Source organism: Erpetoichthys calabaricus, chromosome 5 (assembly GCF_900747795.2).
Source record: "Erpetoichthys calabaricus chromosome 5, fErpCal1.3, whole genome shotgun sequence".
Lineage (NCBI taxonomy): Eukaryota > Metazoa > Chordata > Cladistia > Polypteriformes > Polypteridae > Erpetoichthys > Erpetoichthys calabaricus.
This window is the reverse complement of record NC_041398.2, coordinates 193,826,245-194,114,602: the sequence shown is the minus strand read 5'-3', so window position 1 is coordinate 194,114,602 and position 288,358 is coordinate 193,826,245. Positions and strand designations below refer to the sequence as shown.

General features: G+C 37.9%; 2 protein-coding genes across 3 annotated transcripts; both read right to left on the bottom strand.

The window, feature by feature from the left end:
- Window positions 1-52,241: 52,241 nt before the first annotated feature.
- On the bottom strand, window positions 52,242-178,617 carry mfsd3 (major facilitator superfamily domain containing 3). 2 transcript variants are annotated; one of them, XM_028802352.2, is made up of 6 exons: window positions 178,252-178,617; window positions 172,306-173,041; window positions 142,384-142,531; window positions 103,676-103,779; window positions 59,165-59,274; window positions 52,242-52,587 (listed from the first exon to the last, which is right to left on the bottom strand). In XM_028802352.2, exons 1-6 carry the CDS (start codon window positions 178,270-178,272, stop codon window positions 52,414-52,416), a joined length of 1,293 nt encoding a protein of 430 aa, XP_028658185.1. In that variant the 5' UTR covers window positions 178,273-178,617; the 3' UTR covers window positions 52,242-52,413. The 2 variants fall into 2 exon arrangements, with proteins under 2 accessions (XP_028658185.1, XP_028658186.1); XM_028802353.2 differs by having other exon boundaries at window positions 178,366-178,617.
- Window positions 178,618-223,283: 44,666 nt separating this feature from the next.
- anxa1a (annexin A1a) lies at window positions 223,284-244,374 on the bottom strand. Its single transcript, XM_028802351.2, has 13 exons — window positions 244,210-244,374; window positions 240,411-240,490; window positions 239,819-239,909; window positions 238,225-238,319; window positions 236,249-236,362; window positions 233,461-233,551; window positions 233,262-233,341; window positions 232,584-232,640; window positions 230,497-230,590; window positions 226,971-227,066; window positions 224,935-224,993; window positions 224,573-224,695; window positions 223,284-223,515 (listed from the first exon to the last, which is right to left on the bottom strand). Exons 2-13 carry the CDS (start codon window positions 240,462-240,464, stop codon window positions 223,456-223,458), a joined length of 1,014 nt encoding a protein of 337 aa, XP_028658184.1. The 5' UTR covers window positions 240,465-240,490; window positions 244,210-244,374; the 3' UTR covers window positions 223,284-223,455.
- Window positions 244,375-288,358: the final 43,984 nt, after the last annotated feature.

Below are 288,358 nucleotides of genomic sequence, written 5' to 3'. Positions count from 1 at the left end.
TTTCACTGCAGTAAAGTGAAACTGCACTATTTGGCCATCACTATGAATCACATGGAGTAAGTAACATATTAAAAAATATCATATTTGGTTGAAGTAATATGTCTTGAATTCTGAGCATAAGTTAGAGTTTCTATGGGCACTGTACAGTATATTATACACACCTGTTCTAACAAAAATGATATGCTAAGATCACAAACATGAATAGAATAACCACAAAACTGCTTAATCTAATTCACAGCATGTGGTGTAAGGAGAAACGCTGCACTGGAAGTGGATCCAGTCTATGACAGAACCTACTCATGTACATCCTTTGTCACACACGTGCGCATGAGGGGCAGCTAAAGGGCTTGAGTAGGGACAGTTCCAAGGCATACCGGGATGTGGCAGAGTGCATTGACTCTTTTTCTCCCTTGCCTGCAGACCATTCACGGGAGATTCCACCTGGTCCTCTTGACGTCACTTCCAGGACCAAGCCAATGGAAGGAGACCTTGCTGGCTCCAGCCCCTGTGATGTCACGTCTGGGCTCACACCAATGGCAGAAGACCTACATGAGCCCAACCCCTTTGACTTAACTTCCTGTCTTCCCCTTTAAAAGCCTCCACCTTTTCCCTATTCCCTCTGTTCTGTTTTGGACTTGGTTTTGTGCACATCAGTGCTGTATCAGTTGAAAGCAACTTTGCAGCCAGGAAACCAAATTATACGGGTGGCTGCCCCAAACTTTTATATGACTCTGTCTTGAGTTTGTGACACCTCATATACACAAAGGGCAAATGTGGACTTCCCAGGTAAGCTAACTCAGTCATCTTTGGGGGAAAGTGAGAGAACTTGGTGTCCTCAGAGCAAAATATATACAGATTTGGCAAAAACTTGCAAACTCCTGACAGACACCGAACCCAGGGCACTAAATCCATGAAGTCACAGCACTAACCAGTAGGGTGCAAACAAAAATGACTGATTTTTGTTAAATATTTAAAAAGGTAATATGCACATTTTAAAATAAGCTTTCATACATATTATACTTAGTATGCAGTTACATTGTTGTAAGCTGAATAAATAAATTATTAAATTTTTAAATAATTTTATTTTTAAATTGAAAACTGCACATTATACGAGAAATTTACAATACTTGCACACAGTGTGTGTTTGTGTGTGTGTGTGTGTATATATATATATATACTGTATATATGTATATACAGCATATATATATATACTGTATATACAAATATATGTAATGAGAGAGAGAGAGAGGTGTGTATATTTTTCTTCTTCCATACTCATTTTCCCATTAATATATATAGTAGTAACTATGCAATTGCAAAATAAGTGAATTATTATACAGTACATTTATGTAGCAAGACTGACTATAAATCTCTAGATTACAAATAAAAAAACAAAGACAAATTACACATACCATGAAAGATTAAGCTATTCTCTACCAACCCCTTATTGCTTGCTGCTCCTAACATTGAATGCCATCTACTGCAATAAGCATATTTCATGATACTCTGTGGTGTTGTTAAACATTTCATTTCTAACATTAACGTTTACAGTATGGCACTTATACAGATTAGTTTGCAGTGCAATCCGATGCCTGCTTGTCAAATTCCCCCGTATCATCACTTTCCATTTTGGTATTGTGTTAAGGTGCTGCAAGCAGGATCACCTGTTGTGCGATTGATTTCCCCAAATCTAATTTCCCACCTTCCATCTCAATAGCTGGTTGAAGCAATTAAATCCTTTGGGAGGAACATTTGATAGTAGATTAGGTCTTTGGATGCATTTCAAGTAACTCAGCCAAAGATAACAAGAATGGCAATTTACCTGCAATGGAAAAAAAAGACTACAATCCAAAGGATTACTTTAGCAAAAGCAGCACATTGTAATTAAAAAAGACAAAAACAGTACAAATAAAAGTGGAAATCATACTGTATGTGTAATTGTGTAAACATTAGCCATCATCTGCTAATGACTTAAAAGACATGCACTGTAAACTGAATTTGTATTATTTAAGATCCCCTTAACCAAATCTTAAGGTGAGAATTTTCATTTATACTTGTCAATATAAATTTTTAATATAAATTTGAATTAATCTTTAATTAAGTTGTGGTTACAAGAACTATTATAGTAAAGTACTGGTCCAAAAGAATTTGAATTAAAGCCACTGCCATACAGATGTGCTAATCATTTAAGCATTTGATGAAATAGATGGGAGGGTGGCACGCAGTGGTAGCACTGCTGCCTCGCAGTAAGGAGACCTGGGTTCGCTTCCCAGGTCCTTCCTGTGTGGAGTTTGCATGTTCTCTCCGTGTTTGCGTGGGTTTCCTCCCACAGTCCAAAGACATGTAGGTTAGGTACACTGGCGATCCTAAATTGTCCCTAGTGTGTGCTTGCTGTGTGCCCTGCAGTGGGCTGGCGCCCTGTCCGGGGTTTGTTCCTGCCTTGCGCCCTGTGCTAGTTGGGATTGACTCCAGCAGACCCCCGTGACACTGTGTTAGGATATAGCAGGTTAGAAAATGACAGACTGACTGACTGAAATACAGTAGCTGGTTCAAAACAAGTAGTCATTGTACCCTTTAATACACAAACTAATATCAACAGATTAGACCTTTAGAGTTAAACAATGAAAAGCACAACCATAAAACCAGACAATAAACAAATTAAAGGCTCTGTGCAACATGAAAGAAGAGAGAGACAAACTACGTAGGATGAGCTATTTCAGCCATCTGACAAAGTAACCCATTATTATTTTACTTAACAATACAGAACAGCCAAATCAGCATGCCTATGCAAACCTACCTGTTGTTATGGACCACACGAACCCCACCAAATAACAAATATGGTCACATCATCTCACCTTATCCTCTCATCTCATTCACTTGATAATTCTGGGCTTATTTGCTGGGTGCTACTGTTGAGAGACAGACATTTTGTCTAAAGATTGTTGTGAGAACAACAACACTAAGAGATGCTTCTTTAGAGAAAGTCATAGTTAGGAAGGGCAAAGGGTCAAAACCAGAAGATCAAATTCAAACAGGCAACCAAGAATTCAAAGAGCACAATGTACATCAGAAGTTGAAGTCAAAATGTCTGAAACCAGAAAGCAAACCTAGCAGAGAATTGAAACCTAGAGAATGCACAGGGAAACAACTGGGGTTATGTGTCGCATCCTGTCAATGCCATGAGAACAAGACAGTAACCAAAATTTTCCATAATTTGTCCAAAACTTAAAAATAAACTACAAAGAAAACTTTTTCTTCTTTTTTAAATAAACACCTCTGAATGATTCCTGAAAAGATAAACCAGAGAAAACCACCTGGAAACCTTTGAAATAGATTGTGGACAATTTTACTCATTCAGTGTGCATTTTTTCAACAGCAAACATGGGAAATGGATTTCCACAGAAAAGACCCGGTCTTGTAGAAATGAGTTTCCGTTTCGTATAAAATGAAGGAGGAGCACAAGAAAGAAGAAAGTGATATTAAAGATAGCCCAAAAGCTTCTAAATACATTTTGTTCAGTTTTAATCACCTGGTTTTACCTGTGTGTCAAGAAACCTGTTATTACGTATTACTTTATTTTTCTTTGTGTGTTGATGAGATTTCATGAAAGCGTTTCTTTCATTCCTAACAACACATGGACTAAACGTACGTTAAAGTGGGATTGACGCTGTTTTTATGAAGTTTGCTGTCTGCTTTCAAATAAAGAGTACAGAAAATGAAAAAAAACACATAATCCAGCTGTAAACTAAAAATCTAGGCTTAATGACAATGCTGTATGGAAGTAAAAAGCAAAGCCAGCAGTTGCACATTACCAAAAGTGACAGTGTTTGGCATCAAATCAATGGAGAAATGTTGCTATGCATTTCTGACAACTTCTGGATGTGGTTGGAGATGATCCAATCACGGTCTGCTCAAGTGTATTTACTCCTGGTTTTTAATGAGGGGAAGTGCTACATGTATCCAATCAGAATCTAATTACAGAAAATGCATGTTAATGATGGATGTAAATAGGACAAAAGGTTGGTGACTCTAGAGAAAGAGACTTAATTGCTAGAAGTGCCCAAAGAGTTAGTGAGGGCTACAAAAACTCAATATGGTGCATGTTATTTACTGTTTTATTTTTTAGAAAACACTTATTTTATTGCTATCCTATTAAAAAACAACAATAATTTATTTGTTAACAAACATTTCCACAGTGCTCTAGCCTCCAAAATACAAACTATGCTGTCTTACCTTTTCGATAACACATAAAGTTATAAGGCTTAAACTGTAAAAATAACCAGTGAACAGATCAAATTCATTACAGTAATATTTTAAGTAACATCGCTGTACAGATCTATTATATGTTTAAATAATTCAAATAAAGATGCTGATGCAGGTGTGAAAATAATAACTTTATTTGTAATTGTGTGTACTATGGAGGACAGACAGGAATCCTGGTGGGTCAACAGCATGACCTCTTGCCAAGTTGGAAGGTGCCTGGGGATGGACAAGCAAAAGCCAGAGGCCAGGAGCAGTTCCAACACCTATATGTTAGGTGGCACTGGAGGGATCCCATCTTGGACACCTGCAGGGATTCATGGGAACTTGAATCCAGATGTGCAACCTTGTCTGGGCCCCTGGTTGCCACAAGGGGTAACTGTTGGGAAAGGATTTCCCTAGTTCTTAAATAACCTGGAAGTGCTCCACACAAGTCATGCTGGGTCACTGGAAGCTGTTCTGGGTCCAGCATAAAAGGACCGCAGTGCCTTACCTCGGGGAGTCAGACTTGGAAGGCAGAAGGCAACCCTCAACTGTAGGTAGAAGGAGAGGAAAGAATTTCATTGTTTGTATGGTTATTGGGTGTGCTTCATTGTAAACATGCTTGGTGGATTAAAAATCCATTATTTGAACCTGTGACTGTTTTGGGCATTATTGGGTCTGGGGTTTGGAGCTTGGTGGTGCCCCCTATTGGTTACATAACCAAGTTGCAAACTATAACACAATGCCCTGCAAATCAATCCTAGGCCTGCTTCTCTTAGAACGAGCATTTTACATTTCCAGTTCCAAACTATAATATCTAGTATAATCCCACAACCTACGAAGATCGCTAAAGAGTCCCCCTAAAGGAAAATAATATATAAATAGTACATTCCTTGATATAATTGTACATAACTTTACTACAAGATCCCTATAATTATTTATTTAATTAGATTGCCTGTTCCTTATATTTAATATTAAACAGTTTTTGACAAAGTATGCATTTTTTCACTGCTATAGCTCAGGTATTCAGAGAAAAGGACCTGGACAATTTTAAGGGTATCCTTCAGGGTTGTTCTACTTATATTTTATTAAGTTAAGAGAAATGCAATAATAAAAAATATTTAGATTATTTCAAAAGCTGATTTTGTCAGAGGTTTTAGAAACTTGATGGCTAATGAAAAAAATTAAGGTGTAAAAGACCTTTTAATATGCCTTCACTTTAATGTACCGTATATACTCGCGTTTAAGTTCTCCCACGGATTTTACTGTATAATTTCCAGTATTTTATAATGTTGGTTGCATAAGTCGAATGGGGAAAACTCACACTATTGGTCCAAGAGATTATGCTAACACCCACCTAAGTAGGCATTTCCACTTTAATCTCGACACTTATGTAGAAAATAAAGTCGACATGTTGACTTTATTCTCGTAGTTTATTTTGTCATTAAAGTAGAACGTCATAAATGTCATTTTAAAATCAATGTCTAATTTACTAGATTTTTTCAAACCCCATCATAAGTAATGTAGCACATCAAAACGCTTTGTGTTAAGTGTTCCCTGACCCATGTTACTTGGTACATGGTTCTTAAACTGACTTCCTCTTTTCCTCTCCATGACTTTATTCTCGACGTATACTTTTTTCTTCACTCTGTCCATATTTTTTGGTCTTCTCTGTAGTCCTAATACACTTCCGTACCTGAGAGAGTAACCACGGAGCACATTGCCTTATTTTTCTATGCACTTTGCCTTCGTGACCACATGGTAATACCCAAACTCTTCCGAAGTGATGTTTGCATACACCTTAATCGTAAGAGCATCACTTATCTACGATGGAGTGTTCCATCAGAAGAAAATATAAAGTTGGTTTTAAATTAAAAGTCGAAGTGAAGAAAGAAATTGGTAACTGTGTTGCTGCAACAAAATTTGATGTGTCTGAGAAACTGGTGTGAGATTGGAGGAAGCAAGAAGATGTAAAAAAAAAAAAATTAGGTGCTGTATTTTTGAACAGGTGTATAAGTCGGGGTCTGATTTTAAGATCAATTTTTTGGGTTTCAGGATCCGACTTATATGCGAGTATATACAGTAAATATTGTGGCAGACCCACGTTTCCCAATTACAGCAAACATTTTCATATAGACTAAGGATGTTTTCTCAATAAAGACTCATCTAACATATGTGATCTTTTTTTGATTTTGGGGTGTCTCTCCAGAATCTACATGTTCCCCAGTTTCTGTATCTGTTGATACTATTACTACTTTCCCTGTGTTTTATCGTGAAAGGGCTTTGGAGTGGACCAATCCTAAAACATATACTATTTAATTCCCATACCAAGATTCTTTGTTATGCAGACCCACAAATACAGTTTTCTTTTATTCCAAACTGTTGTTCTATTATCCTTGAACTCCACCCCATGAAAAGATGACTTACACCTGGGACTTCAGTTCGACTACATTCACAATTGATTGTTAAAGTGGCTCACTTTCCCCATTAGATAGTGTCTTCTCTTATTCTCTAAACACAAGGTGTCAAGATAGAGCAATAAGGAAAGCAAGGCAGCAGGTTTTAACTATGACTCTCACATTTAACATTCTTAATGTGCTAAAAGAAGAAGCAAAAGCAAAAGAATGTGGCAGATCACCCCATACAACCTGGAAGTTTTAGCAGCTATTAAAGATGGCGTTGGTGTTCAGTGTCTTGACATTACACTTCTGCACCTCAGATGTCTCATGGCATGGGTCTTCTTGGTGTCCATGTTCTTCATACTTTCTGATTTTGCTTGAAGTTAATGACTTTTTAAAATTTGTCAGGTATGCAATGTTTCAAAGGCTTTGCTTTTTACATGCATGGAAGGTCCAGAAAATTACCATTTTACCATGTTTAGAATTGGACTTTTTTCTGACCTGAAACAGTAAAATTTTATTCTTTGAAAGCCTGTGTTCTGCAGAAACCCTATCTCTAATAACACTTCCTGTTTTGTGTAGTTTAAGCAAGCTGCTGTTATAGAGTTCAAAACAAATAAAAAAAAAACAGCAGTCATGTATAATATTTTTAATAAGTTAACCTCTATAAATAAAATGCATTATTATTATTATTATTATTATTATTATTATTATTATTATTATTATTATTTAACATTCCTGATTAATACTAATATATAATAAAATCATAATCCTCAATATCCTGTGTTGACTAAAGGTAGGGGTGGCACCAGACAGTTAAGCCCTAGTTAGCAGTGTTACAAAAATTTAAGGGGTGGCACAGTGGTGCAGTGGGTAGCGCTGCTGCCTCGCAGTTGGGAGACCTGGGGACCTGGGTTCACTTCCCGGGTCCTCCCTGTGTGGAGTTTGCATGTTCTCCCCGTGTCTGCGTGGGTTTCCTCCGGGCGCTCCGGTTTCCTCCCACAGTCCAAAGACATGCAGGTTAGGTGGATTGGCGATTCTAAATTGGCCCTAGTGTGTGCTGGGTGTGTTTGTGTGTGTCCTGAGGTGGGTTGGCACCCTGCCCGGGATTGGTTCCTGCCCTGTGTTTGCTGGGATTGGCTCCAGCAAACCCCCGTGACCCTGTGTTTGGATTCAGCGGGTTGGAAAATGGATGGATGGACAAAAATTTAAGAGGACAGAGTCAAGAGAGTTCCAGAAGTTCAAATGCTCACCTTTTCAGATGGAAGTGTTCAAAAGTGTTCAAAAATATTGTTGCATCTCCTGGAATAGTAGAGTCTTCAGCCATGACTACAGAAGGGGACAATCCTGTGCTTGATCAGCTAGTTGCTTTAACTATTGTAATGCTTCAGGGTTGTCTGGAATTGATTCTTTGTGGAGCGCATGTCATGTTCTTTACTTGATCTTTTTCCATTTTGCATTTTTCCTGTTTTTTTTCTTTTTCTTTACTTATGTCATGTTCAATCAATTTAGCTCAATTGCTCTTGAGGCATGGTCATTAATTTATCAGTGCTTTCAGTAATATATCTAATTATGGTGCAGTGACCTGGAGTGCTTCTGAAAAAGAAAAAGGCTGAGCATTTTATGTCAGTACTCTGGCATTTAGTCATTTCTTGCCAAGACCCTAAAACATCAGTCATCTGATTTTTTTTCTGGTTCTGGTTAACATAATTATAATTAACAGCAACATTGTTACTTGCAGGAAGTAAGGTCAGTTGCACTTTTAGTATATGATTATACACTAAAAAAGATAAAAACTGTTTCTGATGATATTTAATTCTATTTCTGAAATTAAGGGTAGTAATCAGAACAGGAATATTTTCAATTTATTTTTATTTTTTGACTCACATTACAAGGAATGATACACAGAACAATCAGAACAAAAGAAACAATTTACTGTATGTTCTACATCAAATCTAATCAATATCAGCACCACTCCCCTGGACAATTTGGAGAGTTACATGAACAAAAACCCTAATAAAAATTATCACTTGATGACATTGTACACAGTGTAGGTCATTTTGGATAATTGTAGTTGTGAAAGATAAATGTGATGTAGAATTTTTAACTGAATTGCAACGTATTTTACATAAATTGCTCAAGAGTGTATCTTGTCAATAATGGGACCCCATTCAGTATTGAGATTCTAAGCAAAATCTCCCGTTCTTAGGATTGTCTTAGATCATCTAGGGGGGCACTATTTGAGATAAGCTGGTAAAGTCCTGAAATGCTTACTGTCTTTTTTATCATCACTGGATAGTATAGTTTCAATCATAAGTATTGTTAATTAGGAAAGCTGGGGAGGGTTCTTCTAATTTGCACAAAGCAAAAGTAGTGTGCTACTGGAAGATTCTACATGTTTAAAAAATGCAAACATTTTGACAATATAGAGGTCTGGAAGGTAATTCCATTAATTTAACACTGCATGGGAGCAATTGACAGTGTCACCTCAGCTTACAATGTTTCCTACATTGGTACCATAATTTGAGGCAAGGTTAACCACTGGATGAGAGTCACGAAGCAACAGTGAAGCCTAAGGTGTTAAAATGGAAATCTTCCACTTTAGCAGGTCTTAGATAAGAAGTATCATCATGGAGGATTTTTTTTTACAGTTGGTATTGTGCCTTATGCCATGTATGTCTGGCTTCCCAACTATGGCCATATATAGATGGATCACTACACAATTGCTCATTCTTGAACTTAAACTGGGCATTCATTAGGTAGATCTAGACTTGCTTTTAGATGGGTGGGAGCAGGAGAATTTCCATATTTGACCAAAATGTAACGGTAACTCCTAGAATGCTGTGGCTAGCATAGTTGCTGAAACAAAGTTATGCATATGAGAGGGATTTTGTGTGATTTCAGGTTCTGACAAACTATTTAACAAATTATCTGTGGCATTAGTCAGCAAGAGAAAGAAAATGCTGACCTCATATAGGTAAATATTATTAAGCAGTAGTGGGAGTACTTTAAGGAACTCCTAAACATAATAGATACACAATCATCAGAGGAGACACTGACAAAAGCATATATGGAGAAGTGGGTGGATTTCTGTTGTCTGCAGTTATGGTGGTGATTGAAAAACTCGACAGTAATAAGGTTGCATGAGTGGATGAGATCAATCCAGAAATTCTTAAAGCAATATATTTCCTGGAGTTTGGGGACAGTGTCTTGATATTGGCCCAATTTGGTTTGATGATATAAAGGGTGTGTGGTCCAACTACAAAGACATCACACTCCTTTGACATGTACCCTAACATATCTTGTGGTAGATGCTACAAGAATAAGGGGTTCCAGGACTGATGTAGGTGTCATCTTGTTCTTCTATTTCAGGAGTGTACAACTCCGGTTTTCATTCCAACCCTTTTCCTAATCAGCGAGCAGTTTTCATTGCTAATTAACTCCTTTTCCCTTCATTTTAATAGCCCTGTTTTTAAGGATTTAGTCCTCTGAATTGATTCCTTTCTTCATTAAATGGCAGCCAAGCAGAAATTAGATGTGAAACGAGCTAACAGATGACCAACTAAATTGGAACATCAAACTCCAGTCAATTTCACTCCAACCAGTTTCTTAATGAGAAGTCAATTCTTGTTGTTACTTAAAGCCGTTATTGAATATCATGACTTGTTGCTGCCCTCATTTTGCCATCAAGATGTTTTGGTGACCTGAGCAGATCAACATGACCGAGAAATTCACCTTTCTTTATTTTCAGGTTAGCTGGTAATGTGGCGGCTTGTTTTGTGTCTCATTATTGTTTGGTTTCTCATTAAGGAAAAAGAAACAACTAAGGGGTCTGAGTCACGTCAGTTAAAACTAAGGCAAAACAAGTTAATCAGCAGCAAAAATGGCTCAGTAACTAAGAAGATGGTTAGAATGAAAACTTGCAGCCACTGCAGCCCACCAAGACCAGAGTTGGACACCCCTGAACTACTTGGACAGAAACAGCCATGCCTGTGTAAGTGGCATTTTTTCAAATCAATTAAAAGTGGTTGTGTTTTATCTCCTGTTTTTTTATTTTCACAGACAAGCAATTAAGTAACACCTGGTCTTTGAAGACTATCTACAGTAGTTTGGAGACTTGGTCATTTGATCTTTGTTTTTTGCCTGTGTAGTGTTTGTATATTCTTTACATGTATGGGTCTTCTCTGGGCCTTCTGATATTCATCCACATCCATCCATGGCACAGATTATTAGAACTGTAACTTTCTCAGACTTTGACTTTAACTGTTATAACACACCGTGGGCTCCCCAGAAGTACAGTTTAAGTCAGATGTTTATATACATTTAGTGTGAAATCTTTAAAACTCACTTTTTAAACCCTCTTCAAATTTTATATTATAAACTATAAATTTGGCATATCATAATAAATCTATTTTGTGCAGGGCAGAAGTAGTTTCTTCCAACAATGTTCACAGACAGATTATTTCACTTTTTATTGACTAAATCACAATACCAGTGGGTCACAAGTTTACATACAATTTGTTAATATTTGAACGCCTTGCCTTTGAATTGTTTAACCAAACATTTTGTGTAGCCTTCCAAAAGCTTCTTACAATAAGCTGGTGTAACTGGGACAGGTTCGTAGACTTCCTTGCTCGCACATGCTTTTTCAGTTCTGCCCACAAATTTTCAGTTGGATTGTGGTCTGGGCTTTGTGATGACCACTCCAATACCTTGACCTTGTTGTCCTTAAGCCATTTTGTCACAACATTGGACATATATTTGGGGTCATTGTCCATTTGGAAGATCCATTTGTGACTGAGCTTCAACTTCCATGCTGAGCTCTTGAGAGGTTTCTGCAGTATATCTGCTCAATTTTCTTTCCTCATGATGCAATCTATTCTGTAAAGTGCACCAGTCCCTCCTGCAGCAAAGCACCCCCACAGCATGATGCTCCCACCCCCATGCTTGACAATTGGGATGGTGTTCTTCACTCACCCTTTTTTTCTCCAAACAAAATAATGGTCATTATAGCCAAACAGTTCCACCTTGGATTCACCAGACCAGAGGACATGTCTCCAGAAAGTAAGATCTTTGTCCCTGTGTGCCATTGCAAAATGAATTCTGGCTCTTTTATGGCAGCTTTGGAGCATGGCCTCTTGCTGAGCAACCTTTCAGATCTTGTCTACCTGTTTCCTCCAGCATCTTCACAAGGTCCTTTGCTGTGGTTCTGGGATTGATTTGCACTTTTCATGTCAAAATATGTTCTTCTCTAGGAGACAGAATGCATCTCCTTCCTGAGTGGTATGACGCCTCTTTGGTCCCCTGGTGTTTATACTTGCGTATCATTGCTTGTACAGGTGAATGTGGAACCTACGGGTGTTTAGAAATTGTTCCTAAGGATTAACCAGATTTATGTAGGTCCACGTTTTTTTCTGAGGTCTTGGCTAATTTCTTTTGTATGTCAAGCAAAGAGGCAGTAAGTTTGATGGCAGGTCTTATTATACATCCACATGTTGACTCCAGTTAGGCTAATTGGATATCAAAAGCTAATTGTCTAATAGCCTAAAGGCTTGACATCATTTTCTGGAATTTTCTAAGCTGTTTAAACACACAGTTAACAAATTGTATACAAACTTGTGACCCACTGGAATTGTGATATAGTCAATAAAAAGTGAAATACTCTGTACGTAAACATTGTTGTAAAAAATACTTTTGCCCTGTACAAAGTAGATGCCTTAAATGATATTTCAAATGTATAGTTTGTTAGTATAAAATCTGTGAAGGAGTTCTAAAGTGAGTTTTAAAGAAATCACCCTAAGTGTATGTAAACTTCTGACTTCAACTGTATATTTCAATTTGGGTTTTTGCTTTCCTCTCCTCTATTGTCAATGGACCATATTTTAATTATAATGTTAGTGGGATTTGTATTGTCATAATTTGTTTATGTTGATCAGATTGAACCTGCACTGTATGTGTTATAAATCTGCTCCACAAACTCAACATTTAGGCTACAGGTGTCAGGGTACCAGTGAAACCTATCAATAAGGTGAGCTTTACCTCAAAACCTAGAAGCAGGCTGAGGACTTTATAGTCAAATAATTTATTAACAAAATACGTTCCTAAACGTAAAATAAGAACAAAAATAAAAATAGGTTCAAAAAGGTATGATTAACAAGACAACCCAAAGAGGGCAAAACAAGTTCAGAATTCCAAATCTTTATAATTAAACAAGCCAAAGTTCATAAACTAGAAAATAAGACAAAAACAAGCTCTTACAAAATCAAAAATCCAGAGTCGCAGAAGACAGCCATACAACGGAAATTTAGAACTAATGTCACAGCTTTAGTAGTGTGTTAACCACCTGCTTGAATAAGGCTGGAGTTGGTCACACAGTTAAAGGCATTATGTGGACCCACTTACCCATTCTCAACACACAAAAGGCATGAAATAAAACAAATGTTAACTAAACAGAAATACAAAATTAATACAAAAACATAAATGTGCAAAACACTTACTAAAATTGCAGTAAAATACAGAAAAGGGAAAGACAAAAATATTTTTATCCTCAAAAGAAAAATAAAGTGAAAAGAATAGAGACATAAGCCAGTGATGGAAACCCTGGCTATACCGTAACAGTTTTATGGCCTGTTCAACATAGTTTGTGTATTTATGTTTTTGGGAACAGAGTGAGGCAAACAGAATGCCGTCTTACACTGGCACACAGTGTCCTGCTAAGCTACCCACAAAGGTCTTCTTTGCACCTCCAGCACAAAGCTGGATCTGGCTTCAATACTAATTTGATGCAAGGAGCAAATAAACACCACACAAATTGGCATTTTGTTCAGAACTGGCTTGTGCTTTGAATATTGTGACTAGTTGAAAGACTAATACCAAAAACGCGAGAAACTTGGTAAACGTGAGAAAATAGAATGGCAAATTTTAAAATAGAAACCAAAAACCATTAATTTTATTAGAGAGATCCAAAGCATGGATGCTAAAATGTGTGTGCTGCCGTCGTTTATTTTGGCATCATAAGGATGTCTCTTATCAAATCCACTTGAACAGCAACAGATCTTATTATAGACAATACGGACACCTCCATGAAAGTAATACTGAAAATGCTGGTGCCCACAAACCAATCCACAGCAAAATATCACAAAGTGATATAATCAAAATAATAATAAAATGAGAAAAAACTAAAATGACTTCTAAAATAGAGATAAATATTAAAAAATAGTTAAAAAACATGGTCATAACCATTGTGGCGCTAAATGAGGGTTGGACTGGGCAGTAGTCATTGAAAAGGTTGTTTGCCCACTGTTATGAAGCTGGTTCATTTCTTTTTTTTTAATTTACAGTTATTATATTTTGACCTGGCTTCTCTTATTTTGGATTTGAAATTATTTTCATATTACTAATCAAAACTGTTTTGTTTTTTTATTGGTGCTGCCATCTTTGTTGCCACAACATCACTATGGAACTTCACCAGAAAAGAATTAGCATACGCGTATTATTATTAGTATTTGTTTTCCAGGAAAAATGACCTCTTGGTTTGTGTTACTACTTTGATTTAGGATTTCATTTTGGGCTTATCGCCAGATCATCTTGATTACACAGCAGTTGAACTTAACATTGGAATTAGGCTACATCTTCACTGTTGATCCCTGCATTCAAAATATCTTTGACATTTCTGTTAGTTCAGTACTTTCGAATCAGGGTGGGTGGGGAAGTTTCATCATTTAGCAGAACAGTCACTAAATAAAATGTAAAACTAAAGTGTTAACTCATTTTGCCATTTAGGTATCCTCCATTTCTGAGTTCCCACTCCAGGATGATATCCTAGTGACACTTGTCATTGATCATAACATTGAGCCTGATGTTGACAGGGTACTGTGGCACAACATGAATTACTGAAAATGAAGATAGACTTGTAATAAAACAAGTAGATAATCAGAAAAGTTGGATAACATTTTGATAACAAGTGAATTTTAAATCTTTTTTAAAGTTTTTAATACATTTTTCACAAAGCAAGTCACAAAATCATATTGTGTTATTTTGGATGCTATTAATATTAGTATTTTTAAAGTGTTATATGTACACAATTAATACAAATCCTTTAAACAGATAACGGTGGTGTTCTCTGCCTTTATAGAAGACCAACAGTGCCTAACATAACTCAGACATACTGGGTTGTTGATGCAGACTGGAAAATAATTATTAAAACAATTATTTTTATCCTGCATCTTACAATCTTGTGAGCTGTCATCTGAAGATAATAAATGATTAATGTTTTGAGAAGCACCATGCCCTCTCTTCAAAATTACGTGCATGTTTGCAGTTACTTTTGATATTAAATTGTTTATTTTATTATCTCTGGAGCCAATATAAAAACTCTAAAATTACCACATATACTGTATAGTGGGGTGGGAAATGAAACTAACCCGCCTGAAAAGGTTTGTCTTTTTATTCTTTTTGACAAAAGGATATTTGATTATCATTTCAACAATACCAATAGATAAAAGTGATCCATAAAAAATAACATTGAGAAATAAGTGTGCACCTATTTGAACAATTTAAATTATCAGAAATGAATTTTCCTTGGGCAGAAAGACTTCTTCTTATCACTGCATCAAATGCCTAAAATTAGAATCTGGTTTAAGTGATTAGGACATCATTAGAGAGTAACTTGGAGGGTTGTGCCTTTCATAAACATTCGAAAGCAGTGGTGTGATTTGGTCTTAGCAATTTAGATTTGTGGTAAAATTGTGTCAAGATCCAAGGAGCTCTCTGAGGCCTTCAGAAAAAGGAGTGATGCCAATGAATCTTGGGAAGGTTTCAAGCACTCATCTGTCCAGCAGAGCATATACAAATGGAGAAATTTCAAACCACTGGCACTCTGTCTATCTGGGTCAGGTCTTCCAATTTGGGCCCAAGAGCTGACAGGAAAATGCCACAGGAAGTCCCCAGAAACCACAGGATAGCCATCCATCCATTATCCAACCTGCTATATCCTAACTACAGGGTCACGGGGGTCTGCTGGAGCCAATCCCAGCCAACACAGGGTGCAAGGCAAGAAACAAACCCTGGGCAGGGCGCCAGCCCACCGCAGGGCACACACACACACACACACCAAGCACACACAAGGGACAATTTAGCATCGCCAGTGCACCTAACCTGCATGTCTTTGGACTGTGGGAGGAAACCGGAGTACCCGAAGGAAGCCCACACAGACAAGGGGATAACATGCAAACTCCACGCAGGGAGGACCCAGGAAGCGAACCCGGGAACCACAGGATAACCTCAAGCAATTTATAGGCAACTTTTTCTTTAGTAAAAGTCAAAGAACATGAATCAAACAGACTACACAACTTTGTCAGGGCAAGAAGGTAGAACCCTCTGCTTTCAAAAAAGGAAAACAGAGATATGACTGCAGTTTGCCAGACAATACCTATAGGTGACTACTGGAATACTGTAATGTGCTTTGGATGAATGGCACAAAATGAGAGCCACTTCCACGCAATGCCAGACCTTATGTTTGGGGAAAACCAAAAACTGCCTTTAGAGCATGGCGGTGGAAGCATAATACTTTTGGGCTGTTTGCCATCATAGGGTCTACCGTGAATCTTACATTAACCTCTCCATATCCTTGACATCTTAAGCAGCACTGGCAAGCATCTCTTTTATAAATTTAGCTGTAAGTATCAATTAACTTTCCTTATTTTCCATGTTTGTAGCATACCATCCTTTTTGTATGTCAATTCTGAACAGAGAAAAGTTTTGGTTAATTAAATTACTTAATGTAAATTTTATTGAGATGAAAATGTAATGTGTACATTATACATGAACACTATATTAAAGATTACAAAAAATAATTTATTTTTTTAAAGTGCTTTACTGAAGTGGCTATATTCTTTTTACAGATATGTGCTGCGTAAGCACAATATATAATTTCACTGCTACAGTTAATATTTATAGTCTAAACTTTCTTAATTGGTTTTAAATGCATAAGGGGAATCTGTAAGTGGCCATTGTTTTATAAACTGGTTCCGTTCTCTATGACTGATTGCATGTAGCCAGTACTACATCATATACTAATGGAATTTCCTGACATGTAGAGCCTGTTTACCCAAGAGACCTTTCTAGGACACGAGTAATGCTTTTCCTAAAATCTCTTGTTTAGAGGTTTGCTGGTGAGGTTAAAAAAGGTATATACCAAAATAATTTGCAAATGTAAAATTGGGCATCACTGTAATGTATATATACTGAATGTATGAATACATTAGATGTGCAAGTAGATTACAAGGTACAAAGTACCAGTAGTGCTGCAGCCTAATAGAAGATTCCACCAACATCTCTCACTGTAAATTATTGCTTTGATAAATGGGTCATAAAAATGATTTTGAAACTGTTTAAATGCCCTTATTAGACATTAATTTTATACTGACTAAAACTCATCTGAGACTAATTATACCAGGCGTATATTGTGTTAAATATATTGTAGCTTGTATAAAAAATGCCCCTTTGTTGGCCCCCAAAAACTGAAAATGCATATTAGAAAATCATCTCTTTAAAATGATCAACACCAGTTAAGTTTGAAACGTTAATTGCAGGAACTAATATATTGCAAAGGGAATTATTTTTCCCCGTCGTTTATTTTGGATTCAGAACACACTTTCCAAAAATCCTCCTAAAATCAATAACTAGTCTGCCTTGGGATTTTTGCAATAACTGTTCCTCCTAGAATGGTAAATATCAATATAGCTTTGATGTGCTGAGGCATCTGCTCTTCTTTAACAAATATCTTGCTCTCTATCTTAGAGCCCATCTATCCATTTATTGAATCCTGTTTTATCAGTATAAAGTAACAGGGAGTTTTAACTTATGACAGGGAAGGAACCAACCCTGGGAGGGATATGAGTTCATCACAGAGTATATTGACATATACACACAAACATCCACATACACTGGGCCAATTTAAAGTTGCCAATTAAGTTAATGTGCATGTCTTTAGGGTTGTGGTAGTGCATGCAAACTTCACACACTGCCCAGTCCCTGATTTGAACCTAGGTGCATAAAACAATGAAGCAGCAATGGTAATTGCTAAATTACCATGTGGCTTTAATTTCATTATAGTGGCCCTGAAGGGCAAGCAGCAGAAAATTCAAAGTGATGTGAAAATTCAAACAAGTAATGTGTGGAAGGTACAAGGGGTGTCAGGGTTAAAATGTGCAGAGCAGAAAATCAGCAGAATGGCATCATTAAAATGTGGTGTGTGGTTAGGTATTCACATTTGCCATATTCTGTGATCTTGTAGAGGGTTCAGATACTACTTTATCCATGTAGAAGGTTCAGATACTCCTTTTTCCATCTTTTCCAGTAGCAGTTGGCAAGGTGTTGTAAACGTCTCCTCGGGCTTTTGTGACTGTCAAATACTCCATGTGGAGTTGGAAATGCCCCGATTTTCTTTGTCAAAAGACAGCTGGGGTCAGAATAGCCCTGGATCTGAAGAAATTGGGCTTGAATTGTGTATAGCAGTCACCTTAGCAAGGAATGTGGTTAGTACCTTGTGAATAAAGTGAGAAGAGTTCACAACAATTAACATGGAATCCAGTATCTGTCTTGCCATTCCAATCATCTTTTCCTATGCTCCACCCATATGTGAGGAATTTGGTGAATTGAACTTCCATTCACAACCCTGACTGCACAAGTGGTTTTCATTACGGTTTCAGCCATTCACAACCCTGACTGCACAAGTGGTTTTCATTACGGTTTCAGTCAATCTCCTTGCATGTACTAATTAAGTTTGTGCCACAATCTGACCTTGAAACCTTCACTGGTCCCCTGGTAGTAAAAAACCTTCGGAGAGCATTAATTAAGCTTGAGGTGTCCTCCGTCTCATTTAACAGAAAGTCAGCCATTTCTAAAGCTAATGTTGCACCACATAGTTCAAGTCTGGGGAATGTATGTATAGGTTTTGGAGCCTGTTTGGCTTTGGCCAACAGAAAGCCTACATGGGGTTGTCCTTCAGGATCACTCACCCAAGGATAGGTTACTGTAATTGTGGCTTCTGTAGATGCATCTGAGAAGACATGGATTTATCTATTTTGACATCCTGAGAAATAACAATGAATGATGTGAGGCTGTTATAAAGCCTTTAGGGATTCTTTCCTGAACCTTGTAAGAACTCCAATAAGGCTGTTAGTTAGGTTTGGACCCATTAAAAGAACACTGTTGAGAGACATGCCTGTGTACTGTACACTTGAGTCAATGACTACTCTAATTTGTCTTGGCTTCCGAGGATGGTATACACCAAAGGATGGAAGATACCAACATTCTTCACCTTCCTTCAATGGTGGAGCTCGTTCAGCATGATTGTTATCTTCTGCATGAATTCTATAAAATGTCTTTCATTTTGTATTGTTCTTCATGGTTTTCTTTGGTGAAGCAAATCTTGACACTGCTTGCTCACAATTATTTGGAAGAATGGGCCTTGGAGGGTGGAAGGTTAATGGAGCTAACCAACTGTTAGAGCTATCTTTATGGAATTATTTGCCTTGATTTTGATGAACTCCTTATGTTCAATCTGTTGGTGAAGAAAGATTCACGGATCTTGACTTTGCTGATGATGCTGTGATCTTCACGGAGTCAAAGGAGGCTCTGATCGGTGTGCTCGAGAGACTGAGCGAGGAGTCTGAGTGTCTGGGCTTGTGAGTGTCCTGGATAAAAACCAAGATCCAGGCCTTTAATGACCTCTTGGGCACAGCCATCAGCAGTGTGTCTGTTTGCGGAGAGAGTGTTGACCTTGTTGAGAGGTTTACTTACCTTGGCCGTGACATTCATGTCTCTGGTGACTCTTCCAATGAAGTCAGTAGACGGATTGGGAGAGCATTCAAAAGGACAAAGTCTTTAGAGTCCTGGTGCTTCCTGTCTTGCTATATGGTTGCAAGACATGGACGCTATCCAGTGACCTGAGACGAAGACTGGACTCCTTTGGTACTGTGTCTCTCCAGAAAATCCTTGGGTACCATTGGTTTGACTTTGTGTCGAATGAGCGGCTGCTCATGGAGTCCCGAATGAGGCACATTACCTGCATTGTAAGGGAGCGTCAGTTACAGCACTAGGGCCATATGGCATGTTTTCCCGAGTGTGATCCGATTCGTAAGATCCTCATTGTTGGGGACCCAAGTGGCTGGACCACGCCAAATGTCGCCTACGTAACACCTGGCTGTGGCAGATAAAGGGTCACTTCCGGAGGGTGGGACTGGACCACGTGTCTGCCTGGGGGGTTGCAAACCGGGATCCCGAGTTGTTTCGTCGTGTAGTGGGTGCGGTAACGCACTGTACCAGTGCATGCTCCCCAACTTGACTTGACTTATGTTCAATAGGACGTGCTATCTTAATGTCAGCAGTGGTGGTCTGGAAAACTGTTTGAACAAGGTTGTCTTCAGGCATAATCATACTAATATCTTGTATATTATCAAGCATCTCTGTGTGCAGATAAAGTCTCTATCTCTCTCACGTAATGGTGGCATGCATGGATATTGCCTGAAGCAAGAGATACACCCCTTTCTAACTACACTTGTCTTGTAAGAATGGGTGTGCGCATTTTATTTATGCAGACAATCCCCCACAATGACCCAGCCTAAATCAATTCTTGGGGCACCATTATTGCCATTAAACAGTTTAAGTACCTTATGGACTCTTAGAATGTCTCTGCCCAACAGAAGCTAGTTGTTTATCATCCTTATCAGGTGGTGGGATATAACTGGCTATACACTTCAGATGGGGATGGCACTGTACTGCTTTGGATGTAGGAATCTCCTCCATGTCACTTGGTAACTGCTCAAATTCAATCAGCATAGGAAGTTGAAACTGCATGTTTCCTTGCACCTCTTCCACAATAAAACCATCTGCTATTCTTCCTGCGGTATTCACTAGGCCTGCAGTTGTCCCTAGGGTATAGGGTGAAGAATTCCCTTTTATATTAAAATTATTTATATATCCCCCCCCCCACTTCCTCTAAGGAAGACATGCTGGTGGGACTGAGAAGATCCTCGAAGTATTCCTTCCACCGGTCAATAACGTCTGCAGTTGAAGTCAGCAGGGCCCCATCTCCACTGTACACAGTGTTGATGGAGCACCGGTTTCCCTTCCTGAGGTGCTTGACGGTTTGCCAGAACCTTCTTGGTGCTGACCGAAAGTCATTTTCCATGGCTTCCCCAAACTCCTCCCATGCCCGAGTTTTTGCCTCTGCAACAGCCGATGCCGCCACACGCCTTGTCCGCCGGTACCCCTCAGCTGCCTCTGGAGTCCCACTGGTCAACTAGACCCGATAGGACTCTTTCTTCAACTTGATGGCCTCTCGAACCTTAGGTGTCCACCACCGGGTTCGTGGATTGCTGCCACAAGAGGCACCGACAACCTTGCGGCCACAGCTCCGTTCTGCTGCTTCGACAATGGAGGCTCGGAACATGGCCCATTCAGACTCATTGTCCTTTGCCTCCCTCGGAATGAGATTGAAGTTCTGCCGGAGGTGGCAGTTAAAGATCTTTCTGACCAGTTCCTCTGCCAGACGTTCCCAGCAGACCCTCACTATATGTTTGGGTCTGCCTGGTCTGTCCGGCAGCCTCTCCCACCATCTGATCCAACTTACCACCAGGTGGTGATCAGTTGACAGCTCAGCCTCTCTCTTCACCTGAGTGTCTAAGACATAAGGTTGCAGATCAGATGATACGATTACAAAGTCGATCATCAAGCTGCGACCTCAGGCATCCTGGCGCCAAGTGCACTTATGGACACCCTTATGCTCGAACATGGTGTTCGTTATGGACAATCCATGGCCAGCACAGAAGACCAACAACTGAACACCACTTGAGTTTAGATCGGGGAGGCAGTTCTTCCCAATCACACCTCTCCAGGTTTCACTGTCATTGTCAATGTGAGTGTTTAAGTCTCCCAGCAGCCAGTTTTGGTAACCAAGGGTCGGAATGCCAGGGCTCCTGCCTTTGGCCAACACCCATATCACATTGCACCTGACACCTATGACCTCTCCTGCAGGTGGTGGGCCCACAGAGAGTGAAATCATGTTGCTCCTTCGGGCTGATCCCTCCAGAGTGGGGCCCTGGGTCCCCTTTCCCAGGCAAGGGAAACTCCGATCCTTGATTTAAATCCATCTGGGGTCTCAGGATCGAGTTAGTCTGGATCTTCACCTCAGACCTGTTTGCCTTGGGAAACCCTACCAGGAGCATGTAGCTTCCCAACAACATTGAGGATCACTAGACCACGCAAGCCCTTCTACCCCAGCAAGGCTTCGATCCAAGAAGGGCATGTTTAAGTCTTTTAGCATATTCTGCTGATTGGGGCCCAACCATCTCACCAGTAGATGTACTTCTTCCATGGGTGAGTCTTGGATTGCCGTCTTAAATGCAGATCTCCAACTCCTGTAGTTCTGTAGGAGGTCATCAAACAATGTGAGACCATTACTGATGAGTTCTCAGTGGATCATGTACCTTACAATGTCTGATTCATTCCTTTCAGTTTTAATCCCCACAGCTATTCCTTGGACGTTACTGTAACTGATAGAATCTTGTGGATCATGCTTAGGTATTAGTGGGGCAAATGGAGTTGCAGATGGATTCAGCTCAGGTTGTCCAATAACCAAGTGTCTTGTGATATGACTCATTAAAGAAAACTGAGTCTCTTGAAGCATATGACGGCTCCTGGGAGGTTTAATGAGGTTCTGATGATCTAGATCTGGGAAAGGTCTTGGCAGTGCATAAGTAGGTGGCTTAGGTATTGAAGACTTGAGGGGATTCATAGCATTCCCATTGGGAAGTACATTTGAGTGGTCTTTGCCACTGAATGGTGTGGCATCGTCTTACAGGTTATATGCTGGGGCATTGTATGTAAGGCCTTCAACAGTGGGCTTAAAGGCATTGTCAGTATTCTGAATTAAGATGAACTACAAAGTCCGTTTTACAGGATCTTCTGAGGCGGTCAATCTAAGGGGATGGTTGACTTCTTCTTCCTCTACACCTTGTTCCAAAATACTTAATTTAGCCAAAGCTGCTGCTTCTTCTAGTTGTTTTTGGAGGACCTCTAACTGAGCCACTGACTCTGCCTGCATGTGGGCTGCTTCTGCCTTAAGGGCTGCTTCCTTTATAATGTAGGAAGTTTGATTCTTAACTGCTTCTGCTTCTGCATGGGCCAAAACCATGTGGTTGCTTGGGTCTGATCTCTGGGGGTTTGATCATAGTGATCTAAATGAATAGCAGAATGTGGTATCATACTGTATAACTGCCTTATCCTATTTTTTAACCTTGACTTGACTACAAGAAATGTGATGTGCCTTTGTTGATTAGGGAGAATAATGCCATTTACCTACTGTAATGGTTAATATTTAACAGAAAGGCATACTACCTCTCAAAATGTCTCTTGTAGTTCTCATAGGCATGTTTAAGTCTTGAAACACATCCTTTAATTGCTTTGGACTGTACTGGCATCATCAACAACAGCAATGCAATAAATTGTTTTGCACCATAAATCTAAAAGTCTAACAGACATTTCGATCCTTTGACTTTAAAAGCCTTTTCTGACCTTTAAAGATGGCTTAACTGTGCATTTAGGTCAGGCAGACAGTTCACTTTCTGTTTCAATATCATCTTGTGTTGGGAACAATTCAAGTTCTGCTTGGTGGGACTCCAATTCTAGTGAATGCACTGATTCCTGCTGAGACATACGGCAATGAGTAGAACTGTGCAAGTTTCCAGCGGAATGGAGCTGAGAGTGAGAACACAGGGGTCAAGGATAGTTTATCAGAACAGATAAGCCACAGCATTGGAGAGAGAGAGAGAAAGTTCCAATTCCTTCACTGCGGTGTGTCAAATACACAATGAAATTTGCAGATAGCTCTTCAATTGCATTGGTACTTGAATGAAAATTCCTAAGTAAACTGTACAAAGGCAAAGTTGGCAAAATAAGCTGTAATCCTTTGTTTGAGCAGTCCTTGACTAGCTGTGTTAAAAGTGTGCAGTGCTTTAGGTATAATGTAGAGACCTACTTAGCTAGTCCTTTGCTAGCTGCCCCAGAATAACAAAAGGCAGGTATATATTAAATTTTGATTAGCTTCAGGCTTGACACAATCAGGCTTCAGAAATCTTTCTTTTTACTGTTCTTTCCCCAAATGCTGTATTAATGAAGTGTCTCTCCTAACTCCCATTCCATACTGAGTGTGCGTTGCCCTGCTGGTTGTTGTGAACATGGACAAATATCTTTACTCACCAAGGAAGTCAAAGGCTGAGAATCTGCATACTTTAATGCAGGTTTCTGACAAAAAGTCATACAAATTATTAGGATGTGATAATCAATGACAACTTGTAGGCCAAAAGACAAAAACCTTTTTAACCAAAAGTACAATATGGTGGAAGGTAAAAAACTAAGACTTAAGCAGAGCCAGTACAAAAAATAGAGTTAGGGGCATACCAATATGTATTAACCTAAAGGGGGTAGAAATATACCAAAGCTGACTGATAACAATATTAAGATAGGCTGCTGAAGCAGCACACTCTGTCTTGTGAGGGTGGAGAGGAAATAAAGTAAGGCATAAACGCACACCACATATAGATAACCATGTTCACTGGCCAATTTTAAAGACAGTAACCATGTCTTTTTTTCTCTTGCATAAAATAATTGCATTTTTGCACAAAAACACTGCACTTCTAGAGTGTATAAAAGTGTTATTTTATGATAGGTTAGAAAAACATAGAAATGGAATCTGATTGATTGTGGTTTATAAGCAAGATGACAGGGAAAAGAAATCTGTCAAAGAAGTAAGACTGGACATATTTCTAAACCTACAACTTTGCGCATTCACATAAATGTGGTGAAGGGCTAAGTGGTAGCTGGCTTATGGGGGTATTTCTGGGTGATTCATAATTTGGTACCAATCAATTTTATGTTGGTCTTCTCTGAAAAACATGCAGAGTGACTCAAGTTGTCTTTTGTAAGTAAGCATGATTCCATCTATGGGGTAGTGTTAAGTCCATGGTTGTTTTTTAGCATTGATTCAGCTCCTGCTTACTCTCTGAAAATTGAGACAGAAAGCTGCACCCATATTAATGTTAATTTGTCTTGGTTAAGTCTGTTTCTTTGTACATGTGTACAAGGTATCAGCAAAATTTGATTTTTCGGTTTACTTTTAACCACCTAGAACTATATTGGAGCTGAATGCAAATTTGGAAGAGGAACTCTCCTTTGTAGACATATGTCCAAATTTAAAATTTGAGCTGTCCAAACAAATTGCCTTGAAGAATAAGTAAGGAGAATTTTACCAAATTGGTCCACTGGGAGCCGAGTTGTTTCATGCAGACATTCATATGGATGGACAGACAGACAGACATAGCTATTGCAGTAGGTGCTTTTCACATTACATTTAAATGTACCTAATAAGACCCAGAATAAAATGTAGCTGAAGATAGATAGATAGATAGATAGACAGACAGACAGACAGACAGACAGACAGACAGACAGACAGACAGACAGACAGATAGATAGATAGATAGATAGATAGATAGATAGATAGATAGATAGATAGATAGATAGATAGATAGATACTTTAGATGATGTGCATGTATCATAGCCTAATGTATAGTAAGAGCCCATTACAAACTATTGCTGATGCCAAAATTACAATCCCAATTGTCACATAAGCTGAAAAGTATTAACTAGGATGCTTGCAACACTTTCACTGACAATGGTGCAGAAACACAAGGGTAAGAAGATTTTAGTTAAATTTTCTGCCATGAACTATATTAAGCAGAACAGTATTCAATTGCACCTTTTGTTCCTTGCTAAGGAAACTTGTACAATTTCTATCCATTCCTTTGCTTTCTAACTCACTTTTTCAGTTCATAGTGGCAGAAGGCCAATGCCTACTCCAGCAGCACTATCCATCACAAGGCCCACTGCCCACATCCTCACACACACTTATACAAGGAAATGTTGAATCATTTTGTGATAAGTTTCCGATCCAGAACAAAATATACATAGGGAAAACCCACACACTGAGAATGTGAACACTTCACAGAGATAGTGCCTAGGGTGGGATTTGTACCCAGGACTCTGGGCCAATTTCTGTTAGATATCATATGCTCAAATTTACATGGTAAAGAATAAAAATTCTGCTACTGTGCAATATTCTCAGTGGCCACTTTTCTTAGGCACAGTAGGAGCCACATTTTATTCCCTGAACAGGGTGAAATTTGTAAGGATGAAGTGATGTAGTGCATTATGCTGATGAAAACATCCACTTGAAACATGTTAGACTGTAGTCATAAAAGGATGTATATGGTCAGCAACAATGCTTTGGTATGCTGTAGCTTTCAAATGCCTTTTAGTCAGTGTTGTAATTTGTGCCAAGAGAACATTGTCAATTCCATTATACTACACGTTGTAGAACCACCAGTCTTTACCATTGACTCAGTGAAGGAGGGACCCATGGATTTGTGCAGTTTACTTCAAATTTCATGCCTGATGATTGTTACAAATTGATATTTATCAGACTAGGTAACTTTTTTCATTCTTCAGTTATCTAGTTTTGGTGATCATATGAACACTGCAGCCTCATTGTCTTCTTAGTGTAACCCTACTTGGTCTTCTACTGTTGTAGACCATTTACGTCAGAGTCTGACTCAATGAGTGCTCAGAGATGCCCTTTGGCACACCACTGTAAACAGTTACCAGCTTTTCTGTTACTTAGAACATATCCGGCTGTCTGACTTTTCTCATTAGAGAGTTATTATCCACACAACTTCCAATTATTGGACGTTTTTGTCTGTTGCACCATTTTCTTTAAATACTAAAGACAGTGATGTGTGAAAATTTCAGGAGGGCAGTTGTTTCTGAACATCTGCTGGCAGCAATTATACTACAATTAAAGTCACTTTTAATCACAGTCTTGCCTATTTTGATTTTTAATGAACAGGTATACTTAAGTAAATGTCCACTGAGCATCTGTTAATTAGTCAAGATACCCTTAATGGAAATTCCTAATTCAAGACATAGAACAAAATGCAGTGTAATTGATCAGATCTAAGTAACATCCTCAAATGGACAATATCCCGATCCAAATCTCGAATAGGAATAAGAAGTACACATTCGCATTTACAGTAGCGTTTCTTGTTTGTTGTTACCTGAAATTAGCAGCTTCTTAGAAGAAACATGAAAGGGATGTAAACAAAAAGGTAAAATTTATATAATGTGTCAGACGTACAGTGTGGACCTAGGGAGTATTTTACATACTTGTGCTGGACAAAGACAGGGAAGGAATTCATTGTGACACCATTACTAAATTTTTTTCTGTCTGTCTCCTTAGACAAGATGGAAGACAACAGGAGGAAGACAAAGCCTGGATGTAGGCCTGGCTAAGGAGGTCATTTAGTCAGGCTAAGCCTCCCTGAACATATCAAGACCCTCCACTTTGGTAATGGTGTCATTGTCATGTAATGCCATGTTTTTTTGTTTTTTTTGTAATTACAAAATAATACGTGTGTGCCCTAAGAAATAAATATACAAAAAGTGCCTTATTTATATATTCCCTTTTATAAATTGTGAGAAAAACTATAACAAATTGTTTTGTCTTGGTAGAGTAATATATACCCTATATACTGTATGTACTACTTTACCCTTTTGCATTATTAATATATAGCCTTTATCAGAATGCCTCAAATCTCACAGACTTACCACTGTTTATAAGGTCTTATAGTATACTAGACATTAAGCCCGTTACAATAACGGGCGCTAGAACAGTAGTTCATAAACATTAGTAGGAACAGTCCATATTAAATGGCAAGGGACCTTTTACCTCATTAATTTTTTTCCGTAAAATGCCTGTAATTTTCTCTGACAGTAATACTGGCTCTGCTGTCCATAATATGCGTTTAATTTTCTGTCACAACAGTGAGCAATCAGCAGATTCTCCCCAGCAACTGATGTAATGTGTGCGAAAATAAATCTACTTTTACTTTACACTTTACTGGGCCAAGCTTCTTAATCACAAATCTGACATCCTCAGAGTGAACACTTGCACAACAATGGGGAAGCTGGTCTCCGCATCTCAGTACCCTATTGGATTTTTCGTGTTTTCTGTTTTAGGTCCTCATTTACCGAATTCCGATTGGATCTTCCGCGCGATATTTTATAGGTCCCACCCTCTCTGTCTTGTGTGATGCGTCAGGCGGCCTTTGAAGCACGTGCTTTGAAGCGTCGCACCGTGCCCCGCGCATGCGCACTTCACCAGAAGACACACAAACACGGACATTGGATGCACACAGGGGTTTTATTAAAGAGGATAACTTCTTCCCACCTTCCCTTCTACATATAACCTCATGCAATTAGGTGTAGTAAAAGACAAGCAGGAGTTAAGTTACAATTTAAACAATGTATTATTGATAATATTCATAAATAATAACAATATCCATCCATCCATCCATTTTCCAACCTGCTGAATCCGAACACAGGGTCACAGGGGTCTGCTGGAGCCAATCCCAGCCAACACAGGGCACAAGGCAGGAACCAATCCCGGGCAGGGTGCCAACCCACCGCAGAATAATAACAATATGCAAAGTACATTTGAATATAAGCAACCATTCCAACCTGATAAATGTTGATGTGTAGTTTCAGGCAGCACACAGACTTGTTAGTAAAATGTCTCTAGTTAAGGCATCATTTGTGGTCATCTTTCTTCAGAACAGGCCGCATGTCTGTCTCAATATGGCCGCCGAGCTGTGCTCTTCATTATGTTGTCTTTTTTAGTTCATGGTGTGTGTGAGCTGCTCCTTCATCAGTTGGTAAGAGAGAGAGAGAGAGTGAGGGAGTGAGCAAATTTATAGATGTTCTGGCCAACCCCTAGAGCCAATAGGACGTCATAGTACTTAAAGGCTTCTGATACAAGCCAGTTCCAAACAGCCATACTTCAGACCAATGGGGCAAAGAACATCTTAACACCTGCTCCCCAAACCATATGTTAAGGTAAAGCTTGGCAGTTAGGCAGCCTGACTTTCCTATGAAGGTTGACTGAGACTTCAGAGAAACATTAGCCAAACTTGTTTAAGGCACTTCCCCCAACTCTGTCATAAAATTCACTTTCCTGACTTTGTTTTGCCTAAGTTACAAATAAAGACATATAATTTATCTACTTATATGCAAAATATCACATCACAACCCAAATATGAAAAGTGTAATTGGTCAAGTAACTGATGATGGTGAATAACACAGGATGGTATTTGTCGAGTTTTAATGGCATTCCTAATGTAAGCCCATTCAAAGTATAATACTGCAGTCATGTTGATCATTTTAATTTTACTTTGCTACATCTGTGTCTCCTATGCTATGCAAGTTTGAAGAATACTATTATTATTATTATTGCTGCTAGATTATTATCTATGTCATAACCTATACATGTTTCCCCCTCGTCCCAATATTTACGATGAGTTGATGCCCATGCACATCACCATGTATATAACAACCCGGAGGGACACGCTCCTCAGGTCTGGACCTAGAGGTGCTAGTATATTTACTGATTGTCATTTTGCTCAATTTTGTTAATTTCTGGAACCTTTTTAAGGTGTCAGTCACAATGTCTGTTAAAAGTATTTTATGTCGCACTGTACATATTTAGTTAAAAGGGCAGGTGCCTTTTTAGTTTGCAGGACAGTTTGAAACAACCAAAAGAAACATGCAGTCGAAGTGACACAGCCAAGTTTTGTTTTGAATATTGTATTATACATTTTATTGTCTTGTGTGTTTTATTCTTTTAAAGATAATCATCTATATATATAATTCACTAAGCCACCGCCAGCGCAAGCAAGACACCCATGAAAGCATGCAGGACGGAGCCACGCCCACCAACTCTAAGACCATTGGATACGACGAAAACTCGCAGAGCCACGCCCACCAACTCGGACGCAGCAACTCACAAAACATGGTGTCATTCGCATTTGTCTCTGCTACAGTCCACATGCACCTCTGAGCCATGTTGACTTTTCCTTATTCTTTTCGGTTACGATGCACGACCGCGTCCACCATCGCAAACTGTTTTACACACCATGGTCTTAGAGTTGGTGGGCGGATCTCTGTGAGTTGCTCTTGCGAGCGGGCACATGACCAGGCGGTGTGTATGCTTCGAGAACGAGGGTGGACGCGCAGGACCATCTAAGAAGAAGCATGTTTATTGCGGATGTGAATCGCTGTATGCAGCGTGTAAAACATAGGATACGCATGATAAATAAACCACTCTTAGCCCGTCAATGCTAAGACGATGGGATACGCCGACAACTGACAGAGCCACGCCCACCAACTCTAAGACTATGGGACGAGAACGCCTGCCCGCCTGCCTGAATGTTACCAGCATGTAAAACCATCGCAGCTTTTAACTCACACACTGCAACAACTCACCAAACGTGTGAAACCATCGCAGCGTTTAACTCACAAACTGCAACAACTCACCAAACAAGGACGCCCTGTCTCTCGAGGCATTCACACTGCCGGAAGACAACCATGGGATACGCAAAAATTAGCCATGTCAGTCAACTCACAAAGCCCAGCCCACCAACTCGAGCACGCGTCTACCCACGCTCTCAAGGCATTCACAGTGCCTGCTCATGTGCCCGGACACAACAACTCACCAACTCGCTTTCGTCTCTGCTACAGTACACATGCACCACTGAGCCACGTTGACGTTTCATTATTCTTTTTGGTTTCAGCTGCATTTCCATATATAATCCACCAAGTCGTCTGACCATGGGTTACAAACTACAGAGCACTGCCCAAGAACTCGAACCGATTGAGAGACACGCCCGCCAACTCTAATACGCCTGCCCGCCTGACTGTTACCAGCGTTCACCGCAATGTACTGGAGTGTAAAACCATCACAACTATCAGACGCTGTCTATATCTAAGAAGATATATAGATACTCATTATTCCCCGTCACGCGTCCTCCCACACTCTCAAGGCATTCACAGTGCCTGCTCATGTGCCCGGATGCAACAACTCACCACACACAAATCTTACTTAATTTGACTCAACACGGGAAACCTCACCCTGCCCGGACACGGAGAGGATTGACAGATCGATGGCTCTTTCTCGATTCTGTGTGTGGTGTTGCATGGCCGTACTTAGTTGGTGGAGCGATTAGTCTGGTTAATTCCGAAAACGAATGAGACTCCCTACTGCTTAATAGTTACGCGATCGCCAAGTGGTAGGTGTCCAACTTCTTAGAGGGACAAGTGGCTTTCAGCCACGTGAGATTGAGCATTAACAGGTATGTGATGTCCGGTACTGCACGCGCGCTACACTGAATGGATCAACGTGTGTCTACCCGGCGCAGACAGGCGTGGGTAAAGCTGTTGAACCCCATTCGTAATGGGGACCGGGGCTTGCAATTGTTCCCCACGAACGAGGAATACCCAGTAAGTGCGGGTCATACGCTCTCTCTGATTACGTCCCTGCCCTGTGTATACCCCCCCCTCGCTACTACCATGGTCGGGTTACTTGGTGGATTATATATATGTAGTACTAGGGTGTTGTACCGTGTTAGCCATTATGAATGTAGAGAAAAGCCAAGCAAAATGACACCTTTTATTGGCTAACTAAAAAGATTACAATATGCAAGCTTTCGAGGCAACTTAGGCAATTACATCTTGCCTGAAGAAGGGGCCTGAGTTGCCTTGAAAGCATGCATATTGTAATCTTTTTAGTTAGCCAATAAAAGGTGTCATTTTCTTGGCTTTTCTCTGGATTATATATAGAAAAGCAGCCAGAACTGCAAAGAACAATGAAAGGACAATGTGGCTCAGAGGTGCACAGACGACAGCGACTCAGGTGAGGAGTTGGGGGCGGGCACATGAGCAGGCAGTGCGTACTGAACGATGATTGTATGTTGGTTCGTAGCGTGCATTGTTGCAATATTATTTTTCTTGGTGGTTTATTAAATTACGGATTTTGCAAATGTTCAATTTTGTCCCTCTGCTTAAAAAAACATTAAAAAATCGGCGTGATTATGTGCCATATGCTATGCTGCGGGTTGGTATGCCGCGTGTAAAACAATTTGTTTGTCGCGGATAATTTGCCTTTTACTTTTACATGAAGACAGTTTCCTGTTAGTTTGGCCTTTGTGATGACAATTAATAAGGCACAGGCCAAACTTTCAAAACGATATGCATGTATCTGCCAAAACAAGTTTTCAGTCACGGACAATAATTGTATGTTGCTCTCTCCAGAGTACCATCTTTTCATTCATTTACTGTTGTATCCTCAAACACACCCCTTTTAGACAACTGTGTCTTTCCGGAAGTGTTCAGCCATCAACAAATAATTATGCGGCGTATGCCTGCAGGAACATGTGCAGCGAGCGAGTGAGGCAGAGAGAGAGAGAGAGAGAGCGAGCGACACACACAGACAGGCACGCACGCGCGCGAGAGAGAGAGGGCTGGACGCATAAGAATAATAATACTTCACTACATTGATATAGTGGTGTTCTCAGTATTCAAAGCGCTATCCATACAGCGAGGAACTGGGAACCGAACCCACAATTTTCCACAGTCTCCTTACTGCAAAGCACCAGCACTACCACTGCACCACAAGGCAGTTAAAGAATGCACTGGGCTCGATCTTGTTTTCACTTCTGTTTGCAGCGATCGGGTCGTAGATAGCATTGCTGCAATGTTACTTTTCTTGGTGGCTTATTACAATTACAGATATTTCACATGTTAATTTTTTTCCCTGTGCTTAAAAGACATTAAAAAGTGTTTCTCAACTGTGACTCCAGAACATCTCAGTACGCAAGCTATATTAAGCGTCAACAACGAAGACTCACTACACCTTAATCTACAAGTACTGACACTTATCCCTACCGACGAAGTAACTTTCACCAGCGTGGCCTTCTTCGTCACAGACAATCCCGCTTTCAGTCACGGACAATTGTATGTTCCTCTCTCCAGAGGTCTATCTTTTCATTCACTCACAGTCGTATCCTCAAACCCACGCCATTTGGACAACTGTGTCGTTCAGGAAGTGTTCACCCATCATTACATAATTATGTGGCGTATGCTACGCCGCGGGTTGGCTAGTTTTTATTATTTTCTCCAAAACTAATGTATTTTATTTTTTTGTTTTTGTCCAATGTTCAGAGAATGCACTGTTTTGTAAAGCATATACAGCAATACATATTGTATGTGAATCATCTCATTTCTGAATCATCTCATGATTAGAAAGGATATTTAGAGCTTGGGGCAAATAGGCACCAAAATGTACCTTGCCTCAGGCGGCATTATGAAAAGTGCTGTAATTGTCGCACTCACAGGGGCAAAACACTCCTTTTCTGTTGTTAACTTTTGCTTGCTTCATATTCATAGCCCGCCCTACTGTTGGGTATAAAGTTACCTGTTGGATTTTTAAGACTTTTTTACACCATGTCAACCTTACCATTTTGGTCTGGAGCCAGGGCTGCCTGGAGGAAAACTGACATAATTCCCTGCTGGCCAAAACGCCGCCCCTCCTGGTCTGGATGGTATATAACTGCGAGTTCCACCGGAAGTCACTTTTTTTTAGATTATGCCAAAGCACTGAAAATGATCATGGTACCATTGTGCCTGCACTATTTTTCCCTTAGAACTTTTCAATTAAATGAGCGATTCCCTCGGGACTCCAACCCTCATTTACTGTCTTTGTTTTCCTTTTACCGATGATTTTAGTCTAATGCCAGTACAAACGTCACCTTGTACAAATTTAATTTGAAAAAAGAAAAAAAAATGGGTATGACAGACACTTGCTACTAATAAGTAAATTTCATAACCCGCCTGTTTTTTCAACTTTCTAACACACTAGTTAGAGTTGCAACTTGTACTCTTCTGAACTTCTTCTGTGATTTGATCAGAAGTGCAACTAAAGTAAGGTATAGAATTGTTGTTCTAATAAATATTAGACATTCATTCAGCTCATTTATATTATAGCAGATTGTAAATTTCATTTGCTACATAAAACAGCAAATTAAGATTACAGTATTTTAACCTAGTGCTATTTTGTACTGGGGGAAAAAAACTTTCCAGGACATCTGTGTTGCCTATATGGGATTTATATTGCAACTCATGTGGAAGGGTGAGGCAAAGGAGCTTAAAGCAATATGCTGCCAGTAGCCATAAAGGCCTCCAAGTAGCTGTGGATCACGTTTAAGAATACTGGGGGCTAGATAAGTGCCCTTGACACACAAATAAGATCATGCCTTTTAACAGGATTGTCTGGGTGGCTTTGTAACACATTTGCACACTAAAGCCATGTAGTCTAGCAGAGAAAAAGTATAACAGGCTTTTTTGTATGCACATTTTGTAAGAGAAACGTCATAGCTTTTGCATTCAAAACTCCAAATAGATACTTAAACTACAGAATACCACTTAGGATAAAATACTTGCTTGTTGAACCAGGGGAGGACCTTTGTTCATGCCACCATGGTGGAACACTCAGAGAGAGATGGCATTATTTACATCAGATAATGATTCTATCAATCCCAGTAAGGTTGATCTTTTTAAGTACTGTATGATGGAATGCTCAAAGTGTTTTGCATTTGAATGAGGTGCCAATTCAGTGCTAACAGAAACAGAATGTGATTCATAAGATACAATATCTAAAAATAATAGCATTTTGCTGTAATACTGTATTTTGGAGATATAGATCCATACCACTTCATGGATGGTTTGATCACTCTTTGATTCAAGGAACTTGCTTTCACTCGTTTTTTTCAGTTTGCACTGTCTATGTCTTTGCTTGATGGTTATACATGAGTATTTCTATATTCTTAACTTGATTTTTATGGTACAGTGTTACAGAGACATGGAGTCTACTATACAAGGCAAGAAAGTATTTTGGGAAGGTCCACTGCATGGCATATTCATCCAAGTGACCAAAATCACAATAAAAGGTTTTTATTATCCCAACTTACCATGGAACAAGTTTCTTATACGACCATTACCACTTACAATGTGTCTAACCATTTGTTCTCTGAATTTTTAATGATCTTCTAAAGCTTTCCGTCTTCTTCCATTTGAAAGACTTTTTTGCTCATCTTCTGGTGTTTTCATATGATTCTATTCTTGTTGTTTTATATAAATTTAAACTGTTTCTTTCTGCCTTCCTCTGTATTTCTGTCTATGAATCACATAATGCTATGCTCAACAAGAATGTCTTAATGATTTTCTTCATGGGATCTTTGTTCACATGCAAAGCTAACAGGTCCTTTTAAAAGCATTCTTGGCCTTTTTAGGAAGTCACTGCGCACTGGAGAGATTCCGAAGGACTGGAAAATGGCAAATATCATCCCATTATATAAAAAGGGTGACAGGGCAGATCCAAGCAACTATAGGCCAGTATGCTTAACATGCATCACAGGAAATTTAATAGAAGGAATTATTAAGGATAAGATTGAACAACACCTGACAAGGACAGGAGTTATTCTGAACAGTCAGCATGGGTTCAGAAGAGGGAGGTTGTGTTTTACTAACATGCTGGAATTCTATGAGGAGGCAACAAAAGGATATGATCAAAGTGGAGCATACAGTATGATATTATTTATCGTGACTTTCAGAAAGTATTTGATAAGGTGCCACATGAGAGGTTGGGCATCAAATTATAAGAAGTGGGAGTTCAGGGTGATGTTTTTAGATGGGTACAGAATTGGCTCAGACACAAGAAGCAGAGGGTGATGGTGTGAGGAACCTCTTCAGAACTGGCCGATGTTAAGAGTGGTGTTCCATAGGGGTCAATGCTAGGGCCGCTGCTATTTTTAATATATATAAATGATTTAGATAGGAATATAAGTAACAAGCTGGTTAAGTTTACAGATGATACCAAGATAGGTGGATTGGCAGATAATTTGGAATTCGTTATATCATTACAGAAGGACTTGGATAGCATGCAGGATTGGGCAGATTTGTGGCAGATGAAATTTAATATCAGTAAATGTAAAGTATTACACATAGGAAGTAAAAAACGTTAGGTTTGAATACACAATGGGCGGCAAGAGTACACCTTATGAGAAGGATTTAGGAATCATAATGGACTCTAAGCTATCGACTTCCCGACAGTGTTCAGAAGCCATTAAGAAGGCAAATATAATGTTAGGTTATATAGCAGGGTGTGTGGAGTACAATCCAAGGAGGTTCTGCTCAAGATTTATAATGCACTGGTGAGGCCTCATCTGGAGTACTGTGTGCAGTTTTGGTCTACAGGCCATAAAAAGGACATAGCAGGGCTAGAAAAGGTCCAGAGAAGAGCAACTATGCTGATTCCTGGGTTACAGGGGTTGAATTATGAGGAAAGATTAAAAGAGCTGAGCCTATACAGTTTAAGCAAAAGAAAATTAAGAGGTGAAATGATTAAAGTATTTAAAATTATGAAGAGAATTAGTACAGTGGATCAAGACTGTTATTTTAAAATGAGTTCATCAAGAACACTGGGACACAGTTTGAAACTAGTTAAGGGTAAATTTTGCACAAATATTAGGAAGTTTTTCTTTACACAAAGAACGACAGACACTTGGAATAAGCTACCCAGTAGTGTGGTAGACAGTAAGACATTAGGGACTTTCAAAACTCGACTTGATGTTTTTTTGGAAGAAATAAGTGGATAGGACTGGCGAGCTTTGTTGGGCTGAATGGCCTGTTCTTGTCTACAGTGTTCTAATGTTCTTTGAGATCCTTGAATTAACTTTAGATTTGCACCCTCAGTTATCTACCTTAAGTGAAATCAACTAACAAACAGTTTCACCTGCTGAAGCATAATGATCTCCTGTGGTGTTTACCTCATTGGTAACCCTCTTTGTGATAAATGGACATCATCACATTAATCTACATGCCATACATGCATTCTTCAATCATTGTCATGCTTTATCATCAATGTTTTAACATAAGGCACACAAACAAGCTGTGTTTAAAATGTATAAATACTTTATTAAATGTGAAGGAAAATGTTTTCAACTAAGATGCCATGTCTGCACAGTGTTTAGGACTGCTATACTGGATGCTGTGCAGATCACGATGTGACACTTCTATATCCCAGTTGGGCTGGCCACTGTCTGTGTGATTTTAACACTTCAGTGTAAAAGCTGGTTATATTAGCCACTATGATATACTTATATATTTCAAAGATTAACCTAATTAGTGTTTCTAAATGGTCAGATATGAGAGCTGTGAATGTGTGCTTGAGTGTCCTGCTGGGATAGACATTAGTGATTTCAAATTGCCCTGTCCATTGTTGGTGTGATGCTGAAGGGACAGGCTCCACTTCTCCACTTCACTGCTACTGTAAGTGGAAATAACAGGTTCAGAAGATGAATGGATATTTTCAACAGTTGGTCTATAATAACGTAGAAAAAAATAATATTATGAGAGGCAAATAAATAATGAACAAAGACTTTTGAACACCCTATTTATTAAAGGATTATTCTGTTCCCTTTGGATATAAAAAGCAATTACCATGCGAAGATTTTGACAGCTCACCAAACTGCAAGTGTCCAGTACTACATCACTGTAAACACTGATCCTCTGGGACTTTCAAACAGAGGCTTTACCAGGTGAGCTCACTGAACAGCTGTCCTCCTGCAAGTAAGTCACCTGGGAATTCGTGTGCTTATATACTCCACCAGGCCACTGCATGACTAATCAGCTCAAATTAATGCAAAACTTTTTCCAATTAATTCCAGTTTCCCATCTTTTCTCGCTAGTCCTCCCCCTGTCTCATTCTCTCTTTCTGTCTCTCTCTCTCTTTAATAAGGATCCTAGCTATCTTCTAACTATGATTGAATTCTTTTAGGATATTTATGCAGATGAAAAGCAGTTTTAAAATAGTTTAATGTAATATTACTGACTTGGAGCAAAATTTTCTTAATTCTACTGCAGTGCAGAGTTTCTATTTTCAAAGATCTAATTAAATTAGGACTCTTTTAACAGCCCATTAGAGCCCCCCAATCCGGAGCAAAAATATAATCAGTCCAATCTTCCCCACAGTTCCTGTCAGCTCTGATAATTAGCATTTTAGGCCACATTTAAGGCATTTTTAGTCAAAGCAGAAATCACAGATCTCCCTTAACTGAATGTTGAAATTAGCTCTGTTTCCAGAGAGAAAATAACCTGTTTCGACAAAGAAGCTGGATGTGCTTGACTTATGCTGACAATCAGCAAAAATAATCCTGCTGCCATAGAAAGGAAACCAAAACAAAACTGTGCTGTGATAGCTCATTAGTTAAATCATGCCCACAGTGTAGCTGAAATGCAGACTGGCAATCAAACTCTACACAAAACCAGTAATTTATTTAAAAGGGAGAAAGTCGTATACTAAATCAATGGCATTCATGAATTCCAGGGTTAAAATGAAAACTGATGATAGAGAGTAAAATAAGTGTCAATTCACTTTTATCGATATCTAAAAATTCAACTTGTCTCTTTAATAATGGGTTCATATACTTACATAAACATACATAAAAAGAAAAAACAGTTTTTGGTGCCAAAATTTTATGCAAGATACAGTTAAAAGTAATTGCTACTGTACATCTACAGGGTGCCTCACAAATATATGCACATTTTAATAAAGCAAATCTGTTAAAATATTCATGGTGGAGCCAAAGTTTAATGTGTCTCTAAGTAGTGTGGCATATACTTAACAGATCTGAGACTGTGCCTCAAAGTACTCTGCACACTCTTCTGCTTATGTGAGTAACTATACTGAGGTAGCCTCACACTACTATAATGTAGATTATTATAATTTAGTCTTTTTTCATTAAATGTCTCCAATCCATTTTTATAATTCAGACAAGTCAGACAATGAATACTCACGGCGTAACATTCAGGAGTGTTCAGCAACCAAATTAACTGATATGAAACTTGGAGTATTTCACAGTTTTTATTTGCTTCATCCAAGACTCAGTTATTACATTTTTGTTTATTAAACAGTTTTGTAACAATGAGTCATATTCAAAAGTAATAGCAATAATAAAATGCAGAGGCATGTGTTACTAAATTAACAGCAGTTTTCAGTGGAGTTAAAAACAGAGCACAGATAGGCTAGTGGTGGCAGAATCTAAATCAATTGATGTGAAAATGGCATCGGTTGATGTGTGTTAGTGGTGGAGGTCTGTGACTAACTGGTGTTCAATTTTCTTAAAAATAACATATTTGAAATTATACCCAATAGAGCACTATCCAATAATTAGCAACTGGAAAATATCTAATAATACAAAATGACCAACACCAGCATAAAATCAGTGTTAATGTTACCCTATGAAAGCAAAAAAGGAACTTAAACAAGTACCCATCTAGCTATTAATATTAATTAACATAGAAATTTGTTAAAATTTTATAAATAAGTATTTATTTATTAGGAAGGGTTTAAACATGCACAGTGGCGGCAGGACTTGGGAGGGTTCAGTTGCTTAAGCTCTGATCTGTGGCACCCAGTCTCTGACCTTTCAGACCAAGATATACACAAATAATAGCAGTAAGCCCCTGATCTTCTTGCCCATCATATACAAAACAGCCCCTGATCAATAGTAAACTCTTTATATAACATACATGTACTACACGTGGGAAACCTCAACTCTTCCATTTTACAAAAAAAAAGATGTGCAAAACTCAGATTTTGATCTGTGTGTAACATTGCGCGACAATCACGGAGGGGGCTAAGATCATCTCTGCAAGTCCTACAGACACCGCTCAAAATGAAACTGCAGCTGATCTGTGGGCGGAACACCCAACCACACTCACCACTAATTATTAATTAGTTAATTATTAATTCATCTGCAGATGAATTGCTTGAACAATGTTATGTTTTTTGAACTTACATAATTGCTTTTACTCTCCATTTGTTTCCACATGAGTGACCTTTCTGTACTCTATTAGTTAACTTACCTAAAGCAGAAGGAGAAGGCACTCCTCTCTCTGCATGGTGATTGACTTGCTTGCATTAGGCATCCAAGCTGATGTCAGATGAGTAAAAGAGGAAGAAAATAGAAAATATACAAGTTTAAGCAACTGCCCTCAAGGTAAAATTGAAACAGTAAACCAATTCCCAGTTGAAGCAGCACAGAACGATTCTCCAATTTTCAATGGGTGAGTTTGCAAATTTGCTAATGCTTTTTAATAGGAAACTTTAAAACTCCATAAAGCTGTTTGAGATATCTGAATGAAAACTGAACTGTCTTGACAAATTTCTTTGAAAAATAAGTGTGCCACATCTCAACAAAATTGGTCCATGGGGGGCCCGATTTGTTTCATGCGGACAGAGAGACAGACAGAAATGAGTTTTTGTAATAGGTGCTTTGTGCATTATATGTGAACACACCTAAAATGGTTTTACATTTAGTGTGCACATATTTTACTGTTACTAAAAATTATTTAAAATATATCTTTCTTATACATAGATAACTAGTTTCAAATAAAACATTTTAGTACATTTTTGTGACAACCTTATAGTAAATTTATATAAACATCCAATCATTTTCTAACCAGCTTATCCAGTTTAGTTTTTTTAATATGTTGAAACCTGTCATGGCAGGATTAAGGTTTCCACAGTGTTACGGTTATCACATTCGTCTCACACTTGAAAAATCCCTGGTTCAAGACCGGGCTGAAAAAAAGTGATAAATGTTTAAAGTAGTGAGGCATAGTAGTCAAGGCTTTGGACTTTAAACTCTGAAATGAGGGTTCAAACCCTGCTAGTGACATTATGTGATCATAAGCAAGTTACTTCGCCTGTCTGTGCTTCAATTGGAAAAACAATGAAAAAAAAAGTACCAATCATAAGTTGCCTTAGATAAAGTGGTGTTACATATAATAAGTAAAAAATCTAGGCATTCTTCTTTACTGGAGGGTATACTTACAAAAGCATATTCTAACAGGCAGAGCTTAGCATGTATGGATTGGCAGCTTTAGATTCTCCATGCTGAAGTACTTCGGAGTACAGTCCTGACTGCGATGCCAGATACAGTTACAAATCTATCATTAAATGACTATGGGTGTAAAATAACGAAATACAAAAACTATTTTGCTTAAGTACATTTTTCAGTTATTTGTACTTTGTAAATTTCATTCAAGGCTTTTACTTTTACCCCGCTACATTTTTACGTCAATATACTTTTTGCTTCATTACATTTTCCAGCAAGTCCTCATTAATCATTACACAGACCAAACTGTTATAAATTCATAAAAGAGACCTATCAGGTGTATTATCACTTAGATAGTTCATCCTTGCTTAGACATAGCCAAAAAAAATGCCATTGCGCTCCTTCTACAACTCATTTCTGTTTTCATGCTTCCCACTCACTATTGATATATGGAAGCCGAATGTGCATTTTCCTCATGGTCGTATTTAAACACTATATTCAAATTTGTTGAATGCAAAGATGAATAATATATAATGCAGTGTCTTCTGTGTCTGCCAGAACGTTAACAAATCTCTGCTTTTAAGAATTGGCCTTTAAATTTAAAGAAGCACATTGAGGCATGCATTTTTTCCTCTTATATTGAGATCCCTGAAGTGCCAAAAAGTGGTGTCTTTTTAAACTTGGAACCACAAGTTATATCGTGTGTGAATATGCACAAGATATTGCAGTAGATTCTTATGTGCCCAATTACTGAAACACTAGAATGAGCCCAGCCGCACATGTTCCTGGTAACTGGAGAAGGCAGACTCAGTGTCAATGAGATTTCATGGCCTGTGAGGTGAGTGCTCCTGTGCTGAGGTCTTGCTGTCCTTAATTATCTGAGTGTTAAAAATGGGGTGACACCTTTCCTTCAAGCATAGATAAACGTTTTTTGTTGTTACCTTATGTAAATTTAGCTTATGGAAGCTATTGGAATACTGCCCTGCCGATCAGATTCTAGTCTACAGCTGCAATGACTCAGGAAAGTGTAGGTGGTTTATTAAGTGCATGTTGTAGTTTTGTGTCCAAGGGAGAACTCTGAGCAACAAAAAACTTTGCCTTGGTAAATTATTGGAGAGTTACTGCACATCTCTTATTTTGTATTTCCCCTGAACTGTAAAGTTTGTGACTCTGAGCTGTCCTTATTATTAGTTCTTTATGCGATTCAGGATAGACCATTGTAAATTTAACAGAATGGACCAACATCCATGGCAGTTTTCAGCAGAACACTAACTCTCAGATTTGCAATTGTAATTTTATTATGATAATTGTAGTGTAATATTAATGCAAGTTGTTTTAATGTTTATATGTGTGGGAAAATGTCATTCCGTAGATTTCAATTATCTATTGGAGTAAATTAAATTATGAACATACTGTATAGATGAGACAACTGGTATACATCTGTTTATGTTGGACAGTTAAAAATATGCCTTGAGTTTAATTGTGATTAATTCCACAGTTTACATGAGCGCTGGAGTGGTTAACCAAACTGATGAAGGAAACCATATTTTTCCTAAGAGAATTCTTGTAAAAGATAAACTACAATCCTGAAATTGTTCCATTACTATTTAATGTAATAATTGCCCTTGTGAAATTAATCTTTAATTAAATATAATCAAGTAGTATAATGTAGTATAATCAACCCAATCTGTGTTGGTTTTCACATCTATTTACTGTAAGTGATCAGGTTGTTCACTTAATTTGTTGTTCTTATTTCTATATTCTGTTTAATTATTCTCTCTGGAGGATCTACTGCTGCTGGATGTCCCAATAGCCTCACACCTTCTCATTATTATAAAGTATACTTTTACTTTTGCTACTTTGAGTACTTTTGAAATCAGGTTCTTTTTTTTTACTTCTACTTACATTTTTTTTATGGAAATACTTCTTATTTTAGTTAAAGTAAAATTTTCAAGAAGTACTTCTACGAGGGGGAGTCAAGCTAAAGTTAGAAAATGGGATTTATTAGAAAATGGAATGAACCTTAACAAAACTGATAGTCATTGCTCAATGTACTCTCCACCTTTCTCAATGCACTTGCGCCACCTGCCTGGAAGTGCCTGGATTCCAGTAGAAAAAAAGGCTTTGTCCTCGCACCACTCATGCACCGCTTACTTCACATCATCATCTGTCTTGAATTGACGACCACCCAGATATTTTTTAGCGGTTCAAAAAGGTGGAAATCACACAGTGCCAACTCTGGCGAATAAGGAGGATGTGGCAATACCTCAAACTTTAGTTTCTCCAGACAAGCCTTGGTGTTCTTAGCGCTGTGTGGGCAGGCATTGTCTTGCAGCCAAAGGAGTCCAAAAGACAGCAGTCCCTGCCACTTGGATCGAACAGCAGGCTTCACATTGGTCTCCAGGCAGTCACAGTAACTTGCACTAGTGACTGTAGTACCCCTCGGCATGTAGTGTTCAACAATAACTCGGGTGCACAAGTGATCGTGAGGACAAGACAAAACCTTTTATTCTGCTAGAATCTAGGCACTTCCAGGCAGGTGGCGCAAGTGCATTGAGAAGGGTGGAGACTACATTGAGAAATTACATTATAAGTTTTGTTAAAGTTCATTCCGTTTTCTAATAAATCACATTTTCTAACTTTTTCTTGACTCTCCCTCAAATGTTTAATCAAGTATCATTTCTTAGTGGTTTTTACAACCCTGCTAATGACACCACCATCATAGATCTGATCACCAACAATGATGAGACAACTTAAAGAGTACCAGGACAACGATCTCACCACCCTTAATGTCGTCAGATGGTAGACTACACTTCCATCTGCAATGGAGGAGATGCTTTTGAGAGGCTGGGCAGCTTTAAATTTCTTGGAATGGCTATCACTGATGAACTAAAGTGGGCACAACAGACAACACATTTTGGCTCATGTCAGGAAGGCTTCCTCTGAGTTTAAGGGCAGTTCACATTTCTCCATCTCCCAAATGTCTACAGGTGCACAGTACCCAGATTCTAAAATATAGCGGAATATTACTGGTATCAAGCTGCATTCTGTTAAGGACATATGTAATGTTTGCTGCCTTAGAAAGTTAAACAGTGTAATTAAATACCTCAGCATCCTACACAGTTGCTTTTCTCACTCCTTCTTTCTGGAAAACAGTACATGATCATACTGTATATATATATATTGATGCAATGCTTGTGGTTGGTCAGTCAGTTGGCAAACATCTGCCATGTCTTCTCAGTTGCGAGAAGCAGATCATAGATATGTTATACAGTATCTGCCAAACAATACAAAGAGTACACTGACAAGGCCCAATAAGGGAGAAACATGTGTCGTGAACTCTTTGCATTGTTTGGCAGATACTGTACAACATATTGTAAGAGGTAGCCCGTACACCATCAGACAGACACCAGTACAATTACAAAACACACGTTTAATAAACACAAAATTCCCACACAGCACACAGTGCTCCCGCACCAATCACCCCCAAATTACGGGCCTTTTAAACGTCCATGGGCCGCCTTTCTTTCCTCCGTCGCTGGAGCTTCGTCCTACTCCAGCTCCTGACTCTCGCTCCCCGACTGTAGGAAGGCGGCCCCTTTTATAGTCACGCGGATGTGCTTCAGGTGCTTTCTAATGTCCCTCTGGTGGCACTTCCTGGTGTAGCGGAAGTGCTGCATGAGCACCCGGAAGCATTCCGGGCATCCCTGGAAGGTCCTTCCTCCACCTTCCCAGGTGTGGCGGGAGTGCAGATCTCCTGGGTTTTATGAGACTTGGGGTGCCCCCTGGCGGTAGCCACGGGCCCCAATGGGTTTGAGCCTCCCTGCTCCTTCCCCATGGTCCCCCTACTATCCAGGGCAGTTGTCCTCTCATGGCCCGGGGGATGTATAGATCACCTTCCGGTCCTTCCAGGAATCTCGGCTGGGTCTGACCCCCAGCCTAACGGACACAATATACATATATACAGTATATGTATATTAATCACATATATGTGCCTGGTGACCATCACTCTCTGCAATGAGAGGGAGTGCAGTGGATTTCTAGTTATAAATATGCAAATCCAGGTGTTTGTAGCTTATCACATCACACACAGAAAGTCTCCAGGCTGGAAGTGCTGAAAAACGTTCCTTCAAATTCCTTCAACTAAGCAATAAGTAGAGAGAGAGAGAGAGAGAGAGAGAGAGAGAGAGAGAGAGAGAGAGAGAGAGAGAGAGAGAGAGAGAGAGAGAGAGAGAGAGAGAGAGAGAGAGAGAGATGTACTTTATATGCCTCCAAGGGGAAATCAGAACTTTAAAGAAGCTTCAGAAAGAGAATAAATAAGGGTTTTTTTTTATAAAATTAGATAATTTTTTAAATCCTGTTTTCACTTTGTCATTTGGGGTATAGAGTGTTGCTAGATGTGGATAAAAAATAATTTAAATGCTTTTAGCCTAAACCTGCAAAATGTGAAAAAAATGAAAGGGTCTGAATACTTTCTGAATCCACCGCTTGTTTTATGTGTATCTTGCACTTGTTTTTGTTCATAATATAGCGGTAATTATTGTACAACTTGGAAGTATGCTCAATTTAGAATAATAACATTACATTTTCGAACCATTTTAATCCAATTTGTGGTGCTTCAAATCCCACCCTATAGAAGCATAGGTTGCAATGCATTAAAATGTCCTGGACAACGCACCATTCTATCACAGGACTGTTTCACTAATACTCACAGTTACAAAAAGCAACGTGGAATTGTCAGTTAATGGAACTTGCACCCCTTTGAGGAAATGGGAGCAAAAGGAAGTGTACCTGGAGGAAAACCTCTTCACACAGAGGAAGATTGTGCAAACCAAGCATGGAATTCCAGGAAGCTGGACCCATGAGACTAATTATGATATAAACTGTTCTTCATCAGTTTTCCGGCAAATCATTTAAAATGAAATGCACTTAAAATGCCTCTAATCTTTCAAGACATATCTTGAAATATATTAACGTCCATTTTGAGCTTTTTATATTTTTTAAACAGAAAGAACACTAATAATGGGATCAGATACAGTATCTAAGGATGAATTTTACAGGTCTAAAAGTAGACAAGATTTTGAAAAATTAATCTCATATAGTTGAACCACCTTTAAGGAAATATGAAATGAGTATATCTATATGTTTGTTTGGTTATAGTATAGCATAGTTATAGTATAAAACAGTAGGATTAATTTCATTTCAGACACATCATTTTCTCAGCTCTTAATTTAACAAGCAAGGACAACAAAACCTGAAAAACTGTGCTCTGCAGTTTGGGGTGAAAAGCAGCTTATTCTATCAAATTGTATTCTTGAATTCAAAAATGAAAGCTGTACTACAGCATTTCGTTTTTTATCTATTCAACAAAAAAGAATGGATCAGAAAGACTGACATTAATTTAAATTTCTAGCTCAAGTGAAATCATCTATTCCAAGCAGGAAAGGAGAATACAAAGAAACCTCCTTAGAAGGCGACATGAAATGTGCCACAAATGACTTAGAAAGTGATCTGGCTTGAAGATTTGCCAGCATGTCTTATGGTGCTGATAAACAAAGCTCCAAATATTAGAAAAGAAACAAACAGACATTTAATGCCTCTGCATTAAAGACACTCGGTTTCTTTGTTTGAAATTTCCCATAAATATTATTTTCTGACAGACAGTTTTACAGGTAAGCTTACAAAGCATGTAAAAAACTGACACCAGCACCTTCCGGCACTGTCAAAACACTTTATACTCTGTCTAATTGTGTAAAAGATTAAAATACCACATTCTTAGCCATTTAACAATAGAAACTAAATATGATTAAAAGTACAGTGCCACTGATTCTTCTGTTTCTGAAAATGTGATTTTTGGATGTGATGTGCTATTGGACTGTCATAAGAGACATTTTAAAGTTACTGGAAGCTACTGGCTAATTAATGTGCTTAATGTAAAAGGGTTTTGACATTTACAAATAAAATACATAGGCTCCTTAAAGCTTTCAGTGGCTACCAATGGTGTCTCTTTTTTCTGATAATTATGTCCATACAATTTTCTAACTTCTAATTCTAATTTTCTAAACCAAAATGTTTAAAATAATGTCTACCATAGAGAATTTCTTAACAGAGAATGTCTACCATGGAGAATTTAGAACAGTGAATTCAGCATTGTATGGAATACAGAATATTTAAGAAAAAGTAGTATTTGCACTGTTGGGAAAGAGGAGCAAAAAGGCAATGAAAAAATATCTTTAGCGTTTATTAGCTTAATCTTATGCATACTACTTGCAAATTCATTCCATGTGTTTATGCTTCTCTGTGTGAAAACTAAGCTAACATTTGTGTTGGTTCTCATCTGTGTCCTTGTGCTCTTTAATAACTCATTATAAAGTAACAAGGGTCTCCTGTACTAATTCTTTTCATAGTTTTAAAAACTTCATTCACGTTTTGTCTTAGCTTCCATTCAATTAAACTGAAAAACTTTAACTCCTTTAAATCTCTCCTCATAACTCATACCTTGCAGTTCTGGAATTAGCCTAGTTGTTCTTCTCTAGACTTTACTTTTTGTAGCTTGCAGACCAAAACTGTACACAGTACTCCAGATGAGGTCTAACCAGTGTGTTGTAAAGCATAAGCATAACCTCCTTGGACTTGTACTCTACACATTGTGCTATATAACCTAACATTGTGTTAGACTTCTTAATAGCTTTTTAAAACTGCCTGGATGGAAATATTAATGGGCCCACTATGAATTTCTGGCCTCTTGAAGTGTATTTTCAAGTTTCGGACCTTCCATTGCATATTCAATCTAACATTTCTACTACCTACATTGTAATATATTTACTTACATTGTAATACATTTTCTTACATTAAACCTAATATGCCATAAATCTGTCCAAGCTTGTTTTGTATCAAAGTTCCCATGTAATGATTCAGTTGATTATAGATTATACACCATTATACCTAGTTTGTATAATCTGTAAATCAATTTTTTTATTAACATTTTTATCTGAATCATTGTATTTGTTAACAAGAACAGTGGCCCCAGCACTGATCCCTAAGGAACACCACTGTTAACATCACCTTATTCTGATAAGATGTCTTGCACCATAAAACTGTGCTTCCTGTTTTTGAGATATTCATATCAAAAAGTTTCCCAAAATCAATGTAAATAACATAATATGCACCTCTCTGATCATACTGTTTTGTTGCTTCCTTGTGGAATTCCCAGTTATTAGTAAAAATGTCTGAACCCATGCTAAATGCACAGGTCTGCATAGAAATCCTCCCTTGCAAAACAATCAGTGTACTTTTTTTTACATTGGAATTGAAATTTCCATGAGATATCAGACTCAGTGAAAAATACTTTTTTTAAAAAAATTTGATTTTTTTTTTTATATAACATGTTTAATTTACGCCTTGAGTATTTTTCAAGCTCAGAATATTATTTAAAGTATATTTTATGCTAAAAAATGTGTCTTCCTTGTTCTTAACATTAGTGTAGGTGGAAACAACCCAAAACCAAGAATTTGCTACAATTGTTTTGCTCTCAATCAGTATTTTTTTCTCTCCTTCTATTCCATCAAAATCATCGGAGATGTATATTCATAATTTGAGAAATATGCCTTTTTATTGTCCAGAAGAGAGAAATATCTTGTTTAAATGTTTTTTACAGAAATATGCAGGGTCAAGTTGATCCATCCATGGTCTTGACTAGGTAAGCAAGTTGAAAAAGAGCTTAGTATGCATTTGAAAGCATGTGGCACAACTTTCTTGGAAATACAAAGGTGGAAAACAACGGGAGCTTCTCTCCTACCTAGCACACATGGGTGCAATGTATTAAAAAAACATATTCCACACTCTCATTTAATTTAAGTCTCTGATGAGTATTGAAAAAAGTACCTCTATGACATTGTACAAAAGGATACAGTACAATGTGCAGAGACCTGTTGGACATTCCACTGTAAAACAATTAATTATAAGAAGACTACTAAGTGACTAATTTTGGTAAATAATTAAGCCTTCATCTCTCAAAACTTGGATGTGATACAGCAATTATTTTCCCAGATTTTAATTCACCACCTTTAACTCTATAAAGAACCTGTTCTTACCAAACCCTTTGGTAAACAACTCCTTCCATTATTTAATCTGTGATGCATGCTAAGCTTACTGCCTCATAGTTATTTATGTGCACCCGAACATCCTTTATATGCAATGGGTAACATTGGCTAGGTTCAATTTTATATTTTGTAAAGTCTTCAATGTGTTATGGAAACTGAGCCCAGCAACTTAATTTGGGCCATGTTTTCAGCAGATTCTTTTAGTCACTACCTGCAACACATAATCAAAGCGGAGTTAAATTACCTATTTGTTTTTAAGGTCAAAACAATGATATCAGATTTGAAAGTTCTGACTTTTAGGTAGTTCGTGTCACATTTGCCCACATATTTCTAATAAAATCAAGAGGACATACACTCACTGGACACTTTATTAGGTACACCTTGCTAGTACCGGGGTGGACCCCTTTTTGCTTTCAGAACTGCTGTAATTCTTCGTGGCATAGATTCAAGAAGGTGCTGGAAACATGCTTCAGGGATGGTCCATATTGACATGACAGCATCACACAGTTGCTGCAGGTTTGTCAGCTGCATATCAATGATGGAAATCTCCCGTTCCACCACATCCGAAAGGTGCTCTATTGGATTGAGAACTGTGGCGGCCATCTGAGTACAGTGAACTCATTGTCATATTCAAGAAACCAGTTTGAGATGATTTGAGCTTTGTGACATGGTGCGTTTTCATCCTGGAAGTAGCCCTCAGAAGATGGGTACACTGCAGTTATAAAGGGATAGACATTGTCAGCAATAATATTCAGGTAGGCTGTTGCTTTTAAACAAGTGGTACTAAGGGATCCAAAGGCTGCCAAGAAAATATCCACCATACCATTATAGCACCACCACCAGCCTGAAGCTTTGATACAAAGCAGGTTGGATCCATGTTTACAAACTGTTGACGCCAAATTCTGACCCTACCATCTGAATGTTGCAAGAAGAAGACTTATCACAACAGGCAGTGTTTTTCCAAACTTCTATTGTCCAATTTTGGTGAGCCCATGTAAATTGTAGCCTCTGTTGCCTGTTCCTAGCTGACAGGAGTGGCACCTGGTATGATTTCCTGCAGCTGCAGCTCATCTGCTTCAAGGTTCAATGTCCTGCGCATTTAGAGATGTTCTTCTGCATACCTCAGTTGTAATGAGTGGTTATTAGAGTTACTTTAGAGTTACTATTGACTTTCTAACAGCTCAAACTCTTCTGATAACATGTGTGTGACATATAGGTTCCCTCTGACAAAGGGACAAAGCAGCTAGAATGCATGTTGCCAATGAAGACCTGAGCAGTGCAGCGCAAGTGGATGCTGAAGAAGTGGATGGTCCTTCTTAGGCTCACGTACCACTAGTCTGGTGGAAAGTTGCTAATTCCATTTTTCTGTCTCTTGCACTGCAGGGTGGTTATTGTATATTTTTAGTACCTACTTAAGTAGTCTACTTAATTACTTTTTCAAAGCATTTCATGACAAAGTACAATTAATTGTTTATGTTAATGTGAAGTTCTAAATGGAAAATTAAAATCACTGCACTCAAGTATTTTTGTAGTGCCAGTGCAGTTCCCTCTGGCTGCGTGCATCTCAGTATATTGTGGTTATGATGGCCCAGTTTGCTGGGCAATAACTGAGTGTGCTCTGTAAAATCTCCTGTTTTAAATCTTGTGTGCAGTGGCTTTATGTTTCTGTGCAGTGGAGGGTGCAGATAAATCTCTTGATATAGTGGCAGCAATGGTGGCACTCTTTATAACACAGAGACTGGACAAACTTAGTTTTTAAAACAAAGCTGCTTTATTATGTGGTGTAAACTGTATTTCCCAAGAACTATGGAGTTATCCGAAGAAACAGCACATTCTAAATTTTATGGGAACATATTGGAAGTACGTTGATTTTTTAAAATAATACTGTATACATGATAAAAGTTACAGTTAATGGTATTGAAGATACTACATTAAAATTCTAATAGCCAAGGAGTAAGTAGGGACCCCAAACAGCAGTAGTCCCTGCTTCAGATTAAAAAAAGATCCTGTACTGACATGTACGTACTGGCAATGTCTGTAATTTTTAAACAAATTTGAAGGTTTCAGTCTTACTGATTCTCACATACTGTTTGCGCACATATCAGCTCTGTTTACAATGATCAGTAAGGGTGGGATGGTTATTTCTAGCTGGGTATTCCAGGACAGCTCATGGCAGTGGGATTAAAGAATGCACTATGTGTGGAAAAAATTTCTATTTTCTCTGTAGCTCCTAGTCTTGTTCAGAAAAGTCATTAACACTTTTTACAGAAAGTGTAACACAGAATGTCAATATCCACTGAAGAGTGAAAAAGCATTTTATAGATGCTGTACACACAGAAACCCTTAAAATTTGTTTTTCAGAAATCACACCTAAAAATACAATATAATGGATCATGTAATATTAATTTTCATAAGGTAAACCATGAGTAGCTGGTCAGCAACTTACAAGTGTCAGGGATTTAAGGCACAATATGCAAACAAAGGAACAATTTTATTAAAAAAACAGAGAAAATGACATGCTATGATTTAAAAACAAATTTGTATATTTTCATATCAGCATTACTCCAAAGATGTACAGTGTTACTATATGCATTATGAATCACTTCTGCAAATAAATCGAACAGACCATACAATGATGTAGTGTCTACCTGTAATACAAGGAGTTCAAAATGGATACATAGAAATACTGAATAAAAATTAATTCAGTATGTATAGTATGTTAAAAACTTTGAAAAGACTACAGAAGCACTGAAAAATCACCGGGGTGAGCTGACTGATACTGATGTTGCTAACAATAGAAGGAAAAAAGGTATAGTTGGAAAGACATACGTGAAATTGCTATTAGCAGTGTCTTGAAAATATTTAAATTGCTTTGTCAATCACTTTACTGAGAAACATCAGTATTTTAGTATACAATTGCTTGCTGTGAACAGTTTAGGCATGCTGAAAACATTAATTACAGTAAAATGCTACTGTAAAATGTGTGGAATACAGTGTAGGTGTGTCTTGCTGGATTCTTCATGCACACATCAGACAAATGCATTAATATATACACTGTTAAAATATTACAGTATCTGGTGTTAAAAGGTGTGTACTTATGCTTGTAAATTACTTTGAATTGCAGTAAAAGCATCTTCATTTTTAAACTAATTGTACAACAAATATGGAAACTGGGGCAAGAGACAACATTGTTTTTCTGCATTAATATTAATAGATGTTCTTATAAGAATCAAGCTTGAAAAGTGTTTGCCTGGTGTGACAAAAACATTTATTAACATTTATGCTGAAAGAGAATACTGGCAGTTAGTTTCACAGCAAAAGGGCTAAACTGAAACAGACTTACTGGGGCTTTTAACTACCTACAGTATTTCATTCCCAACTTCCTTCACAGATTTGTCAAGTAATTTCACTGGTCTGTGGTCATTATGTTGCTATTAATCTACTGTATCTGCACATTTGAAGTATAGCTTGTTAAGAACAAGAATATTTTACTGTATAAATGGAATAAAAAGACACTAAGAAAAAAAGACTACCAAATTAGTGTTTGGCTCTACTGTGAATATGCATAAAAAGATGAAAAAAAGTAACTACTTAGATTTTTAGAATAAAATACTTTTATTTTATGATAAAGATGTTTTAACATTTTTTGAAAAAAACATTCTCTATAATTAAAATATACCTGTACTCTTTGCATATAATACTAATCCTGATTATGTTTTTCATTACATACTATATTAAATTACTTGGCCATATATTTTTTTTTTTTAACTAGGAAAGAGTTTTTGGAGCTTTGTAAACATGTAATATAGCTACAACAGACAGAAGTTGAAAAACAATGAAACTCAAGAAAAATCCAACCCAGTCAACAATCCAGCCAACTAGTACACTGAAAGAGAGTTTTCCAAGTACCTCAAGAGTTGCTAGGAAACTATAATGAGTAGCCTGCAGAAAAAAAAAATGCAAAAAACAAATTAATGCTAAAATACACCAAAACTTCATTTTCTATTTTTAATTACTGTACAACAGCATAACAAAATTACTTTGGACAAATATGCACATAATGGATTAATCAAGTTCATAAAATGGATGGACAGATGGAAGGATGAAACATATTTTTCAATTATCTTTTACTGCCCACAACAATATTATAAGGAGATTTGAAAATTAGATAAAAATAACTGTTAAAATCATTTGTAGTTTTAATGTATTTACTAAATGAGATTTTCTTTGTTGAGTGCTTAACAGCAGTCTATGAAGCTAAAGTCCTTTGCCTTTTCATGTCTGAAATGTAGTGATTTTATATTTTCATTGTAATTTAGCCTGACAAGCTACAGTCATTTACATTTACCAAACCTGACTCACAGTATTAACCCAAAATCAAATCATGAAAATTTTTTCACTTAAGCTATCATAAGGTGACTTAAAAATTGCCACTGAACCTGGAAATGACTATTTATGTTTCATCAAAAACATATAATAAAAGAAATTCTTTGATACCTGTAACGAGTCATAATTACATTTTGATACAGCTTAGCAATAAATATCTTGGGAGTAATTTATTTTCATCTGACAAACTGTCATATGATCTATTTCACACACATTTACAAGTTTACATTTAAATGATCATTAAGTAAGATAAATCCCATAATTGGTTATGACTTTACACATATTAATTTTTAGCTGGGTAGAATACTATTTTGTAAATTCATTTCTTTTCATAAACAGTGGTTTTAATACAACAATGGTATATAGTATAATTTTAACTGCTTAATATACAGTATACAAGAGACTATTATTTTTAAATATGTAAAACAAAAAGTTATTTTTATTGGGTTGTAAAAGCTCCTAATGGTGATAACACATGTGAAAAACAATGTAAAGTACAATTATATAAAGCTAAAGTTAAGACAGGGTACTCTAATTAGTTTGAATAGTTTTCAATTGTAAGAAAGCAAAGCAGAAATTGAAATTGGTCCCTGTATTTTGGCAGTCATAAACAGTTTTTTAATTACTTCCTCAGTTCCAGCATGTTTTAAACATGCAGTGGTTCAGCCACTACTTAAGAAGACAAACTTGGACCCATCTCTTCCTAATAATTTTCAAATTTCTAATCTACCTTTCTTAGTTACATTTTTGAAGGAAGTTGTTTCCTCTCTGTTAAATTACTTTCTGGATCAGACTGATTTTTTAGATGATTTTCAGTCTGGTTTCAGATAATAATCTGAATCTGAATCTATAGCACTGAATCAGCTCTTCTGAGAGTGACAAATGATTTGCTTTCTGCAGTTGAATCAGGAAAATGTGTTATTCTTATTCTTTTGGATCTTAGTGCAGCTTTTGATACAGTTAAGAATGATATCCTCATTGATTGGCTTGAACAATAAGTGGGAATTAAGGATACGGCCCTTAGGTGGTTTTCAGCTTAACTAAAGAGCAGGACATTTGCTGTTAAGTTTGGCGACTCATTGTCCTCTGTAGCTCCTGTTACATGTTGGGTTCCACAAGGATCCAATTTGGGACCTGTTCTTTTTTCTTTGTACATATTGACACTTTGTAGGATCCTAAGAAACTATAACACAATTATCACTGCTATGCTGATTATACCCAAATCTATCTTCCTTTAAAATCTGGTGTCAAGGCATCAATAACTTCACTTTTTCGGTGCCTTGTGCATATTAAATGCTAGATGGCATCAAATTTTCTCCAACTAAACAAATCCAAGATGGATGTTATTCTCTTCGGTCCTTCCAAATCTATCAATATAATTGCAAATAATCTGGGAGCATTCACTCCATATATTTAGTCACATGTAGGAAATCTAGATGAATTTTGACTTCGACCTTAAATTTGACAAACAGGTAAATGATGTTGTAAACAGGTTCTTTTTTCAACTTACGGCTGTTACTAGTCAAGCTTTTTTGTTGTATAAGGACTTGCAAAAGCTTATTAATGCATTGTTTTAATTTTATTTGAAATTTATAAAAGAACTTGGCGTGGGACCTGGCATGTGTATATGTATGCCAATTTTGCCTTTTTAATGAAAATTTAAGTATGGAATCTAAGCATGGTTTTATACATGTTTTGTAAAATATGGCACTATAGTGGTATTCAATGTGAGGAAACGAAGTGTTAACTAATAAATTACATTCTATGTCATTGTGTCAATGCTATGCACCAAGAGGCCTATCGGTTTTCCAACATTTAGTCTAATTTGCATCATTTATTGCTATCATTAAATAATAACAAAATATACAGTAAATTAAAGGATACTGAAGTTTGGAATTGGCAGAAAAATAAAACACGTTAGACTATCAATTGCATTAATGTTTTTTCAGCATTCATCTGATTTGCGGGTTAGAGATCTTTTTAATTTTAGCATACTTGAATAGCAATGCAGCTACATTTCATTGCTATACATTTTTTCATAACACAGCCAATAACACCAAAACATGTGGTCTTGTCCATTGAAGTAAATGATAAAAATATCAAACAAAAAGAAAAACAATGCAACTCATCAAATAATGTAAAAACACTGAACTTATTCATCCTTTGATTTATTCAATCAATTTCAGTTCTCTGCGGTGGGTTGGCACCCTGCCCAGGATTGTTTCCTGCCTTGTGCCCTGTGCTGGCTGGGATTGGCTCCAGCAGACCCCCCGTGACCCTGTGTTCGGATTCAGCGGGTTGGAAAATGGATGGATGGATGGATGGATTTCAGTTCTTGCTGAATTTACTCCTCACTTGTCCATTGATAAGTTCTTTTAAATTCCTTTTACTTCTACATTTTAGGATGAACCCATAGTGCACTATATGAAACATAACTATAAATGTGCCCCCCTCTACCCATCAACACACTTTCTTCTTAACAGTTTTGTTTGTAATTTTTTATCACTTTATTCCACCTTATCAAACTAAAATATAACTATTATTTTCATGTAACTGTAAATGAAATAAAACATGTATATTACATGCAGAAGTAATTAGGCTCTATCTTAAGATATTTTTCAGAAAGTAAAGTACACATAAACTGTTGTCACAAACATTAAAACTTGACACATACATATAGATAGCATAATTCAAAATGGCTTTAATCTTTCATATTGCATTTCTCTGAGTTTGCACTGCTTATAAAAAAGAAATACACATGATAGTACAAAATTGTATCAACAGCACTTCATTAGTTAAGGTCTATCAAGTCAACAAGGTAGTTTACTTCTAAGTCATTATAAATATTTATAAAGAAAAAACAAGTTCCAGATTAAATAATTTAACTTTGCAAATGAATAAAATTTCCAGAATTACCTGTAGTGGTGGCATTTTTTTTACTAATGCCAACTGTGTATATAAATTTTGTGGTTATTTTTGAGGTGAAAAGAGACAACAGTAAATTGAGTTGTTATGGATTGATTTAGGACATTTTATATACCAGTGATCCTGTGAATAACAGGCAAATATCATACCTTTGTAAAATGAGAAAATATCACTTTTTTGATTGCTAAATTTACCTGATGCTAATTTTCTAAAATTCATAAGAACTGATGATGAATTTATCTGTTTAGAAAAGAAACACTCTTTGAACGTATATAGGGAAAGATAATCATTAGGAGTTTACATAATATTGTTTTTATGTATTAAAATAAAATTTAAAAATTTAAAAGTGAATGGTTAGTATCTAGCTAACAAAAAACAGTATGTAAGTCAATTTGTGTGAAATATACAACACTTAAAAACCTAACCCGACAAAATGTATTTTCTAATTCTGTGATTCCCATTACATTACATATTGTTAATAAAATAAACAATAAAAAGTGACCTATGATATTCAAAACATTAAAATAAAATACTTTAACAGTGTGGTTATAATAGCAGCAGAAATGATAAAACAAACCATAATATTCACAAACACACTTCTTCCAACTTAGGATCACAAATGGCAAGAACCAAAGGGCTGTGAAAACCATTACATGGTACAGTTGAATTATACTACATAAAGTATTTAAATTATATTTTCTTGAAATATAATCTATATTATTTTATAAACAAAAATTCTGTAATTGTGAAAAAAATATTTCTAATGTAGTGCACATTCTGTAGTGGGTATATTATGAAAAAGCCTCTCATCATTAAACAAAGGCACTTTTCAAAATGTAAAAAAAAAAAAGTTAAATTCCAAAAGGTAAACGTCTGCCAACAGGATGCAAGGTGGTTAATTGAGAGTACGGGAAAGTGAAATTAGAGCATTCACAGCTATAACAAAAAGGCTACCTAAACACCAAGGCATTTGTTTGAACTTCAGCTCCTAGTACTATACACTTAGAAAAAGGCATGGAGTGTTTCTGGAGGCAATACTTGATCAACCTCTTAATTATCAAATACTCAAGCCTCAGCCACTGTCCATTATTCTGAAACATTGTACAGTAATTTAACAGTTCTAAAAGAGTCATTGTGCTCATTGTAGTAGGCAATAATGTATAGCAGTGTACAATATCGTTACACTTGTAATACTTATTTTTATTTTATTTTCCCCTTAGGATAAGAGTCTTGTTTTTAAAAGATTTACACTGTCTAATATAAACTACCTCTCTACACTTTAGTGTTTTATATTCTGATTCCTTTACAGATTTATAGTCTTACCTTGTATTCTTTTTCACTTTTCAATCTCAAATTACAAATGACTTTTATAATACTATATTATAGTATTACCTGTACATGAACACTATCAGCATACTGTATATAACATACTTCATAATGTATAACAAAACATTGTTTTCATTTAATAGTTGTTTTATGTTCTGCTAAAAAATGCTTACAAAAAATTCCAGATACTATTTAATCAAAACTGTAATGAGCCAACATGTGGAACTATGCTGCTGTGCAGCATAAAATAAATGATTAATGGGGAAAAGACAAACAAATTTTTCAAATTTCATTTTCAATGCCTAAGAGGAATATACATACTGTATATGTGTATACAGTGCCATAAGTTCTGACACTTAGTTTTAAGAGTGATGTATTCACTTGAAGAATGAGAAGTCTGCAGCGGGGCACATGGACATTTAATCAAAGAGCTTAGAGGAAATGGTGTTTAGCAATAAATTTGCAAGACATTGACTGAGGGTATCCCCTTGAAATTTTAAGTGCCATGATTGGGGAGTGGGGGTCATTGGGGCAGCTTGGGCAAGCATGATGGGAGTCAGTATGCATGAAAACACTTCTGGTACGCTCCAAACTGTGCTGGTATGAGAACTGAGTACATTTACATTTACATCATTTAGCAGACGCTCTTATCCAGAGCGACTTACAACAGTGTTTGTTAGTTTTTTCGCATACCCCTTGGGGTCAGAGCGCAGGGTCAGCCATTGTACAGCGCCCCCTGGAGCAATTACAGGTTAAGGGTCTTGCTCAAGGGCCCAGCAGAGTAGGATCTCTTTTGGCAGTGACAGGGATTCGAACCGGCAACCTTTGGGATACCAGCACAGATCCTTAGCCTCAGAGCCACCACTCCGCCTAGTACTGGCCCACTTCATATTAATTGAGCAAAAAATAAATGTTGGGAACACTGTAGTTTCTGTTTAAAAGCACCCACTCTTTCCGCCTCATTTCTTCCTTTCCTTGCCTTGCCTTCCTTGTGGTTTTAATTTAGAGATGTGTTTCAAAGCCATTTAGTTCTCTTGGACCTTATAAAAGCTTTAAAACTTGCCTGGAGTCACACCATAACACCATAAAGACTGAGTCTATTTAAAGGTATACTCATCATAATTAGTTATAGAAGACTATGGGACCATCCTAAAGAATAGTAACAATAATACTGTTAAAATATCAATATATTCCTCCAATACTGGTGCTAAGTGAATGCCAAACAAACAGTGTTAACAACACATTATATATTTATTTATAAAATATTTCCTCATACAAATATGTAGACCCTTTTAAAGTTCTGAAATGATCCCCATTTGCAAATGATAACTGAGCCTAATTTTCACAAAAATCCTATACATATCCCGGCAATGATGAGTTTAAAGCAGCAAGCAATCCTAAAACAGACAGCACACTCATGGATCAAATAATACTTGTTCAGCTTAACTGCAGATCTTTGGAAAGTTCACAGGAGAACTTAAAGATTTAACACAGAAAATATTCCATCTCATAACTGGAAAGAGATCAAAATACTATAAACAATAATACCAGATACATCACTATCTAACACAGGGATATCTAGTGGGATTAGATTTATTAATATCCACACATACATTTTCTGTACCTGCTTTTAGAGCTTTAAATATTAACTATATATTGGCCACAGAGTTAGTTGAAGTGAAATGAAGAAAATATCATTAGAAAATAATTTAGAAGAATTTAGATGTTATATTTCATGTAAAATATAAATGTATCTACTAACTTTATTCTCTAGCAAAAATACAAATGATGTTTCTCATAAACAGTATATGCTACTCAAAAGAAAAGTCTTACTTTACATTTATATAGTTAAGACAAAGTAATTTCTTTTAGGATACTTTACCTGTATTCTGACATGTGCCATTTTTGTGCATTGCATCATAATGCTGAATGCAAGTGTTGTTATTGTTCCACCAAAGAAATGTTGTATGTTTATGCTTAGTATAGCACATCCTGTAGGGAAATATATACATGAATATAAAAATGTTTTAGCACAAGTAATCTTCGCTCAAACTGAGAAATTTTAGCAACACTGAGAGAAAGAATTTATTGTAAAGACATTAGGGATGACAAAAATAATTAAAGCAGTGTATTTTTTACTAGAACACATAATTCAACATTTTTTATTGTAAATTTTGTGACATTTTTGATTTGTAAACAGTAAACGTAATATTTAATACATAAACCAATTATATAATAATATGTTTCAAGCATAAAATTGCAATATAGGATTACATTTGATTAAAATAGCTGTAAACTGTTAAGACAGAAATGTATGCCTTGAGAAATATCACTGTTTAAGCTTGACACAAAATTGTGTCAGGTTGTAAATTAAATCTTTTTTGGACTCACCTATAAAAAAGGACCTTCATTTGCTTTGAAATTTGACATACCCAACTATCTATTCTAGTTGGCCTACTAAAACATTTTGTTAATAATTTACAGTTTAAACTCTTCAGTACTGCAGTGGGCTGGCTCCCTGCCCGGGGTTTGCTTTCTGCCTTGCACCCTGTGTTGGCTGGGATTGGCTCGGGCAGACCCCTGTGACCCTGTGGTTAAGATATAGTGGGTTGGATGATGGATGGAAACTCTTCAGTATGATTAGTATTGTTGGGTTTCACTGAAAGTTGCCTTTGCCATTATTGCGCCTCCAGGCAGCATAAAACTGTCAAACATTTTTTACACTTTTTTTTTAGAATAAATTGTATATTGACACAGGGGTTCTGACAGAAGTTTGCTCAATATGGTCACAGTAGAAGGAAAATTCAGAAATTTGAAATCTGAAGCTGCCCATCTCAGAAAAAAGCACATTTGTGACATTGGGGTTATGCAGAAAACGGTTTATGTCACAGTAGAAAGTCTGCCATAAAGACCAAAGTACTGTACAGTATACGAATATATGCAGAATTGTGTAGACACACAATAAGGCTAAAATACTAACTGAAAACCTCTGGCACAGGACCTGTGGGACACAGTTCAAAGCAGTGGTCTTTTTCATGGAGTTTTACAAGCTCCAAATGAGCATGTTTTTCATTAGGAATTTGAAAGAATGAATAACTGATAATCCTCTTGCAGAGTTGGCAATATTCTAGAAAAGAAAGAACATACAAATGGCTTTACTCAAAGAAGAAACGCATAGCTGTGGGAAACATATTTGAAGAAATTTTATGAAAAAATTCAAACATGTCTCATGTATGAAGAGGTAGGAAGATGGAACAAAATCCATATAATAGTACACTTGGAGTATAGAGGATATGAACCAGAAGACTGCAATACAGTGTGGCAAAAGATTTTCTAGTCTAGCAAAACGAACATTGAACTTTCTCATTTTAATGCCAAGTTCAAACTGAACACAATTTATCACATGTGTAACACGGCTTTTATAATTAAGTCAAAGTCTGTGAAATTATGTTGCTTTTCATCAGAAAGACAGAAATAACAAAACAGTCCAATCACTTCCAGGTTCTGACAATTTGAACTTTTGAATGCCTAGCTTACATTGTTATTAGTAAAATGAGCAGCCACAACACTTTTAGGGCTTCAACAATTAATCATCACATTTGATAATAATCAATTATTAAAATATTGGCAGCAATCAATTTCATCGATTAGTTGATTACATCAACAGAATACATTATGCCACGCAATTCTGTCTCTACTTCATTCAGTTGTGAACACATTTGAAAAAAGGCAGATGGTAATCAAGTGCCAGTAAAGATAGTCTGACCTAAGACTAGGAGTGGGCGGAACAATCCAAATATCAATAGTACTGATACCAATGTTGGTATTAATACCGGATTGATACTAACATGATGGGATTGATACTTTATTTTCAGTGTCTATGCTCTACAAAAAATAGACATGTCTGTTGCAAACACCGCTCCTTTCACATCTTGCATGCAATCATTGCTCCTCCTCCTCCCCTGATCTGTATGCGTTGTTGTGATGTCATGTGACTCAGTTGTGCTGAGCAGTACATTACAGATTACAGACACACAATTTTAGGTTGCAGTGACTGAGAGCATGACAGCATGGCAGAAAGAAAGAAGAGTGTTGTATGGAGGTATTTTATGGTTGTAAATTAAAACATTGTAAACTGTGATGTGTGCAGGAAGGCTATTTGCTAATGTGGCAACACCACCAATTTATACAAACACATGAAAAACCACGAAAAAGAGAACTACAAGCTGCAAGAGAGACAAACTGAGGAGGAGGAGGAGGGAATTCCCTCAGACAGACCCAGATCCCAGGCACAGAAACATATGTTACTGGCAAAGTCCTTTCAGAGACGCAAAGAATATACAGGTAGCTTATATAGTTGTGAAAGTAATATTTTAATCATTTCCAGGGGTGAAAGTAGTTTTAAAAATCTTGCCGGTAATACTATCACAACTTTCATTGCTTCATATTGTTCACCTCTCCTTGGCTTCATACATCCTTGAAAAAAATGTTTCAGTATTTTAATACCTGTATGGTGTAGAAATAAATTAGAAATGCTTGTCATTGTGTCTACCTGTATATAGAATATTTCTTTGGACACAAGAGGGCTTTAGGGATAAAAAGCCAAAGGTTGAGAATAACAGTCAACAATAGTCTGTGCTTTTGCTTAGTTATTTGCATTTTACTTATTTGTCACAAATAATTGTGAGTACTTTGTTTTTAAAAAAGCAGAGAAGTGTAATGAAAGGGAGAAATTTTACTGTGTTATTATATTATTGTTTCTGAACAAATTGACTGTGGAAAATAAAAATCACAAAATGCTTTCAGATTTATCATATTGATGATGTATTAACCTCATAAAACATAACACACTGCTCTCTCCTACATGAAAGTACCTAAGTTGCTTTTGTAAGTAAAATGTATTGGTATTGGAATCAGTATTAGTGATACTGTCCCTGTATTTATTTGGTATTGGATCAATACCAAATTTTGCAGTATTGAACACCACTATCTAGGACTTCCAGAGTTTGGGAACATTTCACTCTGAATGTATTTAAAAAAGGTTCTGAGTTGCAAAATATATAGGTCTCACCTTGTATGGCATGAGAGCAAAATGGAGATGCACAAACATTTGAACAGGAAGCTTACCGTTACAGGCTTTGTGGAATATGAAGACCATCATCCCAGTAAGTTGAAAGTTAACTTCAGCGTTATATCATACAGATATATGAACTCAATGTTTGCTAGGCTAGGCATAATGGCAAGACTTTCGGTTTGAAGTTCGGAATAATCTGAATCATAGTCCAGCCCTCTACAATGTGAATAAAACACTAGCATATGCAACAGAATTTCATGATTTTTCACAAAAAATATGTGTCATTAGCCACTAGCTAGCAAACCTTCAGATTTTTAATTTGCCACATGTTACACATGTAGCATTAGTGTGTATGTGTGTTTACAAAAAGCGGTTGCGAAGAAACATAAGTCCCTGTCCCAGCAGAAAACTTTTTTTTTTGTCTCGTTTGCAAAAGAACTCAAAAACTCAGCGAGAGTGCACTGGTGAATCCCATAGCACATCAACTGCAACTATAAGGTGTATTGCTCATTCCGAGTCAAAAGATAGGAGCAGGGTGGAAAAGCAAAAGTTTCAGACTAGTTGGCTACTGGACTTCAACTGGCTTATATACAGTCTTGAGGGAAAACATTGGTAATGTACCAATTTGCTGTAAGCCTGGTTACATAGCAAAGGAAGAAATGAGTTTCAGACAAATTAAATCACTCATATTGCTACAAAAGCAAATAGTACTGTATTGTCATTTTTCCGACATATAACAATGATGTTTTTTGTGCTGAACTAATTCCAAACATTACTGCAGACTTACAAAAAAAACAAAAAAAAAAAACAAGTCATGATTGTGTAACAGATTCTTCCTATGTGGAATATTGTGGTAGTCAGATACTTGCATGATGCTTTGCCAGTAAGCCATCTCTTTCACAGAAACTAAAAAAAAACTTGTAACTTTAATTACATGTGTTGAAGTGTTGATTTTATGTGATTCTGAATTCATAAGCCAAATTGCAAGTTTAGTTAATTTATTGAAAACTTGTATTTTTAAGGAAATCGTGTGTGCTCATTGCACAACCAGAGCCAGATGTGTTACAAAATGTTTTATTTCCACTTATTTTCAATATTTGTTCATAAATGTTGCATCAAAACCTATGCTTTATTTAAAATATCTACAAAGTTCATCTGTAAAAAAATACATTTCTCAAAATTTTATACCAACCTGCTTATTTGGTGAGAAGTTCAATTTTGTGCACTTTGCGTGTTCAATTTCAAATGAAATTATTTTTATAATCCAAGTAATCGATTAAGTGACAAAATAATCGTCAAATTATCAAAATAATTGTTACTTGCAGCCCTAAACACTTTACAATTAATTCTGAGACCGAAATATCTGACTGCCCTTCAATTTGATTTACAGTTGTAACAAAAAAAGATTTTTAAATATTGCTCCAGCAAACAGAAAGTATTGTTCTGTTCCAGATCCTGTTATGATTCACTCTTGAACCAGATTTTATAATTTATTACTGTTTATGCTAGAGCTATTAATCATCCAAAGCTACTTCCCTTTTACAGTAAATACAATGGATAATAACTATTATTTCTATTTTCCTTTTTTATTATAACAACTTTAAAACACCATTTCAAAGAGCTTTTTCAATGTCGGCAATGCACATTTAGCTACCTCAGGCAACAGGCAATTTCCCATGCAGTCTGCTCATTTGAGTCACACCACCTAAAACAATGAGGTGTAATGAAAAAATTGACATTGCATTTCATTTCTGTTGCAATGATAAATGGGAAAAAGAGAGACTCTAGTTTATGTAACTCCTTTTCCATCATTTTTACTCCACAGCACTCAACTGCCAGCCTGGGCTGCAAAGAATCAAGTGAGGGCAAGCACACCTGATCTATCATCTGCCCCCTGCATTTTTAATCAGTTAATGGAATAATTATAGCCTACACTTCTTGTGTTTTATTTTAAAATTTTGGTCTGAATTGTTATCATAATTTAGTAGTTTCTTTATAAATGCTCAAACTCATTTTACTGATTTTAAGTTACTTTATATAAAGCTGCTGAGTAAATATTGTGAGGGAATACTTAAAGAATATTGGAATATATTATTTAATACATTCAGATCTTTCATTTGTAAAAGATGTAATGCCTCACAGAAACACAGTTTATATATTTTAAAGGAGAGATTCCTAGCGACATCACATCATTTTACCTGTTGTTTTTGGACTTATTATGTGGATTATTGTTAGAAAGAGGCAGTGCAAAGTGTGGTTTATTCTTCTTTGTCTTTGATAACGTCTTCTTTTGTGTAGAAGAATCCTGTTTTAGTGTAGGGCTGTTTTCAGTTATCACATTTATTACAGCTACAGTCTTCACATGCATCTTTAAAGCAACAGTGCCAGAGTCATGTGCCCTTCATACTTAACAGATGTACTATAAGCAAAATTATAAATATGAATAAAAAAATAAATAAAAAAACACACACACAGTGGGGAAAAACATACATCCATCCATCCATCCATTTTCCAACCCGCTGAATCCGAACACAGGGTCACGGGGGTCTGCTGGAGCCAATCCCAGCCAACACAGGGCACAAGGCAGGAAACAATCCTGGGCAGGGTGCCAACCCACCGCAGGACACACACAAACACACCCACACACCAAGCACACACTAGGGCCAATTTAGAATCACCAATCCACCTAACCTGCATGTCTTTGGACTGTGGGAGGAAACCGGAGCGCCCGGAGGAAACCCACGCAGACACGGGGAGAACATGCAAACTCCACGCAGGGAGGACCCGGGAAGCGAACCCAGGTCCCCAGATCACCCAACTGCGAGGCAGCAGCGCTACCCACTGCGCCACCGTGCCGCCCAAAAACATACATATAGGCATAATTTTTACCCTATGCTGGGATATATTCAAATATATACTCATTTTAAATATGAATATTTCAGTCCTAAATTTTTGGTTAATTTGACAGCCCTACACTGAATGTCTACATAAAGAATAAAAGAATACAATTTACTCATTTCCCATTCACATTAACGCAATTCGAACAAACCTGTAAGGACTAAGGAAACAGGCTTCTCTAACTGAGAAGTGCATAGCTTATACTGTGATTTATGCATGCAGTGTCAAAATATATGATTATACTATAGTTCAGGTTCAAACACTCTATTGTCATATGTAACACAACAAAATTAATTTTATGACAGCCCCAAAGGTGCATTTAAAGAACAGAAGTAACAATTTAAAAACAGAATTCAAGTAAAAAAAGGAGAAAATAGAATAGTCATATAAAATATGTCAGATATTTTCAAATATGTTGTATTCAGTATTAAGTGATCAAATAACCAGAGCAAATTATTATTACCCAATGTACAGCAGCATAAATTGTTATTGCACCTATTAATGAACAGTATATTGCATATTATACTCTATATTATATTATATTAGTATATTGAACATGACCGATACAGCTTATTGCACATATTCAATTAAAGATTATCTCAGACTGAGGAAATTCGGAGTTGAGAAAGTTTATGACAGATGGGAAAAAGCAATTTTTTAGTCTGTTTGTGCATATGCGGATTGATCTAAAGCATCTAGAAGATGGGAGGAACTCAAATAAAGAATTTCCAGGATGAGTATTATTCTTGATAATATTTTGGCCCTTCTCACACAGCCAATATTATACAAGAGGTCGAGTGATGGCAGTTTAGTGCCGATGATAACCTCTGCTTTTTTAACGTCCCGCTACAGGGCTTCTTTAGCAGCGTTGATGCAGCCATTGTACCAGACTATGCAGTTAGTCAAGATGCTTTCTATAGTGTGAGACGATGCAAGTTGGCTCCACACTCCCAATCCTCTTGAATTCAACACCGTCATTAACATAACTAGGTGAGGCATCAGATGAGGACACATCATGGACACAGCAGGAAACAAGGGTATGTGCAAAAAGTGCTTTTATTTAAAACATATTAAAAATCAAAAAAAGTCCAAAACTGCAGTGCAGCCCAGGTGCACTCCTTAAAAATCCTTAAAAAATGATGTCTCCTAACCGATCCTTGCAGCCAAGGAGGAGTCTAATCTGCAGCTCAGCTACCCTTCCACATTGCTCCTTGGCTACGGCTTCTTGTAGTCCTCTCTGGCTCCACAGGGCACCACATCAAGTCTCCAACTCCCGCTGCTAGGCTACTGGCAGGATGCCTCGCCTCAGCAAGCCTCTCTAACCGAGCAGCTCGTCAGCCATCCTAGCTCCCTTATCACTCTGCTGGAGTGGCCATCAGCCCCCAAGCACCGTTCACATGCTCCCCTAGGGACTTTCCTCCTGGCTGCCTGCCTTCTGCGCCTCTTGTTCACTCACTTGCACTGGATCTCTCCACCTCCTACCTTCCTCTCCATTCTTTTCTTAACCTCCTTCTTGTTTTGTTCGTTCTTTCTTTTTCCTCCAATTCTCTCTTTCATGTGCCAGTTCTTTCTTATATGCCTCCGTGGCCACTGCAGGAAGCCGATGAAGCAAATGAGACAGACCACACCCTCACTTGCAGGTGTGTCTCACCCCAATTACTACACCAACCCCCTGCACATGCGTGAGCACACACACACCCATGTAGAACGAGCCAGCCAATTAATTGTTTATTAAAAACTTCCACGTTTTCTAAGCCACGGACCCACACACACACCCATGTAGAACGAGCCGGCCAATTAATTGTTTATTAAAAACTTCCACTTTTTCTAAGCCACGGACCCACTATACCACATAGTGCATCTATAGAAATTGACCAGCAGTTTCTGGGGGAAGTTAGCTCTCCTTCGCTTTCTCAGAAAACAGAAGTGTGGTTGTGTTTTGCCTATAACAACCAAGGTGTTGTCATCCCAGGATAGGTCCTCTGAGATGGTGACTCCTGGGAAACTGGGAATTGGACCGTGATTGGTCTTTTTAGTGATCGTAAAGTCCAGAAAAACTTATTTGGTCTTCTTAGTATTTAAGACCAGGTTGTTGATGTCACACCATGCTGTCGGGTTCTGAACCTCTTCCCTTGGTGAGAAAATCCAGTAATCAGTTGTATATGGAGAGAGCAAGTCCTACTGCATAGAATTTTTTGATCAGCTGGCAAGGTACGATGGTGTTAAATGCCAAGCTGTAGTTAACAAAGAGCATCCTAACATAGGTGTTGGGCTTTTCCTTGTGCGAGAGGGCAGTATGCAGAGCCACACAGATGAGGTCCTCAGTCGATCTGTTTGTCCGGTAGGCAAACTGGTGTTGGTCTAGATCAGCTGGGATGGAAGTTTTGATGTGGGTGATTACCAGTTGTTAAAAGCACTTTGCGATAACAGAGGTGAGAGCAATTGGTTGATAGTCATTAAAACAGGTTATTCTAGGTTTTTTAGAACAGGCACAATGGTCGTGGATTTTAGGCACGTGGGGACTACACATGAGGAGAGAGAGAGGGGTTGAATATGTGTGTAAATACCTCTGCTAGTTGGTCAGCGCAGACTTTTTGTAATCTGTGATTAACTGGATGCCTTGCCACATCTGCTGTGAGTCTGAGTTACTGTCAAAGTCCTCCTCAATCTGTTGTTAACATTACCATACTCTTGGATGCACAAAAGGCACAGGAAGGCCAGTAAGACCATTTCAAAGATACTGGGCCACTCAGACACTTCCTCCTGAGCACCATTAGCTGAAGTTTAAATTTATTCCCTTGTTATTGTCAAGATATCCTCTGTTGGATAGATTTCTCTTACAATCCTACAGTTTGATGTACTTGTAAACTGATATTTTCTGAATTACCTCTTTTGGAATTGCTGAAGTTCACAGATGCTTGACTTAGATACACAGTATGTACTTATATGTTCTCTATGCAAAAAATAAACAGCTCTGTACTTTTTTATATGTTTAAATCTTTGTATGTCCATCTTCAGATTCCATCCATCCATCCATTGTCTCCCGCTTATCCGAGGTCAGGTCGTGGGGCAGCAGCTTGAGCAGAGATGCCCAGACTTCCCTCTCCCCGGCCACTTCTTCTAGCTCTTCCGGGAGAATCCCAAGGCGTTCCCAGGCCAGTTGAGAGACATAGTCCCTCCAGCGTGTCCTGGGTCTTCCCCGGGGCCTCCTCCCAGTTAGACGTGCCCGGAACACTTCACCAGGGAGGCGTCCAGGAGGCATCCTGATCAGATGCCCGAGCCACCTCATCTGACTCCTCTCTATGCGGAGGAGCAGCGGCTCTACTCTGAGCCCCTCCCGGATGACTGAGCTTCTCACCCTATCTTTAAGGGAAAGCCCAGACACCCTGCGGAGGAAACTCATTTCAGCCGCTTGTATTCGCGATCTCGTTCTTTCGGTCACTACCCATAGTTCATGACCATAGGTGAGGGTAGGAATATAGATCGACTGGTAAATTGAGAGCTTCGCCCTGCGGCTCAGCTCCTTTTTCACCACGACAGACCGATGCAGTGCCCATCTTGAGATTAGACTGTTTTATATAAAAAAAAAATGAATTGATTTGAATTGATTGATTGCCCTTGATTTAAAGTTGTAGGTGCTGTGAAATTTGCTTCTATGAAGTACTTTTTGAAGAGCTACTGTAAATGTACAAGTAAATAAATATAGTTAATGCTCTTTAACTTTTTGAACTCAGTAAAAAATATTTGTCTTGCTTAGGTTGTGTTAATCAAGTAAAAAAAATAAATTTAATAATAACAAAACTTAACAAAATGTAACGGTTTACAGTAAAAATACAAATTATTACTTTCTGCATACAGTTTTCACATACTGCATATTTCTACAGTAATAGGTCCTGAGTGATGTGTGTATGAGTGTGTTTGTGTGATATGGAATGAGAGAGCTTTTTGGTGCTCAGCAGTGCTCCTTTGCACAGTTCTGTGTCTGTAAAGTGCCTTGGTATAGCGATCACTGTGGATATTTTTTTGTACAGGGGGTAAATACGTTCTTAAGTTATTTTATATCTACTAATATTTGAAATATATTTTAAAACCGCTATCTAATTTATCTGCTGTATTTGCAATACACTTCCTATAACATTTGTAATCAAACAAAGGTTATATTTTAAATCTGTAATGCGCTAGATTAAAAAAAAAAATCTTTAACTTAATTTCATGGAACAGAGATGTATAAACAAGGTAGAAATAAACATAGAGGGTAAAAACGTAGGAAATTGAAAAACATGCAAATAGTGAAAAATAAACATAATTAACCGGCATTCACACCATGAAATGTGAACTAGAATGCAAAGTTTCACAAAATAATTGAACATAAAACCTGGTGTATGGTAAGAAACATATTTTGCAATTTTATCATGCGTGACTAACAGCTTGTGCAGCACCATCTACAACTGATGAACATATAAGTTGTAATTAAACATGATGCTCAGTTTCTCTGTCAAATATCAATGTGGGGCCCTAAATGCCTTTAGAAGTTAGTACTATTCTTACATGGTAGTACCCTAATGCTTGCAATGTGTTTTCTCTTTACGGTTGGCATAAATAACAAAAACACAGCTCCAGGCCTGCGGATTTGTCATCATATACAACAAGCACTCTCAAGGAGCTGAGAATGGACACACAAAACACTAAAATTCAGTTTTCTATATAAAGGGCAATTTAAATGTAACATTAAAAAAATAGACGTCTTGACAAGATAAATGTCATACATAATGAATTCCTGCTCACTTGCACAAACATTCTGTTTAATTTTTCTGACTGTGCTTTTAGGTTATTTCATTAGATATGCAATTTTCCTTCTTTAGATATAGAAAATGAAAAAATGATCAACAAACAAATCAACATCCCTTTCTAGTGAGACATCTAAACTTAACATTGAGGCTCCTAATTTTAAATATTAATTACAAATTATTATTTTTGGAGTATTTAGTGAGGAAAAGTGGATACAGAATTTCATGTTAAAACATAAAGCTTTTCACTTCTAGATACAAATGTTTACAGGATAAAATTAAGAAACAGCACTACGCCACTTCAGTTTTAAATTAGTCTGTATTCAGCTCTTGCAAGTCAAATGTTTTGTCTATTAATATTCTACTCTGTTAAAAGTCATAATGGGCAAGATGATGGGGAGAATTTCATCATTTTTCAATTTAGCATGCATCTAACCCTTAAAATTACCCTCTGGCTACTCTGCTATTTTATGCGCTATATTTCCAAAAAGCTTTTATCTTTTTTATTATTTAAAAAGCTTGCATCTGCCTGTTACCTGTCGGCATTTACCAAGAAAGGCAGACCTTTTTGGGCATTAAATTCATAAAAGCCATTACTGACTTTTACGACTGACCAAAGCATTCTCTGTTGATTTAAAATATGTGATTTAGCAAGGCAATGCAACAATTGAAGCAACTACTGGGAAGAAAAGAGTGATACTAACATTCCTATCAATAAACAAAGTCTCAGAATACATTTTCTAAACAAATATGGCATCTTCTCACTTAGTAACCTTTCATTGAGTAATAAAATACACATCTTTACCAATAAAAACAAAAAGAAATGAAACCCTCAATAAACAAACTCCCACAGCAGGGAAGTAAATTATACTTAGCAAGAATGCTGGAAATAGTAATATTTAACACAGAAAACAGTATACAGATTCAGAGCAAGCAACATGGATATATACATTATACCGAATGGGTTCATACCTATAGATGTATGAATGTGTTTCCATAAGGCAGTAGTTTTACAGATTGTACAAAACAAAACAAAGCAAAACACAGCACTTGAATAGAATAATATTAACAGGAATAATTATAATAAATGATCCAAAAATGAATGAAAAATACAAAAACTAAAACATAACAATAACAACAGACAGCATCAATAACTGAGCACTCAGAACAATTCTTCTGATCCAAAACGATTGTCTTCACCAATTTCAATTTTTTGTGTACCACTCTCTTTCCTGATGCTCACAACAAACCCTTTAACTGGTTACATTAGGCGCAATCAGTGAAATTTAGTGAAGTGACTGTAGTGTAGAAACCATTCCCAGTCAAAACAGATGACATGGAAGATCACTTTCTCAATAATCATAAGCAAGTGATTCATGGACACTACCTCTCAGAATGTACATACAGTGCATTTTAAACATCAAAACTTGACATATCAAGCAAAGAAAAACAATCAACACTGAGAGTGTATGGCTACCATTGATAAAGTTATCTGAGGGAGGCAGACCAAGAGCAATACAAAATTTGATCTTCATGATGTTTCCCAGTAAATTTAACCTAAGCTTGGTCCAGAATCTGAATTTCAGGTTAATTCCTGAAGCCATGCCAGAAGGTGGTGTTCCCTATTATGTTCCTGGTGGAAGAATGACACATGGATTCTGACTAACCTTAGCCTAAAGAAATTAACTTTGCATCTACAAGGCAAAGGAAAATGAAAATTGACTCCTTTGCCATCAAGTCAAGTCAAGTTAGGGAGCATGCACTGGTATAGTGCGTTGCCACACCCACCACATGACAAAACAGCTTGGGATCCTGGTTAGCAACCCCCCAGGCAGGCACGCAGTCCAGTCCCACCCTCTGGAAATGACCCTCTATCTGACGCAGCCAGGTGTTACGTGGGCAACCCCTAGGCCTGGTCCAGCCACTCGGGTTCCCAACAATGAGGATCCTATGAGCTGGATCACCTTCAGGGAAATGCGCCACATGGCTGTAGTGCTATAACTGACGCTCCCTCATAATGCAGGGAATGTGCCTCATTCGGGACTCCATGAGCAACTGCTCATTCGACACAAAGTCAAACCAACGGTACCCAAGGATTTTCTGGAGAGATACAGTACCAAAGGAGTCCAGTCTTTGTCTCCGGTCACTGGATACTGTCCATGTCTCGCAACCATATAGCAAGACAGGAAGCACCAGGACTCTAAAGACGTGGACCTTTGTCCTTTTGCTGAGATATTGGGAGTGCCACACACCCCTTTCCAGCGACCTCATGACCCCCCATGCTCTCCCAATCTGTCTACTGACTTCATAGGAAGAGTCACAAGGGACATGAATGTCACTGCAAAGGTAAGTAAACCTTTCGACAAGATCGACACTCTCTCCGCAAACAGATACATTGCAGATGGCTGTGCCCAAGAGGTCATTACTGTAAAGGCCTGGATCTTGGTTTTTATCCAGGATACTCGCAAGCCCAGACACTCAGACTCCTCGATCAGTCTCTTGAGTGCCCCGATCAGAGCCTCCATCGACTCTGCGAAGATCACAGCATCATCAGCAAAGACAAGATCCGTGAATCTTTCTTCACCAACAGATGCCCCACAGCCACTGGACCCCACGACCTTGCCCAACACCCAGTCCATACAAGCATTGAACTGAATAGGAGCAAGAACACACCCCTGACGAACCCCAGAATCAACTGGGAAAAACACATAAAGGTTCTGCCTCCACTCTCCACAGCACTTACAGTACCAGTGTACAGGCCGCTCATGATATCCAGCAACCTTGAGGGGATGCTGCAAACCCTCAGGATGTTCCACAGGGCAGCTTGATCAACTGAGTCAAACGCTTTACAAAAATCGACAAAGGCTGCAAAGAAACTCTGCTGATATTTGCGTTTGCCCTCCATGAGAACCCTCAAGTGTCAGGATGTGGTCGATGGTAGACTTCTTAGGCGTAAAACCAGACTGTTCCAGTTGCTGGTAGGTGAGCAAGTGATCACGGATCCTATTGAGGACGACCCTAGCAAGGACTTTACCCGGCACCGAGAGCAAAGTTATCCCCCTGTAGTTGCTGCAATCCAGGCGATCACCCTTCCATTTCCAGATAGAGACGACAAGTCCCGTTTTCCAGTTAGTTGGGATGATGCCAATCTCCCAAATAGAAGCAAAGATTGCTTGCAATGCCAGGAGGACAGCCTTACTACCAGCCTGGAGAAGTTCACCCCAGATACCACAGATCCCTGCAGCCTTGCCTCCCCTCAGCTGGTTCACCATCTGTGCAATCTCAGTGAGACTGGGTCGTTCACAGCTAATTGGAGGATCACCCTCAAGAATCATGGACCAGAGATATCCAACATCCTAGCCGGAGGATCAGCTTTGAAGAACGGCTCAAAGTAGTCAGCCAGCGGGTCAAAACTGCAGTGTCATCCATGAGGACCATTCCATCAGTTGCACTGACTGCAGCTCTCCAAGGAACTGATTCAGATGTGTGTAATGCTTCGATTCCTCTGTAAGCAGGATGTGGGTCGCTAGACCACAGATGGTGTGTCACTTGCTCACAGATTCATCTAACAAATGCCTCTTTATCTGCCCTCAGAGCCCTCGCAGCCGTCCTTCTCAGTTCCCGGTAAAGACCAGAGTTGCCATTGAGCCGTGTGCTGCGACTCCTCTCAATGATATCCAGGAAGCCCTGCGAGATGAAGCACCTCCTTCTGGTAACACCAGTAACACCAACACAACCCTCAGCAAGACAAGGGTCTTGTCATGGAAGGTCTCCCACATCACATTAGGATCGGCAGTCACACCCAAATCCAAAAGTACCTCACACTAACTGCATGCAAATTCATTAGAAACAGCCTAATCTTGGAGTCTGGCCAAGTCCAGGCTCATTTTCCTAGTAGGTGGTAACCTACTGAACCTAATCTGGATCCTAAGAGTAGCAACAACAAGTCTGTGGTCAGAATTCACAAACTGGGCACTTCTGTAGACCCTGCAGTTTTGCAAGAGCCACCAGCATCTGCCCACGAGGATGTGATCGATCTCCTTCACTGGACCACCAGTATTGGAGTACTAAGTCCAACAACGCAGCTCAGGGCACTGTAACCAGGATCAAGTGATTCACAGCCCCTGACCTTTTGCAAAGTCAAGGAACATGGAGCCACTTTCACCACACTCATGGGGACCGAGACAATCCTCATAGCCAGCCCTGTCAGTGCCAGTGGCTGCATTGAAGTCACCCATGACCAGAGGAGTGTCACCTTGTGGGCTCCCATCAACCACCAAGTGAAGTTGTAAAGAAAATGTCTCCTTCTCCGAGACATCACTCACCGCGGTCGTAGCATACACTGAGACAACAGACAAGGCACCCAGGGAGTGCCGTAATCTGAGCCTCATAATACACTTGTTGAAAGGAGTGACATCGGCCACCATCGGAAGAAGCCAATCCAATACAGCAACAGCTACTCCCCAAGTATGACAGCCATCAGAGTGACCAGACCAATAAAAGGTGTATCCACCTACAGAGATCTGGCCAGTCCACGGTCTGTGCACCTCAGAGAGTGCTGCCATTGAAATGCGGAGTTTACGCAGCTCCTCCGAAAGCAGAGGAAGATGGTCATCTTGCTGGAGAGACAAGATGTTCCATGCACCTACCCAGATGGGCCGCCTCAAATTGGGTCCCAAGTGCTGCGTGCAGCAGGCGACGTCTCAGCACCACACCAATTCCAATCCCCAACAGTCCCGACCCCATTCGCTCTCCCGAGGGCTTTCCCCCATTCCCTTCATGATGTGAGCAGCCTTCCTATTTGTGGCTGCAGCAAAGCTACTCCCGCGGAGAGCAAAAAGGAGTTCTTTCTGTCGTCTTTCTGTTTTTTTTACGGTGGCTGGAGTGCCAATCCTGCCACCCAGTTCCATGATATCCCTGCAAGTTGGAGGACCGCTTGCAGGGCCGGATACAGTTTAACGTCATATCCAGGATCCTCCTTTGCTATGTGAATAATAAATGCGTCAACAGGGAAAGGACTACAGCTCTGTGGCTAAACAACTATGCTGGTGTTTGAAAGGCTGCTAATTCAAATCCTATTACTACCAGAAGGGATCCTACTCCACTGGGCCCTTGAGAAAGGGACTTAATCGGAAAACTGCTCCTGGGGCACTGTACAATTGATGACCCTGTGCTCTGACCTCCAAAAGGCAATGTAAAATGAAAATGTCCCCTCAGTGATTAATACAGTGTACCAAATAGCAAAAAAAAATACAGGTAAAATTCCGTTACAACGAACTGCCAGGGACCTAAAAAATAATTCATTGTAATGAAAATTTCGTTGTAATGAGATTCTGTATTTGTTGCTATAGTGCTTTCTTTAATTTGCGTCCAGGCATCTGCAATCATTTCAATAGCTTATTTCGCGTTAATTTTAATCTTCTCCTGTCTACAAGTTATGCTAACGAGAATTTTTCTCAGCATTTCCTTGATATAATACACTTTCAGTGTGTGAATGATGCCCAAACCCAATGGCTGAAGCACTGCAGTGCAACTGGGTGGGAGGAATTCAACATGAACATTATCTAAATGCGGAAGCATGTTGTGGGCAGCACAGTTATCAATCAGAAGCCGAATCATCCTTTTCTTCTTCTTCATATTGTGAGGTTTCTGAACTCTTTTGGGATCCCCCCACCCAACGGGAACGCGTCTGTGGAAGATTGTTTGTCTGTTGGCAGGGCAGGGCAACAGCAGACACACAGAGCTTCAGTGAAGCACCACAGAAGCGAATCCTAAAAGATCGTGGGTGCGCTAGTCCCTGTCTTACATCCCAAAACGCGAGGCTGAGTCTCAGTACTTTAGCAAAACCAGCTTTATTCAGCTTGAAACAGGAACAGCATGGTTATTTATTGTAGTAGGATCTGCCACTCTCCTATACACAGACACAGCAGTCAGACAGGGTTGTGACCAGGTTAGTGGCCAAGTAATCCTGTGCCCTGCATTTACAGTGTTCCTTGCATCACCCATCGAGATCTTTTCTGTTTGCTTCAGTGCTGAGCCGCATCAAAGCTGTGAGCCTGCTGTTGCCCCGGCAACAGATAAACAGTCTTCCACAGATGCGGTGATCGCACTTTGGGACGCTCTTCGGCGTGTTGTCCAGTTAGGGGAGGTCCCAAGAGAGTTTAGAAACCTCACATTTTTTTGAATGAGTGCCGCATTAACAGCAATGTTTCTTGAATGAGCATCATTGAACCACATCAAAACTGCTTTTTCAGCGTCTTCAAATGCAACAGTTCGCATATGTTTGTAACACGAGATTTTTCTTCTTTTTTTGCTCTGTCTTTCAAGAAACAGTGTCAATGGTGAAATTCCAAATTCACTGGCAATGTCTTTTTTCTTTTTGCTGCAATAATTTACATTTTTTTTCCTAATATGAACTGTTATCGTTTTTTCGTGTCTGCCGTTTCTATAGGAGGGTGACAATGAGTTAAATTCCAATGGATGTTTTTCAAATGTTGACGAGCAATAAGCAAAAAGGTATCACTGAAAACCACTGAAAACAAAAACAGCAAAAAAACAGTATGAGCAAAGTTCGAAAAAAGAAAAAAAAATGTGAATGTTTCTGTTTGGGGATCGTTGTGCAAAACTGAGCTGCGACCACAGAACTAACTGCTCTGTGGATGATTTATTCAGGCATTTCAAGGTCTTTTGGGCATTTCGTTGTAATGAAAGTATCTGCTAAATGCACTACGTAGTAACAAGATTTCTATAGACACATATGGGGAAACTGTATAAATAAAAATACTTCATTGTAATGATAATTTCGTTGTAAAGATATTCGTTATAACGGAATTTTACCTGTAAATAAAAAAAATACAGGCCAGGTTTAGGCAGACTTGACTCTATATATCCCAACTACAAATAGACTCACTTTGCACATACAGTATCTTTCTCTACTTAAGACTGTCAAAAATGCATTTTTGCAAAACTGGAATTGAAACAAGGCTTTTGAGAGATAGGCACTTAGAGTATTCCACCAGATCACATATTGTGAGAACACTGTCTATGTAAAATATTCTGGAATAAATTCTTTGCCTATTTATCAGTGAGTCCAGAAACCACAATAATCGTTACTGCTTTAATTATGTTTAAAATAATTACTTGGTATAATGTTACTTCTTAATGAATATTCTATTATGATAACTAATACTCCACTGTTAGTATACTGTCTCATCTGGATCAATTGGAAGAATTCTAACCAGCCTACCATAGTTCAATAGGAAAATAATCGTGTTTTATGTAAAATTAAAATTCTCAGAAATTGGAAGAATATTCTTAATTTTATAATGTACTTTACTAACTTAACCTTAATCTTCTCAACCATTGTTAATCTTCAATAATGAATTCATATTCTAATTCTGGTCTTTATGGACAGAAAAAGAGATATTTTAATGTAGCTATTAATAGTGTCTTATTAATTGGAACATTGCTTTACTTTACTTATTTATAATATGGGCAATTAGTTTAAATTTTCAAAGTAATGTAATAAAAACAAAATAAAATAGGAAGTTGTCTCTTATTCTACACAGAAGTGGTCCCGGGTGGGGAAACTCACAGGACTCTTTGCATGGTTTGTTGTGTTTTTCAAATTAGAGAGTAAAACTTTGGATTGTTATTTGCACACATGTACCTAACAATTATTCAGAGTGTCCCGTCTTTAGAGACAGTTTTAGTTGTGAAACTGTACATTTTTGACTGTTGTTCTACTACTGTTGAAGACTTTAGCTCTCAAGCAGAGAATAAAAGATTTACCTGAAAAGGAGTAACTGGTGTCAGAGCATTATAAGACAAACTTAAATAATCAAGTGTCTAATCATGTTATATGATTTAAAGCCATACGTTTTGGGCATTCAATTAAAAACAAGGCATTGGATGACAAAGACAGTGTCAGACGGATGGGTGTTAAGCTGCCTCTAACAGTAACCTGGGAACAGCCTTCAACTGTGCTATTCACATTCTCACTGGATGCTGTACTAGTACACAGCACCAAAAAACAGTGTGTTGTAGATTTAAAACAATGACTAAGATATTTTTCCAATGGAAAAAAACAGATCAAAACAAGAACTTTCTTTTAAGACTCCAATATTTTCATTTCATGTCTTATTCCTGAAGTATCTGTCTGCTCTCTTCTGCAGCACAAAAATTACATTAGTTTCTATGAGAATACACAACTGGCTGATAGAACTGCTGGTAAATTTAGCACTGTGCAAACCTTGTTAAAACCACTTCACAGTGAGTTAAGTTAAGAGCTAATATGGTATGCATGCTATTCTTAACTACGATAATTTAAGTGAAGGTTAAGTGCTATAGTGTACTGGCTAATTAGCAGGCAAGCTAATTAACATTCTGGCTTGATAAGCTAGCCAGGGCATATGAAAGGTGAAAAAGTAACACAAAATGAAGAAACTGTATTATAAATATAGCTTTTACTATTGCTGCTTTATAGGTAAATTTCACCGTGTCACACATATGCGCATGGGATAAACTTCTGTATGGACATTGTAGTTCCAGTAAGAACTGTACGCTGCTATGCTAACAACAAGCCATGGATTACATGTGACATCAAGGGCCTTTTGAACCAGAAGAAAAGGGCTTTTAAAGGCGGTGATCAGCATGAGCTCAAGCGCGTGCAGAAGGAACTTAAGAGTCCAGCTCAGGGCGGCGAAGGAGCAGTACAGGAGAAAGCTGGAGCAGAAGTTGCAGAATAACAGCATGAAGGAAGTGTGGGATGGGATGAAGATCATCACTGGCTGCAGCTCGAAGCGGGGTGCCACCATCGAGAGAGACGTGAAGACAGCAAACCAAATGAACAACTTCTTTAACAGGTTTGACCACCCTAACCCACTCTCACTCCCACCTCGGAGTACTGCACCCTCCACCCATCCTTCTGCTGATACCAGCATAGGAGAGACATCCCCACCCACAATTACAACAGCGCAGGTGAGCAGAGAGCTGAGGAGACTTCGTGCCAGCAAAGCAGCGGGTCCAAATGGAGTATTGCCACAACTGCTGAAGGTCTGTACATCGGAGCTGGGGGGTCCTCTACAGTGCATCTTCAACCTGAGCCTGGAACAGGGGAGAGTCCCGAGGCTTTGGAAAACATCTTGCAGTCCCAAAGGTATCACGTCCTAGTGAGCTGAATGACTTCCGGCTCTGACATCACATGTGACGAAGACCATGGAGAGGCTGCTGCTTCACCACCTGAGGCCACAGGTTCAGCACGCCCTCGACCCTCTACAGTTCGCATATCAGGAGAAGGTGGGAGCGGAGGATGCCATCATCTATATGCTACACCGATCCCTCTCTCACTTGGACAGAGGCAGTGGTGCTGTAAGAATTATGTTTCTAGACTTCTCTAGCGCCTTCAACACAATCCAACCTCTGCTCCTTAGGGACAAACTGACAGAGACGGGAGTAGATTCATACCTGGTGGCATGGATCGTGGACTATCTTAAAGATAGACCTCAGTATGTGCGTCTCGGGAACTGCACGTCTGACATTATGGTCAGCAACACAGGAGCGCCACAGGGGAGTGAACTTTCTCCGGTCCTGTTCAGCTTATATACATCAGACTTCCAATACAACTCGGAGTCCTGCCACGTGCAAAAGTTCGCTGACAACACTGCTATCGTGGGCTGCATCAGGAATGGGCAGGAGGAGTACAGTGCATCCAGAAAGTATTCACAGCACATCACTTTTTCCACCTTTTGTTATGTTACAGCTTTATTCCAAAATGGATTAAATTCATTTTTTTTCTCAGAATTCTGCACACAACACCCCATAATGACAATGTGAAAAAAGTTTACTTGAGGTTTTTGCAAATTTATTAAAAATAAAAAAACTGAGAAATCACATGTACATAAGTATTCACAGCCTTTGCTCAATACTTTGTCGATGCACCTTTGGCAGCAATTACAGCCTCAAGTCTTGTTGAATATGATGCCACAAGCTTGGCACACCTATCCTTGGCCAGTTTCGCCCATTCCTTTTTGCAGCACCTCTCAAGCTCCATCAGGTTGGATGGGAAGCGTCAGTGCACGGCCATTTTAAGATCTCTCCAGAGATGTTCAATCGGATTTAAGTCTGGGCTCTGGCTGGGCCACTCAAGGACATTCACAGAGTTGTCCTGAAGTCACTCCTTTGATATCCTGGCTGTGTGCTTAGGGTCGTTGTCCTGCTGAAAGATGAACCGCCGTCCCAGTCTGAGGTCAAGAGCGTTCTGGAGCAGATTTTCATCCAGGATGTCTCTGTACATTGCTGCAGTAATATTTCCCTTTATCCTGACTAGTCTCCCAGTTCCTGCTGCTGAAAAACATCTCCATAGCATGATGCTGCCACCACCATGCTTCACTGTAGGGATGGTGCCAGGTTTCCTCCAAACGTGACGCCTGGCATTCACACCAAAGAGTTCAATTTTTGTCTCATCATTTCATGGTCTGAGAGTCCTTCAGGTGCCTTTTGGCAAACTCCAGGTGGGCTGCCATGTGCCTTTTACTAAGGAGTGGCTTCCGTCTGGCCACTCTACCATACAGGCCTGATTGGTGGATTGCTGCAGAGATGGTTGTCCTTCTGGAAGGTTCTCCTCTCTCCATAGAGGACCTCTGCAGCTCAAACAGAGTGACCATCGGGTTCTTGGTCACCTCCCTGACTAAGGCCCTTCTCCCCCGATCGCTTAGTTTAGATGGCCGGCCAGCTCTAGGAAGAGTCCTGGTGGTTTCGAACTTCTTCCACTTACGGATGATGGAGGCCACTGTGCTCATTGGGACCTTCAAAGCAGCAGAAATTTTTCTGTAACCTTCCCCAGATATGTGCCTCGAGACAATCCTGTCTCGGAGGTCTACAGACAATTCCTTTGACTTCATGCTTGGTTTGTGCTCTAACATGAACTGTCAACTGTGGGACCTTATATAGACAGGTGTGTGCCTTTCCAAATCATGTCCAGTCAACTGAATTTACCACAGGTGGACTCCAATTGAGCTGCAGAAACATCTCAAGGATGATCAGGGGAAACAGGATGCACCTGAGCTCAATTTCGAGCTTCATGGCAAAGGCCGTGAATACGTATGTACATGTGCTTTCTCAATTTTTTATTTTTAATAAATTTGCAAAAACCTCAAGTAAACTTTTTTCACGTTGTCATTATGGGGTGTTGTGTGTAGAATTCTGAGGAAAAAAATGAATTTAATCCATTTTGGAATAAGGCTGTAACATAACAAAATGTGGAAAAAGTGATGCACTGTGAAAACTTTCCGGATGCACTGTATAGGGACCTAATCAAGGACGTTGTTAAATGGTGCGACTCAAACCACCTACACCTGAACACCAGCAAAACCAAGGAGCTAGTGGTGGATTTTAGGAGGCCCAGACCCCTCATGGACCCCGCGATCATAAGAGGTGACTGTGTGCAGAGGGTGCAGACCTATAAATACCTGGGAGTGCAGCTGGATGATAAATTAGATTGGACTGCCAATACTGACGCTCTGTGTAAGAAAGGACAGTGCCAGTTATACTTCCTTAGAAGACTGGCGTCCTTCAACATCTGCAATAAGATGCTGCAGATGTTCTATCAGACGGTTGTGGTGAGCGCCCTCTTCTATGTAGTGGTGTGCTGGGGAGGCAGCATTAAGAAGAAGGATGCTTCACACCTGGACAAACTGGTGAGGAAGGCAGGCTCTATTGTTGGTATGGAGCTGGACAGCTTGACATCTGTGGCAGAGCGATGGGCGCTCAGCAGGCTCCTATCAATTATGGAGAATCCACTGCATCCACAAAACAGTGTCATCTCCAGACAGAAGAGCAGCTTTAGCGACAGACTGCTGTCACTGTCCTGCTCCACTGACAGACTGAGAAGATCGTTCCTCCCCCAAACTATGCGACTCTTTAATTCCACCCAGGGGGGTAAACATTAACATTATTCAAAGTTATTGTCTATTTTTACCTGCATTTTTATTACTCTTTAACTTAATATTTTTTTTTTGTATCAGTATGCTGCTGCTGGAGTATGTGAATTTCCCCTTGGGATTAATAAAGTATCTATCTATCTATCTATCTATCTATGGGAGACAGCTAAAGGGATCAAAAGGAGGTAATTCCCAGTTAGACCAATAATCCTCTCTCTTATCTCCCCATAGACCAAATGCAGGAAAATTCACCTGGTTCCTATGACTTCACTTCCAATTCTGCCCCAGAAGATGTCCCTTCCAGTTCCTGCTGATTGACATTATTTCTTCCCTCCGACTTTAAAACCACCTTGCCTGTACTATTGTTTCAGTTCTGTATTGGACTCTTGTCTGTAAAGACTATTTCCCCAACTTTTGCATATGCAGCCAACTTCCAAGTATATGGGAGGCTGCCCCAAACCTTTATTGTTGTGTCAAGGCTTGTTTATTCACCATAACTGGAGTAGTCGGCAGGATGGTGGACTCCCTGAGAAACCCGGAGTAGGACCTAGAAGATGCCTTGACACACCACCCCAAACAACTTCAAACCTTACAGGACCAGGTGGGAGACTCCTGCACCTGAGTAGCCGGGTATGGGTTGTCCATGGGGGATCGTGGGAATCCGACACCAGCTCTGGTAGCCCAGCATAATATTGGGTCAGCAGGAGTGGGCAGCGGAGGCCAACAGAATAGGGCCAAACTCGGAGGGGAACATGCATGAGGCTTATTATGACGTTCCCAGGGAAGGTGGCCGTCCACCTAAAACCAAAGGTGGGGGTGCCCTGGGCCAGCAAAATCTTGAATTGGGGTTTTAATCCCGGGCAACCAACCTCCCCCCAGGCCTTCTGTCTGTGGGGCAAGATCAGGTGCTGGCTACGGCCAGAAGTCAACAACACCTGATAAATAGTTGAGCAGGTTGCCTGCTTTCTTTTATTAAATGTCCTCCCCAATCTGCCCCAGCCAGCCTGAGGACAATCCTTTAGGAATATGAAAGGTCATCGAGGGTCTGTGAGTGGTTTTGAACACAGGAAGAACAGAAGAGCCTCTGTGTGAAACCCGACATGTGGGCATCCCTAACCCTGAGCCTCACTGTCTCTGCCTGGAGTAGGTGCCAAGGAATCCCAATGTGCCACAACAACGTTTGCCCAATGACAAGGGAGGGTGTGGGGAGGCCCAGAGAGGGAGATGCTGCGCTCTGAGTAATCCCGTCAGTTCCTCACACTAGGGTGGTAATCATTAATGGATATAAGGTCTTAGCCCTTATTGATTCCAGCAGCAACATTTTCATTGTCGCTTACCACTTAGTATTACCACGACAGTAGTTAAAAATCAAGACAAGTCTGACCTGTATTTACAAGGGACTTTAAAGAAGCTAATGATGGCCATACTGAAAAATCCTTTGTTTCCTGTGATACTAGGGCGAGACTGGTCTGATAATAAAAGCAGTTTAACATTAACCACTCCAAAGCAAAACGTGGGCCTACATAGTAATGGACAGTGAGAATATGTCTCCAGCTGCCTCCATGCCATGTACACAGCCAGCTGAGCGAGGGAAGGTAATTTCTGCTGGTGACATGGTGCCTCCCGGGATGTTGCACGGTGAAACGTCATCACCAGGCGCAACAGCAAGCTCGGAGGAAACCACTTTTGCATATTCTGCCTGGAATGTCAACTGTGGCAAATTCCTAGGAGGGGCCATGCTCCTCTAATGCCCATTCCCCTTATTGATGTCCCGTTTGAATGTATCGGGGTTGACCTGGTGGGAACCCTACAGCCCTCGGCTAGAGGACACAAATATATATTATTCTTAGTGTTTTACGCCACCCAATACTTGAGGCTGTTCCACTGTGCTCAGCCACGTCAAAAGCTATCACATAGAAATTAGTAGGGGTCTTTGTGTGAGTCGAAATCACTAAAGAAGTCCTGACGGACCAAGGGACACCCTTCACCTCAGAGTCATACAGGGAAACGGCCAAGTTACTGTACTTAAAATAAAGCATTTAAATACCTTGGTGTATCATCCTCAAATGATGGTCTAGTGGACCGGTTTAATCAGGCCCTGAAACAAATCCTACGTAAGGTGGTCAGCAAGGATGGAAGGAACTGGGATAAGCTCCTCCCCCTCATACTTTTTGCACGCCGGAAAGTCCCGGAAGCCTCTATAGCGTTCTCTCTGTTTGAATTATTGTATGGATGCCAGCAGAATATTGGACATTTTAAAGGAAGGTTGGGAGGAGGAGGCCCTGCCCTCCACAAATTTATTAGAGTATATCACGCAGTTACATGATAGATTCGCAAAGATTCAACCCATTCTAAACACCTACATGGAGAAGGCGCTAGCAGCTCAGGTCTGCTGTTATGACTGTGGCACGTCTCTGTGGGAATTCCACTCGGGAGATCGGGTCATGGTACTCGTTCCCACATCCCATTCTAAATTACTGGCACATTGGCAAGGCCCATATGAAGTTAAGGAGAGAAAGGAGCTTGTTGATTATTTAGTGAAACAACCAAAGTGTTGGCCAAGCGAACGGTATATCACGTGAACTTGCTGAAACCGTGGAAGGAAAGTGAACCAGACCCCTCCTCCGGATAGCCCCGTTCACTCTTTGCTCATACAATACACCTTAACTTTGGCCCTAATTTGAACACCCAACAGCGACGGGAACTAGAAGCAGTTATCCTGTCTGTCTCTTTTAGGTTGGATAGGTGTGACAGTGGAGAGTCATATTCCTGGTCCTGCCCTATTGTCTTAGTCACAAAGCCTGACGGGAGTTGGAGGTTTTACAATGGCTTCTGGACACTAGAATTACTAAAGCCTATGCAAACACTCGTAAACCTGGCCCACCTTAAATCTGTTCGCACCTCTCCATCAGCGTCTTTTGTTTTGTAAATGTGTTGATAAGCACAAGCAGCCTACTATCCCAACATCCCACCTCCACTGAAACGGCAAAAATCACTCTCCCAGCTCAAACCTTGTTTATCTGTTAGTGAGGTACCAGGAGCTGTATAGTGTAAATAATATATCGTTATTTGGAACACATGTATTTCATGTGTATTCCGTGTCTACAAAGATCTATGTAAGTGTAGCATGACAGAAATGTTGAACACATACCTAAAAGACAAACGTATTTCATGTTTTAGTACTAACAACAAAATTTTGACATGAAGTGTATAATGTGTGAAGACTGAAGTCCAAGTATCAAATAAGCATTTTCACAAAAGGTACAAGTATAACAAAACAAGTGTGCTTTTATTCAAGACTGTACCCGAAGAAAAAGAAATCAGGTTAGTGTACGTCATTCTTACAACTGCTTTGGTAGTACAGCGGTAAGAGCTGCAGACTCATAATCAACAGGTTGTGGGTTCGAGCCTTGCTGCGTCACAAAATAAATGTTTTGAGTAGTGAGCTGTTCTTATTGTTACTATTATACAATAAAAACATACATTTGATTTGAGTCTGTAACAGCCGATGTAAATGTATGGTGCTTGTAAAGGTTAGCGTTTTTTTTTTTTATTCAGTTTTATTCTCTCAGTTGCGTTCACAATCGCCCCGATCTGTCACTGCTGTTTTCAAATAAAGACATGCTATAACAGAGGTGATCTCAGATGAGGATGAGGGTTCTACATCAGAGAAAGAGAACAGAAGCTCTCCCCTTCCAGCAAGAAACATCCACTCACATATAAGAACAACGCAGCTGCACCAGGCGTAAAGGCGAAAGATGACACCTTTTGGATGAAGCAAGAGGTTCGGTTTCATCCTGCCAGTCAGTCTGCCCCACACCTGTCCTTCAAAGAAAAAGCAAGGCTTACAGAGCTTTCCAAGGTATCGTGCAAAGCCCAGTTTGTGATTACGTTTTGTGATGGTTTTTATATAAAAACATGTTTATGTTACTTATATAAAAGCCAGATAGAATGTTATTTACCTTGATTTATTTACTTATCTTCCTACAGCGTAAAGTCACAAGTAGACTGCAGAGCTTCCAAATTATAACTCAAAAATAATGATTGTTCTAGCAAAAAAAAGGTAAATGCAAATGACACAGTGTTGGCTTGCTGGGCTGCCACCATCTACTGGCAGAAATAAGTTTTCAATTATTAAGTTAGGGGGTATTGGGTTACTATGGTCAACTGCAGTGCTGCAAGAGCTTCACTGTATTTCATTTTCAGTTATACACCTGAATCTATACTAATTAATAAAAGGCAAAGCCCTCACTGACTCACTGACTGACTGACTCATCACTAATTCTGCAACTTCCCGTGTAGGTGGAAGGCTGAAATTTGGCAGGCTGATTCCTTACAGCTTACTTACAAAAGTTAGGCAGGTTTCATTTCGAAATTCAACGCGTAATGGTCATAACTGGAACCTCTTTTTTCACAATATACTGTAATGGACGGCAGCTCGATGGCCGTGGGAGGAGGAGTTGAGTGTCACGTCATCACGCCTCCCACGTAATCACGTGAAAAGACTGTGAACGCAGTAGGGAGAAATGAAGGAGGAGCCGCAAACAGCGAAGAACAAAAAATTCATTAAACAATTGAGAAGGGAGCGAAACAATAAGAAGCGAGCGAGTAAAGCATACAAGCATCTTCATAAGGGAAACAAAGAACGGTGTAAAACGTAAGTTTAAATTAAGTTTATGGAAATGCTCCCGCTGCGGATTGCAATAACATATTCGCGAGATAAAAGAACTCAGTAGGGAGAAATGAAGGATGAGCCGCAAACAGCGAAGAACAAAAAATTCATTAAACAATTGAGAATGGAGTGAAACAATAAGAAGCGAGCGAGTGAAGCATACAAGCATCTTCATAAGGGAAAAAAGCACGGTGTAAAACGTAACTTTAAATTAAGTTTATAGAAACGCTCCCGCTGCGGATTGCAATAACATATTCGCGAGATAAAAGTTTAATGAGAAGACACGAGGTATAAACGAACCACACGCCGTAGCGCAACGTTAGGGGCTTCACCTCTGGCGCTGACGTTCGAGATTCGATTCCCGAGAGCGGATGCAGTGAGTGTGTACACCTGAAGAGTCCAGAATTAGGGAGAAACACGTGTCGCATACTCTTTGCATTATTTGAAAGTAAACTATTAAAACCATTCTATGATCTGCTTCTCGCAACTGAAAGACGGCACATGGCGGATGTTAGCCGACTTGCTGACCGCAACGTTAGGGGCTTCAACTCTGGTGCCGCAAACAGCGAAGAACAAAAAATTCATTAAACAATTGAGAAGGGAGCGAAACAATAAGAAGCGAGCGAGTGAACCATACAAGCATCTTCATAAGGGAAACAAAGAACGGTGTAAAACCTAAGTTTAAATTAAGTTTATAGAAACGCTCCCGCTGCGGATTGCAATAACATATTCGCGAGATAAAAGAACGCAGTAGGGAGAAATGAAGGAAGAGCCGCAAACTGCGAAGAACAAAAAATTCATTAAACAATTGAGAAGGGAGCGAAACAATAAGAAGCGAGCAAGTGAAGCATACAAGCATCTTCATAAGGGAAAAAAGCACGGTGTAAAACGTAAGTTTAAATTAAGTTTATAGAAACGCTCTCGCTGCGGATTGCGATAACATATTCGCGAGATAAAAGTTTAATGAGAACACATGAGGTATAAACGAACCACACGCCGTAGCGCAACGTTAGGGGCTTCACCTCTGGCGCTGACGATAGAGATTCGATTCTCGAGAGGGGATGAAGTGAGTGACGCCTGATGACCCCAGAATTAGGGAGAAACACATGTCGCATACTCTTTGCATTATTTGAAAGTAAACTATTACAACCATTCTATGATCTGCTTCTGGGAACAGAAAGAGGGCACGTGGCGGACGTAAGGCGACTTGCTGACAAACCACAAGCGTGACCTGGCAGGTAACCACCCATACAATCAGATTGTGATTCAGAAAACGAATGCCATGAATGTAATTACCACGATCTACATACTGTCAAATAAACGAAACACACGCCGTAGCGCGACAGCTGTGAAAAGGGAGCTTCACAAAAAAACAGATCCTTAACAAATTGTTATTGGTATATTTTCGATCCATTTAAAAAGGTTTTCTTTTCTTCTTAATAAAAAATTAAAAGCAGTACTTTGCCGCAACAAAGCGCGAGAATTTGGCTATATATATCTGCTTCTCGCAATTAAAAGAGGGCACGTAGCGGATGTTAGACGACTTGATGACCAAGCATAAGCGTTACCTGCCAGGTAACCACCCATACAATCAGATTGTGATTCAGACTAGGAATGCAATGAATGTAATTACCCCGATCTTATTCCACGAGGGAGACCAGCAGATGAACTCAACGCGTGTTTAAAATCCATGCTTCTCCCACGGTCGGTTATATGTTGCATGTTCTCGGGTAGGTACACCAAAAAATGTATACATTTAAGCATGTAATGGGCAAAGAAAAAATGAGGTATACCCGAAGCCACTGCAGTAGTACTCAATGTAACTTTACTTCTTAAATGTTAATGTTTTACTGTTTAATAATTTATACGCTTCTTATATGTTGTTCAAATTCTTTTATCAAAATACCAGTGACAGCACAATGCACGATAACATGGAGTGAATACACCATACGCATCCGCCCACGGCCGCCCTGGTATGCGCAGATAGGAGTTGATTCTACAATAAAATAAAATAAACATAAAAAGAGTAATACAATCATCACCCATAAAGCGGATAGCAGACGTGACGTACTATATGTGTACCAGATTTCTAGTCAATAGGTGAAACGGTTTGCGAGCTACAGGTGATTTAAAATCCTAGACAGACAAACGAATAGCCACGGTAGCAAATTATAGAAGAAGATTTTACTGTTTAATAATTTATATTTATATGAAATGTGCTTCTTATATATTACTTCATATTCTCATATAATAATGATGTTAATGTTGTTTATATTGATTTCTATGTTATTGTAAGTGCATGTATGTGTGTATATGTATGTATGTATGTATATATATATATATATAAAATATATGTGTATATGTATATATATATGATATATCTGTATATTTGTATATATATATATATATATATATATATATATATATAAAATATATGTGTATATGTGTGTGTGTGTATATATATATATATATATAATATATGTGTATATGTGTGTGTATATATATATATATATATATATATATATATATATATATATATATATAATATATGTGTATATGTGTGTGTGTATATATACAGTGATCCCTCGCTATATCGCGCTTCGCCTTTCGTGGCTTCACTCCATCGCGGATTTTATATGTAAGCATATTTAAATATATATCGCAGATTTTTTGCTGGTTCGCGGATTTCTGCGGACAATGGGTCTTTTAATTTCTGGTACATGCTTCCTCAGTTGGTTTGCCCAGTTGATTTCATACAAGGGACGCTATTGGCAGATGGCTTAGAAGCTAGATTGCTTACTTTTCTCTATCTCTCTCTTGAGCAGACTTTCTCTGATCCTGACGTATGGGGATTGAGCAGGGAGGCTGTTCGCACACCTAGACGATACGGACGCTCGTCTAAAAATGCTGAAAGATTATCTTTATGTTGCTATCTTTTGTGCAGCTGCTTCCTGAAACGACATGCTGCACAGTGCTTCGCATACTTAAAAGCTCGAAGGGCACGTATTGATTTTTGACTGAAAAACAAACTCTGTCTCTCTCTCTCCCTGCTCCTGACAGAGGGGGTGTGAGCTGCCGCCTTCAACAGCTTTGTGCTGCGGTGCTTCGCATACTTAAAAGCAAACAGCCCTATTGATTTGTTTGCTAGAGATTGTTTTCTCTATCTATGTGACATTCTGTGCTCCTGACACGCACTCCTTTGAAGAGGAAGATATGTTTGCATTCTTTTAATTGTGAGACAGAACTGTCATCTCTGTCTTGTCATGGAGCACAGTTTAAACTTTTGAAAAAGAGACAAATGTTTGTTTGCAGTGTTTGAATAACGTTCCTGTCTCTCTACAACCTCCTGTGTTTCTGTGCAAATCTGTGACCCAAGCATGACAATCTAAAAATAACCATATAAACATATGGTTTCTACTTCGCGGATTTTCTTATTTCGCGGGTGGCTCTGGAATGCAACCCCCGCGATGGAGGAGGGATTACTGTGTATGTATATATATATATATATATATATATATATATATATATAATATATGTGTATATGTGTGTGTGTATATATATATATATATATATATATATATATATACAGTGGTGTGAAAAACTATTTGCCCCCTTCCTGATTTCTTATTCTTTTGCATGTTTGTCACACAAAATGTTTCTGATCATCAAACACATTTAACCATTAGTCAAATATAACACAAGTAAACACAAAATGCAGTTTTTAAATGATGGTGTTTATTATTTAGGGAGAAAAAAAAATCCAAACCTACATGGCCCTGTGTGAAAAAGTAATTGCCCCCTTGTTAAAAAATAACCTAACTGTGGTGTATCACACCTGAGTTCAATTTCCGTAGCCACCCCCAGGCCTGATTACTGCCACACCTGTTTCAATCAAGAAATCACTTAAATAGGAGCTGCCTGACACAGAGAAGTAGACCAAAAGCACCTCAAAAGCTAGACATCATGCCAAGATCCAAAGAAATTCAGGAACAAATGAGAACAGAAGTAATTGAGATCTATCAGTCTGGTAAAGGTTATAAAGCCATTTCTAAAGCTTTGGGACTCCAGCGAACCACAGTGAGAGCCATTATCCACAAATGGCAAAAACATGGAACAGTGGTGAACCTTCCCAGGAGTGGCCGGCCGACCAAAATTACCCCAAGAGCGCAGAGACGACTCATCCGAGAGGTCACAAAAGACCCCAGGACAACGTCTAAAGAACTGCAGGCCTCACTTGCCTCAATTAAGGTCAGTGTTCACGACTCCACCATAAGAAAGAGACTGGGCAAAAACGGCCTGCATGGCAGATTTCCAAGACGCAAACCACTGTTAAGCAAAAAGAACATTAGGGCTCGTCTCAATTTTGCTAAGAAACATCTCAATGATTGCCAAGACTTTTGGGAAAATACCTTGTGGACTGATGAGTCAAAAGTTGAACTTTTTGGAAGGCAAATGTCCCGTTACATCTGGCGTAAAAGGAACACAGCATTTCAGAAAAAGAACATCATACCAACAGTAAAATATGGTGGTGGTAGTGTGATGGTCTGGGGTTGTTTTGCTGCTTCAGGACCTGGAAGGCTTGCTGTGATAGATGGAACCATGAATTCTACTGTCTACCAAAAAATCCTGAAGGAGAATGTCCGGCCATCTGTTCGTCAACTCAAGCTGAAGCGATCTTGGGTGCTGCAACAGGACAATGACCCAAAACACACCAGCAAATCCACCTCTGAATGGCTGAAGAAAAACAAAATGAAGACTTTGGAGTGGCCTAGCAAAGTCCTGATCTGAATCCAATTGAGATGTTATGGCATGACCTTAAAAAGGCGGTTCATGCTAGAAAACCCTCAAATAAAGCTGAATTACAACAATTTTGCAAAGATGAGTGGGCCAAAATTCCTCCAGAGCGCTGTAAAAGACTCATTGCAAGTTATCGCAAACGCTTGATTGCAGTTATTGCTGCTAAGGGTGGCCCAACCAGTTATTAGGTTCAGGGGGCAATTACTTTTTCACACAGGGCCATGTAGGTTTGGATTTTTTTTTCTCCCTAAATAATAAAAACCACCATTTACAAACTGCATTTTGTGTTTACTTGTGTTATATTTGACTAATGGTTAAATGTGTTTGATGATCAGAAACATTTTGTGTGACAAACATGCAAAAGAATAAGAAATCAGGAAGGGGGCAAATAGTTTTTCACACCACTGTATATATATAATATATGTGTATATGTATATATATATATATATCTATATATAATATATTTGTATATGTATATGTATATATATATGACAGCAACACTCATAACAATGACAACACAATTACATTGACAATCATGTTACGTTATTTTTAAAATGTTTCCTTTACTTTTTCATAACCTCTTTAACACACTACTTCTCCGCTGCGAAGCGCGGGTATTTTGCTATTTTAAATATTTTGTAGGGTTGAGATTAGAAAGTATGTATGAACATTTTCTACTTAACTTTTTGTGCCTGTTTCCTATAAATACTAATTTCAAAACCAAATAAAAACTGTGAACAATGGCTTTGGGTTTGCTTCTTTTACATCAAAACTGTTCACATTTCATAATCATTGAGAAAGAAATGGAATATTGGTACCTGTGGTGGCACTGGTTGAGATAATAAATTTACTATTAGCTTCCTAAAATTATAATATTAAAATTGCCCTGCTTAACGTCCATTCTTTAAACAAAAAGACTGAAGTTATCAATAATTTCATCAATGACAAATCTGCGAACATAATCAATATTACCCAGATACAGAAGCAGCAAAATGGGCTTTTCTTATTTAGTCAAGATATTCCACCTGGTTATTCCTCTATATGGAATCATGTACTGCATTTCTGTACGTAGCAGTAGTCTGGCTGTTATATTTCATAAGGAGCTTCTAATTAATGAAATGCATTGTTAAGATTTTAACTCATTTGAATATGTGACTTTTAAACTGTGTGGGCCATCTCCATTTATTTTTGTTTTACTATATTTTCCTCTTCATCTTTGCTCACTACTTTTATCAGAATTTTCAGTGTGCTTGCAACTTTTTGTTTTATGACATCTCTTTTTAAATTGTTAAGTGATTTAATACCCATATTGATTGTTATGGTTAAGCTTTTCAAAACTATTTTTCCTTGTTAAGAGTGCTTTGACTTGCTTCAGTTATTTCCATTTATACTCAAGATCCCATTTTAGATGTACATTGTACTGCAAAGTACAATTTCACAACTATACTTGTAACGGCCGACCCCTTGCCCAGACCAGCCACTACACTACCAAGACTATTCCTCAGATCACCTGAGGTTTCTTGCTCTAATAACAACCCGTACTCCTTACAAGTTGTACTTTTTTCCCCACATGACGAAATAACCAGCAAACAGTAGACAGGAATGTAAAACCAAACATGGATATATTGTAACTGAAAAAGATAACAAATCTTGAATAACGTAGATACAGTATGTGCAAGCAAAACACCACTATACCAAAGACAGCAGTGACTAATTACTATATAAAAGCATGAATATACAAATATTTGCACAAACATAGAATATACTATTATTATGTAGCTCGCTACATACTATCATTAATGTATATGATTCAGATCAAAAGACCATTCTTGTCTGGTGCTTATTTCTCAGCCTTTGATTAGATATAAACTTATAATTTCTCTTGGAAATATTAAATCTCTGGCTAAGAGCTTTGGGGACTCTATCTTTGATTGTTCCATGTTTACAACTTCTGAATTAATATCAAACTACAATACATTACTGTCATTTACTTTGGCTACCTTAACTATAACAAAATCATGCAGTAACTTTTGCTTCTTCCCCTCCTTAGTATAATAAAATGCATCACTTCATGAAAGCTCATGGAAACCAACTACAGCATCTAAATAAAAAATAAAAGTCATTCTGTGAAGCATTTAAAAAACACCAACAAGCATACAGAAAAAATTGACTGCATCTTGTAATACAAGTCCAAAGGCTCTACTCTCCATTATTGATAGAATTCTGAACTTTGCTTAAAATTTCTGCACTACTTTACAAATAATAATGCGGCTCTTGATTTACAACTACATAAATCTAGCCTTGGTAACTCTGAAGTTTATCAAAGATCTTCTCAAACCTCCTCTTCTGTTTTAAGGTGTTTTACCAGTTTTTCTACCTTTCATTGTTGATGATACAGTTCAGATTTGCAAAGTATTTATAAACTGTAAGCATCCCTTACATCTCATGTCTATTGTGCTAATAGAAGAACATTTTCCAGTTCTCTAGCCTCTCTGAACAGTTAACAGTTTCTTTTCCTATTGATTTACTCTACCAATTTTAAAGAATGCTTGTTTTAATACTGAATGTTCAGAAAATTCTAGACATACTTTTCAACTTTGTTTTTAGTCTAAAGTTCTTGAACATATTGTAGTTAAAAGCTGAATCCTCACATACATTTGAACGATCTATTTATACCACCTTATCAGGCTGGTTTTTGCTATGATTAAGGAACTGAGATCTTTTGGCTGTTCTTCTTCTTTCGGCTGCTCCCATTAGGGGTTGCCACTGCGGATCATCTTTTTCCATATCTTTCTATCTTCTGCATCTTGTTCTGTTACACCCATCACCTGCATGTCCTCTCTCACCACATCCATAAACCTCCTCTTAGGCCTTCCTCTTTTCCTCTTACCTGGCAGCTCTATCCTTAACATCCTTCTTCCAATATACTCAGCATCTCTCCTTTGCACATGTCCAAACCAACGCAATCTCGCCTCTCTGACTTTGTCTCTCAGCCGTCCAACTTGAGTTGACCCTCTAATGTCCTCATTTCTAATCCTCTCCATCTTCGTCACACCCAGTGCAAATCTTAGCATCTTTAACTCTGCCACCTCCAGCTCTGTCTCTTGCTTTTTGGTCAGTTCCGCCGTCTCCAACCCATACAACATAGCTGGTCTTACTAGTGTCCTGTAGACCTTCCCTTTTACTCTTGCTGATACCCGTCTGTCACAAATTACTCCTGACACTCTTCTCCACCCATTCCACCCTGCCTGCACTCTCTTTTTCACCTCTCTTCCACAATCCCCGTTCCTCTGTACTGTTCATCCCATGTATTTACAGTAAACTCATCCACCTTCGCCAACTCTGCTCCTTGCATCCTCACCATTACACTGACCTCCCTCTCATTTACACACATGTATTCTGTCTTGTTCCTACTGACCTTCATTCCTCTCCTCTCCACAGCATATCTCCACCTGCTCCCTACTATCGCTACAGATCACAATGTCATCAGCAAACACGCTTAAAAAGGACAATAATCTGATTATGGGTTCTGACTCAGGCACTGTGAATATACTGTACTTGTTTTAATAGACCACAGTGTTGCCTTTGACATATTTTGTCACACTGTACCGCCTGAACTCCTGCGGTCACTTTTATGTACTGATTGCATTGTTCTAGACTGGTTTAGTTACTTTTTATCTAATAGACATCAGCTTGTTGTAATATATTCCAATCAGTTTCTTTTGGTACCTATTACTAAGGCTAAGCCACCAGACTTAATTTGGAGACATCTACTGTTAAGCTTCCACATGCTCTCCTTATGGCATATAATTTGGGTATACAGTCTTCACTATTACACATATGATACAAAGATCCAGGTATGAACATCCACATTCCTTCCATTTCCCTGCTCTTACATCCTTGCACGGTTTCAAGTAAATGGCTGACATAAGACATTTGAAAATTAAAAATTAAAAAAGCTGAAGTAATGTTGACTGCAAATAAATGCCAGTTGTCTAAGATGGATCATTTTACATTTAAAATTTGGTGGTTTCTCTGTCCAGGTTTCTGTCTTAGTTACAGGTATAATATTTGATTCTTTGTTCCAACATGTTGTTAATCTAGTGATATCATCCTTCTTCCATTTAAGAAAAATATCAGGCCGTAGACCATCGTTGACTTTGGCACATGCTGAGTGTCTAATCAACATATTTATAACATCTAGGCTTGACTACTGGAACAAATGCCTTATCAGAGATTTCAGTTGCTAGAGTTTTGTCCCAAATCAAGCTGTGCAAACACATCATAAAAACTGTAAGGAAACTTCACTGACTGCCAGTGAAATAACATTCAATACAAGGTACGCCTTCTGACCAGTAAAATCTTGCATGTTAAAGGACCATCCTATTTTTCTGACCTTCTAAATCTGTTTGTTCCTGTTTGCTGACTTCAGTCCTCTGAAGCTGATCCTCCACTTGTTTGTAAAATTAAGAACAATTGTGGTGAAGTAGCCTTCTTATTCTCTGCTCCAACATTATGAAAAGCACTTCCTCAAAGTAATTTCAAAGTTAAATCATAACCAATGTTCAAAAGCACACTTAAATGAGAGGGTAGCCTCCCTCCTCCTTCGGGTGGTGGGACGGGTCCTAACTGTTGTTTGTGCATATGCACCAAACAGCAGTTCGGAGTACCCACTCTTTTTGGAGTCCCTGGAGGGGGTGCTAGAGGGCATACCTTCTGGGGACTCCTTCGTACTGCTGGGAGACTTCAATGCTCACATGGGCAATGACAGTGAGACCTGGAAGGGCGTGATTGGGAGGAATGGCCCCCCCTGATCTGAACCCGAGTGGTGTTTTGTTATTGGACTTCTGTGCTCGTCACGGATTGTCCATAACGAACACCATGTTCAAGCATAGGGGTGTTCATATGTGCACTTGGCACCAGGACACCCTAGGCCTCAGTTTGATGATCGACTTTGTAGTCGTGTTGTCGAACTTGCGGCCACATGTCTTGGATACTCGGGTGAAGAGAGGGGCGGAGCTATCAACTGATCACCACCTGGTGGTGAATTGGCTTTGATGGTGGGGGAGGATGCCGGTCAGGCCTGGTAGGCCCAAACGTGTTGTGAGGGTCTGCTGGGAACGTCTGGCAGAGTCCCCTGTCAGAAGTAGCTTCAACTCCCACCTCCGGCAGAACTTCGACCACGTCCCAAGGGAGGTGGGGGGACATTGAGTCCGAATGGGCCATGTTCTGTGCCTCTATTGTTGAGGCGGCTGACCGAAGCTGTGGCCGTAATGTGGTCGGTGTCTGTCGTGGCGGCAATCCCTGAACCCGTTGGTGGACACCGGCGGTGAGGGATGCTGTCAAGATGAAGAAGGAGTCCTACCGGTCCCTTTTGTCCTGTGGGACTCTGAAGGCAGCTAATAGGTACCGGCAGACCAAGCGGAATGCAGCTTCGGTGGTTGCTGAGGCAAAAACTTGGGCATGGGAGGAGTTTGGGGAGGCCATGGAGAACGACTTTCGGATGGCTTTGAGGAGGGGGAAGCAGTGCAGTGTCAACACTGTATATGGTGGGGATGGTGCGCTGCTGACCTCAACTCGGGACGTTGTGGGTCGGTGGGAGGAGTACTTCGAAGACCTCCTCAATCCCACTAACATGCCTTCCAATGAGGAAGCAGAGCCTGGGGACTCGGAGGTGGGCTCCCACCATCTCTAGGGCTAAGGTCACCGAGGTGGTCAAAAAAACTCCTTGGTGGCACGGCCCCGGGGGTGGATGAGATACGCCCGGAGTTCCTCAAGGCTCTGGATGTTGTAGGGCTGTCTTGGTTGACACGTCTCTACAACATCGCATGGACATCAGGGACAGTGCCTCTGGATTGGCAGACCGGGGTGGTGGTAACCCTCTTTAAGAAGGGGGACCGGAGGGTATGTTCCAACTACAGAGGGATCACACTCCTCAGCCTCCCTGGAAAAGTCTATTCGGGGGTTCTGGAGAGGAGGGTCCGTCGGATAGTCGAACCTCGGATCCAGGAGGAACAGTGTGGTTTACATCCTGGTCGCGGAACAGTGGACCAGCTCTACACCCTTAGCAGAGTCCTGGAGGGTGCATGGGAGTTCGCCCAACCAGTCTACATGTGTTTTGTGGACTTGGAAAAGGCGTTTGACCGTGTTCCTTGGGGAATCCTGTGGGGGGTGCTCCTGGAGTATGGAGTACCGGACCCCCTGATAAGGGCTGTTCGGTCCCTGTACAACCGGTAGTCAGAGCTTGGTCCGCATTGCCGGCAGTAAGTCGAACCCATTTCCAGTGAGAGTTGGACTGCGCCAGGGCTGCCCTTTGTCACCGATTCTGTTCATAACTTTTATGGACAGAATTTCTAGGCGCAGCCAGGGTGTTGAGGGGGTCCGGTTTGGTGGACTCAGGATTGGGTCACTGCCTTTTGCAGATGATATTGTCCTGTTTGCTTCATCAGGCCGTGATCTTCAGCTCTCTCTGGATCGGTTCACAGCTGAGTGTGAAACGGCTGGGATGGGAATCAGCACCTCCAAATCCGAGACCATGATCCTCAGCCGGAAAAGGGTGGAGTGCCCTCTCAGGGTTGGGAGCGAGATCCTGCCTCAAGTGGAGGAGTTCAAGTATCTCGGGGTCTTGTTCACGAGTGAGGGAAGAATGGAGCGTGAGATCGACAGGCGGATCGGTGCAGCGTCTGCAGTGATGCGGACTCTGCATCGGTCTGTCGTGGTGATAAAGGAGCTGAGCCATAAGGCAAAGCTCTCAATTTACCAGTCGATCTATGTTCCTACCCTCACCTATGGTCATGAGCTATGTATAGTGACCGTAAGAACGAGATCGCAAATACAAGCGGCTGAAATTAGTTTCCTCCGCAGGGTGTCTGGGCTCTCTCTTAAAGATAAGGTGAGAAGCTCAGTCATCCGGGAGGGGCTCAGAGTAGAGCCGCTGCTCCTCCGCATCGAGAGGAGTCAGATGAGGTGGCTCGGGCATCTGATCAGGATGCCTCCTGGACGCCTCCCTGGTGAGGTGTTCCGGGTACGTCCAACCGGGAGGAGGCCCTGGGGAAGACCCAGGACACGCTGGAGGGACTATGTCTCCCGGCTGGCCTGGGAACGCCTCGGGATTCTCCCGGAAGAGCTAGAAGAAGTGGCCGGGGAGAGGGAAGTCTGGGTATCTCTGCTCAAGCTGCTGCCCCCGCGACCCGACCTCGGATAAGCGGAAGAGGATGGATGGATGGATATCACTAGCCAAAGAAAACACAATAACAAAACTATGTTTTTAGGATTTTGAGATTTTCTCATTTTTTCTGTTTCTTCACCACACTGAAGCATTGACTGCAACCTTTGTGGCATGCCAGATACAGGACTGACTTGTCTGTGAATTTTTTTTTAAGAACATCATGATTGTTTATATCTATAGCATGCTGCCAGAAGCATATGTCATTTTCTTTAAGTGATTTCACTTTGCTGATGAGCTTTCACCTCGACAGGTTTTGTGCTCCTCAATATTAACTTGAGCTTGTAAATCAAAACTAACATTGCTTGCAAAAAAGAAATGTACCTGCTCAGCATATCAAGCATTATCTGTAAATGCATAAGCACTATGAAAGTGTCTGTGTGTTTCTTTAATTCATGGTTAAATTTACATTTTAAATTTGGTACAGTATTTCACATTGCAAAATTTCAACAACTTAAAGACATGCAAAAAGACTTTGTTACTAAATAACTAATATGCTCAGTTATTTTTTGTGGAGGAGTGCACACACAGCTTCAAGTGTCATTATTGAGAAAGAAGTGTTTAGCTATGTGCAATTCTGAAAATAATTAATAATTAAAAATTATTTTGATGGATAATAGAAAATAAACTGCTATTTTTACATTTAGTAGTTTGTGAACATAATCTTTTTCTCATATATAGTTTAATATTTCTCGTAAATGCACACTAAATTAAATATTATCTAGGAAACATATACTGTCATTCAGCACTTCTGATTTTATTTAATACTAAAAGCAAACGGCCCTCTGGTCAAACCAGGATGGAGGTTCCAGTCCCAGTAGTTTGTGAGTACTAGTAGATTGTTGCACCGCATGTGCTTGATGTACTTAGCTGATGCCAAAGCTGTCATTATTCTTCTTCCTATCACATAATCGGCTACTACAATTTGCCACATGCTGAGCAGATATTGCTCCTGTTCTTGTTCTTGTTCTTTCTGCCATGTCATCTGCTTGATCAGCATCACCATACAGTTTGCAGTAGGAAAGACACAAACCCAATAACTTTGCGGGGGTTGCCACTAGCTACATTTTTTTCCTTCACTAGCATGTATCATGACATAAGCTTTCAATTAAGACCAAGATCAAGGTTTGCAAGTAATTTTGTGACAAGCGCAACCCTTAGCATTACGTATACACAGACATGCTGTATATTACCTTGATTCAAATGTTTTCCTCCAAGGACTTTCCACATTAAATACCAAAAAATACTAATCAGAATTTATTAAACACCATACATTCTTACCAATAGACTACAAGTGAACTAACCTTTGTCATGGATTACATTTTGCTAAACAACAGAAAATCTAACCCAGTGCTGCAATGCTGCATGAGTATAACACAAAAAATTCTAAAATATAAATCATGTCATGATTACTGATCATTTTGTCTACATTAACAATATAATCACCAAGCCCAAATTTTTCTGCTCAGCAAAACCAAAGGTAAATTGTATATACTGTATATAAAGTAGTTTTGAGCACCCTGTCTTAGATGTTTATTTTTGTTCTGCATTATTGTGTCAGTAGAAAAGAGAAAATTTCAGATTTCTGAACATTAATTAACCCAAACAATACATGTTAAAAGATTTTTTCATTTTGTTACAAAATTAAAGTAACACATGAAGTAATAATGGACCACTTTTCAGATAAAATCTTGACTGCTTTTTAAGTATGAAGAGCAATACATGATTTTAATAAAGATAACAAACAGGTGTTAATGATTAATGACATAATGGGCTGATTGACTTAACTAAAAACTGAAACAGGTGTAGAGGGAATCAAACTTGGCAGAGGACAACTAAAGTAAAAGGTGTGTGTGTGTGGCAGATATAACAGTTTAACTTTCAAATGATCAATTCTTACACCATAGCAAGAATGAGCATAGCAAAAGGTGGTTATCCTGTATCAGGAAGGTATCTGCCAAGCAGAATATTTGTGGTAAACAGGAGTTTCACAATATTCTGCCCAAGCTCTTCTGAAAAAGCAAAAGGAAATGGTAACACTCACAGCTAGAAATGCAGTTATTTGGCCAAAGAAACTAAATGCAGCAGACAAGGGATACATCAAACTAAAGTCTCTTCAAAATCAGAGGAAAAAAAGCACTGCTATTAGCTTTGAATTCCCAGAAACCCATGAAACCCAGGTACACCCATCTGCAGTCTGGTAAAGTCTTATCAAGTGTGGTCTTCACAGAAGTTGCAGTCAAGAGACCTACCTACACACAAAAAAGCAAGAATGTGGGTGCTGAAAAATGGTGAGAAGTGCTCTGGACTGATGAGTCAAACTGCAAAATGTCTGGCTCAAATAGAGCTGGAAAGTGCTAAGTTAATGAGTGTCAGCAGCCAAAAGTGAAGCATGACAGAGGCTTTCTGCAGGTAGAGGCTGGATTTCTGTGAATGGAGTAAATGATCTGGTCAGAATGAATGGAATCTTCAATGATGATTATACAAACAAATTCTCATCCTTCATACAATAACATCAGGGAGACATCTACTCAGTCCCAGTTTAATTCTTCATTAGGACAGTGACCCCAAACACATGGCCAATACAATTAAGAACCTTCAGCAAAAAAAAGAGAAAGGAGTTCTGCAATAGATGGTATGGCCTTCATAGGGCCCTGATTCCAACATTATTACAGCTGTCTGGAATTACCTGGAGAGACAGAAATATGCGAGACAAGAACCAAAGTCTGCAGAAGTACTGTGGTAAGGTCTTCATGATGCTTGGAACAAACTACAAACTGATTTCACGCTAAAAGTGCACGACAATACCTAAGAGAACTGATGATGTTTTAAAGCCAGTGGCTAGTCACACCAAATATTAAATTTTTTTTTTTTTACTGTTTACTGCCCTTTATAATACATTTTATGATAATTAAAAATTTTTCATTTCATTATATTTGAAGGATTCCTTGCTTTATGCACTTTTTCACACATCCAAAACTTCGCACAGTGCTATGTATACGTACATATATGGCAGCTAACAAAGTAACAAACTTCTGCCCAGAGTTACAAAGCCTTTTGAAAATAAACCTAACCTGGCAGAAATATATGCAAGACAACAACATACCCTGGATGACACCCAAGTCAACAGGGACAACAGAAGGAAAAAGATACACAGACTTGCAGTTTCCACATAATGGAATGTGTAGTAGACAGACGGATGGACAGACAGATAGATAGATATATAGAAGGAAGCAGTAAGCCTTACACATAATTGGTCCCAGAATATAATTGTCCTGATACAACAAGATAAAACAGCAATACTTGCATGCAGTGAGTGTAGCATTCCTGCAGTACACTAGCAGGGAAATACAACAAAAGATGCAGTGGGTCCTGCTAACAAAAAGAAGACTGGGACCTATAAAAAACGTATATGAATGTACATTTACAAATTTAAACAGAAGCCTGGGTTATAGTTCAAAATATCTCTGTGACTTAAGTATAAACTACAGGGTCACGGGGGTCTGCTGGAGCCAATAACAACCAACACAGGGCACAAGGCAGGAACAAACCCCAGGCAGGGCGCCAGCTCACCGCAGACAAAAATATTATTTCTTAATAATTTGAAAAATGGGAGGCACTACAACCATAGAAAAAACTAAATAATATACAAATGTTCTGATTTAGTTATACAATAGGACCTCATGTTGGACATTTTTAAGCATACTGTATCAACTTATTTAACTAAGTAAAAGATGGCAATGAAGAAAAAAACTAGCATATTTTGATATTTTGGCAAACATCCTACATGGTGTTGTAAAAAAGTATCTCCTGCTTCCTGATTTCCTCCATTATTACAGTTTTTTTGATTGTTTTTCAGATTTCATCCAAAACCGGTATAAGACTCCTGTGTAAATAAATACCTTTTATTAACTTACTTGATTTCTGTAGTGAGTAAAGGTATCCAATAAATCTAGTACTGTGTAAAACAGTAATTGACCCAAGTTAAATTAACCCAATCAAAAGGATAATAAGAGTGAGGTGACTGAACACAGCCAGATTTGATTATAATGAGCCTTCCTCAATATAAACCTCAGTTACAGTATTTTGATTTGGCATCAGAGCCAAGTTACCATCACAAAGAATTACTGAGGCAATATGAGATGCCTTATCTCCAAATGGAAAACACTTAGAACAGCAGAAAATTTTACCAGGAGTGTCCGGTTTGAACCAAACACAACATTCCACAGTAAGAACATCTTACCAACACTAAACCAGGATGATCCTGTGAAAGTCTGCAGATGCTTTGCTGCTTCAGAACCTGGAAAACCTGACATAATTGGAGGAAGCAATAATTCTTCTCTTTATCATAAAGTTTTTAAAGAGAATGTCCAGCCATCCACACTAATGGGTAAAAGGAAGCAAAATTAAACTTTTGAGCTGGTGTAGTCAAAGTCCAGACCTAAACCCAACAGTTCATAATCATAAACCTCCCACTATTTCTATATTAAAGCTATTCGATCAGGAAGATTTTTTGCATGGCTTTTATTGTTATTATATCACTGTGCTATGTACATATGGCAATAAACTTGAATTTGAAGAGTGTGCTAAAATTCCTTGAAAGCAAAGTGAAAGACTAACTTTGAATTAATGAAGGCATCTTGTTGCAGTCACTTCAATTAAAGGTGGGTCAACCAATTATTAAGAGTAAGGAAGCAACTATTTTTTCACACAGTGTCAGTTGATGTGGGATTTATAACTTTTATTGTTGAATAACTGACGTAAGTATAAAAAAGTGTTTGATCAGTCAGATGCCATTTACCTAATATTAGATGTTATTCAATGACTTGATCATATTCAGTATAAAAAAATGGAATAATAGCAGAAATAAGAAAGAAAGCAGTATTTTTTCATGGCATTATATAGCTAACATTTTGTTGCAAACGTTAGATTTTAAATAATAAATTACCACACTCTGAAATTAGAACAGTTCCCACAAAGTACAGCAATTTAAGACCTTACCTTTCATAAGCCAGGAGTTACCGTTAAATACATTTATTAGAAATGTCTGGAAAGCCAAACTTAACAGCCTCAAGATAAAGAAAATCTTCATTAAAGAACAGACCCTAAAAATAAAATAAAAGTATAGTACAGAAAAATGTTAAGACAATCTTTTAAAATTAACTCCAGCAACCTCATTACAAACAAATGTTTACATAAAGTGAAGCACCAAGGAACATATACAATATTAGTTTTTGATATCAAAAAATATTAATATGTTATATTTTAATATTCAATGCAATGCATTCACAAATGCGAATTATAGGCTAAATGAATATTTATAAAAATATAAACACTCATTAATTTTACGTAGGTAACTACAACATATCTAAACTCACTACCTTTAGATGTGCACATCTACAAACTATATATCAAAATAAATAAAAATGCTGATTGGTAAATTTCATGCTACAGTGTGGCTTTTTCTAGATTCTGATCACATGGTTTAATTTTGTGATTGAGTCCTGAGATGATAAGAGACAGAAAATTAATTTTTATATCTAACACAAAATTTAAAATAGTTCCTTCTTATCTTCTAGAAGCCCTTGTATATACACCATTAGAGATTATCAGTCAATTAACCTTGGTAAATACACTTCTTTCAAAGGCACAATTAGGGTTGGCTTATACTCTGTCAAGAGTGCTGATTGCACTCACTTTAAATGCTGGAAAATAAGTGTGATGCTTGCGTTAAAAAGGTCTCCCAAAGCACTTTCTGTTGACACTATTTTTGTCTGTTAATGAACTAAAATGACTTATCTGCCCATCTTGGCAAGACGCCCCAGCTGTTGAGGTGAAGCACAAGATCTCCCAGCATCACTCTAGCTAATTGACTCCTTGGAAGAAGTTAAACTACAGTATCCCCAGTGGAATGTATTTGCTTGTAATCAATATCCCAACAAGATCTTCATGACAGGCTGATTAAATGGAAAGTAATTAATATCCATCAAATGTTTTATTAACAGTTTGCCATTCTGTCAGTCACTACCAGTGGAGCACTGCAAATAAATACATGCTTCACTGTTAAGTGTTTTATATTGTGGTTAAAGCAACATTTTGAGACCATTTTTCTATCTTAAGTATTATTCAGATTTAATTGTATTTTGAATAAAAACATGTAATATTAGGAACATAACATTACTTTAAATAATGTAAAAGTGGTATTACTTTTTTAATTGTCACACAAACTATATTTCTTTGCAAGATTACAAAAATTTGGGAAATGTGAACTTTTTACATATTAATTTCAGCAATGAATACATATTATTGCTTTTGTCTATAAACTGCATAAGACTGACTATAAAGTTATTTTTTGAACAAAACACTTTATAATACCAAATCATTACTGTGTCCTAATAAAACAAATTATACCACATACTGAAATTTCTGATGGAGCAATAGATGTTGCAGCAGGACAATTATAATCTTACATTGTTTAGATAGGCATATACAAAATCCATGTAACTTTGTTATAGCTTGTGATAAAAATCAAAGGTCCATTTTCAGGGTTTATTCTGTGTGACACCAATGAACACAGGCAGGGATACATTAATACACAAAACCACATTCACTCATACTGGATGAATTCAGAGTTGCCAGTTAACCTAAGGATAACAAAAAGGAATTCATAGCCATAAGAAACACATGCAAACTTCACACAGACTATGACATTGGCTGGAATTCAAGCATTAACTCTTGGTGTGAAGAAACACCAAAATGATAATGTACTGTACTCTATATTCATAGATATTATTATTGTCCATGTATTTTTGTACTGAATGCAAACAAAGAAAACAACAATTTTGATTTGATGTTTAGTAGTTTATGAAATAATTCAGAATTTAAGGAGTATATTTGCAAAGAGAGGCTGCCATGGCATTTGATCTCTCTTTACTTTTTGTTACTTTTGACAAAAAATACTGTTCCAAGTTGGTTAAATGGGAGAAATATACCTCTTTTACTAGACAACTGCTTAACATTTGGATATTTAAAATGATAATTTCTATGTGAAAATGTGTAATTAGTTTAATTAAAACTTCAGTAACATTACAATAATAACTGTGTGGTATGGTGTGGCATGGTGACATTGCCTGCTATCTTTGGCATGGCGTAAGAAATGTCCACTGCAGTTGCAAACCTGAGCTGAGGCTCCACCACTTAATACTTAACTTCAGCCAAAGCGCTGTGTTTTCTGTCAAACTGCTACAGTTGCCTCTTTGACATATGGATAAGGAAAGATAAATCACAGTCAAATGACACTTGTGTTTGTATATCCAGGATTGCTCATGTTCTGTTTATTGCTCTGGTAAGTGACAAAGATTACCGTAACTCATCCTTTGCCAACTATGATAGACAAATCTTTGTGCCAATTATTAACCAAATGGTTGCTTATGTGCCCAACCCAGGAAACCAATAGAAAAGTGAACACTCTTTCATTTTTAACCCAGTGTTAGTGCTGCTGCTCTCTCAGCAACAGTGAAGCCTTAGGTTTAACCTCTGCTCCAAAGCAGAAACTCTGCTGTCTTGGGTAATCTACCATTGAACCTTAGCAATGGAAGACAATGCATACTGTATTAGAGTTAGAGTCCAGGCTTACTATGTTATGAATCTCTGTTATAATTTGTGGCATATTAGAGCTGGGCTTAAGTGCTACATGGAGTCCAGGCTTATTATGTTATGATTATTTTTACATTTTCTTATGCTTCCCTGATGCTAGAATAGAATTTCGGTGCTGTTTTGGCGGTTTAAAAACCCAACGAATCCAATTCTGCAATCAGAATTTTGTGTAGAGCTTCAGTTTATAAGTTTATTATTTTTGAAGCATGTTTCCCAAAGTCACACCGTTATTTTGTGGGTTTATGTTGTCCTTTTCCACTGATGCTCAACCACTTAACCACCTGTGACCACTTGTTACATCTACCCAAAAATAGTCACAAGTATCCGAATTTGTACCAAACTTAATGTAATTTCTCTCTTTTTGACTTTCAGTTTTGACCCTTGATTTGCCCTTTTATTCCATTCTTTCTCCTAATCCTAACTCTTTAATTATTTTGACTGACTGTCCTTTTAAAAGTTAATTCACACTAAAGGAAAGCAAGGTCTGTGTCATTTATGAGCTCACCAGAACTCCACAGATGCATTTTATAATAGCAAAAAGGACCATTGTATGCAACCTTAAAGACTGTAAGTGTAGTAAACAGATGTCCACCACAAGCTATGACAGAGACAGAAAAGTATCTGGATAAAGAAACACAACGTGCACTTATTTTTCTCCTTCCACATATTCTTGTGAAAATATCTCTTTGGACACTGAATATAACAGGAAAAGGGATCCTTTCCACCCTTTGAGATGATAGGAACCACATAATTACATTACTTTTTAATATTTTTGCGTCATTTGGGTAAAACCAGTGACCACATTAGCAAATTTACAGTATATATATTACCATAATTGAAAGTAATAACAAGTAAATCTTTAGCTTTTATAAGTTTATTAAGTTTCTCCTCCTAAATTTATAAGGAAAAATAAACCAGCATGCAGACTTGTCATTGTGGACGGACTGTTGGTAACCTTTCCCACCCAATGAAACTGCTTAGCCTATCCATTTATGATATGAAGAAAGAAAGAAAAGATAAGGAAAAAAATACAGCTTCACAAAAAATCATACTTGTTAGTTCAAAAAGAATCAAATAAGTGTTTTTTACTGGAAGGTGCCCTTCAACAAGTATTATTATGTTTCATGCTACAATAAGTAAGTCTGCGCCTGCAGTTACTCAATGTTAACTAAAGTGTCATTTTCTGGTATCCACTCAGCTATTCAAAGCCTTTAATTTATTTTTGGCTGTGGTTAATACTATTCTTTGATTAACTCTAGACTGGTTTCTGAGCAAAATATCTATTTTGTTGATATTAGTTTATCTGCTGGAGTGAACAGCTACTTTATTAATCCCCAAGGGGAAATTCACATACTCCAGCAGCAGCATACTGATAAAAACAATATTAATTAAAGAGTGATAAAAACACAGTGCAAGTTAAAAACTGCAAAGTGGAGAGTGTGAGGCAGGTATAACAGTCAATAACATTGTATAATGTTACCGTTTACCCACGGTGGAATTGAAGAGTCGCATAGTGTGGGGGAGGAACGATCTCCTCAGTCTGTCAGTGGAGCAGGACAGTGACAGCAGTCTGTCACTGAAGCTGATCCTCTGTCTGGAGATGATACTGTTCAGTGGATGGATGCAGATTGACAGGAGCCTGCTCGGCATCCGTTGCTCCGCCACAGATGTCAAACTGTCCAGCTCCTTGCCTACAATAGAGCCTGTTTTCCTCACTAGTTTGTCCAGGCGTGAGGCATCCCTCTTCTTTATGCTGCCTCCCCAGCAAACCACCTTATTACAACTAATATATACTTACTCATCTACTGGCATGTGAGGATGAGGGAAATGATGTATAACATACTACATATTGAACTTAAAACTTTAATTCTGAAGGCATTCTGTAGATTACAGAACTCTGGTACAGTGGAACCTCTAGATACGAGTTTAATTCGTTCCAGCACTGAGCTTGTATAGCGAATTTCTCGTATCTAGAACAAACGTCCCCATTGAAAATAATGGAAATCCAGTTAATCCGTTCCGCATCCCAAATATATTAACATAAAAATCAATTTTCCTAACAAATAACACTGATAAATTATATATACTGTAGTCTACCTTTAATAAATAACACTGGTAAATAATATAACTGATTATTAAAAGAATCAAAACAGGTGTCCAAAGTGCAGTAGAGCATTCAATAAATCTTTAATCCTTAAAACAGTTGTGAAGTGGAGGTTTAAAGTACATAAGAATAACAATCCTTTAACACGAGGTTAAAACGTCAACAGGAAGCAGTCTTCAAAAAACAGATGACAATCCCCGGTGCTTCTTCTCTGTTAGCGTCTCACCTGCTTCTCCCATGCGGGCTCTGCAACAGGCGAGACACTTAATGCAGCTGACCTTCTCTACACCGTCCTGCTTCAGCTGTTTGGCTCGCCTGTTCAGCTACACGCGAGCCTGCACTCGCTCGCTCTCTCGCACCGACTTCCTACTGCTGCGGATTCCTGCCTCCTCCTGCAACCTCCGTTCTCTCTCCTCTCTTTTCTTTTACTTTCTCTCCCCCTTAACTGGCTCGCGCTTCTCTATATATGCGGGGAAGACATGGCAGCTGCTAGGGTTACCACTTTTAATACAAAAAAATAAGGAACGCATACGTATTGATTCAAAACGGGACGCGCAATTTCATTTTCAAATACGAGACGATTCCGTATTTTAAAGGACGAGTGGCAACCCTGCCCAGCCCATCAGCCACAGGACAAATCATGGATGTGGGCAGTTTCCCACCTGTGCACTTAGGTGAGAAACGCAGACACCGCAGATCGCCCTGCGGCTCGCTACAGCTACCACGCCCCCTCGCTAAGCCGCGAGCTATACCCACAGCCTGGCTCGTGGCTCGTTACGTGAGCCAATGCTCGTATTTAGATCTGAATTTTTCGCTCATACTTTCCTCGTATTTTGAATTTCTCGTATACAGAGGTGATCGTATCTCGAGGTTCCACTGTATAACAGTACTGATGAATAAGAAGAATGTATTGAGAGTGATGATTTGAAAAACTCTCTAACATAAACAGAATATTTTTGTATTAAATAAACAGAATAATAAACCATGAAAACTTTTTGGGTAATTCTTGTATTTATATATAGCTTTTCATAAGGCACTCTGTTGGAAGATAACCCTGAAACCACACACATGGGGTATGGTGCAAAGACTAATTTTTTAATCCTCTGTCCTGCAGCTCAGAACTGATTTTAATTTATAAAAAAGTGAAAATCAAGTTATCTACATTTTGCAAGTACCTTTAACATAAGAGAAACTGAAAATACTTTAGAGTCAGCAAAATTCCTAGAAAATCATTTGGATAAAATAATTTGAATCTATCTACAATAAAGATTCAAGCAAATGAATAATTTTTACACATAATTATCTAAAAAAAATTAGCCCATTTTGTACGAACAATGTGTGGTGAAGTATTGGTAAGGCTTTTCAAACTCTGTACGCCTGTGTCAGTGTTTCTTCAGCTATGGATATGTATGTCTGTGGTAAAATGAACCACGTTTGTTCAAGTGCAAGTTCTGTATCAAGTGATTAACCACGCACTGTTTTTCATGCTACCTGTGGTATGGAAGGTATTTTCTGCAAAAATTAAAATTAAAATTATAAAATGAAAATGCAACCTCTCTTTTGTAATTTCATTTTCAAAGTCTACACGCAAAAATATTGCAAAAATGAAAATGACCCTAATTGCAAATTCATTTAGCTTTTTTTGGTTAATTGAACTGCTAAATGGAAACTGGAGTATTTGCACTCCATTGTCATTATGATAATAATCATCTTCTTGGGTCCCAGTATGGTATTGATTTTCTAATCTGTGTCAGATTAAAAAGTTTAAGAAACCCTGCACTATGTGCTGCCAGACAGCAATTCTAAACAATAGAGTCCTTCTCTTTGACTCAGAAAGAATTAAAAGTGCACAACCATTACTGTTCTGATGTATTTATATTTTGTACATTTTACAGTACAGTTTGTAAGGTGAGAAAGATTGAAATAGTAGCCTAAATTGCTATTCTTGCATTGATGTTTATATATCTGTGATTTATTGCAAATGAATTTCAAAAACAATAAGCACAAGTCACTGATATTAGGTCAATTTCAACACAGGTATTTCTTCCCCTAAAACTTTTTCATTTGTTATAATGTCATTATGTCTTAAACTGAATTAGCAAGCAGGCTATAAAGTGTACATTTATATAATCTATTGTAACAATGCATCTTATCTAGAGTTTACCCTTAAAAAAAATCAGCTTTTGTTGATATAAAAGTTGAAATCAATATAAATCATGTCAGATCTGTTTTCTCTTTAATAAGATATTATAACCAGCAATATTTAAAATGAAAAAATGGAAAATGTTTACAAAAATATAATTAAAAACTTTTTTTATATCTTGTTTGAATAAGCAAGCATATACTGTATAAGTTGGTTCAGATTTAACCATTAACATTCCTGATGGTCAGTAATTTGACTTTACAAAGGATCAATGAATTCTTATTAGTCCTAAATAAAGTTCATTGAAAGTATTTTTGGAGGCATAGTGAATACATTTGGAGCTATTTACTTCCCCTTGTTTTCCTGACAAAATCCCCTGTCCCCATGAAAGACAAACAGGAGACTCTTTTACAATCTTTTGCATCTTAAATTGAAAGTATGGTTGATAAATATTTAATCAGGTTCCAGCGCCACTGAAGACGTCACTTCCGGGTCCGACACTATTGATGACGTCACTTCTGGTCCTGATGGCATCGCTTCCGGTTCCAGTGAAAACTGTAGATACTGATGAATGGGCAAAAAGAAAGTATATCTGGAGGGAATTTATGGTAGTAGTTGGTCACACCCTAAATACTGCAACCACTTCATGTTTTCCTACAAGTCTGAGTTGTATGTTATGTTAGAAAGATGAAAGCATTTTCTTACAATATAGACCATTCATGCCAACATAAATTTTGCAAGAAGACATCTTCAAAATCATGTGGGGAAAAATGGTAGAATTTTTGGGCATAATTTCCAAAGGTTATGCTTAATGCAAAACCAACACATTGAACTATTATAATTGGTGGTAGCATCCAGCTATGAGGCTGCCTCTCCTTCATGGGGACAGGGGATTTTGTCAGGAAAACAAGGGGAAGTAAATAGCTCCAAATGTAAACATATTTTGGCAAAAACACTACTGCCACTACCAAAAATCTGAATGTGAAGAAAACTTGCTGCTGAAATACAAGTGAAAGATACTTCTGCAAAATATTAGTTGAAGAGTATGCACACTCATGCATAGCTGGTGTTGAAAATTTAATAAAAGGGAAAAATAGACACATGAATTGTTTTGATTTTAATATTTCCATCAACAAATGCTGTAATTACGATAACAGCTAGTACTGTTGATACACATTGTATATATAATAAAAGGGCAGGAGACTCCTTTACAATCTGTTGCATCTTAAATTGAAAGTATGGTTAATGAATATTTAACCATGGTATTGAAAGAGGAGAAAACAAAAAATCCAATCATTGTACCTACAGGAAAAATGTAAACTTCTGTGGAGCAACAGTCCTTGCGAATTTTTAAAATCAAAGATGACCTACCCAAGCTTGACATCTAGCCCTACACCTTATATTGTGTAATCCACAATATCTAGCATATATTTTTGTGATTGAATAAAAGGATGGTTGTACGCTGGCACTGGTGATACAGATTCACCCAGCGACTTACATTTCATGTCCAAGATAAATTGCAAGCTACGTGTGTCAACATGCCATAATGATAAACTGATATCTTTAATTCCTCTGTTTGACTAACTGATTTTAGTAAGATTTTCTCCTTTCCCTAATGGAAGAAAATTGACTAAATGAAGCATTTTAGCCAACAAATACTCTTACATTCTGCGTTGCAAATGATAAATTACGCTTTCTTTATTTGTGATGTCCTACTTTGTCCTGTGTCTTTTTGTTGCATAACATAGTTTTTTTATCTATTCAGTCTGTGGTTGTAAGTTCGCCCTTTAACTGTTGGCTATCATGAAAAATGCTTTAAACACTTTGCAAGACACACTGATCAATCTTGCATCCACCTTTAACACAAGGCGGATTCAACCCCCATTCTCCAAGATCTTTTTTATCAGCTGCAATAAGACATTGCAATAAATGCTCTTGGTGGCCAATGTGTTCTGCCTGTTTAATATGTTATTCTAAATACAACTTGAGACACGTGTCAATCCAAAATGTATATTTTGATTTGATTTAATTTGATTTGACATACTTTGGAGTAGGATCCCTTCTGGCAGTAATGGGGCTTGAACCAGCAATCTTCCACCATATATACTGCATATATATATACATGTATATATATGTATATATACTGTATATATATATATATACATGGCATTCATAGTCTGAATCACAATCTGATTGTATGGGTGGTTACCTACCAGGTAACACTTGTGGTTGGTCAGCAAGTTGGCTAACATCCGCCACGGTGCCCTCTTTTCAGTTGTGAGAAGCAGATCATAGAATGGTTGAAATAGTTTTACTGTCAAATAATGCAAGAGTATGCGACACGTGTTTCGCCCTAATTCTGGGCTCATCAGGCATACACACCCACTGCACCCGACTTAGGGGTCAATGCATACTTGGGAGCCAACCACGTGGTAGGTGCGTGGACAGTGGCCGTGCGGAAAAAGGAAGGGGGACCAGGGGGGCCCTAATGCATCTCTGCCGTGAAATAAATCGTCTGTTAACGGAAATAAGGAATGGAACCGCCAAAAGGAGAGATCAGTTCCGAAAGTTCCTTACAGCATAATGGTGAGAACCGCCAAAAAGAAGATGTTATTTTCGAAAGTTCATTACCAGGCACAGCGCGAAATTAAACATACTTAACGTTTGTAAGTACAGTGTAAAGGATGAGCATGGGAAATTTGGGCTTCCTACATATATTGGAAGTTGCAGAAATACTGAGGAGGGGTGTCCCCTATCTATATAAACAGTTTAGGGGGTACACACGTTTCCCCCCTTGGGTGTTGCAATAGGACATGAAACATACCCAACTTTTGTAAGTACACTGCAAGGAATGAGCACACAAAATTTCAGCTTCTCAGCTATATGGAAAGTGGGAGAATTAGTGATGAGTCAGTGAGGGCTTTGCCTTTTATATGTATACTAGCAAAATACCCGCGCTTCGCAGCGGAGAAGTAGTGTGTTAAAGAGGTTATGTAAACATATATATACATATACATATATATACATATCTACATATACACATATCTACATATACATATATACATACATACATAGTGCGTTGTAACACGGGCTGTGATTGTTACATGGGAGGGAGACGACAAATCACAGCTTCCCGCTTTCTAATCGGGCCTGTGATTGGTGCTTTGACTGATGCCCAGATCCCACAGTATCTCCCCTTAGGAGAGGCGTTAGGCAAGTGTAATTGAATAGAGGTGCTGCAAGTTTAGCTTTACACCTGTTTTTAAGGCTTATTGACTGAAAGGGGCTTTCATGAAAAAAGTTAGGGCTTTGCTACAGGATACACCCTCCACAAGTTAAGGAAGTAAAAATATAAGGTATATATTTCTGTTTTATTTAAACCTTTTAAGTTTGTATGCGGGCGGTATGGTGGCGCAGTGAAAGGTGCCAGTTAGGAGACCCGGGTTCGCTTCCCTGAGTGGAGTTTGAATGTTCTCCCCGTGTCTGTCTGGGTTTCCTTCGGGTACTCCGGTTTCGTCCCACAGTCCAGGTTAGGTGCATTGGCGATTCTAAATTGTCCCTGGTGTGTGGGTGAGTGTGCCCTGCGGTGGGCTGGCACCTTGCCCGGGGGTTTTTTTCCTGCCTTGTGCCCCGTGTTGGCAGGGATTGGCTCCTGTATTTAGGATATAGCGGGTTGGATAATGGATGGATGGACATTTGTATGCATAGCCCCATTTGCCCGTTTTCGTTTTTTTTCTTTCTTCAGTAATATTTCAGCAAACCCAGAGCTTGTCAGTTCAAATCCTGGTACTGACACCACTGTGTGACCCTGAGGAAGTCACTTCATCTGCCTGTGCTGCAAAAAACAAAAGTAATGTAACAAATTGTACCTCAGATGTTGCAAGTTGCTGGAATAAAGGCATAAGTCAAATGGATAAATATGTATTATACACATAGGAACTATTCATTTATTTTCAGTTAAGTCATCTGCAGCAAACCTTTATAAATGAGGGTTTCTCCTTTTTAGATAGTGCAAACTGTTTCTTCTTCATTGAGGTTTTCTCTTGGAGAGCTTTTTTCATTTCATTGAAAATTAAAGCAGCAGCTGCCAAAATATGTAGCTTTCTTATTAATTTTTCAACATTGTGTAAAATAACTTTATAAAGTAACATAAAAGGTTTAAATACTGGTTATCCTTTTACACTAAAATATTACTAAAGAGATACCAAAAAAGTAAAATGCATATGTTGTTTTTCTTTAAGGAGATTAAATATTACTGAAGAAAGAAAAAAAAAACTAAAACAGCCAAATGGGGCTATGCATACGAACTTAAAAGGTTTAAATAAAACAGAAATATATACCTTTATTTTTACTTCCTTAACTTGTGGAGGGTGTATCCTGTAGCAAAGCCCTAACTTTTTTCGTGAAAGCCTGTTTCAGTCAATAAGTCTTAAAAACAGGTGTAAAGATATTGACAATAAGCTACGCAAACCCACCAAGACATGGAATCATTTAAATCAAGGCGCGAGTCGAAAAACACCATCCCATACTATTAGTTAACGATTAACACATTTCTATATGTATTGTAAGCATACAATACAACTGATAATATGTTGCGCTTATTTATCTGGTGAACCGACATTTTTGCGCATTTAACGGCTGAAATTCAACGTGGTTTGTACCCTTCAGAATGAAAACAGTTTGCATTTACGTTTTTAATAAAAGGCGAGCTTTTAAGCCTGAGAAATCACCCTGTAAATGCACACGTTTAATTGCACATGTGTTAATATGTATGCTTACACACTGTTTCTTCTTCATTGAGGTTTTCTCTAGTATGTAGATCGAGGTAATTACATTCACGGCATTCGTAGTCTGAATCACAATCTGATTGTATGGGTGGTTACCTACCAGGTAACGCTTATGGTTGGCCAGCAAGTCAGCTAACATCAGCCACGGTGCCTTCAGTTGTGAGAAGCAGATCATAGAATGGTTGAAAATAGTTTACTGTCAAATAATGCAAAGAGTACGCGACACGTGTTTCACCCTAATTCTTGGCTCATCAGGCGTAAGGCAAGTGTAAGTGAATAGCGGCGCGTCACTGAATAGAGGCACTGCAAGTTTAGTTTCTTTTCAATAAAGTCAGGCATTAGGCAAGTGTCATTGAATAGCGGTGCGTCAGTGAAGAGCGGCGCTGCAAGTTTAGTTTCTTTTCAATAAAGTCAGGCGTTAGGCAAGTGTCATTGAATAGCGGTGCTGCAAGTTTAGTTTCTTTTCAATAAAGTCAGGCATTAGGCAAGTGTCATTGAATAGCGGTGCTGCAAGATTAGTTTCTTTTCAATAAAGTCAGGTGTTAGGCAAGTGTCATTGAATAGCGGCACTGCAAATTTAGTTTCTTTTCAATAAAGTCAGGCGTTAGGCAAGTGTCATAGAATAGCGGCGGCGCTGCAAGTTTAGTTTCTTTTCAATAAAGTCAGGCGTTAGGCAAGTGTCATTGAATAGCGGCGCGTCAGTGAAGAGCAGCGCTGCAAGTTTAGTTTCTTTTCAATAAAGTCAGGCGTTAGGCAAGTGTCATTGAATAGTGGCACTGCAAATTTAGTTTCTTTTCAATAAAGTCAGGCGTTAGGCAAGTGTCATTGAATAGTGGCACTGCAAATTTAGTTTCTTTTCAATAAAGTCAGGCGTTAGGCAAGTGTCATTGAATAGTGGCACTGCAAATTTAGTTTCTTTTCAATAAAGTCAGGCGTTAGGCAAGTGTCATAGAATAGCGGCGGCGCTGCAAGTTTAGTTTCTTTTCAATAAAGTCAGGCATTAGGCAAGTGTTATTGAATAGCGGCATTGCAAATTTAGTTTCTTTTCAATAAAGTCAGGCGTTAGGCAAGTGTCATAGAATAGCGTCGGTGCTGCAAGTTTAGTTTCTTTTCAATAAAGTCAGGCGTTAGGCAAGTGTCATTGAAAAGCGGCGCTGCAAGGTTAGTTTCTTTTCAATAAAGTCAGGCGTTAGGCAAGTGTCATAGAATAGCGGCGGCGCTGCAAGTTTGGTTTCTTTTCAATAAAGTCAGGCGTTAGGCAAGTGTCATTGAATAGCGGCGCGTGATTGAATAGCGGCGCTGCAAGATTAGTTTCTTTTCAATAAAGTCAGGCATTAGGCAAGTGTCATTGAATAGCGGCACTGCAAGTTTAGTTTCTTTTCAATAAAGTCAGGCGATAGGCAAGTGTCATTGAATAGCGGCGGCGCTGCAAGTTTAGTTTCTTTTCAATAAAGTCAGGCGCGCTTTGCTGCGGCGAAGTTCTGCTTTTAAATTTTTATTAAGAAGAAAAGAAAACCTTTTTAAACTGAGGGAAAATTTACCAATAACAATTTGTTAAGGATCTGTTTTTTTGTGAAGCTGCCTTTACACAGCCTGTCCGCTGTTTTATAAACAAGCGCCATATAAGGCCATCCTTTCTCCTTCACAGTCAGTTCACGTGATTACGTGTGAGGCGTGATGACGCGATGCACAACCCCCACAACCCCGCCTCCCACGGCCAGTGAGCTGCCGTCCATTACTGTATATGGACAAAAAAGAGGTTCCAGTTATGACCGTTACGCTTTGAATTTTGAAATGAAACCTGCCTAACTTTTGTAAGTAAGCTGTAAGGAATGAGCCTGCCAAATTTCAGCCTTCCACCTACACGGGAAGTTGGAGAATTAGTGATGAGTGAGTGAGTGAGTGAGTGAGTGAGTGAGTCAGTCAGTGAGGGCTTTGCCTTTTATTAGTATAGATACAGTGCATCTGGAAAGTATTCACAGCGCATCACTTTTTCCACATTTTGTTATGTTACAGCCTTATTCCAAAATGAATAAAATTTTTTTTTTATTAATTTGGAACTCAAAACACCCACGTATCCGAAGAGCGACCCTACAAAGACATCAGGCAGAAGGTGGCATGGCTTTACCTAATTTTCAGTTTTATTACTGGGCAGCAAACATACAAGCCATAAAAACCTGGACACAAATATATGAACATACACAGGCTTGGTCCGCAATAGAAGTAAAATCCTGTAGTACTTCTTTATACTCCCTGCTCTGCGCTCCAATAAATGCAAGTTATCGCAAATATACTAATAACCCAATTGTGCTTTACTCACTCAGAATATGGAACCAACTTAGAAAGCATTTTAAGATGGAAAATCTTTTATCTGTGGCACCTCTGCAAGAGAACCACCTCTTTCAACCCTCGCAAACATATCCGGTTTTTAATACCTGGAAAAGTTTTGGGATTAAAATGCTCAGAGATCTTTATATAGACAACATATTTGCATCTTTTGAACAATTACTTTCAAAATTCAACCTCCTAGCTACACATTTCTTTCACTATCTTCAAATTAGAAATTTTGTTAAACAGAAATTGCCCGATTTTCCCCACCTTGTACCCTCCACAATGCTGGAAAAAATACTGCTCAATTTCGAGGAAATAAACACCATTTCCGCATTATATAAAATCCTATTAGAGTCCCTACCTTTCAAAGATCCAAGAGGACATAGGGAAGACGATCTCTTAATCAATATATCAGAAAAAGAGTGGAAGGTAGCAAAGCAGAGAATTCACTCGAGCTCCATATGCGCAAAGCATAGAATTATTCAACTAAAAATTATATATCGAGCTCATCTGTCTTAAAACTGTCCAAAATGTATCCAGGGCAAGATCCAACCTGCGAACGCTGAAACCAAGCTCCTGCCTCACTGGGTCACATGTTCTGGGCCTGCACCAAACTAACATCATTTTGGACCAAAATTTTTAAGTGCCTTTCAGACAGCCTTGGGGTCACAATCCCTCCTAACCCATTAACAGCTGTGTTCGGTGTTCTTCCAGACGGACTTGACGTGGAGAATGACAAGCAAACGGTGATTGCATTCACTACACTTTTGGCATGCAGACTTATTCTGTTAAATTGGAAGAATCCTAACTCTCCTCTGATAAGTCAGTGGGAAACCGATGTTTTATATTACTTGAAATTGGAAAAAATCAAATTCTCAGTCAGAGGATCTGTACAGATTTTTTTCAAAACCTGGCAGGATCTAATCAATATTATTTTAGAATAAGAGAAATAACTATTACCGCATTTAATTCCCTTCTCCATTTCTTATTTACCTATATATTTATTTTAATCCCCAAACTTTTCCAGGTATTAAAAACTGGGTATACTTGCGAAGGTTGAAAGAGGTGGTTCTCTTGCAGAGGTGCCACTGATAAAAGATTTTCCATCTTAAAATGCTTCCTAATATTGTTGCCTTATTAAAAAACCCTAAGCAATTCTCCTTTGGCTAAGCTCTCCTCCTCAGGGGTGGGGTTTGATTTGTCTTCAATTTTGTTTGGTTATAAATTGATCTATTTGTATGGAATGATTACAATAAAAAAAATAAAAAATAAAAAAAAAAATAAATCATTTTTTTCCTCAGAATTCTACACACAACACCCCATAATGACAACGTGAAAAATGTTTACTTGAGGTTTTTGCAAATTTATTAAAAATAAAAAAATTGAGGAAGCACATGTACATAAGTATTCACAGCCTTTGCCATGAAGCTCAAAATTAGGCTCAGGTGCATCCTGTTCCCCCTGATCATCCTTCAGATGTTTCTGCAGCTTAATTGGAGTCCACCTGTGGTAAATTCAGTTGGTTGGACATGATTTGGAAAGGCACACACCTGTCTATATAAGGTCCCACAGTTGACAGTTCATGTCAGAGCACAAACCAAGCATGAAGTCAAAAGAATTGTCTGTAGACCTCCGAGACAGGATTGTCTCGAGGCACAAATCTGGGGAAGGTTACAGAAAAATGTCTGCTGCTTTGAAGGTCCCAATGAGCACAGTGGCCTCCATCATCCGTAAGTGGAAGAAGTTCAAAACCACTAGGACTCTTCCTAGAGCTGGCTGGCCATCTAAACTGAGCGATCGGGGGAGAAGGGCCTTAGTCAGGGAGGTGGCCAAGAACCCGATGGTCACTCTGTCAGAGCTCCAGAGGTCCTCTGTGGAGAGAGGAGAACCTTCCAGAAGGACAACCATCTCTGCAGCAATCCACCAATCAGGCCTGTATGGTAGAGTGGCCAGACGGAAGCCACTCCTTAGTAAAAGGCACATGGCAGCCTGCCTGGAGTTTGCCCATAAGGCACCTGAAGGACTCTCAGACCATGAGAAGGAAAATTCTCTGGTCTGATGAGACAAAGATTGAACTCTTTGGTGTGAATGCCAGGCGTCATGTTTGGAGGAAACCTGGCACCATCCCTTCAGTGAAGCATGGTGGTGGCAGCATCATGCTGTGGGGATGTTTTTCAGCGGCAGGAACTGGGAGACTAGTCAGGATAAAGGGAAAGATGACTGCAGCAATGTACAGAGACATCCTGGATGAAAACCTGCTCCAGAGCGCTCCTGACCTCAGACTGGGGCAACGGTTCATCTTTTAGCAGGACAACAACCCTAAGCATACAGCCAAGATATCAAAGGAGTGGCTTCAGGACAACTCTGTGAATGTCCTTGAGTGGCCCAGCCACAGCCCAGACTTGAATCCGATTGAACATCTCTGGAGAGATCTTAAAATGGCTGTGCACCAACGCTTCCCATCCAACCTGATGGAGCTTGAGAGGTACTGCAAAGAGGAATGGGCGAAACTGGCCAAGGATAGGTGTGCCAAGCTTGTGGCATCATATTCAAAAAGACTTGAGGCTGTAATTGCTGCCAAAGGTGCATCGACAAAGTATTGAGTAAAGGCTGTGAATACTTATGTACATGTGAATTCTCAGTTTTTTATTTTTAATAAATTTGCAAAAACCTCAAGTAAACTTTTTTCACGTTGTCATTATGGGGTGTTGTGTGTAGAATTCTGAGGAAAAAAATGAATTTAATCCATTTTGGAATAAGGCTGTAACATAACAAAATGTGGAAAATGTGATGCGCTGTGAATACTTTCTGGATGCACTGTATATATATATATATATTGTGATGGACGACCAGCTACAGACTCCGGTCGCCACCCCCAGGCCGCTAGGAGGAGCCCTCCGGACAGCATGATGGTGCTCCGAGTTCCAGCAGGGCCTCATGGACTTTGTAGTTTGTATACACAGCCCTGCTGGATACCTTGGGGGCCGCCTGGAGTCGCTGTAGGGGGGCTAGTGGGCTCTTATGTGCCCTATAACCCATGAGTGCATCATCATCACGTGACAGGAAGGAACGACGTGCTCCCGGGCTGAAGAAAGGACTGTTTACCCTGACCCGGAGGGAATAAGGACTTGTGGGTTTGTCTAGGAACCACTTCCGGGTCAGGGGATATAAAAGGACTGTGGGAAAGCCCAGACACTGAGCTGAGTTGGGAGGTAGGGTGGCGAAGTGTCTGGGCGAGGAGGAAAGAGTTTTGTAGTATTGGTGATTTATTGTATATGAATAGTGTGGAGTGGAGGGTGCTTTGTGCACGTTATAACAAAATAAATAGTTATTGTGCTTTTACAACGTGTCTGGAGTGGTACCTGAGGATTCAGGAGGTGGACAAAGGCCACAACTGCGACAATATATATATATATATATATATATATATATATATATATATATATATATATATATATATATATATATATACACACACACAGGGGGTCCTCGGGTTACAACGTTTTGAGTTTACAACACTCACTCCCATAAAAACTAAAAAATTGAGACGTGAGAAGGAATAAAGGTAAGGATTTTTTTACACTCATTTTTTTCTGTTACTGCAGTACAGTGTGCAGTACACTGTGCAGTACACTATATTTATGTCCCTTTCCTTTTTCTGTGGCTTAGTTGTGTTTTTATGTTCTAGATTATGATTTTGCAAATGCGTTAGGATAGGTAAGTGACTTAGGCTAGGATGTGTTTCGACTTACACCAAAATTCAGATTACATCACTGTTGTAGGAACGGAACTGTGTCGTAACCTGAGGACCCCCTGTATATATATATATATATATATATATATATATATATATATATATATATATATATATATATATATCTATATTCATGGCATTCGTAGTCTGAATCACAATCTGATTGTACGGGTGGTTACCTACTAGGTAACGCTTGTGGTTGGTCAGCAAGTCGGCTAACATCCACCACAGTGCCCTCTTTCAGTTGCGAGAAGCAGATCATAGAATGGTTGAAATAGTTTTACTGTCAAATAATGCAAAGAGTACGCGACACGTGTTTCGCCCTAATTCTGGGCTCATCAGGTGTACACACTCACTGCACCCCCTCTCGGGAATTGAACCTCAACGTCAGAGGCGAAGCCTCTTACGTTGCACTACGGCATGTGGTTCGTTTACTTGACAGTATGTAGATTGGGGTAATTATATTCATGGCATTCGTAGTCTGAATCACAATCTGACTGTATCGGTTGGTCAGCAAGTTGGCTAACATCCGCCAGAATTAGGGCAAAACACGTGTCACGTACTCTTTGCATCATTTGACAGTAAAACTATATATATATATATAGCTGTACCCGGCCACGTGTTGTTGTGGCTCAGTCTGGTTAAATGCAAAAGAAAGAAAAGAGAAAGCGCACGTTTCTAATATGTTTAATTTCACAATGCTTGTGGGTATACAATATTTTTTGTTGTTCCATTGTCTGTGCAGAATGTTAGACTGAATAATATTGTTAAGTTCGTAGACGTCTTTGTTTTTGGCCGCAAGAATAGCTCGTTCACTCAGCCATTCATGATTCTTATAATTGGTTTGAATATTGGGAAATACTTTTTCAACCAATTCTTCTTTTGACGTCACTAAATTGCAGAAGTTATGAGGCAATGAAATTCGTCCTGAGGTCAGATCAACCGGCACCTTTCCGTTCCCAATTTCCAGATTTCTCCAACCCCGTTATTGACAGTTTGTATTATTTGATCGTAAATGCCTTTTTGGTGAAGCGTTAGCTTAGGAATATTTGATTGCACATATGACAAAAGATCACCCGTGTTGTAATTTTGTTCACGACGCAATTCTACATCGAACGAAGCAGCAGCAGATCAATTCGGTGACGGCATTCCCAATTGATTGAGAACTTTGTTTGCGATTTCTAAGCACAAATCTTCAATCATTATCAACGCTTAGTTGTAGATTTCTGCTGTGAAATCCATGTTTATATTTGAATTTTACTTGCGTATTCGACGGAAAATATCTTCAGCCATGTGCGATTTATATTTCTCCCATAACTGTGTTGGAGATGAAGGAGAGCAGGCGGTCAATATGATTGCAAACAATGTACAAATTTGATTTGGATGTGACTTGTTGCACGCGTCATTAATGTATACATCCCAGTGTCGGTCGTTCTCCAATAAATTCAGAGCTTGACATGTACTGCAGAAAGTGGCATGTGTAACGCCTTTGACAATTCTCAATTGCTGGAAAGACGTTGGACCAGGCACATTTACCAATAGCATGCGAAGAAAGAAGCATTCATCTTGATTGGGATGCACGGTGTACAGTCTGCGTATCGTAGTTTCTTTGAATATGGCAGGTTGTCCGTCGACTCGCTCTCCTCATTTGCGTCGTTCAAATGATTTTATACTCGAATTCCATGTGTAATACGTAGGCACTTCTAAACACAGCAGTGTTTTCGCAAACATGTCATTTTGACATAACGTGAAGAAAGCAGTTAACGATGTAGCCGGTGGATTCAGGGCTATTTGTTGCACATTTGCAGTTGTGAAATAAACTTGTTGTCCATTTTCTAGATATACTGCTGAGTAAACATCAGCTGGACTTTGTTCATGTATGGGAAATGAAAAGAATTCGCCATACAGCTTCATTGCTGCTTATGTATCTTCCAGCCTAATACTGTGCGATTTCATCGATATGTATGACCGCATTCCTATCAGTTCTTTCTGGTTGCATGCCAAAAACTGCCATATCGCTGCCTTTATTCACGTACTTACAAATATATTTGATCGATTTAACAGAGTTACAGTATTCCACGTTTATGTGCGCTTAACAATGTAATCGGAAACATTGAAATGGAATCGTAAAATTGGAAATTTGGAAATTGTAAATGGATCGTAAATTGGAAACATTGAAATGGAATCGTAAAATATTTAGTATGGTGTGTGTTGCTTTTACGTCCAACAGATGGCGCTGTTTTTCAAAAAAAGCATGTTTTTACCTGTCACAGGTGTGACATCTATATAATATAGGTATATAAAAACACGCGCGTATTCGAATGCAACATTGTGTCAAAATTTCAAAGCAATCGGTGAAGAACTTTCGGAGATTTAAGGTTTTGAACAAACGAACATTTACATTTTTATTTATATTGATATATATATATATATATATATATATATATATATATATATATATACTAGAAGATTGCCGATTCAAGCCCCATTACTGCTAGAAGGGATCCTAATATAAGATATTTCACAGTCAACTGTAAGTGGTGTTATTAGAAAGTGGAAGCGTTTAGGAACAACAGCAACTCAGCCACAAAGCCAAAGACCATGTCAAGTTACAGAGCGGGGTCAATGGTTGTTAAGGTGCATGGTGCGTAAAAGTTGTCAACGTTCTGATGATTCCACAGATGAAGAGTTTTAAACGTCCACTGGCATTAATATAAGCACAAAAACTGTGCAGTGGGAGCTTGATGAAATGGGTTTCCAAGGCCAAGTATCCGCATGCAAGCCTCACATAACTAAGTCCAATGCCAACTGTCGGATGGAGTGATGAAATACACACTGCCACTCAACTATGGGGCAGCAGAAAAATGTTCCATGGAGTGACAAATCATGCTTCTCTGTTTGGCAGTCAAATGGGCAAGTATGGGTTTGGCGGATGCTGGGAGAACGTTACCTGCCTGACTCCACTGTGCCAACTGTGAAGTTTTGTGGAGGAGGGGTAATGGTATGGGGCTGTTTTTCAGGGTTTGGGCTAAGCCTCTTGCTTCCAGTGAAGGGCAATCTTAATGCTTCAGCATACAAAGATGTTTTGGATAATGTTATGCTTCCAACTTTGTGGAAACAGTTTGGGGAAGGCCCGTTTCTATTCCAGCATGACTGTGCCCCAGTGCACAAAGCAAGGTACATAAAGACATGGTTGGATAAGTTTGGTGTAGAAGAACTTAAATCAACCGCACAGAGCCCTGAACTCAACCTTACTGAACACCTTTGGGATGAACTGGAATGGAAACTGCAAGCCAGGCCTTTTTCTCCAACATCAGGGCCTGACCTCATTAATGCTCTACAGAATGTATGAGCACAAATTCCCATAGAAACACTCCAAAATCTTGAGGAAAGTATTCCAAGAAGAGAAGAATGGAAGCTGTTATAGCTGTAAAGGGGATACTAACTCCATATTAAAGTCTACGTATTTGAATGCAGTGTCATTAAAGTCCCTGTTGTTATAATGGTCAGATATGTGTACAGTAATCCCTCGCTACTTCGCGGTTCACTTTTCGCGGATTCACGACTTCGCGGGTTTTTAAATACAAGTGATTGCCCGCCTATCGCGGAAGTTATGTTCCAGACCCATCAGCAACAGGAGAAAATCCGCGATATAGAAAGACCATATAAATAAACATTTTTATAGTTTAAGCCTTAAAATACCCATCCCACATGCTTTAAACACATGTAAACTTATAAAACACACTTTGTTAACACATATGATATGTGGATGTCGGGCTAAGGATATGAGTAACATCTCACTATTATAAAACATTTTAACTTCACGCAAGACAAGACAGTGAGACAGGAAAATTGGTGATGTACAGGCTTTTAAATTATTGACACGCAGAGCAACAAGCAGTACAAAGCCAGCACAAAGTCCACTTCTCCTTAGCATTCATTCAGCTCCCCACCCCCTTGACAATGCGAAGTGGCAGGAGCGTACTGCGCTTCCGGGGAGGGGGGGTTTGAGCGAAGGTGCGTTCAGCTCTCACACACCCACACACACACACACACTCCTCCTTCTCCTTCCGAATGCGCAGAGCGACAAGCAGGCATTTTGGCAGAAGCAGCACAAAGTCCATTTCTGCTCAGCGTGAGTTCAGCTGTCCCCCTTCACAAAGTGAGTGCAGACACATTGACGTCTGATCGCTGCGTGCAGTGTTGGTCTGAGGTGTTTAAGAATGTAGAAAGTGTTTAAGAGCATAGGAAGTGTTTATAAGAGCGTGGGAAAGGTTAACAAGAGAGTGAGAAAGGTTTATAAGAGTGTGGGAAGGGTTTATAAAGCCTTAAAATATGTATAAATAATAAAATAAATATAGGTCGCTACTTCGCGGATTTTCACCTATCGCGGGGGGCTCTGGAACATAACCCCCGCGATAGGTGAGGGATTACTGTATATATATATATATATATACTAGCAAAATACCCGCGCTTTGCAGCGGAGAAGTAGTGTGTTAAAGAGGTTATGTAAACATATATATATATACATATACACATTTATATACATATATATATATATATATATATATATATATATATATATACACATCCAAATACTGTATATATATATATATATATATATATATATATATATATATATATACACACACATACACACATATCAACATATATATACACATACATATACACAAATACATACACACACATATATACATATATACATATACACATACATACATAGTGCGTTGTAACACGGGCTGTGATTGTTACATGGGAGGGAGACGACAAATCACAGCTTCCCGCTTTCTAATCAGGCCTGTGATTGGTGCTTTGACTGATGCCTAGATCCCACAGTATCTCCCCTTAGGAGAGGCGTTAGGCAAGTGTAATTGAATAGCGGTGCTGCAAGTTTAGCTTTACACCTGTTTTTAAGGCTTATTGACTGAAAGGGGCTTTCATGAAAAAAGTTAGGGCTTTGCTACAGGATACACCCTCCACAAGTTAAGGTAGTAAAAATATAAGGTATATATTTCTGTTTTATTTAAACCTTTTAAGTTTGTATGCGGGCGGCATGGTGGCGCAGTGAAAGGTGCCAGTTAGGAGACCCGGGTTCGCTTCCCTGCGTGGAGTTTGAATGTTCTCCCCGTGTCTGTCTGGGTTTCCTCCGGGTACTCCGGTTTCCTCCTACAGTCCAAAGACATGCAGGTTAGGTGCATTGGCGATTCTAAATTGTCCCTGGTGTGTGGGTGTGTGTGCCCTGCGGTGGGCTGGCACCTTGCCCGGGGTTTGTTTCCTGCCTTGTGCCCTGTGTTGGCAGGGATTGGCTCCTGTATTTAGGATATAGCGGGTTGGATAATGGATGGATGGACATTTGTATGCATAGCCCCATTTGCCCGTTTTCGTTTTTTTTCTTTCTTCAGTAATATTTCAGCAAGCCCGGAGCTTGTCAGTTCAAATCCTGGTACTGACACCACTGTGTGACCCTGAGGAAGTCACTTCACCTGCCTGTGCTGCAAAAAACAAAAGTAATGTAACAAATTGTACCTCAGATGTTGCAAGTTGCTAGAATAAAGGCATAAGTCAAATAGATAAATATGTATTATACACATAGGAACTATTCATTTATTTTCAGTTAAGTCATCTGCAGCAAACCTTTATAAATGAGGGTTTCTCCTTTTTAGATAGTGCTAACTGTTTCTTCTTCATTGAGGTTTTCTCTTGGAGAGCTTTTTTCATTTCATTGAAAATTAAAGCAGCAGCTGCCAAAATATGTAGCTTTCTTATTAATTTTTCAACATTGTGTAAAATAACTTTATAAAGTAACATAAAAGGTTTAAATACTGGTTATCCTTTTACACTAAAACATTACTAAAGAGATACAAAAAAAGTAAAATGCATATGTTGTTTTTCTTTAAGGAGATTAAATATTACTGAAGAAAGAAAAAAAAAAACCTAAAACAGCCAAATGTGGCTATGCATATGAACTTAAAAGGTTTAAATAAAACAGAAATATATACCTTTATTTTTACTTCCTTAACTTCTGGAGGGTGTATCCTGTAGCAAAGCCCTAACTTTTTTCGTGAAAGCCCGTTTCAGTCAATAAGTCTTAAAAACAGGTGTAAAGATATTGACAATAAGCTACGCAAACCCACCAAGACATGGAATCGTTTAAACCAAAACGCTGCGCTACCTTCTTCCAGATCGGCCCCAAGGCGTTCATATTTTTCCAAAGCAGTTCTGGTCTCCATCGGCATCTGTAGCTTAGTGGAAAAACACCATCCCATACTATTAGTTAACGATTAACACATTTCTATATGTATTGTAAGCATACAATACAACTGATAATATGTTGCGCTTATTTATCTGGTGTACCGACATTTTTGCGCGTTTAACGGCTGAAATCCAACATGGTTTGTGCCCTTCAGAATGAAAACAGTTTGCTTTTACCTTTTTAATAAAAGGCGAGCTTTTAAGCCTGAGAAATCACCCCGTAAATGCACACGTTTAATTGCACATGTGTTAATATGTATGCTTACACAGTATTAAAAGACACTCAACAATTAACGTCATTTACCTTCGTTCCCGCGTTTGAGTCGTGCTGTAAATTCTTACTGTGAAATATAATTGACAAATAATTTGGTGAATGAACTTGTGAAGAAGGTGGAGCTGGAGTACAATAATCCCTCGCTACTTCGCGGTTCACTTTTCGCGGATTCACGACTTCGCGGGTTTTTAAATACAAGTGATTGCCCGCCTATCGCGGAAGTTATGTTCCAGACCCATCAGCAACAGGAGAAAATCCGCGATATTGAAAGACTATATAAATAAACATTTTTTTAGTTTAAGCCTTAAAATACCCATCCCACATGCTTTAAACACATGTAAACTTATAAAACACACTTTGTTAACACATATGATATGTGGATGTCGGGCTAAGGATATGAGTAACATCTCACTATTATAAAACATTTTAACTTCACGCAAGACAAGACAGTGAGACAGGAAAATTGGTGATGTACAGGCTTTTAAATTATTGACACGCAGAGCGACAACCAGCACAAAGTCCACTTCTCCTTAGCATTCATTCAGCTCCCCACCCCCTTGACAATGCGAAGTGGCAGGAGCATACTGCGCTTCTGGGGAGGGGGGGGTTTGAGCGAAGGTGCGTTCAGCCCTCACACACCCACACACACACACACACACACTCCTCGCGCAGAGCGACAAGCAGGCATTTTGGCAGAAGCAGCACAAAGTCCATTTCTGCTCAGCGTGAGTTCAGCTGCCCCCCTTCACAAAGCGAGTGCAGACACATTGACGTCTGATCACTGCGTACAGTGTGCAGTGTTGGTCTGAGGTGTTTAAGAATGTAGAAAGTGTTTAAGAGCATAGGAAGTGTTTATAAGAGCGTGGGAAAGGTTAACAAGAGAGTGAGAAAGGTTTATAAGAGTGTGGGAAGGGTTTATAAAGCCTTAAAATATGTATAAAGAATAAAATAAATATAGGTCGCTACTTCGCAGATTTTCACCTATCGCAGGGGGCTCTGGAACATAACCCCCGCGATAGGTGAGGGATTACTGTATTACATCACTTCATTAACGAAAATGCCATGATGTGCGGAAAAGCGGGGGGAGTGTGGGGGTTGACGGAGAATGTTTTCTTCAGCGCTCTTTGGGGCTCTTCCTTGTTTTCAGTTCACGTGATTACGTAGGAGGCGCGATGACGCGATGACGCGATACGCGAGTCTGCCGCCTCCATTACAGTATATGGACAGAAAAGAGGTTCCAGTTATGACCGTTACGCTTTGAATTTCGAAATGAAACCTGCCTAACTTTTGTAAGTAAGCTGTAAGGAATGAGCCTGCCAAATTTCAGCCTTCCACCTACACGGGAAGTTGGAGAATTAGTGATGAGTCAGTCAGTGAGGGCTTTGCCTTTTATTAGTATAGATATACTCTTTTAAAAATGCATTTAAAATTTCACCCTAGTGACGGTATAAACTGTAATTCTTACTATACTCTACATGGCCATATAAGCCTTAAATTTATCTAAGAGATCATCTACTGTTACTTTCAAAATGACTTTCAGATGCCAAGTTGTCTATGAGGTAGTTGATCCTACTGCTACAGCTTTACTTGTCAAGCACTTATTAAGTACTATGGACATATTGCAATGTTTGTAAACTATAAATGAAATTACATGTACAGTGCAGTGATATTTTCATAATGAAAACAAGAACTAGAACTTAAAATATTGTTTTTCGTTTTATAAGAACAAAAACTGAAATTAAGGCAAACAGAGAAACTAAAACTAAATAAAAATTAGTGATATGTGAACAAACTAAAATGAGAACGAAAACTGAGTAAAAAAGAAAAAAACAGCAATAGCATTTTCGTTTGGTCATGCAGAGGGGTTGTTTGTAGGTCGCCCTGAGCGTCCAATTACGTTGCGATGTTCATTGGTTCAGTGATCTTGTAACTTGGGCTTACTATAGTCACTTGGCGGAACTTCCATAAAGGACCGTTTGTTTGTTTGTTGAGCAGATTTGGCTTGTCGGGTTGAAGCAGTAAGCACTTCTGGTTGACAACGGTAAGTTTTGCATAGTAACGTGTGGAAATACTTCAATTACAGCGCAGATGAAAACAAAAGCAAATGTAGCATGTGAGAAGAAGAGTCTCTGTGTTTCAGTGCAGGACCAGCTTGATCAGTACTTAGTGGAAGTCCAGCATTTCTCTGGCACCTTGACTGCACTTATACAGGGACATGCGGTCTCACCTGCCATCATGAAAAGTAAAAAAACTAATAATGATAACATAAAATAAATTTGTCTGTGGTCTGTGCTATAAATTTGTATTCTGTATGATTCCAATAATTTTGATAATTTTTATAGTCAAAATCGCTGAATTTGTGCATTTCCTAATCAAATACAGGGGAGAAACTTGAGGTGCGGCAGAAATGAGATGCGCTGAGCCTCACTTCAGACTACTATCCCTCACACACTGGGGATTGATGCATGTGCCTGTTGCTGTCTCCCTGTATGTCGCCAAAATAATGTTTGCAGACACGTTTATTATACATCCTGACTTTCCACAGTATGGCTAATATCTTAATGAATGTGTGTGACATATCTAGTCTTGCTGATCGGACATAAAACCGCAGTGAAAAGGTACAAGGTGAGGCAGACAGTACCATGTCGCACTGAAGCTCTAGGCGCCAATAAGTTAGAGATATCAGAAAGTCAAGTGCACTGCAGCAGTCAGTTTATTTTTATTTTTTGTTCCGACTGACTGAAAAAATGGTTTATTAAGACTTTTAAAACTAAAGGAAAATAAGGAGGACTTTTACAAGAAAGTGACGGAGATTTTCATGGAGATGGATACACACATGGACTTCATTTACAAATAAAGGTAAGACCGTAAACTGTTTTCAGTTTTATCAAAAATGGGATCAGACTAAGAAAAAAAAATCCAATATTTAAAAACTACATTTTGACCTTAAATAAAATATTCTTTTGTTTTCGTGTTATCCTTTTGTTGAACAGTCTATAATAAAATTATTTAAAGCATCATAATTAAAGGCTTTTAAAAACAACTAGGTCAAAACTGAAATCCACTTTTTTTGTGCACCACTCTATACTTTCATTTGTATTGAATGAGTGTGAATTGTCAAATTGCAACAGCAAATTTAGAACACATGGAGTATGCAGAGTAAATGCGCTCTCTCCACTCTCTCTTCTTTCTTAGCCAAATATGTGCCTTACCTATCTGTGTGTAAATAATGCTGATGAGATATGAAACATAACTAGTAGTCAATGTGCATGCTGCCAATTGAATAGTGAATAAGCTACTCTTTTGGGTTCATATATTTGTAACTCTGACCCCGAAGGAGTCAGCGCCTCACCAGTCATGAACCTCACCACACATCCCTGCTTTAGTATTGCCAGCAGAAATCATCAACATTTCGTCTGCTGGCGCCAGTGGCTAAGGACCTTGGGCCTCATGTATAAACGGTGCGTACGCACAGAAATGTTGCATACGAACATTTCCACGCTCAAATCGCGATGTATAAAACCTAAACTTGGCGTAAAGCCACGCACATTTCCACGGTACCTCATACCTTGGCGTACGCAAGTTCTCCGCTCGGTTTTGCAGACTGGCGGCACCCAGCGTCAAAGCAGTGCTACTGTTCCTGTGTGGTCACCCTTTCTTTCTTAGACCCACATTCCTGACGCGGCTTTATAAATACACTGAAATTAACTGCATATTGTTTATTAGTGTAATGCATCTGATTGTAATTAACCTGTAGCAATATAATGGTCCAGGGAATAGCCATAGCATTCCAAATACCATAACTGCTTTAGGGTTGTTACTCTCACTGCATCTTGTTCTTATTTCAGCTGCTCCCGTTAAGGGTTGCCACAGCGGATCATCTTTTTCCATATTACTCTCACTGCACCACTCGGAGTATTTATATCACTGTATCTGAGTGGGGAATCACAGCAGCAGCTGATCGGAAAGAGAATTATCGGTATGCAGTTTCAAGCACACACTACCTCAGCCACGACAAAACGCGTCAAAGTCTTTCCTGTACGGACCTCACGTTTCAGAAACAGTGTCATCCCAAGAACTATAAACGCACTCAATCAAGTGCTCCTTGTAGAACTGTTTGTACTTATAAGTACAATTGCCCCACTGTAAACTTGCACTACAGTTATAATATTGCACAACCTGCACCACTTTATAAAGCGCGTATGATGACGATATCATTTTTAAGATGAAATGCAGCAAAATATGTTGCTTATAGTATACAGATAAAACTTTAACTTCATTTAAATAATCTATATTGTTAATAACTAAACATGTGAGGACACGGTGCCGCAGCGCTAGCTAGTTCACAGATAGCTCCTGCCTTGTGCTGTATTATTGCTGGTGCTGACGCGACACTGGAAGGATAGACGGATAGAATAATTAAACATGTACTACGAAGATATTTCAATGTTCCTTAAAAGTTTTGAAGAATCGGCGTTCTAAGCTTACAGATGGCTTAACGTCTATTACAGAGCTGATTGTGTGGCGATTGGGTATTTGGAGAAAGAAAAGTAAGGACAGGAATTGGAGGGTAGTACATTTAAAAGAGACAGTACTTCTGTAATAAATTATTTCATCGAAGGTCGCACATAGCGCAGCAAGCCTCTTGCGTGAGATATGAACAATCACTGCGCCACCGTGTTCCCATGTTTAATAACATGCTTTCATTCCTATCATCATGAAAAAGATATCACATATACATCTCAGTATTTTAATTATTCAGAGAGCTGTAATATCACGAATGTAATGGATTCTGTGTCCTGTCGGAGAAAGAGAAAGAACAGAAGCACGTAGTGATTCACACACATAGAGCACATAGAAGATCAAACACAGAACAAAGCATTTAACGTGCTACTTGAGAAACTAGTAAAATAAACGATTTTAAGATGAAGTTTATGATGTTCTACTTTAATGACAAAATAAACTACGTGATTAAAGTGGAAATTTCGAGATTAAAGTTGACATTTCTTGCTTTTTCCCCACAGGGTGCCTATTTTTTTTTCTCTGTACCCTAATAAGCTTTCATATGACACTCAGATGGTGAGCTACGACTTGCCTTTTCACGGGGACTTTGATATGTGATTTCTTTTTTATTTCGGGCACTGTGCGACTTTGTGAACTTGAGCTTTCGAGTTTCTCTGACACTCTGTCACTCGATCAACTTTCTTTTGTTGATTATACCACTGTTTAAACCAACAAATAGTACGTTTTTCCTTTGCCTCCACTTGGTATTCGTTGAAATTCTTATATTTTCCCCTGTGCTTTTCTCATTGTCTTTTCACAGAAGGCTATTTATATTGATTTGCATATTCAAAGAGACGTAATTCTGGGAGGAGTTGGGGCGGGACAGATGGCGTGTGCACGTACGTTACTTTTCACGCCGATCGGGATTTATGTAGTGGAAGAACGTGAAAGTTTGCATGTGCACAGATTTCTGCATCTGGATTTTTCTGTGCGTACACACATTCCCGCTTTTGTGCTTACGCCATGTTATAGTGTGAGTTCTACACACGCCGTTATTGTCTTTGCACCTGCATTACAGGAGCTCGTCAAGCGAATATTTTCACTATGTGACTACCTATGCAAAGGACATTGTTGCAGCATCAACAAATCTCTCGAAATGCATGCTTGTTTAAAGCTTAACAGCAATGTGCTTGCACAGACTGGTTTTTTGGGTTGAAACATTTGATCTTGCTGACTGTACTCATTAGGCCACTTTATTTGTTTGATCATTGATAGTGTTTGTTTGATCATTAATGTGTTTAACAGCATTATTAACTGTGAGTGTATTTTGCTGACTGAAACATAACTTGCATTGAAATATGTGTAGGCTAGTATTTGTAATCTTACAACAGAAAAAAAAAAATTGTACTAATATTATGTAAAAAAGCCAGAACTAAATAAAATAAAAACTAAAAATTTAAACACAGAACTAAATAAAAATAAAAATTGTTGACTCCACTGAAACTAGAGCGAAATAAAAATAAAAATTAATTTTATAAAATAAAATAAAAACTAAAACTACAATTAATATCAGAACTGAAATATCACTGGTACAGTGTTGGTATCAAATATATGTTTATTATACTTGATTATTTTAGGTTGAATCAACCTAACTTCATTTGTTCTACAATTGCTACATTCCCAAAAGGTATTTTGTGGGTAAATTTAAAATTACACCTATGAAGCCTATTCATTAAATATAGCCTATTTCTCTAAACTGTGAAAAACCTCTTGAGATTGTTTATGATTTATATACCAAAAGAGCACTTTTGATATACTACTTGAAATCTGAACACATTCTCTCCTTACTGTATCTCTTTTAGCCACAATAAAATAAAAGTACATGCCTTTAATTATTTTTACATTTTATTCAAAGAAGGCTCAAAGTGGAATTCAAAATTAAGCCCCAAAGGAAATACTAAAGTGTATACTTGAAAATGTCAGCAACAGCACTTGCTTATTAGTTGAGCTGCCCTCTTAGAGCTTTCAAGTTTGTCACATTAAGTAAATATTTAATAATGTTTACATGTCATTCAGTTGCTGAAACTGGATAATGTAACCATCCTAATAAAAAATGCCAAGTAACCTAGAAATGAAAATCATGAAAATTTTGATAAAAGTAGTAGTAATGATACATATGACTAAAGGACAGCAATCTGCAGACACATTGTATGACCTGCTCTGCCCAGAAACAGATCAAAAGGAAGAGGCAATTTATATTTGTGGTGAAACAGTTCAGTAGAGCTCCACAAACAAATAATTAGATGCGTTATTGTTGACACCAAAATATCTCTTTAATCATTGCAGAACAGCCCCAGAAAGAACTTGGTGAATGTTTTACATCAATACATTGTGCAGCAATGGTAAATGTCATTTCAACTATGGGACTGTAGCAACTTTCAGCTCTGGATGTACAGTTTTAGAATCACATTTACATTCAGAATTTGAGATTCAAATAGAAAACATTACAGCTAACTGGAATCAATGCAACTAAGCAGGTACTTGCCCAGTATTTAAAAGTTTAAAAATCCAATGAATTGCCATCACTGAACACTGTGATCTACAGAAAATGTTTGGATAGAATTATCAAACCATGTAAACTTGCAGTGAAAAATCTGTGACATAGAGTGAAATGGTAAAAATTATTCAAGTTCCACTAAGACAACCTACTATCATGTAAATGACTGTTTAAAACTGTTTCTTTGGATAAGTAACTGCAGTTACCTGGGAAAGAGCATTTGTATTTTCTGTATTTACAATGAGACAAAAAAATCACAAAAATACACGTAATATTTTCTGCTGCTAGTTATAAATATGGGTGGCACGGTGGCGCAGTGGGTAGCGCTGCTGCCTCGCAGTTGGGAGATCTGGGGACCTGGGTTCGCTTCCCGGGTCCTCCCAGCGTGGAGTTTGCATGTTCCCCCCATGTCTGCGTGGGTTTCCTCCGGGCGCTCCGGTTTCCTCCCACAGTCCAAAGACATGCAGGTTAGGTGGATTGGCGATTCTAAATTGGCCCTAGTGTGTGGGTGTGTTTGTGTGTGTCCTGCGGTGGGTTGGCACCCTGCCTGGGATTGGTTCCTGCCTTGTGCCCTGTATTAGCTCCAGCAGACACCCGTGACCCTGTGTTCGGATTCAGCGGGTTGAAAAATGGATGGATGGATGGTTATAAATATTACATGAAGGAGGATTACAAAACGCACTGTCTGACAAAGATCTGATAAATATACAAATTTCATCATTGTATTTTCTGACTTTGTTTTAGACTAAAGGAAGCAGAATTGATACGGTAGAATGCAGGCTTCTGAAGAATATTTTAATAGAAATTAAAAAGCTAAGAAAATGGAATTGCTGCACTGAATATAAAAAAACCCACAACTAAACTTAACCAAACTTTTCTTTTACAAAAAAAGAAAGAAAAATGTAATTAAAAATATGAAAGAAACAGAAAACCTGGTGTTTAAAATTATAAGAAATGTTAGTGTTACTAACAATATGAAGTGTATAAAAGTGTTCAGTGAACCTTATTAGTTTTGAATGTAATTTTTTTCAGTTTGTGGTAATATCTTATTGTTCATAATTACAATGAAAATTAAAAAAAAATCTTCTAATTTACATAAGCAAATATAAAACACAGCAGATCCCTGACAAAGGTCACTGACAAGACAGTAGCGAGTCATTTAACTACTTAATATGTTGCAACGGAAAGTAGTTTTAAACAGATTTGTTTACGAGTGAGACAAAAGTATTTGGAAAAGGCAAAAGGAAAAGTCCTTATTTTCCTTCTAGCCTACAGACTTGTACTATACTGTGAAAAAAGTATTCAGGCTTTTAATGTTAAAATGTGCGTCTTACAAGTATTTATTAGTTGGATGAATGTTGCAATACTTACATAGTGTTATTAGAAAAACTATTATTTCATTCAAATGTAACAATATTACTTACATAAAAATAAAAGCAAATTTTAAAACAGGCTTTGCCTATTTTTCTGTCTGTTTTCACTGTTTCATGCTAGGAAACAACAATCAATATAAATTTTGGCAAGTCTGAACATTTCTTTCTTCTAATAAAAAAACGTTATAATAACAAAACAATTAGTATAAAAATTAAAGTGTAATAAGGCTAAACAATAAAGACTGATAAAGTCCGAGGACAGTATAGATTATTGACCACTTTATATGTTGCTTTTAGTATTCCACCATTTCACATTTAATGCTCATGTATGTTGTGCATGTGTTTTTTTTTTGTCTGAGATTTTAATTGTTTGCATTTTGTTTAGAGCTTTGCTTACATAAAGCTATTACAATGTGTAATGGTTGTTCCTTTGTTTGCTTGTCTTTCTTTCACAAAGGAGGTGAAAATGTAACAGAAAACAAGGGAAACACCAGAGCATCCCACATACAGAAAAAAAAGATGCACTTTAAGCTATCAAGTTACTGAAGAAGGGCTATGTAAGAGGGGGTCAGTTGTTACCTGGTCAAGCATATCAAATTGTGCTGGAGAACTGTCCAAATTAGCTTTTAGCAGCATGAAACTGAAGCAAATATGGGAATGAATGGGAAACTCTATATCAGACACAAGGAAGTAAAGGTGAATGGACGTGGTTTCAGGTAAATGTTAGTATTCGTGTGAAATCCTGCAGCAGATGATCTTTTATGAGCTAAAATACCACAGTATATTATGTCCCTTATTTAATGACTTATTTGTGATAAGAGTATAATTTTACAGGAGATCTGAAAACTTGAAAAGTTTTACTCTTTTGAAATCTAAGCATTTTACACCAAAACAAAAAAAAGAACAATAAAATGGCAAACTAACTTTTAAATAACATGACCTAACCTACTATAATCTACAGTATTTAGACATGCAGAAAAAGTATAATGAATCAGCTCTGATGTTCACTAAAATTAAATGACCATCATATATATGTGTGACCACACAGATACTGTTTATATTTCTGAGACTTTTGGCAAAGCTTGGTTATGTGCAGAAAGTAATCAGATTTTATTTATCCTTAATACATTAAATGGTCAACATGTACAAGCCACAAGCATTTTAGAAGAGGCTTCATAATTTACAGACTCACTGTATAAAATAAGGAGGACTGAGAACTAGAGGAATGTAACTATATACTGGGAAAAGAGTTTTTCCCCTCCTCATGGTGACAAAGCAAGACACCATCCTTCTAGTAAACAGATGTGACAGTGGGTCTATTGTGCCTGACAGCTCAAGAGGTAGTGTTAAACCAACTCTGGTTATTGTAAGTCAAGATTTACCAAAAGGTGGATGCATAAGGATGCAGCATTTGGAGGTTTAATTCTTATTAAAAAAAACATCATAACATCCAAAAAGAAAAATTAAAGAATGATTGGATCATTTTAGTATTCGATTTAAAGGCCATAGTAATGTCTTTATGAGACAGCATTACAGATGACAGAAAGACTGAGGTTGGAGTGAACATGTCCTCTACGAAGTAAAGAAAGACACAATAAAACTGCTTATAATGGCAGAAAGTGCCCTTTGTATTTTCAAACTCATATTCACTATAATTACCCACCTTAGAAAATCACATCAGTATACTAGATATTAAAAAAGAAAAAGTTATTTTGCACTTATACTGTTTTTGCTGTGATAACTGACAAGTAACTAGTACTGTAGGAAGAACTGAAGGAAGTGAAGAGTTTAAAGAACAGCAAGGGCAAAATAAAAGGAAAAACCAAATAAAATCCATTTGCATGTTTGCAAAAGTTTTACCTGTAAAGAGGGAGCAACTAATAATTTGAAGATTATACAGAAAAAAGTACTAAGCTAGAATGAAGACTGTAAGTAAACAAATCAATAACATACCAAAAGACCCGATGAACAGAAAGCTATTAAATACATAGAGTTGTCACAATACCAAAATTTCAAACTTCAAAACAATACTAGGAAAAGTGCTGAAATTGAAACAAATTTTCAAAACTCAATATGGTATATAAGGTAACTCAATAAAAAATGTATTTAAATAAATAGTAATTCTGTATGCATTCAAATCTTAACTTTGATGAAAACAAATAATGTACATTTTTATCATTAAATGCAAATACTTTAAGTAGTGCAATCTTTTGTAAAAAGAGAAAAGTTCTGTAAGCAATAAGAACTATATAAGTTAAATCCAGTCCAGTTTTTATTTCATTGATGAAAAAAATACACTTACTGAGGTAGTACAATGAAATGTTACAAATGTCAGTAAATGTTAATTGAATAAGTATTGCTATCTTTTCTAAACAGTACAGTGATCCCTCGCTATATCGCGCTTCGCCTTTCGCGGCCTCACTCTATCGCGGATTTTATATGTAAGCATATTTAAATATATATTGCGGATTTTTTGCTGGTTCGCGGATTTCTGAGGACAATGGGTCTTTTAATTTCTGGTACATGCTTCCTCAGTTGGTTTGCCCAGTTGATTTCATACAAGGGACGCTATTGGCAGATGGCTGAGAAGCTACCCAACTTACTTTTCTCTGTCTCTCTTGCGCTGACTTTCTCTGATCCTGACGTAGGGGGTGTGAGCAGGGGGGCTGTTCGCACACCTAGACGATACGGACGCTCGTCTAAAAATGCTGAAAGATTATCTTCACGTTGCTACCTTCCGTGTGCAGCTGCTTCGTGAAGCGACATGCTGCATGGTGCTTCGTATACTTAAAAGCTCAAAGGGCACGTATTGATTTTTGACTTTGTTTTTCTCTGTCTCTCTCTCTCTCTCCCTGCTCCTGACGGAGGGGGTGTGAGTTGCCGCCTTCAACAGCTTTGTACCGGCGGTGCTTCGCATACTTAAAAGCCAAACAGCCCTATTGATTTGTTTGCTTTCCTCTCTGTTTCTGACAGCCTGTGCTCCTGACGCGCACTCCTTTGAAGAGGGAGATATGTTTGCATTCTTTTAATTGTGAGACGGAACTGTCATCTCTGTCTTGTCATGGAGCACAGTTTAAACTTTTGAAAAAGAGACAAATGTTTGTTTGCAGTGTTTGAATAACGTTCCTGTCTCTCTACAACCTCCTGTGTTTCTGCGCAAATCTGTGACCCAAGCATGACAATATAAAAATAACCATATAAACATATGGTTTCTACTTCGTGGATTTTCTCATTTCGCGGGTGGCTCTGGAACGCAACCCCCGCGATGGAGGAGGGATTACTGTATATAAATACAAATATTAAAACAAACATTAAATAAACTTATATGGTCTTCCATAAACAATTAATCAGAAAAGCAACACAGAAAGACAACTAACACACTTAAAGGATTTGCATAAATGCAAACAGTGCAAATTGCATTTGTGTCTTTGTAACTTCTACATTTTTTGCAAGAAAGCCTGGCATGTCAATGTACTCTTCTGTGAGGTTACTACATGCTTTTGTTGGGCTGCAAATGAACTCTGAAGTACTAAATACACTCTGAAGCACTGTGGTATAGTGGGTCCACAGCTCCCATCAAAGGCCCGTTTAAAATAAATAATCACCACGCTCGCAGCTTAGCGAGGGGGCGTGGTAGTTGTGTGGCTGAAGCAGTTCTCAGGGTGGTTCGCGGTGTGGGCGTTTCTCACCTAAGTGCACAGGTGAGAAATCACCCGCATCCGTGATTGTTACTGGGGCTGCTAATTTGCTACAGCTGCCATGCCCTCTTAATAAAATAGAAGCACGAGTCGGCTAGGGAGGAAGGAAAAAGAAAAAAAGAAAGGAAAGAGAAGAAACGGAGGTTGTAGGTGAAAGCAGGACATGGGGGAGAGAGAGAGAGTCGGTGCGGGAGAGCGAGCGAGCGAGTGCAGGCTCACATGCAGCTATATGGGAAGCCTGGGTGTTGGGCCGACACCCGGGAGTAGTAGTAGTGGTCGCTCCCGCTGAGTGATCATGTATCGGGAGTGACCATCGAAGAAGGATGACTGGCCGCATAAGGCCGGGAAGGCAGCAGGAGTCGGGAGGCTTGGTGGGTGAAGTACTTGATGTGAGCGTCCTGGTCATCATGGAAACCAAGTCTCGGTCTGGGATGAGTGCGCGACCGAAACCAGGAATCAGGAGGCCTCCAGACCAGTTGAGCGGAGTGAAGGCCAGCTGCTGAGAGGGTGACTCTCCGGTTGCAGGGCCCAAACAGGTGAATCAGGGGAGTCGCCAGAGGAAAGGAGACACCGGGCCTGTTGTTGTTGTTTTTTTTAAAAAAGGAATGCTTCCTGCATTATTTTAACCTCATTGTTTTTAAGAAGCCTTTTTCTAATAGTTTTTAACCTCCACAGTTTCACAATTGTTCTTATGGATTATTTATTTAATGAAGACTTTTTTGATAAAGCACTGCACTTATTTATTTGGACATTGTTTTGTTGTTGGATTATAAATAAAAGCACTTGACACTTTTGCACCATCCCCTTGCTATGTTGTTGCCTCACTGCTTGGCTCATCGGTAACATTACCGACGGTGCAGGTTTCAAGGGCTCCTGGACAGAAGATGGGAGCATGCAGCAAACCCGCATCATCTCAAGCACAGGTGGAAGTATATGAGCACACAAAAGAGTAGTGCCACTATTTATGTAGTTCAGTATTGGAATTTTACAGCATCTTACATTATTGAAAAATAATTTTAAAATTGCATGTAATAGAATAAAAGTAACACAATATGGCATCAGATTTTGCAGCAAGGGTTTAAAAATCAATGGAGGGAAGGAGCCATATAGTGCTCAAGAGTGTTGCTTCTGAATGAACAGCACAGAATAAGTGAGCCATATTTAAAAAGGAAGGCCTCTATCTTGACATTAAACGTTTAACTGGCTACAAACACTTGAAAAAGTGTTTCAACCTGTACAAAAAAATATACATCACATCCATTCTTCAAACACAACAGTTTACAGGTTTATACTTATCAATGTTCCCGTAATTTAGTAATGAGATACCTACATTGACTCACTTGCAGGTCTTGCATACAGGCTTGCATGTAATTTGTGGTTTTCCATCACAATTTGGTACAAAGCTGAAATATTTCCAGACTCCACTCTGGCTGCCCTCTTTGTCAGTTACGATTGCTGGTGAAGGCTCAACTGCTGCTGCAATTACCATCTTATTTATAATTATGAGTGGATGGAAACAGGGCTGCAACCTAAGCCATGGAGAACTACAAATGCATTCATAATGTAGATTGGCAAGCTTATATTATACTGTGAAAAGGTATTTGACTTGACCCTCAAAATCTTTTTAACATTTATTTCCCATAGCCTAGAATTTATATTAAATTTAGTCATATTTATTACTAGCTGTGACTCATAAGGAAATAGACCTCAGTTTTAGTGCCATCGGTTTATTGGGTGTATCAGAAATAGTATATAACTAGGTGCTTTTCTGTATACAATATTTGTATATATTTTATTTTTTTTTTTTACCAACATGTAACATATCGCTCTGTGAATATCACGTTTATAATGCGTTACGTTTAGCATGCTATACATTTTTTGTAGAGGGATGCTTGGTGTAGGTAAATATACATCCACAGTGTGTTTAAAATTTATGAAAACTCATTTAAATGGTACTAACTTCCTAACTTCAATACTGATCTTTCTTAAAGTTCAGTGGTTGTATCATTCTTTTTATTTCTTTTCTGATGGTGACACAATGTTCCTTCGTCAAAAACCATGTCATTTTGTGATGCAACTGCAACACATATGAATGCATTTTAAAAACTTTAGCATATTAAGCTAGAACTAATTTGAATAGAAAAAACAATCTTTTTATTGAAGTCCTTTTATATATCAATATGTTTATCAATAACTTTGCCTTAAACATATAGGCTTAAAGTATCAAAAAAATTAACATTTCACTTAAACACTTACTTGTATCGAGTAGTTAGAAACCCACCAAGAGAGGAGCCAATTATTGAAAATACCATGGCCACCATTCCATGCCAAAGTCCAATCTCTCCTGCTGACATGCCATGGTCCAATAAGAAAAGAGGAAACATGCTTATTGCTCCTTGTTCACCTTCAGAAAAACAAAAACAGTTATTCTTAACAGGGGTTTAAATCTAAAATCTGTAGTGATTATGTTAATCTCTAAAAAGATAGCCATTACTGTTCAGGCAAAAATATTTTTACACATTATTTTTATTGCTAATTGCAGAATAACCATGAACTACTACTAGTGTTAGTATCTCATGCATTATGGCGCATTATAATTGCAAAACATGATATTTTTTATGAAACTCACTTTTAAAAGCTGGCATTTAGATATTATGTACAAGTGATCAATGATGACAAGTTAGCACCTGCACTGTGTCACTCACATCTGAATATTCAAACTTTTCATAAGCCATATGAGCAAAATAAAGCTATACATTTGTAGATCACTAAGAAAAGGCCGCAATTATCTAAGAATTAATCTCAAGTACAATTTGTATTTTATTGAAATCACCTTAAAACCACACAACATATGCAGTAAAAAGTCAACCTGAACTACAGTGAATCAATTAAAATCAGGCATAAATGTCTTACTGGATACAATAAAAATCTCCAGACACTGCTGCTTCTTGGCTTGACCAATTGTTGTACATTTAACTGATTCCTCATTGAAACACATAAATAATCATAGAGTTTCAGTACATATACAGTAAAAAGAAAAGGGAAGGGAAACAAAAACTCTAGTTAACAGCATCTCCAGAGAAAATAAATCTATGGGGTAGTCCACAGTCCACTGTAAGAAAATAGACATCCAACTGAGTCACAGCCCTTGAGACTTAGGCCAACTGGCTGCCCTCCCGTTCCTTGGCATTCTACAGTATTAGATAAGCTGTACTAAGCTTTCTAATAAGATGGCATGATTCCTTTCATCATTATATATAAGACTCCCAGTACCTCTGATGTCCTTCCCAAGGGCAAGAAAAAAGCCTCAAAGTGGAGCAGTAACACCAAGCACCACAAAACAATACAGAGAAGAAAAACAGAATAGAGCAGGGTTAATAATGGTTCAAAATAATTGTAATACATACGTTTTTGTAGAAATGACTAGCAAACAGAGTTATAATAAGCACAGCTAATCAGCAGCTCTAATCAGGGCATGCTAGACTAATATAATGAGTCTTTAGCCCAAATTTAAAAATTGGGATCAAAGAAGCACTTCTTATACAAGCAAGCACATCAATCCACAGTAATGAATATCTGTAGCTAAAGGTCTGGTCTTCCACTGTTGTTTTGTTACTTATTCATTTACTCCTTTGGCTGACCTATGTGACTGCCAATCTGAAGCCCCAGCTCAATGGGACACACAATGATAGTGAATAAAATATTAAATTAGCTTAAGGAGAACGGTTGCAAAACAAGACAAAATGTTTTATCTGAGTGACACAGAAAAGCTTCTTGATTATTGTAACCAGTGCATTACTGTTCTTGAGGATTATTAGATTAGATTAATTTAGATTAGATTAGATAAATGTTATCAATACCAAGGAGTAATCCGGATGCATACAGTAGCAGAAACTTAAAAAAAAGATCAATCAATTAATGAATTAATAAATAAGTTGTAAAACGAACTTAAAGAGTATCCACATTTAGTTTGGGATGTCGGGAGGAAGCACTGAATTGCCTGATAGCAGTAGGCAGAAAAGACCACTGAGGCTATGAGCTGTGGATAAAAGTGCACCAAGACAGCAACTCCTGTAGGGATAGAGGGGAGTTTCGCCACTATCAGTCTTTCCATAACAGATCCCAGTGTGTCCAGGATTAGCTCTGTTATGGAACAGGCTTTCCTGGTAAGTTTGTTCAGGCCTTGTGCATCTTTTGAGCAAAAGTAGCATCTCAACAATAAATTACTGACTAATATAGCATTTCAGCAGCTTGTTGCATAGATCAGAAGAACAGAGTCTCCTTAGGAAATATAGTCTGCTCTGGCCCTAGTTGTACAGCGCAACTGTGTTGTCAGACCAGTTCAGTTTGTTGTTTATATGAACTTCCAGGTACATGTAGCTCTGTACCACTGCCACATCCTCCCCCTTGAATGGTGACTGGCCTCTGAAGCTCTTTGGCATGCTGGAAATCCACCACCAGCTCTTGGGAATTGCTGATGCTGAGTAGAAGGTAGTTCTGTCTTCACCACAAGACAAAGTCATTCACAAGCCTCCATTATTATCAGGTGCCAGGTGCTGGTGTTGTACTAGAAGTCTGTTGCGTAGAGGGTAAACAGGAAGGTAGACAGGACAGTTTCCTGTGGTGCTCCAGTGTTACACACACCATTTCTGACACACAGTCCCTGAGCCTCACAAAGTGCTGTCTGTTGGTCAGATAGTCATGGTACAGAAGATTGTTGTGGCATCCAGATGCAAAGCCTACAGCTTTTTTCCAGTTGATGAGGCAGAATGGTGTTATAGGCACAGGAAAAAACAACAGCCATGATCTTGAGTGTGGTGCTGGCTTTGTCAAACTGAGTGTAGTTTTTGTGGAGCAAGCAGATAAGACTGTCCTCCACACCCACATGCATATAATTGGCAGTGGTTAAGATATTTTGAAACCAGGGATTGGAACTGTTTCAGGACCAGCCTCTCAAAGGTCTTTAAAATGCATTAAGTAAGAACAACTGGTCTGAAGTTCACAGGATCACTGGAATGCCCTTTCTTTGGCACTGGAACCACACAGGATGTTACCACACTGGGAAACCTTCTGCAAACTCAGGAAAAATTAGAAAAGATGAAAAAGGACCCCAGAGAGCTGAATGGCAAATGTTTTCAGCAACCTACAGCTGATTCAATTCCTTGTTCATGCAGTTTCCCCAGCTCCCTCCTCACTTGACTAGCAAAGAGAGATGTTGAAAAAGAAAACATATTTGGTTTTAATGGCATTTCTCATAATATGTCATGCACAAAATGTCTGATCAACCCTCATACATAACCTGAAAATAATATTGATAGAAAAAAAAACTTAACATAGATTTTATGTGTGTCAAACAAACTTGTATATTTATATTTATATATTTTAGTAGTAATTGCAGTAGTAGCAGTAAAAATAGTAATTTTATTGTCACAAGTGCAGCAAAATTCTAACCTGCATGTCTGAACAACAACTTTCCAGCACAAGAATGAAAAAAAATAAATTAGACAACTTCATTTCATTTAAATAAAAAAACAAAAAGCAGATTACCTTATGTACATCTTACCACTTTTCATCTGTGGTTATAGGCAAAATCAATGTCCCTTTTCCAATTACATATTTTATTTTATATGCAAAAAACTCAGCAAATATATAAAAGCAATACAGTAATCCCTCCTCCATCGCGGGGGTTGCGTTCCAGAGCCACCCGCGAAATAAGAAAATCCGCGAAGTAGAAACCATATGTTTATATGGTTATTTTTATATTGTCATGCTTGGGTCACAGATTTGCGCAGAAACACAGGAGGTTGTAGAGAGACAGGAACGTTATTCAAACACTGCAAACAAACATTTGTCTCTTTTTCAAAAGTTTAAACTGTGCTCCATGACAAGACAGAGATGACAGTTCTGTCTCACAATTAAAAGAATGCAAACATATCTTCCTGTTCAAAGGAGTGCGCGTCAGGAGCACAGACTTTCAGAAAGACAGAGGAAAGCAAACAAATCAATAGGGCTGTTTGGCTTTTAAGTATGTGAAGCACCGCCGGTACAAAGCTGTTGAAGGCGGCAGCTCACACCCCCTCCGTCAGGAGCAGGGAGAGAGAGAGAGAGAGAGAGAGAGAGAGAGAGAGAGAGAGAGAGAGAGAGAGAGACAGAGAAAAACAAACAGTCAAAAATCAATACGTGCCCTTTGAGCTTTTAAGTATGCGAAGCACCGTACAGCATGTCGCTTCAGGAAGCAGCTGCACAGAAGATAGCAACGTGAAGATAATCTTTCAGCATTTTTAGACGAGCGTCCGTATCGTCTAGGTGTGCGAACAGCCCCCCTGCTCACACCCCCTACGTCAGGATCAGAGAAAGTCAGCGCAAGAGAGAGAGAGAGAAAAGTAAGTTGGGTAGCTTCTCAGCCATCTGCCAATAGCGTCTCCCTTGTATGAAATCAACTGGGCAAACCAACTGAAGAAGCATGTACCAGAAATTAAAAGACCCATTGTCCTCAGAAATCCGCGAACCAGCAAAAAATCCGCGATATATATTTAAATATGCTTACATATAAAATCCGCGATAGAGTGAAGCTGCGAAAGGCGAAGCGCGATATAGCGAGGGATCACTGTAATAGTAATTTGTTAATTGAGAAAAATGAAATTATTAATTGAGAAGCAGAATCTAGCCAAAGTGTGAAATTTCAGTTATAGTACTTATTTTATAGGATGTAAAGTACTTAGTGTTGCTGCCTCACAAATTAAGTGTACTGGGGCAAAATCTCATGGCCAGTAGGCTATATGCAGCTTTTTTCCTTCGTCAGTGTGGGATTTTCACAGGGAAATCTTATTTCCTCCTTCATCCCCAAAGAAATGCAGGTTAGCTTAACTGGTGACTGTAATATGACTCCACTGTAAATGAGTGTAGGTGAATGTTTGTGGGTGCCCTTTTATGCAGTGGCATCCTATCCAGGAAAGCTTCCTGTCTTGTAGCAGCCCTATGTGATCTTAAAAGGAGTTAACCAAGTTTGACCTTGTATGCATGTCTACACTTAAGCTATTCATAAACTGCATAAAAAAATGACATTATACATGGTGGAGGAAAAGTAAACTTTACTAAATCTCTTACTCGCTATCAGTAAGCTGCATTGAAAATATTGCTGATTTGAAAAAACAATTACTGTAAATTGTCTTGTATGGCATATTTGCTCACCATTAATTGTCAGATGTAAAGTGAAAAAATAATCGTGGTCTTATTTTTTACAAAACACAGCTACCCCTATAATGTTGTTTGATGTAATATTCTTTTGAGATTTTTTTGCCTGGAGGCACATTACACATTATTCAATCAATGATCACTTAACACTGTATTTGTCTTCAGTATATAAAGAACTGCCTGAACATTGCTTAAGCCATTTACTTTAAGCACCAACAGCTGACTTATTTTATATTTTCAGCACATGCTACTGATAATAAAAACAAAAGAGTTTAAATACTGAATAAAACATAATGGTTAATGAATAATGAGCTGTATAATGAATACAGGGATTATAATACAAATAAAAATAAATTTATAAACTATTTTTACATCATAATGATTTAAGAAAAATGAATATGCTATCTACCATCTTTTCTATATAGCATTCTTGATGAAATGATGGAGTAAAGGGAAAACTAGTTTCCACTTTTACAGTGGTCATTTTAAGAACTGTAAACCATCAAAGTATAATGAAAGGCAATCAACAGTAATTCTGTTAGTTTAAAACATATCAGTAAATTTCAAAAAGGGACTGCATTATTTGTATTTTTTATATAAATCACTTCCAACAAACAAGATTCTTTGTTGTTTGTGTCAGTAACAGAAAAGGCAGCCCACCTTAGTGATAGCATTCACTGTTTCTGTGGATTCTGCAAAGACAATGATGCATTTGCTACAAGGCCAGACAGGGAATTCTATGTAGAAATACAAAGTTTGTTTAAATACATTTTGCATTTCATTATGATTTTTATTATGTAATTATTGTAAATTAAAGGTGAAAAACAGTAAGTAAGCTTGATGGGAACATTACTTTTAGATTTTAGACGTTGATTAGGTGTGTACCAAAGAGATTGGAACTTTTATAAGACTTAGCAAAAACCAGTTCTTTTATGTTGTCTTATAAATATTTAAGTGAAAGAGTTAAGCAGAATAAAGCAAAGTACACAGAGAGATAAACAAAAACAACAAAATTTTACACAAGCCAAAATAAAAAACACATAAGTGATCATGAAATAAGAAAGAAATAATAAAATGCAATGAAGAATAAAATAAAACGCAGTACTAAATACTGAGTAATATAAAAATGACCTTGTTTCATAATGGCATAGTGGGTGTCCAGAAGATCTTTGCCAGCAGCTAAATATAACAGTAACCTTTTTCCAAGACAACTACACCACTTTTAGTTATATTGTAGTCTAAAACTATTTTAGGTCTTCAGACTTCTCTGTTGTTCACAGGTGTTTACATCTACTTTAACTGTGTTCACAAGAAGACATAATGTGTGACAGTAGAGCAAATTTGTAGTGGTGTCAGTGAAATCAAACATAGTAGATTTTATCTTCCTGATGTTTATTTCTACAATCACTTTTGGAAGCTTTTGCTTGTTTATTCCTATTGTTCACAAACACTGTGATCTTTCTGTATAGTACTTCACTTACAAAAAGTACACAATGGGAACAGATCATCTCATTATGACCACACACTTCATTGAACCTGGCTCTTTTCAGGTGCACTACTTGGAGACTTTCTTTTAAATGCTGCTCATATTTTTATACTATATTTAGCAGGTCTTCTAAGCATGTATTCTCAAACGGACCACCAGAGATTTGTTAAGAGTCATATATATGTATGGTTTGTTGAATGTGGAAATTGCTGAACCCACCTATCCCACACTTCATTTATGGCTACCGGCTTACAGTTTTCCCTCCTATGTACAGTACTCTTTTCTTCCTGTTATCAAAGTATATGAAAAGTAAAAGGACATAAAGACATATTTGTCTGGTGACACCATCCTATCACCAAAAGGTTGTTATTCCTTAACTTTTAGACTTGTAAATTTATTTCAGAATCAGCAGCCCAAAGTAAACTTTCTGGAGTATCACATCCTCATCTTTCCACTTTTCACCATATAACTATATCCCCTCTAAGTTTTCTATCTCAAGAATTATGGTTTTGATAGAAGGTGAGATGTGCAGTTCAAAAGCTGACTGCGTGTCTGTTAAATGTTAAAGTCAGGTAGTTAAAAAGACCATGACAATTTTACAGTTTTAGAATGAATTATGTCTGCTCTATACAGTAGGTAACTGGTAACTAATTCACAGACTATGAGACGTTACAAGTCTGATTGCCCACACTGGTCAAACTGTTTGGGGCTTTTTTTTATCTCATGCTGAAATTTAAGCCCAGAATATTTTTGAGAAAGTTCTGGCCCAGTAGTATTGGGTTATTCCTTCTGTAAAAGAATCTCATATAAATGACTCTTTAACACTTAGTTCTACTGTGTACTTTCTTAATCTATTACAGTAAATATGAAATAAGCACAATTTACAGTACATATTTTCTCACTAAACATAAAAAACATAAAAAACGGTTGACAGTATTGTAAGATTATTCAATCAGGAATCTCCAGATAGGCTGATCCTAAAAAAAGCTTTTCAGGCTCTATCTGCTTTTTTATTCATAACAGTAATGACATTGTGGCAATAATCTATGCAAAGTATTACAGAACTTGAGGGGTGCTCATCTAATTCTGTTACCAGAAAGTTGGAAGTTTTCTGGAGAGACAATCAAAATATTTGCTTTCACATTAAAGACAGCAGATCAATAAGCCAAGAACAATCAATGTGAACAGTTGTCCTATGCAACTCTGGGCTGATTAATATACAGAAAAGGAGGTATGATGTAAAGATATGCAGCTTTCATTGAAATTGAAAGAAAAACTGTGTTCATGAGTTCAGACCTTTTCATTTAGTCCTTTCATTTAAATGGACAATCCTTGTACAAGTTTGGACAGCAAAGCAAGCAGCCTTTTACTTAGTATAGCAACTAACATTTTGAATTAGAATAGGAACAGATAATCTTAAAAAATAGAAGAATGCTCATATTTATAAAAAGTAACCTGCCGTTGCTGATTAGTAAGCAATAGGCTTGTTAGCTTAAGAGCCAGATTAAGCTGTTTTACTAGTAAACTTTTGTTTTAGCTATTTTATTAATGCAATATAATTAAGCTATATATATATATATATATATGGCGGCACAGTGGCGCAGTGGGTAGCGCTGCTGCCTTGCAGTTGGGAGACCTGGGGACCTGGGTTCGCTTCCCGGGTCCTTCCTGCGTGGAGTTTGCATGTTCTCCCCGTGTCTGCGTGGGTTTCCTCCGGGCGCTCCGGTTTCCTCCCACAGTCCAAAGACATGCAGGTTAGGTGGATTGGCGATTCTAAATTGGCCCTAGTGTGTGCTTGGTGTGTGGGTGTGTTTGTGTGTGTTCTGCGGTGGGTTGGCACCCTGCCCAGGATTGGTTCCCTGCCTTGTGCCCTGTGTTGGCTGGGATTGCCTCCCGCAGACCCCCGTGACCCTGTGTTTGGATTCAGCGGGTTGGATAATGGATGGATGGCTGGATATATATATATATATATATATATATATATATATATATATACATACAGTACTAGGGGGTCGCGCCCCCTGCTTGCTTCACTCGCCAACTCCCGGGTTTGGTCCTGTGGAAATACAATTTAAAGTGTTTTTTTTTTTCATGGGAATTGTTACATACTGTATGCATTATGTTCACTTTTCATTTTAAAACTTCAGTAAAAACAATATTTAGAATGAACTTTTCTTCAAGATTGCATTGAATTTTGATTCCTTGTTTGGTCTTACGGTGTGATCATGCAATGTATAACTGGCCATGAGTGAACATCGTCTCTTTGTCTCTTATAAATAAACCGACTTTTTCAAATGTTTGTCCTTATGATTTGTTAATTGTTATTGCAAAAGCTATTCTCACAGGAAACTGTTAACATTTTAATACGAATGGCATATCAAGATTTTCTTTTTGCCCGAACACCGTTTCAAGTTCATTCAACAAAAATAAGGCTTTCTGATAAAACAATCTACTTACAAAAGTGGGAATATCCAGAGCCGATGTAGCCGGTGGCATTGTTCTCAACAAGCTGCGGATTTCTGGCCATTGTGGATTGCACGTCATTGTAAGAAATAAATCTGGCCGACTGATAGTTCTGGATATTGTCATTGCATCATGATATAACTGTGGCAATGCTCTTGGACTACCTTGATATGATGATGGTAATATTACTGCTTTACCTATTTTGAATTTGTCTGAACTACTGATAATTGAATTTTGAACATGATCAATGAGACCTTCCATATGTTCCGTTCTAAGTTTAGTTTGATTCAATTTAATAAAGAAGAGACGATTCGCTGCAACTTTTACATATGCATTAATAATGTAATGTTACGACAGACTTTGAGATGACATTAGTGGGTTAAATACATGGGAACGTATTGGTAATTTTGACCTGAAATATTGTGTGGGTGTTATTCATTTTTCTGAATGTGTTTGTTTCATATTGTACGACCATCCTGTTTTGCCATCTGGGAAATGTAAAGGGTCGGCATGTGGCGATGTATTTGACATAAATGACGAATCATGCTTTGCCTCTGGATATACAGTACATGAATATCTAGTCTGTCTTTGATATGTCCATCTTTCGAAATTATTATCGCTGACAATTCGTCACATGTAGGTTTATTATAAATGTGACATATAGAAATCCAAGAAAATTTCTTTGTCCGTGTTTTGCTGATAAAGTTCGTGTAAAGTGCAATACTTTTGGACATATGAATTTGTATCCATTATTATCTGTATAATTTCTATTACGTCGGATCGTTTAACTCTTTCAATTCTATGTTGCATTGCTTCTCTGTGATCATAAAGATATACCTTACCAAACTGTGTTTTTTTTTTAAATTAAACTTGTTGTACCTGTAATAGTTGCGGGAACACAGATTCTCACAGCGTATGGTCCATTATTGTGTAAATCAACATTTTGTACATTGAATGATGCTAATGCGAAAAGATTATTGTAGACGCGTATATTGTGCCTATAGGGTTTGTGGATTTCACTTTCACCAAACAAAAAATCTTGTTATTCTTGCAGAAACGCCTCTTCATTGGGAAGCAGCAGTACTTTTCCCTGATGGCAATACGAATTAGACAATGTTTAAGTCTCTGACTTAAAATTTAAAGCCTCACAATATCTACATACTACCGACATATCACCTATGTCCATATATTCAATCTCTTTTTGCTGTTCCGTTATTTCACCTACTAATAATTTCCGTTTGTTTGCATGAATGCGATCTGTACTCTCTTTTTTTCGACACTTTCGAATTTTAGTACTGTCATATTTTTGAAGTTGCTCTGCGTGTGTATCATGCCAAGGTTTTTTTTGAGTCTTTCAAATTCCACTGCTTTCATAATCTGTAACCTGCTCTGCATGTGTATGGCGCCAACATTTTTTAATGTCTTTATGAAGTTCTACTGTGTGTTTTACTCTTTGTCTTTTATTTTTGACCCGTTTGGACCTGCAAGGTTTTCAATTCCACTTGTTCTGGGCTGATTATTACTGTTCTTGCATCGGTCACCATCTCACGGGAACATGCTTCCAAAGGATGTTAGTATGACGTGACTTTCCTTGCCTAGGTCACCGTCTCACAGGAACATGCTTCCAAAGAATGTCAGAATGACATGATTTGACCGTGACTTGACAGTGTCGCGGGAATTGAAAGTGTCTCTGCCTCTCTGAATTGTTTCTCTACATAAGATCACATCTCGTTGCATGGTTTTCTTTTATTATATATATATATATATATATATATATATATATTATATATATATATATATATATACACACATATATACACGCTATATGGACAAAAGTATTGGGACACACCTCTTAATTATTGAATTCAGTTGTTTCGATCAGACCATTGCCACAGGTATATAAAATTAAGCACCTAGCCATGCAATCTCTATTTACAAACATTTGTGAACCAAAATGGGTCATTCTGAAGAGCTCAGTGACTTCAAGCATGGTACTGTGATAGGATGCCACCTCATCCCCACTGGATATTCCATGGTCAACTGTAAGTGGCATTATTGGAAAGTGGAAGTGTTTAGGAACAACAGCAACTCAACCATGAAGCAGAAGACTACATAAAGTCACAGAGCGGGATCAACGACTGCTAAGGTACATGGTGCATAAAACTAGTCAACGCTCTGCTAATTCCGCAGCTGAAGAGTTCCAAACTTCCACAGGCATTAACGTAAGCACAAAAACTGTATGGCGGGAGCTTCATGGAACAGGTTTCCATGACCGAGCAACTGCATGCAAGGCTCACATCACCAAGTCCAATGCCAAGCGTCGGATGGGGTGGTGTAAAGTACACCGCCACCAGACTGTGGAGCAGTGGAAACATGTTTTATGAAGTGACAAATAACGCTTCTCTGTTTGGCAGTCAGATGGGAGAGTCTGAGTTTGGTGGATGCTAGGAGAATGTTATCTGCCTGACTGCATTGTGCCAACTGTGAAATTTGGTGGAGAAGGGATAATGGTGTGGGGCTGTTTTTCAGGGTCTGGGTTAGGCCCCTTACTTCCAGTGAAAGGCATCTAAATGCTTTAGGCATACCAATTTTGGACAACGCTATGCTTCCAACTTGGAAACAGTTTAGGGAAGGTCCTTTTATATTCCAGCATGACTGTTCCCAGTGCAAAAAGCAAGGTCCATAAAGACTTGGTCGGATGAGTTCAGTGTGGGAGAACTTGACTGGCCCACACAGAGCCCTGACCTCAACCCCATCACACACCTTTGGGAAAAGCTGGAATAGAGATTGTGAGCCAGGCCTTCTCGTTCAACATTAGTACCTGACCTCATAAATACTCTACAAAATGAATGAGCACAAATTTCCACAGAAACACCAGGCTCCTTGAATGGAGTGAGGCGGCCTCTTTTATATTGCACCGGGAAGCACTCCAGGTGCCCCTTGACAATCTTCAGGCAACACTTCCTGGTGTGGCGGAAGTGTTGCATGGATACCCGGAAGCACTCCTGGTGTGCCCGGAATCTCTTCCAGCAGCACTTCCTTGTGTGGAGGAAGTGCTGCAGTTCAGGGTTCAGTAATTGTTCAGGCGCCCCCTGGCGGTGGCCACAGGCCTCCACAGGGCTGAGCTTTTAAGCTCCAAGCCTGTGTCCCTAATGCAATTCAGGGGGGCTCGTGTTCCAGGGAAGGTATTGGTTTACCCCTGATCCTTCCATAAAGGCGTCCCAGCCAGGCAAGGGTCCCAGACGTCTGTTTTGTTTACATGGTTTGTTAGTTAAAAAAAGAATTCTAAGGAATTTTATTCATTTTACATTTTATTTTATGATCACTGAACAATAAGGATACAATATTTCATCCTCTTTAATAAAATCCCTGTGTGCGTCCAGGTGTCCGTGTCTTCTGGTGAAGTGTGGTCTTTAACAAGAAATAAAAAAACTTTTTCACAGCACTGCACTCATTCAAAATTCACCATAATTTAATGTATCGCCACATCAGAGTCCACAAACATTACGGGGGGACTCCTTGTTTTAATACAATGCAAAGATATACACCTTATAGAACATCTATATAATCTTGCAAATAATATTATTAAAAATTGATCAAACATTCTTTCTTAAATAATAAATGTTCTTCAACAACCTACTCATATGCTATTCAACTAAACTGTTAGCCAAATTTAGGGGAAATTATGTGAATTTCCCCTTGGGATTAATAAAGTATCTATCTATCTATCTATCTATCTATCTATCTATCTATCTATCTATCTATCTATCTATCTATCTATCTATCTATCTATCTATCTATCTATCTATCTATCTATCTATCTATCTATCTATCTATCTATTCCCCTATTGGACATTTAAAATAATCTTTTAATCAAAATTAAAGATACAGCGGGAAGACTTGTGTCTTTCTATAATTGTGCAAGTTACAAATCTTCAGTTACTCACGTGTAGCAGTCACGTTAATCAGTCCTGACAATTTGTTTCTCACAGTTCCTTCTCAAACTAAAAGGAAGTGTTGTAAGACAGGGATGTACGTAGAACTGATGCTTGTTGACATTGGCGTTGGATGAATTTAATATAAAAGACAAAGAACCGAAAATCATGACTGATAACGCCGCTAATATGATCTGTATGGTACAGCTTATGCAGTTACTTCATGTCGGCTGCTTTCTGCACATGCTCACTTTGGTATAGCAGGCTGCCCGGGTAAGGAGTGTTAGAAACTTTTATCACCTTAGCAGTACAGCTAGCCATGTGCTTAAACAGAAGCAACATTTATTGGACTTGCCAACACACAAACTTGCAACTGATGCAGTCACACGATGGAACAGGACATTGGAAATGCTAGAAAGGTTTCTGGAACAACAGGCAGCCAGCCACCTCAGCATCTCTGCATACTGTTTATGCAGTGAGGTTGCTCCTGATGTGACTGGCATGAAGCATGCTTGTCTGCAAAACATCTGTCCCAGGTGCCCAGTCGTGTTTAATTTAGTGAGATGTAACTGTCACATCAGAAACTGCTGCCTTGGATGTTCAGCTGTTGCAAGTTAGGGCTGCTGGAGCTCAATAGGGGCCAGGTGCAGAGCTCAGAGGAGTGTGTACATACACGTATGAGAATAGGATGTCAGACTCGCCCATGTAACATTTTCAGCGCTTGCAAAGTTAGATGTCTGGAAATCTGCACCCCATCCCGCTGAGCTCCTTTTCCACTCCTTCCCACATCCCACAGCGAGGGCTACTCATAGTAAAGTGCTTTTTCTGTAGAAAGCCTTAACAGGAGAATTAGTGACATCTACTGGATCGGATGCAAACAATGAAGAAAAGCAAAAGTCTACATATAGTAATTGAGCGGGATAGAGATTCACAAGATCAACCTTGAGACTTTAAGAATCAATATCAAATCGTTTCAATGAAAAATAACGATTAATCAGAAAATCAGTATTTTCACCCAGGCCTAGTGGATAGTGTGTACATTTAACTAGCTCCTAAAAAACAAAACCAATTTTGTGCACACCTGCTTTTATAAAATAGAGAAAATTATTATTGAATCCAATTGACCACCACTGTGTAAAGTCATGACACAGCAGTCGTCTTTGATACCTGGAACAATGCCAACCAAGCAATGCAAAAATGGAAAAATGAAAACAAATATGCAAAGCAAAACATGCTTTCAACCAGCTGAAACAATTGACATAGAGTAATTTACTGTCACAAATTAATTAATGTCAGGTCAGTAGAAGAAACATAGCTAAGAGTGTGGAAAAGTTGACAACCAGATCTTTCAGCAAAACCAGAATATAAACCAAAATCACAGTTGTAAAGCACAGTTATTTAAATTTTAACCTTAATTCAAAACTAAAAATACTTTTAATTATTAGAGGTCAAAACTTAGATGAAGATTGCCTCATGCAGCCAGTTTCTAAATCATTGTGTCACTGACTTCACCTGACATGACTCTTGAATACCACATAACCAGCAACTGTGCAAAGTGTCATGGCAGCAGGAACACAAAATTGCAGCATCCTCAAAAAAAAAAAGAGGTTGTGGATGATTTTAAAAACAAACCCTAAATAACATCATACTGTACCATTAATGCATACCAAAATTAAACACATATTATAAATTTACATATTGAAAAATGTTGAAGGAAGTCCAAAATAATATTGAGAAATTTTAGTATTTTAAATAAACTATATTTGATTAAATACATTAAGTATTAGTAACATGAAGTCATGGAGATTATTTTTATAGTGGATGAATGCAGAGTGACTACAGGCTAGAATTATTACTGTTGATTCAGATAAAACAATTTCCTTGAAAGTTTAAAATGATTTGTGTTTTTGAACAAAAACTAGAGTAACCCAAAGCCATCTCTTATACAGCTACCTTTTGAATTATATAGCACAGCCTGAATATAAAAGGATTAAAGTTCTTTGTGCTTCTCACGCTTTATAATAACATGGTTGGCAAAATGATTTTAGTTATTGGTACGTAGAAAAGATGTGTGATGGACAGCTGATGTTATGCTGATTATTCTGAGAGAAGGAATGCTACTCTGAACTATCTTATGTGTATCTGGATTCTGAAAAAATGGACTATCTGTGCTAATTAATTATACTGCAGTCACTGTATATAGAGGAGTTATGCACAGAAAACCAGAAAAAATTTCAACACAAACTTTCAAACAAAATTAAATCATAAGTCATTACATTCTGTCTTTAGAATATACATTTTATATAACACAAAATGCTTTCATTACTGTAAAGATAACTACTTTACCCTATTTGGAAAATGTTTACATCACGGAGATAATACCTATGCACCACCACTACCTCGCATTCTATGTGTTATTCTCCATAAATAATAATCTGGCATGGCTCACAAGCTTTCTCCCATCCATTCACACATAGACAAACATAAAAAGTGACCTTCCAATCCACAGGGGTTCAGCCTCAGTCTTCCATGCACTCAGTGAAACAAGGAGATTACAGTGGTCGATTATAATTGTGGTGTTAATAGGGGTCTAGCAGTGAGCTAGTTATCAGTAGCGTCTTTGTTGCCCAAACCACTGATTTTTTTTTTGCTTCACTCCTCAGTGAAATTCATAACAGTGCATGCTGTTCTGTGACAACACTTGTCAAGAAACACACTCATCAAAACTGTAAAAAGTGAAAATGTACAATTTCACACTAAATCTCTGCATTTTCCTCCAAATCTTACTTAAACATAGGGATTCTTAAGACAGATTATGCCTTTATACTGCTTTAGTGTACTGTCTGGTACTGTAGTAATTGTGTTTTATCGGATTATAGATACAGGCTGTATACTAAAGCTCACTGATGCCACAAAACAATCTTGCACCCATATACTCTATTTACCATATAAATGTGACAGACAATAAAGAAACTATAATCCTTAAATAGTCTCCTTCTGGTGCAAGACTAAATTTTATTAATAATGTACAACACCAATAGACTATAATTGGTGAAAAATTATATACAGGTTTTATTTTTACATATATATGTTTTAATGCTGCAGACAGATCTCATATTTAACCTAACAGGCAATACAAGATTCATTTTCCAAATCCACCCTGTACTATTGTACTTTCCAATTAAAGTACTTTAATATTTGCATAAACAAAACCTTTTAACTTTAAAACAGCAACAGCAACACCTGGTGGCAGAAGAAAGGCATTTATTTGATATAATGACTGAATCCTAAAGCAGGTAAAATAGTTGGATGCCAGTGTTATTAATTACCATTAAGATGCTGAAAACTAGAATTTCCTTTTTGCTTTAAAAAGGCTGCATATCAAGAAAGAAAATCTGACATCACATTTGGTATCTCTCTAAGCACTTGCATATTTTAGCACTTACTCATTCTTAACAATATAGTAACAATTTTATCAGACATGTATTTAGATAAATTAAATATTCAGCAAACATAACTTTTATCTTAAACATAAAAATACATCAAATTATGTACTCTATTATTTTAAAGATGGACAAGGTATTTTTTTAAATTTGAATTTGCAAAAACACTACATTTCCTTCCATAAATTAAAGGTAATGTAAACTACAATCTAGCAAGAGGAACTAGAATCAGTCTGCCTTTAGTGTTGCAGTCTTGTGGTCATACCAATCAACTTACACAAAACAAACACTTCATTTTTACATTGTATTTCTTATATCTGAAAATATCTCAGCATTACATGGGAGCCAAATTAAAAGCCAATTATTAACATAACTAAGCTGCACAAAAAGACAATACAACATAAATCTGTATTTATATTTAACAATAAATACATAGCTATTGTTCTAAACAGAGAGGAAGAAACTAAAAATTCCCATTGATAAATGTTGACACTTGGCTAAGCACTTCTGTTCTGGGCAGTATTTCTATAATTCAGATACAAAGATAGTCATTGCCTAACCCAGTGTTTTCAAACTCCAGTCATGGAGGGCTGTAGTGGCTGCAGGTTTTTGCTGCTAATTAACTCCTTTTCCTTTCATTTTAATTGACTTGTTTTTTTAAGATTTGTTCCTCTGAATTTCTTAATTTCTTTCCTTAAATGGCACCCAAACAGAAAAGAACTGTGAAGTGAGTGAGCCAACCGAAGACCAACTAAGTCAGGGCCTCAAACTCCAACCAATTTCACTCCAACCAGTTGCTTAATTAGGCTCTGATTCTTGTTGTTAATTAAACCCGTTCTTTAATTCAATGGCTTGTCTGCTACTGCACCATGACAGCAACAACATTACCTAAATTGTTGCTGTTCTCTTTTTTAAGAGCACACTGTTAAAATGTTTTGTGGACCTGTGCAGATCAGCATTCCTGAGACCTTTCACCTTTCTTTATTTTCAGAAATTGTGTGATGGGCACAGTTTGGCTCATTTTGTATCTCATTATTGTTTCACTGCTAATTAAGGAAAATGAAACAATTAAGTGTTCTGAGTCTTTAAGAGCAAGTGAATTAAAATTAATTCAAAAGGAGTTAATTGGCAAAAACAGGTCAATCATTAAGAAAAGGGTTAGAATGAAAACCTGCACCCACTGCGGCCCTCCAGGACTTGGAGTTTGAGACCACTGGTCTATCTACATTATAGAGGTACAGGTTCTTAACTTCTTATCCAAAATCCTTGGGGTAGGCACAGGCATTTCGGATTTTGGAATTTTTTGGATTTCAGAATGATACAAAATTGTGATGTAATTGAATGGGTATGCACACTTGCATTGCTTAGTTATGTGGTCTTCAAGATGACACACCCTTTAAATTAAATGCATATATTGAGAGTTTTTCTTACTTATATCTATGAGTTATTATCCCCAATAATTTGCGTAAAAGTTTGCTTAAATCAGCCATGCATACACTGTTGAGGCCCCAAAATGCAAGTGTCAGAAAACCAACACATGTAGAATGCAGTGCCTGCACAATACAAAAGGATGTCAGTTTAGGGTCAATTCATAGCTTCTACAAATTGAGGTAAACACTTGTACAAACGTACAAATTGACATCATTACAGGAATTCAGTTAATTACACTTTTCCAGAGAGATACTTGTGCATACTTGTCAGATCACTCAAACATATACGGACGGACACTTAAGAATTATTATGCTAACATTTTTAGATGGATTTTATCAAGCAGTACATTAACACTGAAACAAAATTTCAACATCCACTTCACTTATATCTTTAAACAAGCTGCGATAACAACACAACCCTCACATAGGATTTTTTAGAACTACTCCTTATGAACAAAATAAAGAAACATTATTCCCAAATCTGCATAATTCAATTAAAGATTACCCAACAGGGTTGTTGTCTCTGAATTTTTAAGTTACACATTTTTTTGTCATTTTGATGTTAGAAATAACAGAAAAACGGCAAAAAACTAAGAACTTAAAACTACAGCAAAAAAAAAAGAATATTTCTTCATTTTAATGTAAATCTCACACTGATTCATTTTTCTAAATATAGGCTAAAACAATTATTTGTGTTTCACAAATGAAGTTACTGAATATACTAAATGTTGTATTGTAATGACCTTTTACTTTCATTAACAGCAACTTAAAAATTCTATTACTAAAGAAAATGGAAAGCAAAATGTTTAAACAAATCATGACAAAAGCAAAGCATAAACAGATAAAACAAAGCGTAGATAGATAAAGTAAGCGGAGCAGTACAATTTGGTAAGTTTGGGACACCAGCCGAGTCACAAGTGCTGCAGTGGGCTCCTGCGTTCAATGCAAGGTTATTATAATTTTGCCTTTTTATATTAGTTTTTATTTCTATATTTTTTTCTGACCTTACTTGGAAATTCAGTGTACTTTTAGTTTTCCTTCATCATGTATTTTTAGTTTTAATTTAGTTTTTATTTTACAAAGACATTTCTATTTTATTTTTATATATATTAGTTTCAGTTTTAGTTTTAGTAATTATAGTATGGTTAAAGAGCTACTATGGAATTTAGTTTTTGTGTCTCAATGAGACAGAACTGTACACTTAACGGGTTTGGATATAACATGAGTTTAATGTTAGTGGAAGTTTACTACACTACACAACACACTTTACTATTTGGTTTTGTTTCTGTCTGATAAAAACAAGCATAATCAAAAACCAGGTACTGAATATGAACAATTTTATGCAATTTTATAATTTTTAAAATATTTTCTATGTTATTTGTGCTGAACAAATCTGTGCTGATTGTTGGCACTTTTTTCTTTTCCTTTTATTGGGCAACTTTGTAATGAAATCTAGGTGAATTTTAAGGTTTGAGGGGTTTTTTTTACTCTAAATGTGTATACCACACAACATATCTCACTTCAGCGACAATGTGCTTATAATGAATGCCTTCAATATTGCATTCAAAAATCATAAACACTGGGCTTTGCTATTTTCTACCAGCCATCTTGTTCTCTGATTACATCTCAGGCACAAACAATTTATAGACAGAATTTTGCACCTGCAGGCCTGAAAAGATATAAAAAAATAAGTAAAGAGATTCTACTGTGTTCTGACAGGTGCCCATGAAAATCATGGGGGCTAAGGAAGAACAGGGGTCTTAGGCTTGAATCAGTGTGCAGACCCCACCTAGCTGTATTGAGGGAAACAAAGAAAACCAAGCATGTAGCGTGAACATCAGGGGCTGTGAGACTTGAATAGCCCATGCATAAGAACAGTAAACCCATAATGAGCAGAGCAAGTTCAGGTAATAAAAGTATGGACAGGCACAAAATGACAGAGACAGCATCTGAAATTGAGAACAATATATACATTATCTAAACCTGTTTATCCAGAACAGGATCGCAGGAAACCTGAAGCCTAACCCAGCAGGTTTGAATGCAGGGCAGGAAAAATCCCTGGTATGCAATATGTATGATATGGCTGATGTTAAGAACAAAAAGAATATGATATTTCAACTATCTGTTTTGAGGGAGAGAAACACTGAAAAAATGGAGACAGATATTTTAAAACATAATTCTGCTACTGGACTGTTTTCACAATATCAGGTATTTTGAGCTGTGAATATGAACTAAAAAACATAAAGTAATAATAAATATAGAATAAATACAAAAACACATTAGTATGTTTAGCTTTTCATCACTTGGCAGACTCTCTTTGCCTACCTACCTGTACTTCAGTAGAGACGTTGCCAACTCAGGAATTTTACAAGGTTTGTATCACTTTTTAGTTAAACAATGTTTTTAAAGCAAAAGTGATTGGTCAGCGACAATATGCTGATCTTGTATGATGACCTAGTCAGTCTCTTGATCAGTGCTATTTTATTTTCAAAAAGTGGAGTGGTCTCCCCAGACTTCCTTGTGCACTCTCAGGTAAAGTACCACTTCCGGTTAATGGATTTGGCCCAAAAATTAATACAGATCTACAATTCTGCTGTAACAAACACATGGCAAATTTCATCCATCTATCTAGTTGAGTTTTTGAGATATCAGGTTTACACACACACACACACACACACACACACACACATACACATCATTCCAAAAAATGGTATTTTCAGACTCAGGGAGGTCTAAAACATCAACGTCAAATTTTTTTCATAATTACTATACTTTTTCTATACTTCGTGTGTGAAGTGGCAGGTGAATTACTGTCAACAAAAAGTAGGCACCTAAGAAATATACTGAAACATTACTCACTTGTGATTTTTCTGTCCATATGGTAAAGTTTTTGTTGACCAGCACACTCTGATTTCAGGTGTTTGAATTACATTTTGAAATACAACAAGTGCAAAGAAAATCGGCACATAAATCGCTTTCTATTCCACAGGCTTTACACGTGTATTCAGCTCGCTCTGTCACTGCAAATGCTGTGTGAACACCAGCCCTCTGTCACCAGCCGCCATTCTCTAGATGAATATATGCAGGCGGCTTGTGGTGGATGATTTTCAGTTTTAGAATTAAAAGTTATAAGGGTGAAAAACTAACAGTAAGAATATTCATTCAAAAACGAAAACTAAAATTATTTTTAGTAAATTATTATTTTATTTCAATTAGTCTTTCCAGCTACTTTAATAGTTTCGTTTAGTTTTAGTTTTTCATTTTGCTTTTGTTATTTATTTCATTTGACGAAAAAGTTTTTTTAATAATAGTTTCAGTTTTGATTTTAGTTTTCGTTAACTATAATAATCTTGGTTCAATGAATAACATATAGGATTAAACTAAACCTTTACAGAGTTAGGGAAAATTACACCTTTACACCTTTGTTTTAGGAATTGTCAGCAGCTGGTTAAGGTCGGTAAATATGCTTTCCTGAAAATGTGCTTTAAAATGGTGATTTTTAAAGCCATAAAAGGAAAATGAAAAAAAAATGGCAGTTATTTCCCCTTATGTTAAACAAGAAAGGATGGAAAAGGGCAGGCATGGGCAATGTCAGTCCTTGAAGACTACAGTGGCTGCAGGTTTTTGTTCCAACCCATTTTCTTAATGAGAAGTCAAATATTCCTAATGAAGCAAGCACTTATTGTTGAAGTGACATTTTGATGCTTCATTTTAGTGGTCTCACTTGTCAATGTTCTCCACTGTTAATTGCCTAATTCAGTCTGTTTTTAATGACTCCTTATTAGCAATTAGATGCAAATGACAATAGGAGCCAGCAGTTGTATATCTAACGTGTTTCTGTTTACACCTGCATAGATCCATCATGCAGTATTTGGTTTAATAAAACACTCAAGAGAAAAATGTGACATACTGAAAATCATCACTTTTAGGATTCAAATCATTTGGATGATATCCTTGGAAAAGAAAAAAATCTACGATATAAGAACTTAACATTGTAGGCTAAGAAGTCATAAAATTAAATAAGGTCTGAGATTGGCAAGGATTGGTTTCTAATTAAGTAATTAGTGGATCCTGCAGCCACTGCAGCCCTCCAGGACCAACATTGCCCATCCCTGGATTAGGCGCAAAACAATACTTCTAGGGTGCTAGAGAAGAGCTTGAAATCTGTCTTTAGTATATTCTTTAACTAAAATGCAGAGCTGTGTGGTAGAAAAATGTGTCAATTTTACAAATGACAATACAAACTAAAAATCATAAAAACACTAATGGTTGAAGTAATGTTCAAAACACATGTAAAATACAGAATTGTTGCAGCACAGTGTGTATGGAGTAACACAAAGCCAAAATTAACCTGAAGGAATTATGAAAGAACTATAGCACGAACAGCAAGAAACCTCTAATACAAAATAATTAATGACCCCTTTGACTGCTGGAGCCTCAAATGAATCCACTTTAAGTACTTTTTTGTTCAGGCGAAGCGATATTTAGCTTGCCCACCATTATCAGTGGCCAGTGATAAAGTGTTCAAAGTTATTGGCAACATTTATGAAAACAAGAGGAACTCTATCCATAGAATAAATGCAGAGAAGCTACAGTAGGTCCTCTGCATTATAACCTCCCTTTACTATGAGTATTAGTTTGACCATGTTTCTCATATTAGTCCAACTCAAGTCAAGTCAAGTTGGGGAGCATGCACTGATACAGTGTGTTGCCGCACCCAACACACAACGGAACAACTCGGGATTCGGGTTGGCAACCCCCCAGGCAGACACGCGGTCCAGTCCCACCCTCCGGAAATGACCCTCTATCTGCTGCAGCCAGGTGATACGTGGGCGACCCCTTGGCTTGGTCCAGCCACTCGGGCTCCCAACAATGAGGATCCTACAAGCTGGATCACCCTCGGGGAAACGTGCCACATGGCCGTAGTGCCGTAACTGATGCTCCCTCACAATGCAGATAATGTGCCTCATTCAGGACTCCATAAGCAACCACTCATTCGACACAAAGTCAAACCAACGGTACCGAAGGATTTTCCGGAGAGACACAGTACCAAAGGAGTCCAGTCTTCGTCTCAGGTCACCGGATAGCGTCCATGTCTCGCAACCACATAGCAAGACAGGAAGCACCAGGACTCTAATGACTTGGACCTTCGTCCTTTTGCATAGATATCGGGAGCGCCACACACCCCTTTCCAGTGACCTCATGACTCCCCATGCTCTCCCAATCCGTCTACTGACTTCATAGGAAGAGTCACCAGAAACATGAATGTCACTGCAAAGGTAAATAAACCTCTTGACAAGGTCGACACTCTATCCGCAAACAGACACACTGCTGATGGCTGTGCCCAAGAGCTCATTAAAGGGCTGGATCTTGGTTTTTATATAGGACACTCGCAAGCCCAAACACTCAGACTCCTTGCTCAGTCTCTCGAGCGTCCCAATCAGAGCCTCCATTGATTCCGCAAAGATCACAACATCGTCAGCAAAGTCAAGATCCGTGAATCTTTCTTCAACAACAGATGCCCCACAGCCGCTGGACCCCACAACCTTGCCCAACATCCAGTCCATACAAGCATTGAACAGAGTAGGAGCAAGAACACACCTCTGATGAACCCCAGAATCAACTGGAAAAAAAAAGAGGTTCTGTCTCCACTCTGCACAGCACTCACAGTACCAGTGTACAGGCCGCTCATGATATCCAGCAACCTCGAGGGGATCCCGCAAAGCCTCAGGATGTCCCACAGAGCAGCTCGATCAACCAAGTTGAACGCTTTACGAAAATCGACAAAGGCTGCAAAGAAACTCCGCCAATATTTGCGTTTGTGCTCCAGGAGAACCCTCAGTGCCAGGATGCGGTCGATGGTAGACTTCTTAGGCGTAAAACTAGACTGTTCCAGACGCTGGTAGGTGAGCAAGTGATCATGGATCCTATTGAGGATGACCCTAGCAAGGATCTTATCTGGCACTGACAGCAGTGTTATCCCCCTGTAGTTGCTGTAATCTAAATATTAGTCCCTCTTTACAATATTTTATTGTTTTGTAAACAGCACAGAATTTAAGAATATAATTTTGTTTTACAATTTAAAGTATAGTATTATTTATTTATACAGATATAATCGTAGTTTAAGAATTATATTGTTATTTACACATACAGGTGTTATTTTTATGATTTTTTTCTGAATAATAGTTGACTTACACATTTTTGTAAAGTTTAAAATGATCTAATTTTAGATCTTAAATTTTTAAATCTAAATTTATATGCATAATTGTAGTAACATAGAAAGCATTTAATTGATTTTTTTTTTCAAGCTAAGGGGGATTGGCCAATAATATCAGTTGTCAAAAATCAAAGAATCTTTATTTGAGCTAGTATTGGTAGCAAAAATATCATCACTTCAGTTCTACTACACCAGTATGGGTTCAGTATTGTCGGATTAATTTCAAAATTTCAAAGTATGGCTATTCTATGCATAGTAATAAAACTGAGTATTTTAATAGGATTATGGCTTCCTCTTGTACAGATTACTATACAAATATTTCTTCCTAAACTGGGCTTTTTAAATCCCATATGAACAAGGCTTTAACTTTGTCCAGTTTTTTAAAAGGTTTCATTGAAACAGAGTCTACTAGAAAAGGCATAAGAATTTAGGCAAATATACCTTTTAATCAAATTGATTCTACTAGTTATATCTTAAACATGATGAATTATTCATCTGATACAGAAATTATTAATATATATTAAGTTGTATCTTTACATTTTCATAAATCACTGGTTGATTATTGAAGTAAATGCAAGTGGCACAACTGCTATAGTAAAAAATAATCTGTAATACTGGGCATTATTGCTTGTCTTCTTCATATCTAGACACAGACAGATCTCGGGAGAGTCAGATGCCAAAAAAAAACACATTATAGACTGGATGATCTACCTTTAACAAACCAGGGTTGATCCTGTCAAATAATATGACAGCACTTTATGAGCTATTTTTATGTAACTTGGTCAGTACCTAAATATTGTTTAAAGATGGGGTTTTCAAGTTCAGTCCTTGAGGCCTGTCTGTGGCTGCAGGTTTCTGTACCAACCAATTTCACAATCAGTGAGTTATTTTTACTTTTGATTAATCTCACTGTTTAACAAGCAGACCTTGCGTTTCTTATTTTGCAGTTGGAAAAGTGTGGTAGTGTGTGATTTACATTTATATTAAGAGTTTGTTTGCCATATATTTAAATGCTCAACTCTTCTGTCATTTTTCCCATAATCATTTTTACATATTAAGTTTACTCTTGTAAGCACATACTGATAATTACTGATGAGCCGAGAGGACAAAGGTGCAAGTTACACTTAATGTAAAAGTGCAGCAGCCACTTCAGTGTTATATATATATATATATATATATATATATATATATATATATATATACACAGTATATTAAACCTGTAAAATAAAAATATGAATTAATCCCCTTCTAACATAAATAATTGCTTGCTTCTTCCAGTAAGCATTTATCATTTAACTATTTCTAAAGTTTCTTGATTAATAAATAAAAACATGTCAATCATACAAGCTGAGAAACAACAGCTTGCTTAATTAATGAAGTAGTTCAATTAAAAAAAGAAATTGGTTTGGACAGAAACCTGATGTTATGGGGGGCCCCAGGACTAAACTTGAAAATCTCTTGCTTAACGGGCAAATTGCTCTATAAAATTCACAGCTTCAAGGGTTTTTATTTTTCTTCAGGTTGAAGTTGAGGCATGTATAATTTTCCTTAGTGACATTCAGATCTATTTAATATCTTATAATATTCAATGAATATGTAATTAATCTCTCTGTTAATTGTCAGCTTAGGCAAATATTGATTTCTGTGATAATATTACTGCCTTTTTTCATATGCATTTCAAATGCTAACCATATCTTAAGTGTATTTTTCTGCATGTTTATAGTAAAAGTTCACATTCATTACCATTTGTTCATAGTACAATTAAATTCTTATTTTTATGTCAATAACAGACTAGTGAAAGTAGTAAAACATCAAAAGACAATAAATACAATGCCATATCATGTGGTATGTACAAAATCGCCTATTCAGTTGTCAGTATGAGTGGCAATGAACCTTCCATAAATACTGTCCACAAATCTAGTAGTGTAAACGCAAATCACACTGAACAGAAGGGTAACGTGTAACCATACTATTCTGAAATAACTTCACCACCTCCCGTAGTGCTCTGCAAACCTGAGTTGACATATTTCTTACCAGAATGTATTGCAGAGTGTGAGAACAGGCTCACCTATGCACTTATAACTGTTAGTGAGCATAGGTGGAGACATCTGACTTTTCCACAGGCATTTGAAGAAGTAAAGGCATACAATGTAGGTGAACCTCCTTGATGATAGCCAAGATGTGTTGATTTAAGTAATGGTTGCTCGATTTCTCTAGTAGTCAAGAGGCCAAACTCTATTTGGAAAGCTAGTCTTTTTTGTAGTGATCAAAGCAAGGAGTTCTGGTGTAATTCCCCAAAAGGTTATGTATTACATTTATTAATTCCGTTAACTTTTCTGGTTTATACTTTCACCTTATGTGAAGAATAGGATATTATTAAACCTCTCAAATACATTCCCTTGAGGTCTATAGCAGAAATCTTCAGAATTAAACTGGTTTCAAGAAAGAAGTCAATTTCTGAATATATTTAATTAGTAAAATCATTATTAGGATGCTCATTCGCGTTCCACTCATGAGGCTTATAAGTTAACAGGAAGATTATAAACACAATTGCTGACCTGTCATTAGTGTAAGTATGAGGTTGTTTGCCAAAAATGAGTTTGCATTAATTTATGAACCTGCAAAACTTTTTAGGATCATCCAAAAAATGTTCAGGATGTGGAATTTTAGTTCTGCACCACTAGACCCCCAAGCAATTTTTTTACTGGTTTGTTTTAATGTGGTAACCTTGTTCAAAACATGTGGCACTGTAGCTGCTAATTAAATTATTTGCTCTTCACAAAAGTGATTTACCTCTGCAACAATGTTTATCATCTCCAGGGGCCTCATGTATAAACAGTGCGTATGCACAGAAATGTTGCGTACGAACGTTTCCACGCTCAAATCGCGATGTATAAAACCTAAACTTGGCGTAAAGCCACGCACATTTCCACGGTACCTCATACCCTGGCGTATGCAATTTCTCCGCTCGGTTTTGCAGACTGGCGGCACCCAGCGTCAAAGCAGTGCTACTGTTCCTGTGTGGTCACCCTTTCTTTCTTAGACCCACATTACTGACGCGGCTTTATAAATACACTGAAATTAACTGCATATTGTTTATTAGTGTAATGCATCTGATTGTAATTAGCCTGTAGCAACATAATGGTCCAGGGAATAGCCATAGTATTCCAAATACCATAATTGCTTTAGCATTGTTACACTCACTTCTTTCAGCTGCTCCCGTTAAGGGTTGCCACAGCGGATCATCTTTTTCCATATTACTCTCACTGCACCACTCGGAGTATTTATATCACTGTATCTGAGTGGGGAATTACAGCAGCAGCTGATCGGAAAGAGAATTATCGGTATACAGTTTCAAGCACACACTACCTCAGCCACAACGCGTCAAAGCTTTCCTGTACAGACCTCGCATTTCAGAAACAGTTTCATCCCAAGAACTATAGACTCACTCAATCAGTCCATCAAGTGCTCCTTGTAGAACTGTTTGTATTTATAAGTACAAGTACCCCACTGTAAACTTGCACTACAGTTATAATATTGCACATCCTGCGCCACTTTATAAAGTGCGTATGATGACGATATCATTTTTAAGATGAAATGCAGCAAAATATGTTGCTTATAGTATACAGATAAAAACTTTAACTTCATTTAAATAATCTGTATTGTTAATAATTAAACATGTGAGGACACAGTGTTGCAGCACTAGCTAGTTCACGGATAGTGCCTGCCTTGCGCTGTATTATTGCTGGTGCTGACGCAACACTGGAAGGATAGACGGATAGAATAATTAAACATGTACTACGAAGATATTTCTATATTCCTTAAACGTTTTGAAGAATCGGCGTTCTAAGCTTACAGATGGCTTAACGTCTATTACAGAGCTGATTGTGTGGCGATTGGGTATTTGGAGAAAGAAAAGTAAGGACAGGAATTGGAGGGTAGTACGTTTGAAAGAGACAGTACTTCTGTAATAAATTATTTAATTGAAGGTCGCACATGGCGCAGCAAGCCTCTTGCGTGAGATATGAACAATCACTGCGCCACCGTGTTCCCATGTTTAATAGCATGCTTTCATTCCTGTCATCATGAAAAAGATATCACGTATACATCTCAGTATTTTAATTATTCAGAGAGCTGTAATATCACGAATGTAATGGATTCTGTGTCCTGTCGGAGAAAGAGAAAGAACGGAAGCACGTAGTGATTCACACACATAGAGCACATAGAAGATCAAACACAGAACAAAGCATTTAACGTGCTACTTGAGAAACTAGTAAAATAAAACGATTTTAAGATGAAGTTTATGATGTTCTACTTTAATGTCAAAATAAACTACGTGATTAAAGTGGAAATTTCGAGATTAAAGTTGACATTTCGTGCTTTTTTCCCACTGTGTGCCTATTTTTTTTTCTCTGTACCCTAATAAGCTTTCATATGACACTCAGACGGTCCGCTGCGAGTCGCCTTTTCACACCGACTTTGATATGTGACAACTTGTTTTTTTATTTCGGGCACTGTGCGACTTTGTGAACTTGAGCTTTCGAGTTTCTCCGACACTATGTCACTCGATCAACTTTCTTTTGTTGATTATACCACTGTTTAAACCAACAAATAGTACGTTTTTCCTTTGCCTCCACTTGGTATTCGCTGAAATTCTTATATTTTCCCCCGTGCTTTTCCCATTGTCTTTTCACAGAAAGCTATTTGTATTGATTTGCATATTCAAAGAGGCATAATTCTGGGAGGAGTTGGGGCGGGACAGAAGGCGCGTGCACGTGTGTTACTTTTCACGCTGATCGTGATTTATGTAATGGAAGAACGTGAAAGTTTGCGTACACACATATTCCTGCATCTGGATTTTTCTGTGCGTATGCACATTCCCACTTTTGTGCTTACACCATGTTATAGTGTGAGTTCTACGCACGGCGTTATACATGAGGCCCCTGGTCATCAATAATCCCTTGGTATGTTAAGAGACACTAAGTCTGTGGAAATTAATGTGATCAAAAAAGAAAAGAAAATGACCAGAAGATACAAATGTGCACCATTGTGTACAGATAAAAAAGGAACTGACCAAAACCAAAGAGCTATGCAAAAATCAAAAGTCGAAGATCATAAGGAAGTTCAAAAAGCTGAGGGAAGGGCCTACTTGAAAATAAACTAATTATTGGTAAAATTCTTTCAGAGATATATATCCACTTAGGGATAGTGATTGTTGTGAGTGTCGCATATTTCAATGGTCAGTTCTGTAAACTTCAGAAATGCAACAGAATTAGTCATGTGACATGACTCAGAGCATTGCATAACAATAAGAAGAAGATGTGAACCAAAATAAACTTTTTCAAAACGAATTAAAATAAAAAAGAAACCACAAAAGTGGAACCCTTGATACAAAAAAGCATAAACTAAGTAAAATTATATGTCAGCCACTTTCTAACACACATAGTCCTGAACAGGGTTGCTCCTGGTATTAAACTTTAATAATGCTACAGTCCTAAATTTAACATTGAACCTTACTTTTTCAGTTCATGATTTAAACCCTTAATATTCCAGTAAAAAATGTTTAGCAGTTGACAAAATGTATCTGGCCTTTAATTTCAGGTTAGATTTCCTGGTGACCCATGAACTTGTTAAGTCTGCATTAACTACAAAGCATTTGAGTCTGATCAAAAAGTTACTCTGTCCTGTTTAGGTCTAATAACTGAAGCAGGTGATCACAGCTCTGTGGGGAATTTTATGGGCTTTGAATGTAGTCCCATGTATTGTCGTGTAGGCTCTCTCTCAAACACAATGCTGTTGAGTTCATTAACTTTGTGTGAGCATTCTCGGTAGCTGATTGCCATCCCACTCATCATTAATTCATGCCTTGTACCTTCTACTCACATTATTATAAATGTTGCAGAAAATTCACTATTTTGATTAACTTAAGAGTCAATTACATTTTCAATATGTGCTTCTATGTGCATGTGTAAATATAAATAAGTTACTTTACCTCTAGAAATACACTTACCAAGTTTGTAGACAAGAACAAAACCTATGGTCCAAAACGTGTCTGGCACTCTGAGGATTTCTTGCAGTATTCTCCAGGGATTTAAACAGTGCTTCATAGACTTTTGGTGATTACTCTGAATTTTAGACAGAGTTTTCAACTCAGAAGCTACAGCAGTATATAGTATAACAATCACATACACTATACTGAGTAGAGCAAACATTAGACCCCATCCTACCAAATTCATAATTGTCAGTAAGCCGCCTCCAGCAAAGACTGACCCAAGTTTGTACCCTACCACCTGTACTGTGTTTCCATAGCCAACTTCATCATTCTGTAGTATCTGGACTGCTACACCATCGACTGCAATATCTTGAACTGAAGCCATAAGGTTCATTAGCAACAGAGATACTGCTAAAGCTGAAAAGTTATACTCTGGAGAGAGTGTGCCAGTGATTAAGCAACTTAGTGCCATTCCACACATGGTAAGCAGAAGCCATTGTCTCTTGGTAGAAAACTGGTCAACAAGTGGAGCCCAGATTACTTTGAGGATCCATGGAAAATACAGAATTTTGGTCAGGCTTATTTTGGTGAAGGATAGCCCAGAAGTTCTGAAGTAAATTGGCAACAGAGATGACTGTATTCCATATGGTATTCCCTGAACACAATAAAGCAGACCCAGTAACAGCAGCTTTCCATTCATTGTGCGATGTATTGCAGTGAGAACAAAACCTGGAATTGTTTTTATAAAATTAACCTATAAAAGAGAAAAATGATAATTACAAATACAGTACAAACATTATATATTCGTGTTTTATTAAATAAAATTAGATTTTTAATGAAAGTATAAAACTACAAATACTACATTGCTGAACAGTGTAGCACGCAAGATTGATTTTATTTCTAATTAAAAAGGTAAATAACTTACATTTTACCAAAAGTAAACTAAAATATTAACATCTTATTTTATTTTATAAAGTTGAATTTTTTGACAGAAATACATGCTTTAAAAAGACTGCATTTATGCAAGAAAGTGCTTAATTTATCATTAAATTAACTTCAAAAACTGTGGTTTAAATTTTGTGAGCTTCTACAATACATTTTTACTGTTAATATTTTGCTTAATGAAAACTCAACCTTAGTTTTCTAAAACAAAAACTGTGTACCAATACAAAAGCCAGTATGTAGAACAAAAGAATCAAGTAGTAAAAATTCAAATTTGTTTGGCCTATCTATACAGGCTAATGTGATATTAATATGCGATCCCATAGCTTAAGTAGATGTGAGATAATTTCAGGAAAAGTGTAGTACTGCAAGCTATTAAACAATCAGGTTTCAGCCTAACACAAATCTTTTGGAAAGACCTGATGAGGGATATTCATCCAATTCAGTCAAAACACTGGAGCGCTTAGAGCATTTTGCTAAGAAAGAATGGGCAAAAACTAATGTGAGAGACCACTTAGTGTACAGTATATAGGAGATATTTAATTGCTGTTACAGTTATTAAAGAATATGCCTCTGTTTACAGAATTATAAAGCTCACTTACTTCTGCAACATGTTTAACTGAGTTTCTGTTAAGTATTTTACTTAATAAATTAAGTTATATGAGTTTTATATTTGTCACTTTTATTGTTAATTGAAGTTCTGATAATATATTTTTCACATGATAGTTGTCTAAAACAGTGATTTTTAATACCAATCCTGAAGGACATCTATGGCAGCAGGTTTTTGTTTCAATTTCACAATCAACGAGTTTTTCCTCTAATTGATCTTAATACATCATTAATGGTATGATTTCTTCTTCTCTTATAAAAGATAACTAGTGTAAGATTTACATTTACAAAAAATTTACAAAATACTCATATGTTTTACATAGTTTTAATCCCTTGACCCTCATTTGTCATTTTCCTATTACTCTTCCATTTTATTGTGGAGTTTTCTCCCTTAATCATATCTTAATAATAACAAAAATGAACAAGGTAAAAACCAGGACAAATGATACAATGATAAAAGGCTTGAAAAAAGAAATTTCAAAACAAAGCTTTTTACCTTTTTTGGAATATGTGTTACATGAAGAAAACGTAGAGTTTTTCTATCTTGCTATTTAAGATTGTTATCATCATGACTTTACGTCGGCTTTTCTGTGTGCTCTTGTTATTAATACCATTATTTACTAGTGACCATGGCTCTCATGTATAAAAAGTTGCATTCAAACATCAAAAAACAGGAAAATGCATACACCAAAAAAAATTGATTTATAAAACCTGGAGTACGTACATTTCCATGCTATTAATCTTTATAAATCACAATCACCTTGTAAATGTGCATACGCAAACACACCTCAGACTCTGCCTGGTTGCTGCCCTGAAACAACCATCCATGGACTATGCTAATCAATCTCATACAAATGCAATAACTATGGTGGAGATCTTTATTGGCTGGCAGAGCACTCTTCCTCCTGTCGCATCAAGACCCTAGCAATTGCATTCAAGAGTATCTGGCTACATTCTGCAGCTCATCTTGCAAGCTCATTAAAGCCATCATAGAGCCACTCTTCTCTGTTCTGGCTGACAGGGAAAGGTGATAGTATTTGAGAGGGTGGGCACTTTTAAAACCACATGTAATGATACGATTGCTGTTTCTATGAATAGTACAGGCCATTTGAAAAACTGGGGGTTCAGCCAGTTGCCTTGCCAACAAGCTATCCACCATGTGCACCATCTACCATCACATCCTTTCAAAGCTACTTCAATTCAAAGTAAATGAATCACAGGTTGACCCAGGCCACCAGGCCTCATCTTGGCATCACAGATGGCTTGCACGTTAATGGAAAATAACTGCTTATTGTTAACGTAAGCAGCTTCATTGTTAATGCAATATGAATGCAGTAAAGTGCTCTGATTATGTTAGGAGAACCAGATACTGCAAAAATATGTTATGTTTTATGTATGTACAGTACATTATACAGTACCCACATTATACAAAAACTGGATGTATTGCTTTGCCGGTTGGTTAATGGCTTTTAGCACAATGGGCATGACGGAATGAAACTTGGTTGAGCTATTCTTGACCAGTTCCCAGAGAAATTACAACAGGTGACCTATATAAACTGACAAAAAAACAAAAACGTTCTTTAGTGCAAACACACAGCATTGACCATATTAAAAAAGAACTAAAACACAGTCTGCACATCATGTTTATCAAGTTTGAGGTCTGATATTTTGACGCCTCATCACATATTCTAATAATGGCTTGGTGATATGAAATACTAAAATGAGAGTCATCATTTATCTGGTTTGGCTGCATTTCCCTACTTAATCAATGGTGTTGTCGTTTATCAGTTTCTCTGAAATGTTGCATATAGCTGGGTCAGAGTTACCATAAACATACACAAGTTCTCCCATCAAGTTTTCTTCTATAAATCTTGATGTTTGCATGGAAAGCTGCGAATGCATATTTGAAACCTCATTTTGTAAGTACACAAGTTTTATAAATCTGACCCCTGGCTAGTTGGTCTGACACTGATATAGCTACAAGCCTTTTATCATTCAGTGTAACTTACCACAGTATCTACTCCACTGGTTCGTCATAGTTAATTGTCCCTTTTAGGACACAATTAACAAAGCAAATTCTACAAAAAAGGTGAATTAATAAGAAAACAACAAGAGTTAAGAATTCATATTTTTGGCAGAAAAACAAATATTGCTGAACTCCTTATGAATGTAAATTTCCTACTACTGCTCTACTTTAAATTTAAATTTACTTTAAACTGCATTGTTATCAATCTTTAATTTAATATTGTTTTTTGTATTAGTATGCTGCTGCTGGAGTATGTGGGTTTCCCCTTGGGATTAATAAGTATCTATCTATCTATCTATCTATCTATCTATCTATCTATCTATCTATCTATCTATCTATCTATCTATCTATCTATCTATCTATCTATCTATCTATCTAAATGCAAAATAAGTTACAAAAAAGACCAGATAATTAAACCATGAGTTAATTAAACCAGTTAAATTAAACCATGAAATTAATTATTGATAAAATGACTGACTTATTGGATAATCTAGTTGGAGGAAAAACCTGCTGCCCCAGGACAGGCCCAGGGACTGGAAACCACTGATCCAACAATTTTTGAAACAATCTAATTTTTTCACATAGCTTCAAAATGTTTGATATATTTTACTTTATAAACAATTTATATTTAATTGTAACATCTGTCAAAATTTTATTGTAAGTGACAGAATAAATGTGAATAGGAATTGAAAAGTACTTTGTCAGGGATGCTTGACTGGCAAGATGTTACCAGGCAAAATGGTACCACTGGGATGGCTCAAAGTAGGGCAAAGTCCTGAATACAGCCTCCGGGAGAGAGAGAAAGAGAAATACAAAGACTGAAAGGTAGATGCCCTGGCAGCAGAAATGGCCCTGCTCTAGCCAGTTTGGAAATCAGGAGCCACTAGGAGACCATGTGTGCTGTGTGTAGGTTGAGTGTCAAAGAAAGGCAAAGCGCAGGGGCACCAGTGAGAGATGGAGAGTTGGAGAGAGAAATGATCACTTTGAACACTTGGAGGCAGATGATTCAGCTGTTGGTAGGGATGTCTGACCTTTTCCTTACAGAAAGACTGAGATTAAGGAGAGAAATTCAGAAGTGGAAACACCTTCTGGCCACTTGAGGGCACACAGATCTAGAAAAGAATCTATAGTACTGTGTTGTTTCTTAGATAACAGGGGTGCTGCCTTGAAGACCTGTTCCTTTAAGCCAAAATGGAGGCTCAAAGGTGCAGAACTGCTGGAGAGTTACAAGGTTGTGCCCTATAGCAAATGAGTTAGGAAAACAGTGTGTAAACACTTAACTGGTTTGAAAGAATGATAATAAAAGGGAAGATATAAGGAGTGTATTAAAAAGAACTTTGGGAGTCAAGCAGGAAGGTTACCTCACTGGACAGACAGGGGTTCAAAAACTGAGTTAGGTACTTTTCTATTATCATGACTGAGTTATTCTTAGAGGACTAGCGGATTTTGTTGCTAATGCACATACAGGTGGATTTGAAGCTAAAGTAAATATCTCCTCGTCATAACTGATTGTGCATCTGCTGTACTCTTTGTTAATTACACCAATTTTGATGTCACTGAGGAAATGCCACAGAAGAAATTGTTAAAAACAAGAAGTAACCTGCGCAAAATCAAAGGCTAAAATAAAAACCTTAACAAAATCCATGTATTGTAGGATCATACCCACTACAGAAAAAAGCTGGCCAAGTAAACAAGGATTTAGTGAAATGAAGCACTAATTATGAAACTAACTGGAACAAAACATTACATTTACAATAGTCCCTAAGAATACATATTAGAATAACTACCTTACTTTATTCTAACATAATTCCAGGAAAGATATCTTTAGGAAGACTAATGCAGGGGTCTTCAAAATACATTTGTGGCTTAATTTTAGTTAACAACTGAATTATACTGTTACTTTAAGATTTACATATTAACCTAATTGGACAACTCTAAACTAAACTCTAAATTTAGTACATATACACGCCACACTTGGTACTTGGAAGCTAAATCTTGTCAACTGTATGAAGTTGTAAGCTTCTCTAATTTATGTTCAAGTATTAACCCCTTCATTTTTAGTTGGGTGTTGTACCGTGTTAGCCGTTATTGATCCGATGAGAAGTCAAGCAAAATGACACATTTTATTGGTTAACTAAAAAGATTACAATATGCAAGCTTGTATTGTAATTTTTTAATTAGCCAATAAAAGGGGTAATTTTGCTTGACTTCTCATTGTCCCGTTCATTATTTCAAAATATAAAGGAGAATGGCCCTACTATAGCTGTAGATGGGCATTTATAATGATCATCTTTTAACGCGTTATATGTTCAATACATTAAAATAATAATAGTTAATAAAACATACATCTGAACTTCACTGAATGGCAGAAATAAAGAGTTACATACATTTAAGCAACCCGTTTTCATGCCCGCTTATCCAAGGAAATGTCACCTCTTTTGTAGTGCGTGTCTCAGTATATTCACAATTTCTCGTTTAAATTAAATGTTCTGAACACAAACCTAATTGACTTTCCTCAATGGCCTCAAATAACATTATTTGTTACATATTTTGAGGTCTTCTTCTCTTCAGATAATTTTATAAATGTGGCTTAACTAGTCTGTAGTGAACGATGAACATGTTCACAGGTGCTTGCAATCCAAACACAGCAGACAGAAGTACGGGAAACGTGGCTTTGAATGCGCACAAAACAGGGAACCTTGAGCGGTCTTTTCGTGACAACCACTATGCACTTCCGAGTTTCGTCACACTATCAATGACTTTTCTTCTCCACTCAAGACAGGCGACCTGAGCCAGAAACAACCTATTTAAAATACGTCAGAGCGCCTCCAGCTGCTCCAAATTGTTATTACTTTGTCCAATTTAGTAGACGGCGAACGGGCGAAGAGACAAAACCACTGGCGTGAAGCTCGTCACATCTCGGCAATCTCCATTGCTAGAGGTTTTTGTTACAGCCAATTCCTTTGTTAAATGCCAGGTCCCTAGCTTGTGCTGTCGTTTGATTAAATTATTTATCATTGTTGAGTCAATGCAAACGTATAAATACCTAAGAGTGCATCTACAGCTGACTAAAATCCTCCGTTGGCTTTTCAACTGGGCCGTTACTCCGTCTCTGGTAGGCGGCTGGCGAGTTACAGTATCTTAATTATTTGACAGAATAGAGACTGATGCTTTGTACTCGGAATAGAGCGCGTTTTATTGTACACAAAACCACGAAAATGTGTATCTAAATCTTATTTTCCTCCCTTTTGTCTTACATGCACATTGTTCATTTTTGTTTTCACAGCCAGCTGCTATTTGCAAAGAGGTGTAAGAAATGAAGTATCCAGCGATGGAGTATCCAGATTTAGTTCTATTTGCACTTTTAAATCATCGTAAATAACTGTTTTAGTAAGTATTCAGAAATATAAAAGATATAAAAATAGAGGTTAAGAAATACTAATCTATTTTGGCTCACAAAGCATTTTATTTATTTTCACAGAAAATTAAAAATGTACACTGGTAGAAATGTCAGATGCAGCAGGTAACAGCAGTTGTAATGATTAAATATGTTTAATGAATATTAAGATATGGTTTAATTGTCTATTCTAAACTGTCCAAATGTTTTGTATAGTATATGTAAGTGTGCCCTGTGATAAATGCTCTTCCTACCTTGTGCCGATGCTGCAGGAATAGGCTCCAGTCCTCTACTACCCTGAATTGGATTAAGTGAGATTAAGAGTTATTGTCAACCAAGAGGAATGCAAGAGTCCAGATGAAATATTGTGGTGCCAACCTTTCCACCTCATTTACTGAAGTAAAATTAAAACCAAGATAACTAGCGCACAATTGTAGCAAACTGAACAGAAATTGCAATCAGCCAGCAGCTGGGGTTAATAGGCTCCAGGGTTGGTGCCCTGTTTTGCGAATTGCTCATCTCCTAAATGAGATGCCTTTCTCTTATAGCTTGTGGACCGGAAAGAGCTGGGTCAGTTGCTGTCATTGGGTGTCTACCCCGAGCCTTGGCTGGAAAAGAAGACAAGGAAGTCAGTGGTCGCACCCCCTGGTGTCCCAAGGTGGTATTGCTTTTTTCTGACGAGCCCAGAAGTTAACCCTTTGACATGCATGCTTGACCGAATGTTATATGTGATGCAGTGATCCATTCTTGCTCAAAGATTTTTGTCCAAGGCAGTTTTCTTATGATGCTGATATCCTGAGACACCCCAAAGATGTGCATTCTAGGATAGCAAGTTGTTCATAGTTTGCCAAGTATTACTTAGTGCACAGGTATACTTTGCAGAGGTCTAGAATCCTTTTCAGGGTGGGTTCCTTTTCTTACTCCCTGATGAAAGCGCTAGCTTTGCACAACCTTTTAAAGAAAAAATCCAGTTCAAAATATGAAATAGATGGAATGATCTTTGCTTGTATTTTAAAACAATTAAAACAAAAAATCTCAAGTCAAGTCAAGTAGGCTTTATTGTCATTCCATCTATAAGCATACCTTGGTACATTATACAGTGGTATCAAATTACTTTTGATACAGAATGCAGAACACTAATCAGATATGACCGTGTGATAAGGGTGCACATGCAGGGACAGGTATTAACATTATATTCAGGAGCCTGACTGCCCATGGGAATAAGATGTTGTTCATTCTGGTAGTGTTGGTCTGAAGACTCCGCAGCTGCCAGATGTAAATAAGAAAAAGATTGTAGGAGGAGTGGAATGGTGCTACATAACGCTGAGGCCTTAGGGATGCAGCCCTTTGTGAACATGTCTGTGATGGAAGGGAAAAAGGTCCTAATTATGGTCCTCGTACTGTACACCGTCTGTTCTATGGAGTTGCAGTCAGATGCATTAAAATTCCCATAAGGCCAGTATTGCAACTGTTCACAATGCTTTCCATGGTGCCTCTATAGAATGTGGTGAAGATATGGCATTGAAGGCTTGCCTTTTTAAGCCGGCACTGAAAGTGGAGTTATTGCTGTGTTTTCTTGGTCAAGGAGAAGGTACTAATAGATCACATCAGGTCCCCGCCAGGTGCTTTCACTTTCTTCTATCACAGAACTCTTGATGTGAGGAGTAGGCCTTCCTGAAGTCCACCCTTATCTCTTCAGTGTGCAACTGTCTTCCACCTGCTCCATTTCCATTCTGTACTTTATTACATCATCATATGCTGATGAGATCCATTACTGTTGTGTCATCAGCAAACTTGATAATGCTGTTGGAGATGTATATACTGTATATCACAGTACGGTCATGATTCAGCAATGGAATTGAATCGAAACTAAACAAGAATTTATATTAAAATGAAACTAAATGTACATAAATAAAAAGTTTGATTAAAGATGCTCATCTTTGAAAATTTTTTAACACAAATAATATTCTGTACAATATAACTCTCAATAAAAACAATGTTTTTGATAATATGTACACTATCTGCTGAGCAAGAAATGAAAATCTGCTATTTATTATTATATTATTATTATTGTATCTTTGTGAAAGGACTGGGACCATTTTTACATTTCAGCAAATTTCAACATGGCTAATTTCCAGGTGCTCTACCCTCTGGATATTATGTGTATGTTCTGTCTGAGTTTATATAAGTCCACTCTTAGGACTTTAGCCTCCTACCACTGTCTCAAGATCTGGGTTAAGTTTGTTTGGCATCTCAGATATGTTTGAGCAAGCCACTTAGCAAGACTTAGTGCTGAGATTGCCTGCTGTTCTTGTCACCCCAATATGGACTAAGTAGGTTTCATAATAGTTAAGTTCAGTAAATCTGAACATGGAGACTGGGGTTTGAATCCTGGGTGTTCCTTGCATGGAACTGGTATGTTCTCCCTGTGTTCATGTGGATTTCCTCCCAACAGCTCATAAGGTTAGGTGAGCGTTTGTAGCTAAATTGTCCCCTGATGCATGTGAATGTTTCCACCATATGATGGACTGGCACCCTGTCCAGGGATTGTTCCTGCCTTGCGCCTGAGTCTTACTGGAATAAGCTCCATATTCCATATTTCCAAGACCTGTTCAGGATAGGTGGGTTTGGATAACACAAATATGCGTTGAAAAAATTGTTCTGATTATTTCATGTGATATTATATATGTTTGGGTGCCAAATTAAAAAATGAAAACAGTTTTCCCCTAACATGTTTTCATGGAACAATTTCTTTAGCTGTCAATTAAAGTTGTTTTTTTTTATTGTTTTCACACTATAATGAATGAAATATCAATATTTTCTTTAAATGATCATTTGTTTGAATGTATTATTTAATATTTTAATATTAAATTGTGTGTTTAAAGCAAATTGTTTATTTTATTTGATAATAAGGTCAGAATATAGCTGGAAATTAACATAGTTATGAGTCATAGATGCAGTGAGGGCATACAAAATTCCCATGTGTTTTCTGTGAGTGGAATAGCAGAGCCAAGAATTTTCACTGGGTTCAGAGGGACTGACCAGCTGGAAAAAAGCTAGATCTTGGTGTCAAAAACATCATCAGACCTGGATTATTGATTCCATGTAAAATGCTCCTACCACCACTTCATATTAAGCTTGATTTGATGAGGTCATTTGTCAAATCCCTATCAAAAATGGAACCTGTTTCATATACAGTACAGAGTGAGTCAAAATTATGTTATCACTAATGGATTATTTTTATCTTGACCACACCTTTCCAGGTTGATGGATAGGTCGTGGTGGACCATTGCCATGATGCCCTAATTTGACACCCTGTGATTTCTGGTTATGGGGTATGGTGAAGGAGCACATATATAGCAGAAAAGTTTGTGATATCAATGACCTGAAGGACAGAATACGGACTGTGGTATCATCTATTTCCTGACAAAATGTGTATCCAGGCTTTAAATGGTACTGTTGCTTGTTGGATTTTGTGTGTTGAACATGATGGTGAACAGGTTGAGACATACTTGTAAATCATCTTTCACATATGAAGTATGTTTTGTGAATAAATTGTTTCCGCCATTCAAATGTTAACATAATTTTGACTCACCCTGTATTTGTGTTGAAAGTTTCTGGGTTTGTTAGAGGCTAAAGTGAACGTGGGTATTCTTGTCAGACCTGGTATTTGAAAACTGATTGTTGATGTAGCATTTGATGGTGCAATGATGACCTGAAATGAGAAGCCTGGGTATCAATCAAAGAAGAAATTTATATATTTTTAGGAGACAGTAAAGATTCAAATTATAAAGAAATTATGAAAATTAATTGGTTAGGTTTAAACAGTTGAGTTGCAACCAGAGTCTCAAACTCCACTTTTTGAATTCATTAGAGATGTTATATATGTAAGTCAATGAATATGTACTGTTTTCTTTAGATATACTGTATGTTTAAAATATTAGACTGACTGAAAATGTTCATAAGTTGATTTAGAACAAGATTGTATGCATGAATAAATTGTGTAATTTGTCAATTTTTAATTCCATTTCTTTTTAATCTTGTACTTATGTGTAATGTATTTGAAACATTCTAATTATATATTTTTATTGTGTTCATAAATGCAAATAAAAATAAGCATTCTCTATTAAAACATTTTTAGGGGCTTAATTTTGCAGACGTTTTGGTTGGATAGATGGCCTGTTTTAAAAGTATATCCTTTAATTCTCTGAAGTCACTTAATCCAAAATTTTAGCATACAGAGACATGTATATGTAGATAAGTCAGTTAATTTCAGTTTATTTTTGTATAGTGCTTCCCTTCACTGAGTGCATGCTCACTGCAGATTTAAGAGCAAGTCAAACTGATAAACCAGCTTTTGAAAGTTACTGGAAATACCAATAGATGGCAGCATAGCACAAAGATCTTTTCATTTTACAATGAATTATTAAAGAAATTCACACTATTCCTCACTCTAACATCAAAGCACTTATTTGTCTAGGGAAATCTTACAATTTGTTTTTCAAGTTTATGTAGCCTTTATTACAGAAAAATAAATTCTATATGCAAATATCTCAAAAATAAAAGATACAATTAAAACAAGCTGACTTTGTAGAATGGATTTTCAAGAATGGTCAACAAAATACTAAATGCACTGTGGTCAGATAAATAATCTTATATTTATTTTAAAAAGTATTAACCACCAATGTTTTAAATTAAGCAAATAAAGCTTTCTGTCTTTATTGTCTTTGTACCATAGAGCCATTTATTATATTAAGATGCCTGTCACCACAAAATGATTAAGAAAACCTAAGAAATCAGCAATGCTATCTTTATATCGGTTGCTTGAGTTATTAGGACTTTTGTTCTAATATACTATCTGATAGCCTTTTTGGATAATGATAGTTCACACTGAGGCCACCAGCAGCTAGGGAGTGTGGCCTAGTGGTTTCAGTTCTATCCCCGCCACTGACTTAGTGTTTGTGACTGTAAGTGAGTTGTTTAACTTTGCTAGAGCTCCAGTCATTGAAGTGTGTAATTATCTATGGTATATTCCTAAAGCATCTTGGAATGGTGTTCATTATATGAACCCATATAAAGCAAAGGTTAAAAGTTAAATTTACTGCAATGAATACCCTTTAAAACATTATACATTATAAAAAAGGGTGCAATGAAACGTAAGTTGTTTTTTTACTGTTAAATATTTAAACAAATAGCAAATGCTGGTGGCTGCGTGGCAAAATACACTCCTCTAAGGCATATTAATATTAAAACTGTTATGTTTGTTGTACACAGAAGCATGTGATATTAGACATATATAAAAACAAAAGATGTGTGTGTGTGTGTGTAAATGGTGCATGCATGCACTTTTAAATTTTTTCGCTGCTTGCATGCACCTCAGTTCTCACTACAAAAGATGTGTGTGTATGTGGGCGTGAGTGTGTGAATGTGTGTGTGTGTGTGTGTGTGTATTGAGCAGTCCGCTCTGCTCATGCTCAACCACAGCCATGGGAGCTGGTGTGAATTCTACGGAAGATGTAGACGGTGCATTTCATGCATCACACTTCTCATTCAATCCCAGGCAGACAAACTCAGCTTTGTGGTACATGCACATTGTACGTTCACACAACAAGGTACCATACATTTGCCTGAGACAAGTTCTAGTCTTTCCCTCTCAATTTGTGCCACAGCTGCACAGCCTACTTAGTTGACTCCTCTGCAAGTTCACCAATATAGTAAACTGCTAGGAAGTCTCCGGGGAGTTTTCTGCACCAAACACCACACACAGCTAGACATGACATAAAACAATAAATACTAGGCAAAAGTAGATAAGACTGTCATTTACTGTATGTCTGGTTACTTCTTTATGATTATGCTTTAACCTTTTCCAGTAAGGAAATTCTGTTAAATTATACAACCTTTACATGAAGTAGATGTTTTGAAATTAATTTATTAATAATGTAAATTAAAGTAATACATACAGTACATTAGTGTTAGTTAATTAGTAAGAGGCTGCAATGAAACTATTGATGACACAAAATTCTTTGTTTGCTGTCTTGAAATATATTGTCCAATGTCTAATGAATTTTGTTTCCTATAGAAGGTGGAGTTGGGGGGTTTACATTTTTCATTCTCATTTGTGGCATGTCAGATGCATTTATTTTAAATGAAACAACTGACTTGATCATACTTAGACTTCACATTTCTTTCCCTTGATGATCTTGTTTTGTGCCTTAGCAGGATGTTTTGGACCATTCTCTTTCTGAAGGATAAAGCACTGGCCTGTGAATATAGACTTGTTTTTTACCACTTATGCAGTGAAATTATTTGTGCCTGCTTCTGAAGTCATTCTGGTGAAACAATCATTAGTTGAGTCATCTATAAAAAAATGAGTAAGCCATTTCCACAAGTTGCAATGCATGCATGAGCCATTCTTTACAATTTTCCATGTGTTATTGGTGTACTTTTAATTTCCTGAAGTTTTTAAATTTCTCCACACCATCACTTTGCCATTATTGTATTTGGGGTTTATTTTTATTTTTCTCTGTACTTCTTAGTAATTTTTAATGCGATTTTTCTTTTTTGGTGCTGTTGAGAGAGTGCCTCATTACTGCCATTCAAATATTCCATGAACATTAGACTGGGACACCGTCACACTCACACTTTGGAGATTGTCCATGATCTCAGCAAGAGTCATTTTAGGATTTTTCATCTCACTTCCAGTAATTTTTCTGGCATTTCTTTCTTCTTCCAAATTGGTTATTGACAATTGTTTCTTTTTTCCATAATATTTAAATTTTTTTACAAAGCTATACTGAGTTTCATTTAACTGAAATACACCTTTTCCACAGTCTGGTCCACATGGTTTGTGCTTATTGATTGCAAAAGATTGAATACATGATATATTTACTTCCTTTGCATATGATCACAGTAAATGAACAGCAAACATTTGCGACTGAATGTGTCATTTTATGTGTTGTTCTAAACCTTAAAAGCATGCAGTATATTTGCAGAAATACGCTAAAATAAAAGTAGTAATTTTACCATTTTTTATTAAGATGAACACAAATACAATTTCTTTATATCATGATGGAAATAGAGGTAATTTTTTATTTTTCTACATTATTGTTTATTATCTAATGTTTTATGAGTGCTTCACAGCAGCATGGCTGTGTGGTTTTGATGGCACTGATATTTAAGCACATGTTCAGTGACTGTACTTTGTTTCTAATAAAGGAAAACTCTTTTTCTAGCAAGAGAGTAATAGTTATTCTGGCAGTTTTTTGGTTTTGGAGAAACATTTGTCCCGACTTTCTATTTTGTTTATTTTGATTTTTGCCTTCCAGTGTTTTCAAGTTAGTTCTGTCATACTGCTTTTCTTATTTTTGACTTAACGTACCTCTGTAACACTATCATTCTTTTAACCACTCTGATCTGATATTTCTGGAAAGATAAAATCCTTAGAACAGCTTATTTGTTGTCTGAATGGCACTGAGACTGCTGTATATAGAGTACATTTAATGCAACACTGTCAAATGTTGTTATTCCAGGTATATATCTGTGTACCTACTGTATGTTATTAGGCACAACACATTATTTGTACATCAGTTTGTATAAATAACCACATTTTCCATGATAACATCAACCACTGCTTAACAGACATTATAAATCATTGTAGAAATACTATGAAATATAGTTTCTGTTTCATTTAAACAATACCCAAATAATGTGACTTTAGTGACTTGACTTTCAAAGTGCCAGCTGTGCAGAATGAAACTCTCCAACAAATACACAATACTGGTTCCTTTTAATAAAAAATTATAAAAAATGTAATAAAAACAAATAGTTGTACATTTCTGAAAAAGTAGAATAATATATTTTTAAATGTCTAAAGTTTGAATTGTATATCATACTTTTCATTTTTTAATAATCATTGATTTATATTTTAATTGTATTTAAAAGTCTGTAAAGGTTTACAAAATCCTTCAATTTGTAATTTCATCAATTTAAGAAAATGTTTCCTTAATGTATTATAACTGAAAACAAGAAACTACAACTGGACTGTGGAACAACATTGGACAAATTCATAGTGAAGATATGCAGTACATGCTCCATGTATGGCAACAATCTCCTGGGCTAACAAATCCTTTAAATTATGTTCCAACATTCAAGTTAATGGAATGATGACTAAAGCTTTTTTTTCCTTACACAGACTGGTATGAAGTGACTATATTGACCCTATAAAGCTGTTGTATTGTATGTGATTTTAAAAGTTTTGATCGGTTTATTACTTTTTTCTTTAAAGCACACTTTCTGTTCTCTGTTCCTTGAGTATAGGGTCATGGAAAACTGGAGCCTTTTCATTGGTTGCAAGTTAGAAAACAATACTGAATGAAACATCAGTCAGCCCTACGACACACTAACACACGCAGTCACTATTAACTTATATCAGCGCTATTTCGTATTGGTAGCTCACACAGATGTCTAGAATTTTGGGGGACCTGAGGAAACCCATATTGATTTGAGAAAAACACGCAAACTCCACATAATAGGAGCAGTCAAGGAAAAACTTCCTATGCTATTCTCCTTGCCATAATGCCATGTTTGGTTAAATGCAGAACAATATTTTATCTTCTCAGAGTAGATCTTTATGTGAAAGATTCAATTGATGTGTCATGTCACGATGATTGAACACTACAATGGGTAAGCTGTGAAATAGATCTAAAGACAGAAAATAGAGGTTATAGATGCAAAGTGCAGGCTGCATGGAAACAGAAAAAAACATATTTGTTGGGTTTAATCATCTTAACATGTTTGTTGTGTTAATCATCTTCCTCGTATAAATAACCTTTATGTACAAATGTGCATATAGGAGATCTTTACTAAATTTTACTTTAAATTTGTTTCCTTATGTGTGAATAGGTATGAGTAACACTGCAAAAGAAGCAACATTGCCTTTCTTTGCTTGTTTTAAGTCTGAGAAATGTCATCTACATTTTTGTGTTCCCTTATACTGTCTGAATAGTCTACTTTTTCACTTTTGTGCTGGGTTAAAGTGTTCTTATGAGTCATATGAGGATAATTGAAATAAGCTGTTCCCTTGGCAACTAAGTAAATATTTGCTTCTTTTTCCTCTGTAAAAAAAAAAAAAGTGGGGTGGTAAATTTACTAAAATAAGCATCTGTTTTCCTGAACTTTATTCAGATAACCCTTAACTTTTACAATTTACACTTTATTTTGTAAAAACCTTCCATGTCCACTGTGTGATGCTGATTGCAGCTTGTACTGCCCTGTTTTCTTATGTAAAATGCATAAGAGTTTCTTTCTTAGCAATTTTCTTGTATATGTTTTATCTTGAAGTGAACAGTTTTTGGTTTTAAAATGCTGTGCGATGGTGTTCTGTGAAGCGTGACAAATTAAAGAAAGATTCTTTTTTTTAATATTGTTTTATGCAGTACAAGACCATAGCGACCTATGTTCACAGCTATAGACTCTAGACAGGACCTAGCCCTTGCCGGAATATCAGGCTTTCAAAGATACACACCCACAATAAACTAATTTAGAGTCTACAATTATGGAGGTAGATTTAAAGGATTCACTGCTGCACAGACACAGAGTTGTTTTTGTACTGTTACACTAGGGATACGGGGTGATAATTACTCAAGTTTATTGTTTTTTTCATGGAACGCAGCAGAAATAGAAGGTGACTTATTCCTAAAGAAAACTCTTCATTGTTTTCCATACTGTTGAAGGAGCAAAGACAGAGTCAGAAAAGATGTAATGACTTGATGAAGAATTTTAGAGGCCCTAAAGCAATGAAAGAAATTGTGGCACCCACCCACTACTATATGTAATTGAAAACAAAAGCAATAACGAAACAGTTAATTAAAGTTGTGTTCTTTAAATAAAACAAAAATGAAATGTATTCTGAAATGTAAACAGCTTCTTTCCAAATTTACTTATTGCGAAATAAGTTTTTTTTTTTTTTTTTTGCTAACTTGATGAAACACGCCTGTCTCCTCACAGTAGAGATGATGAGTGAGGTGGTAAGTCTGTATCAACATATTATTATTGTTCTTTGAGGCATTTTTTGTTCTTTTTCAGTAGGGGAAGATAGCTCTGCAGAAAATCTATATTCAACAAAATTTGAAAAATATATAATGGGATTTCCACTTTTGCAGATGTACATTGGGTATTCAAGGACTGATTGTAGTATAGTATTTACTTTAGCTTTTTAGAGAATTAAAGTGGAATGGTGAGGATGCAGGGAGTAAAGCTGGTGAAGGTAGATGAGTTCAAATACTTGGGATCAACAGTACAGAGTAATGGAATTGTGGAAGAGAGGTGAAAAAGAGAGTGCAGGCAGGGTGGAATGGGTGGAGAAGAGTGTCAGGAGGAATTTGTGACAGACAGGTATCAGCAAGAGTGAAAGGGAAGGTCTACAGGACGGTAGTGAGACCAGCTATGTTATATGGGTTGGAGACGGTGGCACTGACCAGAAAGCAGGAGACAGAGCTGGAGGTAGCAGAGTTAAAGATGCTAAGATTTGCACTGGGTGTGATGAGGATGGATAGGATTAGAAATGAGTACATTAGAGGGTCAACTCAAGTTGGACGATTGGGAGACAAAGTCAGAGAGGCAAGATTGCGTTGGTTTGGACATGTGCAGAGGAGAGATGCTGAGTATATTGGGAGGAGGATGCTAAGATAGAGCTGTCAGGGAAGATGAAAAGAGGAAGGCCTAAGCGAAGGTTTATGGATGTGGTGAGAGAGGACATGCAGGTGATGGGTGTAACAGAGGAAGATGCAGAGGACAGAAAGATATGGAAGAAGATGATCCGCTGTGGCAATCAATAATGGAAACAGCCAAAAGAAGAAGAAGAAACACAAAAAATCTGTAGTTTACAAAACACCAAATAAAATAGAAGAAAACAAATCCTAACAAAACTGACTTTTTAATATGTGAAGAGATTGAAAAAGAATGGCATTAATATAAATACAAACATAATCAAATAAATAATTGGAGAAACTAATTGCTGGACTATCGCTTGCAAAAAATAATGGAGTAGATGGGGGAGGGTGTGTAAGCAGTCACTAAAGTTCCAATAATGTATCAATCACTGGCAATGACACATATGTTCATAGGGTCAAAATTATCACATATATGGAGTACACTTCAATGAAACATTTCATGTACTGTATTGTTTTTCTGGTTAGCTATTTTTCAAAATCAACACTGAGGGATGCATTTTCTACTATTAATTTTGGATGGCATTGTATCATTTGGAAATGCTGCATGTCAAATTCTGGTGGGCAACATTTTGATAAAAGGTTAGTGTATGGTATATATAAAGTTGTGAGGAATTGTGCAGCAAAGGTCAATTCAATTGTTAATATTTAAATGCCATATATCTGCCTCCCTAGGCCTCTGAATGAATTTTACCAGACAGGAAGAAGAATCAAGTAAATTAATAGGGTAATGTAACTCCACTATTAACTTATAATTCCTTTTTGGAAGCTCAAAGTAATTTTATCACAGGCAGTTTGTAATTATACTACTGTTCTTGTGCACAAAAATTCCATGTGATTTGTAAACTTGTTGACATTTTCATTAGAAAGGCTGTCTATGAGTTGCTGTGTAAGAAAGAAGCATGATTGTATTTTTTGAGGTGGTTTGCTGACAAGGCAATGCACAGTAGAGATTAACTTTGTTTTCTCTGTCATCTGTATAGAACAATCCAAGAAAGTGTTTTGTGATTGTGTATTGCTTCCACTAGGTTTGGATAGCTCAAAGTACACACTTGTGGATTGTATGTGTGCATATCTAGTTTATCTACAAAGCGCTAGTCTTGTGTATCAACTCCCTGTATGCTCGTGGAGGATATGCTTTCAGTATGTTGTGATTTGCTCTGTGGGCTGCTGAAGTTTTGTTGGCAGAAATAGTGATAGTAACCTCTGTGTATGCATTTAAAAGATATGAATTTTATAAGATACTTTAATATGGTCTTTTTTGTATGTTTTATAAAATGACCAGATTTTCTTGCTGTAATTTAAGGTAAAGTTTCATTTCATTAATAATTAATTAATTAAGTCAGTTTTCCAACTTGCTCACTCCAATATATAGATGTGGGGGAAGAGTCACAGGCTGTTACCTAAGCCTTGGGTGGGATAGCCTTTTCTCACAGAGCATACCCATTATTCATTTATTTACGACTGATATAAGGTTGCTTACCAATCTAACAAACATATCCTTAAGACGTGAGATGAAATTGGAACATCTGGAGAAAAAAAACAATAACTCTAAAATATTACAGCATTAAACATAAGTCGATCATTTATGTGATATTTACATAAAAATTTTAGACAGTACCTGTTTTATGCTCATTATTATAATGAATGCACTAGGAGGTCACAGGAATGAAGAATAACAACATTTATTTATATAGCACATTTTCATACAAATGATGTAGCTCAAAGTTCTTTACATGATGAAGAAGAGAAAAAAGACAAAATAAATAACAAAATAGAATTAGGGAACACTAATTAACATAGAATAAAAGTAAGGTCCGATGGCCAAGGAGGACAGAAAAAAAAAAATTCCAGACAGCTGGAGAAAAAAATAAAATCTGCAGGGGTTCCGAGGCATTCTACCTAACATAAATGACCTCACAATCAGTCCTCATTGTATTCAGGGTTCACATGGAAGAACTTGATGATGATGGTCATGTGGACTTCTGGCCTTTAATCCATCAATGTAGGGACATCACGGTTCATTGATCAGGTGGTGGTGGCGCAGATCGCCACCACAGAAAACCGGAAAAAGAACAGAAGAGAAAGTAGGGGTTAGTACAGATTATGGAGCCACCAGGAATGTTAATGATAATTAAATGCATATACTGAGTATCAGGATTAAACTAAAATGAGGCTATGAGAAAGCCATGTTAAAATAATGTGTTTTCAGCAGTATTTTAAAGTGCTCCACTGTATTAGCCTGGCGAATTCCTATTGGCAAGCTATTCCAGATTTTAGGTGAATTACAAGGCTTCCTCACCACTTCTTTTAAGTTTAGCTCTTGGAATAATAAGCAGATACTCATTTGAAGATCTAAGGTTACGATTTGGAGTGTAAGATGAAAGACATTCTGAAATATAAGATGGAGTGAGATTATTTAAGGCTTTGTAAACCATAAGCAGTATTTTAAAGTCAATTCTAAATGACACAGGTAACCAATGTAGTGACATAAAAACTGAAGAGATGTGCTTGGATTTTCTTTTCCTAGTTAAGATTCTAGCAGCTGCATTCTGTATTAGTTGCAATTGATTGATGTCTTTTTTGGGTAGTCCTGAGAGGAGTGCGTTACAGTAATCTAGCCGACTGAAAACAAAAGCGTGAACTAATTTCTCAGCATCTTGCAGTGTTATAAGAGGTCTAACTTTTGCTATATTTCTTAAGTGAAAAAATGCTGTCCTAGTAATCTGATTAATATGTGATTTAAAATTCAGGTCAGATTCGATGTTACCCCTAAATTCTTTACCTCTGTCTTGACTTTTAATCCTAATGCATCAAGTTTATTTCTAATAACTTCGTTACATCCATTTTTGCCAATCATTAAAATTTTTGTTTTCTCCTTATTTAGTTTGAGAAAATTACTACTCATCCATTCAGAAACACAAGTAAGACATTGTGTCAGTGAATCAAGAGTGTCGGGGTCATCAGGCGCTATTGATAAATACAGCTGTGTGTCATCAGCATAGCTGTTGTATTTCACGTTATGCCTTGAGATAATCTGACCTAACGGAAGCATGTAAATCAAAAAGAGCAGCGGACCCAGTATAGAGACTTGTGGAACACCATATAGAATATCATTTGTCTTTGAAGTATAATTACCATTACTAACAAAGAATTTTCTGCCTGCCAGGTAGGACTCAAACCAATTTAAGACACTGCCAGAGTGGCCCACCCATTGACTAAGGCGATTTCTAAGAATATTGTGATCAATGGTATCAAATGCGACACTCTGATCTAAGAGGATGAGAACGGATAAATGGCCTCTGTCTGCATTTACCCGCAATTCATTTACTACTACATTTACTATTTAGTGATGACTCGGGCGCCGTCAAGAGTGGCAGCTTTTTCAGCAGCTCCGTGTACGACTTTATTTTTCTACCTTTTATTTTTCTCTTTTTTATTATTTTTTATTGATCACTCCTATCACTTTCTTTTATGTGGATTCGTTCCCTGGACACTCTTACTTTTACAACGTGGGCATGGATTTTTACACGCTGAGACTCGTCTATTCTTGTATGTCTATTCAAGTACTCAACTTCGAGCGCTGAGAACAAATGCCAGTGTCGGTGTGGTTCCCTATTTACCGACGCGGTAAGAAGGCGGTATCGTGGCAGCAGAGCCGGCACTAAGCTAAAAATTAAGCGGCTTGCGAGAAAGTGGCGTTTTAAGCCTTCGGTGCCTTCTGAGATCCTGGGAAATGTGAACTCAATATCAAATAAGATCGATGAACTGGCTGCACTGGTGAAAAATGTCAGAACCTACAGAGAATGCAGTTTGTTGTGCTTTTGCGAAACTTGGCTAACTACCACCATCCCAGATGCTAACGTGGAGCTACCCGGGTTTAGCACAGTTAGAGCGGACAGAGACGCAAGTACCTGCGGGAAGCACAAAGGAGGGGGTCTAGCTCTCTATGTCAATACAAGGTGGTGTAACTATGGACATGTTAACATCAAAGTCTCCACTTGCTGCAGGGACATCGAACTGTTGGCCGTAAGTTTGCGTCCCTATTACTTGCCCAGAGAGTTTGGACACATCATTGATGTTATTGTTTACATCCCTCCTCGGGCGGACGTGGAGATAGCGAATGACATCATCCATTCTGCTGTTGCTAAGTTATAAACGCAGCACCCTGAGGCGCTTGTGCTAATTGCTGGAGAAAACATTACCTGCCTTCTCCCAGTATGTGGACTGTAACACCCTCAGGAAAAAAGACTATTGACTTACTGTATGCAAACATTAAAGATGCATACAGCGCCACCCCGCTGCCTGCGCTTGGGAAAGCAGATCATAACCTGGTTCTGCTTCAGCCTCACTACAAACCAAGAGTGACGGTCCTACCTATAACCACACGCTCATTCAGGAAGTGGTCCCCTGAGGCAGAGCAGGCACTGGGAGATTGCTTTGGAACTACAGATTGGGATATCCTGCAGGGATCACATAGTGAGAACATTGAGGAGGTTGTTGACTGCACTACTGACTACATCAACTTTTGTATGGACATTGTAGTTCCCGTAAGAACTGTATGCTGCTATGCTAACAACAAGCCATGGATTACAAGTGACATCAAGGGCCTTTTCAACCAGAAGAAAAGGGCTTTTAAAGGCGGTGATCAGCATGAGCTCAAGCACGTGCAGAAGGAACTCAGAGTCCAGCTCAGGGCGGCGAAGGAGCAGTACAGGAGAAAGCTGGAGCAGAAGTTGCAGAATAACAACATGAAGGAAGTGTGGGATGGGATGAAGATCATCACTGGCTGCAGCTCGAAGCAGGGTGCCACCATCGAGAGAGACGTGAAGAGAGCAAACCAAATGAACAACTTCTTTAACAGGTTTGACCACCCTAACCCACTCTCACCTTGGAGTACTGCACCCTCCACCCATCCTTCTGCTGATACCAGCATAGGAGAGACAGCCCCACCCACAATTACAGCAGTGCAGGTGAGCAGAGAGCTGAAAAGACTTTGTGCCAGCAAAGAAGCGGGTCCAGATGGAGTATCGCCACGACTGCTGAAGGTCTGTGCGTCGGAGCTGGGGAGTCCTCTACAGTGCATCTTCAACCTGAGCCTGGAACAGGTGAGAGTCCCGAGGCTTTGGAAAACATCTTGCATCACCCCAGTCCCAAAGGTATCATGTCCTAGTGAGCTGAACGACTTTTGGCCTGTCACTCTGACGTCACATGTGGTGAAGTCCATGGAGAGGCTGCTGCTTCACCACCTGAGGCCACAGGTCCAACACGCCCTCGACCCTCTGCAGTTCGCATACCAGAAGAAGGTGGGAGCGGAGGATGCCATCATCTATATGCTACACTGATCACTCTTCCACTTGGACTAGACTTCTCTAGCGCCTTCAACATCATCCAACCTCTGCTCCTTAGGGACAAGCTGACAGAGATGGGATTAGATTCCTACCTATTGGCATGGATTGTGGACTATCTTACAAACAGACCTCAGTATGTGCGTCTTGGGAACTGCAGGTCTGACATTGTGGTCAGCAACACAGGAGCGCCACAGGGGACTGTACTTTCTCCGGTCCTGTTCAGCCTATATACATCGGACTTCAAATACAACTCGGAGTCCTGCCACGTGCAAAAGTTCGCTGACGACACTGCTATCGTGGGCTGCATCAGGAGTGGGGCAGGAGGAGGAGTATAGGAACCTAATCAAGGACTTTGTTAAATGGTGCGACTCAAACCACCTACACCTGAACACCAGCAAAACCAAGGAGCTGGTGGTGGATTTTAGGAGGCCCAGACCCCTCAAAGACCCCGTGATCGTCAGAGGTGACTGTGTGCAGAGGGTGCAGACCTATAAATACCTGGGAATGCAGCTGGATGATAAATTGAACTGGACTGCCAATACTGATTCTCTGTGCAAGAGAGGACAGAGCCAGCTATACTTCCTTAGAAGACTGGCGTCCTTCAACATCTACAATAAGATGCTGCAGATGTTCTATCACATGGTTGTGGCGAGCGCCCTCTTCTACGCGGTGGTGTGCTGGGGAGGCAGCATTAAGAAGAAGGACGCCTCACGCCTGGACAAACTGGTGAGGAAGGCAGGCTCTATTGTAGCCATGGAGCTGGACAGTTTGACATCTGTGGCGGAGCAACGGGTGCTCAGCAGGCTCCTATCAATCATGGAGAATCCACTGCATCCACTAAACAGTATCATCTCCAGACAGAGGAGCAGCTTCAGCAACAGACTACTGTCACTGTCCTGCTCCACTGACAGACTGAGGAGATCGTTCCTCCCCCAAACTATGCGACTCTTCAATTCCACCCCTGGGGGGTAAACATTACATTATTCAAAGTTAGTGTCTGTTTTTACCTGCATTTTTATTACTCTTTAATTTAATATTGTTTTTTGTATCAGTATGCTGCTACTGGAGTATGTGAATTTCCCCTTGGGATTAATAAAGTATCTATCTATCTATCTATCTATCTATCTATCTATCTATCTATCTATCTATCTATCTATCTATCTATCTATCTATCTATCTATCTATCTATCTATCTATCTATCTATCTATCTATCTATCTATCTATCTATCTATCTATCTATCTATCTATCTATCTATCTACTTTAATGAGTGCAGTTTCTGTATTATGATTTGTTCTGAAACCCGACTGAAATTTATCAAGAATAGCTTGTTTATTGAGGTGGTCATTTAGCTGCGTAATGACTGCCTTTTCTGGGATTTTACTTAAGAAAGGCAGTTTAGAAATAGATCTAAAAACTTCAAAAGCAGAGGAGTCAAGATTATTTTTCTTGTGCAGGGGTTTAACTACAGCAGTCCTAAGACAGTCTGGGAAGACCCCCGTATCTAATGACGAGTTTACTATGTCAAGAATTCTATCAATTAGCACGGTAGATACTTCTTTGAAAAAACTTGTTGGTATTGGGTCAAGGACGCAGGTGGACGGTCTCAGTTGAGAAATTATTTAATATAAATCAGGTAAATCTATCCTGGTGAAAGGATTTAATTTGTTTATAATGGAGTACTGGGGTTTAAGAGGATCAGTATTGGTGAGATGTACTATATTGCTTCTAATATCATTAATGTTTTGATTAAAAAATTCAGAATAGTGGAAATAGGAGATGGCCTTTTAATCAAATGTATTATTATTATTATTATTATTAATTAAGCATATCTAACCAGGAAGGCAGATATCAAAAGAACAAGTTTTTAATATGAAAGAAAAGTTGTGTATCAAGGACCATAGAGACATTGTCACAAACCAATAAGGATCAAGAAACGATGTCAAATTGAAAACTCTAAATTATTGTCAGGAAACAGGAAGTAAATTGTAGCAATGAATCTAACTGAAGAACCCAGTGACCCTAAGTTTTAATTTTTTTGGCATATTCAGAATCTTGGACAACCAGCAAGTGTATAACACTAACCTTTATGTTGTCATGGTAATGACATCACATGTCATACACTCTCAGTCATCCCGGTTAGAAATGGCTTGGCAACCCCGTATCACAAACAAAGTAAAATAATGGTGCCCATAATAAAAACAAAATGGGATGAGCAAAAAGACATATTTTATAAATAACATCTTTAAAAAACAGGTCCCACTTTAGTTGCTGTACTGCACAAAACCTTCTACAAGCCTTACTCTTGCATTTTTTGTGGCAACATGTTCTCCCTTCCTCCATTTCCTTATCATGGGACACCATCTTTAAGAATATCACTCTGCCCCTCTGGTGACTTAATAATTAGCTTACTCAGTTAAATTTTGGCAGTCGCTTGTATTTTACCCCACGCGATCTATCTATCTATCTATCACAGAGGACACTTATGCATACACTTTCACTGGGCCAGTTTATAGTCTCCACTTAATATCCATCCATCCATTATCCACCGCTTATTCGAGGTCGGGTCGAGGGAGCAGCAGCCTAAGCAGGGAAGCCCAGACCTCTCTTTCCCTGGCCACCTCCTTCAGCTCCTCTGGGAGGACCCCGAGGCGTTCCCAGGCCAGCCGGAAGATATAATCCCTCCAGCGTGTCCTGGGTCTGCCCCATGGCCTTCTCCCAGTGGGACATGCCCGGAACACCCCCCCAGGGAGGCTTCCAGGGGGCATCCTGACCAGATGCCTGAACCTCTTCAACTGACTCCTCTCAATACGGAGGAGCAGTGACTCTACTCCGAGTCTCTCCCGGATAACTGAACTCCTCACCCTATCTCTAAGGGAAAGTCCAGCCACCCTGCGGAGAAAACTCATTTCGGCCGCTTGTATCCGCAATCTTGCTCTTTCGGTCACTACCCAAAGCTCGTGGCCATAGGTGAGGGTAGGAACGTAGATCGACTGGTAAATCGACAGCCTCGCCTTTTGGATCAGCTCTCTTTTCACCACGATGGACCATTGCAGAGCCTGCATTCAGACTCAATGTCCTTCGTCTCCCTCGGAATAAGGTTGAAGTTCTGCTGGAGGTGGCAGTTAAAGATCTTTCTGACCGGTTCCTCCACCAGATGTTCTCAGCAGACCCTCATTATACGTTTGTATCTGGCTGGTCTGTCCGGCAGCCTCTCCCGCCATCTGATCCAACTTACCACCAGCTGGAGATCAGTTGACAGCTCAGCCCCTCTCTTCACCCAAGTATCCAAGACATAAGGTCGCAGATCCGATGACAGGACTACAAAGTCGATCATCAAGCTGCGACCTCGGGTATCCTGGCCCCAAGTGCACTTATGGACACCCTTATGCTCGAACATGGTGTTCGTTATGGACAATCCTTGGCCAGCACAGAAGTCCAACAACTGAACACCACTCGAGTTTAGATCGGGGAGGCCTTTCCTCCTAATCACACCTCTCCAGGTTTCACTGTCATTGCCGACGTGAGAGTTAAAGTCTCCCAGCAGGACGATAGAGTCCCCAGGAGCTGCACCTCGCAGTGCTTCTTCCAGGGACTCCAAGAAGGCCGAGTACTCCGAACTGATGTTCGGCACATAAGCGCAAACAACAGTCAGAGTCTTTCCCCCAACTTGAAGGCACAGGGAAGCAACCCTCTCGTCTGACGGGGAGAACCCCAATGTACAGGCCTCGAGCCGGGAGGCCATAAGCAAGCCCACCCCTGCCTGCCGCCTTTCACCCACAGTAACTCCACAGTGGAACAAAGTCCAGCCTCTCTCAAGAGGAAAAGTTCCAGAGCCCAGACCGTGCATAGAGGTGAGCCCGACTATATCTAGCCGGTACCTCTCAACCTCATGCACCAGTTTGGGCTCCTTCCCTGCCAGAGAGGTAACATTCCAGTTTCGGCAACCAAGGGTCAGAACGCCCCTATGGTCTCTCTTGCAGGTGGTGGGTCCACAAGAGAGCAGAACCACATTGCTCCTTCGGGCTGAGCCCGGCTGGGCCCCCGTGGTCGAAGGTCCAGCCACCAGGCGCTCACCAGCAAGCCCCTCCACCGGGCCTGGCTCCAGGGTGGGGCCCCAGGTACTTTCCCGGGCAAGGGAAACGACAATCCTTGGTTTAAAGCCATATGGAGTCTCAGGATTGAGTTAGTCTGGATCTTCACCTCAGACCTGTTTGCCTTGGGAAGTCCTACCAGGAGCATGTAGCTCCCGATAACATAGCTCCAAGGATCACTAGACCACGCAAGCCCTTCTGCCACGGTAAGGCCTCGATCCAAGAAGGGCACTTAATATCTTTAAGATCATTTGAGAATTCTGGAGTATCCAAAAGAAAACCTACACAGACATGGAGAAAATGTGCAGATTCCATACAAGGCAATACCCCAGCTGGAATTCAGGGACTCAAGAGCTATCCATTAAATGTTGATATTTGTTAGGATCCCTCTTTGATTATAGCTTTTCTGCTTTATAACCTACTGTATTTAGTGTTGTGTATTCATTATGTAACTTATCTGCAACATTTTTACAACATCTACATTATACCATTCATTTAACATATGCAGTAGCCATAGTACTCTTTATTGTGAGATTCCACTTTGGCATCAGAAAAAATTTCCCGTTATACAGTATAAACTATTCATTGCCATCATTAATGTAGTTTTATTCCCATGTGCACACCATGCCCAGAATTCCCGCAAACTGACAACAATAAGAAGATACAACGTTTAACACTATGATTATTTTCATGGTCTTTGAATAGAAGACAGTGTGTAGCCCCATAATAGAATTCTCAAAGAGCTGGTTTCTCCTTAATCACATTTTCCTGTGAAAGTAGGACTTTATAGAAAATAGCTGTTTATTTTTCTCTTCCACAATGTAAGTGATTACCAGACACATTCATAAATAATGAAAGAAACATTGTTGCAAGATCTCTTTTGTTAATTAATTATGGATGACTGAACTTCATTAGTCTGCTTCAAGGTCTTAAGATTTAAAGATACTTACTTCTTTAGATTCATTTACCAGAAACCTTTTAGAAAATAATTCTTCTCTGCTTTTGGCTTTAATTTGATGTGTTCTAGCAGTGAGTTACTGGCTAAATAAGCCCTTGTCTTGTGCCAAAATTACAATATTAACAAATGTTGTTTTTTATTTATATGAGTCATGCAGAGCATCAAGCTTCAAGATCCAAACAACACTGGTCATACATGTTTAAACATATTGGGACCTTATGCTAATTCAGAGATTCTTATTGAGAAGAGTCTTCTCTGTTCCACTGCAGACAACAAAATTAGTAATAGGCTGAGTAACATGGCATAACATTGTTAAACCACCAATCATATGTCCATCCATCCATCCATTATCCAACCCGCTATATCCTAACTACAGGGTCACGGGCGTCTGCTGGAGCCAATCCCAGCCAACACAGGGTGCAAGGCAGGAAACAAACCCCGGGCAGGGCACCAGCCCACTGCAGGGCACACACACACACACACACACACACACACACATCCACACACCAAGCACACACTAGGGACAATTCAGAATCGCCAATGCACCTAACCTGCATGTCTTTGGACTGTGGAGGAAACTGGAGTACCTGGAGGAAACTCACATAGACACGCAAACTTCACGCAGGGAGGACCCAGGAAGCAAACCCAGGTCTTCTAACTGCGAGGCAGCAGCGCTACCCACTGCGCCACCGTGCCGCCCCCAATCATATGTTTACTTTGTTAATGATAGAAGTATTATAATTTAAACAAATGAATTAGATATAATGTGGCTACACATAAATATGATGTTATAGCAACTACAAGACACTGGTTAAGTCTTAGAGATGGGCATGAGTATAATACTGTATAAATAAGTACTTTGTCCTGTAGGAATTGTTAGCTCCACAGATGTACCAGTTTAATCCTGGGAAAGCCTAGCATTCCTATTCCACTCTTATGCCTCTCGTGGTCTCTTTGTCCCACTTCCACATGGGAAAAGGTTTAGTAGCATCCAGACCAGTTCTGCCATGTTCTGCAACAGCTTCCACCCCTTGGCTCTCTGGACACTGAACACTGTGCTGTCAATCTGACCTCAAGTCTCCCCCTAGTAGTGAATCTATATGCAGTATGTTTGTTACACTTGTTACTACTATTAGTTGTTGTTATTGGTTATTACTATCTATTCACTTACCCATTATCCATCCATCCATTGTCCAACCCGCTGAATCCAAACGCAGGGTCACGGGGGTCTGCTGGAGCCAATCCCAGCCAACACAGGGCACAAGGCAGGAACCAATCCTGGGCAGGGTGCCAACCCACCGCAGACTTACCCATTATTTATTTATTTATTTATTAAGTTTTTAATGTGTTTATCTATTGTGAGAGATGGCCAGCCGAATATTCCGGTCCACACCTCCAGGCCGCTAGATGGAGTCCTCCCAGCAGCATGGAAGGTCCCCAAATTCCAGCAGGGCATTATGGACGGTGTAGTTTTTATAAACAACCCTGCTGGATACCATGGGGGCCACCAGGAGCCGCTGTAGGGAGGCTTACAGAGTGCTACGTGCCCTATAACCCGGAAGTGCGTCGTAATCACATGACCGGAAGGAACGACGTGCTCCTGGGTTGAAGAAAAGGACTTTTAATCTGACCCAGAAATGATAAGGAATCATGGACTGTGGGATTGGAACCACTTCCGGGTCAGGGAATATAAAAGGATGATGGGAAATCCCAGAAGCTGAGCTGAGCTGGGTGGAAGGGTGGCAACGCGTCTGGGAGAGTGGAGGATTGATTATTGTAGTGTTTATTATTGTTTATTGGAATAGTGTGGAGTAGTGGTGCTTTGTGCACTTATTATTATAATAAATATTCATTTTGAGTTGTATCTGGTGTCTGACGTCTGGTCTGAGGGTGCAAGGGCTCATGGGGACCCTTTAAACTGTCACACTATTTATAGTATAGTATAGTTCTTTACCTGTTTTGCATGTTATTACTGTTGTTTTTTTATTATTAGTTGTTGCTATAATTTATTACTCTCTATTTCAAATTATTATATATCTATTAACTTACCTATTATTTATTTTTCTATTTATAGTATAGTATAATTCTTTACCTGTCTTGCACTTTTTTATTAATATGTTGCACCGCAGTCCTGGGAAACATTATTTTGTGCCACTGTATGCTGCAATGCTGTATGGATGCCATTTGACTTGACTTGACTTGAATCCCACTGTGGAAAGGTTGTTCCACTAATAGTGTGCCCACAAAGACACAATGGCAGAAAAATAACCACAACAACTACAGAAATTACTACACACAATAATGAGTTTATACTTACAATGTATTAAAGAAATCATAAATCCACAATCAACCTCTGTAAGGAGACCCCACTAAAAGCTGATAGAGTTAAATGCAGCAGTTAGCTGAAGCCACAATTCAAAAGTCCCAAGTCTGAGCAGGTCAGTGGCTTTGGTACTCCAGTGTGTGCTGGGTTTCAAAATGCCAATGTGTGGTAATTTTTGTAATTTTAAGATTCTACTGTTTTTGGTACTTAAAACAATCAGTGTTTTGTGTCTCTGGATGCCTGCATCCCAGTTAAATCTGCTTTTACAACAGGCCTGGTGTACAATTGAAGCCTAGCCGAATAGGCAATGCCCACTTTGTCCTACAACACCATCCTAAATGCAAGAAAGGCTCCTATCAGCATTTCTCTTGCCAGAACCTAAAAATATTTTCTCCAAGTGTAACAATGAAATCAAAAGCAAAAATGTATATTAAAAGGGAAATGTAAGCAGTGTAGCATAATAGTATGCATAAATGGTATATGAAAGAATAATATTTCATAAGCAGTTTGCTTGAGTACAAAGCAAATTGAATGCACAGACCATAGCGACACAAATATTATTAACTGAACTCCAGAACTGCCAACAAAGTCAAATTTAGAGTATACAGACAAAAAGATGGTGGTGACCATATCTCTCTATTATATAAAAAAAATCCTGAGACGAGACAAGACTTTTTTCAAAAGATTTTTTCAAGTCCCATGAAATGAGACTTTGGCCATGAGATTTTTTCAAGTCACAGCCTCCTCTCTCAACCATATTCAACCACGCAAACGGTCCTCTCACCTCTCATTTGTGTGAATGCTTTTGACAGACACAATTCCTGCTCTCTCAGCTCTTATAAATTTTAACGTTTTCCTCCCAGTTCCTGCTCTTTCAGATCTTATAAATTTTAACATTTTCCTCACTTTAAGTTCTCAAATAAAGTAGATGTATTATGTCCAAATCTTATTGAAGAATTTCATCACAAAGGGTTATCAACAGAAAAAATGAGTACACGGGCATTCCTAGCATAGAGAAACGATGAAGTAAAATTAATTTACTCCAAAATTGTCCATCAGTTACATGGCAAATTGGTTAAATGCATATCAATAGCCTATGCTGAAACAGTTGGTGGTGATCGTGCGGAAGATGAAAACGTCAACTTACAATATCCCGAAGAATATCTACAACCGCTCTTCCACCATACAAATTACTGTAGAAAGAAGGATGTATCCAAGAAAGGTAATGTAGTACATCTTCTGCGGATAACATTAGACAACAAAGGAGAATCTTGATATGCCATTCATATTAAAAAGTTAACATATGTTGTGTTGTCAGGATGAAAGTCCAAACACAGAATCAAAATTCAATGAGATATTGACGAAAATTTAATTCAAAAAATTGTTTTTACTGAAGTTTTACAGTAAAAGTGTAAGTTTAAAAAGTATTTGCATGTTAATTTCAAAGCCAAACAGAAAGAAATCGTATTACGCAATAAATAACTCTAACACAACATGAAACATAATTTACTTTCAAATGATTACGTTTTACTGTTTTTTAATATGGCTAATTACTCACTGTAATGTAAAATAGTTATGTTCTATTATGCATATGTAACAATTCCCATGAAAATAATAATCTGTTTAAATTGTACATCCGCATCCCCATACGCGAGTGGCAGAACCGCAAAGAGGCTAGTGTGTAGCGCAGGCCCAGGGGTTGACAAGCGAATTGAGCAGGGGGCAAAGCCCCCTAGTATATAAGAGACAATTTAAATATGTGGAGATGAACTACACCTTAATGAGGAAATGTACAGGTTGATTCAACTAGAAAGCAGCTAGGATAGAGGCCTGACATTGGTTAGATCTAGAACATTAGAAAACTGTGACGAGAACAGGACATTCAACCTAACAAAGTTGTCCAACCAATTCTCTTAGATTGTCCAAAAAATATTAAGTCGTGATCTGAAGGTCCCTAAAGTACTATTTTCAACCACCCTACTTGGCGATTTATTCTGTGTGTGTTTGTTTTTTTGTATAAAGATAAACTTTCTTCCATTTGTACAAAATCTACCCTCAACAAGTTTCCGAACATGCCCCCATATTCTTGTTTCAGAATTTATTTTAAAATAACAACTTTGATCAATTGCCCTAATTCCTTTCATAATTTAAATACTTGCTCATGTCCCATCTTCATCTCTACTTGCCTAAACTGAAAAGGTTCAACTTCTTCAATCTCTCTCACAAGTGCATTATAGGACTTAAGCATAACCCCCCTTGAATTGTACTCCACACATCATGCAATATAACCTAACATCCTATGAGCTTTCTTGATTGCTTCTGTGCACTGTCTATATGTAGAAAGTGATGAGTTATGCCAAGGTCCTTCTCCAACTGTGTATTCAAATCCTACATGTTTACTTCCTACATTAAATACTTTACATTTACTTGCATTAAATTTCATTTGGTACATATCTGCCCAAGCCTGTATGCTATCCAAAACCCTCTGTAACTATTTTGCAGAGTTTACATTATCTGCCCCTCCACCTAATTTGATATTATTGGCAAAATTAACCAGCACTGATCTCTGAGGGTTACCACTTTTAATATCACTTAATTCCGAAAAATGTTTGCCTCACCCATAACCCTTTGCTTCTTGTAAAATTGACCAATTGTGTGCCCACCTGCAGAACCTGTTCTGAATTCCCACCTCTTGTGGCTTGATTGAGCTGATCCAGCCATTACAATAATCTTTACAATATTTTGGTAGAGCTTACTGTGTATACAAAAACTAAGACTACTAGATTTAATTGAAGTGAGGAAATTTTGAGCAAATAAGTTAAGGTCTGAAAAAAACAAAGTTGGGCAAACCCAAATTATTAAGACAGTTGAGGAGCAGTGTAATATGTTTAAAAATATCTATATATATAATTCACTAAGCCAGAAGACAAGTAGCCGACCATGGAAAGCGTGGATTCACTAAACCGCCGACAAGTAAGATGCCAATGGCGCACGCAGGAAGAAGCCACGCCCACCAACTCCTAGACCATTGGATATGACGAAAAAATCACAGTCACGCCCACCAACTCGGACGCGACGCCTCGAAAAACATGCCGTCATTTCTGTTTGTCTGTGCCACAGTCCACTTGCAGCTCTGAGCCACGTTGACTTTTCATTAGTCAACCTCAGTGGAATCTTGGTTCACACAGAGGCAGCGCCAGAGAGAGACAGAGGCACACACAGGCAGCGCGAGAGAGAGTCGCGCAATCCTTTAAAACTGAAGTTAAAACACAATGAAGGAAGCAGTCTTTAAAAACCAATAAGCCTTGTGCCTCTTTTTCATTTGCATCTCACCTGCTTCAGGCCCTGCAACAGTCGAGACACTCTCTCTGCACCTGACCTTCTCTGTGCCTGACTCCACTACTGTCAGTCGCCTGATTAAAAATGGCCTTTTGAAGGTGAGCTATGGACCCGCTACACCACAGGAACACATTTCTTTCGAGCCTGCTCTCGCTCACTCTTAACGTACCGGCTTTCTCTCTCTCTTCTCACTCGCTCGCTCACACACTGCACAGGGGAGAAATGCCCGAAGCACGAGTCTACCCTGAAACCGTTTCAGCCACACTTCCACGCCCCTCGCTACACTGTGAGTGCGATGATTATTTATTTAAAAATGGGCTTTTGAAGGGGAGCTGTGGACCCGCTATACCACAGGATCACCTGTGACATTGCCTTCACATGGTTTTCCTTTTATTTATAATCCTGTTGAGCAGATCGAATGCATCCGGCGCCGCCGTGAGTGGCAGCCTTTTCAGCAGCTCCGTGTATGACTGTATATGTATGTGTACTTTTCTACTTTTATTTTTCTATTTTTATTTATTGATCACTTCTACCACTCTATTTTATTTGTGAATTTCCCATCGGGATTAATAAAGTATCTATCTATCTATCTATCTATCTATCTATCTATCTATCTATCTATCTATCTATCTATCTATCTATCTATCTATCTATCTATCTATCTATCTATCTATCTATCTATCTATCTATCTATCTATCTATCTATCTATCTATCTATCTATCTATCTATCAGACACCCAGGCAAACAACACTGAATAATCAATAGCTGCAAATACTTTGCCCGCCCCCACTCCTCACCTGAGTCGGTTTCGTCTCTGTTCAGCAGTGTTTGCCAAACTCGGTCCTGGTGAACCCCTGTGGCTGCAGGGTTTTGTTCCAACCAGATTCCTAATCATTAATGCCGGTGAAACTCATCCCGGATAAGTCGGTTTTTCAAACGCAGCCGTGTAGCAGATTAGTCTAGCAAGATCTAATAATCCGAGATGAATGCGCGCCCTCGCACTGAGTGAAAAGCCAATACTGTATATATTGAGTCTACAAAACATGATCACCAAGTCTTTGATAGGCTGCAACAAAATGATGAAAGAACGGGCGTAGTAAATACTAATTGAAAAAGCCGGGAATGCATGAGGTGAGGCGTCTTATTTTGTTTAACTCTTGCTATCGTATAGTGCATTCTGCCTGTCGGCGTTAGTTATACAGTATTTATATTTTTTAAACATCAGACACTAGAAGCTGATGACGAACCCTTCTCTTCGTTGTCAGTCTCTAGCTACGAAAAAATAAAAGCAATACGACTTTTAACAGACGTCATTGAAGTGTATCATAAGTTTCTGTAACGTTAATGAAAATGGCCAGGAGGTGTCACGAGAGAGGTGAGTGTCAAATGCTTCGAAGCTTCGATACTATTTCTGACACAATTGCTTCAAACGTGTTGATGCTTCGCGAGGCTTCACCCCGCCCATCACTACTCACAGGTTACTGAACGAGAAATCAGCAAACTAGCATGACGGATGGGGCGTAATGAGCGTCCTTCCCCTCTCCTCCGGATTTTTCAAATGTTAATTTTTTCCCTGTGCTTAAAAATCATTAAAAAAGCGGCCTGATTATGCGGCGTATGGTACGCTGCGGGTTGGCTAGTATTACTAATTACCATGAATATTAACTAACATTCTTTGCAATGATTAATTACCCAATGTAAAGATTTTTTTTTTCTTTGGGAGATTAAAAATAACTTTCATTGTATTTAATTATTGAATTACACATGTGGATGAATATACAAGTCTCAGATCATATGTATTTTTGCATCTTCATTTTTATTATCAATTTAATCTATGCTTCAGAGAAACACTTCAATGTCTTAAAGTAAGCACAAGGGAAAAAAAGTAAACTGATACTTAAAAATGGTATAAACAAATATCAGAGGGGCAAATGTATTTCATGTTAAAGTTTTATAGAACAAATAAATACATATGGGAATAAACGTACAAATGATAAACTATATTGTGTTAATTTCAGTAAAACTCTGCAATATTCTCTACCATTTATGTGAATTGGGGCACCTTTTAATTTTCCTTTACTATTGGTATATTATATTTCCTTACAGTACAACAAATAATACTTAACCTTGATGTTTAACCTTAACCTATGTTTTCATTTATTTGTTAAAAACATACTCTTACATGGTGCAACATGCTCATGATAATGCTCTTATCCTGCACATAATTTGTGTTCCTTTTAATGATGCCAAGCCATATGAATGTAACACAGCATCCATTTATGGTAGAACTACCATTGCCACATGGATGAACTATGGATTTCACATTAATAAGCTTTTTTATAAGCATAATAGGGCTAACATTGGCCAAAACATTCAAGTGATTTTTAAATTCAGGACAAAAATACATGTTAACATCAATAGGCTATGGCCTCTGGGCTTCTGCTTTGGTAGAATGTCATGATTTTTTTTTTTGTCTAGGGTAGTTTGGTGTTATTGTGATAACAGTGAACTTAGTTGATTCAGTGGAGTTCTGCCTGTGTTTAGATACTGATGAAATTGCTTTGTTTGAAAATTGCGCACCTTGATCTTGAAGAGATTGGTAATTCCCAGTAACACACGAAATGTTTAAACTAAAAGAGATCATTTAGTTGTCATTTTTATTTAACACTGAGTACTACTTTAAAATAGACTCAGTTACTTTTCAGATTTATGTGAAGTTCTCTGTGTAAAAAAATGCTTCCTTAAATAGAGTATGACATTTATTCCCTAACCGTTGTCTAACAATGCCCTGATGTTGTTGTGGAAGAGCAAACTTTACAGTAACAGCTGGTATCCAGCCTACTTAGTTTCATCACTTTAGTCATGTCACCTTTCAATCTCCATATAATTAAAATGAAAACTTCCATCCATCCATTTTCCAACCCGCTGAATCCGAACACAGGGTCACGGGAGTCTGCTGGAGCTAATCCCAGCCAACACAGGGCACAAGGCAAGAACCAATCCCGGGCAGGGTGCCAACCCACCGCAGGACACACACAAGCACACCCACACACCAAGCCCAATTTAGAATCGCCAATCCACCTAACCTGCATGTCTTTGGACTGTGGGAGGAAACAGGAGCGCCCAGAGGAAACCAACTCAGACACGGGGAGAGCATGCAAACTCCACGCAGGGAGGACCCGGGAAGCGAACTCAGGTACCCAGGTCTCCCAACTGCGAGGCAGCAGCGCTACCCACTGCGCCACCGTGCCGCCCAAAATGAAAACTTTCATCTCCTTTATTTTTCTCCTAAAGTTCACACCCTCTAAAGTGTAGCAGTGGAAGTTTTCTAACACTGGGATAGGTTCCTTTATTATTCCAGATGTATGCATTAGAGCTAAAGTATGCTAACCCTGACTTGCACTCAATGTTGTGAGATATACAGTATAATCCATCATGGAAAGTCTTAATAGCCATTTAATCCGCTTCCATACTCCACCTGATTATAGAAGACTGAGTCATCGAAGATACACCAGTCCTTTTCATAAAGCTTACATAATCCTTGAGACATCAAAGATTATAATTATATGGAATACTTGTACTCACCATGCTAGGTTTAAGACTTAATACCTGTTTACATTACACTTCACTTGCCACATATTTGCCCATAACTTAATTTTGTCCTTCTATATTTTCCTCTTCTAAATCAACTCTATCTGAACATCCATCTAATTCTGTGTAATTTAACATATTAGTTGCATTTAATGCAAATCATTTAAATAAATTTAATATTAGTGTCCCAAGTGCAATCAACTATATGGAGCCTTACTTCTAATGCCAACTTATTATGAAAAAGTTCACTGTGCCTTAACAGAATGGTTACTGTCCAAATAAATCCGTGTTTACTCTCTTTTAACACATTTCATAGCTGCGTTTCTATCTTTTGCTAATATGTTTATGACATCCAAAGTGCACTTTTAGCTATCTTGACTTTAGTTACCAGGGTTAGTCCAATTACCTTTTATATTATAATAAACATTTGATAGCATCCTATGGACATCTCTGAAACATCTCTCTATTATATAAAAAAGTCGTGGGTCGAGACATAACCTTCTCGGAGACACTTTAACATCCCGCGAGACAAGGCAGTGAGACAAAAGGACAGCTGCTGTACAGGCTTTTAAATGTTCGAAGCGCTGCACGACATGCAGATCACGTAACAAGGCAGCAGCAAGTAAACAGCAGATCGAGCACAGAGGAGGTAAAAAAATGTATTAGTTTCCCATTGTATCACCATTTAAGAGAGGGTTTCGGAGGAGCGACTGCATCTCCTAAAGCGTGCGTTCAGCCCCCCTCTTCATAACACGAGTGGCAGAGATGCGAAGTGGTTGGCGCGTTGTGCGTCCCCATCGGGAGTGGGCTAGCAAAGCGAGCAGGGGGCAAAGCCCTCTTGTACTCATTAATGTATGAAATGCTGTATGGTGCAGGTGACATATTTCCTTTTAGGCTTTAGAATTTATACTTATTCTAACCCAAATCAATACACCTCTCAAACAGTATGGTCAGTTGAGGATGCTCTGTTTCAAATGTAAACATATCTTAAACATTTAGAAGTTCAACATGGAGTCAATTGTTTCTTTATACAGTAGACATTAATAGTATGTTCAAAACAATTTAACTATATCAGCTAACGGTACATATTAAAAGAATTTTAATATTAATACTCTGTGTTTTTTATAGTTTTGTTTTGTATATTGCAACCAATAGCCAAAAACATAATTCTGTTTTGGTATTAGTACTAAAAACTCAGGACCCAGTAAGACAGTTTTCTCTACCTAGCACTTTACATTTTATACACAAATGAGGGACCAAGCTTCAGTTTTCACTCATGTTATTTTCAAATATGCTGATGATTGCTTAAAATATGACATTTCAGATTTTTCGCAGTGAGTCATAAAATTGTTTTAAATGTCGTGCACTGACATCTTTGTTGGGATAAATAGAAAGAAAACTTGTGAAAAATTTAAAGACTTTAAAAGAAGAAACAGAGTAATTCCACTTTCAAATAATTTGGAATCCAGGTTAATCAGCTGAGAAAGTGTCTTTCTGTCTGTGTCTAGAAAGGGACTTATGGTCACTTTTCAACTAACTGTCCCAGCAATGATGCTGTGTTTAGCGCTGTACTATGGATGTCAAATGCTAGAATTTACATATAACTAATTCCGCACAAACGTTTTTACATCATTTCCTCAAGTTAGAACTTATTATTTTCTTTAACTCACCAAATTTCTAGCATCTCTTTTTAAATTTCCAACTTTTTCAAAATGTATTCCTTGATCCCTTTATGTCCGACTCACACAATGCAGTCAGCAGGATCATCCCAATTATCCTGCAGTTTTCAACTCTTTTCTCTTGACATTTCAATCCTAACCACCTCTTTTAGTTGTGGCCAGGTTATCAGCATGCTTTATCTATTAAATCACTGAGCCATGGAGGTCTATGGACTAGTATGCAACTGTCCCATACTCTGGCTGGTCCCTCTTTTGCTAACATTAAGCAAGCAACTCAGTATGTAGCTACAATTCTGCCGATTACACCAATTATATTCACTAGAAGGTGCATGACCCCTTTGAATGTGTTCTTTTGCAACGTACTCATACTCAAACTCAAGACAATATCTCTCTCAGTAACCATAGCAGAGATATTAAGGCAGTAAAGATATCGTACAGAAGAAAGAATATTTTTAATTTGGTTTTCAGATAAACAGATGAGGATGCCTATAGATCAGTACAATGATCTTACAATGTTTCAGTTGGGTCTTCAACAATCATATGTCCATCTTCAGAGAAGTCGAAAGTCTTCTCCTTTGGTTGGATGGACGACATCTCCTGTTCTCTATAGCTAATATAAGGAACCTATGAACTGCTATGTTTTTCAAATGATTTGTGTATCAGTTTTATCCAGAGGTCTAACCTTTGATTTGATGTTTGTTTTTGGATATGTTTGTTCTAGGTAAAGATAAGCTGTAACATGTAATTTAACAAATGTAAAAATATTGTGGTTAATAAAATGTCTAGAATAGCTGTACATTTTGTTACAAAGCTTGAACAAATTCTTAATGATTCTACTCATCCTCTTTACCTTCCCAAAATGCCACTGTATCATTCCCTTGTGTTCATCAACATTTTTCTTTTAGGGCATTGTTCACCTCCAGCTAGCACTTGCTAGCATTATATATATGCTACGGATAAAGGTAATTTAGGAGGTGTACCATAGGACATTCTTCTGCTCTGGATCATACCGGTGATGTCTTGTCCCTGGTAACTCATTTCTAAAATTCTCTAACAATGCATCATGCCTAAACAGAGTTATTGAAATGTTATTGAAAAATGTCTGTAAATTCTTGAAAAATACTACAATATTTACATATATTATTGGATTTTTTTTATAAAACACTGTTTAGATATTATTACTATGTATAATGTATTTTATTTCTTCAATGTATTTAAATTTCTATGTTATCACTAGGAATACAACAAGTAATTCAAAAAATACATGTTGTATAATTGTTAAGTAAATACAAAGTATATACTGTATAAAAACAAAAGGCAAACCCTGCTGTGCTATCCTGTACTGTACAGACTTGTAAAAGGACAACATTATTTGTGTTTTGGAATATTTCAGCTGCCTTTTAAATATTAGCTGTTTGAATTTCAAATGTTCATCCAGGCATACTGTGAAAGACTCTCAGATTTAGACCTTCTAGACCAGGGGTGGGCAGATTCAGTCCTGGAGGGCCGCAGTGGTTGCAGGTTTTTGTTCCAACCCAGTTGCTTAATTAGAAACCAATCCTTGTCAATTATTTAATTTCATGGCTTGCTAGTGCTGTAACGCTGCCATGTCAGGTCATTCTCATATCCTAGATTTATTTTCCTTTCTAAGGATATCATCCAAATGATTTGAAGTCTAAAACAGACGAGTAATTCTCAGTGCTTCACTTTTTTCTCTTCACTTTCCTTCCAAGTATTTAATTAAACCAAATAGTGCATGATAAATACACACAGGTGTAAATGAAAACAAGCTAAATGGAGAAATGCTGGTCTCTTTTGTCATTTGCATGGTATTGCTAATTAGGAGCAATTAAAAACCAAGAATACAGCTGTTTAAGACTAAAATAAGCAATAAGGGTTCAAAATCTTAACGAGAGAGACAATTAAAGTGAAGCTGAAGTGTTACTTGAGCAATAAGGGCTTCTTATTAAGCAATTGGGTTGGAGCAAAAACCTGCAGCCACTGCGGCCCTCCAGGACTGAATCTGCCCACCCCTGTTCTAGACAACAGATTGTTGTGAATAACTTTCACTATTCTTTTCACAGTTGTGATTCATTAATTGAAAATTGTAGAATTCTTAATAAAGATTTCATGACTCACGACCCTTAAAAAACAGCATCAGGTGTAAAAACAAATCTGTGTAAGTTTAAATATTTAACTTTAAACATCATTTAAAAATCATCTTTTCCTCTCAGAATGAGCTTTCCCATCTGATCATGAATTACTGTACATGATACATGGAATATCCTTAAAAATATTGTGTGATACAACCTAATTCATCAACACATGTTGAAGCAAAAATATTAGTACAATGTTTACTGTGCAGATCCAATACAGTTCAGTTAAAAAACAGTGATACTTTGAGTGGCACAATGGAGCAGTGGTTACAGCTTCTTCTTCATGGAGTCAAATTGTTGTTATGTGGAATTTACACCTCCTCTTGTCTACAGGGTTTTTTTCTCTGGTTACTCCTATTTTCCTTCTTCGTCATGTTTGTCAAACTCAGATTCTGGAAGGCCACAGTGGCCGCTGGTTTTTGTTCCAGGCACTTCTCAAATTATTAAGCCATTATTACTTCCAATGGAACATACTCAGTTTGTCTTAATTTTAGCAGACTTATTTTTTAAGATTCAAAAGTGTGAATTGCTTCTTTGCTGAAAGAAGAAAGGTGAAGATTTGAGACTACTACAGTGCTTAGTGAAGTACAGCACTTTTATGAGGATATTTTGTGTTTCTTTACAGCAATTTGTGTTTTTCTGTGCAAGAACTCCAGCTTTACTTTATGTCTGACCAATTTTAGCTACCTTTTCGGTTTTGGTTTTGCATGGGCTGTGTTTTAACATGTTTATTCACACCCTAGTACATTTGTGTATGTTAATTTGCTTTTTATACAATTGTTAACCTAGCCCCTGATTGTTGTCAGTGTTTCTACATCCTAAATGGTCAGTTTTTGTTTTGTTTTCATATCTGCATTTAAATAAGCCAGGAAACCTAAATGAAGAAAAAGGGTGGGTATCAAATGTATACATTTTACATAGCAGAATTAAATAAAATTAAATGTGTTCAGTATCTTAAAATGTTGTCTCATAAATTTGATTTTGTATTTGCACCTTCTGATCAGAGTACTAAAATGAATTGAGAAAAAAAATATTCCAGATTTAATAGGCAGAATGATCCTGATCAAATTTCTACCACTATAAGCTGCACCTTTTGGCATTAAATAAAAAATAAAATTTAACTCCCACCTGAAAATATGAATCAAACATAAAATTGAATTTTGGGAAGGTACTGTTAAAAATAAGCAAATAAATAAATAAATACTAAGCTATGATAATGCTTCACTTACTGTAAATCTGTCACAGTAATTAGGGAATAGCATCAGAAAAATGATGGGAAAAATTCTTTTTTTATAGTCAAAACAAATGTGGTGCTGACAGAGGCATTTCTGTCTTTGCTTATCATTTCCTCAGTTTGCCAATGCCTTAGGATTTCCTTGCTCAAAACTAGATAATTCATTTTTTACATCTTTCATTTTACAGCATTCTTTTTCACCTGGAGGCACTCTATAATGTGACTCAGGATCAGCAGTCTTTCATAACGGGATCAACTGCACATAGTTGCTTCTTTCCTCATGTTCCAGTTATCACTCCCATAGAAATCTACCTTTTAAGCATGGAATATGGCAAGGCAAATTTAGAGGTAATTAAAATGCTATCTTTTAGGCAGGTGAATTAGCTATTTCCTAATTAATGTAGACTTCCTTATGTTATTTTAGGAAAAGTATACCTTTTCATATATAGTATTACTAAATGGAAATGCTGTTCATGCTTGTTAGCAGTTAAGAATAAATAAGTTGTTTTATTCTTAAGAATGGTTCTGCCTAACAAGATTTCAGATAACATGTACAAGTAATCATTCACTATCACATGTCAAAACTAATTGAAAGTTGTCTCCATTGTTCACAACTGACTACTGTTACCTGTAGTATTTTTATTACTTAGTTATATTCTCAATGTACAGGGTTCAGTTCCATTGTTGGGAAATTGACTTCCCCCAGGTAAAGGATATAACTTCAAAGCATTATAAAATGATCTCAGAATTAGACCTTTCTCTTTGCTTCACATTTCGCCTCTGCAGTTCTGGATTCTTCCTTGAACAATTTTTTCACCAGCTATTATCCTAATTTTATATTTTCTGCCAACCTGACCAGCTTGTTGTTTATATTCTTATCCAGATAACCTAGATATATTAAGCAGAATAGTAGCTCCAGGATTGATAACTGAGGGATGACTCTTTTAACAATACTTAATTCTAAAAAGATTCCTGCCATAATAAGCATTTGATCCCAGTATCTGAGCAAATTATGTACCCATCTACTCACAGTGCCTTGAATGCCCACTTTGTTTAGTTTTATCTCTGACCTCTTATGTAGTACCTTATCAAGAAACATTTGAAATTCAAAATAATTAATATGATATGCACCTCACTGATCATCTGCTTTTGTTGCTTCCTCATAGAATTCCAGCATAGTAATGAAACACAATCTCTCCCCTTTAGTACCTACAGTATGTTTGATAGTTTCTAATTCACCTGTTCTTGACATGTGCTGCTTGATCTTTTCTGCAATAATTGCTTCCTCTACTTTACCTGTAATGCATTTAAAGCTTACTGTTACTGGATCAGGCAGATCACATTTTTTTATGTTACTGGATAATATTTGCTAGCTTCCAGTCACTAGGAATTTTCCCTGTGTGCTTAGATTTTTGACAAATATGTGTCAATGGTTTATATATTGTGAGCAGGGGGGGTAATCGCACCCCTAGAAGATAAGGACGCTCCTCTAAAAAACACTGAAAGACTACCTTCACATTGCTCCCTTACTTGCTGGGATTACTTGCGGCTGCTCTGTCGCGCTATTTGTTTCCCGTGTGGTACTTAACATACTTAAAAGCCCAAACAGCACCTATTGGTTTTTGATTGATTACTTTTCTCTCTCTCTCTCTCTCTGACATTCTCTGCTCCTGACACGCACTCCTTTGAAGAGGAAGACATGTTTGCATTCTTTTAATTGTGAGACAGAACTGGCATCTTTGTCTTGTCATGGAGCATGTTTAAACTTTTGAAAAAGAGACAAATGTTCGTTTGCAGTGTTTGAATAAAGTTCCTGTCTCTACAACCTCCTGTGTTTCTATGCAAATCTGTGACCCAAGCGTGACAAGTGGTACCAGGAGTGGTTGCACAGATGAACGCCGAGGAGTTGTTTCAAATCGTTCAAAAATTCCCGATTCCTCCCAACCCGCAGGACCCGTTCCTGCTCCACCTGCTAATTCCAAGGATGTGCTAACAAAGATGGGTCCTTCCGATGACCCAGAGATGTTTCTTTTAGCTTTTGAGCATGTGGGACTTTGATGGGATGGGAAAAACGAAACTGGGCTGTTATCATCACCCCTTTTTTGTCTGAGGATGCCTTACTTGCCTTATGGAATGTGCCTTGTGATAAACTCAGCGATTATGATTTCTTGAAGAGGCAGGTTGTTTTATGTAAAACTGCAAACTTTTTGGCTAAAGGCTTTGCACTTCATGATTGGAGACTGAACACGGACGGTCTCATTCGTGCGCAGATACAAGATTTCATTGCTGGTTTGAGGGAAACGAGATGGAGCGCGTTGTGGAAAAGGATGTCATAAATATACTCCTGGCAGGGATACCTGAAGTTCTCTGAGATGAATTTCTTTGTCATGATGTTGAGTCGTTGACAATCTTAGCCAAACGTTTGGAGGGTTCTCAAACTGCTTGGAGAAAAAGTGGTGGATTTGTTGATCCTTATGCTGTTTTTCAGCCTCCGAGGGATCGCCCAGGGAATACTCGTCACTTTGAATGAAGGCTAGAGCACCAACGAGCTGTACAACCTGAAAATCGGGTTTCCTCAGGAAGGCCTCCAGGGGATCCAGTTGTTAATGTAGAGACCACATCTGGGTTGGCAGGAGGCCGTGGACGTCGCAGTGGATATTTCAGCAGTGGAGCTGAACGAAGATGCTTCCAGTGTGATCAACCCGGCCACTTGGCGAGGGAATGTTGCATATCCCCTGCTCAATTGATGGAAATTGGTTTGGCCATAGTTTGTTGCTCCCGTGTTCCTTATTCTTCAGATAAAAAGGACAGCTTAATGATCTCAGGGAAGTTGGCGGGCCGAGAGATCTCGGCATTATTGGACTGATCTTTGTATTGTCAGACGGGACTGTCTTGACAAGGGGTGCCTGTGTAACACTGAAACTGTAAACATACGTTGTGTACATGGAGATGTTAAAGACTATCAGAGATTGCTTCTTCCTTTAACATATAAGGGTCGGCACTTTAAAGTTTGGTCTGCCTCTTCGGACTCCTGCCCCCGGCCCTTGCTGATCGGCAGGAGAAATGCCCTTTTTCCTAGACTCATGACCAAATGTCGGGCACCAGTCATCGAGCTCCCTGTCAAGCTTAGCGGGGGTAGCGGGGGGGAAGAAGAACTGGTGGCTGTTGGGGAAAATCTCGAGCCCCGATTAGATATTGAACCCAATCTCTCCAGCGAGACCAAGGGAGACACCCCTAATTTCCTAGAGCGACTGGCTGGCCCACCTACAACTTCTCAGCTTGCAAGTGCCTCCGAACACAAACCGAGCACTGGCAAGCAGATGGATTTTGTGCACTTGCAGCATGCCGATAGTTCATTAGAATATGCATTTAAACAGGCTTGCTCTGCTAGTGACTGTTATTACCAAGAGCATGCAACTGGGGGCTTAAAAACCCCGCACTTTCTTGAGAAAGACGGCTGCCTTTTTAGAGTGATATCAGATCATTTAGTGGGGGAATTTATTGAACAGTTAGTTGTACCTGAAGTACATATGGACATTCTTTTGCAGTTAGCTCACTCTCACATCTTGGGTGGGCACCTGGGGGCTGATAAGACTAGAGAACGCTTATCAAAACAATTTTATTGGCTGAATATGGGGAAAAATGTGGAGCAATTCTGCACTACTTGTCCTGATTGCCAGATCATCTCTGCTTATAGACCTCCTTGGGCTCCCCTTTCTCCTATGCCTATTTTGGAAGTCCCCTTTCAACAGGTGGGATTAGATATTGTAGGCCCTCTACCCAAGACTAAAAATGGGTATCAATATATGCTTGTGTTGGTTGACTATGCAATGCGATATCCGGAAGTGGCTGCTTTGAAAAAAGCCAGTTCCTCCACTGTAGCCAAAGCTTTGTGCAAGGTTTTTACTCATATTGGCATCCCTAGAGAAATTTTAACTGATCAGGGCACACCTTTTACTTCTCACGTGATGAAACAATTGTGTGACAGCTTTGCTATTAAGAAATTGAGTACCACTGTTTACCATCCACAGACGAATGGTTTGACTGAACGATTTAACAAGACTTTAAAACAGATGATCAGGCGAGTCGCTCATGATGATCCAACGTCTTAGGCCTCTGTCCTGCCTTTTATTATGTTTGCGGTGCGGGAATCGCCGCTGGCATCCACTGGCTTGAGTACGTTCGAGTTGTTGTTTGGCAGGCGCCCGAGAGGCATCTTGGATGTTGTACGAGAGGAATGGACAGGAACTTTATTCAAACACTACAAACGAATATTTGTCTCTTTTTCAAAAGTTTAAATGTGCTCCATGACAAGACAGAGATGACAGTTCTGTCTCACAATTAAAAGAATGTAAACATATCTTCCTCTTCAAAGGAGTGCGCGTCAGGAGCAGAGAATGTCAGAGAGAGAGAGAGAGAAAAGCAATCAATCAAAAACCAATACGTGCTGTTCGGGCTTTTAAGTATGTGAAGTACTGCACGGGAAGCATATAGCGCAACAGAGCAGCCACAAATAAGCCCAGCAAGTAAAAGAGTAATGTGAAGGTAGTCTTTTACCGTTTTTTAGAGGAGCGTCCATATCCTCTAGGTGTGCGATTATCCCCCCTGCTCACAATATGTACTCACTAGCCTCCTTAAGCACAATAGGATAAATGTCATTAGGTCCTGGTGATTTGTTCGATTTCAACCCATTTAACCAAAGCAGCAAATCACCCTTTACAATTTCCAAACCACTAATACCCCCTCGGCAGTCCCTGTTACTACTGGGTGTTTTTTGCCTCTTCACATGTGTAAACCTTAGAACAATGCAAGCTCAGAGCATTTGCTGTTTTCATGCCAGAATATTTGAATTCATCTGTGCTATTCCTAATACAGTTTATCTCCTCCTTGACCATTCTTTTACTATTAAAACGAAGTACAGTATGCCCTTTTATAAATATTTCTCTTCACCAGCCTTTTAGCTTTCCTAGTATCTTTTTTCAGCATTTGGTCTCATGCACACATAAGTCCTATGGTTAGCACTGAAGTTATTGGTCTTATACACCTTATACAGCTATTTTCTCCCTCCATTGAATCATCTTTCTGAGCTCCTTACTTATACACTGTTTAGTTTCCTTTAATTCCCTACTGCTTCTAAATTTTGGCAGAAACTTGTACTGCATTATATGTAACACAACTGTCTCTACACTTAAAAGCCCAGCCCAGCCCAGTTTATCTTATTTCATTTTTGCCACATCTACTCAAAATTTTCCATTCTAAAATGAAACCTAACTGTTTTAGTTTTTAGAATATGCAATCTGCCAGAACACTGTCAAATGCATCATCTTATGGTCACAAAATCCTAATGGTTCAATCACATCTCTCCCCGAATCATATCCTGATTGTTACAAAACACTACATCTATATAGGCTAGGCCCCTCTATGTTGCTTTAATATACTATGTTAAAAAACATTCATTGAGTAGCTCAAAAAACTCCTATTCTTAAGCTCTGCTTTTTGTGATGCTAGCCCATTTATTATTTAGATAAAGTTTTTAATGTAATTAAAAAGATTTAAAATGAAACTACTGTCTGCACTTGGGACTCTATGACACACTCAAAATATAAGGCCAAAATCCCTTACACTTTCCTGTCGAATCTAAACACCCCCCTCTTTCCTAAATAATAAGTACCTGTTTATGTTATACTCATTCTTGTCCTTATTACTTGCCAGGTTTCTGTTATTGCTATGATATCATAATTATGTACAGCTATATTAAATCCATCTTTCTTATTGTATCCTTAATAGTCCTAGCTATTAAGATGTGATTTTCTAATGTATTATTTACTTTATCTTGTTTTTTTAACAGTGGACTAGATGAGAGAAACTAGATGTATCAAATATATCTTGTATATTTGCATTGGCTCAAGCCATTAGGAGTCGGAAGCACCAGGAGTTAATGGGAAGAGCTCAAACAGGAACAATGGGTTTCGGCTGAGGATCAGCCCCTGTGATGTGGTCCTTAGCCACAAGAAAAGAGAGGAAAGAGATAGATAGATAGATAGATCTTTATTGTCATTGTCACTTTTACAAAGGAACAACGAAATTGAAGGTGCAATCGACTCAATGTGAGGAATAAGAGTTAAAAAGACAAAAAGACAAGAAGAGAGAAAATAATAACAAACCGAATAGTAATAAATATACAAATTGCACTTGTTGACTTAAGGTCTATATTGCACATTGGAAGAATAATATGGAGCAGTTTTATTCTGAGTTCAGGGCCATGATTGCTTTCGGATAAAAGCTGTTTTTAAGGCAGTTTGTCCTAGTTTTCATAGCTCTGTATCTCTTGCCCGATGGCAAAAGCTGGAAGAGGCAATGACCGGGATGTGATGAGTCCTGTGAAATGTCTATTGCTTTTTTGCGGCTTCGGGAGGTGTAGATTTGTTCCAGAGTGGGGAGGGTACAACCAATTGTTCATAATCTTAGAGGAAATTAGGATGGAAGAAGAGCTCTAGAGAGTGAAAGCAGTAAGACAGCAAAAACAAAGAAGCTGGACAGTGTCAGAGAGGGTGTTCAACAGGGAATTGAGTTGGAAAGATATATGGTGAATACCAAAAGCTAAACCTCATTAGAGCCACATACAACACTTTCCCAACTTCCAGCAATCTTTATCTTTGGTATAGCTCTGCAGAAAAGTGCCAGTTATGCAATATTCCAGACCCAAACACTACAGCTTCTGTTATTCATCTCTAAAGTCATACTGGCACAATGTTGTTACAGATGGCTGAATGACCAAGAACTGCGGAAATTGGCAGAGATTCCAATAAGACTCAAGAGGTAAACAGAGTCCACCCTTCACAACACTAACAGCTAATCCTCTTCTTTAGGCAAGGAGGAGGGACTACCAGCACTAGAAGAAAGTCAATTCTGACATCAGGAAGCAGTTAGAACATGAAGATGAACATTGGTCAGCAGCTCCAGTTTCCCAAGTGGTTTATCACAACCTGTCTCCAATTAGATTTCATGTCGTGGAGTACAAACACAAATGCAGCCATGCTAACACAGCTGATTGTTCCTTGAGGGGAAGGGGTAGAGGTCGCCCATGACAGCAAAACAGAGATGTCTAAAGGACAGGTGTACATGGGCAGGATGTAGTATAGTCATCTACCCAATGGAAGATGGACGTTGAACCTTTGTGGGATGATCTATTCAGTCTCTATTAAGAAGCAACTGAGTGCCAGGGCCAAACTAAGGAAGCTGAGAAGGGGAGTTTCTGGCTGTGACTAAGAAGGAAAGACATCACATTGGGTAGATAATGATCCTAGGACCAGCTGCATAGAGTGGCAGTGAGATGTCTCTGCCACTGCTCAATCACCAGAAGATTTTCCTGGGAACAATGGACAGAAACATCAATGAGGGAAGCCTTCTGGCTGATGACCTTGCAGTTAGCTGAAGGGCATCTTTGGAAATATGACTGGCAGTGATGCTATGCAGTTTTAATATCTACCTGTATATATGTTCAGTACTACTGTCTGTCCCTTTATATGATGTCCTAAACCTAGCCTGTCCTAAACTCTCTGTGCCCCGATTCCCAAGTTTAAACAATGCTCAATGAACCTACTCATATGCCTTCCCAATACACTGGTGTGCCTCTTCTTCAAAAGTAATCCATCATGCCTGAATAAGCCCCATCTGTTCTAGAAGTTGCCCCAATGTCCAATAAACCTATGTTGTTGTTTCCTACACCAAAATTATAGACATACACTAAAACTTCTAATTTCCTCCATCTTTTCTGCACTGGCACATGACATGGGGAAACATTCTTGGCAAGGTCCTGAAAATGGCTGGACACCTCCAACTCTGGGGTTAATACCCCTGGACAGTGTGCACCTCTTTCCTCATATTTACTTTGGACATGACCCAACAATTAACAGTTTCTATGGCTTGGGGCTAGATTCTCATCCTACACCACTTTAGGGGTGCACCCTATGTCCTTAAAGGACACCTGGTTGAGATCTTCCAAGTCCTTCTCCAGTTCTTTGACTTTGAGCTTGTGGTAATGGATCAGCTGTCATCTAAAGCAGATGAAAACCTCCTGGGAGCATACTTCATTAAGCCAGCCTCCAAAAAGTCCAACATCATGCTGGACTTGCATTAAATTGGTTTTATATTTAAAATTTGTTTGGGTGAGAGTTAGCATTTTAAAAAGAAATAAATATGAGTTTACTACAGTAACTATTTAGTACCTACTACCTTTTCTTTGATATTTAATACCACTGATATTTGATATCAGATCTTTGATGACATTTATGTATAGGTTGATGATTCTGAATTTAATCATTTACGTAACACACCTAACCATTGTGAATGAGCTCTATGCAAATTGAGAGCAGGCCATTAAGCTGTTACATGGGAAAATAAAAGTTGAATACTTGAACAATTCTAGATTTAATCAAGTTGTTTTAGAATTTTTTATTCTTACTGATACAATACACACAGTTTACCCTGCATAATTATGCATACTATAATAATTTGAGTCAAGCTCAAAATACTAATATATGAAGAGTAAACATGCCATACCATTTACATAAAGCAAATATGATTTATTTGTACTACATCATACTTCCTGGCCAGAGATAAAGGAATAGTAATTTTATATTGAGAGACATGTTTTGTAATAAACATACAGTCATTTAAGAAAAAGATGCTAAAATGTTACTTCAGCTTCTGCAGTGGTGTTACAAAACTTTTGTATGGGATTTAACTATCACTTCCACACAGAGCTAGAAGAATCTTCTCATAATCTCCCTTGGTGTCATCCTATAAATGAAAAATAAATATCTTTAAGAATACTCGGACATTATGGAAATAAAAAAGACTGTCCCTAACTGTACTGTATAAAAATACTGTACCATAATACCTGAATAAATTACATGGAATGATGTAGGACTGTGTTAATTTTAACTATGGCTATTGAAATATCAAACTGACCTATTATCTACTGCATCTATTAAACAGTGTCATCTCCAGACAGAGGAGCAGCTTCAGCGATAGACTGCTGTCACTGTCCTGCTCCACTGACAGACTGAGGAGATCGTTCCTCCCCCACACTATGCGACTCTTCAGTTCCACCCGGGGGTGTAAACATTAACATTATACAAAGTTATTGTCTGTATTACCTGCATTTTTATCACTCTTTAATATGGTTTTTTATCAGTATGCTGCTGCTGGAGTATGTGAATTTCCCCTTGGGATTAATAAAGTATCTATCTATCTATCTATCTATCTATCTATCTATCTATCTATCTATCTATCTATCTATCTATCTATCTATCTATCTATCTATCTATCTATCTATCTATCTATCTATCTAATATAATGAGTAAACAAAACATGCCATGTATATATGTCCTAGGAAAAAATGTAAGTACTGTATCATTATCACATACTGTATACATAAATTTAGAACTATGTATATTTCATACTAATGTATTAGAAAATCAGTGACAATGATACAGATTTACATCAATGCAGTCTCAAATGTTGCTCTAACATCTGTAATGTGTTTGTTTTTCTTTAAAACTGTATCTGAACTAGTTCCTAATGTGAATTTGTACTCTGGACAATGTTTTAAAAATACTCTGTTTTTATAATATGCTAGCTTGAGATGTATTATTTTTCACTTTATTAATATTAGTATTGCTCAATGAAGAAAATTAATTTTTAACTTTCCTAGCTCCATATATTCTTGATACAGACATTACAATACAATATCTGTTTCAAGCATTCAAACCTCTATTTTGTCCTTTTAGTCTCTAAGTAATTTAAAATGTGGTAATAATTATTATTTACAATAATAATATTTAATGAAACTTACTGCAATATCCTGGTAAAGGGTTTTACCATATTTCTTCTTGTATTCGACTTTGATGTCCTCCATATCAACCTCTGAGCGACTAACCATAACTCTGATGAGAATTTTGTCTCTTGTCCCAGACCCCTGAGTGAAAACATAGTAAAGGAGTATATCATAAAAGCAGTATTCCTTGGGTTTTGATTAGCAACACAAAAAAGTAAAAGTGAGAAGACAAATTTGTATTATACTTTTAGCTGTAACTGTTAGAAACTGCAGTACAGTGTAGTATATATTATTTTTTTTAAATGTAGCTGTTAATTTTTTGATTATGGCAATTTTGTAAACTTAATGCATAATTTACACACAGTACAGATGTTTCCTACCTTCATTGATTGGTTTAACTTTTCAGCAAAGAAAGAAGCCTTGTTTCCAGCACACTTCACTGTTGAAAAATGTAGCAAATTATCACTGAATAAAAGTCGGCACCATATAGCCTTTTTATGAGTTTGATAAATGATAAACTGGCACATGTTGCTATATATAATAATAAAACATTTATCTGTCAAAACCTTTTAACAACATTGGTTAATATCAGTTTATAATATTATGTATTATTTTCTGCAATTAAACAGGTACCTCCATACTTACATCAAAGATATAAAAGGAAAAAGACACATGTGTAGTATGCATATTTGCAAAGAGGTGTACATTTCTAATACAAATTATAACAATGTACATTTTATTTTCAGACATCAACCATGGCCAAGACACAGATTTTAAAATAATAAAAGAATGAAATTGATTTCAGATGAACATATTCTTCAACTATTAGAACCTGATGAATCATTGTTACCTCTTTGGCTATTTCTGTGTTTTTGGGGGATTATTTAATTCTTCCCATTTTAACTCGGGTGAATAAATTAATTAGTGTTGGAGTATAACTGTTAGCTGTCTAGGGCATCCTACGCCAAAGATAACTTAACTCAAGATGAACAGAGATGGCAAGACAGAAAGAAGAAAAAACTGGGAAATTAAAGATTAGGGGTACACAGTTAATAATAAATAGAAATCTTAGCACTCATTTATTATTTTTGTATTGTGTAATGTGATTATGGGTTTATTCAGCTCTGTAAACCTCTATTCTTTTTATTATTTTTCAAATAAAAGTCCTCAGGCACAAATATCCTTGGCTCTCAGTCCATGCCAGGTTTAAGAAAATATAGGAAAGTGTCAAGTCACAGATGGGGATTCTGAGCTATTGCTGGGACATCTTTTCCCAAAATCATCCTTCTTAATGCAAAGCTCAAAACAAGACCAATGGATGTGAATCATGTTACATAAAGGTAAGACAAAAGGGAAGCATATTAAACAAGTGGGTTTGAGATGTAGTTCTTGCTGGCTAAGCCATATCTTTCAGTTCTTTCCAAAAAAGAATAAACACACATTTTGTTAAATGCTCAATGAGCATGTGTTATGCAGAAACGTCAACCAGCTTTTTATTGGAAATCAGCACACCGCATGAAGGAGTGAATTGGAACAAAAGAAAGAAAACTTGAGATTACAAACACAAGAAACCCTTGGGCTATGCTCAAATTTGTAAACTCCATAACTGAATAATATATAAAAATTTGGATTCAATCCAGGTCAAACTCTGGTAAATGCTGCAACTCTGCAGTGAGAACAAACGTTGCCCTCAAATCAGAAAAAAACATGCATAAACATTTTCATTTATATTCAGAAGCAAATATTTAAAACAATGAGTGAACTCATGAAATACCGAAAGGCTTACAAAGAGGAAGTGAAAAATAGTAGCTGAAAAGATCTAATATCTCACTTGACACTGACATCCAACAACTTATAATGTGAAATTTTAAATAGCTCTTGTAGAGAACTCAATTGAAAAGTTCTGCAATGATACGGCCATTAATAATATATTATGAACTCATTTAAAATAATATTCTTGTGCTGTACATTGAAAGAGCAGAAACTTTTTCATGATAATGATGATGACTTCCTGTCAGTTTGTTAATAAACTTCAAAAGAAATTAATGTAAAAAAATAACTTTAAGACAAATGTACATATTTTCTACTATATTAAAAAATGAAAACACAGAAGAGTATTTGCAAAAACAATGTAATTTTTAAACAACCTATTTTTTACAAGTTAAAATCTGCACTTGTATTTTTATCCCTGTAATAATAATAATTTCATTTGCATTTCACAGAATGAAAATTACCTAAGCTATTACTTAAGAATCATAAAAAATTCTTCCACTCATAAATGCTCAGATTAAGGTAAAATAGAAATAAAACATGTATCTTTTTTACTGAAATGCAACACCTGTGGTCTAATGTATGCTTAATAATAAAATATAAAACCCCAAATATTCTAATACTTAAGTAATAATAGTCTACTTACCTAAGGCAATTAAAAGGCTTTCAATATCACCTTTTAGTTCCAGATCAATGGCCTTTGCCATGTCGTTTTTGCTGTATTTATTGTATCTTTCAAAAGCTAAAAAACAGAATAGGAACAGTAAATGCATGGCTACTTTTATTCTATACCTACTTAGAGACAAACTTTTTTTGATTATGTGCAAATGTAAATAATTGCCTTGTTTTTTGTTTCCAACAAAGTTTACTGGCTAATAGTTTTTGAATCTGGCAAATTGAGCAAGTGAGGATTAATAGAAACAGAATAAATAACAAGGATGAATTTAGCAGTTTATGCAGTGCTGTACAAGTAATTGGGAGCAGAGGATAAATTAAAGCTTTAGAGGTAGAGAAGGAACCAGGTAAAAAAATATAGTACAGTAATCCCTCGCTATATTGCGCTTCGCCTTTCGCGGCTTCACTCCATCGCGGATTTTATATGTAAGCATATTTAAATATATATCGCGGATTTTTTGCTGGTTCGCGGATTTCTGCAGACAATAGGTCTTTTAATTTCTGGTACATGCTTCCTCAGTTGGTTTGCCCAGTTGATTTCATACAAGGGACGCTATTGGCAGATGGCTGAGAAGCTACCCAACTTACTTTTCTCCCTCTCTTGCGCTGAGTTTCTCTGATCCTGACGTAGGGGGATTGAGCAGGGGGGCTGTTCGCAAACCTAGACGATACGGACGCTCGTCTAAAAATGCTGAAAGATTATCTTCACGTTGCTATCTTTTGTGCAGCTGCTTCCTGAAACGACATGCTACACGGTGCTTCGCATACTTAAAAGCTCGAAGGGCACGTATTGATTTTTGCTTGAAAAACAAACTCTGTCTCTCTCTATCTCTTTGTCTGCTCCTGACGGAGGGGGTGTGAGCTGCCGCCTTCAACAGCTTTGTGCCGCGGTGCTTTGCATACTTAAGCCAAACAGCCCTATTGATTTGTTTGCTTTTCTCTATCTCTGTGACTTTATATGCTCCTGACGGGCACTCCTTTGAAGAGGAAGATATGTTTGCATTCTTTTAATTGTGAGACGGAACTGTCATCTCTGTCTTGTCATGGAGCACAGTTTAAACTTTTGAAAAAGAGACAAATGTTTGTTTGCAGTGTTTGAATAACGTTCCTGTCTCTCTACAACCTCCTGTGTTTCTGCGCAAATCTGTGACCCAAGCATGACAATATAGAAATAACCATATAAACATATGGTTTCTACTTCGCAGATTTTCTTATTTCGCGGGTGGCTCTGGAACGCAACCCCCGCGATGGAGGAGGGATTACTGTACTCTACTTTTTCATTGATATTTTTTGTCCATAACTTGAACAGTTGGCAATAGTTCTTTATGGCCTGTTTACACTCTTAATTCAAAATTGATTGACAATGTGTGTAATGCTATCTTTACTTCTGAATACAAACTCTACAAATGTTCTGAGTAGCCTACTTTCATGTTCAGGAGGATTTTATATTTTTTCACCATAAGGGTAAAATACATATGAATGCTGTAACAGAATTATCATCTATCACAGTAATTTCTGATTTCCAAAGGTGGCAAAGGGATTGATACATAGTTCTTTTCATTGTGACATTCTAGTGAAAGGTTTTATTAGAGCAACTGCCTTTCACCTTTCATTACTCCTCTCTCTCACCCGTATTAAATGTCCAAATAAATATGCAGGTAAAATCACACATTGGCAAAGAAAAGTCATAATATTTTCCATTATTTTAGGATCTCTACCTTTGTGTAGTTACACTTTTTTTCTGACATTTTAGAAATCCAGAATTGTGTCCTCAACTTAAACATCCAATTATCTGCTCATTTCTTAAAAACAAAAATATAGCAACAAAGGTTCCAAAGAAGTATTGCACCATATGTGTTACAATAACTATTGGAGACAATGTATTATCACTTACTAAAATGTGGTAAGTGGTCCAGAGCCCAGCAGCACGGATTAGAAGGCAGAGTGACAGTATATCAAAAGGTCCACTCACAATCATTCAAGGACAATTTAGAATCACCAATTAATTAAACATACGTCTTTGGAATGGAGATGTATCTGACTGCGGCCTACAATAGGTATGACGTAGGTCACATAATGCCCACAACATTGCAGAATGCCCACAATGTCAGTCACTAACACCCTCTGAGTAAGATGACTCTCTCACACCCCTAATCTCAGCCATAGTGTAATTTGATGGATATAGAGTGTTGTGTGTTATGTTATGTTGGGGCATTAGGTGATTGATCTCATAGGTACAGCAAGCTGAAATTACATGCTATTGCTGGAATGTGCAAAGAAACTACAGTACCTTGACAAAGCCCCCACATATCCATGGGGAGAATGCACAATCATCCCTCAGACTGACTGAATTTTGAACGATGAATGCTGGATCTGTGAGGCAGCAGCACTACCCACTTTGTGACCTTACAACCCTAAAATATCATGTGTTAGCAACTGTAACACATAACATATATATATAAAGTTAACATATAATATATAAAGTTACCAATTGCGATATACGGTATGTATAAAATGTATTTTAACATATTCATTGGTACACTGCAAACTGACATCATCAGCTTTCAATGGATCGTCACCTGTCTTGTGCATACATTTTTACAATTCTGTTAATTATTAACATTGAAAAAAAAGCAATAAGTTCTTCTGCCATTGCAAAGAGACAAAGAGTTTTTGCTGCCCTTCTTCAAAGGTAATATCTAGTATATAGGTATGAGCTAGACAGTGGGAGGATACAAGGTAGTTCAGGCACTTAACTATAATATATTTATTAATTTGATACTGATACGATATTGTCTAAGGCTTATTTTCTGTCTTTGTCTATGTGAAGTGTGGCACATTAGCAGCTTGTGACATGCTGATAAAATTACTCGTGAATAGGAGAGCTTCATTTGGTATTATTAAACATTCATTAAGAATTCACAATCCTACACTGAAGTATGCAATATTATGAGAAATACTATTAAAAATGGAAGCCACCAAAATGAAGTTATTTTAATATGTCACATTACGCAGAGATAAATAACCACTTTATGTTTTTTTAAGTGTTACTAAAACCAAAGGAAGCCTTTAATGTCATCTTACCTAAGAGTATGTAACTAACAAATGCATTATAGGTACTGTCTAATCTTAACTATTACTGGACATAAAATAATATGTATACAGCAAAAAATGGAAATCACAATAACATAAGAAAGTAGCAAAAATATGAGAAAAACACCAAACTATTGAAATGGGTAAAAATGAAGAGCAAAAGAGCTGAACAAACACTGAGCAGAGCAGGACTACATTCAATTTGGCCATTAAATTGTGACAAAGAATGTTTCAATGGTCCTTAGGTGATGGCTGATTATTCTAGGGTAAGGGAGACAAATGCTTTTAGATGTTAATTTCTTTTAAAAAATACAGCATTTAAAATTTAACAAATATTGCAGTAACATAAAGCTTTAACAACACATTTTAAATAACAAATGACTAGAAAATGTCAGTTCATTTACTTTTGCAGAGCTGTGGGCCACTCCTGGAAGCCAAAATATTGATGAAGGTAGAACAGTCAGTACCCTTTCTCTTCTCTCCAGCTTCATACAGAGCCTGGGAAATGATTTGTGAATAATTTGTAATCGATATTTATAAATGATAATAACTAGCTCGGGCTACAAAGAACATTAGAAGAACAAGAGATACTCATATTGAAGAACTCAAAGCTTGGCATATAAGCTCAAATTGGAAACACAAAGGTTTTTCAGAATATATGAGGCTTTTATTCTTCCACTGTAGTGAGCACATTTGTGCAGTGATTCCATTGCAACAGCTATCTTCAGCAAGACTGTTTTTGTGCTATTCAGTCCTGTGGCTCTTTCCATCACTTTTTCTAGAATTGTTATTAATTTATAATTAAAGCAATGGTCATCTATGTGTAATATACTCCAATGGGGTGTTTGTATGATGTTGACACAGAAGGTTATATACGGTATTGTATGTGTTTCAAGCTTGCAATAAACCTATATAATAAATAATAAAATCTGGAGAGATGTTTAATGTATTGAGCAGATTTAAACTGAATGAATCAGATCAGGCATCTTGAATAATCTTAATTGGCTATAGCTTTCAAATTCTCTGATGTATATAAACTTTGTATATACTTTGTATATATTTAAAATGTATGAAATGCAATATGCAACAAACATGCTTTTTTAAATTGTGGTTTTTATGATGTTCACTGTTTACATTGTAACTACTCTAGATGAAAATATGTTATATGATGTAACTCAATTAAAAATGTTAAGATTTATTCAACATTTTGGTTAAACATGCTATAAATATTATCTAATGTTGTAATGTTATTTGAATGACCAGCCCTGATGAAGAAAAGGGGGTTACAGAATGTCTGCCTCAGGGATGTCACTGAATGTTAACCATTTAGACATTTTTCATTCACTTTCCTTTTTACATCTTAGATTTAATATTTAATACATGTGCAATTTTTAAATAACTCTAAAAATGTTAAGATCTAAATTTAATAAAAAGACCATTGTATTGAAATCAAAAGTTTTATGTTTTATAGAGATTCAAGACATTCAATTTTATTTGATAAAAATATTCTTTCTTTGAAATACATTATTGTGTTGTTCTGGTTATTGGTACGTTTTAATGATTCAATTCTGCAGAAAAGTCTGAAACTAAGAGTGAATTATACTGTAAAATGAATGGATTTCATGTAGAACAAAATGTACACATGGACAAGCAGTAGCAATGAAGCCAAAAGATCATCTGGATGATCAACAATGTCTTCAATTATTGCCACATTCATTATGACAACTTTTATATAATAACATTACACAAGACAGTGTTATTTTTGGTTAAACTACAAAGGTGAGACTACCATGTGTGGCAAATAAGCTGTTTAATCCACCTTCACTTTGAAGACTATGGATATTAACATTTTCAGAACTGTGAGAGACAATATGGAATTAATCAAGGAGAATAAAACATTCAGTAGAAGAAAAACTAAAAATATAGGCTGCCAACAAGACTGTTACCCTGTACAGTACATCCTGTACACGGGGAGAACATCAACTTATTCACAAACAATTACCTGGTACAAATAAACATTTATCTAAAAACAACTCACTCTGGAAAATCCAAAACAAAACATGAATTCTTCACTCATGGCATGGGAGGATTAGTGGGCCACGTACTGTTTCAGAAATATTCGTAGTACACTTGCACCTTCAGATTTTCCTTCAGGGTGTCACAATTATAAAATTATCTATAAAATGAGCTGTTTCAAATTTATAATTATGTAAAATTATGTTACATCTCTTGAGAGCTGATCTTGATTTAACTGGATAGTACGCATTGGAAGATGCAGTTGACATGGAAAGGAAATAGGAAAGTAAAGAAAAAAAAACAGGAAACATGCAAGTTGAATGCTAAGAAGTTGGTAATTACATAATACAATGAAAAGGAACAGAAAATGAGGAATTGCGAAACAGCACACTTGCCTATATACTGATTTTATGTAGAAAAGTTTTAAAAATGAACAATCATCATTTACAGACACTTACAGTATACTGTTTCTTACCCTTGCATCTTTGTCAGCTAGGTCTTCATCCACAGATAAAGTTTCACTTCTGTTTCCCTGAAAGAATGACCATTGAATCACCATTGCATCAACAGCTCTCTAATAGTTGCTGGTACAGACCACTGATAATTATTTGTAATTAATAGCCTGCTTTTCAAATTCTAATAACTTTTTCAGTTTTTAGGAGTAAATTATAAATATGATTATTTAGCCACACTATTCCCCTTAGCGATTAATGATCAGGACTTCTTCTTTGATTGCTAGCTGGTGTTTGGTTTGGATTGGGTCCTATGCCCAAACACTGCTGTGGGTGCCAATGGTTATTTGGTTTCTTGACTTGTTTCCCCAGTTGCTTGGTTCTGGTCACCTCACCAGGGGGCGACCACCTTCATCCATTTGCTGATTAGGACTAATTTGGGAAGGGCAAAATGGAGTCTGAGAAATTTTTTTTTATTTGTGTACATTTTTTTTTGCATTTTTCTTAAATTGTTTTGCATTACAGACACATGGTTGCATTATGCTTAGGTAGGATTCAAAGAACAACAATGCTTACTTTTTGCTTCTCAAAGTTAAAAAGTAGTCACTTATAAACTAGCACTATTACTAAACATAAAAATGTAAATTTCTATTTTTGTTAATCTATAACACACATACAGCACATTAGCTACAAATATTTACCTTAGACAGGGTAAGGAGAGCTGTCCTAAAGTCTCCTGATGTATCCGAGGTTATGTCCTTTGCCAAATCAGTTTTATACTCTAAGTAATAAAGAGAGTATAATGCATGATAACATATCTTAGTAACTTGAGTTAGATCATTTATAAAATTAAACACTGCTCATTAGATATTAAATATTTGCTTGTTCCTATAAATTTACCGTCCTTGTAAACTCTGGTGACTTCCTTTAACTCCCTGTTAGATCTAGATGCCAATATCTCAATGAGAGTGTCCTCATCTGTCCCCAGTCCCTGAATATAATAACAGTTTTAATTAAAAATTGTTACAAGTGCACAAACCAGAGTTATCTAATGCAATGAAGTACACATGCTGTATTGAGACAAATTATAATGACTAACTGAATAAAGATGCATTTAAATTCTAGATCACAGTTCATTTATTTAGTAGGTAATAAATAAGGAAACTGATCAAAGTAAAATATTAACTCAGTCAAATTATTTTACTGCACTGCAAAAATATGTAAACATTATGCAAAAGGCAATTTGAAAAAATGTAAAACCCACCCACATTAAAAACATCAACAATATGTAACACAATCATATTAATACTGTACTTAGCAGCACTCTGATGCCTGTATTCAAGCACTGCGTCTTGGCAATTCAGTTGTGTTCCTAAAACATGCAATGATGGTTGCCAAGGGCGTAATGAAATCTAGGTTCATACAGCACAGTGGGGGACATAGAATGAGGAAGAGCAATGTCCCATCTGTGAATAGCTCCCTTATTCTGTAGTACAGCTAATAACTCAGCAGCAGTATTACTGGTTTAATTTTCCTTAATTTCTTCACATTCTTCTTTGTAACCCTAAACATGCCTTGCATGCTTGCAGTTAAAACATATGTGTGTTTTCATAATAAAAATCCACTCAAAAATATTGAAGAACGCTAAAATAAAAAAACAATGTAAATTAGTAGTGGTTCCAGCAGGGATAATAGCAGGCAGGCAGTGTGGCAAAGTGGTCAAGACTTTGGACATTAAACCCTGAGCTTGTGGATTTAAATCCTGATACTGAGCGACTATGAGGAAATCACTTCGCCTGCCTGCACTTCAAATGGAAAAACAAAATCAAAAGAAATGAATCAGGCAAATAATTAGTAATAATAACAAATAATAACCATGGATTGGTATGGGTGGTCTGAGAAAACAAGCATATTCTGGGTGATCCATCACATTGTGCGATCATGATGACTTGCATACAAAAACTACCTGATGACTGCTTGATTTATGATCATCTTCATCAATTGACTGATTATACAAGTTAGTTGATTTATTTATATTTTCAAATACAACACTAGGAAGTTAAAGGAATTGATCAGGGTCACATGTTAAGTTAGGGGCACTAAATTAGCCACTTCATTTTTACTGAACACCTTGGCTCCTAACTGACTACAATGTAGAGGATCAAATTCAATGGTGCATACATATTTTGATAAAATCAGATGTGTCTTATAATTTTGTCTTAGGTACTGAAGATAGCATTTGCAGTTGTTCATACATGTGTACAAACAGCTCACTTCACCATAGAGGTTCCTGAAGTTCCTGAAGTGAAAAAGACTCTGAAATATAACATTTCCAAACCTGCTTAATTCAATTTTCAATCAACTTGAGACTGAAGCTTATACTTGCAGTTTTGGGTGGAAGGCATGAATATGCCACTGAATGAGAATTCCAGTCTATTACATCCCATACTCAAGTAGCATTACCAGTTTCCCTAACATTACACATATGTAACAAAGCAAGAAGAAAACTTGAGTACCAATAAAGAAAAAAAAATCACAGACAAAGACAATGGATCTGTGAGGCACCAGCACTGACCACTGAGTTGCAATGCCACCTGTCTCTAAAATATACTATATAAATAGTTTTACGTGTTTAGTCAACTCAATAATATTACTGCCTGGAAAAAATATGTAAGATAAATAAATGATAATGTAACATTTTGAAGGAAGTTAGCAATATATTTTCAAATATAACAATTCCTCTCTTCCTCAATTCCTCTCAGGACTTACTTTCTGTAATTTATTAAATGATGTAGTTACATCCACAATATAAAGAACATTATTCTCTTCACCACAGAGCTTGAAAGGTACTTTTTAACTTGAAAAACATTACACTGAGCCATATAAAAATGCTTCATGAAATTTAAAGTCTGTAATTTCAACAAGAAGCCTGGTGAACAAAGGGATTAGAGGAGGCTGGGGAAGGGCTCAGCAAGGGTCTGGGAGAGAGAAGAAGTTGAGGAGGTAAGAAAGGGTGTGCATTTGTGGTTAATAAGTGGATGAGTCACTCCATCTGCTAGACAGGGCCCTAGACCAATGTACTCAGACCCAGAGAAACAGCAAGCTTTATTGTTCTGTACTGTTTTATCTGATACTTTGTCTTATCCCTTTATTCATTCCTCCATGTGTTGAATGATATATTAAATTCAGCACTTTTGAACATTGTTGCCTCCTTGGCTTTATTTTGGATAAGGAGGATTGCTGCACAAATACCCTTTCTTTGTGACAATATTTACACATTTTAAACAATGAGAGGCATGGTGGAATAATGGCTAGTGCTTCTGCCTTACAAATCTGGTGTCTTGAGCAATCACTGTTCATGTGACATTTAAACATTATCATTGTTGGTGTATGTTTTCTTCTGGGAAATCCAATTTTCCTGTCACATTTCAAATGACATGTACGTTAGGTTAACTGGTGATTCCAGACTGGCCCAGTTTTAGTGCAAGTATGCGCATGAAGGTAGATCTGGGGATGGATTGATGCCTTGTCCTGGGCTGGTACCTGCATTGCATCCAGTACTGACAAAATTGGTTTTATATATATATATAAACTACTGTATATATTATTTTTATATTTTCTATATAATTATTATTTTAACATTCTTTATACCAAAAACATGATTGACTTAAAACATAAATAACTTTACCTTCATGGCGTGATTCAGCGAATAAGCATCATACTGTGCAGGGGTCTTCATCAAGGCCAGTAACACATCTTCCAAATTCCCTGAGAGGGCCTTTCTTAGGGCATCATCCAATGACTATAAAATGATTAACAACAATGAATAACTCACACTTTCACTATCCACCCAACCTACTGGGGGCAAAAAGAGCAAGTAAATTAATTGTTTATATAACTAATGCTCTAACATAGCACTGTTTTTCTTGTATTTTTGTTTCCAGATAATACTGTGAGCCCAAATTCTTGCTTAAAGATTACATGCAGTAATCAGGGTAGTTGCTATAGAATTATATTTTCTTCTTTAAATATATATATTGACATTTTTAAGGATGACATAACATGATAACTTCTGCATGAAAGTGGCATTACCATGCTGTGCAAATTTTTTAGTGGCATTAGTAATATAAGCTTTTAAGTAAAAATTACATTTACCTTTTCACGTGGTACTCCATTCTGAGCTCATAACAACTCAGGCATTACAGCTTTCTGCTCATAAGAGTCAATTACCCGAGGATAAACTGCATGTTTGACCAGTGTAAACATTATTAACCTCTCTATCTAGTCTTAGTGGAGAGCTACCAGTGTAAGGTGGGAAAACTGACCTTGAAAGTGGCTACAGATTTCATCACAGCCAATCAAATAATCAGAAGCTATATATTACATTTGCATGTGAAATCCTTGTCCAATTAGGCTTAAAGATCTTATCTGTTTTCTTTTTCTCACAGTCTTTTAAATAATTATTAGAATAAATTTATTTTGTTCTGATCAGTGCTCTGTTTTGAGGATCTTTGGTTTGAATCTTTGTAAAACACCACTTCAAAGCAATATTTTTTATTGGCTGTCACAGGTGTGAATGAAAATGTATTAATTAGTATCTGTCTTGCACTCTGGTGTCTGGTTACCAAAAGTCACCTGTCATTTAACAAAACAAGTGATCTGGCTGAAACTAACCATTATAAATATTGTCTGGAGATCACAAGTGAATAGATCATCATTAACTCTACCAATGTTTTTTAAATGCAGAAACAAATACATCGAGTAGACTTAGGAAATGGCAGGTGCTGACTGTAAAATTGAATGCAATCAAAATCTTTAAATGCTGTTCTCTTCTCCAGGAGCAGGTCTGCATGAACGGCAGCTTCCATATATATATATATGTGTGTGTAATGAAGCAAATACTGTGTTGCATAGTGGAAATTAGCCCTTAAAGATCATTTGGGGATTAGGGATGAAATGCAGTTAAGCAGAGCACATTAACATTTGTTCTTTGAAGAAACATCATCAGCTATGACCTCTTCAAAAGCTAAACATTCTCTATTTTAAGATTAATTGTGATAAAATAATAATTAAGCCAAAACTAGCTGTTAAGCGGTACTAAGCGGTACACATATGATCATTCATTTTCTTACTTTCATAATGAAATTAATGTATTCCAGCAACAACATTACTGTACAACAGCAGTAGCATTAAATAAACACTTTACGTGTATATACTGTACACATCCACCTTTTCCCCGTATGTACACTTTTAATGATTACTTTAGCACTGTAGGACTTAATTTAGTACATGCAGTTTTGCAGTGTAAAAGCTATACATTACAAACAATCATAAATATATATATTTTTTTGCAAATGGAATATCTGAAGTAATGAATGTAAAAAACAGTTTTAATGGTATACACATTTAACAAATAGACGTATAATTCAGCATACAGCAGCCCCCACTGGACTTAGTAAGTGCAATCTCAAAATGACACACGATTTTTTGAGATAACAGAGACTGTTAGGAAGCTAATCCTCATACTACTTTGGTTCTGCTGCATTGACTTCATTGTAAGTTTATAAAAATTATATAACAGATTTTATTTCAGAAAAACATTCTACTAGAATAAAGTTAGCTTACGGCAGAACAGTTTACACAAATTTGTACTAAATTTCTCACTTTTCCTGTAGCCTGTTGATATGCTGCTTTGGTTTGCTGGCGTTGTGCATTGCTTCTTGTTGCCATGATTTCTATAATAGTATTCTCATCCACTCCTGGAACAAATAATAAACAATTATACTTCAATCTTTATGCTTACTTTAGAGGTATTTATTTAGTGAATAGTTTTCTTATTAATATATAATTAGTTATATTGGATAAATATTTAAAGTAGTTGCCTCCCTGTTTGATTCCAATGTTATTTGTTAGATTGTCACTCATGTCAGTCATTATCCAACCCTCTATATCCTAACACAGGGTCACGGGGGTCTGCTGGAGCCAATCCCAGCCAGCACAGGGCACAAGGCAGGAACAAATCCCAGGCAGGGCGCCAGCCCACCGCCGTTGTAGGATTGTGATCACTAAAAATTGCATTTAATCCTGAACAGAATACAGTAACATTTCTAGCAACAGAAGAAGACATAATGTAGAAAGTATTACACATAAACATGATGAATCTTTCAAAGAGAAATAGAAGTAAAGATTCATGGGTACTGTGATGGAATGGCAGATCGTCCAGTGTTGGCTCCTATCTTGTGCCTGATGCCTGCCACATAAGACTCCGCCCCCACACAACTCTGATTTGCAGGTTTGAGAATGTCATCTCGCTGGTAAGGATCTTTTAACAAATGATGTCACCCTAAAAAAAGTGCTTACAACATAACAAATTTTCTTAAATCGGGCAACTTTTGGATGATCTACATGGAACAGTATATCACATGAAAGGTTTTTGTTTACATGCTTTTACTTTTGGTGCATGTGACATCTCTTTAATATAGATTTTAGGGTAATATGACTGTAAAACAATGTGTAAGACCTTCCACTGAAGTACAAAATTGGTAAATTCTTGAAATATAAACTAGCACCAAATTTATGCAAATATTGTTTTGTAAATATGTTACCACATTTAATTACCACCTACAATAATCTGTTATCAAATTAATGGAAAGAAAAAACATTTTAAAATATCAGTTTTATTTCATTAAGACATTGTCTTTTTTTCGCACTATGGAATTTCATCACTAACATCTATACCAGTCTGAGGCAAGTTATCCTAGTCAAGATGTGTGTTACATGATTGCTTTTTTCTAGTTTTATTATGTTGTTAATTTAGGATAGCCACAGATTGTCTCTCCATAAAATGAGCTATGTCATACTTTAATCTGTCACCTTTGTCAAGTACTGTATCTCTGTATCAAGTACATTAAGAAGATTGCATGAAGGATTGCATAAATCTATCTGTAAATAATAAGTAAACAAAGAAAAAATCATTTTATTTATAACATGTGAACAAGGGGCCTTATTTATTATGAGAAAAGTGGACTGATTTAAAAATGCAACATAAAAACTGAGAAAATACAACATTTATATACAGTAATTTCAAGCTACACAATTACTGATTAAAAAAATGAACCTGCATGCTCACAAAATGGCTGGAAGTGAATTTCTTTTTAATGCACTTCACAAGCATACATTTATAATCAAAATAGAGTGTTTTCTGAAATAGAATATACAGTAATAAATAAATAAATAAATGTAATGGTTAATATTCTACCTTTTGCTTTGATTGCTTTGTCCAGCAGTGCAGCATCAGTATTTGCATTAAAATTTGGATATGGTTTTACAGTCGGCCCATGAGCAGAAGGCTATTAAAAAGAATACATTTCTTAAGTAAATCAACAACACAACATACTCTAAAAGATCAAAATGTCAAAAGTTATATTATTTTAACAATTGAGTGCCATTTATTTGCTAATTAGGTTTAGGTTTCTTTATTTAGTCATGTTTACACAAGAAAACATGAAATTTGCCTTCTCAGTTGCATCTAATAACAGGTAACAGACAGAATGAAATAAAACAGACAAATAGAAATAAGAAAGTTTAAGGTAAGGCAGTTAGATAAAATTTACATAATTACAAAATTTACAAAATTACATAATTCTAGTGCAGATACACAATACAGCAGACACAAACTGGTAAATTCTTATAAAGCACAAAAGTATTTTAGCCTTCATATTGATTGGAATAATAAAAAAAAGAAAAACAGAAATACCAAAATTATGTAAATATAGCCACTTAAGTAAATAATGTGCACCTTCACACATAACACGTCTGCTTATCTCAGTAACATGTAAAATTATACTTACTTGCTGATATTCCAGGTAAGTAATTTGTGAAAGTAAGTCACTCATAAAAGCCATATTGACCTTGTTTCAGTCTGCAAAAGCTAAAAAAAGGAATAATTTTAGTATTAAATATAATTATTAACTTGTTTATTCAATCTTTAATAATTATTCCTAATGGTATTCTTTGGCACTGATTCACATGAGTTTTAAAAACACATAGTGTAAGCACAATTACTGAAAAAGGAAAGGAAATACATACAAGTACATACTTGCAAGCACAATACAATAAAGAAACACTTGTTATTTCAATTATATATATTACACAGATGTAGATAAGTCAGTTTTTTGTAATTCAAACACTAATACTCTTTATTATGGCATCAATGACAGTATGGTCAATAACAGGGTGCTTTAGTGTGTAAATAGGACCATAATACAGTATAGAATATAAATTCAAATGTACAAGAAAAATACTGTATACTGAAAGTCAAAATATAATATAAAGCCAGAGTTGTTGAGTGTGATCTCTTGATTACTATATATATAGTTACTGTCAGACAGTAAAACTCCCCAGTGTGTACAGTGCAGTGCGTACTGCCATTTCAATGCACCATTTCATCATAATCCATATTCAGTTTCCTTAATTACGATATATAATAACATACATTTTTATCTATACCTCAAGGTCCAGGATTCAAAGGGAATAATCTTTGATCATTTTCAAATAAAGCAAAAGGTGGGCCTAATTTGCACATGCTTTTTAACCAAAAACGTATTTATCAAAGGATTTTCCTACATCCTTTATGTAAAGGTATCATTTGTACAGGGCCTCCCTGCTGTGCATTTAAATTACCTGCCTCCTGTTGATTTGGTCATAAGGGAGTATGACCAGGCTATAATGGATATTACTTGTATATTTTGATTTTCATTACTGTTTGCATACAAGGAATTTCATCCTGAAAAATTGTTAAGCTCAATTAAACCATTATACTGTACACCACGTTTTAATGAATTCACAGGAAAGGTTTTTTTTCTCTAGTTTCAATTTTATTTTTACTAAATTGCATCAGTTAAGATGTTTAGAAGTACATCTTAATGATCGATATGACAAACATAATTAATGTTAAAAAACACAGTTATGGTTTTAGAATTAGATAAATCCTGAACTATTCATCCGTATACACTCCTAAAAATAATAGTTCCGTAATGACACTTTACTGGATTGTGTGGTTCCTTATAGATCCATTGCTTGATAAAGATCCATTTCATTCTGTGAAGGATTTGCATATATGAAACTGGTCCTTTGGGCTAATATGTGAAAAAGTAAGAAACCTTTAATGTATAGTCGGCAGCTAGTAGGATCCTGACAGTTCAAAAAATCCAAATTTAGCCTATGTGATTGTATGCAGGTTGAGTCAATCTAAAATCAGGAACCCAATAGTAGTTTACAAATCTGTTATCTATTTATGGGTACGTGTGGAATCTGACACAGAACTATACATTCTGTCTGGATCCTTCATGCAGATGATTCTTTTGGGAATCAAAACTGGTTCTCCTATGGCATTGACCTTGAGAACCACTTTGCAACCTTTATTTTAAAAGTGTAGCATGTGATTCAGCTAATGCGCCTCATTATGTTTATAAAATAGTTTTCACTTTTTGTCAGTATCACTGCTGGAAGAAATGTGTATGAGGTGCACCGCAAATAGAAATCGGGTGAGCAAACACAGGAAATCAGGTTTTGGCAAGCCAGTGCATACATTTCATTAAATAAATGAGTGCTCATTCAAATTTTCTGGGGCGTTAAAGCTCAAAAGGTGCCACGCTTTTAAAAGAACCTGGATAGAACTGCTACGTGCTGTATAAAACATTGTAGTAAACATTTTTTCTGTATTGTTTAATAAAATAAATATAAGTATAAGGAGGCGGCACCGTGGGTTGCGCTGCTGCCTCGCAGTTGGGAGATCTGGGGACCTGGGTTCGCTTCCCAGGTCCTCCCTGCGTGGAGTTTGCATGTTCTCCCCGTGTCTGCGTGGGTTTCCTCTGAGCGCTCCGGTTTCCTCCCACAGTCCAAAGACATGTAGGTTAGGTGGATTGGCGATTCTAAATTGGCCCTAATGTGTGCTTGGTGTGTGGGTGTGTTTGTCCAGCGGTGGGTTGGCACCCTGCCCGGGATTGGTTCCTGCCTTGTGCCCTGTGTTGGCTGGGATTGGCTCCAGCAGACCCCCGTGACCCTGTAGTTAGGACATAGCGGGTTGGATAACGGATGGATTGAAGTATACAGGCTTGTTCACGCAATCCAGTTTGAATAAATAAATAAATATCCCTTTAAACCGCATCCCTCCTCCTCGCATTCCTTGGTAATTTGTGGTCAAGTGAGACCACCGCAAGTATAAAATTCCACTTTCTCCTGAAGTACGACCCACTTTCTGAAAAGAGAAAAAAGTCTCGTCTGTCCCGCAGCTTATTTATATTAGCCTCTACAAATGCCTTCTGCTCTTAACCAACGCCCTTTATATCACATAGACATGGCATCAAAAATGAATCTACTTGTGGAGATGATACGTTACAATGACCACGCCCTCAAGTCGACGTCATGTCTGCGCTCTCCTCCCTTTCTTGGTCCACCACACGCCTTCTGCATGCCAGTCTGACACTGGAAACAGCAAGCAGCCCACAAGGTCTGCGTTGTTTTGTGACATGTGGCAGCAGGAAGTGGTAGATCTCTAAGGCAGCCTGAGAGTCATCTGCCTGCCAATGGATGAGTCTGCAGACAGTGCCTGCCTGCCTCGACAACTGGAAATCGACCAGGTTGCCTCAGAAATTGTAACCAACAAGACGGAGAATGCTCTTCTTTTTCTCCCACTAGCGTTTTATATTTTCTCTGTGAGCAATAATGGAAGGGACGTGTCTAGGTGCCCGCTGTTTCAGTAACTGCTATGTTTCTTGAAGCGCGTACTTTTACTAAGTACATGCCTGGGTTTATTTAACTGCATTTGTCTTCTGTGGTGCTAATTATCCGGATTGTAACACGACTAACAGGTTATCGTCTGCGTGGAAGACGCACGCGTTTAACAGAAATGCCACCACGCCCGGCGCAGCTAAAGAGTTCCTTGTTTAGGATGGGTGTTTCCTCAACTTAAAGACAGTTTAAAACAAAGATGCAAAATTATAATGCGATTAATCCGGTAGACCCACACGATTTTCTAAGAGTTCTAATGTCGCTGTCCATAATAAAACTGCAGTTTAGCCTTCATTACATCGAGTGCACCTCTCTCAAAGCGCATCCACTGTAGTCGAGCGCTGCTCAGATTTCCTATTCCTAAGAGTATTGGCACAGAACGCGCGTGTTCAGGCTTGTGCGTGTAAGTGGTTGCTTACTGAAGAAAAATCGCTGTAGTTGGAATACATTATTTAAAAAGTCACAAACGGTACGTAACGCCATGTGGACCACTTTATTATGCATGCATTTTTGTTACTAAAACGATAACGCTCCGTTTTCACTTAAAAATGTAATCGCAGCCTTATTTTTGTGTAATAAGCTCTCCAGTGCTAAAAAAGAGTTATCGCACGATTCAAAAGTGCACTACGCATATTTACAGTTTCTAACATCTTTGCCAACTGTTCGTACTATCCGGGCTTTCTTTTACTTTGCTTACTACGCAGTAAAACTTGACGTGGGTTTGCCCAATGCCACGCCCAGCGGCACATTAAAGTTACAAAAAAGTACGTTTCTTTTTTTCTTAAAACGTTATAGTTTTGTCATGTGGCGAAGAATGTCGAAATTGCAGTTTGAAATGCAGCACAAAAAACCTCTTACCTCTCAAGATGAAAGGTGAAATGACAGAAAGGCAACAGACTTGGTGTGTAGATTCCAAGTATGAGCTAACGTTTCTAAAATGTACTTATATCCTCTGCAGATCACCACACCTAGTAACAGGCGGAGACTGATTGGTTGCTAAGTTTTTCCACATGTTGGAAACAACCATTTTAGAGAGAGCAAGAAACAGTTCAAAAAATCTTTTCAGCTTCTGCAAAGGGGCGGATCTTTTTAACGCCATTTACTTTTACACCATTTTAGTATCAGCTAAATCTAATATTGAGTACAAACATCATTCCTTAGGGGTAGCATTACTACAATCTAAATAATATAATAATAATATTATTATTAATAATAATAGTAAGAAAATGAAGAAGAACAAACGAATTTACACATTTTGTACATTTGTAAGCAGTTTTTTTAACTTACAGGAATAACATTAAGGGAAGAAAATATTACACTGGAAATCCAACGAAGTTCATGGATGGTTTCTTTTGAGCATCTGTTGTGGTCCATTTCTATACCTGTATTCTAATTCCAGGTCATGATATCTGATATAATTTTTACAAAACGTTTAAGAAGTTATGTATACAGTAATTAATAAAGAAAGCATTTATTTGACATACTAGTAAATTAAACCAGCAGGGTTCATTTGTGGATCTTACTAAAAACATGAATGCTCAGTTTTCCTTTTCATAAAATGCCATTAAATATTGTAAACATTTGAAATGTGTTCTCTGTGAAATGCACTCTGGAAAGATAAAGATTATATTTGTATTGTATATCATTTTGAATGTTATATGTATTTGTATTTATGCTTTCATGCTATGAAAGCATCTCTTTATTACTTTGATGAACTGAATTAAGTATTTAATCCACCATTTATTTTCAGAGCCTGCTTAAACATCTAGATAGGTACAGGGACAACTGCAGTTAGATGGAATGAATCATTCCTGGACAGGATGCAAGTCCACAACAGGGTATATTTCAGGGTACAAGAATGAGTACAATATATCCAGGGTGTTCAACAAGAAAATGCATAAAAACTTTTGGAAACTTGTTAAGGGTAAATTCACACAAATATTCAAAGGTTTTTCTTCACACATAGAACCATAGACACATAGAATTATCAGGTAGTGTGGCTGAGAGTAAAACTTTGGTGGCCTTCAAAATGCAAAATGTGATGTTATTTTTGAGAAATTAGGTTGATAGGATGGGCAAACTTTTTTTTGGGGCAAATGACCTATTCTAATTGAAAATTTTTATAATACTCCAATTTACATACAGTACATACCCATACTGGATGGGAAAGGAAACTGGACTATGAGGTAAAAGTCCAGGTGGCCGTGTGGGGAACATTAATATTCCATAGAGATATTGGCCTAGCTGAGAATCAAGTCCATTATCTCTAGAACTATAAGACAGCAGTGCAACCAAAGTGAAACATTTATGACTTATATGACATTAATGAAAGTATTGAAGATTAGATCATACATTTTAAAGTATCTACCAGAAATTAACTACATAGCTAGCATTTTAGTTCTAAAGACAATTCAAATTCATGTGTTCAATAGTAGCTGATGAAGTTAAAGTAGAAATAGTCATTTTTCTTTTTCTTTCTTTCTTTCTTTCTTTCTTTCTTTCTTTCTTTCTTTCTTTCTTTCTTTCTTTCTTTCTTTCTTTCTTTCTTTCTTTCTTTCTTTCAATACTGAAGAGCAAGGTCATGATAAACATTTATAGTAATCTGCATTACAATCAAATGACAAAAATGTCAGAGAAGTGGGGAAAGCTTTTAGTAAACCCAGCCCACTGGACACAGCGCTAAAGCCAGAATAAAAACTCACTAGATGGATGGTATTTTTTTAGATGCCTTTAGAGATCCTTAGAGATCCTAGCACATCATGATGAATTAAAGATTGTTACCGGAAACAGGAAAGTATGTTCTGCTCAGTCAGCTATCATCACAACCTTCACTCAGCAAATGAGCTCAGCAAATAGAATTATGTGCAGTGCAGTGTTAGGGCAGCTGATGAACAAAGAAACATGAAAGATTTTGGAATGATAAAACTATAGTTATAGATTGTGCACTTTCTCAGTTTGCACCTCTGACCAGAAGTACATCTTGTGTAAGAGAACAATGCAACTTGCCAAACATAGGAATACTTGATAAATGAAATGTACCCAACAAACTCTGGACTAAAATGTCTGATCAGGTAGCTTCTAAAAAGGCCTTAATTCAAATCATAGATTGCAATGACACAAAGGGCTCTGCTCATTTTCTGCTCATTCCAAAATGCCTCAAATGTCACCAGAGACATGGGTTTATAGCTTATGGAAGGAAGACATGTCATGTGCCAGCATTGCCAGATACTATGGATAAAGCTGAGCCACTGTGTCTTGACTGCAGGTAAGTTTTCAGCAGACCATGATTATTTAAAATCTCATCACCCTCAAATGACCCCACAGAGATGGAAGGATACATCAGATTGGTCCTTCTGAAAGGTTGTTAGAATTTTAGAACAGTCGAGACAATAAAAGGCCATTCAGCCCAAAAAGATGGTCTCTAAAGTCCTACTCTTCTACCTCACTACCTGGTAATTTATACCACGTCTACGATTCTTTGTTTCAAAACTGCTACCCATACACCTGCTGAAACAATGACCTGTCAGAGGCCCTCTGCACACAACACCAAGAAATCTGACTCTATCCATCCATCCATTTACCAACCCGCTGAATCCGAACACAGGGTCACGGGGGTCTGCTGGAGCCAATCACAGCCAACACAGGGCACAAGGCAGGAACCAATCCTGGGCAGGGTGCCAACCCACCACAGGACACACACAAACACACCCACACACACACCAAGCACACGCTAGGGCCAATTTAGAATCACCAATCCACCTAACCGGCATGTCTTTGGACTGTGGGAGGAAACCGGAGCGCCCGGAGGAAACCCACGCAGACACGGGGAGAACATGCAAACTCCACGCAGGGAGGACCCGGGAAGCAAACCCAGGTCCCCAGGTCTCCCAACTGCGAGGCAGCAGCGCTACCCACTGCGCCACCGTGCCGCCCACAATCTGACTCTACGTTAGGGCAATTCCAGGCCACACACACAACACTTGACTCATGGAGCTGTACCTAACTGACTGCCACTTGTTCATTTATCTCTTGATAATGCTCCCTTGTCCCTAGAACATTTGAAAAATCATGCTGTTTTTATTAAAAACCATAGGCAAAATATTGTTGATTTGAAAACAGCATAGCTGTAAATAATGTATTCAGTAAAATTTGCAAACACAAATTCACATGTTGTGCAGCTCACAGGATTATGATATGATATGAAAATTGTGATTAGCCTATAGCATTAGTTTCATAGATGGACTGTGTGTAATACTGAGGAGTAAAATGTGGAAAGTCTGATCTGTTTACAGTGCACTTCACAGCCACAACAGTGACAAATTAACCACAATAATAAAAAAAAAGAAAAAAAGTGTTATATATAAATACATCGTTACTCAGCTGGGAGACTCCTAAGGTATTTGTCATAATTAATCTTACTGTAGAGCTTCGTATTCTCACTTGCTGGCCTAAACTTGCTAAGGTCATGTAACTTTGTTGAAAATAAGCATTGCTGGCCAAACTCTTGGCAGTACGCAGCAGGGCGGCCATGTGGCGCAACCAAACTATATGAGAGAAGTTACAAAATCAACCAGAATGTTCAAGCAAATTATAGAAAAAAACCTGATCTAAATCTGTTCTAGTTCTCTTGTGAAAAGCGGACAGACATACAGATAGATGTTTAATTTTATATATATACTAGGGGGCTTTGCCCCCTGCTCGCTTTGCTTGCCAACCCCCATGTTTGGTTTTCCGGATACACACTTTTAAGATTTTTTTTTCTTTGAATTGTTGCTATTTCATTAGTTTCACTTTTATTTCAGAACTTCTGTAAAAACAATATTTGTAATCTTGCCAGTCCTAATATGCTGAATCTTTTTAATGAGGTCAGGATAGGTTTCTCTGTTTGGAATTTCAGCATAGACAAAATGATCTACATCATCAGCAGTTAATAATTTTTTTTTTACAAAGTAAAAAAGTAAGTAGAGTTCTGCATTGGACTCCTGTCTGTAAAGTCGTGCTATATTCCTCTCATAGTTCCAAAAGTACATGGGGTTACCAAGGTGATACGCTAGCGTTTGTCTAGGTTTTTGTACAAGGACTAGACAGAACGTTTTTCACTCCTGGGGTAAATGTAGCTTTTTAAATAAGCAGACAGATAAATATATATATATACATGAACAAAGTAACCAATAAATGCATGTGCGGTAAACTCCGTTTTTGAAATTCTAAAGATTCTTTATTTGTCACATGCATAGTTATACAGGACAACACGCAGTGAAATGCATCCTGATCCGCGTATCAAAAACTGTGCTAAGTTAGAAGAATATCAGTTAGATTAACAAAAACTCATAGAGTGAAAGGTAACAGTATAGTAGAACATAATAAATAAGTACAATTATGTGAATAAAGTAGAATTAAGTGTTAAGGTGCAATAGTGTAGTAATTATTGTGCAAAACCAAAGTTAGACTGGTGCATAGTTAAATGAGGCAGTTTGTTTGTTTGCGCTACTGCGATCTTTACTTTTTTTTTTTATATTTTCTAATTTTCCTACTTTCATATCCTTTAACTTTCACCATATGTGTATAGCGCCGTTTTTTTTTTTTTGTTTTTTTTTTGAGCCTTTATAATTTCACAAGTTTCATAGTCTATAACCTGCTCTGCATGTGTTTAGCGCCAACGTTTGTAAACGTCTTTATGAAGTTCTACTTTGTCTTTTACTCATTGTCATTTAATTCTGAGCCGGATTGGACGTGCTTTTTTTTCAATTCCACTTGTTCCGGGCTGATAATTACTTTCCTTATTATTCTGAATTTGCACCTTGATTATTCTTTTTTGCTTTTTTTTCTGTCCAACACATTTGAGTCTCTTTTCTCCATGCTGCTTTCTTCTTCGCTTAGATGTTGACATTTAATTTATAACGTACAGTCCTTATACGCTTTATATGTGCTGAGAGCCCTGGACCTGTGTGTGCTCAAATCCTTCACAAGACTGAATGTTTTGCTGCCTATTGTCCTATTTGATAGATTGTAAGTAGGGTGTGTCTTTGGTCTCGCGGGTAGATTGTAAATAGGGCGTGTCTTTGGTCTCGCGGGTCTTTAAAATGTCTTACGAGAAGATCACGTATCGTAGACTTGCTTTTTTGCTTTCCAGGACAGGATTTCTTTTTATAATAGATAGATATATAGATATACAGTATATATGTTCATTGCATTTGTAGTCTGAGTCCTGACCTGATTGTATGGGTGGTTACCTACCAGGTAACGCATGTGGTTGGTCTGCCATTCGGCAAACATCTGCCACGGGGCCCTCCTCAGTTGCGAGAAGCAGATCATGGAATGTTGCTTAGTTTACTGTCAAATAATGCAAAGAGTACGCGACACGTGTTTCGCCCTTATTTGGGCTCATCAGGCATACACACTCTATTGCTTCCCTTGCTGGGATCGAACCTCAGACAACAGTGCCACGATCGGAGTAATTACATTCATTGCATTCGTAGTCTGAGTCCCGACCTGATTGTATGGGTGGTTGCCTACCAGATAACTCATGTGGTTGGATGTTTGCCAACCATTACTCCGATCTACAGGCTGTCAAATAAATAAATTACACACCATGGCGCAGCGTAAAGGGACTTCGTCTCTGACACTGACGTCCGAGGTTCGATCCCCGCAAGGGGAGCAATAGAGTGTGTACGCCTGATGAGCCCAAATAAGGTCGAAACACGTGTCGCGTACTCTTTGCATTATTTGACAGTAAATTATGCACTATATATATGTGTATATAAATATATATATAGTGACCACCAGGGGGCACACCAGCTCCCTAACACCCGACACAACAGACACGTGGCACAAATCTTTGCAGACACAAATTTATTTACAGTGGAATATGCTTTCCCCACAAATGCACAGTATCAAAAGCACAGCGCAATAAACCATACAGCACTTCTTCTTTCTGCTCTTCCACCTCCACTTCTTCCTGCAAGCTCTGTCCTCCACCTGCTGGCGGGCACCACGGACCTCAACATGTTCGGTCTCCCTTGGTCCTTTCATCAGTAAGGTGTCCTGGCTAGGTAAGAAACCCAGCTGGACATCATTTTATGTACTATGTATTAGCATATATACAGGGTGGTCCAGATCTAATTATTCAATTAGCTAGATAGATAGATAGATAGATAGATAGATAGATAGATAGATAGATAGATAGATAGATAGATAGATAGATAGATAGATAGATAGATAGATAGATAGATAGATAGATAGATAGATAGATACTTTATTAATCCCAATGGGAAATTCACATTCTTCAGCAGCAGCATACTGATACAATAAATAATATTAAATTAAAGAATGATAATAATGCAGGTGAAAAACAGACAATAACTATGTATAATGTTAAATGTTAACGTTTACCCCCTCGGGTGGAATTGAAGAGTCGCATAGTTTGGGGGAGGAACGATCTCCTCAATCTGTCAGTGGAGCAGGACAGTGACAGCAGTCTGTCGCTGAAGCTGCTCTTCTGTCTGGAGATGATACTATTAAGTGGATGCAGTGGATTCTCCATAATTGATTATATAATAATTAATAATTATTGCATTGCATTGCATTAAAAGTTGCATAGTTAGATTTGGACCACCCTATAGTTTACAGAATAATTATGTCATTTGGGCAAAGCCAAAGCCCTGTGCTGGGTGAGGGATAAGACACAGCAAATATCAAAGTTCACAGAGCAATCCTAAGTGCTCAGGGTTTTGGTAGTTGTAGCACAGTGAGTGGGTTTCATTAATATTCTCTATTCTGACTGACTAGCAGCATGCCTTGTGGTGTTGTGGGTCCACAGCTCTCCTATCAAAGGCCAGTTTGTTTTAAATAAAATAAATCACCGCGCTCAAGGCTTAGCGGGGGTGGGTGTAGGGGGTTGAGGGGCGCGTGGTGGCTGTAGCGGGTCTCAGGGCGATCTGTGGTGTGGGCGTTTCTCACCTAAGTGCACAGGTGAGAGACTGCCCACATCTGTGATTGTTCCTGAGGTTGCTAATGTGCTGCAGGTTTTATCTCCTCTCTGCATAAATAGAAGCACGAGCCGGCTAAGAAGAGAACAAAAAGAGAGAAACAAGAAGGAAAAAGAACAGGGGAGGATCAAGAAAAAAGACAAAGATGGAGGTTGTAAGAGGAAGCAGTGAGCGAGCGTGGGAGTGAGAAAAGCCGGAGCGAGCGCAGACAGGCTCACGGCAGCTGAGCAGGCAGCCTGGGTGTTTGGCCGACACCCGGGTAAGTAGTAGAGGCGGTCACTCCGTAGAGTTTAGTTTGAAGGGCGGAAGTGACCAGGAGACGGCGGGAGTCGGGACTTGGGACGTGGTGTCCCCAGCGTGGGAGCCTTGGTCGTTGGGGAGTCCCAAGTCGCTGTCCAGAGGATCTTACCGGAGCCAAGGATCGGTATGCCGACTGACAGCAGAGGCAAGATGAGAAGGTCAGCTGCAGAGAGAGCGTCTCGCCTGCTGCAGGGCCCTAAAGGAAGAAGCAGGTGAGACGCTAGTTTAAAAGAAGCACCTGGCTTGGCATTTGTTTTTAAAAAACTGCTTCCTGAAGAACGTTTTAACCTCGTTTTAAAGGATTGTTTTTTCGTATTGTTTTTAACCTCCACATTTTTTTAATGGATTATTTATTTAATGGAACATTTGAAAAGCACTGCACTCCTTAATTTTGAACACACCTTTGTTTTTGTTGTTGGATTTTAATAAAAGCACCCTGCACTTTTACTTCATCCCCTTGCTGTGTTGTTGCCTCACTGTCTAGCTCATCGGTAGCATTACTGACGGTGTTGGGTTCAAGGGCTCCTTAACAGCAGATGGGAGCATGGAGCAGAACCCGCATCGTCACATGCCTGTGCTGGGCTCCATATAGCACAGGGGGCCAAGGCACCCATGTTGTTTTGCTCACACATAATAAATTTGCTTATAATTTTCGAGTTTGATTTATTTCTCAATTTGCTTCAAATGTTATTAAAACCTTCTCAGTTCTGTAGGTCTTAAAAGCAAAACAAGTCAGCTTACTTGAATCCATGCTTATTTAACTGATTTTAAGAGATCTGGTTAAGAACAGCTCAGACATAGCGGTCTCAACAAGAATAGATTAGCAGTGCAGATAACAGAATTAAATGTATTTAAAAAACAAACATGTATTGCAGGGCGGCATGGTGGCGCAGTGGTAGCGCTCCTGCCTCGCAGTAAGGAGACCTGGATTTACTTCCTGAGTTCTCCCTGCATGGAGTTTGCATGTTCTCCCTGTGTGTGGGTTTCCTCCGGGCGCTCTGGTTTCCTCCCACAGTCCAAAGACATGCAGGTTAGGTGCATTGGCGATCCTAAATTGTGTGTGTGTGTGTGTGCGCCCTGTGGTGGGTTGGCGCCCTGCCCGGGGTTTGTTCCTGCCTTGCGCCCTGTGTTGGCTGGGATTGGCTCCAGCAGACCCCTGTGTTGGGATATAGTGGGTTGGGTACTGACTGACTGACTGAACATGTATTGGTCATTTATTGAAAATCCTGCACATTAAATTTGTCTGATTATTTTGGTTTTGTGCTACATCACAAAAGCATGTATGTTTGATTACCAGGCAATTATAAATTGGCCCAATGTGAGTGCACCCTGTTTCACCAAGACATGATTCCTGATTTGTGCCCCACTGAGATTTGTCTCAGCTTTCCCATACTACTGAGATTTTTTCCCAGCTTTTCCCAGCTTGATGATTATGTTGCCATTATGCCTAGAGGAGGTTTGCAAAATTATTTAGTATTATATATTTGCAAGTAAACAAAGGCAAAATGTACCATTTGAGTGGTGCCCCACAAACATCTATATTATCATAATACATTATACATTAAGTAACATTACAATATTATATATTATGTTATTTATTATGTAATCACATATTATGCATCTTAATGCATTACGAACCATGAAGGCAGCCATTTGAACTAAACAGGTTTTACAAATTGCCCCCTATAGCCATGATACATATAGTAAAAATATTCTGGCATACATACTCCCTTTTTTTTCCAAACCTATTTTATGTCTAGACATCACTACCTTCTTGCCATAGCCATTTGAAATTTAGTCAGGTAAAAACCATGCTTCCCTTCTACACAAATCTTGTAGTTAAAATTCTGTGGTATGTTGGTACACAGAGGCTGCAATGGCTGTGTGAGCACATGGATCACAATAGTAATTGGACAACATCCTGCAGTTGCAGATTGAGAGGGTCACTTGGTTCTTGTGCCAGAGGTGTCAACTAGTGGTCACTGAAGGAGACAGATGTGTCAGATACTGAAGGAATGCAAGACATTTGTTGTTAATGTTCAAAGTGCTTTCCTATTGTTGTTGCACTTGTACTGCTATAATAGATAAGTGGGAGAAATTAACATGGTTAGCTCAGGAGACATGAGGCAACTCAGTGTTAGATGTCAAAAGAAACTGACAAACCAAAACACAAACCAAACTCATAGTTGAAAAGCACACAAAGATCTGACACCCTAAGAAGAAGAAAAACACCAACTAGTGTCACAAAACATTTCCTCACTGAATACATAATCTTGGACAATGTGGACTAGCATCTTAAATAGCAGTAACTGGCTTGTTGATGTGAAACAACTTGACTTCCTGTTAACAATGATCTCATTGGAAAAGACAATGAATGAGCTAAATGGCGGCAGCTGTGAGACATAAAACAGTTGCAATGGAAAGCAAAACTATAATGTTAAAAAACTCAACAATGAAACTAAACAGACAAAATATAAACAGGTGTCATGGATGAGCGGGGACACTGCCCGGCCGGGAAGCCTGGACAGTCCCCGAGTTGGACGATACTTCTCCTCGGCCACGAGAGGGCAGCCGCCCAGGCCTAATTGGGGGCCACAGGAATGGAGCTAGGACACTCACCACTGTGAGAAGACGTGGCCACCGCCAGGGGGCGCCCGGACAGTTAGGGAGTCCTGGATGGCAGCACTTCCGCCACACCAGGAAGTGCTGCCGGAAGTAATCCCAAGGGCACCCGGTGTGCTTCCAGGGGCTCTCCTGACACTTCCGCCACACCAGGAAGGGATGTCAGGGGGAGCACCTGGGGCTCATCCGGGTCATAATAAAAGGGGCCGCCTCCCTCCACTAGGAGAGCCAGAGTTGGGAGGAAGAAGATGAAGCTTGTGAGGAGGGCGAGAGGAGGTCAAAGGTGAAAGAGAAGAAGAAGAGAAAGAAGAAGAAGAAGAGAGAAAGAGAGAGGAGGTCGAAGGTAAGAAGAGAAGAGAGAAAGAGAAAGAGAAGAAGAAAGAGTTGGTGAAGGAAGGCATTGTGGTGCAAAGAGGAAATAAAGAAGTGTGTTTGGACATTCTGGTGTCTGTCTGTCTGTGTCTGAGGGTATGCTTTCCACACAGGATAACATTCAATGCCTAGAAAATCATCTGAATCATGGCAGTACTGTTTCATTTGTTTTTTTTCTTTTTTTTGTTACTTCATGGATAGATAGAGTTGTGCTCATACTTTTATATACCCTGGCAGAATTTGTAAGATGTGTATCATACTTTAAAGAAAACATGACTGATCAGACAAAAGGCATTTCACTTACTTTTAATGGAATCCAAAGTAAACCATAAGGCATCACAGAATAACACAACCATTAAATAAAACATATTAATAAGGAAATTAAGATGGTCCCTGTTCAGAAGTTTGCACACCTTTAGTTCTTAATACTATTTATTGCCCACTTTAGCATCAATGATTGAATGCAGTCTTTTGTGATAGTTGTGGATGAGGCCCTTGATTTTCTCAGGTGGTAAAGCTGCCCATTCTACTCAGCAAAAAGACTCCAGGTCCCATAAATTATTGGATTGTCTTGCAAGAACTGCACATTTGAGTTCTCCCCAAAGTGGTTCAATGAAGTTGAGGTTAGGAGATTGTGATGACCACGCTAGCACCTTCACTTTTTTCTAGTGTAGCCACCAAAGGGTCAACTTGGCCTTGTGTCTTAGATCGTTGTTGTGTTGGAAGATCCAAGTATGTCCCATGCGCAACTTCCAGACTGATGAATGGAAGTTGTCCTCCTATATTTTTCGGGAACATGCTGCATTCATCTGGCCATCAATTTTCACTGAGTTACCTGTGCTGCTTTAGTCACACACCCCCGGAACATCAGAGATCCACTTTCATGCTTCACAGTATGGATGGTGTCTCTTTTGTCATGGGCTTTGTTGCATCCTCTCCAAACATAGTGTTTATTTTTGTGACCATAAAGTTCAATTTTGGTCAGTGACAATGCGGGTCCTGCTCCAAGCTTCCACCTGTCTTCTGGGAGCCTCTCAAACCCAACACCATTGGTAATGTAATCGGATGAGCTGTGCAATGAGGACAAATCACACATGGAGCAAGGGGATGGTGTAAAAATGCAAAAGTGCTTTTATTAAAAACAAACAAAACCAAAACAATGTCCACAGTGCAGTGTTTCCGAAATTAATAAATAAATAATCCATAAAAACAAGGTGGAAAAAGTGGAGGTTAAAAAGCAATAAATAATCCTTTAAAACGAGGTTAAAATCAATAGGCTAGAAACAGTCCCTTTTTAAAAACCTGGTGACTTCTTCTTTCTAACTGGCAGCTCCCTTGTTTATCCCAAAGGGCTTTGCAACAGGAGAGTCGCCCTACCTGCAGCTGCAGCTGACCATCTCCTCGTCCAGTTGCTTTCTGTCCCCTGGCTCCGTATGGCTACTTTACCAGACCGAGACTTGGATTCCCCAACAGCCAAGGTGCTCACACTGAGGCTCACTCTCCCAAGCATCCTTAACTCCCACTGCCTTCCACAGCCTTATGCAGTGAGTTGTCCATGATTTTAGTCACTCCTGCTCCTCTGAAAAGCTCAGCAGGAGTGACCCAGTCCATCCAGTGTCAGCCTTACACCCTGCCAAGGCTCTCCTTCCAGCTGCCTGCTTTTGCTCAAGCGCGCCTGCTCTCGCTCACTTGCGCCAGCTCTCCACTTCTCCAGCCTTCTTCTCCCTTAACCTCTGTGTCTCTCTCTCTCTCTCATTTCTTTCTTTCTCCCCTTCCGCACTCATGCTCCTCCTATTTATAATGGGGATGTGGCCAGGGCCGGATTTATATGAAAAGCGGCCCTAGGCTATTCCACTTATGAGGCCCTTTCACCTTCCATTTTTAAGTTTGTAAATTACATGAGAGATAATAAAATTTTGCTAACAATTTGAATGTAGGCCCCTCTTGATCTTGAGGCCCTAGGCTGAAGCCTAGTTAGCCTATAGGAAAATCCGGCCCTGGGTGTGGCACAGGTGTGGCAATTAGCAGCTCCCGGTATCAATTATGGACATGGACGATCCCACACCTGTGCACTTCAGTGTGGAAATGCCCACATCCGTATCACGCCTGGGAACCGCTCCCACCACACTACCATGCCCCCTCCTTAACTGCGAGGGCGGTGATTATTTATTTAAAAACTGGCCATCCTTTCAGTGCCACAGACCCACTATATCACATGGTCTTATCACTCCAAACGACTTTGTTCCACATGTTCCATGTTTTGAGGTTTGACTAGATGCTGTTTGGCATATTGTACAGTAAAGGCTTTATTCTTGCAAATCGACCATGCAGCCCATTTTTGTTCAAGTACCTTCTTATTGTGCATCTTGAAACAGCAGCACCCCTTGTTTGCAGAGAAGCCCATATCTCAGCTGAAGTGGCTTGTGGGTTTTTCTTGGCACCTCAACAAATGATCCTGGCAGCTTTGGCTGAAATCTTGGTTGGTCTACCTGACCATGGTTTGATAACAACAGAACCCCTAACTTTCCACTTTTTTATCAGAGTTTGAATACTACTTTTGATCTCCAGATATCTTTTTATATCCTTTAACTGATTCAACAACCTTTTCTCTCAGGTCTTTTGACAGTTCCTTTGCTTTCTCCATGGCCTGGTTTCCAGCAAAGTCAGTGCAGCTCTGCATGAATTTAAATTGACTATTAAATTGATGATTTATGCACAGACATTGATTAAAATTAAAGAGGATACAGGTGTGGACACTCTCCCTTAATTACCCTTAATCTGAACCTCTGTGTGTCAATTTGTGTGTATACTATCATCATTCAAAGGGTATGTAAACTTTTGATCTGGCCCATTTGGGTGATTTCAGTTATCATTATGATTTAAAAAAGGCTCACACAATTATTTGATAATAAATTGCTTCGTCTGAGAACACTCCCTAATTAAAAGGAAAGCTTTCTGCATGATTACTTATGTTTTTCAAACAATGGCCAATATTTAATAAATTCTGCCAGGGTGTGTAAACGTCTGCGCACAACTGTAGATAGATAGATAGATAGATAGATAGATAGATAGATAGATAGATAGATAGATAGATAGATAGATAGATAGAACTTTATTTATCCCAAGCATGAAAGCTCAATAAACAATTAAGTAAATAAATAAATAACTTTCCAAACATATATACTCAAGAATTTCTAAAAAGAAAGAAAACCTCTGACTTGGCCGAATATAAAAAGAGCAGTCACAGTCACCGTAAGGCATTATGCAGGCGTTTTGCCATTGATATAAAGGAGTCCCAGTAGAGTTTGTAGACAAACCTGCTGAACACCTTGTTGGCTGAAAGTACTCAGTGCTGGTGTGTCCAAGAGAAGATGTGCAGCATTCTTCATAAGTTTTCGCTACTACCTCCAGCGGGATGAGAGTGTGTCCTATAACTGAGTCTGCCTTTTTAATTAGATTGTTAATTTGCTGGGTTTCTCTTGAAGTGATGTAACAAGCCCAGCACATTTCAACTGTGCTGGAGGGAAGACCTTACCTTATTCTCCTGGGGCCTCATGTATAAACAGTGCGTACACACAAAAATGTTGCATACTCCCATTTCCACGCTCAAGTCGCGATGTATAAAACCTAAACTTGGTGTAAAGCCACGCATATTTTCACAGTAGCTGAAACCCTGGCGTATGCAAGTTCTCCGCTCAATTTTGCAAACTGGCGGCACCCAGCGTCAAAGCAGTGCTTTTGTTCCAGTGTGGTTTCCCTTTCTTTTTTAGATCCACATCCGTGACGTGGCTTTATCATATATACTGAAATTAGCCGTATATTGTTTATTAGTTTAAGGCATCTGATTATAATTAACCTGTAACAATATAATGGTCCTCGGAATAGCCAAACTATTCCAAATACAATAGCTGCTTTAGCGTTGTTACTCTAACTGCACCGTCTTCTTCTTCTTTCAGCTGCTCCCATTAGGGGTTGCCACAGCGGATCATCATTTTCCATATTACTCTCACTGTACCACTCGGAGTATTTATATCACTGTATCTGAGTGTGGAATCACAGCTCTACAGCAGCTTATCAGAAAGAGAATTATCGGTATACATCATCAAGCCATGCTGACTATTTGAACTGCTCTCATGTGACAAACGCTTCAGAGCCTTTCCTGTACGAGCCTCACGGTTCAGAAACAGTTTCATCCCAAGATCTATAAATGCGATCAATCAGTCCATCAAGTGCTCCTTGTAGAACTAGTTGTACTTATATGTACAATTACCTCACTGTAAACTTGTGATACAGTTATAATATTGCACAACCTTAGCTACTTTATAAAGTGCGTATTTACATATGATGACAATATCATTTTTAAGATGAAATGCAGCAAAATATGTTTATTATATTATACAGATAAAACTTTAACTTCATTTAAATAATCTATATTGTTAATAATTAAACAGGACACCGTGTTGCAGCACTAGCAAGGAACTGGCGCTCCGTTCACGGAATGTTCCTGCCTTGTGCTGCATTCTTGCTGGGGCTGGAGCGACACTGGAAGGATAGATGGATAGAACTGAGGAATTGAGGGGTTAGTATATTTGAAAGAGACAGTACTGCTGCAATAAATTATTTCATCCAACATTGTGCACGGCGCAGCAAGCATCTTGTGGGGGGGCAGGAACAATCTCTGGACAGGGTGCCAGCTCATCACTATCACTGCACCACGGTGTTCCCATGTTTAATACATGCTTTAATTCCTATCATCATGAAAATGATATCAAGTATACATCTCAGTATTTTAATTATTCAGAGAGCTGTAATATCACAAATGTAATGGATTCTGTGTCCGGTCGGAGGAAAAGAAAGCCCGTTTAAGAAGCACATAGTGATTCACACACATACTGTAGAAGAACAAATACAAAACAAAGCATTTAACGTGCTACTTCAGTTACGATGGGATTTGAGAAACTAGTAAATTAAATGATATTAAGACGAAGTTTATGATGTTCTACTTTAATGATAAAATAAACTACATGATGAAAGTGGAAATTTTGAGATTAAAGTTGACATTTCGAGCTTTTTTCCCACTGTATCCTTTTGTTTTTTTTTCTTTTCTCTGTACCCTAATAAGCTTTCATATGACACTCAGAGGGTGGGCTATGACTCGCCTTTTCACAGCGACTTTGATATCTGACAATTTCTTTTTTATTTCGGGCACTGTGCGACTTTGTGAATCTGAGCTTTTGAGTTTCTCTGACGCTCTATGTCATTCGATCAACTTCCTTTTGTTGTTTATACCACTGTTTAAACCAACAAATAGTCAGTTTTTCCTTGCCTCCGCTTGGTATTCGTTGAAATTCTTCTATTTCCCCCCGTGCTTTTGCCATTGCCTTTTCACAGAACGCTGAGCTTAAGGACTATTTATATTGATTTGCATATTCAAAGAGGCGTAATTCTGGGGGGAGTTTGGGAGTGGCAGCAGGGGCATGCACGTGTATTACTTTTCATGCTGACCGGGATTTATGGAGCGGAAGAACATGGAAGTTGGCGAACACACAGGTTTATGTATCTGTATTTTTTGTGCGTATGAACATTTCCGCTTTTATCCGTACGCCATGTTTTAGTGTGAATTCTACGCACTGCGTTATGCATGAGGCCCCTGGAGAGACCAGCATATTGGTGCACATACAGTTGGTACTCCCTAGGCCGCTAAATGCTTCTGATAAGGAAATTGCCACGAAAGTAGCTGATACCTCTGATAAAGTAACCTTTAAAAAAAAAAAACTTGCAGTGTCTGCTAACTTAGTCCCACAGCTCCTGACTTCATGCAGTGCTGAAGAGTCTTGAATGTTTAACTCATTATGATTGAAAAGAAGGCATCACAAATTTCTGGACATCCATGTTCTCACTATAGATAAAAGCTTTAAGAGACAATCAGTAATATTATAGTATGCCCCTGTTGTTTATGTTTACAAAGTAGACTTATCTTGCCAGACTTCTGTTTTTTCTGGAGATCACAGGGAATGCAGTAAATCAGCTACCGAGAATCTCTTTAAGATTCTCTAAAGAGGAAGAACAAAGACATTTAAAATCCCACTCCAAAGTAATAATTTTTTTTTTTAATTTAGGGGCCATAGTTTTGGTGACTGCTGAGATTATTGCATTCCTGAGCCCTGAAAATGGCTTTTACTGCAGGCACATCTCCACACATTCTTGCTAATTATAGTACTTTTCTAGAATTTACTTGTATGATGCCAACCCTGATTAAACTTTTAAGGGGGCCTATTTGTTTGTATGAAGAGGCTTTTTTTTGAAAGCCATAGTGATGTTTTCTGTGTCCAAATTGCTTCTGACACACCCAATGCTTGTCCAATACCAAACTTGTTCTAGTTTTGAGAAACATCCAACTGCAGAACTGCAGATCCATACATCACTGCAGTTTGTATATGTCAATGCAGGTTTTGACCACAGTTTCTTGGCAGAAATCACTAAATATAATGAGCAGCACTTTCACAGCGGAAGTGACATAACCTCACGTCTATACCACATTATGACCACACAAACCCTTAACATTAACATCACTAACCCCTAACCTAAAGTTAACCCTAATCTTAACCGTGTATACTACACCCTAGCCACACAACCCCTTACCTTAGCAACACTAACTCCTAAACTTAAGTTACCCTAATCTTACATCCAACAAGAAACTGCAGTCAAAAACTATGGTTACATATGGCTCTGCAGCTCTACAGTTGGATATTACTGTTGCTTTTTGTCCCTTAGCCTATTCTAAGATGTGACTGGGCAGGCGTATAACTTGGATAAGTAAAGAAAGGTTGGAGTACCACCCTGATAAACAGGGTTCAACAAATTGAAAAGACAGCTTAATCAAAAAGGCATACATCTTTAAACTTTCTGGCAGAGGTTAACAGTAGGAGCTCTGCCCTGTGGAATCCTCAGTTTTGGTATCTGACACCACCTTTCGGGAAAAATCTGGCTTTATACTCTGGGGACCAGAAGAGGCATGGCTTCTCCGTGGAGGGCGGGGTCCACTGTCCCTCATGGGTGCTTTTTTTGGCAGTGGAGGGAGAAGGAGAGGATAACTTTAATGCCAAATCTTGTGGTATTGCTTATCTCATCAGATCCAAGAAGGGGATTCCAAGATGCACACGTGTGACACTATACACTGGAAGTCTTACACAAGAATATGTTAAGGTTCCTGTTTCTGTGTAAAAAACATGACTACATGCAAGAATAGTATGGCAAATAAAATGGTAATGCAATGTTGCAGTGGCCTTAGACCCCTACAGTTTTTATTTTTTTCTCCAACCTAACTGGGGTTTTTAAAAACGCTTTCTGTCCTCTCTGGCCACCTGACCTTATCATTGGATTTGCATTTAGAGACTTAAAAAACAATTCTATATTTAAGGATTATACTTTATACTGTGCTGCGGTGGGTTGGCACCCTGCCCGGGATTGGTTCCTGCCTTGTGCCCTGTGTTGGCTGGGATTGGCTCCAGCAGACCCCCGTGACCCTGTGTTCGGATTCAGCGGGTTGGATAATGGATGGATGGATGGATGGATACTTTATACTGTATATTATTTATTTGTTGTATACTATATATTCATTATTCTTCTTATCTAATTTAATTTTTTTCTTTGCTTGTAACTATTTTTTTCACATCTTGTAAAGCACTTTGAGCTACATCCTTTGTATTGAAATGTGATATAGAAGTAAACTTTGATGTTACTGTTTATTACTATTGGCACCATATGTACCATCAAATGTGCCTCCAATGCACTGAAAGTGAGAAATTACTCTAGATGTATACATCTAGTATATTACAAAAGGTCTTGTCTATCTATATGCAGATTTTAGATCTTAACATGGAACATTCGTTTAGGGCTTCAAAATTAGTATATGAAGCACATTTACCGACTTTCTTTTACTCTTGAAAAAGACCCCTCCTTAACACGGATTAAAAATGATACCTTGTCAATGAATTTTGCATAACTCACACTTTTTTGGTTAAAATGTATGTATTTGTGGTAAAAATGGATTTTCCTTTCAATTATTTTCTATTTAAGAAATTGTGAAGTAGCAGTGCTATTTTCTTGGTATGTTTCTTGTGATGTAGTAATTTTGTTATGCACATACCATATATTAAGAAGAAGCATTTTAGAATGAGGCTTTACATTTTCCATTTATGTTAAGACATTCTAATTTCTTATACATACACTGTACTGGCTGAATACAGCTCTGTAAAACACCTGATAGCTTTAAAGGTGCTCTCACTTTCATTGTAAAATAGCTTCCTGTGACCACCTAACACACATATAAATATTTAAAGAGTGTGTCCTTCTGATTAAAATGAACTAATTCTTTCAAGTGGTAGAAGGAACGAAGAGCTTACTTTTAGTTTGTGTCTACTCAGTATTAAAGCCTACTTAATGAAAACTCTTGTTGACGAGTTGCTTAGGGTAAGTGCAATTTGAATATGGAAATAATTTCCATTTCACCTTTGTATTAGCGTAAAGATTTCAGTTTCTGAAATACTAAAATGGAAAATAAATTAGATTAGGCTCAGATAAACTATATACTAATTTTTCTTTGAACATTTCCAATTTTACAAAACATGTAAATTATATATGATTTATTATGCGTGAAGTATGATTGGTTTGAATCATTTTAATTGCAATAGTTAGAGTTTGCTTCTGTTGTCCAGTTTTACCATATTATCATTTGTTCTGTTCTTTTAGTTACAGTTGTATCTTTAATCAGTATTCTTTTAAGGGTTTATTTATGCCTTTCTTCAAATACTGCCAAGGTTGACACCCTCAGCTCAACCCCAAATTAATTTCACATTGTTCAAACATAGTCTAACCGACTATTTAATATTAATATTAAAACATTTCATGAGACATGTTAAATGTTTAACTACTAAAAATATACTTGCAGTTATTCATCATGATAAAAATATGAAAGGAATTAACTGACATGGAATTAGGGGTTAAATGGATTACAAAATAAAGAAAGCTTAGTTTTTTGTCAAACGTTTCTTGAACAATCTGTTTGTTAAGTGTACATTTTGTCCAAGAAGTGGTTAATTGCTTCACTGTTTTTCTTTTGGTTTTGCACAAATTGTGTCTGTTCAAAAAATCGACCATTCCTTTTAAGATTATTGCTGTTGTACTAACTTATTTCTTTATTGTGGTGGCTAGATGAGTTTCTTTTTCAGTTTCTTGTTTCATATATTTATTGAAAAACAGCTTAAAACCCTTGACTAAAACGTGACTTCAATTGGATTCCTAGTTTAAGTATGGGCTGCAGTCAAATAGCCTGTGACATGTGGGTTTGCACCCCCACTTTAAGGAATAGTTTGATTCCAACTTGCAGTTGTAACTTTGCTTCCAAGTAAAATGTCTGCCCTGTGAGACTATTACTGAGTTCAAGAAATAAAGCTTCTTTGTTAAGAAAAGGGTTTAAAAAGATTCTATTTCTCCAGAAGTTAATCAGAGTAAGTGCTTATAGTCTTTAAAAAGTGAAAAAAATCTATTACTGTTAATTACCATTAACCAACTGCTGGACTTTCATATGATTTACAAATCAAGGAAGAATATATTGTTATTTTGTCAACTTTTTAAATGTGAAAAAGTAGAAGTATGGTTGTAATATGCAATTAAGAGGATACAGTATATCAATCAGTTTAAAATAGAAATATTTTATAAATTATGGCAAGCAAGACCCTAAACATTAAAATTCTATAGATAAAGACTGACTCAGGTCCATTTCACTGCTCTTTTTTTGAACTGCAGCCATTGCTGCCTAATTAGCATCTGAAATTCCAGGTAAAAAATACTGTTATGGATAGGTGAGCACTTTTTTCACTGTTTAAGGAAAGAATAGCTTGTGCATTTTAGACATTTATAAGGGTATATTCATCATGAAGAAACATAAAGTAGTATGAAGACGTATTCTGGTCATTTTGAAATGAAAGTTTTTTAAGTGAAAAACCAAGTGGTATACAGTAGATTAGAAGAAAGCGTACCTGAAATATCTGTAAAGTAATATAACATTGCCTCGCAGTTAGGAGACCCGGGTTCACTTCCTGGGTCCTCCATGCGTGGAGTTTGCATGTTCTCCCCGTGTCTGTGTGGGTTTCCTCCGGGCGCTCTGGTTTCCTCCCACAGTCCAAAGACATGCAGGTTAGGTGGACTGGCGATTCTAAATTGGCCCTAGTGTGTGCTTGGTGTGTGGGTGTGTTTGTGTGTGTCCTGCGGTGGGTTGGCACCCTGCCCGGGATTGGTTCCTGCCTTGTGCCCTGTGTTGGCTGGGATTGGCTCCAGCAGACCCCCGTGACCCTGTGTTCGGATTCAGCGGGTTGGAAAATGGATTGATGTAGGGTAATATAACGTCGCTAAGTGCTATAGTATTTAAAACCTAATTATTCAGAAATATGAAAATGACATACAAGTTATCTTTTTAAATAAAATAAAAATATTTTTATTTTGAAAAAATAAGTTGATTTTTGTAAATTCTGGTAATTCATCTTTAATTAAAAGTTTCACTTTAATGTTTAGTAGTACTAGTGGGATTTAAAGTAGTAACATTTGTTCACTGAGTATTCTCACATGGCTTGACTTCAGGCTAGAATTCCTATTGTGTGGAATGCAACTGATATCAGTCTTGGTTAAAAGGATAATTCTTGTAATTGATATCTACCAAAGATTAAAGACAGTAGCTCCTTCAATACAAAACTCTGATCTTATCAGTTATTGGCTACATCCACAAAAACAGAGATTATAACTAAAAACGATCTCCGTTCTCATTAGACTTTTCACATCAATTTCAATAGTGTCTCTGTCCATACTAAAAATGTCCAAAAACGCATATGACGCAGACCCACGGTTGTACTGGGCTTGTGCCCATAGGGTAACAAATCCTTAAATGGATACTGTAGTGAAAAATTCTCAGCCTTGTGAAAATCAGATTGCCTTGTGTTTTAAATATGCTTTTGAGGCTATCAGCATGCACAGGATTCTGAAAGCATACTCACAACATATAGAAAATGACAGAAATTATTAAAGGAGCTGCAGAGAATTGTCCTGTGTCACATCAATGTGCTGTTTACAGAAAGTAACAGTCTTCAGAACTGATGACTGTCGTGTTGTCAAACACTGGAAATGTTAAATGACAGTTTAAATAATGTTATTATCTCTATGTTCACTCACAAGATTATTAATTATAAGCAGTACACAGCAATCACAATGCATTGTGTACCAAAAACATTTGTAAAAGTAACTCAGTAGAGAAATTAATAAATGTGTTACTGCATTGTGCTTTAGTAAACCTTTCTGTCTTGTAATATTGTGAGCTCATCTGCATTCTACACCAATTCACTTCCTTAAACGCTTTTTTGTTAATTTTGCTACAGAATGCACCACTCCTTACTGAACAGATTAAGTTTAAATAATAAAGACTGATATAAGGCTGTCAATTGAGTTATTTGCAGTCTTATTTTCATGGGGCCCTGAATTTTTCACTATAACAGTAAAGCTGCAAGCCACAGGATTTATCCCAAAACCATAGCCACTGATATGGCTTTTGCCTTTTGCAAATGTATGCAGCATTCAATTTGTTCAAAGCCCAATTTAAATACTTACAGGGAAGCAGCTGAACAACCGCCATAGAAAATAACTCTTCAATACTCTCCTATTGGAATATTTTTATAGAGAGATAAACAAATTCTATCTATCTATCTATCTATCTATCTATCTATCTATCTATCTATCTATCTATCTATCTATCTATCTATCTATCTATCTATCTATCTATCTATCTATCTATCTATCTATCTATCTATCTATCTATCTATCTATCTATCTATCTATCTATCTATCTATCTATCTATCTATCTATCTATCTTTTCTTTTTGGAGTCTGCACACCCTCCTTGTTTTCTGCCCCTTTATTTAAAAATCAATATAGTAATAAAATTTTGCTATACTTGGTTTCTAACCATTTAAGGCAAACCAATAACCATATAAGGCAAACCAAAGCAACCAAATCAAAATACACAAATCCAAAATCAGTAATAACATAACAGAGCAAGAAAATGTTAAAATTTAGAAAAATCCTCAAAACAAGTACTTGCGATATGTTTCCAAACACTCATTGCCAGTCTAGAGGACGTGTCCTCCTGCCAAGGCTTTTATAGGCAGAGAACTGTCCTCCAGCTGCACATTATGGTGGCTTTGTCACTTGATACTCAATTTTAAGGGGAGAGGGTACATAACTAATCACATACAAATACAGTATACAAAATATCCCATACAAACATCAGAAATAAATAAAACAGTATTCAACATACAATATATAATATATATAAAACAAAACATTAAAGAAACATATAAAACAAAAATGTACATAGGCCAAGGTTAAAACTCTGGCTAAACCATAACGCAATTTGTGTGGGAGAGTTTGAAATTAGGTCCATAGAACTGTGACTTTTCTGTTTAGAATACCAAGGTACTTTTTTACTTACTCACAAAGTCAGAGAGATCTTTGCACATGGGTGGACCTACCATCAGAATGTTCTGGGTGCACGCCCAGTGTCTCATGTTGGCAAAAGCGGCTTTCTCACCAATTCCACACACCCACCCAAATTTGATGAACAATAAAGTCTCCACACACTGATATGATCTGGGTGGTATCCCCTCCACCCTTGGCTTAATGAAACGATTGGGTTTCCACATGCTGAATGAAAGAGTAAGAAATAATGTATTGCATCGTTCAAAGTCCTTGAGACCCATGTCCCAGTTAAATCACGAGTGGTCTCTTTTGTAAAATCTGCACCGTGGTTTACAAGTGAGCTTCGACAGATGAAAGCTGTTGGGCGAGCCCTCAAGTGGCGTTTTGTTGCAACCAGTTTAACAGTCCACAAATTAGCTTATCGGGAACACCAAAAAAACTACTCCGGGGCACTGACTACTGCCAGGTCTCAATACTATTCAAATTTAATCAACAACAGTCCTGGAAATTCCAAACAACTTTTTTCTGTGATAAATCATTTACTCAATCCTCACACCTACGCCTGTAATAATTTAACAAAGAAGCAGTGCAATAATTTTATTGAATATTTCACCTCTAAGGTGGACATCATCCGCTCCTCATTGTCTTCCTCCAGCCCATCCATCGCTGGATGTTTCTACATCAAAGCCAAAGGGCTGCCTCTCCCAATTCCTCTGTACCACAGTTAAATAAGTTGAGGGCATCATACAGAGGATGAGGCCTTCAACATGTTCATTGGACCCTTTTCCTACTCCTCCAGTAAAAGCTAATGTATCAGATATACTGTAAGCCCTCTTATTGCTGATATCATTAATCACGCTTTCCAGAGCAGCTTAGTCCCACTGGCCTTGAAAACCACAAAAATTAGACCTCATTTAAAAAAATCCTCTTTGGATCCTGATGTGATAGCAAACTATCGTCCGTTCTCCAACATTCCATTTTTGTCTAAGGTTTTGGAAAAGGTTGTTTTGGTTCAGCTTCAGGATCACCTCAAAAAATTCAATCTGTTTGAAAAATTTCAATCTGGTTTCAGAACTTCTCACAGTACAGAGACAGCCCTGGTCAGAGTCACCAATGACCTCCTGATGGCTGCTGACCAGGGCTCTCCATCACTCCTTATCCTCCTGGACCTCACAGCTGCATTTGATACGGTAGATCATAATATTCTCCTTCATCATCTCCACTATGTAATTGGACTTTCTGGCATTGCTTTGGAGTGGTTCGAGTCCTATCTTACAGATAGGGCTGAGTATGTAGCCTTGGGGGATGCAAAATCTCATGCCCACACTGTCACCTGTGGGGTCAGTTCTTGGGTCGACCCTCTTTAATATCTATATGCTACCCCTGGGTCACATCATCTGCAAGCATGGAGTTTCATTCCATTGCTATGCCGATGATACGCAGCTCTATGTGAGATCTGGATTCGACTTCTCTTACACCTCCATCAACTCTTTCCTCTTGCTTGGATGAGATTGAGGCCTGGATGTCCAAGAACTTCCTTAAGCTGAACAGCACCAAAACTGAAGCTCTTTTAATTGGCAATTCCCCCCCCCCCCCCCCCCCATCAACTTCGTTCCTCTGTAAATTGTATTTCCTTTTCTGACCGTACCATTACCCTCTACCCTTCTGTTACAAATCTGGGTGTCAAGTTAGACTCTCATCTGTCATTTGATACACATGTCCATCAACTTTGTAAAATTGCATTCCTTTATCTCCGAAACATAGCCAAACTCTTCCCCTACCTCTCCCTCTGTGATGCTGAAAAGCTGGTTCATGCCTTTGTCCCATCCAGACTGGACTATTGTAATGCACTCCTCATCGGGATACCCAACAAGAGCCTTCAAAAGCTACAACAAATTCAAAATAGTGCTTCATGAATCCTGATGAGGGTGCGGAAATATGAACACATTTTACCAGTCCTTCGGTCACTTCATTGGCTCCCTATCCATCTCCGCATCGAATACAAACTCTGTTTGTTTACTCACCAATGTATCCATGAAAATGCTCCACAATATCTCAAGGAACTCCTTATACTACAAATACCTACTGCCTTCACCCCCCCGTGACCAAACTTCATACAATGGGAGGCCGAGCCTTTGCAGCCGCTGCTCCACGGCTTTGGAATGCCGTACCAGAGAGCCTAAGAACACAGCAGATTGTGGGCTATTTTAAAAAACAGCTAAAGACTTTTCTATTTAGGAAAGCTTATTAACAAGAATGCTATAATTATTGTTGTTTTATAATAATAGTAATAATTCATTACATTTATATAGCGCTTTTCTCAGTACTCAAAGCGCTATCCACCTCTGTTTTTATCTTACTTTCCCTTTGTTTAAACTTTTTATGTAGCACTTTGAGATTTACTGCTAATGTAAAGTGCCCTGTAAATAAAATGCATTATTATTATTATAAAGTGTGATCAACTTTTTGCTAAGAACCAATGGAGGTTTTAATCTGCACTTGCCTATACAGGTACACCACCAGATTGCGATTCTGGAGAGCACTATGCCCAGTTCCAGGTCCCAATAATGCCTTAAAAATGCTACATGACCCTTATTGGAATCCTGAGTGTCTAACACTTTATAAAAGTGTAACCCCAGTCACGAGTTCAGCGTCGCAAATGTTACACTGTTGTGATTAAAGAAACTGATGTTAGAGGGATTTGGTAAGTTCGCAGTTTACAAAGCATACCGACTCTGTGTGATTTAGCTTTTCACATAAACGTCAGTTCCCTTTATGTAGTTAGAGCATGTTTAATGAACTGAACTGTGCTTTGGTGTGGTGAAAGACATTATTTGCACAAGGGTGTGGAAAACAAAACATGCTATTGGAGTACATGCAGTAATGATTGCATAGTGAAAATAAAGTACAAAAAAAGAAATAAGAAGAACATATAATAGTTTTTGTTAAAGATTAGATGATAAAAAATGGCATCCTTACACTGCCTTAAGAGGCAGTAATTCACTGAACACAAACTGCTGATTGTAGCTTCTATGCTTTGGAAACTGACCAACAAAGATGGAGAATGGAATGAAGCCCTGCAGCACTCGAACAGCATATCTAGACAAAATTTAAAAGCAGATCTGATTATAGTTCTGCACGGACACACCAAAATCAATAAATCATCAGGCAGAAGTCAAAAAAGGGAAACAAATGACAAGCCAAACTATTTTATAACATTAGACAAATGACATTATTGCAAAGTTGGACAAAAGTCAAAACCCTAAAACTGTTAAACTTAAACCAAAATGTTTTTCACACTTTCAGGATTGCTCAAGGTAAGAACACCAAACTGAGTGTGGGCTCCATTTTAAATTCTCTTCTAAAAAAGTCTCTAAAAAATCCATTTTTAAATTCTAAACTTCTCTTGTAACAGTTGAATAAATGGTGATGCAGCTGCAAAAGTTCTCGAATAACATGGCAATAATGGTGTGCATAAGCGGTGCACAGAGGCATGAATATAGATGGTAGGTAGATACTCTGAACAATCTGTAGCTTCTTTGTAGTGCTACCACAGGAGTGATTGTGGGCTTTAAGAAAAGCAAGGTTCTTTCAAGGGGATCAAGTCAAAGGAACCCTCCACCCAAAAATAATTTTTATCTGTACTTACACTTTATTATTTGTAGTTATGGCTAAGGAAAAGTATTCATCTAATGTTGTTATGGCAAATGAAAATAACCAAATTCATGATAGGTGCTAATGGGAGCAACAAGGAACAACAGCAAGCAATATCAAAATTTCAATGAAAACAGATCTCAGACTATTTGTGTTTTATATTTTTTATATGACAGATATTAAATCGCCTATTCATAAAGTAACAACCACATAATCTTTATTAAAAGACAAGTGCCTGTGCATATATAGTATGTGTCCATCTGGTTGTTATGTCTCTATCAAATGCCTTTTGGAATGGAATTCGTAAAAGCAGTACTTGTGATGCGCCATCTATAAGAATGAAAAATGCATTACATTTTCTTAGTACATCCTTTGCAAAATGCATTTCAATAGAGGGTGCACTGCAAACTTAGATTTCATCCCATCTTAGCTCAGCTAGTTGTTAAATAGACCATTTACAGGAAATCCGCTATTGATTTAGTTGAGACTCTTCCCCAACTCTCATCTGGAGTACCACCCAATAAAAAGGAAATTCTTTGGCTACCATCCACTTCAGGTGATGTCAGCATTGCAGAGCCTGGTCTGTGGAACATGTACAACTAAAAATTAAAAGTTAATGAAAGGAAGACTTTATCAAATGGAGAGTATGTATCATATTTTGAGCCTACCTAATAGGCTTCAGCAAACAGAACATCACTTTAAAGTTTCACAAATACCCGATTTTTAACAACAAATGAGAAGTGTGGTGTTGGTGTTAAATTCAGAGGCTCAATTACATTTTAACAAACTTTTGTTGTGCACAAGCACATTTTTCAAAACTGGTTTATATAACAATATTTTAGACAAAATAAACATGTTTGGTGCACACGACTAGATAACTAAAAGATTGATTATGTGACAAGTGTGCTTCACTTTAGTTCATGAAGGATTTTCCAGAAATATTGGTAAAAATACTTGTTTTTGATTTAACTTTTTTTCATGGACTTTTTAAAAATGTTTGCTGTTGTTCAGTGTTGATTCCACACTGATGCCTATTGTACTAGACATGAGATTAACATTTTTTCTTGTTCAGCACTACAAATAACACATAGAAAGTAACAGATTAAAAAAATATTTTTGAGTGGGGTGGTGCAGTGGTAGCACTGCTGTCTCACAGGAAGGAGACCAAGGTTTGTATCCTGGGTCCTCCCTGTGTGGAGTTTGAATGTTCTCCCCATATCTGCCATGGGGCTCCTTTGGGTGCTCTGATTTCCACCCACTGTCCAAACACATACAGGTTAGGCGAATTGGCCCTAGTGTGTGTCTGGTGTATATGTGTGTGTTTTCACCCTGCAATGAAATGGCATCCTATCCAGGATTTTTTCCAGCGAACACTAACTGGTATAGGCTACATCCCCCCAAAACTGAACCCCAATATGCGACTCTGGACATGAAAATTTAGAAAATGACATGACATTTTTTGGTGGAATATTCCTTTAACATGGAAGAAAGTCTGGATTGGCCTGAAGATGCAGAATCTTGATGTGAAAATGTTACGAAATGAGTGCATTTCATGAAGCAGCTCAGATTCTTTTGAGTGTGCAGATCATTTCAATATGTGTTCTAATAGTCTTTGATTGCAAGTGTGGTATTTCCTAAACTTTTATTTTGGGAGAGTAGCATGAAACCAGGAGAGGCCAACAGTCTTGATAAGTTCATCATAAAGGCCAGCTTTTGTTCAAGGGCACTATTCTGAATTTTACCTTTAGGAAATTACAGATGTTAGCTAAGGTAATGTTTATTACGAACATTAACATAATATCGTTAAATGTTCTTTTTCAAATTCAAAGGCATGGGTGACTGGTGCTTATTCTGGAAGCGATGGCCACATGACTGAAACTGTGGACAGTGTATACCTCCTTTGCAGAGGTCACACTCATGTACAGAACTAAACCCATAAACTGAAGGCCAATTTGGGATTAACAATTAACCAAGCCTGTATGTCTTTAGGGATGTGGGGGAACATAAATATAGTTTGTGATGGGATATTCATATACGGATGGGAAAAGCATGCAAATTCCACACAAATGACCAGGATTCCAGATCTATGAGGCACATAGACAGCAGTGTCAGTCTTTGCACCAGTGATCTGTCCAATCATTACAATATTTTGATTTGAATTGGATTAAGGATATATTTTTTATTGATCTTACTCATTCATCTTATTTACAACCACCATTAATGGGTAAGAACAAAACCATATAATTAAATTACTTTTGTAGTTAGAAAGTCAGGTTGGTTAACAATAAGAAATAAACAAAAGTAATGACTGAGAGGAAAAATTTAAATACCAGATAATCATTACATTTCAATTTCATTTATTTTTTTGATTATATTAAGACTGTCTATTTATTTCAGTAATCTAAATGAAAAGTGTATGTCTATGGAGATACCTTGGAAAGATTATAACTAGATTTTCACCATCATCATAAACTACCTGTTAGGCTGGCATATTAAATTAAGCGGTACAGAACAATGACACAGTTTAAGTGATGATTTGATGCATTTTTTATCTTAGTGGAATATTAAATGCAAAAACAAAAATAAATAAATAAATACATACATACATACATACATACAATAAGCCTACTAATACAGTTCAGTTTCTATGTGTTTTTGGAAATGGCACCCCTCAAGTGGATATTTTTTCTTGTAAACAGACACTGCTGTAAGAAAACAAACGTCCCCTTTAACATTCAAAATTGTCAGTCTAATGTTTTGTATTGAAACTCTCCATATTTCTCTCTCCTCAGTCCTGACATGTGTCTCCAAGTTTCCATGTACAAATCTGGCAGTGACGATTCCACTCAAAGCAAAGGGTGAGGTGGGCGCCATTTACAACTTTGCCTAGGGCAGCGATAATGCTAATAATCACTCTGCCCCCTACTAATATACATTCTGCCACTGCCTGACAGTATTTACTTTATTGGTTTTCTGTTGCTTGTAGTTCCAGGAAGTCCTTTGAAAGCTCCTTGCATCTCACACTCAAGAGGTTTGACTGTCTTATCCTGTCAGGAATGTCTACAGTATATCCTGAACAGTTTTGTCTAGGGGTGCATATGGTTTCTCTCCTCTGCAGACTGTAGAGCTGCTATGTCACTTGGTACCAGGGTAGTCAGAATCATGCATATTATTCTAAAGGTAGTCTCACCAATGCTTTATAGAAACAGCACATAATTTTCCATGATTTGATTTTAAAAGGCTTTTTAAACAATTCCATGCATTTCCAGGGGAATGAAAAACCTAAATTATTTGTTTGAATTTACTTCTTGTAGCTCTTTGACACCCACCTTGAATTTAAAATGAACGCCTCTTTTTGACTTCATGTACAGTGCGCTCCATAATGTTTGGGGCAAAGACGCACTATTTTGTGATTTTCCACTCTAGGCCACCGTTTACCATTACAAATCAAATAATTCAGACATGATTAATGTGCACATCGCAGACTTTAATTTAGGGGTATTTGCATACATTACATCACACCACATAGCAATAACAACACCTTTTATACATGGTATTCCCATTTTAAGGCACCATAATGTTTGGGACATAGCAATGGTGGGTATGTTAAAGCAGTCACATTTAGTACTTTGTTTTATATCCCTTGCACCCAATGACTGCTTGAAGTCTGCGACTCATAGACGTGACCAAGTGCTGATGATCTTCTCCAGTGATGCTCTGCCAAGCCTCTATTGCAGTCATCTTCAGCTCCTACTTTTTTGGGATCTTGTCCCCTTACGTTTTCCCTTTAGCTATTCATGAATTTTCCATTTCTTAGCTTTGGAAAATTTCTGTTTTGCCTTAGCAGTATGTTTGGGATCATTATCTTGTTGTAGGATAAATCACTGTCCAGTGAGTTTAGAGGCATTTACTGGAACTTGAGCAGGTAAGATGTTTCTATGCGTCTCCGCCGTCAACGGTTACATCATCGTTGAAGATAAGTTTGCCAGCACCTGTGACAGGCATATATGCCCAAACCATAACACCACCACCACCACTGCCATGTTTAATAGATGAGGTGGTATGCTTTGGATCTCATATAGTTCCTTTTTGTCTCCACACTTTGCTCTTGCCATTACTCTGATATGTCTCATCTGTTCACAAGACCCCTTTTCTATAATTCTGTAGGCTATTTTAAGCACTTTTTCGCAAACCATAATCTGGCCATCCTGTTTTTGTGGCTATCTAGTGGTCTGCATCTTTCAGTGTGGCCTCTGTATTTCTGTTCATTAATTCTTCTGAGGATAGTAGTCTCTGACACATAAATATCGGCCTCCTGTTGGCCCGGCATTTAGGGCTTTTTCTTTACCGCAGTGAGGATTCTTCTGTCATCAGCAGTGGAGGTCTTCCTTGGCCTGACAGTCTCTTTGTGATTACGAAGATCACCACCATGTTGTTCTTAATGATATTCCGGACAGGTGATTTAGATAATCCTAAGGTTTTACCAATGCATGTAATTGTTTTATTCTTGTTTTTCAAACTCATAATGACTTCTTTGACTTTTATTGGCAGAGCTCTTGTCCTCATGTTGAAAAATGCCAGAAACAAGCTGTTATGCCTGCACTAAGCAATGAAACATCCTGGTGTGACTGAAATGTATGGAAACATCCTTAAATTAAAGTCCGCAATGTGCACTTGAATCATGTCTGAATAGTTTGATTTGTAATTATAAATTGTAGAACAGATGAAATCAAGGTAAACTGGAGGGCACGATATGTAGCATATTGCATTTGTGAAGTTCCAAGTTTAATATCTTCACAATTTTAAAATTATGACATTTCTTTCTTTCATATTTTTGCAAAATGCCTAGTCATGTTGCACTATTTTAACTTTTTAAATGAGAAATCAGCCTAAACCACAGATAGTTAGGAATAATTATTTTTTGGTTTGTTTATTTTTGATTGCAAATTCTACTTGTGAAAATTCAAATTGAGATTTAAATGAAAATTCCCAGCCAGTTGAGGATACTTCTTTTTTTTGGTATTCTGTTTATTAATTGTTAAAACATCCCATAAAGCTATCAGTCTTTCAACAATTAATAATGGAGACTATTCTTTACCACAAGAACATCTCAAGGGAAGCATGATAACACAGGTAGATCTCATTGTACCAGAGTCTTGGGGTCAAATTTCAGGTGTTTGCAAGCTCTATATTTCAGGCTCTAGATTGTCTAACTCTCAGTTAGTCTGGCTGTGTGTTTGTGTGTGTGTAAGAGTGTCCTGAGATAGACTGGAGTTCTGTCCAGAGTTACCTTGTTTCTGATCCTTTTAGGACCAACTGTGTTCACAATGATGCTGAAATTGGATCAGACAAGGTCAGGAAATGGGTGAATGGATGTTTCTGTCCATATGGAAAACTGCTACATTTAGGTTAGGAAAAAGAATGAATTACATGGATTGTGGTTAAATAATGAAATGTAGTCATTATGTTAAAAGGTTTAGGTGGGTTTTATAGAATAACATAATCAGATATGCTTAATCTAATTTTGGATTATAGGCAGCTGAAGCCTATCTCAGCAGCATTTGTACCAGACAAGAACCAATTATGGACAGAGAGGCAATGCATTAGAACAATCATGCCATTCAGCCCAACAAGAATGCCCATTCTGTTCAATTAAATTGATTAAAATAACATCAAGTTGAGATTAGAAGTCCTACTCTCTACCACACTACTTGGTAATTTATTCCATGCGTTTAGAGTTCTTTATGTGAAGAAAACCTTTCTAACATCTATGCAAAATCTGTCCTTGACATGTTTTCAACTGTCAACACATATTCTTGTTGCTGAATTTATTTTAAATTAATAACTTGGGTCCACTGTACAAAATTCCATTCATAATTATAAAAACTTCAGTCCCATCACCTCTTAATCTCCATCTGATGAGATTAATCTGAAAAAGTTAATCTCCTTGAATCTCACCTCATCAGCCTAGTTACTCTTCTGTCCTCATAGCTCATATCTTTCAGTCCTTGAATTAGCCTACAGTATTCTCACTCCTCTGGATTTTTGCTAGTGCTGCTATGTTTTCTTTGTAATATGGAGACCAAAATGTACACAGTGCATTGGGTATGGTCCCACTTATGTGTTATACCCCTTAAGAATAACCTCCCCTAACCTGTACACCACAAATCGTGATGTATAACCTAAAATTCTAGTAGACGTTTTGATTGCTTCTGTACACTGTCAGGATGTAGATAATAATGAGTCCACTATAATTGTTAGATCCTTCTCATCGGGTGTATTTTCAATTTTCAGACAACCCATTAAGTGTTTGGCACAGGCTCCAATCATGTACACATCCACACAGGGCAAATTCTTGTCTAATATTTAGATTTATTTCACTTAACATGAATGTCTCTGGGAATGGGAGAAGAAACCCAGAGTACCAGCTCAAAAAATCAGAGCTGTGGAGAAAAAAAAGAAAGAAATGGGGAGAATTTAAAAACCCCAGCCCGACAACAACAACTCACTGGATATAAACCATCATTACTGGTTGGTGAGGCAGGACACTAATAACTGAGCCACCACAAATTAGAAGAATGTATGCATGTAGTACTAGGGTGTCATACCGTGTTAGCCATTATGAATGTAGAAGAAGGGGCCTGAGTTGTCTCGAATCCTTAAATATTGTAATCTTTTTAGTTAGCCAATAAAATGTGTCATTTTGCTTGACTTCTAACTACAAGAATGTATGCAAAAAATCTGGTTCCTCTAGTACTCCATTTTATAATGTGCTTTAAAAATAAATAAATAAAAGCAGTTCTTTCAGCCTAATGCCCACTTTGAACAGTCTCTAAATTAGTAATAGGTAAATGTGATTTTGTTTGGGATTTGTAGAAACTAAAGAAAAATGAGGCCTATACAGTATGTTTACTTACTATGCAGTCGTGTTTTGTGAAAATATTATTAATTACTGATACAGTGGAAAAAGATAAGTTCTGGGGCTTTATTAGCTTTTAGCGTTAAAGCAAATTAAAACATTGGAGTACATTATTTGCTTAGAAATATGATAAAAAGAAAAACTTTTTTACATGCACTATTTGTTGTCATTCTAATTATTTAAACATGAAATTAATTTTGATAATCTTAATTATTTTGGTTTTACAAAGGCAGCCATTTGTCAAAGTCGTTTCATCATTTTAGTTGTAAGGTATGTTTGTTGTTTTATCATGTAGTAACCTTCCCTCATGTATTTTATGTCACGTTTTTCCTGAAGTTTGAGTCCATGTTCTGTTTCAAAGTATTATAAGAGAGACTGTAACGGTAAAATCATTAATAGATAGACACAATGCAGGAAAGATGTCTAAGAAGGACCATTTTTAAAGAAAATCCTGTCAATTGCAAGTATGGCCAAAGGGGTTAGTTTTATAATTTTGTTTTTAAAAAAATTGTTGTTGCCATATAATATAATGTATTTCAAAAATAACTATTGTTGCCAATTTTTTTCTTGTACTTAAATGTGTTATCTTGAGAGTAAAGTTTGAATAACAGTTGTTTAAAAATAGATACATGCAGAAAGAACAGGCTTTGCATAGGATACTCAACAAAATATTATATATTAATACCTGGTCATTTTTACACCTTTTATGACAGATGTACAAGGCTTTATAACTATATTTACATTTCTAATACTTTACTTTTACAAATATATTGTGTTTTTAGTATTGAAAAGCATATTGAAGACATGGTGCACCTGTTCTTTTGTACAAAGAGAACATCTAATTCATTTGGTGATTTTTTTTTCAAGAAAGAATGTGTAGCAGCAAAAAGAAAGCTTAAACATTTTTACTGCATGGATGAATCTTTTGGAGGTCAATTATGGAATGTTGCTAGGGAGGCAAATATGCTAAACATTTTCATCTGAAGCAAGTTTTTAAACCTTCTGATGGCTGTATTTCTTTCTTGTCAGTTGTTCATGTACTAACTGCAAAACATAAAGCCATACTACTATTTTTCTGAATAAATATTTATTCAGCTGCAGTATTTATCTATTAAGTTGCTGCCTGCGTATTGGAACACACATTTCAAACAGTGTGGAACATTCAAAGATGGTCTGCTAATATCAAATAAAAGTTGTACTGCTGTGCTCAATGGAGATTAGTTGGTGCATGAATAAAATAATAAAATCTTCAACTAATAATTCTATACAATCATCAGTTTTACATGTCATTATTATTTTTAAGCCTCTATGAAATATTCTACTATAAAGTTTTAAACCGAACAATGCTACATGCAGAAAAAATTGTCTGCAGCTTAACATTAGCAAAACCAAGGAACTGATTATTGACTTTCACCGCACCAAATTGCTTCTATGGCTGGTCAGTATTCAGGGAGCGAATGTGGAGGTTGTGCACTCCTACAGGTACCTGGGGATCCACATCAATGACAAGTTGGACTGTTCCTATTACACAAAGGGACTATATATGAAAGGGTAGAGGGCAGGCTCTTCTTTCTTAGGAGACTGCATTCCTTTACCGTGGGTAGTGACCATCCTTCACATCTTCTACAGCTCTGTGATTGCCAGTGTGATTTTCTAGTCTGTGGTGTGCTGGGCTGGTAACATTACTTCAAGAGAGGCCCACCAAATGAACAAGTTAATTGAAAGGTCAGGCTTAGTTATCAGACACATTCTGGACCCCATGGAGGTAGAAGTGAAAGTGAGAATTACAAAAAACAAAACTGAGTGCCATTATGAAAAATGCTACACATCCTCTCTGTGACACAATAACGCTGAGTACTTTCAGCCAATGAATTATTCAATAAACGTGTGTCAAGAAGCATTACTGGGGCTCCATTATATCAAAAGCAATATGTCTGCATAATGTGTCACTGGTACTGTTTATTCACAGCAAGAAATAACAAAAAATATCAACACTGACTAATATATTCTTCTTCTTCTTAATATTATTACTATATATATATATAATAAATTCTTCGGCACGGTGGCGCAGTGGGTAGCGCTGCTGCCTCGCAGTTGGGAGACCTGTGGACCTGGGTTCGATTCCCGGGTCCTCCCTGCGTGGAGTTTGCATGTTCTCCCCGTGTCTGCGTGGGTTTCCTCCGGGCGCTCCGGTTTCCTCCCACATTGCAAAGACATGCAGGTTAGGTGGATTGGCGATTCTAAATTGGCCCTAGTGTGTGCTTGGTGTGTGGGTGTGGGTGTGTTTGTGTGTGTCCTGCGGTGGGTTGGCACCCTGCCCGGGATTGGTTCCTGCCTTGTGCCCTGTGTTGGCTGGGATTGGCTCCAGCAGACCCCCGTGACCCTGTGTTCGGATTCAGCGGGTTGGAAAATGGATGGATGGATAAATTCTTCTTTTTCTTAATATTATTACTATATATATATATATAATAAATAAAATGCTTTGTGACCAACTCATGATTTTCTTCATATTTACAACTTCACTACAGTATATGATGTTGATTTATGAAAGTATATAAAACATGAAGTACCACTGAAATGTATTTTTCTCATTTTAGTCTACTTTAAAGGCAATATTATTATGGTAATTTAACGAGTGAAATGTATTTAGTGTTTGCTTGCATTTAGAGTTTAGCTGCCATGACTATTGCATTTGTAATTTGAATTAAACTTAAAGTTTACAAAAGTTTTTCCTTCAAAGCTCTAAATGTTTATGCCATATTTTGAGAACTTCGGAGCAGTGGTTTGGCTGATGTTAGTATTGGCTTTGAACTTGAACAGCTTGAAGTGAAATAGCTGGAATTCATGCAAAACTTAATTAGCACTCAAGAAAAAATGAGAGCAACTTATCCACAAAGTTTCATAAGACTTTACACATATGAATTGCATTCATTCTCAAGTTAAAGCAGTCACAAAAAATTAACTACAGTCACACAAAAACACAGATTCTTTTAATTTAGAGTGCAAAGCTGAGTTGACTACCTGCAGGATTACCTTTTTTCATTGTGTTAATATTGTTATTTCATTGCCAGTGTTACCGGCCTCAGGCCTAGGGGAACCTGGGCCAGGTACAAGCCACTGTTGCTACAGGGTGTAGCCACAGAGATATGGTGAAAAAAAGCATAAAAGAAGCAAGCAGCAGTCACAAGTCTCAGACCATACTTCTCTGTTTTACTTTATTCTCATTTACCCAGAAAAATATAAATGCTTCAGTCTCTGCATAGATCAACATGATGATCAGTTAAACAATGGTAAACAATTTCCTGTGCAAAACAACAGTTTAAACACATTTACTTTGGTTACACTGTGTAATGGGCTTGAATTCGGTGTTTTAAAGAAAAGACAAAATTCCTGGAAAATTCTGCTACTGGTTATTATTGATGGCTATCTACAGGATATCTAAATATTTACTCGTCTTGTAAAAGAGTCACTTGCTTTGGTTAGTATCTCATCCACACACAATGTAGTGATACAGAACTGCCTGCTTCCTTTGAAAATGCATGAGTTCTGGGGACATTGGTTTCTAATCAGGTACTTCTTCTTTCGGCTGCTCCTGTTAGGGGTTGCAACAGCGGACAATCTTCATCCATATCTCTGCTTGTTGTTCTGTTACACTCATCACCTGCATGTCCTCTCTCACCACATCCATAAACGTTCACGTAGGCCTTCCTCTTTTTCTCTTGCCTGGCAGCTCTATCTTTAGCATCCTTCTCCCAATATACTCAGCATCTCTCCTCTGCACATGTCCAAACCAACGCAATCTCGTCTGTCTGACTTTGTCTCTCAACCGTCCAACTTGAGCTGACCCTCTAATGTACTCATTTCTAATCCTATCCATCCTCATCACACCAAATGCAAATCTTAGCATCTTTAGCTCTGCTACCTTCAGCTCTGTCTCCTGCTTTCTGATCCGTGCCACCGTCTCCAACCCATATAACACAGCTGGTCTCACTACCAACCTGTAAACCTTCCCTTTCATTCTTGCCAATATCCATCTGTCACAAATCACTCCTGACACTCTTCTCCACCCATTCTACCCTGCCTGCACTCTCTTTTTCATCTCTCTTCCACAATCCCCATTACTCTGTACTGTTGATCCCAAGTATTTAAGCTCATCCACCTTCGCCAACTCTACTCCTTGCATCCTCACCATTCCACTGACCTCCCTCTCACTTACACACATGTATTCTGTCTTGTTCCTACTGACCTTCATTCCTCTCCTTTCTAGAGCATATCTCCACTTCTCCAGGGTCTCCTCAACCTGCTCCCTACTATCGCTACAGATCACAATGTCATCAGCAAACTTCATAGTCTATGGGGACTCCTGTCTAATCTTGTCTGTCAACCTGTCCATCAACATTGAAAATAAGAAAGGGCTCAGAGCCGATCCCTGATGTAATCCCACCTCCACATTGAATGCATCCGTCACTCCTACAGCAGACCTCACCATGGTCACACTTCCCTCGTAACATATCCTGTACAACTCTTACATACTTCTCTGCCATTTCCGACTTCCTCATTCAATACCACAACTCCTCTCGAGGCACCCGGTCATATGCTTTCTCTAGGTCCACAAAGACACAATGCAACTCCTTCTGGCCTTCTCTATACTTCTCCATCAACAGCCACAGAGCAAACATCGCATCTGTGGTGCTCTTTCTTGGCATGAAACCATACTGCTGCTCACTAGTCACTTCACTTCTTAACCTAGCTTCCACTACTCTTTCCCATAACTTTATGCTGTGGCTCATCAATTTTATCCCCCTGTAGTTACTACAGTCCTGCACATCCCCCGTAGTCTTAAATATCAGCACCAGTACAATTCTTCTCCACTCCTCAGGCATCCTCTCACTTTCCAAGATTCCATTAAACAATCTGGTTAAAAACTATACTGCCATCTCTCCTAAACACCCCCATGCTTCCACAGGTATGTCATCTGGACCAACGGCTTTTCCATTCTTCAACTTCTTCATAGCTGTCCTTACTTCCTCCTAGCTAATCCGTTGCACTTCCTGATTCACTATCTCCACACCATCCAATCTCTTCTCTCTCTCATTCTCTTCATTCATCAGCCTCTCAAAGTACTCTTTCCATCTGCTCAACACACCCTCCTCGCTTGTGAGTACGTTTCCATCTTTATCCTTTATTACCCTAACCTGCTGCACATCTTTCCCAGCTCGGTCCCTCTGTCTAGCCAATCGGTACATACAACCTCTCATACAACTCATTATATGCCTTTTCTTTAGCTTTTGCCACCTCTCTCTTCACTTTGCGCCTTATTTCCTTGTACTCTTGTCTACTTTCTGCATCTCTCTGACTATCCCACTTCTTCTTTGCCATTCTCTTCCTCTGTATACTCTCCTGTACTTCCCCATTCCACCACCAGGTTTCCTTTTCCTCCTTCCTCTGTCCAGATGTCATGCCAAGCACCCTTCTTGCTGTCACCCTTACTACATCTGCTGTAGTTTCCCAACTATCTGGTAATTCTTCACTACCACCCACTACCTGTCTCACCTTTTCCTCAACTCAACCTTGCAGTCTTCCTTTTTCAATTTCCACCATTTTATCCTTGGCTCTGCTCTCACTGTCTTCCTCTTCTTAATCTCATCATCCTACAGACCACCATCCTATGCTGCTTAACTACACTTTCCCATGCCACCACTTTGCAGTCTTCAATCTCCTTCAGATTGACTCCTCTGCATAGGATGTAATCTACCTGTGTGCATCTTCCTCCACTCTTGTACATAACCCTATGTTCCTCCCTCTCTTAAAATACGTATTCACCACAGCCATGTCCATCCTTTTGGCAAAATCCACTATCCTCTGACCTTCTTCATTCCTCTCCTTGACACCTTACCTACCCATCACTTCCTCGTCTCCTCTGTTCCCTTCACCAACATGTCCATTGAAATCTGCTCCAATCACCACTTTCTGTCCCTTGGATACACTGTTCATCACTTCATCCAACTCACTCCAAAAATCTTTTTTCTCACACCCAACTTGCAGGGTATATGCACTAACAACATTCATCTTCACACCTCCAATTTCCAGCTTCATAATCATTACTCTGTCTGACACTCTTTTCACCTCCAAAACACTTCAGAATAACCCCTACTCCAAAGTAAATGTGTTTACACTGTTGTTCTGCAGAGGAAATTGTTTACTATTGTTTAACTGATCATCATATTGATCTATGCAGAGATTGAAGAATTTATATATTTCTAGGTAAATGAAAATAAAGTAAAACAGAGAAGTATGGTCTGAGACTTGTTATTGCTGACTGCTTCTTTTATGCTTTTTCACCATATCCTTCACAAGTTATAACTGATAATCTCTAAATGAGTACAAACTGATACTCTCTAAATAAGTACAAATGGAGAGAGGGGAGCATCTACTGGATGAGTTCTGAAAGAAGCAAAGACTCAAAAATGCTGCAATTGTCTCCTAGGGTGTCAAAATGGAGATATGGTGTAGGAGACACTGCATGATGAATACCAATTAATACTTAAATAATTTAACATTTTCAAACTTACTTAATCAAATTCAAGGTTGTAGCCTGGAAACACTGGGGACCAGTTCGTCTCATTGTTACTTTACGCATACTCACACTCAGTTAATATGGAATTGCCAATTAACCTAATGTGTCTTTGGGGATGTGGGAAGAAAACAAGCAACTGAAGCAAAATGCACACAAACATGAGTGACTATGCCAACTCTGCATGGATGACATCTCAGTGTAGCTGGGAGAATTATAATCTTAAACAAGGAATCATAAGATTCTTCAGGGGATAGTAGCCTTATATTAATTTAATTGGAAGAATGAGTCAGTTGTGAAATAAAAACTGGGGACATTACAAAATAATATTATCTGGAAGCACTCATATCTATTAAGGTATGGTTACCACAGAACATAGTACTTTACATTTGTGGGCAGAAATAACATTGGAGGTGAGTACATTTTTATAATATACTTCATTGTTTCATTTCTTTTTTTTTATTTTGTTGGGTCACATTGCAACAAGTAAATTGCAAGTGAGTAATGCATACATGTAAAGAACTACATCTTATTCAATTAGATCAGATACTACTTTCCAGAGGGTGTGTACTTTAAGGTGTTGGTTGGTTTATCAGTGAAGACTTAACAGCCATTTCATCCCTGAATAAAACTCAGGGTTCAAGGTTACTTTTGAGTCAAGTTCTTAAGTGTGTTTTAATTATATATATTATTTTGTCTTTCAGAAGCTTGGAAAAATAATGTTTTACCTTTAGGGCCTGATGAAAAGTATCAGCCTATAACACCAGATTCTAGAAAACAATCAGATGTTAACATGGTAGACCTTCCTGGCAGTGTTTCTTATATCGAAGATGACATACAACTCCACCAGCCTTGTCATTTTAGGAACAGTAATGCTGAAGCAAGTAAGTAAAATATAAAATACCAAAAATCGTACAATTCTCCAAATCAGTTGTCTGCTACAGCATAGTGATCCTGTTGATATCATTTTTATTTATAAAAATAATCAGTAATAGTGAAAATGAAAAAAAGCAAAAAAAGTGGTCTGGAAATATTTTTCACATATGTATTAAAAGTGATATTTATTTATAATGCAAAACTACAACTTTGTCATATTTTCACCTAACATAATACAATTCTCCATGCATTCTCCACCTAACATAATACAAGACTCCATGTTCTGCTGAAGTTTGTGTGCAGTTACATTGTTTTCATGGTGTTTGCCCTGATAATTCAGCTGAATACAGTAGACTAGACTGTGCCATTGTAAGTGTGCTCTGTAATATACTGGCATTTCATCCAGGGTAGGTGACAGGTTTCACGTGTTCTTTAACTGTATAATCCATATAGGAAATAATTAAAGTGATGCCATTAGACATTACAACTCATGATAGCAAGAAACTTTAATACTATTGATGTCACGGATATAAAATTGATGTTTATCATCATTGTTATCATTTTTGACATAATATGAGGAATTATGTTCTAGCAGGACATATGTATGTTTTGCAGGAGTAGCGCCAGTGCATATCTGCAATAGTTTTGTCAAGGTTTACCTGCAAATAATGATGTCTTGCAGACATTGCTAATTGCATAGTTATTCAAACAATAGATGTAGTCAAGCTACTGACACAGTTAAAATGAATCATGATTTAAGACTATACTGCATAATTTACATTTAAGTTCAAAATCAAATATATGAAGTTAACAGTTATGATAATGATACAGTATCACCTCCTAGAACGGGACTGCCCTTTTTATTATTTGCTAACTGTGTCAAGCTATACATTTAAAGTTTGTGTTTCCTTTCATAAGGTCCACTGCTTTTAGGTTTAGCATAGTAAAGAAAACTTGGAATAGTTTAACATGTTCACTAAGTTAGGTTGCAACGTGGGGTACCTTTGCCTCAAATTGTAGATTTCTCCTAAAAATACATACTGAATGTTTCCTTAAATAGTAATGCCAGTAGACATTTAATTGTACTTTTTTGAAGGTTTGACTGATTAAACACCATGAAAGGTATTGCTTAAGCTTCATATTTTAGGCTCTGTATAAACTGCTAACCAAACAGAACTGTTCCTTTTAATCATCTCTTCAGGATGGGCAAGATTTCTGAACTATGGGATTAAATTTCTGTGTTCAAGCTTACACTGTGTTAAAAATTGGACAATAGGGTTTAGTGGGGATTAATGAAGGAGCGTCAGGAATGCTTACACCAAAATGAGTTTTATAACTTGTTCATGCCAATTAACTGTAAAAGTAATGTGAAAAATGTACTTTTACACATAATGAAACAATGCATTTGAAATCATGTTTGTCATACAAAGAACAATCCAATGCATAGTACCTGTTAAAACTTTGGACACACAGAGAAAAGTTCTTTTTTTGGTTGAAATTGATACCTTTTTTATCAAGATACCATTAAATTGTTTTAAAAATACACCCAAGATGTTACTAGTGCTGCTATAGGGTTATTACTGCATGAAATTACTGATTTTTAATGTATTATTCACATATCAATGCAAAGCCACATTTTCAGCAGCCATTCCTTCAGTGCCCTAATAGCTTATCCTTATCTAATGTTCTCAATTAGTCATCCATCCATCCAGTTTCCACATCATATACTGTAGTGAAGTTGTAAATATGAAGAAAATCATGAGTTGGTCACAAAGCATTTTATTTATTATATATATATATATATAGTAATAATATTAAGAAGAAGAACAATTTATCCATCCATCCATTTTCCAACCCGCTGAATCCGAACACAGGGTCACAGGGGTCTGCTGGAGCCAATCCCAGCCAACACAGGGCACAAGGCAGGAACCAATCCCGGGCAGGGTGCCAACCCACCGCAGGACACACACAAACACACCCACACACCAAGCACACACTAGGGCCAATTTAGAATCGCCAATCCACCTAACCTGCATGTCTTTGGACTGTGGGAGGAAACCGGAGCACCTGGAGGAAACCCACGCAGACATGGGGAGAACATGCAAACTCCACGCAGGGAGTACCCGGGAAGCGAACCCGGGTCTCAATTAGTCATTTTAAATGATAATTGGTTGTATTATCGTAGTATTTCCCTCTACTTACCCTTTACCTGTTTTCTCAAGGGTAAATGTTCTCGTTAGGTTCGTTATCGGGTTGGTCTACTGTTGCACTTTAAAATGAACACACACACACATAAACACACACACACAGACCCTAACCACAACAGTGCCCTATGAATGAAACGCACATGCTGATTAACCCTTTGCACTTTATACCACATATCAGCCTGTCACTCAGCACTTCAAGAGACTTACTTATTATCGCCACGGACAACATATGATGTTTTAAATAGACCTCAGACCTAAATGTTACTTTTGGTCTCCAAGAAAATATTAAAACATACAAAGACTCAGTATCCTTGACTATAGGCCATTTATCAGCCAAGAATACCTTCTTCTCATACTGTCCCTTCTTTTGAGTGGCGCTCCTCACTCTCAGCCTTATAAACCTCGCAGCACAGAAATAATGGCAAAAATCTGGCTACCCCAGGTGCTCAAAGAAATCTAACTTATTAATTCAATCACTCTAGACATTAAAACAAAGCATAGAAAGTTAAAAGCAGCATGGTATTTATTACAATAATAATAATAATACCACTGGAACAAAGAATAGAAAATAAGTACTGATAGGAAAGTCTGAATATATATAGTCTTTAGGAAAAGCTTACGAAAAAGTTGAAATGACAAGGATGAATGTCCCAGGGAGGCGTTTGATTTAGCAATGGATGTTCATGATGCCTTTCTGACGACCAATGTCGTCTTCGTCTGTTCCTCTTCTTCTCCTCCTTCTCTTTGCTTCTTCTCCTTCCTCCTCTCCTCTTCCTCCTTCTTCTCCTTCTGCTCCTCTTCCAAACCAAGGCATATTTATTATGAAATATCATGCCTTGGTTACACAACACATGAACCTGATTGGCTGGCTGTCAATGTGATTGATGAATTTTGCTCAAACTCTTTCCCAGATAATAAAATTTTTTGATATTGCCTGTTTCCCTTTCCCAGGCCATAAATCCCAGATGTCCAT

Bases quoted from the DNA above. Each gene is read 5' to 3' on its own strand.
- mfsd3 (XM_028802352.2), bottom strand. From the start codon at position 178,272: ATGAAAACGGGTTGCTTAAAT. The intron at 173,042-178,251 runs GTATGTAACTCT...TCTCTTTTATAG, and splicing joins TGAAAACGGGTTGCTTAAAT to GTTAATTTTATAAAAACAAT. The intron at 103,780-142,383 runs GTAAGTGTTTAA...TTTTATTTTTAG, and splicing joins TTTCTAACTACTCGATACAA to GGTCTGTTCTTTAATGAAGA.
- anxa1a (XM_028802351.2), bottom strand. From the start codon at position 240,464: ATGGCTTTTATGAGTGACTTACTTTCACAAATTACTTACCTGGAATAT. The intron at 239,910-240,410 runs GTAAGTATAATT...TCTTTTTAATAG, and splicing joins CTTACCTGGAATATCAGCAA to CCTTCTGCTCATGGGCCGAC. The intron at 238,320-239,818 runs GTAGAATATTAA...TATTTGTTCCAG, and splicing joins CAAAGCAATCAAAGCAAAAG to GAGTGGATGAGAATACTATT.